Source organism: Armigeres subalbatus, chromosome 1 (genome assembly GCF_024139115.2).
Source record: "Armigeres subalbatus isolate Guangzhou_Male chromosome 1, GZ_Asu_2, whole genome shotgun sequence".
Lineage (NCBI taxonomy): Eukaryota > Metazoa > Arthropoda > Insecta > Diptera > Culicidae > Armigeres > Armigeres subalbatus.
The window spans coordinates 165,379,551-165,667,908 of NC_085139.1; the positions used below are offsets into that span (position 1 = coordinate 165,379,551).

General features: G+C 39.6%; 3 protein-coding genes across 6 annotated transcripts in view; 2 read left to right on the forward strand and 1 right to left on the reverse strand.

Moving 5' to 3' along the window:
- LOC134205487 (diphosphomevalonate decarboxylase) overlaps positions 1-369 on the forward strand; it is a 24,445-nt gene extending 24,076 nt beyond the window's left edge. The window contains exon 6 of the mRNA XM_062680768.1: positions 1-369. This exon is cut by the window's left edge and continues 185 nt beyond it. Within this exon, the coding sequence (XP_062536752.1) occupies positions 1-238 (238 nt within the window). The 3' untranslated portion in view covers positions 239-369.
- Positions 344-1,727, reverse strand: LOC134205488 (protein stunted). 2 transcript variants are annotated; one of them, XR_009978144.1, is made up of 5 exons: positions 1,637-1,727; positions 1,509-1,574; positions 1,240-1,370; positions 705-792; positions 344-451 (listed from the first exon to the last, which is right to left on the reverse strand). XR_009978144.1 is itself a non-coding variant. In XM_062680769.1 (4 exons), the coding sequence occupies exons 2-4, from the start codon at positions 1,535-1,537 to the stop codon at positions 432-434; spliced, it is 180 nt and encodes a 59-aa protein (XP_062536753.1). In that variant the 5' UTR covers positions 1,538-1,574; positions 1,637-1,727; the 3' UTR covers positions 344-431. The 2 variants fall into 2 exon arrangements, 1 of the variants encoding a protein (XP_062536753.1); XM_062680769.1 differs by lacking the exon at positions 705-792.
- Positions 1,728-99,908: 98,181 nt separating this feature from the next.
- On the forward strand, positions 99,909-237,335 carry LOC134205485 (UNC93-like protein). Of its 3 annotated transcripts, none has more exons than XM_062680765.1 (9): positions 99,909-100,317; positions 216,701-216,751; positions 216,815-216,931; positions 217,002-217,407; positions 217,472-217,703; positions 235,727-236,028; positions 236,095-236,226; positions 236,290-236,486; positions 236,558-237,335. In XM_062680765.1, the coding sequence occupies exons 2-9, from the start codon at positions 216,725-216,727 to the stop codon at positions 236,681-236,683; spliced, it is 1,539 nt and encodes a 512-aa protein (XP_062536749.1). In that variant the 5' UTR covers positions 99,909-100,317; positions 216,701-216,724; the 3' UTR covers positions 236,684-237,335. The 3 variants fall into 3 exon arrangements, with proteins under 3 accessions (XP_062536749.1, XP_062536748.1, XP_062536750.1); XM_062680764.1 differs by lacking the exon at positions 99,909-100,317 and adding an exon at positions 202,521-202,801; XM_062680766.1 differs by lacking the exon at positions 99,909-100,317 and adding an exon at positions 202,889-203,295.
- The last annotated feature ends 51,023 nt before the right edge of the window (positions 237,336-288,358 follow it).

A 288,358-nucleotide genomic window follows, 5' to 3' on the forward strand; every position in this document is an offset into this window, starting at 1 on the left:
CGATGCCGGTCCAAACGCGTGCCTTTACCTGCTGGAAAAAGACGTTCAGGAAGTACTGGGAGTGGTAAATCAAGTTTTTCCGAATGACAAACTTGGAGATCCGGAATATATCAAGGGGATAGCGGTGGACTATTCTGCGCTGCCAAAAGCCGACGAACAATTTACTGCCAGTGGAAACAACCTTCTGAAGTACATCATTAATACTAAAGTCGGAGAGGGGCCCAAAAGAATTAATTGAACGCTAAGACTACTTATTAAATAACAATTAGAACAAACTCACGTGGTGATGGATCGCAGGCTTTCTTTCGAATGACACAGTTTCAAGTTGCAATAAATAGAAGTATTAAAATTTACCTTCCGTTCATCGTAGGATCTTGACTTTTATTGATACTGAACGAACTCAATCGAATAGAGATGACTTACTTCCGGATTTAATTTTCAATTGCTGCCTCTGAAAATGGAATGAGAAAGGAGATTAGCATTTGATAATGCAACAGATCGAAAATTTTAATTCACGGCAAACAGTCAATACATTAAGACAAAGTTTTGTTTAGAATCCTGATTCCAATGCAGTCAATTTTGAGAATCCGGTTAATAATGGAGAATAATCCGAAATGGTTCAATTTTGATTTTCAACCAGGAACCGGTTTTGGTTAGAGTGAGTCACACAGCTTGTGTTAGATTAGGGGTCACCCGAAACTTACAAAATCCCTGCTTGTTAATATTAATACCTATCCCAAAGAGCGGAAACTTAAGCAGAGTAGTACTAATTGACAATTGTTTACTTTTCATCTGAAAAAAAGTATTTAGGGAAATTGGATCGATTAATCCAATGATAACGATAGAATACCAAATCACAGTTATTATCGAATTTACATGGGCCCGATGTTGGATTAAAAAAAAAATTATGTCTACAAAAACTAACTTAGAATTTTCAATATATTTCTGATCAATAGCATCGACATCATTGGTATAAAATGCAAAAAAGTAGTATTCCATATTTTAAATGGATTCCGATTTTTTTGTAAAATCTGTTATTAATGTAATAAAGGCAAGTATAATGAACAATTTGGCACAAAAGATTGATAACTTCTCGGCGTTGTAAACAATAGATTTTGGATAACATCCGGCAACAAACTTCGAAGAATCTAACATATAAATTCGATAATAAACGAGATTTCGCTTTGTATACCCGCACCATCAATAAAAAGTTCATATCCAAAACACATCGCTACTCACTTTCTGGCTTTCCGTTGACCCATTTGGTGAACTTGATGTGGGACTCGTCTCGTCGAGAGGCCTGTGCCCGCTGTTCTGGCTTCAGCGCTTTGCGCACCAACCGAGCGGCAATGTTAGAGTAGTTGATGTAGCTGAAGAGAAAAATCGCGGTTAGTTTCACAGCTCTTCCACAGGTTCCGGTCGGAGGACATCCTCGTAATAGGTTACGTAAGGTGCAAATCGCAGAGCCACCGATGGAAATGAAAACATCAAACTTTTACATTACTTACTTCAAACCGGCAGCTCTCCAGGCAGTCATTTTGAAGGGATCTTTTCCGGCTTCACGGAAAGAATGGCTAAAATGTTGAATCGCACAATTAAAACCAGAAAATTGCAATTTACAAAAGATTAAACTTACAAAAATCTAGAATGTCTGCCGCAAGCGATCGCACACCAAATGAATGAGATTGACGTTTGGTGGTAGATGGATTCTGCTGCTTTGTGCTTATTTCGCCCAGGGGCGAAATTTTTCGCTCCGTTAGGGTGATCAAATAACACAACACACTGCTAAAAAAGTTTACACACAAAAGACTTTGAAGTATGCTTTTTTGACTATAAAGTATTCAATTATGACTTCAAAGTACTCTCTTTCGTGGGAGAATGGGACTACACATAAAAAGGAATAAATATTTTACACAATTATGACTATCTTTTATTCACAAATGAATAACATTTATGCATAAAAACAGGAAAGTGTGTAGAACTTATTCTTTTTATGCGTCAAATTTTACTCCTTTTGTGGGTAGTCCCATTCTCCCGGAAAAATGTGTATTTCTGCCCAAAAGAGCATACTTTCAGCTGTGCGTGCAATAATACTAAAGACACACTGATGGTACAAGGACCGTGGTATACCACGGTTATGTACCCTAGTACATATTGTACCATGGTTTTCCACGTTGTACCAGCATGGTACAAGGTGACACACCTGTGGTACAACTTGTACCATGGTACGAATACCACCAGTTTGTCATTAGTATAAGCCATTTTATGAGACAGATTCGAACAGCTGATCGAAATTTTGATTGGACGGCTCGGTCTCAGGGTTGCCACATATACAGATTTTTCTGTATTTTACAGATTTCTGAGGTAAGGCTGTGACCAAGAATCTGTATATACAGATATACAGATTTTTGGAAAATTTACAGATTTTACAGATTTCTTGAGGATTTTAGTACCAAAAATTATTGTAAATTACTTTTATGCTACTCTAAAATGATCTTATTAAAAGCCATTTTGAGATTAACTAAATTCCAATTTAAAAATTCAGAACATATGGTCTCTGGTAGTTCTAAATTGGCAATTCAATGATTTTGAAATTCGATCAGATTATTATTTTAATACCTTCAGATTTTATTTTTATACATGTGGTTTCGGAAAACGCTCTAAAAATAATACTAAAGAATCAGGTCTAACTACCATTGATCATATCTGAAATGCTTTGAAACAGTTTATCAGTGCTTCTTTTCAGTGTGGCTGAATATTAGTCCAATAAAGTTGTTGTGAATATAGCCATATTCCCCCCGGATAAAAAATACAATAGAGTTGCAATAAAATATCATAAAAATACAATACATTAATGAGCATTAAATTCTATTGTTTTTATATCATAACAATTAAAGTGCCATATTGTTATTCCAACAGAGGTACAATAAATTCTATTGCCAGTAAAATGTCGGCAATAGAATTACAATAAATTCAATTGTAAAGGTTGGTATCGTGTTCAACAGAAATTTCTTTTTCTATCTCAATCACATGTTAAATTCCGTTCACTGAATCGGAAAAGTAAAGATTCGAAACAAAATTCTTACAACAGTATCCACATGAAAAGAACAGAAAATAAAATTGGCATTTGTAAGGTTCCCACGCAAAGTAATGGGAGCTGTCACTTTACTTTCGGAAAAATGTTCTGCTCGATTATTCCGTAAGTAAAAGTGACAATTTTCTCCATGCAGATCAGTTGTCAAAATTCCTCTTGGTAATATTGAACAAAATTCCGTAACCTCTCTACTTTTTAAGTCGATACTGGCCTTAATGGCAAAAATTTGTTCGACAAAAAATCGATTTTGTGAAATGTGAAATATTTTCAAAAAAAATTGCTAAATATTGACATGTCTGACATGTCTTTCAAAACTAATTTTATTAAAGACGATTTTAATTTGGTTCAGATGTATACAGATTTTCAATACAGATTTTTTGACTTGAAATACAGATATATAAAGATTTTCTGGGACAAAAATACAGATTTAAATGTGGCAACCCTGCTCGGTCTTTGTTTTGGTAAATTTGCATGTAAACCATCATCATTTCGTCATCATCATCATCATTTCATTTCATTTTCGCAAATGTTCCTTGTAAAATGTAAATATTAGTGTTTGGTCTCCTGTCATTTGAGCTTTTTATAAAATGGCTTATATTTATCATGCAGAATCACAATGCGCCATAAGTAAAATAATTGGTAAAAACCCAAATTAATCCACCTAGCGGTGACGATGCCTTTCTCGATTAAATCAAGATATACTGAAGGTGGTAACCAAGATTTTTTTATGTACAGGTTATCCAACTTCGTCAGTAGATAGGAATAACCAGCGCGGGGAGGAAACATACATTTTCAGTGCAAAACGTAAACAAACGAGCATAAATTCCATACAAAAATCCAAGATGGCTGAGTTGGGGGAATTGACAAGTCAGAACACCCCCCAATAAATGCATCCTGGTGGTAACTTCGTTTTTTCCAATTCCTATCTACCAAAAATGTTGGCAATTTTGTTTTTCTGTAAAATAAGCATAATACATTATGTTATAATCAAGTTATGACGATCGTGAAATTTTCTTCTTAAATTTTCCGACTTAAATATGACGTTAAATACATTTAAGATTATTCAACCAACGACACCCCCACCCCCCTTCGCCAAGGCAACGATGCCATTTTTGAACGATTCCTACACTGAGAAAATTCTTCATATTGAATATATTTGTCGCACACATACATTTTTGCAATTTGGGAACCCAAATATATGCTATTTATGCCCACACATAAATTTAATAACTGCATATTAGAGACCACACATACATTTTATTTGACTATAGATTCTATTTGTACTTCGCGTTGAAAGTGGTTATGTGTGCGCTAATAAACATCATGAGTTAAATTAATGGATTTTTGCCAATAAAAATGTGTGGAGTTTTTGCAGTGTACACTGCAAAAAATCCACACATTTTTATTGGCAAAAATCTATTAATTTAACTTTTGATGTTTATTTGTGCACACATAGCCACTATCCACGGGAAGCACAAATAAAATCTATAACAAAATGAAATCTATGTGTGGCCGCCAATATGCAGTTATCGAAATTATGTGTGGATCCATATCGAGTATATTTGTGTCTCCAAATTGCAAAGAATTATGTGTACCACAAATATATTCAATATGAAAAATTTTCTCAGTGTACACTACACCGAAAAAATTCTTCATATTAAATATATTTGTCGCACACATAATTTTTTGCAATTTGGCGACCCAAATATATGCAATTTGTACCCACATATAAATTCAATAACTGCATATTAGAGACCACACATACATTTTATTTGATTATAGATTATATTTGTACTTCGCGTGGAGAGTGGTTATGTGTGCACTAATTAGAATCATGAATTAAATTAATGGATTTTTGCCAATAAAAATGTGTGGAATTTTTGTAGTGTACAAAAATTCCACACATTTTTATTGGCAAAAATCCATTAATTTAATTAATGATTCTATATTATAACATAATATCTATAATTGTTGTCGTTAATTGTAAATGGTGACAATATATTCAATATAAAAATTTTTCGGTGTACACTGAGAAAATTCTTTATATTGAATATATTTGTCGCACACATAAATTTTTGCAATTTGGCTACCCAAATATATGCAATTTGTACCCACACATAAATTCAATAACTGCATATTAGAGACCACACATACATTTTATTTGATCATAGATTATAAATATTTGTACTTCGCGTGGAGAGTGGTTATGTGTCACAGTTAGTTTCAATTACCGAAGTCGGTAAAATTTTACTGAGTTTTTGAACAGCTGACTTTACTCGGTAAAAACATTTCTACTGATAAGTCAGTAAAGTTGAAAATGCTTGAAATGTCAAGAATTACTGATATAGTCAGCAAATTTTAATGAGGTGAACCGGTCAAGGGCCGAAAACCTCATTAATAAAGACAATAATAAAAAAAAAAAAAGCAAATTTTATTGCCGTCTTTTTCGGTAATTTATTTGTTTACTGTGGTTTACCGAAAAATTTCTAAAAATCTAAATAATTTAAATGTTTCATTCCAAACTAATTTGGATCATTATCTTTGATAAAAGTGTCAGTAGATGCATTTGAGTTTCAAATTAGCATGCTTGCATGCAAAAACGCTTCGGACCTGGCTTCGGATGAATCTTTAAAATGTTTTCGATTTGCACCCATCGTGATTTTGACGCTGCTTAAGAGATTTGGCGGGTGTTGATTAAGCTTTGATGGCTGGGAAATTTTTGCATGAAACATGTGTTGAATTTATTGATCAAGCCTTATTCTCTACAACATGTTCATCCCAATTTTCTTGTCTGGAAGTTGGAAGGTTAACAAAGTATTGCTACATTTGCCTGAATTTTGCGGGAACACCAGTTCTTGGTTTATTATTTCAATAGAAGTTAGTCAAAAACACGTCCTCAGTATTGGCCTCAGCTCACTAGCAGCTTCTTTATCCTCGTCTTGATTTGCTTCCTGGGAGTGTCCAATTGTTTTTGCCTAATAAAACGCTGATGCTGCAGATGTTCTTTTCAAAATATAGAACGAAGTGGTTGAGATGATAATGCAAAATACGCGGGACAAATTTCTGACATTTGATTTTGCAGAGTCCTTCGGTACAACAATAAAAAATACAGAGAACTCGGTAATCGCATTTACTGACTTTTGGCTTTAATCAGTGAAGATTCACTTTTACCGATAACTCAGTACAAACTAGAACAGTACTTCAGTAATTTTTCAAAATAATTACTGATCATCAGTAAAATTTGATAAAACTACCGAGTTTTCAGTATTTGATTGAGATTCACAATACATTTCGGTAAAAAATATTACCGAACAAGCAAACTGTGAATAAGTGTGTGCACTAATTAAAATCATGAATTAAATTAATGGATTTTTGCCAATAAAAATGTGTGGAATTTTTGCAGTGTAAATATAAATTGAAGACTAACAAAACCGCATACATATACATTGTCGTGATCTAGTCGCTAGCTTCGATCAATTTGCTGGTAAGATTGCGCTGTTTATTCTTCAACAGGGCTTCCTACCAGCAAAAGTATCTCTCCACCTCGCGGTTCTAAAAAGAACCATTTTTTTTTCTCGTTACGTCACCGACTCAGAGCAGCAACCCCGATGTTGTTGCTCGACACTCCAGCAGTCTGATAACGGTATCCACCGCTTACCACCACTGAAGTGGAGATTCAGCTCCAGGCGCTCCTCTTTCTCGACGCTTCGGAAGACAGAGGGCGGTGCCACCCGCTTACTCGTCTTCCGAAACGGAGTCCGCCGCCACTGCTGCCGCTGCTACCGCCACCGTCGCTTTCTACCGCTGCTGCTACCGCCGCCGTCGCTTGCTGCCAAAATCGTGCTTTCCGCATCCGTCAATAAACTTGTTTATGTTCGGGCAGTGTACGGTCATTTATGCACATTATGAACATGGTTCTGTAGCGATATGCAAATGGTATTGCACATGGCAAGACTACCGACAGACATACGTTCACGTTCCTTCACTATCATCGGACATACGTTCCCGTACGTAACTTTTTTAATTTTATTATTATTTTTTTTTTTATTTTTAAAATGCGATCTGCTTTTTGAGATGCACACCTAATTTTAAATAACTATTGTTGCTTTTATTACTCCATTATATTAATCTTGTTTATTATCTATTATGCCTCATCTTTATACCACAATACTCCACACCTGTACTCTTATATCTAAATAAAGTCCACTTCATGACATTTTCTTGAGAAAAAAAAGTTTCAAGTGAATAATAATCTTATTATGAATGTTTTATATATTCAAACATATCTTGAATCCCGAACTACAATATTTAATATCCGCGTCTATTTTCAAACTCGTTTCAAACTATCACTTTCGTGTCACTTTCTAAAAAATCGTCAGGCTTATTTCTTTTTTTTTATGAATTTATTCCAATTTACTATCGCTCATTAACTTATCTAAACTCAACTCAACTCCAAACTTTAAATTTAATATGTGTATCCAATTTCCAAACACCATATCCAAATCAATAAGCAATTTTAGTTGCGAAACAAGCGAAAAGTCGAAAATTAATCGAAAATTAAATTTTCCTATTCTATTTTTTTCTCCATTCAAACAGAAATCAAATACAGTTCATAAACTTAATCTCCATAATATTTTATTTTATATTTTAATATCCAATCAATCTAAAAGTCAAGTCCAATTGAATTTTCAAATTCAGTATATTGAAATCCAGCATCTGAGAGCAATTTCCAAATGTAAACTTCAACAACATTAAATCTCCAAATTCAAATTGTCAAATATGTCTTCCTAACCCAAGCTCCAACTCGATTTCATAATCCCTTCCATGAAGTAAATATATAAAATTAATCTCTAGAATCAATTCTTAAATCAGATCCATATATTGAAGCTTTAAATCCAATTTTGAAAACCCATTCACTAAAGAAGGTACAGACAAGTAAAGCTTTTTTAAAACACAAAAGCAATCAATTCTTACAAGTTCATTCAAAAAAATATTCGTCAGAAAATGTTTAATTGCCGACAACTAGCACAAACTGTACACGAGCCGCTCGCCCGTAATGAAATGAGCATCTGAATTTGGGTATACCACAAAAAAAGATAAAAAAGGAGATTGCCAACGTCCCGCACTTGACATGCGTGTTCGTTCCATAAACGTAATAATAGCTACACGTTCCTACACAGCAACCAACCAAATCTTTTCATTACTACTTTTTTCATAAAATTCATCAATATCTGCCGAATTTTACATAAGTCCATGGCCGTCAATTTCAACAATCAGTTCCTCTACAGTAAAATCCCGTCAATAAATGTCAGTGGTTGTGTTGTGTACAATAGTCAGCTTCGACTTTACACATATAGTGTCTCTTGCCTCCAACATTCTGATCTGATCTGATTCTGATCTGAAAACTCGACGTTCACACTAGAAAATTGTAAATTCAATTTCCCTTTTAATTCGAGTTTTCGACAATTTAATGATTTTGCATCATCAATTCAACATTTTGTTTTTAATATACCTATTCACTGGAAACTGCAAATAGTTAAACTGACTTCGTGATAAATGAAAATAAACCTGGCATCACTTGCACATTTTACATTTTTCCTATACTTAGTCAATGTTAACCGTGAACCGCTGGGGACATATTTATTGGTTCCCTTTTTAATGGTTCAATTGAAATCATAATAATGTCAACAGTCTCAAAGTCTCTAAATTCAAGCTCCGTGAAGAATCCTAGTTCAATTGAGGAACACCAAATCTAAATCAATCTTTGAATCCAAATACATTCAGTATAATAACACGTACATCCAGTAAAATAATCTCAATGTCTTTTTTTTTAAACGAACGCTCAATCTCCATATTCAATAATCCAATCTCTTACAATCGAAGATCCAAAGTAAATCTGCGCCGCCAATTTAAACGTTTTCTGTCTAACAACCAATCCCAATAGAATCACTAAATCAAATATCCAAATCAATTTCCAATTTCATGATTCACATCTAATTCCTCAATTCCATGTAACCATCTTCATAGTCTCCATATCCATGACCATTTTCCAAAAGCGATCTAGCATAAAATTATCTATTCTCCGAATTCAATCCTGAAATCATGCTGAAAATCCATTTCTGAATTCAATTTCTAAAAAATTCTTCACATAGTAATCGTATTTCATTTAAACAAGACATCCGCCTTTTCAATCGGTACCTTTCAAAGCGTAGACTTCCGCCTTTTCCATCGGAGCCTATTTACATTGACCTCCGCCTTTCCTATCGGGGTCCTTAATATTTTTATATTGTTCGGAACTCCTCCTTTTCCATAGGAGCCCGTATATTCCACCTTCTCTATTGGAATATAGTTTCAAATAATCTTAGTTTCACTTATTTGGTAGGTTCTTTTCGTTTACCGACTGCGCCATTGTCGTGATCTAGTCGCTAGCTTCGATCAATTTGCTGGTAAGATTGCGCTGTTTATTCTTCAACAGGGCTTCCTACCAGCAAAAGTATCTCTCCACCTCGCGGTTCTAAAAAGAATCATTTTTTTTTTCTCGGTACGTCACCGACTCAGAGCAGCAACACCGATGTTGTTGCTCGACACTCCAGCAGTCTGATAACGGTATCCACCGCTTACCACCACTGAAGTGGAGATTCAGCTCCAGGCGCTCCTCTTTCTCGACGCTTCGGAAGACAGAGGGCGGTGCCACCCGCTTACTCGTCTTCCGAAACGGAGTCCGCCGCCACTGCTGCCGCGGTTATAGAAATGTAACCGCATAATATAGAAATAAGGAGATGTATAAAACGAAAACTATATTCAAATTTGCCCTTGAAATCACCCAAACTTCACCATTACTCCACACTATAGATAGTAGAATCTATAGATGAGCGAAAGCATGGCTGAGTCGATTTTTTTGCCCGTGCACACGCGCATATGACGTCACAGCCCTTAACTATAGATAGTGGAATATATAGATGAGCGAAGATAAATCCTCTGTCTCCAAACGAACTGTCAAACGTGTCTCCAAACGAGCATGACGTCACGATTTCAATGGAAACGTTAAGGGCTGTGACGTCATATGCGCGTGTGCACGGGCAAAAAAATCGACTCAGCCATGCTTTCGCTCATCTATAGATTCTACTATCTATACCCTTAACGTTTCCATTGAAATCGTGACGTCATGCTCGTTTGGAGACACGTTTGACAGTTCGTTTGGAGACAGAGGATTTATCTTCGCTCATCTATATATTCCACTATCTATACTCCACACCACCCAAACCAAACAGCATGTTGAAGTATCAATGAAACCCCTCTTTTCCCCTACACTGCAAAAATTCCACACATTTTTATTGGCAAAAATCCATTAATTTAATTCATGATTCTAATTAGTGCACACATAACCAATCTCCACGCGAAGTACAAATATAATCTATAATCAAATAAAATGTATGTGTGGTCTCTCATATGCAGTTATTGAATTTATGTGTGGGTACAAATTGCATATATTTGGGTATTTACCTTATTTTGAATCTTCTCTGCTTCCCAATTGGTGGGCCAATCAGCTAGTGTCTTGTATCCCGCTTCTTTGTCAGCCAAAGCGTCATCATCAACGCGTTCGAGATAGGCTTCTTCTTTTTTACGCTTGTTGCTCGCTGCTGGCGTCTATTTCCTAACGGGACTTTTCGCTAGATACAGGCCAATAAGCCGGGCAAGCGAGCTTAGAATTGCAGTTCAGGTGGGAAGTACGTGTTCTTTTTTGAGACAACATTGTTAGTAGTAGAAGGAAGGAAACACCCGGACATGAGATTTCGGGTGATAAGATTTAGAATTGGTAACATGGGACGATCATTCAGTCACGTTCGCTTTGTGTGCGGTCAGTATCAAACAATGTTTATCTACATATTTTTTATCAATGTCAAAAAATCCAACATTTGATGAAAAATCGATTGATAGTTTATTAATGTTTGAGCTGTTATCGGTGTTTTTTATCCAAATAAGATTATGTGAGAGATTTGGACATCTTATGAATCTTTAAAGGCATGGTCAAGCGAAGTCCTTCGTCCACTTCGCGGTTAAATCAGAAAATTTATCCACTGTTAGTTTTGACGCTATTTATGAAAATCACGCATAAAATTTTATCTCTAGAATATTGGATTTGGCACCCAAGTACAATTTCTATCCCGAAGGGTATTGAAAGCATTGATATTGGTCTCTATTATTGGCTCTCTGAAGAACCGTTTGTTTTTGGACTGCATCATGTAGCTTTTCTTCAGCCTGTCTCGGCTCAGCACCGATGCCGGCCGGTCTCGGCTCGACTCTGCTGCTGCTGCCGGTATCTGCTCAGCATTACTACTTTGTCGGGTCTGTAGGGTGGACTGCTGATGTACTGGCTAGGTTTCGGCTGATGATGGTCGCTTCGATGGTGTCGAGCCGAAAAAGCGGTCGGTGCAGACTTCATTCCCTGCTAAAAGTTCCCAACAAACATTCACTAGTTGAACTAACATCAGTATGATGATTTAATTCAGCGCTGTGTTGAATATTGTCTGTACTATTTCTTATCACAACTTCTGTTCAAGCTTTGTTCACACAATTTTGGCGAAGTTATACAACAACTACATCTCATTTTGAAAAACAACTTTATTAACTGATTCGTTAAACCTTTAATAAGCATTTTACTAAGCCTCAATTCAGCTACATGTGAATTCTTCGAAAATAATAACGCATAGAAGGTAACATCAGTAAGATCTCCAATGAACGTATTTTGAAGCAATTGCTATTTTCATATATGTAATCATTTTAAAATTTTCCTACATCGGGTCTCGAACTGCTGTCATTTGATCATCCGCCGGTAACGTTGTCATCCGCGCCATCCTTGATTTGTTAGATATGGCTCACTCAGTGCATAACATAAATAATCTTATTGCTGAATATGAATCATAATTGGACTCTTATTCAATAAGTCGATCTGTCAAACTACAGTTTGTTAATAAATAACTGTACAAGATTTTTATATTTCAACCATTGTTCAGCCAGTCATAACCATCGCACACTAGGAAAAATACTTAAAAATAATGTCGATAAACGATAAAATAAAATCCGTCCCTAATGCTATTTATGGATTTATAAAAATAAAATCAATGTATATTCGGCCTTCCTCAAAATCTCTTGATAATCGGTTGCGATATGATCGTCAAATGCTAAGATTATTCAAATTTCGCAGCAATAAAGATCAACATCCATGCGATAATATTGGGATTCCACACATCAAAGATTCAATAATTTTCCGATGTTATTCAACGGCGTTATGTCCGGCTTTTAGTAAATTTAGTTTCGCATGAATGCATGATTTTTTTTTATGTCTCCAGCAGTTTCGTTCGTTATAATCTCCGACAGTTTAATAAATCACGAAAATAAAAAGCATGTCTTGAAAATAAATTAAAAGATCTAGAATCCAGATTTTCTCTCAAACTGAAAAAGCATGTTTTTTCCCACTGTGCGATAGATCAGATAAATGTGAAATCCAATGGTTAAGAAGGACAAAGGTAAAGAAGGATGTCTAATGCCTGCTTATTAATCTACTATTCTAACTCAATTCGACCACTCTTTTAGACTATCACATCATAGTCGAACAGAGAACTTTAAAAATCATTAGTTCAGTTCATTGTTAAACTTCCCCAATGTGCTGAAATGTGATTAAACGAAAACGTAAGTTCGACTTCAAATAAAGGTAGTAAACAAATAAATAGGCCATGTCGAATATTAGTTAGATTAAATACTGAAATGAAATCTGTCTAGCAAATTATTCAGCATCCATTTCATTCAGCTACAAAGATCACAAATAAACAATAATTCAACCTAGATGCTTGTTTGTAGCTTGTCGTTGTTTGTTGGGTTGTGAGTGCTGTTCAATCGATGATGCGGTTGCTTCGCTTGTCCCGGTCAGAATGAAAGGAAAAAATCGCGTTGCGCTATTTTATGGCTTCTTGGCAGACCCAGCGGCTGCTCATTCGCTGGTGTCTGCACCAATCAGAACGTGGTAATGGAATGATGCAAGAATTACGCGGTACCCATATTTATAGGTTCCCTTGATCTCAATGTTTTTCATTGAAAACAGTTTCATGCCTATTGAAACAAGTTTTTCGGGTCTTATCAAGCATGGACATGGAAGGCATACTTGAAATCTGTCGAATGAGAGGCTTACCGCAGAAATTCGTCCACTGAGACGAACGCTATTAACGTTTAAAATCTTTCAACACAGCGTAACGCGGTCGATTTGAATATTTTGAAATGACACCCGGTATAGTAAAGAGAGACGTAAGTCCTACGTCAAAAAACGAGGAAAAATTTGCTTAGATTGAAGACTAAATTTAAGGTCCTCATGTACAGTAGCCGTTCGATAACTGCAAAATGTTTACTTTTCAGTTAACGAATGCCGTTCGATAACTGCAACGCATTCTAGACGTCAAACGGTTGTCAATCGACGTCAGATGCAATAAAAGTGCATCAAAATGTGCAGCGCAATTCAGCTGTCATTGAGTTTGACACCAGTTTGAAGTTTAGCGGTCCGATAACTGCAAAACTGTTGCAACTATCGAATTGCAGTTAAAAAGCATTGCAGTTAAATGACTTGCAGTTATCGAACGTCTACTGTACCTACTTCAAAGCTAGTTTACACACCAGAAGGGAGGGGGTGGTCTGTGCCCATGCTCTTCTTCTAAAATTCCGGACCCTAGCTTAGGCTAGTTCGTCGACTAGCTTGCTAAGATTCACTGCTACGTTGTCTCGATCCCTCGGCGGTCGAGCCACAACATCCTAACTCGAATCCTCCTGACTCCCCCCGGCGTCGAGGGTGGTCCACCAGGAAACTTCCGTACTGATGGTGCCCCGAGTACGGGCGGCTATTGCAGGGGACGCTTCATCTGCTAGGGTTATGCAGATTGGAATTATCCTGGCGATAACGCAAACTGCCTCTGACGAAATGGTTCAGTACGCACTCGCCACTCGAATGGCGAAACACGCTATTCAACTTCCTGCGATAACGTTTCGCCTTGAGTGCAGCTCCCCAGGAACACCGTACCTCAGTATTGAGGTCGCCAGAAGACGCCTACTGCTGCCTTTCGGTCCATCGACGTTCGGGATGATCCTTGCAAGCGCATCTTATGTCTAAAACCACCCCCGTGGCTACGCCACTGACTGGATGATCTGAGCATTGGTAGCCACCCGTTGTATGGTCGTTTCTAACCTCCGGTTTGCAGAGCAGGCTTCTCGGTTGCTTCATACAGTCCCTAGCAACGGCGCTTCTTCGCCACATTTTCAACATATACCGGATCTGTCCGGACCTTTGCAGTTTCCACCACCATGCATTTGAAGCATCGCTCCATCTCTTTGGTGACCCGCGGAGTGAGTCTCAACGGGCACACCGACCATCCGACTTTAACCTTGCCCACCTCCACCATTTTGTTGGCAGCAACTGCTGGTAATCGTATCGCTGCTACTTGTGTACCACCGTACGCTTTCCTCAGCCGGATCGTCATCTGCACCTCACTCAGCATACATTGCGAGACTAAAGCCTCCCTCAGTTCGTCTCGTCCAGGTTTCTGCACTCGACAACTGCCTCTTGTGTAATAGCTCTTACTTGCCAATTCCTTAGCAACGAGCTCCCGTAAGGCCGTAGAATCTTTCTTCAGCTCGAACAGCAACTCCCCCTTCTGGGTACGCCTAGTCCTCACTACTTTCTCTCCCAGGTCCTTGAGCTCCGGGTTTTCTCTCACTTTCCTTAGGATTGCTGCATACGTCGTCCTATCGCTCGCTTCGATGATCAGGACATCGCCCTTGACTTTCTCCCAAGGAGATCGACGTTTTTCTTTCTTCTTCTGTTCCTTCTTCTTTTCCACAGTCACCTTCTGCTTCTTCATATTCTCTCGCTGGCTTTCCACGGCTTGTCAAACACCGTTCTTGACTCGCTCCCGCACCTCAATCAGGTTGGACCTCCCAAGCTGTAGTATAATACTACTTGCCGATTTAGGTGTGGACATCCTATTTCCGGATCCTAGCTCATGTTGGCCTGCCTGGTTCTCAGAAGTCTTGGCCATACTGTTGGTACTTGCTACTGCTGCCTGCGCCATCACTGGGGATCGCTGCAGCTTCCCACTTTTTGCGAAAACATTTGCTCCGGGCCGTTATCTCTACCTGTTGTAGATAGTCGCCTTTTGTGATCCCATGGGTGCCTTTGTAAACAGTGAGGTGTTCAGAGCCGGATCGGCGTAAATCAGGAATGGTGCATCTGAACCTACTACCACCGGTATAGGTGACAGGTGTTGAACGTTACCGGAGGCCTGCCAGGTTGATTATCGGGACGGAGGCAGTCGAACCATTAGCCTGCCATTTCAAGAAGGTGTCACAATTTTTTACTCAGGAAACAGAATAGCTCGACTGTCAGCCCATATACGCCTAATCCTATCCATAAGCCGAGAATGTTCAATGTCGTGTGCCGTGACCAATATACCATAATCAGGATCTCACTGGAATTAATCCTGAGTTGTCGGTTTGCACTCCTGCTGGGCTTGTACACACTTAAATCCAGAATTTCAGCTCGGTAATAATTTTTACAAATTTTACTCGGTAAAATTATTTTTTTACTGATAGATCAGTAAATTTTCTAGAGTTTACTGATATCTGTAATCATTTATACCGGTGTCTCAGCAAATCAAATTTATATACTGAACATCCACACTTAATTTTTTTCGCCGAGCTCGGTAAACGAATTACCGAATTCTCAACAGCTGAGCTCTCGGTAGTCACCTCAGTAAAAACATCACCCATTTACCGACTGCTCGGTTCTGTGCGCTCGAAGGCAAAATGTCAAAAATTACTGAGCATATCGGTAATCATTACCGGACACTCGGTAAAAATGTACCGACGAATCTTCATTAAAAAGAACTGGGTTCGGTAATGGAAAATACCAACAAATTTCTCAATATAAAATTAAATATGAAGAAAAGTTTTGACCATTATTATTTTTGTTTTTATTTAAAATTAGATTAATTATAATAATATACACACTTTGGTAAGTAAATTATCTTATAAAAACTACTAACGGCTGCAAAAGCTGCTACACTTCCTATCGCAAATCTACCACATTCAACTATGTAGCACTGGAATTCCGTTACAAATTCTCTGCGCAATGTCGGGAACAGTCTTGCAAATTTTCCCAATTGTGCTAACAATGGCATGAACGGGTGTTCAAACGCCATTTTCTCAATTGTGCTAAAAATTAAAAGAAAAGCTATTTTACAAACGATATTTTTAAAAACTTCACAATGATGTTGTTTATATTATAGATACTTTGAGCGGCGCACGGTCGCTTTGATAGGGTCTACTTACGGACTCATGCAGCTTTTTATAGAGATTTATCAGAGCCCATTGCCAAACCCCACCACGTCCTAGGCCCTGCAGCCCACTGTGACCCTGGACAGGGGTCGTTAGGCCGGGTATCGATTTTTCACCGAAATTGTCTGGTCTATCTGCAGAAATTGCGTTAAGATTCCTCCAGGAATTCTTTCAAAAATTCTACCAAGAATCCATTCGGAAGTTTCCCCGAGATTCATAATAATTGTTGAAACCGATGAGAACAACAAATCATTAAATCTGCCGCTCTTCTTAAGCGTCTTCTACATCACAAGTCGAAATGAATGAAAAAAAAAACATTTTTTTTTCAATTGGGCACTCTTTTAAAGCGCCTTCGACGTCACAAGTCGAAACCGATGAAAACAACAAACCATTCAATCCGGCGCTCTTCCAAGTTCCAGATCCAGATCCGCCGCTCTTCTTAAGCGTATTCTACATCACAAGTCGAAACCAATGAAAAAACAATTCTCGCTTAACTTTTCAAAAGGACCTAAGTAACATTTTTTCATGAATTAATTTGAATAAAGCAATCAACAGAACAACATGAAAGCTTTTGATTGCAGTACTCAAATTAATTCATGAAAAAATGTTACTTAGGTCCTTTTGAAAAGTTAAGCGAGAATTTATTCAATCCGGCGCTCATTCAAAGCGCCTTCCACATCACAAGTCCCAATCACTCCCCACTTTCTTGCCCATTGTAGAATACTTACAAATCAATAATTTCTGAACAGGAACAATTTGGCAGGATCGCCAAATGTGGGGGCGCCGAATGAACCTTTCCGTTGGTCTGTTGAACTGCGTGCAGCTGTGAAGCGTGAAACCCCGTTTGTTGCACGATGAAGAAAGAGGCAAAGTCATGGCCTACTATTTACTGATCGATGATGACCACGGATCCGTTATACGGAAGATATTTACGTATCTGTCATCAATGCACATTGATAGTGGATTACCCCATATATCTCATCCACCTTAAGTAAGGTTTCGGTAAGTATTCGAGCTTGTGTGTCCGCTAAGGCCCGTTTCGAGGTAGCCAAAAAGAGGGGAGTAAAGCTCGCCAGTCTGTCGAGCGAAACTTCCGGTTGTCAGGGTTCGAAGGCACGATCCTCGTACGTCGCCAATCATCGTGCGTTGGACTGAACCCGAGCCGAGAGTTACTAGTGTTCTTTTCGTCCTCGCCGGGTGAATCGGAAAGCTACGTGATACCGGGTCGTAAGGGAAAGTGGGCTACTAGGTCGAGGGAGCGGTTTTCCGGATGCTCTCGGTCCAGCGCCGGCCGCCGATCCCTACGCACCTTTAATTTGCTCATTTTGCACACGAGCTTACGCTGCCATCTTGTGAAGCAGTGATCACCCACTGGCAAGCCGCTGGTAACTTGACGCTCCAACGCCGTCACCAGCATGGACATATGAATCATTGTCGTCCCCGTCACCCCACGCGCCGGAAAACCACCCGTCGTCGGCACCCACCAGAGTTCCGCCAGCGCTACAACAATCCTGTATACTGCCGTGAATCGCATATCTGTCCCATCTTTGCTGGATTTCTTATTCATATGGGACAAATTTGCGATTCACGGCAGTATAGGTACGTGGAAACATAGCATTAGATTTATGTTGCATACTATTAAATGAAATACTAAACGAACAAAAATCCCGCTTGAGGATTTTTGAATAATTCAATCAGTCAATCATAGTTTAGTAGCCCTTTGTGGAAAATAGTTGAGTATCCTTGTAGTAGAAATGTACTTGAACTAAGATGTTGCGCGAGAGCGATAATTAATGCACAACGAAAGATCTATTAAGTCCATCGGCATAAAAGAAGAGAGTCTACCTGGAGATATTCCCAACTAATCAATCAGCCAGTTATAATTTTATATGTTGTAATATGCTTGAATGTGTTAACTAATAATAACCGGTGGAAAACTGCACCAAACTGGATCTTCTGCCCCTGACTGTGAAGGACATTTACGTAAGAGTAGGAATATCTGTTCTGTATGCATACTATTCTAGAGACATATCATATCACGAGCTTTGCTTCGAGGATTCACCAGCCGTAAAGATTTATACTTCACGTCAAATAAACAGGACAGCGTTTATCTATGTTTAAAAAGGCTTAGCCAATTAACGTTGCGATATCACTATCGTGCGCTCGAAATGACGACGGCTAAAAATCACGTTGTTTAGCGCCGACGTTGACGATTATATTTGTTAGCTACTGGAGGAGTGATGCACACAGTGAGATTGCGAGATTGTGGGAATCTGACACGCTGATAACAGATCGGGTTTAGATGTGGAGCCAAGGATAATGATGATGAATGAGATGGATATCTTGTGTATTCTGCGCATAGCCTTGCGCGCATTGTTCGTGTTTGGCTGGATAAGTCAGAATTCATAGCCGAACTGAACGTCTTTTCAAAAAATCAGTCTCGCCCATTAAACAAACGATGCACACATGACGCCGTACTCCGGAGTGATAATTTTTTTTATCTCAACTTCCTGCTGCGAATAGAAATCACGGCAGTAAAATCCGACAATTAAAATACCTACCATCGTTTTATTCAACGCAGATCGTAAAAGATGACTGACTGAGAAACCGTTTAGTAAAACTGGTAATTTTGGATAAGTCCTATACATTGACAACCTGATATTTATTAGGAAATCAAAGTAATGAGGTTATTCCAGATATAACAGAAAGGAGCAGTTAACAAAAATATTTGAAAATTATAATATTCGACGTGTTTACCTAACCCATAGGTAATTCATTGCAATTACAGTTCTGTATTAAATTTTTGCATGTACAAAATTGTTAGATTATTATACTGTAAACCTAAACTCATGCAAATATTGTGTAAACACGCAGAATTGGGTTTATTCAACTTTCAATCATTATCATCAACAGCTCTATGAGGAAATAGCATCGGAAACTAAGCCCAAGGGCTTGAGGACCCCTCCCATAGCAACTGTAAGCGGCACGTATCCGCAAGTAGGCCCGGCCCTATAGGCCATCCTGGTGTTGGTTGACACGTTAACCCCAACGAGACATAAGGTTTGTGCATGATATATGATACAATCGGCAACGAACCAAGCCAACCTGGTCCAGTTCCAGTATAATTTTTTTTGCAAAAATGTCCAAAAAATGTCTTTTTGGACATTACCCAACCAAGGAACGGAAAACCAAATCAACGGTTAATTCTTGCCCAACAGAACGAACGTCCAACTCTCGATGGAGTACAAAGTACAATAAGTGACGAAGCCGAACGCCAAGTCTAAACATTGGATTTTTTGCAGGATGGTAGACTGGCCCAAGATTACGCGTAACAAGTGGAAGTGACACTTCCCACGGAAGAACAATTAGGCTCATAATAATGGTTAGAGAGACATTCGATCCACCGCATTGGTAAATATCACCGCACTGTACCGTTTCTTCAAGTTTCGACCCCTGACCAACTATTAACATCTCGGCATGAGCAACCAAGGGTGTGACGCATTACCCGCGTTAACTTCGAAGCTTCATCATTGCATGCAGGAGATTGAAGCAGTCATCCATTTTCGAGTGATTACCATCCTAAATACCGCTTACAAAGTGATATCCCAGATCACGGGAGATGAGTCTGGAGTCTGTTGGGGGCACACGATAGTATAGACCGCGCAGAGTTCTTGAAAGTCATAGACAAGGATAGCTTTTCCAGGAAACTTTGAAGTCTGTTAAAAGCAACGAGTTCGAATCCCACCCGGGGCTACGACGAGGTGATGGACTTTGGTGCCTGTACGCGAACCCAGTATTGCAAGAGCTGGAAGGGTACCATGGACACGGCATATTGCAAGAAAGCCGGACAATAAACCTGCAAAGATGTTCGTTTCCGATCCGGAAGGTACAATAACGCGAGGAACACAGCAAGCTAAGTGGGCGGATCACGTTTAAAACGATGTGGGGAGCGTGTGGCGCAACCGAAAATGGAGAGACGTGGCCTCAACTCGTGAATTGCAGCTATGTGGCCTCGTGCAATCGGAAAAGGACCAGCCGAATACGTTAGGTTTTCGCCGTGGACAAAATAGTACTTACGTGCCGTCCGTAACTAACCAGAGGAAAAACTGGTTGCTTTGCAAACGTTTTGTAAGTCATGGCCTACTGATGCTCAATTCAAATTGTGCCGCATTGGTGCGGTTGCGTATGTCGAGTCACGTGAGAAGTTAGATCGATAAGACAGATATCGGCAATGGATATTATGCATATTACACACACCCAAACGAGAATTCAAATAACTATATTGTCGGGCCGCCACCAAACCGGACCGCGCGATTGAGCACTCGCGCTGCGCGGTGAGCCGCGACAATTTGAAATATTTCATTAGTAGTGCGCATCATGCACGCATGGATGTACTATCATGCGCACTAATCAAAAATGAGTTGCGACGTCTGATAACTGCAGATATTTCATTTTATTGAAAACAAATTTTCGATTTTCTACTATACACGGAATAAATTAATGGCACACAGCAGCGTCAAATTATTGATTCAGTGTTGAGTCAGTGTCATCATCATCATCATAATCATCATCGATAGCGTACGCGGTACGCCTGGAATACTTCACATTCAATATCTGGAATGCGCGGCAGAGTGATATAAATATGTGCGCTCGTTGCGCAGTATAAGTATAAATTTGATCTGGCAAAAGGTAGTGATGAGAACTGTAGTGTAAAATAATAATCCTAGCTGGCTAAAGCTCTAATAGTATTATAAGTATTAAAAGACCCGGAAAACGGTCTAATTCAGTGTAATTAGAAGTGAAAAGAAATGAAAATAAATCAAGTCTAAAGTGAAATAATCCGATGTTTCGTTTCAAAGCCGTCAAAGTCCGTACATATAGTACAGTGGTGCTCTAGGATGAGCATGAGCATGAGATGCTGCCAGTCGAGCGATACTGGTCCAGTCCACCACCATCGAGGTGAAGTCACAGGGACTTCACAGCCTGAGGGCCATCCAGGGAAAGAGTCACCTAGCAGTCCTGCTCCCACCCGGCTCCGTCACTGCGGGACGCGAGCAATAATTCTAACCCACAGATCTGCTTCCACATCATCCAAGAACATTTTTTTGGTCCTTCGAACCGGATAGGGGATTTAGTGCTACGAGAGCTGCATCCGCAGCAGAGTGTCGTCAATCGACTGATAGCAGTCAGCAACTCCGTCTCAGCCAGACGGTTGCTGTCGTTCTGAGAGCTGCAGACTCACCAATGAATCCTACAGTGAACTGCGAGCAATGGTGGAAAGTTTCGATGGTCACGTGGAGAACCTCCAATTTCTGGGTCAGGACTTCGCCGAGATATCAGAGTACATGGTGGTATTTCTGATTTCTCAAGCCTTGGACGATGAAACCAAGAAGCTGTGGGAATCAACAGTCAAGAAAGGAGAGCTACCTGTGTATGCAGACACCATCAATTTCTTGAAGGAGCGTGTGTCTGTCCTGGAAAGATGTCAAGCAGCTAATGACAGCCAGTACAAGCTACGCAAGACACACCCATCAAAACATTTCCCAATGAAGATCAATACTGCTTTATCACCACCCCCGGCAGTACAACGTTGTAGCTATTCTACTGAGAGCCATTACACGTGCAAGTGCCTGGCATTCAACGACTTATTAATCAGCCAAAGAATCGCCATCGTAAAGGAGAAGCATATCCTGTCGTAGCCGAGCAAATCCGTCTTCCGATTTGCCTTTTACCAACGAATACAAGCGCGGAACACCGTCACCGTTCGAATCATCTAGAATTCCTGTCAGCCTACTGAGATTGAATTTCAAATTTCTTCTCATTAGCTTCTTAGGCTTTGGTCCGATTCGCGAATTAAAATCAAATCAAACTTAAAAATGACAGTTCAATAATTTTCAAATAACCCTGCTCGCAGAGCAAGATTATTTTTGACAGAGGTTGAATCATTTTTGATAGATGTTTTGTTGGTCTTGCAGGGTAGCACCAGCCATTTTTATGAGCGGGGAATTTCATAATTTCTGAACTGTCACTTTAAAGTTTAATTTGATTTTAATTCGCTAATCGGACCAAATTGGCATTTCAAATGCCAACTACGATTGAATTTCAAATTCGTTATCATTTTTTCTATTAATGTCATTTTTAAATATTTTAGTTTATTACATTATTTTTATCATGAAATAAGAAATACATTCCACTTTATCCATCAATGTAACCAACAAATGCAAATGCATTTTTCAGACTCACTTTATTCCCCACTATATTCACCGTCTCTACTCTTTCTTTTTTTCGGTTAGGAAATTATTTTGGAGCTGTTAATATGAAAACATTAGAAATACTAGAATAAGAGATCGGCAAAGACGCCATCTTGTTTCCAATCGAACCGTCAAAAGCGGTTCCATTTCGGCTTGTTTACTTTTTGCATCCATAAGAAGCAAGCAAAAAGTTCAAGTGTTGCCAGTATTATCCTCACGATTTCATGCATTTTCATACATTGCCATTTCGACAGTTTTTCACTCCGCTGGTCTCTGGTTATAGGGTTGCTAGAAAACATGAATTTAATTGTATTCTTTATTTCATACCGGCGCAATTGTTTATATATCAATAACAGCTGTGAATTTATTATCTGTGGCTCTGAAGCATTGACGCTGTCCTTAAACTGCTCAGATAATTCTGTTTAAACTATTGATTTACTAAACCATTAACTAAACCAATCTAAACCCAAATCCAATCCACATTCTACACAAATCCAATCCAATCAAAATCCCATGCAAATCCAATCAACATCAAATCCAAATCTAAACCAAATCCAATCGAAATCCAATCCAAATCCAATCGAAATCCAATCCAAATCCAATCCAAATCCAATCCAAACCAATCCAAATCCAATCCAAATCCAATCCAAACCAATCCCAAACCAACCAAACCAATCCAAACCAACCAATCCAAACCAATCCAAACCAATCCAAACCAATCCAAACCAATCCAAACCAACCAAACCAATCCAAACCAATCCAAACCAATCCAAACCAATCCAAACCAATCCAAACCAACCAAACCAATCCAAACCAATCCAAACCAATCCAAACCAATCCAAACCAATCCAAACCAACCAAACCAATCCAAACCAATCCAAACCAATCCAAACCAATCCAAACCAATCCAAACCAATCCAAACCAATCCAAACCAATCCAAACCAATCCAAACCAATCCAAACCAATCCAAACCAATCCAAACCAATCCAAACCAATCCAAACCAATCCAAACCAACCAAACCAATCCAAACCAATCCAAACCAATCCAAACCAATCCAAACCAATCCAAACCAATCCAAACCAATCCAAACCAATCCAAACCAATCCAAACCAATCCAAACCAATCCAAACCAATCCAAACCAATCCAAACCAATCCAAACCAATCCAAACCAATCCAAACCAATCCAAACCAATCCCAAACCAATCCAAACCAATCCAAACCAACCAAACCAATCCAAACCAATCCAAACCAACCAAACCAATCCAAACCAATCCAAACCAATCCAAACCAATCCAAACCAACCAAACCAATCCAAACCAATCCAAACCAATCCAAACCAATCCAAACCAATCCAAACCAATCCAAACCAACCAAACCAACCAAACCAATCCAAACCAACCAAACCAATCCAAACCAATCCAAACCAACCAAACCAATCCAAACCAATCCAAACCAACCAAACCAACCAAACCAATCCAAACCAACCAAACCAATCCAAACCAATCCAAACCAATCCAAACCAATCCAAACCAACCAAACCAATCCAAACCAATCCAAACCAATCCAAACCAATCCAAACCAACCAAACCAATCCAAACCAATCCAAACCAATCCAAACCAATCCAAACCAACCAAACCAATCCAAACCAATCCAAACCAATCCAAACCAACCAAACCAATCCAAACCAATCCAAACCAACCAAACCAATCCAAACCAATCCAACCAATCCAAACCAATCCAAACCAATCCAAACCAATCCAAACCAATCCAAACCAATCCAAACCAATCCAAACCAACCAAACCAATCCAAACCAATCCAAACCAATCCAAACCAATCCAAACCAATCCAAACCAATCCAAACCAATCCAAACCAATCCAAACCAACCAAACCAATCCAAACCAATCCAAACCAATCCAAACCAATCCAAACCAACCAAACCAATCCAAACCAATCCAAACCAATCCAAACCAATCCAAACCAATCCAAACCAATCCAAACCAACCAAACCAATCCAAACCAATCCAAACCAATCCAAACCAACCAAACCAATCCAAATCCAATCCAAATCCAATCCAAACCAATCCAAACCAATCCAAACCAATCCAAACCAATCCAAACCAATCCAAACCAATCCAAACCAATCCAAATCCAATCCAAACCAATCCAAACCAATCCCAAACCAATCCAAATCCAATCCAAACCAATCCAAACCAATCCAAACCAATCCAAACCAATCCAAACCAATCCAAACCAATCCAAACCAATCCAAACCAATCCAAACCAACCAAACCAATCCAAACCAATCCAAACCAATCCAAACCAATCCAAACCAACCAAACCAATCCAAACCAATCCAAACCAATCCAAACCAATCCAAACCAATCCAAACCAATCCAAACCAATCCAAACCAATCCAATCCAAACCAATCCAAACCAATCCAAACCAATCCAAACCAATCCAAACCAATCCAAACCAATCCAAACCAATCCAAACCAATCCAAACCAATCCAAACCAATCCAAACCAACCAAACCAATCCAAACCAATCCAAACCAATCCAAACCAATCCAAACCAATCCAAACCAATCCAACCAATCCAAACCAATCCAAACCAATCCAAACCAATCCAAACCAACCAAACCAATCCAAACCAATCCAAACCAATCCAAACCAATCCAAACCAATCCAAACCAATCCAAACCAATCCAATCCAAACCAATCCAAATCCAATCCAAACCAATCCAAACCAATCCAAATCCAATCCAAATCCAATCCAAACCAATCCAAACCAATCCAAACCAATCCAAACCAATCCAAACCAATCCAAACCAATCCAAACCAATCCAAACCAATCCAAATCCAATCCAAACCAATCCAAACCAATCCAAACCAACCAAACCAATCCAAACCAATCCAAACCAATCCAAACCAATCCAAACCAATCCAAACCAACCAATCCAAACCAATCCAAACCAATCCAAACCAATCCAAACCAATCCAAACCAATCCAAACCAATCCAAACCAATCCAAACCAATCCAAATCCAATCCAAACCAATCCAAACCAATCCAAACCAATCCAAACCAATCCAAACCAACCAAACCAATCCAAACCAATCCAAACCAATCCAAACCAATCCAAACCAATCCAAACCAATCCAAACCAATCCAAACCAATCCAAACCAATCCAAACCAACCAATCCAAACCAATCCAAACCAATCCAAACCAATCCAAACCAATCCCAAACCAATCCAAACCAATCCAAACCAATCCAAACCAATCCAAACCAATCCAAACCAATCCAAATCCAATCCCAAACCAATCCAAACCAATCCAAACCAATCCAAACCAATCCAAACCAATCCAAACCAACCAAATCCAATCCAAACCAACCAAACCAATCCAAACCAATCCAAACCAATCCAAACCAATCCAAACCAATCCAAACCAATCCAAACCAATCCAACCAATCCAAACCAATCCAAACCAATCCAAACCAACCAAACCAATCCAAACCAATCCAAACCAATCCAAACCAATCCAAACCAATCCAAACCAATCCAAACCAATCCAAACCAATCCAAACCAATCCAAACCAATCCAAATCCAACCAAACCAATCCAAACCAATCCAACCAATCCAAACCAATCCAAACCAATCCAAACCAATCCAAATCCAATCCAAACCAATCCAAACCAATCCAAACCAATCCAAACCAATCCAAATCCAATCCAAACCAATCCAAACCAATCCAAACCAATCCAAACCAATCCAAACCAATCCAAACCAATCCAAACCAATCCAAACCAATCCAAACCAATCCAAACCAATCCAAACCAACCAAACCAATCCAAACCAATCCAAACCAATCCAAACCAATCCAAACCAATCCAAACCAATCCAAACCAATCCAAACCAATCCAAACCAATCCAAACCAATCCAAACCAATCCAAACCAATCCAAACCGATCCAAACCAATCCAAATCCAATCCAAACCAATCCAAACCAATCCAAATCCAACCAAACCAATCCAAACCAATCCAAACCAATCCAAATCAATCCAAATTCAATCCAAACCAACCAAACCAATCCAAACCAATCCAAACCAATCCAAACCAATCAAATCCAATCCAAACCAATCCAACCAATCCAACCAATCCAAATCCAATCCAAACCAATCCAAATCCAATCCAAATCAATCCAAATCAATCCAACCAATCCTAATCCAATCCTAATCCAATCCAAATCCAATCCAAATCCAATCCAAATCCAATCCAAATCCAATCCAAGCCAGCTTCCAGAATTTCCGGCGAACGAAAATAGCACCATTCGATTTGTCGTGAATTTTCCCTTAAGGAAGGGCATTTCTCTGCCGCATCATGTAGCCGCAAAAAATAGGTTCCTTTTTGGGTCGCTTTTTCCCCACTGTGCATCGTTACGCTGTTTGATCCGTAGGTCTATATTCGAAGGATCTTTTGGATGATCTACAAAGCTTGCACAAGATAAAAAACCACACAGCATGCTTCTATAGACTAGAATGGGTGTATTTCGCTAGAAGTCATAAGTAAGAAGTCCATCGTAACGCTGGTTGACCCGTAGGTCTATACTCCAAACAGTTTTTGGATAACCTACAAACTTTTAAAATGATAATAAACCACCAGCTTACTTCCATCGACAATAATGGGGATACCTCGTCAGAAGTTACTAGTGAGAAGTCCATCGTTAGGCTGGTTGATTGGTAGGTCTATACTCCAAGAAGTTCTTGGATGACATACACCCCTAAAAATGATTATAAACTCCCCAGCCTGCTTCTATGAACCAGAATGGCGCTACTAGGCTTAAAGTTACACTGGAGAAGTTCATCGTTACGCTGGTTGATCCGCAGGTCGCTACTCCAAGGAGTTTTTGGATGACCTACAATCCTTGTACATGATAATAAACCACCCAGCATGCTTCTATGGACCAGAATGGGGCTACCTTGCTAGCACTCACAAGTGAGAAGTCCATCGTTACGATGATTGATTCGCAGGTGCATTCTTCAAGAACTTCTTGGATGACCTTCAAACCTTGAAAATTATGATAAACCACCCAACGTATTTCTATGGACCAGAATGGGGCTACTCCACTAGAAGTCACAAATGAAAAGTCCATCGTTACGCTGGTTGATCTGTAGGTCTATACTCCAAAGAGTTCTTGGATGACTTACAAACCTTGAAAATGATTATAATGCACCCAGTATGTTTCTATGGATCATAATGGGGCTATTTCGCTAGAATTCACATAGTTATGCTGGTTGATCAGTAGGTCTATTCTTCAAGAAGTTCTTGGATCACCCAAACGGCCTATAAGGCTGATCTGGCCCCTACAGACACAAATTCATGCAGATATGGGTATCTTATGCTTGAAATGGCAGTATAACTATTGTAATGATAAATGATTCAACTTTTGTTGTGGACCCAAATTATGTTGCGACGGTAGTGATTGCGCTTGAAATTATTCTAGTTGCGTTGTTGACTCAATGATAACCTTGAAAATACTGAGGCACCGATGGAGAGGCTAAAAAAGACTGAAAACAGCAATTTTATTACTAGTAAATGTTTCTCCGTTTACAAAGTGAAATGAAACTGAATTCAATCAATTTAACATACAAATAATTTTAATGAAACGCGCAAAAAACGCGTTTTGCTTATGTATGTGCGCCACCTGGTGAATAAATTCCGAAACAAAATGCCCACCAAGTCAACCGCATGGGTCTAGGGAACCACTCAGTGAAACCCGTATTTCGAAATATTGTGCCAAACCCGAGAAATCAGCATTACAACTACTGTCCTTAACTTAAAGCATCTGTCCTATATTTAGGACGCTGGGATAATATGAGATAATAAAAATGATAGTTGTGCGTGGCTTCCGTTTTGAACGGGGTGCCCTTGAAAACGCGGGTACATTTAGTTTTGGATTCCGTGAGGATTGTCCTTAAGCTAATGCAATGCCCTTTTTTTAATGAATGTGTTTCCCATACACTCCGTTATTGCATCCTACGTTATTCCCGTCTCCAGCATTAGGTACAGATAAAAGCAGTGGGTTTTTCATTTGGCCAACCATGTCTTATTTAGTCTTGATTGATAAAACAAAAAAAAACTAATATCAGCAGTATCTCGATGTCATCTTTCCAGATGATGTCCAATCTGTTCAGATGGTATCGTGGCTGATAAGCTAATGAGAAATTACTAATGAAGTCTGGCGTGTCACAGATAGGTTACGCCACGAGACAATTCCCGGTCCGATAATTTGAGCTGACGGTTTTTCGAACTATCAGTCGTCTACGTACTGGGCCCGCCGGAACCCCAGTGATGACGGACAGCTGGCAGATATAGAGAGAGCTATGTGTGCTGTGTACCCATCAGGGGACGAGCAACCTCATGCGCTAAGTAGCTAAGCTCGGAAGCACGTGGCCCTCTTGAGCGGTTTGTTAACAATAAAAGAGCATCATATATAATATTGCAATTACGACGTTAATTTGTGCCCTGGCTTTGCGTTGACAATAGAATCATAATCTAGCTTCTGATACGGATGCAACAACGTTTGCGATTTCATTTCAACTCGTTTGGAATCCAAAATCACGAGAGCTGCATTGACAAATACTACTAACCCTGGGAAGTTGGGTGGAAAATCGACAACACGTAAAGGAGTATGTCGTACTGCGTCAGAGATGTAATCCAGAAGCGTGGCAAGGGGTATGGGAGTAATTAACGGCATGTCGATACAAAAAAATGATAATATTTTTAGTCGACTCAAAGAGAAGGCACACTCAAATGAATTTTAATAAGCTAATGAATACATTACAGTAACCATAAATATGAACTGCGTACGACAGAGTATAGACTCTAATATCTTTTCAGAGCAATGTGGTGAGGACTGGCTTTATCAAAAACTTCTTGAAGTATACGTTTGTCTCCAAGATAAAGGCCAGTGGTGTTGGTGTTGAGGTAATATTTGGTGGTCGGCGATGTGTTGACGTAGTTAATAAATTTATTGACGTTGGAACGCTCGTGACCGGTATTTCTGATGACGGAAAATACGTATTTCTGCTGGGGACAGGTCCTTCTGTGCATATATGTATATACAAGTAACTTGCAACTTACTAACAGAAACGAAGTTTGCGTTGATTCCTATGACGATTTGTAGACACGTGAGTTTTGAAAAAGATAGAAAGTTAGGCTATTGGCGTTCACGTAGAATACTGCATGCAAACTAATACATATAATCATGCTGCCCCTTTGAAAGCCCTCGGCGCCCGACGATTGCTTAGCCATGATTCCTACCGAATCTTGACCTGCTTTCAACTTAGTGTTCTATAAGCAATTCCACAGTTTTAATTGAAACAACAACACGCAACGCGAGATTGGGTACAAACCTTATGGTCCAGTCTCGCGTCGCGTCTTGTTTAGGTATGTGATGTGTATTGTATCGTCAATCAGGTTTAATAACATTTTGTCTAGAATTTAATATACGCTTTTTAAAATAATCTTCATATACTGTGCCGTGTAACCTATCAAAGCTCAACACCATCGGCTGTCTTCATCTTATTTCTCGGGTACTTATTCAAAAGGACACCACCAACATGTAGCCGAAGGCTTCGCCTACCTGTTTGTGGTAATAGTTTGCGTGGGAGTGCCTCAGATTGGACATGGGCATAAAAATTAAGAAACTTTCCAGTTTGGCTACAATCTACAGATTTCGCGAAAAGTGAACACACAGACAATCTAAATGATATTTTCTCGCAAGTTTCGGACTAATAGTTGGCTGCTGTTAAGGTGGTGATTGGATGACGTATGATCAAAAGTTAATAGGTCCACTTCAGGGCCAAAATTCGGACAAAACCATCGAGAGGTTATTTTTGGCAGCAGCACTAAAGTGACATTCCTCGCATGCTGTTAGTGATTGCAAACACGCATTATTAAAATAAATCAGCCCTTTTCAGGACCATCACTTTACACAGGACAAGTTTTGATTTGCCGCAAATTCTGACTCGTGAAATCCCTCTGACTGTCTAGAAATTAATTGGTCTTTTTCAGCACAACATTTATGTACAAAAGAATACAGTATTTGTTGTTTGCTTTAAGAAAATTAGGCTGGGAGTACCTCCCGTTACCATCTTATGAGTCACGGTGCATGTTAATTAAATTAGATGGGCTCTAAAAGCGAAGGGAGTTTATTCCAGTTTGTGACAGTAGCGCGTACGGACGTGCTTTTCGCTCGCGAATTTTTTTCAAGTTTTTTTTTCTTGCACGTTCGCTGTGTTCACGTTTTCGCTTCACCGCATTGGCGTTATTTTCTCCCAAACCCGTCATGGGAGATACCGAGGCCAATTCGGTCGAGAATAAAACGCGAAAACGTCCATCGAAGGTGGTTGCTTCCGACGATCGAATTGAAAAGCTTCTCTTGAGTAACAAGTACTCCTCGCTCAAGGATGGTGACGCCGGCGATCCACTGGGCACCATGAAAAAAGGAAGAAGCAGCAACCTCTGTTCCACGATAAATCACCAGAGCGGAAGGAGAAGTGCCCGGCGATTTTCGTGAAAGGGGATCCGTCGGACCTTCGTCACAACCTTCGGAAACTTTTTTTTTGTTAATTTCTTTATTATCGTGATTTTTTATAATATTTTTAAGTTCATCATGTGAGGACCTTCGGAAACTGATTGCCCCGGGGCTTAATGTGCATCTTTCGACTGTGCGTCGAAGGTGTGAAATTAATGACCGAGGGAAGGTCTCACTTCGACAAGGTGCGTTTAGATTACTTAAATGCGAAATGGTTCCAGTTTTACACCCAAGACGTCCCCGACAGTAAGCCCCTCAAAGTCGTCGACGTGGACGAAAAGGAGCTGAAGGAAGCTCTGAAGGAAACTGATCTGAAGCCGACCAGCATATACAAAATCAGCCGCCATAACACTTCCCGAACCTACTGTGATCAGTTGTTCCTGGTGCACCTGGAGCACGCTTAAGGACTTCAAGCAAATCAAGGCTAACTCGCCCCCATTGCTCTACGAACTAAGCTTTTCAACAATCCCGCCTCGTGGCGGCCGATCCCGGTCCTTCCGCCGCAAAGAAGACTCGCAGCTGCTGCTGCTTCGGTACCACCGGAAGTAGAGCCAAGTAAAGCAACATCCAGCCCGCCCCCCAGCGAATGGCCTCCATTCCCTCCTCCAGGATTCCGTCAGCAGTAAGATGAGCATCCTCAACCGCAGAGAATTTCGCTCCACTCTATACCCCGGAGCAGCTGGCTCCGATGTACAGCCAACTTGCGGTTCGGCTTCGAAGCTGCAAATTCCGGTTCAACCAGATCTACACTTTGAGCCTTTTCGTCATTGAAAATGGCTTCTAGGTTGGGTCTAGTAATCTGGCACGCTTGCTCGCCCAAGAGCAAAATCGTCGAGCTCAGCGATTTCCTTCAGTAGAAGGAGATTGACGCGTCTTTCATCACCGAAACCCAGCTGAAACTCGAGGTAAGCGCAACAATTCCGGGTTTTAGGGGGGGGGAGTAGTGGCAATCGCCTTGCGGATTACCATCGCCTGTCGCCTGCCGTCGAATTTCAAGCCCAAAATAATCAAAGTCGTTGAAGTGGAAGTCACCACCTCCGTCGGAGTCGTCACATTCATCGTGGCTTACTGTCCCACACAAGTCAAAGTCGATGACGGCACGTCGGCTGAACTACGAAGGGATATAGTCAAGCTCACTCGGCGGCAGGGGCAGTTCATCATTGCCGGAGACCTGAACGCAAAGCACCAATCGTGGGGAAACACCGTCTCAAACCAGAACGATATCGTCTGGTCCAATGACGAGCTGGAGGGCTATTACCCCATCCTGAGTTCTGACAGCCCTACCCGGTCGACACGGTCCGTGGCGTTGCATGGGCTCGACATCTTCATCACGAACATGAACGATCACGTCTCCCAGCCGGTCGTCTTCCAGGGGCTCAGCTCGAACCATTAGCCGGTGGTGACTGAAGTTGGAACTCCGGTGAAAGGCACGAGCAAACCCGGCGTAGCTATCACCAAGTCGATTGGGGTCGGCTTCAACGGTGCGTAGACGAGAACATCGACTATCAGATGCATCCGAAGACGTCGACGAGCAGCTGCACGCTATCTAGGAGGCGATCTCCCTAGCTCGCGAGCAGCATGTACCAAAGGCCCGGCAGGTGAGCAACACCCTAACCATTGATACACTCATCAAAGATTTGATCCGTCTGAGAAATGTCACTCGCAGACAGTACCAACGTACTGGGCTGCCAAAATTATTCAGGCCAGAATAGTGGACCTCAGAAATAGTTATTTTTCCAATAAGATCCACGCTCTTCCAGACTGTGCTAAGTCGTTCTGGAAGCTAAACAAAATTCTAAAATCCAAGCCTCGACCCATTCTACCTTTGATCCTGTAACGAACGGCTAGCTAAGGGCGTCTATTCTCAAGGTCGGTTTCAGCTTTTTCAGGAGGACTCACGATCAAACAAATCGAAGTGGATAGTGGAAGTGGAAGTGGATAACGGAGCGTTCGTGGGTACTTGCCATTCTGTTCATTGGGATTTTCAGCCGTGGCGACAGTCGTTCGGTATATGCCATGAAAGTTGATGGTGAGGATTTTCCGGATGCCAGCTTATATTTCGACAGTTTCGCAGCCGGCTCGCCGAGACAGTTTCGTCCGATAGTCTCGCTCCGTATCTGACGTCCCACATGCCCGCGAGCGGGGCCAATAGCGCATCGGATATTGGGCCTTGCAAGCGGGGCATAGCCCTCAGACCTTACTAGACCCGCACCTCCAAGACTATGGCTATGGCATTTTCGCGTCGTGTGGTACAACGATAACGATTAGGGTTCGTTGACCACCGGTACCAGAGGGCTCGCCAGCTTACTGCATCGTGATGGAATCAGGTAAAAGTCCGGTCCATATCCCAATACGATTCCTGAACGAGAGGGGAGGGTGTCCGATCAGTGATGGAATTGCCGGACGTTCAGGGTGCACATTTAACTTCTCTCCCGGAGCTCATCTTACGATGGTTCCACTATCGGGCTGTTTCAGACCAAAAAAAAAACCAAAATTTGAGCTCAATCGGACATGATTTAGTGGTGCCTAAAATTAATCAAAGTTTTGAAATTTTTACACATGAATTTTTTTCCGAGAGGGACCAAAGGAAAAGTCGAAAATCGAATTTTAGTTTTTGATACCAAATGACTAAAAATGCATGAATCGTCGAGTAACTCAAAAACCTTATTTTTAAATCAATTTTTTTTCTTTGAACATTTTTGAGACTTGGATTTTTTTCAGATGATGAAATGTTTTTCATCGAATTTTAACAAAAAATTCAAAATCCTGATAGCAAGATTTTGACCCCCCCTAAGTAATGTCCGATGGAGCTCAAATTTTGCATAGGGGCATATTTTAGGGCTTCGGAATTCGCGTAACGTCTGGTTTTTAAATTCTATGAAAAATTGTTTTCGCCATCATTTTTGCCTTTCTCGTACAACGGAGTTGCATCGAAAGGCTATCATTTCACTCCTCAAACGAACTTTTTATAGAAGCCTAGTAGACCCATAGTGTTATATACCAATCGACTCAGCTCGATGAACCGAGTACATGTCTGTCTGTCTGTGTGTATGTGTGTGCACAAATGCTAAGAAAAACATTAGACAACTTTTCGTACAGTAATCTTTAACCGATTTTCTCACAACAAGTTTAATTCGACAGGGGACAAAGCCTTGTTGATCACTATTGAATTTGATAACGATCGACCTTTGCGTTTAAAAGTTATGAAGAAAATGGTACATCGAACCATATAAGCCCCATATAAGGTTGGTGTCTTGACTAAATGCGAGAAAGGCAGTAGCACTGCTGGGTAAATCAATATGTTTTTTTTTCAAAATCACAAAACAGTCGATTTTTTTTCAAAAAAATAATACACGTGTGGAAGTGTTGGCTTGAGAAATGGATTGCGAGTGATTTGGCTATGCGTCCAATTTAAGAATCTCGAGCTCATTCAGTAGCCGCTAGGTTGCGAAGGCCGACGGAGGTCCTTCGTAACCTAGTTGGTTAAAGCACCAGTCTAGCGTACTGAGCGTACATTTTTCAAATCAATATCTTCCACATAATGTACAGTACACATTCACATATGAGTTTCCACAACATTGTAAATCAATCAAGTTTTCAAGCAAATTCACTGTTAGAACTCTACAATTTCAACTCTTGGCTATATTTCTTAAGGTTTTTATACATTAAAGCCACAAATCGGCCATCTTGGAAACCACGTACTTTTTCTAGTGATTTTTCAAGAGCACGATTTGAGAGAACCACAACGCCCATGGGGATGATACATCCGTAGATCATTTGCTTACTTATGCTAAACAATCGACTTTAATTTCAGCATTGTACGAAAATTATTACACTTGATTTGAACTGTTGATAATAAGAGTATGGTGAATTTAAAATTCACCACATGGCTTGATTGTATTATCGCCATTCATGCAAATATAAAACAAGTTTAATACAAATTCATGTATTGAAACGAATGCCAAAGGGTTAAAACATGCACATGGCGTCTCCTCTACTATTGGCCAAGGATAGTCTAGACTTCCCTTTTATCGTAATTTTGTTATTTTCAAGTTCATTTCCTATATTTGGCTATCCAATATTGAAACATTCGTTTTTGAGAAAATTGATTTTTAAGTTCTATTTTCAATGTTTGAACAATTTTTTTTCGCAGTGTATATTTTTTTCTCATAGCCCCATTGATTACCTAAAACTTTGCCGAAGACATCAAAACGATCGGTCAAGCCGTTTTCAAGTGAATTTTTTTTGTAAGTGTTCAATGTGTTTTTGCTTAGGTCCTTGTCAAAAGTTAGGGTAAAGACAAAATGGCAAACCAATGATGCAAATTATGTTTTTCGATCACAAAGAATGTATATGCAAAATTTCAAAGAAAGAAGAAAAAAAAATACAAAAAAAATCAACTTTCGATTTCACAGAAAATTGCAAAAAAATCAAACATATATCAAGAAGGGGTTACACAACTTGTTTATTCTTCATTAACTGCATCTATTATGGAGGGTGATCCACAGATCTTGACTCTATGGAGTTTCTAGACTACCTGACCATGTCAACTCAAGAACTACTTGGAATACAAACATACGCACTTAAATTATTTTGCAGACCTCGGCCGAGATTCCAACTGCCAACAGATGCGGGTTTTGGTAAACATTGATTTGAACCGAAAGGTCAGTGAATTTAACAAAAAATTACTGAAATTTGTAATAAATTGTACCGAACAATCAGACATGCAAACAAATTTACAGAATATCGGTGAAATAGATTACCAAGCTGCTCAGTTCAACAAATTCTGATTCAAGTTGTCAAAAAAAATACCGAGACCTCAGTGAAAAAAATATACGTTGCTGAGCTTACGGTAATACTTTTACCGAGTTTAGTTTGAACTCAACTCTCATGATCATGACGCTTGATGTGGCGCCATATTGAGTATTCTTTTTCTTCGGAGTTCTGAACTGTGTAGTAGTTTTGACTTGACTATTTGCGCGGGATTAAAGTTTCAATTAAATTATATTACGGGCCCTCCTTAGCCGTGCGGTAAGACGCGCGGCTACAAAGCAAAACCATGCTGAGGGTGGCTGGGTTCGATTCCCGGTGCCGGTCTAGGCAATTTTCGGATTGGAAATTGTCTCGACTTCCCTGGGCATAAAAGTATCATCGTGTTAGCCTCATGATATACAAATGCAAAAATGGTAACATGGCTTAGAAACCTCGCAGTTAATAACTGTGGAAGTGCTTAATGAACACTAAGCTGCGAGGCGGCTCTGTCCCAGGGTGGGGATGTAATGCCAATAAGAAGAAGAAGAAGACGTATAAAAATGGTATTGAGGTAAGTGCAGAAGCGATCTATCTTCCTAACAGAAAAAAAGAAAACAAACTACTTAAATTTTCAGAAAGTTGACTGCATCCGTCGGGTTTCCCGTTCGCGTACTTAGACAGTGGAAACCTGTATCAAAAGTATTCTCGTCCGAAGCTGCACGTCGCCAAGGTCCGCAAATCAACTCCTTCATCTTGATCGTTGAGCACCGCAGTACTCGTCGGATATCTGAGGTAGCGTTACACCTCGGAAATCCAAATTTTCTCCCCATTATAAATCCACAGGAACAAAAATACAGCGGAAAAATCTTGAAAAATCCGTTTTTTCAATTAATTACTTTGAATACAATATAATAATATGCAATTTATTCGGTATTTGTATTACCGTAGTCCGATCTATTTTTTGCAGATCACTCGGTATTGCTTTACCGAGTGCTCAGTAATAATTGACATTTCACCAATTAGCACTCAGAACCGAGACCTCGGTAACGAGTTGAACTATTTTACCGAGGTGGGTACCGAGAGCTCAGCTGTTGAGAAATCGGTTATCTGGTAACCGAGCCCGGTAAATAAAATTAAGTGTGTACTTTGCCGAATTTCGGATTCGAACGATTACCGATGACTCGGTAAAGTTTACCGAAATTTCGGTAAAAATTTAACCAAAATTCGTCGAAATTATTACCAATATCTCGGCTGTTGGATTCTCGGCAATCGGTAAACTTAGAATTTTAAGTGTGTATACCAAGAAGGGGTCACACAACTTGTTTATTCTTCAATAACTGCCTCCATTATGGAGGTTGATCCACAGACCTTGACTCTACGGAGTTCATGGACTACCTGGAGCCAATCATAACAACAAGAACTACGTGAAATGCAAACATATACCGAGAAGGGGCAACACAACTTGTTTATAAACTGCCTCCATTACGGAGATTGATCCGAAGACCTTCACTGTATGGAGGGAGCACAAGAAGAGGTTTTACTGTATCAGACTGTCTGCTGCATGCAGTTCCGGAAAATTTCTGGAGTTCCTTTGATTGCTGTCTTAAGGGCAAAGTTCGTTATCCAGTTTGAAACCAGCTGTTGCACATCTTTAGATTTTTAGCCGCTGCAGTAAGATCTGCATTTGTTACCCTTGGCACCACGTCTACAGCCTTATATGATATAGGCGGACAATCAGTTGACTTGTTACTCGGAAAAAGAGCCTAGAATATTCTTGGCAACATTTTTGGACACAACTCTGTATGCTCCATCCACCCAGGGTTATGCGTTCAACTGCCTGCATAGGTGCTGGGATATCCTTGGAGCTGTGCTTGAAGTCTCGATTTTATCAACGAAGTTGCCCAAAATACCACGATTACGTTAGTCAGATCCGCAATCACTTGAATTTTTGGTTGACTGTGGAAAGTTCCGTAACGTCCATCTTCCGTCCTTGTATACGTCATTTCGTGATGGTTGTCACCAAGTGCAGCGAAGAGTAATTTTTTTCGGATACGCAAATATCGGTCATCATAGATTACGAGTATCCGGTTTATGAGACGGTTGAATAAAGACGGATATTGTATTTACGCTACAAGCAGAAAACAGTGCATCCAATACAACATGATAGTATTGCATCACAAATAGATAGTTTTATTGAAATTCCACCGTGTAGTTTAGCTAAGACTAGGTACATTTGAATGCAAAATGTATTATTTCCAATAAATGAGCTGTGAAATTCACGCTTGTCAAGGGAAGCTATGCGGAAAATTATATACAATGCTTCCGGTTTATGGCGGTAGCCTCAAATGGCATAATGATGAGAAGAATGTAGCAGCCTGATAAAGACTTTCATAACGATGTCTTTATTGAGATTTGAATCGGTATTCTAAGCAGTACACTCGATATTTTTTTGCACGGGGATGCATTCCGTGTAAAAGTTTTATGATTTCTCACTAAAGCTTGCAAAAAGGAGCAACTTTTCGTTCGTTCACAAAAATTACGTAACGCAATTTTAAACCCTCGTCCTCCCCCTTGTAATCGTAACGTTCGTCCTGATCCCCTCCCTCCCTTCCAGCGTTATGTAATTTAAACAGCCCCTTTGCAAACTTATGCAGGGATTATTTTTAATGGACCGTGTATAAAATTCCGTGTCGGGTGTATCGTGCTGTTTCTTCCTGGTTTTTATATTGCAGCATTGCATTGTGCATTGTGCTCGAGGTCGTTTATGTGATTCATTATAATGACCTACCACCGCAATCTAAGACGCTGCTGTTTCCTTGAAAATCATGATGAGCACATGTTGGGCTACATTTGATGTGATTAGAAATAATGTCAACATCTGCAACAAGAGTATTCTCGGCTTCCAATAATCTTTGCTATTAGTCAACAATCTCTAATATCCTAATAAGAATTTATGAAGTTTGCAATCCCGACCAGTTTGTTATAACAAAATTATATTAATATGTGTTACACAATTATATCAAGATATGTTACAAAAAACAATATCTGCAATCATTTTGTTATAAATTCTCTGTCTTAGATGAATACAATTTCATGATCGTCATAACAAAATTATAACAAAATGTGATATCTCTATATCTTATCGTATCTTATCTTTCTTCTTCTTCTATTATCTACTAGTCGACCCGGCAGACGTTGTCCTGCATAGTAGGCGAAAATGCGCGTTGTAAACTGCCCAAGCTAAATTTCCATTCGAATCTTTATTTTAGTTTTTAACGACTTACTCAACTTTCAACTTTCCGCATGAGAAAATATCATATAAACACGTCGGAAACTATAACGAACCTTACGCTGAAGGAATGAAGAAAATCCGCACAGCCGTTTTCGAGTTATGCGGATACCATACCACCAGACCATTTCATTTTTATTATATAGATAGATATATAAATGAGTTTGCATTTCCTTGAGGCAAAATAATTCACCAACGGATGGACCGATTTGCAAAATTTCCTCACCAATCGATTCGTTTTAGGCTTCGCTGGGAAAGTTGAAAAAATGACAAATTAATTTGTGAAGAAACCCAAACAGATTGCACAAAAACTGATCTAGAGTGCGGCGCTGCCATGAAAATTGACAGAACGCGAAAGAAGACAAACTCGAGCAAGATCGGGTACGTACAACTAGTCTATATATATAAAAATGAGTTTACATTTCCTTTGCGGCAATTTGACTCTTGAACGAATGGACCACTTTCCAAGATTTCTTCGCTAACCGATTCGTCTTGGGATCAGCTGTGTATGGATATATGGAAAAATAGAACATTCCGCTGGAAAAGTTGAACGAATGTAAGTAAAAATACTACGATTGCTTGAGTTCTGAAGAAAACCATCACGCTCGAGCTGAAATCGATCTAGAGTGCGACGCTGCAACGATTGATAAGTCGAAAAATAAACTATTTGTGATAAACCAGTGATAATTTTGTCTTTTCAATAATAATTCTGGGTATTTCAAAAAGGAAATATGGCCGATACAAATATTTAAAAACGATTATGCCTCCCCCCTCGGACTTTTTGCCCAAAAATGATATGGGCAACAAAATAAAATTCGGATAATCTTGAGGATTTTCAAAACATTCTTTGAGAAATCTAAGGAGTTTTTTTGTTTTTTTTTTTTCATTTTATTATTTATGTTTTTTTATCCCCCCTTGACCATTCGGAGACCAGTAGGACATAATTTTAATTAAATATTTATAACGGCTTAAAGGGTGTACGGAATCAAATTGTATCACATTCAATGGTCCATAACATTTCACCTCCTTGGTTGATTATAATGAAATTGTGTTATTTACACTGCTCGAGTTTCATTGCGAAATGTCCAGTAGTTTCGAAATTACAGTCGAAGGAACAGGACATGCGCGATATAATCTTGTGCGCTCACCTCAACAATCCACATCTTAAGAAAAGATACTACAAATCCAATTTTGAACCAATCACCGAAGTTGCTTAAGTTACTAGGCTAGAATAAAAATAAGAGCTTTGAAGACATCCATAATTTTGCGTTATGGAACATAAAATGCTGTATTGGTCTCGAGCGGTAGCATGGTTATTGGTTTATAATAATAATAACGTCAACATTTTCTATTCTTTGACCAATTTCAAGTTAGCTTTTCGAAAACCCCATCTGTTTCGTCGCTTCTATAATAAAAATCAAAAAAGCACTGAAATATAATTTTGTAATAGTCAGAGGCGTCAAAAATATGGTACTTTGACGAATTAAAATGAATTAGTTATGCATATAGACTGATCCAGAAATTATAAGCAAACTAAAAAAATAATTGGCAAATTGAAAAGCATGTAATGTTCCACAAAAATATCGATGCAGTACAGATACTATCCATTTAATGAACGTGATAAAAATATTTGGCTTCTATTTTGGGTCAAAAAAAAAAATTGCTTGCACAAATTGACCATTTTCAGGGCACCTTTTTTTGAAAAATCATCTAATAAAAAACGTAAAAAGTTATAAGATTTGTCGAATTTTCATTGGAAGTGTATAGGAACGTAAGTCTTGTCGCCGAGAAGTGGTTGCAAATATGTTGCAAAGATTTGAAAACTTTGAAAAAGTGCAAAACTTTATCTTGGTAAATAATAATTAATTGATTCCCAGCGTGGTATACAAACTAAATTGCTTTGGCATTTGGTATATGTTGGTGTTCATTGAGAATCCTGATCATAAGCCAACACTGATTAAATAAAGCAAAAAACATGTTGAATAAGTGAAAAGCGGCACACAGAGCGGCACTCGGTGAATTTTGAAAGACCATATGCAATGGATCTAGCGTGGATTTTGATGAAAAATTTGAAGAAACTTTTTGAAACTGTGTTGTGCATGCAGCCCAAAACCCTGTGAAGGAAAAAAAATACTAAAACATGACTTATATTCTATAAAACCCGCAAAACTATACGTATTCAAAAACTTGTTAAAAAAATTGAAACAAGTTCGAAGTATTTCAAAAATCAATATTGTATCTCACTTCCTGGAAATTTCATGACAATCTGTTAATAGACTTTATTTTTAGCCAGTATTTCTAAGTGTGATGCAATTTGATTTCGTACACCCTTTATGCCTCTTTGATTAGGCTCTTGGCTTGCGATTACTGCTCAACTATGGAAGGGAAAGATATTTAGCCTGTATCATCGCTCTAAAATGATTCATCTGTTATCACTTTTTCATGTGGTCGATGCATTTTTTTATCAGTGATATTAATCAATCAGGTGATTTATATGCATTGGGAATCCCATCACAATATTCTAAGTACTATCTCGTTGTTGACTCATCATAACGCTTTATGCTATGGGAAGTATTGGAGGAAACCTTTATTGCTTTAGTGGGTCGCGGGTCTAATCTAATTAGATAGGGGAAAAGGTGGTAAACTAAATACGTTAAGGACTTGCGTTGAATTCAATCATAAAACGAGGATAATTTGCTATTTTTAACACTCAACAATTTAACTCATATTCTTGTTGCACTGATCACATTTTTTGCTAATAAACATTGTTTTATATAGTTTTTCTTCGAAATACAAAATATAGAAATTTCGTATATACAAAAATAGTGCGGGTAAAATTAACACTGCATGGTGGTAAAATGAACATCGCTTGAACCCTTATTTAATTTAATTTTCATTTACTTAACTCCAGAACCTCTGGCTGAAAGTCGCGCTAATAAAGGCAAAAAAACTCCAGAAACGTAAATATAACCAATTAAGATTAGGAAAGCCTTTAAACCAAAATATTAGCTCAGGTAACTTATTTTATTTTGAAGGAAAACTTGTGCATGTTTAAGATACGCCAAAATAGTGTTTTAATAAAACTAGCCAACTGTTTACTTTACCACCACTTCCCTTACCCTTGTATGTAGATGTCAGCACTTTTGAGAAACCGATGGTTGTTGTCTTCCATGCCGGATTGTACGATGATATATTCCTGATGTATGTTTTCTTTGATACAGCGACCTGGAGCATTGTTGACGACAAGTGTCGTAAAACTGCACAAGTGTTCGCTCTAGAACAAAGGTTGGTCAAAGTTTCAAAAGGTTGGTTATGTTTGCATTATGGCATATTGGTGCTTTTTGCTACGTACAATATTGATCGTAGGTATGGGAAGTACTACTTCGGCAATATACAGCCGTTCTTCGGCATCTCTGTGAATAGTAAATAATTTTATTTGACTACTAAACTCGGCTGCTGGAATCAGCTCATTTTACAACAAAGACCAAGTTTTTTTTAGATGCCACCGTAATTCCCTATTTTAGAAGGTTAATGAACAATGCTTCGAAACGTTTTTTACAGAGATTACTGATTCCGGAGTTATTCTGGATTAAAAACGGGTGTAAGCTTTTGGCCATATTGCCGAACGCGTACTTCGCAAATGATTATTTGGGGTATTTTGACGTTAGGCATAATGGACGTTAAACATAAGGAACATTAGGCATAATGGACGTTGGGCATAACATAACCTAAAGAACAGCCTGTTGCAGCAATCTCGCCCATCCTGCATTCTTCTCTTCCACTAACTACTCACATTCGCCGTCATACCAGTCATTTCTCTAATCCGGATCCACCGTGCCTAGTGCAGCGGTTGCGGTGCTTCCAATGGTGGATCGAATATCTCTCCAGCCATCTTCAAGAGATGCTGCGCCTAGCTGCTCTTCCGTTGGGAGTGCCACTTCCAGCTGCTGCGCGTAGTCCTGGGCTAGTCTACCGTCTTGTAGCCGCCCAATGTTTAGCCGCGGCGGACGACTCCGACGCGTGCTGTACACCGTCGAGAGTTTTGAGCGCAGACATACTGCGACGAGGAAGTGGTCGGATTCAATACTCGCACTGCGGTAAATGCGTACGTTCATGATGTCGGAGAAGAATTTACCGTCGATTAGAACGTAGTCGATTTGGTTTTCCGTTACTTGATTAGGTAATTTCCATGTGGCTTTGTGGATATTCTTGCGGGGGAAGAAAGTGATTCGGACTACCATTCCACGGGAGGCTGCAAAGTTTATGCATCGTTGGCCATTGTCGTTCGATACGATATGCAGACTATCCGGTCCGATGACCGGTCTATACATTTCCTCCATTCCTACCTGAGCGTCCATGTCACCGATGACGATTTTGACGTCCCGGACGTTTTGGTATCAGGCCTACTTCGATAATTTCAAAGCCATTGAATATTTACTTATATAGTAAACGGCAAGTGCTATTTCACAGCCACACAATCCCCCCCTCCTCAGTACATTTCATATTTTTTGCCTTTTTTTTATTATACTTTACTATACCACTTCCCAAATATTATGAAAATGGCTGTATTCAAAGATTATTTTCTTATTACAGTCAAACCTCCATGAGTCGATATTGAAGGGACCATCGACTCATGGAAATATCGACATGTGGAATAGGAAATCTTTGGAAATCTGTTTGAAGGGACCATCACAGTAACCCAGAAAATAGGGATAATTTGCTTCCATGAGTCGATATCGAGTCATAGAACATCGACTCATGGAGGTTTGACTGTAGTTGCTTCCCAATAAACATGGGAAACTGATAAGGCGCTTATTCAACAAAAATTAGTCTTCTTCTGCTTGAAAACTAGCTTTTTTTTTCTTAGGTCATTTGTTGGGTAGCTGAATTTGACTGTTATGAGACCAATCATTTTTATTATTAACTAGCAGACCCGACGAACTTCGTTTCGTCTAAAATCGATGGTGCAGCACGTGTGACTGACATCCACGTGCAACGACTGCTTCGATTATTGTTTATTCGATTATTGGTATCAGGCCTACTTCGATAATTTCAAAGCCATTGAATATTTACTCATATAGTAAACGGCAAGTGCTATTTCACTGCCACACATTCCCCCCCTTCTCAGGACTTTTCTTTTTTTTTGCCTTTTTTATTATACTTTATTATACCACTTCCCAAATATTATGAAAATGGCTGTATTCAAAGATTAATTTTTTTATTAGTTGCTTCCCAATAAACATTGGAAGCTGATAAGGCGCTTATTCAACAAAAATTAGTCTTCTTCTGCTTGAAAACTAGCTTTTTTTTTCTTAGGTCGTTTGTTGGGTAGCTGAATTTGACTGTTATGAGACCAACCATTTTTATTATTAACTAGCAGACCCGACGAACTTCGTTTCGTCTAAAATTGATTTATTCTTTGATTAGTTCTTGAGTTATGCAGAAATGTCTGGTTCATTTGTATGGAAGCCCTCCTTTCCAAAGAGGGGAGGGGTCCGAACCATCTTAAGAACCTTCCCCTTTAACATGCTGGATATCACATTAGTATGCAAAGCCATTTTAATTCAGACGCTTTGCTACACTCCATGTCGTTTTATATAGTGAATGTTGCAATTATATTTTCAGATATATCGCTGCTTTTCACATGTTTTCCCCTGAGCATTATGCAAGCACCACTCGCCATCATTACAAAAATAGCAACACTTATTTGCACTGAGCACTTTATGCGAGCACCACTCACGCTCATTAAAAACAATTGCAACACTAAGTTGCACTGAGCACTTTATGCGAACACCACTCGCGCTTATTACAAAAATAGCGACACTGAGCACTTTATGCGAGCACCACTCGCGCCCATTTGAAAAAATAGCAACACTGAGTTGCACTGAGCACTTTATGCGAGCCCCACTCGCGCTCATTACAAAAATAGCGACACTGAGCACTTTATGCGAGCACCACTCGCGCTCATTACAAAAATACTACTCACTTTTCACTTCTCACTTTAAATGTCTCACTTTTCATTTTTATCATTACACTTATCACTTCTCATTTTTCCTTTTCACTTATAACTTCTGAAACTCGCTAGCTCACGGGAGGGTATTCTACCGGGTCGTTACGCTACTTCAATCACCCCAATACTCAAGCTGAGGATGATTCGGTTCTTCGCAGGAGTATGATAAAAACAGAGCTGTCGACAAAAGGTGTCTAATGCGGTAAGATGGGCAAAGCTATTACACAAAGGGGGGGCGTATCTAATCTGTGATCCAAGAAGGACGAGGCTTGGTGATCCCTTTGTGGATCCGGGAAGACGATACAAAAGAAAATGGTGAAAGACCTTAGAATTCAGGGCTGCTCTTTCTTGCAGAATGCTACACCTGTGGCTAATATAATTAACAATTTATTTGTGACGTCACATTCAAGGGTACTTGCGCTTGGTTTGGTGTTTTCTGTTGGAGAGATGTGGCCGATCAAGCGTGATCTGGCCGGCTTGGCGTTCGTCGTGGTTCGGTTGTTGATCACCTGGTGGAACGAGTGCTTGCTTGGGAATATGGCTTGAAGATGGCAGCCTACGTTCGGCAAACGGCAATCCCGCGTGCTCAAAAGCAATGGCGGCACGGATTTGGACCGAAAGTCTCCGGCATCCAAATCGTTGGGATCTATACGGCCGGCGCACGAGCACTAGTCTTTCCTTTCCGGAAGCCTCCACCACTGCACTGACGAGAACTTTGAAAAAAGGTACAAAAGAAAAAGGTCCCTTGGGTGTGGACCTGGACAACACGGATTAGCACCCTGCGACGCCACTTCCTAACCTCTAATCTGTTCACTCGATATTTACCTTTTTCTATATTTGTCTTTTAATTTGTTTTGTTTTCACTGTCGTTATTTGTTCTTGTGGTTTGGAATGATATTTTAACTATAATTTTAAATAGTACATTAATTTAGGTTAGGTTTTATACATTGACACTACTAACCATACTAATTGATTTTAACACACACAAATCCGTACTATTTTACTTAACATTCATTTTTTAACGACTTTAACATTGAACAGATCCTATCATAAGAAAAGAAACAACACAAAATTAAAAGAAACTTTACCAACAATTATTCAAACAATAAACCTTTTATTATTTACACACGCGCGCACTACTACTTCTTTCAAGGATCACTGGTTTTACAAAAGAGAAAGATTCCACGTTTTCCGCCTCTTTTATAGTCCCTTTTTACATAAATTATGTTCTATGCTTTTAAGTTTGCTCATCCTGTTGCATTTAGCACCCCCTATGGGCAAGCTCAAATGGAACAGGGCAGTGCGTATTTTGCCGGAACTCAAACTGCTCGAACGTCTATCGCATCTGGTCATACTTGGTATGACGTGAAAGTGGAACACGCACTCACTCGTGAGATCGACCAGTGAGTGTGATAGTTCCGAGAAGTAACTTTTGGAAGGGTCGTATCGGGAGGGACAGTGACGGAAAATCACTTGTGGTGGAGCCAACAAGTTCAAATTGGAACCAAACGGTTACACTTCTGACTTCTTATTTCTCATTTATCATTTCTAACTTCTTACTTTTCAGTTCTCACTACTTCTTTGCAACTTGAAATTTCTCACTTCACACTTGTCACTTCTTACTTCGAATGTCTTACTTCTCACTTTTAACATATCACTTTTCACTTCTAACTATTAATTTCTCACTTCGCACATCTCACTTCTCATTTCACACTTCTCATTTTTCACTTTTCACTCCTCACTTCTCACTTATAGCTTCTTTGACGTCTCATTTTCACTTATAACTTTTCTAACTTTTAACTTTTCACTTTTTACTTCTCACTTCGCACTTCAAATTTCTCACTTATCACTTTTCTCTTCTTATTTCTCACTTCCCACTACTCACCTTCACCTACAGACTTCATACTTCGCACTTCTTACTCCTCATTTCTCACTTCTCACTTCTTATTTCTCACTTCTAATTTCCCACTTCATGCTTATCACTTTTAACATCCAACATCTAACTACTATATAGTGCATGCAACTGTTTTTGACAACATCGAGTTAGCTAGGTAAAAATGCATTGAAAAATTACTCCGACATAGAGAATATAGAGTAAGGGAGATATCGACTTACGGAGGGAACACAGTATGCAAGATTCAAGGGATTTTGAATTTCATCGAGTAAGGGAAAATATCGAGTTACAGAACATCGAGTTAGGGAGAGTTCGCTGTATTTCGTATCTGATTCTGTTATATAATTCATTTATATAAAAAATTACACTGTTTGCAGCTAGTGTAATTTTTTATATAAATTGAGATATTTTAACAACATTTTGCACCAAGTTTATAACAATTTTTGTAATATAAATTTAGTATAACATATTATCATATGTTGATATAATTCTGATATGACTTTCTACTCGGGATTTTACCATGGCACATTTTATTCAAAACTAGCAGACCCGACGAACTTTGTTTCGCCTAAAATTGATTTATAATCTGATTAATTCTCGAGTTATGAATAAATTAGTGTTTCATTTGTATGGGCGCCCCCTTTCCAAAAGGGGGAGGAGTCTTGAACCACCTTAAGAACCTTCCCCGGCTCCAAAAACCTCTACATACAAATTTTCACGCCGATCGGTTCAGTAGTTTCGGAGTCTATAAGGTTCAGACAGACAGAAATTCATTTTTATGTATATAGATTGCATGCATGTGTATATTTTGAAGTTAACATAAAAGGCACTTGGACAGGAATTTTGCAGTTCGTATTAAATGGCGTGGGATATTTAAATTTGTTAAATGTGTATTTATTTGATTTACGACCTGAGTTCGTCGTCGCTGTGGCAGCTGCGATGTTGAATAAGTTGCTGATTATGACGACGACAGTCGGTAGACGTTCCTCCAAAGCGTTAAAGTGAAAGTATCAGGATCCTTCCAAAGATCATGCAGATGTTGCATCATTCTTAGGAGTGGGATGAACAAGTTGGGCATACTGTGTTAAGGAGTTCGTTAAATGAAGACGGAACTGTTACTTAAGATTGTGACATACCAAAGTAAATTTAAGCGGGCGTAAACCTTTCTACATAGTTAAAAACCTGACAATCGCAAGCCAAATAATTGAACGGTTGCATTTGTGTTTAAGTGAATTAAATTATCAGCCACTGGTAACACATAAATAAAGAGGAAGCTTACAAACTACTACGTGGCTGACAATGAACAAATAAAATTAACAACGAATAAGGAGAAATAAAAATGCAAGGCACGAAAAAATGGTCAAAATGATTCTAGTGGATTGAGCATCTTGCGTAGTTTAACTTGAAAATTTGAATAATGAAACTATATAAACTCCAACATGCTAACTCTGTAACAATTATGAATTTTTGTATTGGGATTTTGGGAGCCATTCACAAATTATGTAATAGAAGAAAGGTGTACTGGAGTCTTCATTTCTTTTATGATTTTCTGCATAAAAATATTTCACATCTTATAAATCTTTCATCAATTTCAAAGTTAAAACAGAACATGAAGAAAGAAACTGACAATATTGTAGAGGATATGTTCCCATTTCCACCTTACTGTAGAATTTCATCTCATCTCGAAACCATTTTCGTCCAATAGTTTTGGTACGTGTTCACTGGTGAAAAAAAAATACAAAAATGAGAAGCAAATCAAACTACTTTCTATTTATTTGCTTGTGATTATGGGAGCTGTCATATAAAGAACCGGTATGTTACTTTATTGTATAAAGCGTTTGCCTTTTTCGTCCACTAAGTGTACGTAAAAGCTTTCTCTCTCTATTTTATATATGGAAAGTAACATTTTTTGCATGTTCTAATCTTCTTCAACATCAAGTTGCCCTTACGTACCCTCAAGCATCATTCGTTCACCAGAACAGGTTAACGAACCCTGATCGCCCTCACATATCAGATCCAATCAGCCCCAATCAGGTAACTATTTTGCGCAGTCGCAACATTCTGGTCGTACTTGTACAGATAACATCATCAAGAAAAACCTTCTGATCCCAACGAACCGACGACGACGGCGACGCAACGGAACTGTTGAATAATTCGCGAAAACACCTCTGCCGGGCGAGAAACACTGATGATGAGGCTCTGACTAATAACGAAGACGATCGACAATGAACCTAAACCTAACCATCATCGGCAGACAGTGGAGGATACCTGTACGGCAGTAGCGAAATATACGAAGCATTTGTCCGTACAACGAGATCGATAACACCTCAAGCAGAAGATCACCACGCGAGAAAAAAAAATAACCGGTACGCCAAAACAGCTAGGTGTGTAGGGTGGATGTTGAAATTGTTGACCATTAGCGGTGTTACGCAATTCACGGGATAGATACATAAACGAATGAATAAAACTTACCGTGGATTATGCCATTGACTATAAATAAGGATGGGAAAGGAAAACGAGCTAGGGTCAGAATAAACGATTCTCACAGGGTACTAACTTAGCTGAGTATTTAAATCCAACACGCCTTAGAGCAAATTTCGGTCAAACAAACAAAGAAATGCATAATCAGGATGCTTATAACTTTAGAAGATGAATGTAGGATCGCCGAGCTTCTCCACAACGCAACTAATGTAACACTAACCCTACGGCAGGAACCCAGGCAAGGTGCTTAAAAATCACGATCATCCTTCGCGAACCTATCCTACCTTCCACGATTGTGTAGACGCCATCGACATCGACGACGGCTGTGACGGGTTTCCATGTTTCGTCTTAACATTCAAAGTTGGCGCGCGCTATCATGTTACCGGCCGTAGAAATGCTAGCTGGGACGTCGCCATCGTAGCAAAATAAGCGTTGAGCTCCGTTTTGCCTTGACCATCGCCGTTCGATTGACCGTTATTGCGGTAGAGTCGGAAGTTTTTAGATCGCTAATGGCGCTGTAGTCATTACACTGAACCCATTCTGAATATGCAAACTAGCATAATATTATGAAGTTGCTTATGAAGTGGTACATTTTAGGGGCTGTTTTGTTTTGGGCCATTTGCATAAGTTCGTCACGCAGAAAACCTGTTTCCGATGATTTGGGGTTGTCGTGAACCAGATATGACGCACATTGCAAATGTTTGCACCGAACTTTATTAGTAAGCTATACGTTAACCGATTAACTTTGAAATTTTGAAGCAAACTTCTGCTACGTGTGGGGTTCCCAAAAATCGCCCGCCGTAGTGGTTTAGCTGATTTTTATACTTTTGTGTCTCCTGACTCGAATAGAGACAAATGACCTTACGGTTAAGGTTGAAATGCGCATATCTGTCAGAGGATTCGCAATAAACTTATAGGGTTGAAAGATGCATGTTCCCTTTTCCTAGTTTGCCTTCAAGCGGAATTCATTCATAGTGTCACAAGCAATTGAGTTTCATAACTTATGAATGGTGCATTATTGAAATTTGCTTTTCCGTATCACTGCTTGATATTGACTCAGTGACCTAGTAGTGGGCTTTATTCCTGTAGTAGATATAATTAATAATCCAGTTTTTTTTATCGTATAGCTCCCATGTGCCTATCACGAATTGATATGGATGTGTCGGAACAGGTAGGCGTTTTAGCTTGGGACTGAAATTGTCAAAGTTTCTCGACTAGTTGCCAAAAGAATAGACGTTTGTTTCCTTCAAAATTGGAATGGATTTTGAATTGAAAGCAAAAGCCTCATCTACATGGCCTAGAGGAGTGTTATTTAGAGATTTCGTTGACGACACAATTGAAGATTTTTTTTGCTGCGGAATTCGACGATCCGCTGGATATTTTGTCGGACGAAGTTTTGCTGATGGAGTAAACTGTCTTCAATCCCGGCTTCACTCCCCGGAACGCATACCTGCTACAAGCCGTAAGTAGGTTCTTATCTCTCTCATCGTAGTCGAGCCTCTCCAGCCAGCGATCGAGCCAGAACGGGTTGGTTCGATGCTGTTCGATGTGGAGTGTCAGACAGTGACAGACAAGAAGAACGTTGCCAGAAACCGGATGTTGGTGTCGGGTACCCGATCGAACAGAGATCGGTACAAGAAAGCAAGAGCAGCCAAAGAAAGAACCCACCGCAGGAAGAAACAATAGTATGAAGAACAAGGAAGGAATGAAGCAGAATGATATGCGAAGGTTTTATGAGACTGTCCATGGCGTGCGGAGGAAGACATTGCTATCTCCTGTCATGTGCAACGACCAAGAAGAGAATTTGCTGACAGATAAAACCGAAGTGGCTGCCAGGTGGAAGCAACACTTCGAGACTTTGTTGAATAGGTGACGGTGCATCGGTGAATTGACGTGGATCGGTGAACAGAACGACGTGAACATTAGCGACGATGAACAAGTTGTTGAGTCGCCTACACTAGATGAGATTAGAAAAGCCATTGAAGAGCTGAAAACAATAAGACTGCGGGGAAGGACCAGCTTCCGCCTGATCTTCTCAAACATGGCACTTCTCACTTTATAAAGTTCTGCATCATATTATGTCGAAAATATAATAAGTCAAGGAATTGCCATATTTTTAAAAAATGGCATAATTTTCTTCTATGAGTCGATATCGAGTCATGGAACATCGATTCATGGAGGTTTTACCGTACTCCCCGAGCAGCACAATCCAGACCGATTTGGTTGCAGCAACTCAAATGTGACTAAATTCGGTTGCATATGTAAAACGTGTCAAAAGTGAGAAATGAGAAGTGAGTAGTGAAAGCAAATTGCAAATCTTACTTGCAACGTCTTACTTCTCACTTTGCACTACTCACTTTTCACAGTGAGAAGCGAGAAATGAGGAGTAAGAAATGAGGAGTGAGAAATGAGACGTCTCACTTCTCATTTCTCACTTTTTACAGTGAGAAGTGAGAAATGAGAAGTGATTAGGGAGACATCTCATTTCTCACTGCTCATTTTTCACTCACTGAAAATAGCGAGAAAAGCGAATTGAGTAGTGAGACATCTCATTACTCACTTCGCGCTTCTCACTTTTACAGTGAGCAGTGAGAAATGAGAAGTGAGTAGTGAGAGAGTGATGTGTCACTTTCTTACTTCTCACTTACCATTTTTCACAGTAAGAAGCGAGAAATGAGGAGTGAGAAGTGAGACGTCTCTTTCTTACTACTCACTGTGAAAAGTGATATGCGCGAATTGAGTAGTGAAACGTTTCATCACTCAATCCTGCAGCCAAAAAATCAATTCAAACACAATATGGCGTGATCAAAATACAATATGGATCGAAAACTACAAAAAACGCAACCTTTGAAGATAGCTGCCTCTAAATTAGTAGTGCTACGGCAGTATTCTACTGACAATACAGGCATACAATACATATTCGCCGACAGCGCCATCTATGAGATAGACCCCCCCGGTCGGTTTGGAACCGACGGTCGGTTTGGGAACATTCTTCCTTACAATGTAAATAAAGGATTTCCGGATAAACTGATATGGTTGATCAAGGCAATGATGGATCGTGTGATGTGCGTAGTTTGAGTTTCAGGGGCATTCTCGAAACCCTTCGAAACGCCCCTGAGGGTTACGGCAAGGTGATGGCCTTTCGTGTGTGCTATTCAACATCGCTTTGGAGGGGGCAATACGGAGGTCAGGTATCGACACGAGTGGTACAATTTTCACTAAATCCTGCCAGTTATTTGGTTTCGCCGACGACATTGATATCATGGCATGTAACTTTGAGATGATGGCGGAAGCTTACATCCTACTGAATGGGGAAGCTAACCGGTTTGAACAAGTCATCAACACATCGGAGACGAAGTACATGGTAGGAAAAGGTTCAAGAGAAGTCAACGTGAGCCACCCACCACGAGTTTGTATCGGTGGTGACAAAATCGAGCTGGTACTTGGGATCACTGGTGACTGCCGAAAATGATACCAGCAGACAAATTCAGAGACGCATCGTGGCGGGAGACCGTACATACTTTGGACTACGTAATATCGAATATCGAAAAGAGTTCGCCACCTTACCAAACTGACTATCTACAAAACGCGCATTAGACCTACGAATAAGTTTCATCAGCTGTTTGTAGAACCATCCATCGTTCACACCGCGAAAATCGGAAAACTGTGGTGGGCCCGACACTTAGCCAGAATGTTGCACAGTAATACGGTGAAAATAGTACTCGACAACGAGCACAGCACAGCACAGCGAACAAGATGTATCGATCAGGTGGAGGACGATTTGCGGACCCTTCGTAGACTGCGTGAATGGCGACGTGCAACGATGAACCGAGCCGAATGGGGAAGACTTTTGTATACTGCACAGGCCACTCCGGCCTTAGTTTGACCAAATCTATTTACATACATTAAAATGAATTTCTGTACTGAACCGATCGGCGTGAAAACTTGTTTGCAGAGGTTTTATAGGCCGGGAAGGTTCTTAAGATGGTTCGAGACCCTTCCCCTTTTTGGAAAGGGGGGCTCCCATACAATTGAAACACCAATTTCTTCATAACTCGAGAATTAATCAAGCAAATGAAACCAAATCTGGCATGTGGATGTTTTGGAAGGAAAGATATGTTTTTGGGGTGCTTCGAATCCCCTCCCCCTCCTGGAAATGGGGGCTTTTATACAAATGAAACCAATCTCCGCATAACTCGAGATCTAATCAGATAATAAATCAATTTTAGGCGAAACGTCTGCTAGTAAATAATAAATATGAATAAACAAAAGTCTAAAATCGTACTGCAAATCATTTTCAAATATATATCATTTTGAATTTTTTATAATTACTTGGGGTATTGCATCCCATTTCTCGCCATGGGATTATTTTTTGTGATTCTATTTTTTCTTTTTTGACTTTTCTCCTAGCGCATGTCAAAAGCAAAGAAATCAACAGCAAATTACTTTGTTTCTAGTTTAAGCATTTCTTTGCCTTTTTTCTTATACCAAGTGTACGAATCACTTCCGAACCAAATTTGTATAGAACTCCCAGAGATCTATAGTGTTATATAGTGTAATAGTCCAAATATTTCAGTATCAACTTTTATATTTAGAGACACAAGATTAATATACTGCCCATGATTTCATATTTGACGCACCTTTTGCCATCGCTGGTTCCTTCTGAACATAGTTTTAGAAGCATTAAATTGAAGAAACCTATCTATTTTTTTAAATTTTCTTCAAAGAAATCCTTCGTTCCTCCAGGAGTTTAATCTTCTAGAAGCAAAATCACAACTTGACTGTGACCAGACTGGAAATCAAATCTACCGCTTATTTAAAGCTTATTAATACCGTGCATTTATCGAATAGACTTTCAAGGTCTCTAACGGGCTGGTTTTTTCTATCCTAAATTCCCTATCTGAAAATTTCAACCGACGTTCCGTCATTTCCAAATTATAGCATCTAGTACCATCCTTCTGTAGACAAGGTCAAGACGTCATCTTTGTCAAAACGGGTAACGTAACTGATAAAATATGATTAGGAAAATTTCCGCAGCGTAATCGAAATACTATCTATGAATACCTATCTGTCACGAGCCGTAGGAAGAAACACGTGCCATAGATCATTTATATTCATGATTGAAATACTATCAGCATATTGACATAGACGTATTTCAGTTCTAAAAATTATTTCCTGGTGGTGCGAGATTAAAAGTTTCTATCATACATTTTTTAAATTAGGGTTCATTTACTCTGTAGTTGGAACTACTTCAGTTTGAAATTGCATTTTAATTATTTCCAAATAGTTTATAAAATTAATTATGTCCGCATCCGCAGGTTGGAGAAACCAGGAATGCTGATGATGCATTTCTTTTTACATTCAAGGTTCATCTTAGGGATAGTTAAATATACGCATAAAACCCACCAAATATCATCGAATAACTGTCAGAAGCTTATTAAAAATATGAGTATCATCAACTAGTTTTAACTCAAAATTGAGTTTCGCCCTCAAATTTAAATAGAAATCCAAGTACCAGAAGATATCCACCTACTATTAAGAAATGGTTGGGGCATATGTTGACTGCCCTAGGTTATGCACTTTACTTTATTCCACCTAGAATGCTTAAATATATCGATGTGCATCGGATGTTGAAATTTGATGCGTTTGTCCATCCAAATACCTTCGTTCCATGCAAACTTAAATTTTTGAGTGATAATAGTGATTACCTCTTACCCGGTATACGTCTAGATTATGGCTAGTGACTCAAATTTAAGATTGGCCACTTGGTCCCGGAGTTATTCCGAATTGAACTGGGGTATTTTTTTACTGGTGAATAATGCCGATAGAATCTTTTGTCTGTTTAACTCTGGGATGTTAAAACTCCTTCATACTGCGATTGATCAACTCTGGGATTTATACCGGACATGTTCTGCCCGTAATAAAACTTCGTCTAACCAGTCTGGGGGCTACGAAATAGTTAGTTGACATCCGGGACGGAGCGCCTAACATAGCTCTGGTCCTCACAAGTTCCAATACTCACGCTTCCACGGGTTTTCCGATGATAATTGACCGCCAGCTAAGGGTTGCGTACGTAGCTGGTAGTGTAGCCTGGGCACTAGAGTGATTCAAATTTTGACTTTTTTGCCCCCCGATGCTTAAACGATTGCTTTTGCCATTTTAATAATCCTCCTAAATTTTTTGTAATTTTGGATGTAAATTGACTGTGCACACGTCATTTAAAGTTTGTATGGAAATTACTGTTAAAACTGACCCTTATGAGAAAGACTGTTCCGGGAGCTGGCCCATGAACTATTTAAATATAATCAGCACATTGACTACACAGAATACTTCTCAAGCTGAACGGCAGTTGTTGTTGCGAAGCGATTTCTCGTTTGGAAGCAAAGTTATGAAGAAAACAAAAATGCTCATTATTGATATTGATGTTATTCTTTTACGTGTTAAATTGTAATTCCCCCGATTTAGTATTTCCTTTATAACTTTTCCTGAGAGCATCAAATCGTTTCGCAACAAAGACGGCCTGTTTACATGTAAAATTTCTTATGTTGCCGATGTACTTATATGTTTTTAAAGCTTAAAGAAAAGCGTTGGGGAACGGTTTTCCATGAAAGTTATTGTTTTCATAGTAATTTTCATACAATCTTCAAACCGCGCGTGCTCACTCAATTTCCATCCAAATTAGCTAAAAATTTACGAGGATTAATAGAACAGCAAATGCAATCGTTTAAGCATCGGGGAGCAAAAAGTAAAAATTTGAATCACTCTACTGGGCAATGTTGTCCTTCTGACATCAGCTAAAGTGAGAGGGTGTGTTCTGTGGGGTCTGCCTAGGATGTGGTGGGTTTCGACAGAGAGGATCTGTTGAACTTCTATAACAAGTTGCATGTGTCCGCAAGCAGGCCCTACCAAAGCAACCATGTGCCGCTCAAAGCGTACTAGCCTAATCCTGGTGTTGGGTGGGAATTTAAACAAATATGACCTGACTGAACGAGCGTCTGTTCACTACGGATGTGCGGCTTCACCAACGTCTGTTTTGGCATCCAGCGGCAGAGTGTGAAATGTTATTCGTCGGAAGCTATACCTAAGATGGCAGCCCCATTCCGGTGGATAGGGAACCTTGGGCCAAAAACGTACTGTTCCCGACACATCAATTTGTTCGAGAAGCCGATAATGACAGAATACGGACTGGTTTTACGGCGACGACTTTTAGCGCGAAACAACGGACACGGATAGGAACATGGAACGTTTTAACTCAGCAGGGTAAATTGACACAACTTGCCAATGAGGCACGCCGCATGAAACTTGAGATCCAGGGCCAGGCACTATCTGCGCCTATTAAGTGGGAACCTATAAGTGAAAGGATAATCGTTGCCAGATTTAGAACACGAGTCCAAAACCTTACTATAATCCAATGTTATGCGTCAACCGATGCTGCTGATCTGCAAGACAAAAGAACTTCTACAGCCAACTCAATGCCGTCGTAGATATAATTCCGAAGGGTGATATCAAGATCTGTATGGGCGACTTCAATGCGAAGATCGGATCCGACAACTCGAACCATGAGCGCATTATGGAACGCCATGGTCTCGGAGAAATGAGCGAAAACGGAGAGCTGTTCGCAGAATTCTGTTGTAATAACGAAATGGTGATCGGGGGATTGCTCTTCCCTCATCGACCGGTTCACAAGGTCACGTGGGGCTCCCAAATCAAATCGACCACATCTTCATCAGCTGCAAATGGAAACAGAGCCTTCTTGATGTACGGAATAAACGTAGAGCCAATATCGCATCTGATCATCACCTCCTCATCGGCAAAATACACCTGCGCATTGCGGGGATTCATCGGTAGGAGGAGAGAGTTGGACGACGGTTTCAACACACGCCGACTGGAAGATGCCACGGTAAAACGGTCCTTGAGGAACTGGAGACGCGTGCTGCAGATATTCCGGAAAGTGGCAGCGTGGAAGACCAATAGACCGCCATCAAGAATGCCTTCATCGCCACCAGCGAGAATAAGCTGGGAGAACTGTGCACCCAGAGAAAACAATGGATCACCGATGAGACCAGGAAGAAGATAAAGGAGCGGAGAGAAGCCAAAGCCGCGATAGAAAAACCAGAGGAGCCAAAGTCTTAGCCCGTCAACGATACTCGGCTCTTGAGAAGGAAGTAAAACGCTCATGTCGACGGGACAAGCGAGCGTGGGAAGACTCTCTGGCCGACAAAGGAGAGAGAGAGAGAGCCGCAGCAACCAGGGACATATCTCACGACGCTTAAGCGGGGCGAAGATGAATGCAACGATGTCTGTGAAAAACGTGAATGATCAGTTGACCGACCCAACTGACCAGCTGAAATGCTAGTTCGAGCACTTCGAACAACTTTTTCATGTGCCAGCCAGGCCACCACCAGCTCGACATGATCTGCCTAGGATTCGAAGTATGACACGCGTCAATACTGAAGCTCCATCACTGTTAGAGATTCAAACAGTCATCCAAAGCATGAAATCGAATAAAGTCCCAGGAGTCGATCGCATATTTGCTGAGATGCTCAAAGCTGACCCCATGACATCCGCTCAACTACTGCATCGTTTATTTCGTAATATCAGAGACACCGCAACTTTCCCGGTCGACTGGACTGGACTGGATGCAAGGTATCTTAGTGAACGTGCCCAAAAAGGGTGACCTGACTGTATGCGATAATTGGCGAGGCATTATGTTGCTGTGTACCGTTCTCAAAGATCTATGCAAAGTTATCCTTGCGCGGATTCAGGAGAAGATCGATGTGACTCTCCGGCGGTAGCAGGTCGGATTCCATGCCGGAAGATCATGTGTGGACCATATTGTCATGCTCCGTATAATTCTGGAGCAGGTCAACGAATTCCAAGAGTCCCTTTACTTGGTATTCACTGACGAAAAAGCTTTCGACCGTCTCAATCATGAGAATATGTGGGGCGCCCTAAGACGCAAGGGGGTTCCTGAGAAAATCATCGTCTCATCGAGGCACAGTACGAGGTCTTTCCGTGTAGAGTGCTGCATAATGGGGTCTTGTCCGACCCTATCCGGGTCGAAGCTGGTGTGAGGCAAGGATGTATTCTGTCAGCGTTACTGTTCCTCATCGTAATCGACGAGATTCTGGTAGGTGCGATTAACCGTGAACCAAACTGCGGGCTGCTATGACAGCCTATAACCATGGAGCACCTAAACGACTTCGAATTAGCTGATGACGTTGAACCCCTCGTTCAACGGCGCTCTGATATGCAGCGTATGCTCAACGACCTTGACGAACGGCAGGTTTAGTCATCAACGTCAACAAAACCAAATCGTTGGATGTAAACACGGTAACCCCTTCCAGTTTCACAGTAGCTGTGCAATCAGTGGAGAATGTTGAAAGCTTCCAATATCTTGGTAGTCAAATGGCGTCAGACGGCGGTACCAAGATTGACATAGGTGCACGGATCAAGAAAGCAAGGGCTGCCTATGCGAGTTTAAGAAATATTTGTAAAAACAGGCAGATAAGTGAACGCACCAAAATACGAATTTTCAACTCTTACGTGAAATCTGTGCTGTTATACGCTAGCGAAACATGGTGTGTATCAGGCAAAAACACTCAACGGCTGCAGGTGTTCATCAACAGTTGCCTGCGGTATTTAATTCGGGCCTTGTGGCCTTATAACTGGATCTCAAAAAACGAGCTCCATCGTCGTTGTCACCAGAGGCCGATAGCAACAGAAATTCGGGATCGGAAGTGGGGCTGAGTCGGCCACACTCTACGTAGGGGCGGAAAAGAAATCTGTAAACAAGAATTAGACTGGAACCCAGCGGGAGGTAGACCCAGAGGCTCATGTTGGAAAAGCCTCAATAAAGAAATAAAAGAAGTCGACCGAAATCTAACCTGGCAACAGGTTAAAGCGAAAGCTGGACATAGCTCAGGATGGAGATCTTTCAAATCGGCCATTTGCACCACCAGTAAAGTAAGTGACCAGTCTGGGGTTTATCTACCCTTCCGGAACCGGCTATAAGGGACCATATCCTGTGATGGGCAAATGGAAAATAAAAATACAAATATGGCTTGCGAAAGATCCATCAGTTCTCATTATTTTGCGATCAGGAGTTCGAAAGCGACTTCCGGAAATTAATATTATCCAATCCGGCCACTTTAAAAAAAAAATACAAATATGGCTTTGAATGGATCTAGCAGGTGATATAAGTTATATGTAAAAAATATGGTCAACTTCACCCTCTGGAACAAAATTAAAATCAGATCAGATGGAAGAGTGGGCTGTGCTCGCGAACAGACACGTTTCAAACTTCCTGTCACAGTTTATTTTTTTTTAAATACATATTTTTTTTAATATAAAAGTATCGGCTAGATGTACTATGTTCTCCACAGTCGTAAAACAATAGCTGACAATAGTCATTCTCGTCGTATGAAGAAAGCGAATAAAAAATAGTCTTCGTCATAACATTGCACGACGCAACACCTACTCGTTTTCTTCGCCCCGCATGCGTACCACGACGATAGTCGCGCAGCCAAAAGTTATGACGATTTTCGTCGTCACTTCTTCACACAATTGATTGCACGTCATTATAGACGGACTGGTTAAAACATAATAGCGTCTCAAATAAACAAATAGTAGGAAATTTGGTAACATAAATGTATCGATAACATTCATAACGCTTTCATACGTTGCTTCAAATTCATTATTACAAAGAATTAGTAAAAATCTTCGCATGGCAGCTGCCGCTTGAAGAATAACGGTATGAAGTCTTCGTTCTTCGATGTCGTCAGGACGATTTGGTTACACGACGAAAGCTAACGTCGTGCGCGTCATTGACGATGTGTAGAGTAGCAATGAAGACAATGCAACTCGTCGCTACTGTGGCATTTCGTGCTATGACGATGACGATTGTCAGCCCTGGTTTACGTCTTTAATCGGTGCTAGTGCGGCGTTGTTACAATTCAAATATACAATTAGTTTTTGAAAAAGCGCAGTTCAAATCACGACTGTGACAATCGTATTGAATTCGTCCCCGGATGCTTATTTTTGTCATCATCAAAAGAATTCGAAGCTTCTTCCAGCTAATACATGCACCATATATGTTTCTTGTCTCCGCATATGGATTTTTTGGTGAGATTGTTTTAAAATGTTGCTTACTATCAGTGGCGCCGGGAGTGGGTGGGACAAGTAGGACATGTCCTACGCATGATTTTTCCTGGGTAGGACAGTCAAAGCATTGTCCTACCCACGATTATGGTAAAATGGAGTCATTGGCTGGCAAGAATCTGTATGTTGGCAAATGATGATTTCAAAGTTAATCAGAGTCTTAGCAATAATCTTAGGGTTTTTATGGAACCAAGGATGTTTTAATTAATTTAGTAAATTGGGCTCGATCATTTTGTAGTAAGTGTGTAAATAATTCACCCCAGAGGCTAAATTTTGAAATGTGTTGTAAGGTGGACTTCTAGTATAAAGGTTTTTCTACAACTCTGCCGAGCAAATCGTTGTTTTTAATTAAAGTGATGTAAATTCTACTACTTAATGATAACAAAATTTATTCACGCTATAACTCAGTTATAAATGGCATTCAAACAATGAATTAAGTATTAGGCAAACTTGCAGCAAATCCTTCGCACAAGATGTCCACAACCATAGAATACATTTAGCTTCTGGAATCCGTTATTGACAAACTGCTAAATGATCGAACTCAGTTTACTAAATGATCAAAAACATCTCTGGTCTAATGGGTTACCAGAGGTGAAATAGTGGTTGTTGAAATCTGCTGATTGATTAATTATCTGAGATTGATTAAAATTTTTAGAAGTTATGATAATTGAAGCACGTTCAAACGGATATTAGAGGCCTGAGGAACTACAAATATCCCGAATTCCGCCCTGAAATCTGGTTCTTAAAGGATTCTGAGCTCCCAAAGCTCCTCTACGTATTTTTAAAGATCACAATATGGTGGAATGAATTTGAATACTATTAAACTCGTCTTATGACATGTGAAGATATTCCACAAAAAGAGCCTAATAATTCTCTCACAAAAAGACTACAGGCATACCTCGATAGTACGTACCCTCGATAGTGCGTACCCTCGATAGTACGTACACTTTACCTCGATAGTACGTACACAAAAAAAAATTTCATTCAATTTTCTGTACTATTTTAGTTAAAATTTGAATATGTTTCGATTATAGCACATGCGTGTGGTCTTTATTATGCTACGTAATATTTTTACATCTGATTTAAACACCATCGAGCTTCTAACGAATTTAGTTGCAGTACTTTAAAGAAGCAGCGCTTAATAATCGTCTGACAGTCTCACGTAGCACACATCATTCAACTATTTTAAACAATTCAAGGAGCATCTGAAACAGCTGATTACAAAAATATTATCATAATTGTATGGGTGTGGATGTATTGACGATTTTCTTAGAAAGCAGAATAGCTATCCACTTAATTGAAGGATAATTATGTTTATGAATTATTTTATCTATCAAGGAAGTTAGTTCCAGTTCTAGAAACCATCCCATGTGTTATTTCACCTTATAGACCAGAGAATATTATCCCGAGGAGTAAATTAAATTCATTATGGAAATAGTGTTTCACAAAAATGAATTTGCGGCAAGATGTTTAATAGTTTAATTCAGTTCACAGTAAGTTTAGTTACAATCTATCCCCTTGTTGTTGACAACATTTTCTTGAGAAACAAATAAGCAGCGTTACTAAAATGGAGATATGTTTTTGGTTGAATAGTTATTTTTATTTTATTTATTTTGTTATGTTTTTCAGATATTTATTTGAAATAAAAATTCTGTTATTTCCCAGGAGTTCCTTGAAAAAATCATCCCTATATTCCACTTGAAATTCAATCAGGAATTCCTTCTAAGATTCCTCTAAGACGTCTCACTGGAATCCCAGAAGAAGTTTATCCTCCCAGCAAGGAAGGTTACTCTAACTTGACCCTAATATGAGTGTAACCTGTTAGAAAGTTACTCTAATATTCTCCCTAACTTTAGGGTTAAATGAGACTAAAATTAGACAGATCTGCAACACTTTTGTTAGGTATGTTTATGTTTGTTGCATGATTTGATCTAACATGTTAGTCTAACTTTAGAGTGAAGTTAGTTATGTTTCGCAGTGGGCGATTAGGGTATTGTTAGGGTTGTTTGAAAAGGGCTTTTATGCTGAATTATTTACATCCAGCTGTCATTCATGGCAGAATGATTATGTATTTGTGAAAATCGTGAAAATACGTAACCATACTGCCTCGAATGACAATGGGATGTAAATGAAATATCAAACAAGATCAACGGGAAGTTTTTTTTTTACATAAATTACATTTTCCGGAGATTCCTCCAGAAGTTCCGTCAGAGATTCGTATGAGTTCCTTCGGAGATTCCCCCAGGAATTTTTTCAAAGATTCCTGCAGAAGTTCCTTCGGGGATTCCTCCAGAAATTCCTGGAAGATTTTTCCTCCAGGAAATTCTTCTGAGATTCCTCCAGAAAATCATTCAGTGGAAGAAAATCCTATAAGATTTCCCTCGGAGATTTCTCCAAGAATTAAGATTCCTCTTGAAATTCCTGAGGGATCCCTCTAACAGTTCCTTTGGAGATTCCTCCAGGAATTCCTGGAAGATTTTTCCATGAGATCCTTCTGAGATTCCTCCAGGAAATCCATCAGGAGTTGCCTCGGAGATTCCTCCAAGGATTCTAGCGGAGATGCAACCAGAAATTCCTTCTGGGACTCCCACTGGATTCCCCTACGGCTCCTTGAAAGATTCCTGCAAGTTTCTTCGGAGATTCCACAAGAGTTTTTTTCGGAGATTCCTCCGCGGGTTCCTTCGAAGGTTCCTCCAGGAGTTACTTTAGAGTTTGCACCTGTTATTCCTTTAAAGATTTCTGCTGGAATTTCTTCAGAGATTAATCCAGAAGCTCCTTCGGAGATTCCTTCAGAAGTTTCTCCGATGATTCCTACAGGAGCTCATTCGGATATTTTGGATATTTCTCCAGAAGCTTCCTACAGGAAGCCTTGCCAAATACCTAAAACAAAACACTTCCAGAAGTTAGTTCCCCTTACCTGACTATTTGGATCCAATCTTACCACTTAGCTGAGCTTCATTTATCCTCGTAAGTTTTATTTTAAAGTCAATTATTGTCGGTCGAAGAAGCGCTGGGAAACCACGAGAAACAAACACGTGAAATCAATTTTACTTTTTTCCTTTCTTTTCTTCAGTATCTGTGCACCGACCGAAGGCGGAGTGAAACGAAAAGAACTGTCAAAATTTAAAGAAAAAATGGAATCAGCATAAAAGCATAAAAATGGTTATGTATTCGAGCCGTAACATAACTAACAGACCCTAACTAGTGTCTAACTAGTGTAGATTGTTACTCTGGGCTGTGACCGCAGTTTCTCCCAAGGGTTCGTCCATACAATTCCATACAGGATTTCATTTGATATTCAATCAAGACCTGTGCGCCGATTGAAATTATATCAGCGTGGCAAATAATTTTCAGCCATAGCCAGCGGCGGTGGCGTGGCGGCGTCATGCCGCTGGTGATCAATTACGTGCATTTGTGTTTCTTCAGGGTTTCCTTCGGAAGTTTCTCCAAGAATTTCTTCGCAAGTTCGCCCACAAATCTCTCCAGAAGCTCCGTCAGGAATCTATCCGCAAGTTCCTCCAGGAATCCCGTATGTTCCGCAAGGAATTCCTTCGCAAGTTCATTCAGGTCTTCCTCCGCAATTTTCTCCAGGCCTTCCTCCAAAAGTTCCTCAAGGAATTTCTCCGAAAGTTCCTTAATAAATTTCTCCGTAAGCTCCTCCAGGAATTCCTTTGGAAGTTCCTTCAGAAGGTCCTCCAGGAATTTCTCCGGAAGTTTCTCCAAGAATTCGACTAGGACTCATAGGAATTACTTCAGAAATTTTTCCGTAAATCCTTTCAAAAATCTTTCAAAATTCCATCTGTTGCCATAGAAATTTCCACGTCTCCTTTCTTAGAACTTTCACCAGAAAATCATTCAGAAACTCCCATGTAAAGGTTACAGGTTACTTCAGAAATTCCACCAAGATCTCTCATTAATTACGTCGAGGTCTTCCAGAAATTCCTTATGAATTTCTTCATAAACTCACGTAGAAGCCCTTGATAGACATCTCCCACTCACGCTCTGGGAATTCCTACAAAAATTGCTACAAGAACTGTCCCGAAAAATTGTTCATAATTTTTTTTCGGGGTTTCTGTCAGAAATTCCTTGAGAAATCTGTCTGAAAGTTCATCTGGCAATTTCTCTAGCTATTCTTTCAAAAATTTCGATAAAACTCTTTTGGAGCTACCTCCCAAAATTCCTCTTGAAATTCCTCTGGAAATTATTGAAGTAATTCTCCCGGAATTCTCAAAATTTCTGCGGGTACCTTCTCTAAAATGTCATCAAAAAATCATCTAAAAATCCTTGATGATTTTCTGAAATTTTTCCAGAAGTAAGCAAAACCTCGGAAATTCTTCGAAAACTTTCTAATTTTCTTTCAGAAGCTCCACCATGAATTCTCCCAACAATTTCATCAAGAATTTCCCCGGAAATTACTTCGAGAGTTTCTCCAGAAATCCCTTTTCCCAGAAAATTCCTTCATGAATTCCCCAGAATTCGTTCCAGCATCCCACAGGAATTTCTCAAGCTATTCTGCATGGAATTCCTTCGAGAACTACTCAGGGAAGTTTCTTTTTAGGAAGAGTTTTCGAAGGAATTCTTTTGGGAGTATTCGAAGGAGAGGATCCCAGATGGATTTTTGGATTTCATGGAGAAATTTTCATAGAATTCCTAAAAAGTATTGGAAACAAATCTAGGTGAAATTCTAAAATAAGAAGTTTTATTTAAATGAAGTTCATAAGGAATTTTCAGAGGAAAATACTTTTAAATTTCCGAACAAATTTTAAATAAAGTTATGAAATAATTTCAGACTTTTAGTAGAGTGTTTAGTAGACCGCCATCTTATAATTTAGATTTTAAAACTTTATCGACAAACATCACCTCAATTCGTCAAGCTGTGTTGATCGGTATATGGAAGTCATCAGCCTGTCATCAAAACTTCGTTTTTTATAGTGAACATACAGCCCTTTCGTTACACCTTGGTGCACGAGAAGCGTAAACACGATTCTAAAGACGAGAATACTAAAATAACATAGAACATTTTTACACCTTCGAAATTTTTCTTGTTATTTTTATACTCATCTCAGTGTTAAATACTCATATAATTACGAATCATAATGAAGGTTCCTCCAAACCAACGCGATGCGACTGTTGCTATGGCTGACGCTTTGGTAAGGCAGAGTCGCAACGACAGTGATAGGCAACCTTAAAGCTTTTCATTCCCATAAAATCTATAGGGGAAATCCATAAAATACGTCACGTAAAAATTAAGCGATCTATCAACCACCCCCAATCGTCGCTTTTTGTAGTAACATGCATAATCATGTACGATGTGTAACATATATTTAAAACATTACTCCTGCAAATGTCACGTAATTTATGGATGTTCTGAAGCATTAAAAAACAGTACATATTTTGTAGAAAAAGCTTCACATGTACAAAGACAATGATTTAGCTCAATGCTATATGTAGGCACCATTTCAAGAAACATCAGGGTCCTGTTGGTTCGTTGTGTTCTATATCAAATACAAATATGATTAGAGTACAGAGCCTTCTATCGAAATTTTGACTTCCGGGTGGTTTTATGAACGTTCTGCTATTCCTAAATAAACAAAAACGACTTGGCGAGCGTGGGGCGTATCCGAGGATGGAGAGATGCGGCCTCGAACCGTGTATTGTGGCGTCAAATTGTTGATTCAGTGTTATCTGTTTAGATGTTAACTAAATAAATGAAATGAAATGAAATGAAATAAACAAAAAGGCAAAAAAAATTTTTTTGCTCGGATTTTTTTTGCTTCGATAGTACGTACGCTTCGATAGTGCGTACACTAAAATTACGCAGGTGTACGTACTATCGAGGTATGCCTGTATTAGACAATCATGCGATGTCTTTAATCTTTAAATTTATAACCATTTCTGAAAGTCAATATACAATCCTAGAAGTTAGCAATAATTGATTGAAACCATTGATGATTTATACAAATTTCTGTGATCCGTGACTGCTGAAAGCTTGTAAATATATTCGATAATCTTATGAATACCAAGAAATATGTTATGCTTTTTGGAAGGCCTTGATTCTCGACTTATGTGAGTTTTCTGTCCACAAGAACTTTTCACGTCCTGATTAAATATTTTTAAAATTGATTGTATTCTCACCGGAAGCATAACTGTCCCATATTGAAATAAATTTCATATCAACTTGGGATGGTTATGCTTTCAGCGGCAGTATAGATAATATAGGATCGATTTTTCAACACCAGAACTGTTGCCCAAATCGGAGACAACTTTGGTAGTCTAGTCGCTACCGCTTCTGGCTTTAAGCAGGAGTTCGTGGGTTCGCTTGTAGGCTCGCCCCTTTCCTATTCTGTATCAAATATACTGCCGCTAACCGCAAGTCGAGCACATCTGTATATGGGGCTCCATATACAGATGTGCTCGACTTGCGGTTAGCGGCAGTATATGTATGTGAACAAAACAAGCGACAGAAAAGTGCAGACAGTAGGCTCGCGCGAGTGTGGCGTTTTTGGTAGGCCCAATTTCACTCTTTTCTTACTAACGGTTACAAAACCTACATCTATGAGAGTTCGTAGAGTTCTATGCAACTTTGTTTTATGGGTGTCCATTCTTTTCCATAAAACATTTGCTAGTACTTTTCGGACTTTTCTCAAAGGGGATTAGTAGCGCTTTCTTTTGACATAGGTGCAGCCCCGCTAGACCCCTCCCCGCGTGCATGAGTATCGAAAATGTCTGTGTTTTTTCCTTATTTTTTGCTATGATAGCCAAATTTCTTCAGTAATCAAGTGCAATAAAGTTCTGGCGTCATGAAATAAAGTAGATACATGAAATATATCAAGAAGAAGTGATTTTTAGCGTTTCCAAGTTATCTGATTACTGTAATTACCAATATTGAAAGCCATATCCCTGATCTAAGATTTATGGTCATATTTATTAAAATCTGATCACGAAATAAACCAGACAGCAGGGAAAAATATCACAAAAAACTGTAGACATATATGTAATCAATTTTATGTATTGAAGCTACTATTTTGAAACATTCCAGTTCATCCAAAATATCCGTGAGTTCAGGTCTTGAACTCTACCATAGAAGCGAAAGGTAATGTGCACATAAAAATACTCAGAGTACATCCTACTCAGTTCAAAGATATCAAATGACTCATGAGAATTTTTTTTGCGTGTCCCATAGTGACATTCTAGAATGCGCGAAATGTTCTGAAGTTCAGCTCGTAAGACCTACGTTACAACGGCCTCGAAAATGTTTTCGGCAGCTATCAAAACCTTTCCCAACAGATCCTTGGATACCTGCCAAGAAACGTTATACCGATCTTTCTGCATTTCAATATACTGGAGGCCATCCAAAACGTTCTTGAGTTCAGGTCGTCAGATCTACAATCAAGTAGAAGCGCAATGGTTGTTTCAAATCAAGCTCAAGTCATCCGGCACAGTTCAAAGAAATCAAATGACTTATTGAAATATTTTCTGCGTGCCCCAGAATGACATTCTAGAATGGGCAAAATGTTCTGAAGTTCAGCTTGTAAGACCTACGCAAAAACGGCCTCGAAAGCTATCAGCTATCAAAACCTTTACCAACAGCTCCTTGGAAACCTGCCAAAAAGGTTATACCGATCTTTCTTCACTTCAGTACACTGCAGGTCATCCAAAACGATCTTAAGTTCAGGTCGTCAGATCTACAATCAAGTGGAACCGCAATGTTTGTTTCAAATCAAGCTCAGGTCACCCTGCCCAGTTCAAAAAATCAAATGACTTATTGGATAGTTTGATACGTGTCCCATAATGACATTCTAGAATGCGCCAAATGTTCGGAAGTTCAGCTCGTAAGACCTACGCTACAACGGCCTCGAAAATGTTTTAGGCAGCTATCAAAAACCTTCCCAACAGATCCTTGGATACCTGCCAAGAAACGTTATACCAATATTTCTGCATTTCAATACACTCAAAGCCATCCAAAACGTTCTTGAGTTCAGGTCGTAAGACCTACGTTACAGCGGCCTCGAAAATGTTTTCGGCAGCTATCAAAACCTTTCCCAACAGATCCTTGGATACCTGCCAAGAAACGTTATACCGATCTTTCTGCATTTCAATATACTGGAGGCCATCCAAAACGTTCTTGAGTTCAAATCGTCAGATCTACAATCAAGTAGAAGCGCAATGCTTGTTTCAAATCAAGCTCAGGTCATCCTGCCCAGTTCAAAGAAATAAAATGAATTATTGGAAATTTTGCTGCGTGCCCCATAATGACATTCTAGAATGCGCGAAATGTTCTGAAGTTCAGCTCGTAAGACCTACGCTACAGCGCCCTCCAAAATGTTTTCGACAGCTATCAAAACCCTTCCTAACAGATCCTTGGAAACTTGCCAAGAAATGTTATACCGATCTCTCTGCATTTCAATACACTGAAGTACATCCAAAACGATCAGGGTCGTTGAATCTACAATCAAGTAGAAGCGCAAATCAAGCTCAGGTCGTCTTGCTCAGTTCGAAGAAATCAAATGACTTATTGGAAATTTGTCTACCTGCTCCATAATGACATTCTAAAATGCGCGAAATGTTCTGAAGTTCGGCTCGTAAGACCTACGCAACAACGGCCTCCAAAATGTTTTCGACAGCTATCAAAACCCTTCCCAACAGATCCTTGGATACCTACCAAGAAATGTTATACTAATAAGAAAATTATTTTGAGCTTTTTAGTGGAATGTTTTCACCTGTCATAAGACGAGTTTATACAATCCCATTGAATTCCACCACTTAATTGTATCTTGACAGATACGTATTTCGACCTCAAAAGTAAGGCCGTCTTCAGTGTCTCGTACTTGACTCGACTTAGTCAAGTACGAGAGTACGTAAGTACGAGTCAAGTACGAGACATTGAAGACGGCCTTACTTTTGAGGTCGAAATACGTATCTGTCAAGATACAATTAAGTGGTGGAATTCAATGGGATTGTATAAACTCGTCTTATGAATGTTATACTGATTTTTTTTATTTCCAAACACATGAAGGCCATCCAAAACGTTCTTGAGTTCAGGTCGTCAGATCTACAATCAAGTAGAAGCGCAATGCTTGTTTCAAATTCAGCTTGGTCGTCCTGCTAAGTTCAAAGAAATCAAATGAATTATTGGAAATTATTCTGGGTATTATTCTTCTGCGTACGAAAACCTTACCCAACAGATCACTGGAAACCTGCCAAGAAATGTTATACCGATCTTTCTGCATTTCAATACACTCAAGGTCATCCAAAACGTTCTTGAGTCCAGGTCGTTGTGGAGCACGCAGAAACATTTTCAATAAGTCATTTGATTTCTTTGAACTGAGCAGGACGACCTGAGCTTGATTTGAAACAAGCATAGTGCCTCTACTTGATTGTAGATCTGACGACCTGAACTCAAGAACGTTTTGGATCTTCCAGTATATTGAAATGCAGAAAGATCATTATAACGTTTCTTGGCAGGTATTCAAAGATCTGTTCGAAGGGTTTTGATAGCTGCCGAAAACATTTTCGAGGCCGTTGTAGCGTAGGTCTTACGAGCTGAACTTCAGAACATTTCGCGCATTCTAAAATGTCATTATGGGGCACGTAACAAAATTTCCAATAAGTCATTTGATTTCTTTGAACTGTGCAGGATGACTTGAGCTTGATGTGAAACGACCATTGCGCTTCTACTTGATTGTAGATCTGACGACCTGAACTCAAGAACGTTTTGGATGGCCTCCAGTATATTGAAATGCAGAAAGATCGCTATAACGTTTCTTGGCAGGTATTCGAAGATCTGTTGGGAAGGTTTTGATAGCTGCCAAAAACATTTTCGAGGCCGTTGTAGCGTAAGTCTTACGAGCTGAACTTCAGAACATTTCGCGCATTTTAGAATGTCATTATGGGGCACGTAACAAAATTTCCAATAAGTCATTTGATTTCTTTGAACTGTGCAGGATGACCAGAGCTTGATGTGAAACAACCATTGCGCTTCTACTTGATTGTAGATCTGACGACCTGAACTCAAGAACGTTTTGGATGGCTTTGAGTGTATTGGAATGCAGAAAGATTGGTAAAACGTTTTTTGGAAGGTATCCAAGGATCTGTTGGGAAGGTTTTTGATAGCTGCCGAAAACATTTTCGAGGCCGTTGTAGCGTAGGTCTTACGAGTAGAACTTCAGAACATTTCGCGTATTCTAGAATGTTATTATGGGGCATGCAGCAAAATTTCCAATAAGTCATTTGATTTCTTTGAACTGGGCAGGATGACCTGAGCTTGATTTGAAACAACCATTGCGCTTCTACTTGATTGTAGATCTGACGACCTGAACTCAAGAACGTTTTGGATGGCCTCCAGTATATTGAAATGCAGAAAGATCGGTATCACGTTTCTTGGCAGGTATCCAAGGATCTGTTTGGAAAGGTTTTGATAGCTGCCGAAGACATTTTCGAGGCCGTTGCATCGTAGGTCTTACGAGCTGAACTTCAGAACATTTCGCGCATTCTAGAATGTCACTATGGGACACTCAGAAAAATTTCCCATGAGTCATTTGATATCTTTGAACTGAGTAGGATGTACTCTGAGTATTTTTATGTGCACATTACCTTTCGCTTCTATGCACAGTGTTTTATTTCGTCGTTTTCACGATCGAAATACAAAAACTCGAAAAGTGTTGATTTTTGATATAGGGTTTGTTCACAGAAGTTTCAAGATATTTAGGAGCGCATCTTTCGATAAAAACAGTTTGATGATTAATCCCCCTAAAAGTGAGTTGAGAAAATTATTTTTCCACCAGAATGAGATAGACACATAGTGTCTTCCGCAAAGTTGTAGCAAATTGTAATACGAGCAACTTTGCTGAACATGCCGAGTCTCTATCTCTTATATATAACAAACTTAAGACGTTTTATGTAAAAACCCCTTTAAAATCATATTTTTCATTCTAACTCTTTCCAATGATTTTTCCCATTTTCCGTCTCTTCTAGGAAGTTGTTAAGCAAGCAAAATAACATGTTTTTGCTGAACATTGTAACATTCCATCTCATATACAACAAAAGTTATCTTTAAATTATACATATTTTTAGATGTATTTCCACTTATAATTGCTCCCTTAATTGCAAAAAGTTGCAAATTTCTTCACAATATGCTGAAAGTCGCTCATTTCAGCTTTTTACTGACATTGAAAACTTTTGTCGGCAAGAGTCTTCTCGATTGCTGTGTTGAAAACTTGAAGACCCATGAAAAATCATAATATTTGAATAACTTTGGTTTATGAGAGATAGGAAGTTGCAATGTTCAGCAAAACATGTATTTTTTGCTGGTTTGACAACTTTGTAGAAGAGACGGAAAATGTGAAAATCATCAGAATTAGTTCTAGCTAAAATAATGTTTTGAGGTTTCATAACACACATAAAACGTTTGTTTGTCTTATCTAATTTATATAAGTTTTATAGTTGTTTGTTCTACTAATTCAGAAGAAAATCACAAAAATATATAATTTATGTTTTTTTGAAAATTAATTAAAAAGAATTCAAAAACTTAAAATTTCATAAAGTATTCGTGTGATGTCGAAAATACAATTAACATACACAGCACACATGTCGCAGCGTTTGGATTTGATTAAAACAGCTGAAACATCTGCTTATCTAGGTAAATTTTAGGACGCATTGAGGAACTGAGGCATTGATCATTGAGTTCGTTGGATCCCGTTGTATTAAAAGCCAGAGGTTGACCGAGAAGTCGAAGGAAGTTCCTTAAAACAATTTTAGTGAAAGTTTGAAAGCGATGACAAAGAGTTAAATTTGGAAACAACTGGCAAATAAATGTTATAACAAACGCTAGCCGAGTTTCCATATTTTTGGTATAATAAACTTAGCATGTTTTATGTTTTTTTTAATCTTTATTAGTGTGTTTTTAATTGTAAACTAAGTTCAACACATGCATGTTTTATGTGGAAATCCTTTTAAAATCATTATCCTAGCTTAAACTAATTCCAATGTTTTTTCACATTTTCCGTCTCTTCTACAAAGTTGTCAAACCAGCAAAAATACATGTTTTGCTGAACATTGCAACTTCCTATCTCTTATAAAACCAAAATTATTCAAATATTTTGTTTTCCATGTGTTTACAAGTTTTTAACACAGCAATCGAGGAGACTCTTGTCGACAAAAGTTTTCAATGACAGTAGAAAGATGAAATGAGCGACTTTCAGCATATCGTGAAGAAATTTGCGACTTTTTGCAATTAAGGGAGAAATTATAAGTGTAAATACCTCTAAAAATATGTTTAATTTAAAGATAACTTTTGTTGTATATGAGATGGAATGTTACAATGTTCAGCAAGAACATGTTATTTTGCTTGCTTTACATCTTCCTAGAAGAGACGGAAAATGGGAAAAATCATTGGAAAGAGTTAACATGAAAAATATGATTTTAAAGGGGTTTTTACATAAAACGTCTTAAGTTTGTTATATATAAGAGATAGAGACTTGGCATGTTCAGCAAAGTTGCTCGTATTACAATTTGCTACAACTTTACAGAAGACACTATGTGTCTATCTCATTCTGGTGGAAAAATAATTTTCTCAACTCACTTTTAGGGAGATTAATCATCAAACTGTTTTTATCGAAAGATGCGCTCCTAAATATCTTGAAACTTCTGTAAACAAACCCTATATAAAAAATCATCACTTTTCGAGTTTTTGTATTTCGATCGTGAAAACGACGAAATAAAACACTGTGCTATGGTAGAATTCAAGACCTGAACTCAAGGATATTTTGGATGAACTGGAATGTTTCAAAATAGTATCTTCAATACATAAAATCGATTACATATATGACTACAGTTTTTTGTGATATTTTTCCCTCCTGTCTGGTTTATTTCGTGGTCAGATTTTAAAAAATATGACCCTAAATTTTAGATCGGGGATATGGCTTTCAATATCGGTAATTACAGTAATCAGATAACTTGGAAACGCTCAAAATCACTTCTACTTGATATATTTCATGTATCTACTTTATTTCATGACGCCAGAACTTTATTGCACTTGATTACTGAAGAAATTTGGCCATCATAGCAAAAAATAAGGAAAAAACACAGACATTTTCGTTTTTCATGCACGCGTGGAGGGGTTTAGTGGGGCGGCACCTATGTCAAAAGAAAGCGCTACTAATCCTCTTTGAGAAAAGTCCGGGGTCATGAAATTTGGTCAACGATTTACTGAGAACGAGCACTTTGAAGGAGGTGGCTGTCGTCCCGGCCTTTTAAGGGTTAAGTGAAGCAAACAACTTTCTTCCATAACATCACTGCCAGCCAATGGTCAGCCAGCACGCACGCACGGAACAAAATTAAAATCAGATCATCTATTCTTGAAAATATAGTAGTCCACATGACTCTGCAAAATAATGAAATCCGGTGTGTCGCAAGCCTTATTGAAATTATCGCTACACAGGCCGGATTCAGAGTGTCCTAAAACCATTCCAATGTGGCCAGGATAGCCCAAGTAACATTTTGGTTTTATGCTTGGTTTATAACACTGTTGAAGAGTAAATAATGGTCCTCAAGAGCGTTATAAAACTTAAAATGTTACTTGGGAAGTCACATCAATTCCCGGAAGTCACTCTAAAACTCCTGATCGAAAAGAAATGACACATGATGTGTCGCAAGCCACACTTGGATTTTTTTGCCAAAGGTATCCACCGGGGCCAGATTCTGGATACCGTAAGACCATGCCAATGGTGCCTGATTGGGCCATATCAATTCCCAAAAGTCACTTTCGACCCAGTCAACACAAAATCGTATATGATGCAACATAAGATGCGATATACGTACACATTGTATGGGGAAGTACTTATAAGGCCTCCACTTAAGCATTTTATGTGACATAATATACGATCTTGTATTGACTGGCGAACTCTTGATCGCAAAGTAATGAGAAATGATGTGTTGCAAACAAATTTTTCCACCGGGACCTGATTCCGGATGCCCTTGGACCATGCCAATGTAGCCAGGTTAGGTAATTTCGATCCCCGGATGTAACTTTCCAACTCATGATCGCAAAATAATGACATAAGATGTGACGCATGGCAATTATTGTTTAATTTCCATCACGGGATATGTTTCTTTATAGCCTGTTCCGGAAGGGTGGATGATCCCCAGACTGGTTAGAAGGAGTTGACCTATCACAGTATGAGGGAATTTTCAACAGCATTGACAAAATATGCTGACCTACCAAAAAAACCTACCCAAAACCTACCCCAGTACAACTCGGAATAACTCCGGGACCAAGGGGCCAATCTTAAATTTGAGTCGCTAGTCATAATCCAGGAACCTCACCTCAGAACCTGAGATAAAATTATACAAGTCGGTTCAAAAACGCCGAAGATATGAAATTTTTAAGCCAATTTTTACATCGTTCGTCAGCCGTATACCGGATAAGGGTTAAGAATTCGCCGGGTACCAGCACCGGACACGCAAACCGTAGACACTAATCGGCAGATTTCTTATTAGGTGCAGATAATTGTACCAAGTACCTATGTACTCAATCTTGAGTTTCCGAGTGAGATTCTGCGGCGTTTTTGAACTTTTCTCAAAAACCCAACATTTATGAAAATACGAAAAAAGTCGATTGATTGTGTTAATGCTAAAAAGAAAAAGGCAATCTTACATATGTCATTTTCTGTAGAACGGCACACAATTTAAATGATCTATTTGGTTGCTTATGACTTTCACGCTGAAATGTTATAAGCAATTAAATTGCATACAATTAACATTCATTGGCTTAAAATTTAAGTCAATTTAGGCTAAAAGACAACAGAAATCAATCTAATAGCTAGGAATAATAGAAATCAACAAAAATGTTATACTTATTTCCTGCACTGTAGCAACAATATTTCAGTCATTCTTGTGCCGTTTTTTAAAAGAAGGCTCGAGAAATAACCCTAATGACCCCCCGAGGAAACAAAGATGTTGACAAAAAAATCTAAAAAATCGCTTGTTTGGAAAGGTGGGGAGTAAGTGTTTTGGCGACGAGGATCAACGAGATGTGTACATTTTTTTTGTACATACCTAATTGGTAGGTGTGTGCACCAAAGTAAAGGTTCTATTGAGCGCCCACGGAATAAAAAAAAATCATCATCAAAGATGACTATGCGAGAATGGCGTTCACCAAAAACCCACTACGGCCAGACATAATGTGAAAAGCTTAACAACCTACGTTGATGGGGGGACGGAACACGGGATGATACGGACAGCGATTGACTCGCTTGATCCTGAATTCTTGATGAATGAGCTAATGGGATAGAGAATAATAATGTGGAAGACGAAATGATATTTGAATTTTAATTATGTATTCATGCCTGACCAGAATGACCCTTTTTGTTCAATGGCCGTTGATAAGACAATCCACAAAGAATTGATTTTTTTTATTTGGTTCTCTTTTGTTGGCAATTTTAGAATCGACCATCCAGGTTGTGTTCAGCATAAGGCATAAACGTGCAATTAAACAGAAACAGCATAATCAAAAGGTACTTAACGATGTAGCTGAATTTAGCCACGCCTTCTTATGACTCATCTCTTGCAAATTTAAATTGCATATACATACTTCCTCTGTTTTATCTGAAGGTTTATAGTAGGCATACCTACATCCGCTTTGCGTTTCTAATGCGACTACCCGCACCTTTCTTCTTGGAACTTGCAATTCGAGTACGGATGATAATGGCAAGGTCAGACACTCCCATTCCCTACATCATAAGGGCCATTTTCGTGTTAATGCAATGGGGAAGGATGGTCAATATGCGCCCCCTCAGCAAATCTCCTAAGTTAATAATGATTTCAGCCGAAATAGTGTAATTTCGAAATGTTTATCAATAATCTAGCATATCAGTCATTAAATGGTCCAACAATTTTCAAGAAAAACCAACAATATTACAAGAAAACGATTTCATTTCAAAATAGTGCATTTTCATTTAAAATGAACGACGTTGGGCAATATGCGCCACCCAAAAATGATAATCAAAATATCCCAATATTTTTCACTGAAATAGTCACACTCTTTTGCAAAAGATTAGTGTCAGTCTTATACTTTAAGGCAGTCAATATTTTAGACTAATTAAAACAGGAGAACCTTTCAATTAATAACTGAGGAAATGCAAATACTACGTTGAAAAGCAGGTCAAGTTCCAGTTGGAATGTAGAGCCATATAAGAAGAAGAAGAAGACCAATCGATTTTTTTAAAATTTGGAATACCAAACCTTCCTTAGCTAGTGCAAAAATTCCTAGTTAGTCTAGAAAACAATAATTTTCCAATCATCCAACATCTGTTCTATAATCATCCATTTGTATTCAACATTTCGCTCGAAACCAACGAAAAAATTAAATTTTATTGCACCGTGTTATGCATCGTTTTGGCATAATTATTTACATCTCTCAGGAAGCAATTCCATGGGCTGTGCTTTTTTTTGCTCTCTCTCCTTCTCGTCTTGTCGTCGAAATGTTATTTTCATGAGCTGGACGACCTTGAACACCTTGATTAACTTGGAATTTCGAAAGCATCACCGCACAGAAGGGTTCTTTTGGCGAATCTTCGACGGCAGCGCGGGGAATCATATGCGCATACAAAGTGGCAAAACTGGGACTAGTGGACGGATTATTCGGTGTTTGTTTTGCGAATAGGTTTTTTGGAATGAGAACACGCTGCCGATATGTTTATAAGGTTTGATCGGAAACCGAACACCGTTGACATCATGTACGTTGGTGTAGCTAACGTGAAGTAGGGGCCATTCTTACAGTTTGTTTTAGACCACAAACTTTATCACTTGATAAAGATTATTTCGATGTCAATGTTCACACATCTTATTTTTATTTAATATTCTATTCATTTAAAATTCAAGTCATGAAGCCCGTAATCTTAACAAGCTATTAGTCTGTATAAAGACTTTTTTCGTAGAAAAAATAGATAATAATATAATGTACGATAAGTTTTTCAAGGAGAAAGAACATCCTGACTAGATTTGTAAACCTTGTCGGAGAAGACATTTGCGGAAATCTAGCGGAAGTTGGAGATGTAGGAATAAACCCGTATGGAGGTGGAATGTTTTAAGGAGGCATAAGTGATCTGGCAAAAGTGCTGGAGTGCTTGGGCGTTGATACTCGACTAATGGGATTGCCATCGAATCTTTTTTATATCGGTGCTGATCATTCACTCAAACATCTCAAATGTGGTGCAAATGGTAAATTTTCCTTACGTTATGCCTCAATTCGCAAAGTCGAAGCAAATTCTGCTCTTCCCTCCCATGAAAAAAAAACATTGCTATCTGTCAGAGTTTGAGTGGAACAATGCCTCCTCTCTGTTCCTCTACTGTAGAAAACTCATAAAGAACTGTCATTGCTTGTGTGAAGGATTTTGCTTCGACTTCGCGAATTGCATTCGATGAAGCAATTCCGATGTTTCATCTCTGATACAGGTTATTGATTTTTTTTTCAACTTTTATTGTATTCGACTTAGCGTCCCGCGTCTCTCAAATACAAACATCCAGAATCTTTAAGGTTTCTCAGCTTCTTTGTAGATGGTAAAATGGCAAAAGATCGTGTCCCAATTTTCGTGACTATTTAAAGTTCAGAAGAGCTGGTTCCAACCGATATAGTGCAAGATCATCGCTGTTTTTATCCCCAATCGTCTCTCCCCCCTTCGTGGCTACGTCACTGCCTACAGGAATTCCTCCAGATGTTTCTTCAGGAATTCTACCGCTTTTTGCCTTTCTCGTATACAAAGTATACGTAAAGGCTATATGTTCGCTCCGAAAACGAACTTTTTATAGGAGTCCCGGAGACCCATAGTGTTATATACCGATCGACTCAGCTCGACGAATTGAAGTGATGTCTGTGTGTATGTGTGTGTGTATGTGTGTGTGTGTATGTGTGTGTGTATGTGTGTGTGTATGTGTGTGCGCAAAATAATCTCACTCATTTTTCAGGCACTTATCATTAACCGATTTGCTCGCAACAAGTTGCATTCGACGCGGAATCTTGTCCCATTGTTTCGTATTGAAAATTTGCCGAATCGGACTATGGGCTTCGGAGCTATGGCCAAAATATATTTTTTTTCAACAAAAATTCTCACTCACTTTTTAGACACTTACTCTTAGCTGATTTACTCGCAACAAGTTTCATTCAACGCAGAATCCTGTCCCATTGTTTCGTATTGAAAATTGGACAGATCGGACTATGGGTTTCGAAGTTATGGCCAAAATCCACCTTTTCACATGAGAAACACGTACAAAATTCTCACTCATTTTTGAGGCACTTATGCTTAACCGATTTGCTCGCAACAAGTTTCATTCGACGCGAAATATTGTCCCATTGTTTCGTATTAAAAATTGGCCGAATCGGACTATGGGCTTCGGAGTTATGGCCAAAATATATTTTTTTACAACAAAAAATCTCACTCACTTTTTAGACACTTACTCTTAGCTGATTTACTTCATTCAACGCAGAATCTTGTCCCATTGTTTCGTATTGAAAATTGGACAGATCGGACTATGGGTTTCGAAGTTATGACTGAATGTGAATGTGAAATCCACTTTTTCACATGATAAACACGTACAAAATTCTCACTCATTTTTCAGGCACTTATCCTTAGCCGATTTGATCGCAAAGTTTCGTTCGACGCGAAATTCTGTCCCATTGTTTCGTATTGAAAATTGGTCGAATCGAACTATGGGATTCGAAGTAATGGCCAAAATACATTTGTTGACAAGAAAAATTCTCACTCATTTTTTAGGCACTTACTTTTAGCCGATTTGCCTGCAACAAGTTGCATTCGACGCAGAATCTTGTTCCATTGTTTCGTATTAGAATTAAACAGATCGGTATTAAACAGATATGGCCAAAGTTTATTTTTTTTGCCTTTTTGCCTTTCTCGTATACAAAGTATACGTAAAGGCTATATGTTCGCTCCAAAAACGAACTTTTGATAGGAGTCCCGGAGACCCATAGTGTTATATACCGATCGACTCAGCTCGACGAATTGATGCGATGTCTGTGTGTGCGTGTGTGTGTACGTGTGTGTGTATGTGTGTGTGTGTGTGTGTGTATGTATGTGTGTGCGCAAAATAATCTTACTCATTTTTCAGGCACTTATCCTTAACCGATTTGTTCGCAACAAGTTGCATTCGACGCAGAATCTTGTCCCATTGTTTCGTATTGGAAATCGGCCCAATCGGACTCTGGGCTTCGGAATTATGGCCAAAATATATTTTTTTTTAAGATAAATTCTCACTCACTTTTTAGGCACTAACTCTTAGCTGATTTACTCTCAACAAGTTTCATTCGACGTAGAATCTTGTCCCATTGTTTCGTATTGAAAATTGGCCCAATTGGACTATGGGTTTCGAAGTTATGGCCAAAATTATTTATTTTTTTTACATAAGAAACGCGTACAAAATTCTCACTCATTTTTCAGGCACTTATCTTTAACGGATTTTCTCGCAACAAGTTGCTTTCGACGCGGAATATTGTCTCATTGTTTCGTATTGAAAATTGGCCCAATCGGACTATGGGCTTCGGAATTATGGCCAAAATATATTTTTTTATGAGAAAAATTCTCACTCACTTTTTAGGCACTTACTCTTAGCTGATTTACTCGCATCGGAGTAACTTTACAATCGGACTATGGGTTTCGAAGTTATGGCCAAAATTCATTTTTGCCTTTCTCGTATACAAAGTATACGTAAAGGCTATATGTTCGCTCCAAAAATGAACTTTTTATAGGAGGCCCGGAGACCCATAGTGTTATATACCAATCGACTCAGTTCGACGAATTGAGGTGATGTCTGTATGTGTATGTGTGCGTGTCTGTGCGCAAAAAATGTCACTCATTTTTCAGGCACTTATCCTTAACCGATTTTCTCGCAATAGATTGCATTCGACGCAGAAGCCTGTCCCATTTTTCCTATTGAAAATTGGCCGGATCGGACTATGGGCTCGAAAGTTATGGGCAAAATACATTTTTTTAGTTTAGTTATTTTTTAGGCACTTATCCTCAACCGATTTGCACGCAACAAATTGCATTCGACGCAGAATTTTGTCCCATTGTTTCCTTTTGAAAATTAGCCTTTATCCGATCGCATTCCGATTGCATTCGACGCAGAATCCTATCCCATTGTTTCCTGTTGAAAATTGGCCGGATCGGACTATGGGCTCGGAAGTTTTGGCCAAAATACATTTTTTAATAGAAAAATCGCGAAAAAAAGTCACTCATTTTTAGGCATTTATCTCAACCGATTTGCTCGCAACAAGTTGCATTTGACGCGGAATCTTGTACCATTGTTTCGTATTGAAAATTGGCTCAATCGGTCTATGGGCTTCGAAATTATGGCCAAAATACATTTTTTTTACAAGAAAAGTTCTCACTCACTTTTTAGGCACTTTAGGCCGAAACACATACAAAATTCTCACTCATTTTTCAAGCACTTCTCTTTAACGGATTTACTCGTAGCAAGTTGCATTCGGCGCGGAATCTTGTCCCATTGTTTCGTATTGAAAATTGGCGGAATCGGACTATGGGATTTGGAATTATGTCCAAATTACATTTCACTACAAAAAAAAAAATCTCACTCATTTTTAGGCGCCAACCTTTAGCCGATTTACTCGCAACAAGCTGCATTCGACGCAGAATTCTATCTCATTGTTTCCTATCCAAAATTGACCGGATCGGACTATGGGCTCAGAAGTTATGGCCAAAATACTTTTTTTTTATGCCAAAAGTGCTTAGAAATTACTCACTTGAAAAAAACGAGAAAGGCATCATCACCGCTAGGTGGATTAATCTGGGTTTTTTTTTCAAGACTTACTCTGGATATTCCTCCAGGAATTTCTTCAAGTATTCCTACAGAAAGTCCTCCAAATATTACTTCAGAAATTCCTTCAAGTATTTCTCCGGATATTTTTTAAGGAATTACTTCGGATATTTCTTCAAGAATTCTTTAAAATATTCCTCCACAAAGTCCGTAAAACATTCATCTAGGAATTCCTCCGGATATTTCCACAGGAATGCCACCAGATATTCTTCTAGGAATTCATCCGGTTATTTCTCCAGAAATTCCTCAGGATACTTCTTCGGCAATTTCTCGGGATATTTCTTCAGGAATTCTTCCGCGTATTCCTCCAAGAATTCCTCCGGATGTTCCTCCAGCAATTCCACAAGATATTCCTCCAGCAATTCCTCAAGATATGCCTCCAGGAATTCTCCCGGATATTCCTCCACAAATTCCTTTGCATATTCCTCCAGGATACCAAGAGGAATTCTTGGGTGAATATCCGGAGGAATTTTTGAACGAATAACGAGAGGAATTCTTGGACGAAAATCTGGAATAATTCCTGGATGAATTTCCGCAGGAAATCCTGAAGGAATATCCGGAGGAATATCTGGAGGAATATTAGGAGGAATTCCTGGAGAAATCTTGCTTAGCTTTCCAAGAGGTAGGCTGACCAGATCATTTAGGTGAAAAATCAGGACTAACGAGCTTGCAAAACGGGACATGTCAAAAAACTTTGTGATAAAATTCAAGAGCTGTGGAAACTTCAACAGGTTTCGATCACCGCTTACTTAAACTTTCGAACTTGAATTGGTTTTTCTCGGTGAAATAAAAACTCACTTTTGATTTTTTTTTACGTTTCAACCTACTTTGTTTTTTCGGTCATCCTCAGAAATATTCCGCCTTGCGTTCATTTTCATCGGCGGTTAACTTATTTCGCATGAGAATAAATGTTAAATCTAATCAATTCACTGTCGTTTTTGATCGAAATTGATTTAAATACCGTTAAAAGTAGCCCCACCACCCCTTGGGAATTTTGTCCATTTATTTTGTACCCATGTGCTCCCAAAAAAGCGGGACTCATACAATTTCGTCGCGAAAAAAAATATCTTGGCCAATTTATGGTCTGGTTTACAGCTCGGGACTCTGGGAGATCTTCGTCGGATTGTATTTTAGGGTCTGTTCAAATATTACGTAACGCAATAGGGGGTGGGGGGTTGTTTTATTTTTGTTACGATTTGTTACGCAAAATATAGGGGGTGGGGATCCTTCGAGAAAATGTTACGCGTAACAATTGAGAAAAAATATTATTTTTTTCAAAAAATAGTTATTGTCTTCAAAATAGCATAAAATACACAAAAAATAATAATTTATTGTATCGTGGTTCAAATTCTACCAAAAACAAGATTTTTTCAAAAAAATGTATTTGTTACGCGTTACGCATTGGGGTGGGGGTAATTCTAAATTTGGTTACAGATTGTTACGAGGGGTGGGTTTTTTTTTAAAACAACGTTTTTCGCGTTACGTAATATTTGAACAGACCCTTAAATTGGGCCGAATTGCTAATTGCATTGCATCCCATATCCCATAAATCCCGTCCACACATATTAGAGCGAAATTTATAGACAAGCTGCTGATGTGTAAACTAGCCTTACAATACGTGAGGACCCTAAATCTAGCCTTCAATCCGACCAAATTTTCCCTCGGTTTGAAACTGCATAAAGCTTGATTTTGTTCAGTTGATTTATAAATTATTTTTTCATGCCGTCGTTTTGTTTTTACAGTGGATGATTTTGAAATATTCAAAATTATTCAGAAAGACTTTGAATGATTTTTAATGTTTCGTAAAGAATCAAATGATTGAAAAATATGTGAAAAAGCAGATTTGAAAAAAAAATAATTACCTACTTTGGAAGGTTCAAAAAGAAAAATCGCAACTGAACTTAATCTGAAAAACGGAATGTCTGTCCCTGCGCTCCATTCTATTGACGTTGAGACGTGACCTAGTTTTCAGGAAATACTTTTCAACCAAGTTACTAATTCCGTTCAATCCACTGATGAAATTGGACAAACTTTAATGCCTCCGGAATAAGCAGAAAAAAATCATTTTATGAGACGAGCCAGGCTGAAATTCTCGCTAATAAAGACAAAAAAATCATTGAAATGAAACTGTATGAAACTCCCAGAAAACCCTAAGATAAGTCGATCAATGGAAAATACAAAACGGCATGGATAGCATTCTTTTAAAAGCAATACTAGTAACCAGGGTTTCGACTTTTCGTTTCAATGAGACCCAAGCAAGCGTTTTTCGGGCCAAGGGAAAATCTTGTTTCGTTGTTTATGTTGAGGATCATCTTTCACCCATCAATCTTTTCTCTAGAATTAGCATTGGAAGATGAATGAAAATCTTGCCTATTAGGTGAAAATCCTTTTTCGTTTCATTACTTTTACCTCTCACTCACTTTTCGCGAGAATTATCGCAGAACAATTACAAAATTGTATGGCCGCGCCGGGATTCGAACCCAGAATAGTAACAATAATAACTGTTGGGATGCGCTTACTTTAGCCACACCACCACGCTATCTGTATGAAAGCGTTAAGTTATTTGTTCCACATAAGCTGCTACCATTTGCATTGATGATGCCACGAAAAGACTCGAATATGAAAGAAAAAGAGCAAACCAACGTTTAGCGGCAATCGAAGTGAGCGAAAAATTGTTATCACTCTCCAAGCTGTTTTTCTTTCCCGAAAAGCGATTTCTCCCCGAAAACTTACGTGAGGGAAAATCATGTGCTCCTGAGATTGAGTGAGCATTACGAACCCTGCTAGTAACATAACAACTCATAATTTTTTGATTTGGGTTTCGTCCACTTTCTTTGTTGAAAGATGAGCCAAATCTCTCTAATAAAGACACAAAAAACCAATCGTCGGGATTATTTGATTATAGATTCCTGCTTGAAATATTGAATTTATTTGAATAATGTTTTGAAGCTCTTTGCGAGAATCAAATTGCAATATTCAAATTAATTCTTGAAAACAAAAATTGACTTAGGTCCTATTGAAAAGTCAAACAACATTTCTCCAGGAATTCGTTTGGATTTTCCATCAGGAATTCCTTTGAATAATCCTCCAGAAATTCTTCCGGATATCCCACCAGGAATTCGTCCGCATATCGCTCCAGGAATTCTTCCGAATATTCATCCGGATATTCCTCCAGGAATTTATCCGCATTCCAGACGTTCTTCCAGGAACTCGTCTGGATATTTTTTCAGGAATTCCTCCGGATATTCCTCCATAGGGGCCGTCCAGAAACCACGTGGTCATATATGGGGGGAGGGGGGGGTTTGGAAAATGACCACGATAAGCCACATGGGGGGAGAGGGGTGTTGCTCTCGAACCACGTGGTTTTTTTACACGAAAAACTTTTGGTGAATAACAATAGCGGTGTAAAAAATACAAATCATGTAAATTTAATGATTTAATCATTAAACGCAAAGCGCATCTTAGGGCCGATGTTACGTAGTGTCTTTTCAACTCAGCGTTAAAAAGACGTAGGTGTGCATCGATAAAAACCGGTAACGCAGCGTCGGTCGCAACGCCGATGCATATTTGCGTTATTTGACCATCTTAGCCGTAGATCCTATTTCCATAAAAATAAACGAAAAAATAGGTTGCGATTCAGTCTCAATTTCCACAAAAAAAAATTCGCCGCAGATGGTTTTTGGCATCACGCCGCCGACACTTTTGCATCAGCGGACTGCAGCTACAATTTTGAAAAATGTTCATGTTTTTACAATAATCCAAGAAAAAATCTTAAGAACAAAACTTCGAAAGAATTTCTTGTGGATATTCAGGAAAATCCAGTGAAGAAATTTCCTATAAAAACTTTGACATTACTTCATACAATCCTGATAAAACGCTGGCATTCAGAATGAACAATTCTCTCTGAAAAATTTTGCTTGGAAATTTTGCTACAAATTGTTAATGAAAAAAAAAACAAAACATCTCCAGTGTAAGTTCCGAAAAATTTTCATTTGAATTCTGTCTGAAAATTCAAAACAGTGCAGCAGCTGGCATATTAAAGCATTCAATTTATAACTGAGGAAATGCTAATAGAATATACTAAGTTGAAAAGTAGACCAACTTCCAGTTGGAATGTGGAGCCATAGATGAAGAAGAAGAAGAAGAAGAAAACTTCCACATTTTTCAAGAAAAATTCTTCTGAATTTCCAAGGGATATTAAACAGCCAATGCCACATGAAACACTTTAATATTTCCGTTGATTTTTAGTTTTTGGATATTTTTTTTTCAAATTTCCATATTTTTTTTCAAAAAAAAAAAATCCGGAATACTTTTTTACGCTCTTTGTGAATTCTATCACATTTTTTTTTAATTTTCCAAGTATTTTTTTTTTTCGAGGCATTATTTGAAATTTCCACAGAAGAGTCTTTGGGTTTTCAAAAAATAAATCTTGCCCAGGATTTTGAATTTTTTTTAGAGATTCTGTAAAAAAAAGTGAGCTGGAATTTTTTTCCTAATTTATACTGGAAATTCTTCGGAATTTGATGTTTATTGGAATTTTCATTGTAAATATGCATTTCGGATCCTTCTACGGATTTTTCTAGTTCTTCAAAATTTCTATCGACATTTTTCGGAACTCTTCCACAGAATTTCGGAAAAAATGTCGTTGAAATTCTAAAGATTTTTCCGTGGAGACTCCGAAGAGTTTCTCGTCAATATTCCGAAGGGTTTCCCTTGCAACTTCAGAATAATTATTATTGAAAATTCAGAAGATATTGGAATTTAAAATTAATCCAAGCAATAAATGTAGGCAATAATTTAGGCTTAAGAAGCCTAGTTTTTTATGATATTGAACAATTGGGATAACTGATCGAAATATTTAATAATGCACCTAAATTTTCTAAATGCACAAAATTCTAGTAGTGCGTATGAAAAAGGTTATGACATAGAGAAGCTTGCATTTAAAAAATCAACATGAAATTCTTAATAAAATGCTTTTTAAATTCATAAAAGGGTCTTGGAACTAAGGAGATTCCTGCGATATGAAAAAAGTAGCAATGTTCCAGAAAAACATTCTAATTCCTAAAAAAATGTAAGTTAAAAATAGTGTTATAATAACGATTGAAATTGAATTCCAAAACAAATTTGAACCCTTCCAGGACGGATGGGTCATATATGCCCAGCGTTTTAGATTGTCTATAAAATCCCAAAAGAGAGCTAGGCCACCATTTTCTTCAGCAAAATTGTTCATCTAGATATTTGCTTTATAGAAAAAATATGGGAGCTCAAATTTGACTGACCCTGAAAACTCAGATATCTGAAACCTTGGGAAGATTTCGATTCTAAGAGCATGCAAGTGAAGTTGAAATGTTTGAATCATTCTGAGCACTGAGATAAGATGGGTCATCCTGAACGTTAAGCTAGTGATGAATATTCAGGCATACGAGATGATCAAGGTACTCCAACACGTTCTCAAGTTCAGCCCATGATATCTACCAGATCAATCAAGACATTTGCAATGTCCTAATCATCAGTATATACCCAATACGATGCAATAAGCATATGATCCTAGTTTCCATTAACATGAGATCCAAGAGACAAGGTACCCAAAATTATCTTGAGTCAACATCAAGTTGCACAATGACAATGAGGTTTGTTCGCAAACTTTTTTGTAGGGCCTTATAAGCACTGGGTTCACGGACTTGAATGATTAAGTAGTTCAAACATTACGACTTCCTGGACGTTTTGTATAACCTAAAGTGTCTGTAGTAGTTTGTATAAATAATAATTGAAGTCATATCAACCCAATGGACCTTCTGGGATATTATATCATACATCATTCATAAGTTGGTTAATTGGATAAATCGAATGATCTGAACTCCAAAATAATAATTGGTCTATAATACATTCATTCCTCTATGAGTCGCTTATGAAAGGACCATTGAATGGAGCATATTCGAGATTGGAAATTTATTCGAAAGAACCATGATAAAGTGACCGATAAAATATTTTTAGTATGTCATCATTGGCTTCCACGAGTCGATATCAAATTAAAATTTCAATGAAGAATTACAAATTTTGAGAGATGAGCCAGCTCTGGACTGAAACTCTCAAAGAAAAAAAATAGAAATTTTCCATAATAAAATAGAAAATTGCCAATATGAAATCAGGGTACGAGAATTAAATAATTATAAAATTCCATAAATAGTTGAAAAATTTCCACAAAACAATAATAAATTAGCACTTGTAAAAGCAAAAATTGCAATTATGAAATAAGAATTTTCCATAAAGAAATCAAAATGTTCCACGAAAAAAATACAAAATTTTCATTAATAAATCAATATTAGCAATAAACAATTACAAAAATTTTCACAAAATAAATTTTTTTTTCAACAAAAAAATTTTTTTTTTCCGCAAAATCTCTATATAATAAAAATTAGATTGCCTTCCTTACGATTTAACTCGCGAACGGGTTGACCGATTTGTAAGATTTTCCAGTAATCGATTCGTTTTGTGATCCGCAAGGTTTGTATATACAAAACGATGGTGAATTTAATGGGGAAATGTAAAAAAGTAATTTAAATACAATTTTGGGTCAGCTGTTGAGAAAAAACAAATCAAACAAATTGAAATTGATCTAGAGTGCGGTGCTGCAAATAGTTCATTGTGACAATTGCAACACTTGAGCAATGCTGGTTTTCTTTCACATCAATAAAGAGCAATAAAAAATAAGAAAATTTAAAAAATTCCAAAAAGCAATAAAATTTATAAAATTCTCCATGAACTTCAAACGCTTTTAAAGAAGGGGTAGTCTATGGAAAAATGCTTAATTTTATTGCTTTTTTATATTCTTTAATGGAAAATTTCCTTTTGTTTTCAATGCTCTTTATTGATATCTTCGTGGAAAGGTTTTAATTATTTAATAAAATTTAAAAAAAATAATAAAAAAATTAATAAAAAAATATTTATTTTGGGGAAAATTTTGTAATTATTTATTTCTAATATTGATTTATCTATGGAATGTTTGTATTTTTTCCGTGAAACATTTTGATTTCTTTATGGAAAATTCTTCTTTTATGTTTGCAATTTTTGGTTTTAAAAGTGTTAATTTATTTTTGTTTTGTGAAAAATTCTTTATTGTTTAATGTAATTTTGCATTATTTGTAGAAAATTTAATATTTTTTTATTGCTCATATCATGATTTCTTTATTGGAAATTTCCTAATTGTTATGGAAATTTTTTATTTTTTTTAGGCTGAGTAATAAATGAAATCGCATCGACTCAATGGACCTGCTTGGATGCTTAGCGATGCACGGATACATCGTTCAGGACTCGGTTGATCGGGTCGTTTCAAAACTCCTTAATATCATGTCTTAGGACATTTTTTTTCTTGACATGATTTTTGATACTTTCGAGGATATGTACTTCAGAGCAGTTTGGCCTATGACACCCGAAAAAGTACGACTTTTCAGTTCTTTTTATACTAGTTTTGGCAAGATCAAGTGAAAAACCCTAAATATGTACGTTAAATCCATGTAAAAAAATCTTCCTGAAAGGGTTAAATACCAAAATAGAACAATAAATTCTAGAATACCAAAAGGAACCCAAAGATATTAAAGACTGTAGATCTAAAATGAAAACTTGCATTTTAAGCCAAAACTGTATAATTCAGGCAAAGGAATATAATGGATATTGTGTTACGGTTCTGATTAGAATCATAGAATCTTCACATAATGAAGAGTGTTTTGAGTTTCTGAATAAAACTTGTATACCCTTAGAAAACCTATTAATATTGGAAGGTAAACTAATTTGATGATTCTGAAAACAATACTGGAATTTCTTCAGGAATGCTACTCAAAAGAAACAACAGTAGGAGGTTTTATTTGCATCTCTAAGATTACATAATAACTTTGTGATTCTCTGATAAACTTTTTGTTGTAAGAGTTCAGTTCAGATTCTTCGCTGAGGTTAATATATCTTAAGAATTTCCAGTACCTCCAGAGCTACGGAAGTTCCCAAACACTCTTAGGAATCTATAGAGATATTCAGTGATGAACTTCATAATTACCTATTTTAAAAAAAATCACCAACAACAAATTAAAAAAAAATATGGGGATATTTTGGAAAATTTCTAAACCATTACAAATTACATTGCGAGTTATAGATATCTTAATACCTGATACACATTACAACATGATAACATCATCAAAATGTTCGAATTCATGAAAATTTATAATTTCAATGCTGGGTTTAGTTTGATTTTGAATCAGTTGAAATCGTCTATCTCAAAAATTGATTGGATTAACCATATGTTTTAGTTAATTGAGTTTTTTTTTTCAATTTTTTGTACTTGAAAAAAACCACGTGGTCAAAGGGGGGGGAGGGGGGGTCTGCCAAATGACCACGATAGACCACATGGGGGGAGGGGGGGGTTGAAAATCTTAAAAAATATGACCACGTGGTTTCTGGATGGCCCCATACATTCCTTTGGGTAATCTTCCTGGAGTTCTTCCAGATGTTCCACCAGCAATTCTGGATATTTCTGTATATTTCTCCGGGAATTCGTCCGGCTATTTTTTCAGGAATTCCTGCGGATATTCCTCCAGGAATGCTTCCAGATTTTCGTCCAAGAATTATTCTGGATATTCGCCCAAAAATTCCTCCGGATATTCGTCCAGGAATTCCTCCAGATGTTCCTCCAGGAATTCGTCCGGATTTTTCCATCGGAAATTCCTTAGGATATTCCTCCAGAAATTCTTCCAGATATTCCACTAGGAATTCAGCCGGATACTGCTCCATGAACTCTTCCGGATATTCCTCCAGTAAATTTTATTTATATTAGTATATTTCACCAGAAGTTCCTCCACATATTCCTCCAGGTTTTCTTCCGGATATTCCTCCAGGAATGCTTCCGGATATTTCTCCAGGAATTCCACTGGGTATTAGGGGTCTCCAGTAGCCTTGCAAGTAAAGGCGTAGGATTGCCAACTATTCAAATGTTGTCTTGGCGTGATACCATGCCAACGGGTCACTTTCGTACCCAAGGACATGAACATGAAATTTTCTGGCAAGATTCTTTGGTTGTGTTTCTGTCAGTCATTGGAAATGAAATCGATGTTATTCCAGGGCCACCATTTTATACAAAAGATGGTTGATCCGAGATGAATTTTCTTCAAAGTGCAAAACTCAATCGTTTGTCGACGACAGATTCAGTAATTCCATCCATTCAAACAAATTTATTGCATCATCTTCCTCCGATGTGCGTTTTTTATTTATTTTATATTTTTTGCCTTTCTCGTATACTAAGTATACGGTAAAGGCTATATGATCGCTCCAAAAACAAACTTTTTATAGAAGGCCCGGAGACCCATAGTGTTATATACCAATCGACTCAGTTCGACGAATTGAGGTGATGTCTGTGTGTGTGTGTGTGTGTGTGTGTTTTTTTTTTCTTCCTAAGCAATGGAGGGGGAATCTGCTCAACAGACAACCTGGGTTGTCCAAGAAGTGCGGCGTTAGGGACCACCTCCAACAGCAAACGAGGGAGGCAGGGCTACATCCCCGAACCGCTTAACTGGAAGTAACTAGGAAGCAACTAGAAAGTAATGCTTCAAAGGGGGGCCAGTGCACAACGCACCATCGAGGTTAGCTGCGTGTCCTTGCAGCACCGAACATCGTGACTCGCAATTTTAGAAGAACACCATGGTATCATGCCAGCGCATTGCCGGCTTTCCAGGTGGCCTTACCACGCCCTATGTCCTCGGAAGGTGGGAAGGGTCGACTTCGCGCCTGCTTCCCTCTGCACGACTTGTATCAAGAATGATAATGACGCGTGCACCCCAAATTGACCTCTCTGCGACAGGGTCTATTCGCCAACACACAGAGACACTTGCTGACGCGGTGCCTGCTCCAGCCTTGACGAGGACCCCTTTCCGTCGTCGGGCTCGGAACCCGCCCGGTTGACCGACGCCGCGAAAGCGACGATACCATGTTGTACTTCGCGCGGCCACTTGTTCGATAAAAGGATCGAGTTCGACCACAGAGCATGACCACCTCTCATTTGCGCCTGAACTAGCCATCCTTGAGTCCACGCGCCACCTTCTGTGTAGCTCCGAGATAATTTGGGCGATAGCCGATAAAACGGCGTTCCAGCCAACTTCATCTTTACACATCCTCCGAACTAGGTTGTCCGGGGTAGCGTCCACACCACATGTGGCAAGCATGTGGTCATGCATTGCGCGAAAACGTGGGCACACGAACAACACGTGTTCCGCCGTTTCCTCTAAACTTGCGCACACCAAACACTCGGGCGAGGCTGAGTAAGCCAGCTGCGTTACCTGCACTGTGATTTTGCAGCACGCTTACACGCTGGGCACTTCGAACCCCTCATGGGGTGCTTGCTGTTCACAGCTTTGCTGGAACAAATCAAACAATTGGGAGGGTTCGTGCAGCATTGTGCCTTATGTCCCTCCAAACCGCAGCGTCGGCAGAGATTGCTTCTGTCAGGGCCTTTGCAGTCCCATTGCTTGTGCCCCGGTTCCAGGCACTTGAAGCAAGTTTCGGGTTGCTCGTATATGCGCACAGGGCACACCGCTCGCTTAACGCTCCCTAACTTGACTACCTTGGAGGCGTCCGCTGCAGATAGCCGAACCAATGCTACCTGCGTCCCTGCCGGACCTTTCCGTAGCCGAACGGCTGCGGTGGGCGGCTCCACTCCCCACTGTCGCCGCAGTGCCGTGATGAGCTCTTCGACTTCGGTGATCTCGTCCAGGTCTTTAACCCTTAGATTCACCTCCGTCGTGAGTGCCCTCACCTTGACCGTCTCGCCAAGGACTTCCTCCGCCAACTTCTTGTAGGCGGCGCCCTTTTGCGAGACGCCCCGCTTCAGCTCGAGGATCATCTCGCCCATCCGGGTACGTTTTATTCGACGTACGTCGGCGCCGAGTTCACCGAGCTTGACGTCACTCCTCATCGCCTTCAAGACGTCCGAGTACTTAGCCTCGTCCGCCGTGATAACTAGGGCATCGCCCCTGGAGCGATTGGCGCCTACCCTAGACTTCTTGCTACCCTCATTCGCCTGGGCCTTCTTTTCGGCCCTCGACGTCTTCGGTTTTCTCTTGTTCTTGACCAGGGTCCAGGAGGCGTCATCTTCCTCTATTTTCCTGGTCTGGTGCTAGTGAGAGCTCTCAGCCTGCCGTAACCCCTTACCACCGTCTTTCCTGGGTGGACGGACCTTTCCAGGTCCTGGCCGGGGCCGGGGTTCAGCTTCCCAGCCCCACTACCCTTGTTCGGGGTAGTAACCCTCCGCGTTTTGGAGCGGCCCCCAGGGAGCTCATCCCCTGAAGACTGTCTCCCCCGTTTTTGTGTTTGCTCCGTTGGAGCAGTCTCTCCCGACGTACCCGAAAATACTTGAACCTCAGTCTGGGTAGACTTTGGCGCCACCGTCTTCGCTGGCACGCCCTCGGTCGATTCGACCTTGCCCGAGTCCGCGAATCCTTGGGCCTCAGTCTGGGTAGACCTCGACTCCACGGATTTCACGGGTATACACTTGGCCGTCCCGACCGTTCTCTCCAGCTTGGCGTCCAGCATCGACTTTCGAAGTTTCTGCAAGCTCCTCTTGAGGTCCTTACTGATATTATGCTTCGATGACGCAAAGTCGATGATGGCGTCCAGCTGTTCCGTCGCCACCTCGAAGGCCGAAAGCCCATCGCGTTTGCGGTTCATCGCCTTCACAAGCCATGGGCCGTCTATAACCTTTACCGGCGTAGCCTGGGAGTGGGAGATGGTTAAGTGACCCACGCTGGCGCTGCGCACTGAGCTGCCGACTATTGCCCCTGGCCTCCTAGGCGGAGACATGATCAACCCACCTCTTGCGAAGGGGTTATCGCCTACACTACTACCACTAATTGAAGAATTAACTTGATTTTCCATTTTGGTCCCACGAGTTGTGTGTGTGTGCACAAAATGACGCAAAAAAATGTCACTCATTTTTTAGCCACTTATCCTCGCAACAAATTGCAATCGACGCAGAATCCTTTCTCATTGTTTCCTATGGAAAATTGGCCAGGTCGGACTATGGAACGGAAGTTATGGCCAAATTACAAATTTATACGTTAAAATCGCGTAAAAATGTCACTCATTTTTCAGGCACTTATCCTCAACCTAAAATGCAAACTTTTACGAAAAAAATCACGTAAGGTACACCGGGGCAAGTTGAAACGGTTTTTTTAAAGTTGAACTTTGAAGCGCTGTAAAAAAATCGCCCATTGATAAATTTTGAATCCGTTTGCGGTGTTTGCTAGTTCGGGCCAAAGATTATACATTAAAAATAAGCAACCTTACAAAACTTTTTTATAAATATTTTGCATACTAAAATTATGTTTTTGTATGCTCCGTTTCAACTTGCCCCGCATATCAAGTTAAGTTGAAACACTGCGCTGTATATAGACATAAGCTAACTGTACCGTATCAAAAACAAAATATATGTACTCAGTGTGACTCAAGGTGCACGAGGTTGTAAAGGTGACTATACTGCCAAGATTCGCATAAGAGTCCTATGTATATTTTTGACGATTTTGCTTAAATTAGCTTAAAATTGTCTCCTAGAGCCCTGATAAACAGTAGGTTTTGTTCTAGAAATTTGAAAATCAAATCCCACTTGTCTCATCTTGATATTTACTCGCATAAAAGACACATTCCAGATTTTGATACTCTATACTCTTTTCTTTGATTAATTCGGCTGTGGCTTCTTTATAAATTCACATTAATTAACCAGCGTATCTCTCATAGACTATCGATTGGATAAAGGGGCTGGGGAAGTCAAAGGTGGAGTTAACGAAATGTTTACATACTCTATGATTTATTTTGTGAGAGCCAGTGCTCACAGCAAGGCAAAGAAGATTAAGAATCTCAAAACTAGACCGTGCAGCTAAACATGGCCCCTTTTTATTCTATTCTTCAGTGGAGATTGTAGGAGGGTTGCATTCACGACGGAATGGGCAGAAATTTATTAAATAAATTTTTAGAGCCCTAGGTCCACATTTCTATTAATTTTTGTTTTCCGAATGCATTTACGGACCATGTTGAATTCTGGAAATTTTAATTGTGAGGGTTACGTTTTGAATCGTTGTTTCAACTTGCCCCGCACCACGCATTTCTATTTGCCCCGATGGGTTGAAAATGCGGAGCAATATCAAACTACCAAAATACAAAAATTAAAACGTATCTCCCATCGATTTTTCATAATCATTATGTTTATTCAACATTGAATGCTTACCTACCGTGAAAATTTGATGAAAAAAACACTTCCAAACATCATTTTGGAACTTGTTTCATTGGCACGTCAAAAAGTTGTTTCGGATATTGCAAAGGGCAAAAAATAAACAATGGCAGGGATTGCTTTTATTAGCTGCAATCTTCCGGGAATAGCAGTCAGAAGGTGCGTTCAGAGGAGTAATTTGTTGAAAAAAATAATCAGGGCATTCGGTCATTGCTGATCTAAATTACAGCTTCCGTTTCAACTTACCCCGCATTTCAACTTGCCCCGGTGTACGGTGTCGCAGCAAGTTGCATTTAACGCATAATCATGTTCCAATATGTCCTATTGAACATTGGCCAGATCGAAATATGGGATCGGAAGTTATGGCCGAAACACCATTTTTGCCTTTTGCCTACAAAGTATACGAAAAGGCTATATGTTCGCTCCAAAACCAAACTTTTACAGAAGGCCTGGACTTCCATAGTGTTATATACCAATCGACTCAGCTCGACGAACTGAGATGATGTCTGTGTGTGTGTGCGCGCACCCAAAGTGCGAAAAGTTTAGTTCACTTTTAGGGTACTTATCGATCAACCGATTTATTTGCAACAAGTTCCATTCGACGCGGAATCCTGTCGTATTGTTTTCTATTGAAAATTTGGAAGATCGGCTATGGACACAGAAATTATGACCAAAATTTTTTGTTTTATAAAAATCACGTAAAAAAGTCTAGCTCACTTTTAATGCACTTACCCTCGATCGATTTACTCACAACAAATTGCATTGGACGCGGAATCCTGTTCTATTATTTTCTTTTGAAAATTGGCCAGATTGGACTATTACCTTAGAAATTGGCCATAGTTTTTGCCTTTCTTGTGCAACAAAGTTGTACCGAAAGGCTATAATTTCTCTCCGAAAACGAACTATCGGATACCTTCACACTGATACACTTCCCTCCCTCTTCTTACAGGAGTTTGGCAGAAGGACGTTCATGAGAAATGAGATTTATATCATGACAAATATTGCCCTCCGCTCGCTTGATGGGAATGACATTTTCGTTTTTTTATGTGTAGTCGGAGCTTCAGTTTAACAAACATCCAAAAGTGATATCCTTAAAATACATGACTGGGTAAAAATAAAACAGGGATACGTCAAAAAGATTTGAAAAGAAAAAAAAATTGTCGAAATTCTTATCAGCATATTGTAGATCAAGTTGAAAACCGAACCGAGGTCTCGCGACAATCGCATTTTCTCGCATTTCCGGAGGTTGCAACTACATCGCGAGTAGTGCGCATCTGTGCCATAGTGCCATCATGCGCTCCACTCGCAATGTAATTGCGACATCCGGGAATGGGACAAAATATGATTTTCGGTTTTCAACTGGATATACAAAATCTTTGCTTGAAATAATCCGATTTTCATAGAACGGACAAAGATTTTTTTTCTTTTTTGGTCCTAGCTACTAGCTCATCTATTTTCAAGCACACACATTTTACGAAGGTCGAGAAAGGCACCATCACCGCTAGGTGGGTTAATCTGGGTTTTTTTAAAACTAATTTTATTTGCTAATTATCTAATACATGCATTCAACTCTTAGACTAAGTGTTTCATGTTTTCTTAACGCTATCATCCTTATTTGCTATGTTACAATTTTAGTTATTATTAATACATTTAAATTGCCTCTGGCTGTAAGGATATTTCCACTGGTTGAATTGAACCATGTAGGAATTATGTACAATGTTTTCAACTCAAACTAAACTTAACCTAATTTATACTAAGGGTAAAAGGAGCTAATCGTGGCAATAGAAGATTGCAGCTGTTTTTGTCTAAAATTGGAAATTATTTTGTAGGATATTTGTTGCAATGTCTCAATATTAGAAATTCTATGAAGTTTATTGGTACTATACCACGGAGGCAACTTCAGAATCATTTTCAAAAGTTTATTTTGAATTCTCTGAAGTGCTTTCTTTCTGGTATTGCACAGCATACAACATGGCTGGTCTAAAAATTAGTTTGTAAATCAAAAGTTTATTCTTGAGACAAAATTTTGATTTTCTGTTTATAAGTGGATATAGACGCTTAATATATTTGTTACATTTGGCTTGAATGCCTTCAATGTGACATTTAAAAGTTTATTTTTGATCCAGCAGAAGGCCTAAATATTTAGCTTCGCCAGACCAATTAATTGGAACCCCATTCATAGTGACAAGATGTCTGCTAGAAGGTTCCAAATAAGAAGCTCTCCGATATGCGTTTTTGATTTTGCTACCAAACAGCAACAAATCTATGACAAAAGGTCGAAAGACAAAAGTTCGAAAGAGAAAAGGTTGAAAGGGTAAAAGGACGAAAGACAAAAGGTCGAAAGACAAAAGGTCGAAATGACAAATCGTCGAAAGAGACACAAGGTCGAAAGGACAAAATGTCGAAAGAGACAAAACGTCGAAAAGTATAAAAGGTAGGAAAGGACAAAAGGTTGAAAGAAACAAAAGGTCGATCAAAACAAGTCGATAACAAGTTGGGTGTATTTCAAAGGAATTTGTGAAATGAGTTTAATTTCAATCTCATCAATCAAATTTGAAGACTGAGCAATTTCCAAAGAAGGAGTAATTACTATGAAACAATGTTATGAATATCCAGATAGTTCTGTTAGAGATAAAAAAGATTGTTGATTTAGGAAATGAATAAAACTTGTATTGTGTGAGATTGATTATCTCCGTTTCAGTTTCTTGTCTATTTCGACCTTTTGTCTCTTTTGACCTTTTGTCTCGTTCGACGTTGTTCCTTTCGACCTTTTGTCCTTTTAGACCATTTGTTTCTTCCACCTTTTGTTTTTCGATCTTCTGTTTTTCGACTTTTTGTCCCCTGTAACCAAGCAAACAAAGGCCGATGGCACCGAAGCAGTTCATTTTTGCAAATCAACCCTTTCAACCAGTTCAGAAAATGCTGATCCTGAGAAGAGCAAATTTTCTTCCTTGTTCGAATGGTCCAAAAAATTGGAAATCCATCGAGAAAAGGCTGAGATATTAACGTTCAAATTCTATCATATTCTCGTGACAGTCTCCGATTTTCCTCTACGAGTTAGGGGCCTTGCCTAGGACGTGGTGGGGTTGGCAGTGACAGAGCACTAAACCTCTACAAAAAGCTACATGTTGTGCCGCTCAAAGCGCACAGGATCCCACGAAGTGACGTCTTCCTACGTCAAAAGTTCTACCTATGATAACAGGATATTTATCGGAGGTTAATGGAGAAATACCAATTGGATTGTAGCTCCAACGGTGCCGGCCAAAGGAGTTGCCCACTTTTTTTTTCTCCCGAAATTCACCTATTTTTTCAGCTGCCTGAGTGTACTACCCCCTTAATGGACACGTTGCGATTCGGCAATGCCCCGAGCGGGCCGGATTTAGCCCGAAGGTGGCCCCGGGGCAGACAGTTTGTGGGGACCTAAAAATGTTCAAGAAAGGTTGGTTTTGGTACATAAGGTTTTGTGGAAGTTCGGGACCACGCTCCCCGGACCCCATAAGGTCATTCTAACGGAATCCAGTTCAGAGTGCTCTCTCGTTTTCGAGCACACCACTCGATTCAGACGCAGCGCAGAACTGTCTTTTTTGTTGATTTAGCTTTGCTGCGTCGCAGCAAGCGTGAAATAATAAAAATGACAGTTGTGCGTTGTTTCCGCATCGAGTGGTGTGCCCCTGAAAACGCGAGCACTTTTAAACTTGGATTCCGTCAGGAGTGACCTTAAATCCGACCCTGGCCCCGATGGATGCAATGGCAGTAACGAAAACGAAGCAATGCCTATTTGGAGTCAGCATATTGTGAATTGTGATATTTAAGCTTTTTGATTATTGGTTTTGGAAAGTAGATAAACATTATTTTTTTAGGCTGATTGGACGATGATGCACGCTAACTTTCATCAACTCAGTGACCGAGTAAAATTGTATTGCTCTCTCTTTTCTTCTTACGGAAATTTTACTCAGTTTCCGCAAAAAGCTAGACTACACTTAGCTATGCGTAGTCTCGCTTTTGACGGAAACTGAGTAAAATTTCCGTAAAAAAAGAGACGGCAATACAATTTAACTCAGTCACTGAGTAGTTGGAAGTTGGAGTGTGTTGCAGAATATTCTGCAGCTTTTGAGTTTTGACACACCAGCGCTGGAATGTTACTCCATATTGATTATGTTGGTAATAGATCTTGGTCCAACCAATTACTTGCAGGAGGAGGATGGTGAATGCCTTATACTTGGATTAAAAACTCACATACAAATTATTTAAAATTGATTCAATCAGTTGAATTTTTCGATAGCATTGAGTGTGCCTCTCGGTTTAGCTGCAATTATGCATTTCGTTTATGATTCTGCTGCTTTCTATTTTGTCATATTCTCTCACTTGAATCTCTAAAGGGATGTGGATAATTAATATTAGTAAATCAATGAATAGTAAAAGAGCTATTATCAAAACTATTTTTTTAAGATATACATACGGAATATTCATACCTGAACATACATATGCTTTTTAATCCTTATTCCGAGAAAAATCAATCTTGACAAACAACGCAGGGGTCTTTATAATCCCCATCCCAATTACGCCAATGGCAATACACGGCTGTGGCCCAGCTCTAGCAGATCGCTCCATAGTTCACCCCCTTCGTATGAACAGGTAGCTAATGGCCGTGTGCGACGGACTTCCAACGATCGCCGCTACCAAATGCATGCATACAGCGATCGAGTAAGTGACATAATAAAATATGTGACATGCAGTGACGAATAATTATATTTTCATACACATTTGTCTCTTTTTTTCGTACATACATAGAGGAAGATGGGTGCCCGCCGCTCTGATAAAGTGTTGTGCGGGCGCGGGAATCTGTGCAAAAAAAAGCTTACCTGCGGAAGACAGCGCTATCAGAGATTTCAGTCATTTGTCGTTAGTCGGGGAATGAAGATTCGCCTCTTTGGTTGCGCTGGTTGAGAACGAGAAAGATCACCACCTCCCCCAGCTTGCCGTTATCGTCGTCGACGTCGTCGTCACCGCCGTCGTTTTTGCCAACGTCCGTCCGCCAGTCTATTCGCTAGTCAGTCTAGGTGCTGCGCTGTTGGCTTCCGGTGAGGCGCGTTTTTTGATGTGAACCAGTCGTTTTGCACTCTGCAGCGTGACCGAAAGCTCCGAGAAAAATTCGCGCGGCACGGTTTCAAAAGTGCGCTCCGATAATCGGCCCCGCGAAAAAAAAAACTGGTTGGTGCTCCGTGTGGTTCGTTTCTTCTTCGATCTCGATCTCGGGCGCGTGTGAGAGGTGTTGAGAACATTATTGTGTGCTACCCTTAGTTGGTGAGTTTTCAGAAGGACCTCGCAGTGGTCTATTTGCTGGGCTGGGAGGGGTTTGAGTGAAGCATCCTGGTGATCCGAACGAGGAAGGGTTTCTAGTGTTCGGAGAGTGTGATTGAGTGCGAAGATCGTCCGTGGTAGTATCTCGATTCACGACATCCCCCCAAGAGTCGTAAGTGGATCCACAAACTGGGGTACTTGAAGCTCTCTCGTATGTCGAGTAAACTCGAGTAAGACACTTGCGAGAGATTTACCAGGTGATTGGAACATTGCTGAAGAAAAAATAAACTGTTGTGAGATCGCTACCGTTCTCTAGAAGACCTTGTCACGAATGCATTTAAATTCACTACATCGCGCTCTCACAGATGTTATGCACTGAAATGTAGTTAGGGGTGCATTAGACGAATGAAACTGTTTCATGAATAATTTACTTCGTTTGGAGTTTGGACAATGCGACCAAATGGACTCCGCCATTTTGATCCCTTTGTTCAAGTAGAATCCTTAGCATCAATAATGAACCATAGAACAATGTTCAGAACAGGTATATAATTATGCATGTAATTGATTGACATTGAATAAACACGTATGGAGAATCAGGTGAGGAATTTTATATAATCTTTGACGTTGGCTTTGTTGAACTACTCTAAGTGATCCTGAAGAATGTTTTAAGATATATTGAAATTACTTTTGGTAGCGTTGAACAGATTTTCAGTCCTTAACTGGTATATTTTTAGTATATTCCAAACAAAATAAAAAATAAGTAAAATCTATACTATGGTTCGCCTGTTGAATTGCTGGTTCATATAATTCAAAATATTCAATAAAATTCATCAAACAACATTGTTAACACGTAACACTTTTCAATTTAGCTTGACAAGGTTATTTAGCTGTTCCTAATAACTAATTTTCTGACATTTAAGATATGCTCAATTGAAGAGAACGTGTTTCGCAGTATCTTTGAGCTTTCTCTTCGCTGATCGCAACTTTCAAACTATCCAATGTTGTGGAATGAGGATAATGCCTAAAACCGGTATTATTTTGGAATTACCAGAATTGAAATCGCTAATACCGAAATTCCAGTTTAGCTGAAAAATGGCTAATAATGTCATCCAAAATGTTGCTCTATTATGAAAATGAATAAATTATCCTAACGGTTGTTTACAATTTTTGACTAATCATTGACCAGTGGGATAGGAAAAAAAGAATTCAATTTGAATTGCGAAAACGATCAAAACCAAATAAATCACGTTTGGCACAATATTTCGAAAGGTATGCTTCGAAGCCACGAATCTTAATATTGAGCTAGATATGGCAGATCAAATTGTAAGATGTTAGAATACAAATTTCCGAAAAAGCTCATAGGTGATGAATACTTGAATTTTTAGTAACGATGACTTGGTTCTAGGCTTCACCATTATAGAATTTAGTTTAAAATTTGGAAATCACATTTCGTAAGACACAAACTATAAAATATGATTTTTTTAAATTTCCTTTCATTAAAACAAAGACAACAATTTTTCGAAAGTATTTTAGGCCGATTAGGCCCCCCTCGATTTGTTTTGCCTAAAAATAATATTTTTAGGGGGCAACAAAAAAGTTTCGGAGAATTTAGAGGATCTTCGAAACATTTAAACGAATCCGATTTTCGGTTTTTTTTTTTTTTTTTCGTTTTATTATTTATTTTTTATTATACCCCCTCCCCATCCTTCACTTTTCGGACACAAGTAGGACATAATTTTTATTAAATAGGTATTTGTAACGGCCATTGTGAAAAAACAGGTTTAACAAGTCTACACACTAAAACTAACTTTTTTTTCCGAGATATCGGTAAACTTTACCGAGTCATCGATAATCGTTACCGAGTAAAAAATCAACTTTGCCGAATTTCGATAAAATATTGAAGACATTTCGGTATAGAAATTACCGAAGTTCGGAAAAAAAAATAACGCAATTTCGACAATAATTATGCTGAGGTCGGTAAAATAATTTAAGGTTTTAAGTTTTTCTTCCTCTTCTTTTTATTTTTCTTTTTTCGATTTTAATATAGTATAGTATAAGTATAATAGTATAATAGTATATATATAATATGTATAATATGTACCTACATAGTACCTACGCTTCATAATAAATTAATTCGTTTGATGAACATGACATCAAAATTTTCCAAAAGGAAGTTCATCTTTGCTTCATGGCCATGCAATGAACTATGCAATGTGGCACGATAACATGAAATCTGATTGCTCTCTGCAGACATATGATTTATTGGCAAGAATGATCATGAGGATTAAACTAGACTATACAATTTTGGTACAGATTAATCATATTAAAGCCCATTTTTCGTCATTGCAAAAAATAGCGTGTGCAACTCGTTGCAAAACTCGATTTTTTCAGCACTCGTAGTACAACTCGTGCTGAAAAAATCATCTTTTTGCAACTAGTTGTACAAACTACTATTTCTCATGTGAGTAAAGTTGAGAAAATCATTAGAATCTAAAATTAAGATTCGTATGGTAGTTTTTATTGGCAGTTTACAATGCGCATTCTCGGATAACTAGCCGGGTCAACTAGTATTTAATATAAAAGTTTTAAGTCTGGAATCATGAAAGCAAGTTCCCTAAGTTAGAACTGCGCGAAACAGAATTACGCCACATTTATTGAACAGTTCCGCTAGTTTGATTGATGAATAGACTGATAGTAATCTTAGTAATGCCCGTTATATTATATTGTCCTTATTGTTCAATATCTGCCACTGCTTTGAAACGGTAACTCAGAAATTGAGAACGTGATTCAGTTGCTGATTTTAATTTTTTTCCCTCGATACTATATAATAACTAAAAGCTCTCCCTAAATGTTTTTCAAATGATATTGATAAAACACCATCATAGCATAAATATTATTCTTAAAAATCTAGTAGATTTTACTTTGAGAATTATTCCAGAATTTGTAAAAATGTTAGTACCAGGGCTTTTTCACAACAAAACAATCAAATTTATTTCAAATTTCTCTAATTCACTCATTCTAGAGATCAAAATTGTACTAGAAATTCCTAATGGAGTTACTCCATGGATACTTCAAAATATTTTACTTCAAGATATTTTCAGCAACGCCTCGGAAAGCTATTTGAGATTTTTTTTGTAGGCTCCTACATAGAAATCCACAATGCGTCCACCACTTCCTCAGACTAATTTATTTATTTTTCTTCTTATTCGCCTACTATAAATACTACCAAAGTAAAAGTTATATGAGAAACCTGGGCAACAAAAATTAAGAAAATCCTAGCACTTCCTGTGTTTTCTAAAAAGAATCCTTAAATAGTTCTTAGCAAGCGATGGTAATTTAATTTATTTCATTTACTTAGCTTACATCTAAACAGATAACACTGAGTCAAAAATGTTATAACACAGTACACAATTCGAGGCTACATCTACATCTTAATCCTCAGTTGCGCCCCCCACGGTCTCCTAATCGACTAAGATCGATTTTAAACGTGTTCACTTTTCTTTCAGATTTTTCTCTGAGAAAATGTGACTAAATTTCAAATAAAATAATGAAAAAAAACAACATTATGTTAAGAATTATAAAAAATCCAAGAAGAATCCAGGGATTTGCTAAGTAAGTTTTAATTTTTTTAATAGAATCCAAGAAATTTAGAATCTGTTTGGTACACTTGAAGTCGTGGGATTGCGGATGAATCTGTGGGACTTTAAAATATGTTTGATTTTTTGGGAAATATGTCATGATCTGAGGTGGGCATCAGTGCCTTGAAATCTCAATGTCAATTCTAGACCAATCATTGAAAAGGGCGTAATAGCCTAAATGTATTCTGCTCAGTTCTTTGTCTATGCGTATAGCTACGTATGTGACCCGAATGTGAGCATAACCAACGTAGATCTCAATGGAGTACTTTTTTTTTAGTTTCCCGCCACTCTCCCCACACCAAAAAAACTCGAGATTGAGTTCCTTGGTAAAGGACGTAACTAGCTCAGCTCGGAAGACTTAATTTACTTGAACTGAACACAAATAACAATTAAATGTGTAAGAGAGTGAATTCTTTGCTAATTAGCTTCCAGCTCTGTGGAGCAAAGCAAAGCATATCTGAATTAACAACCCTATAACCAGAGACCGGCGGAGTGAAAAACTGTCGAAATGGCAACGTATGAAAATGGATGAAATCGTGACAATGATACTAGCAGCACTTGAACTTTTTGCTTGCTTCTTATGGATGCAAAAAGTAAACAAGTCGCTTATGGCGGTTTGATTGGAAACAAGATGGCGTCTTCGCCGATCTCTTATTCTAGTATTTCTAATCTGAATTATTTTTCAACACTAAATTTAATATTTTAAGACTTAATAGGAAATATTTTCCCATGGATCTATAGATTTTTATTTCGACGGCTTGTAATGATATCAATGGCTTAAAGTATAGTACTAAGCTCTTATTTGAGCAGCTGTCGTTTGGCACACGTACACTAATGTTCGATACGTCATGTGTGAATATATGTTTGTTTTTCTTTTGCTCATAACCTCAAAATAGAACGGTCATTACAGTTATTGTGTCAACAAATGTATGGAAATATAATCATTTTAACACAAACCTCAATGAGTTGCGTCTAGGAGTGTTTGTTATCCTTTTATCGTCACTTACACATTTGGACGTGAGAATCTCAATTAGTACATATCATGTCAGTTTGAAAACTTTCCGTAAAAACCAATTCTTGGAATGACTCTTGCCACAATCGATACAAACATCAATTTTAATAATATCTGAAAAAAAAATCTGAAACAGGACTATGTTTTCACAGAAATTTCGCATTTTTCCGACCCATGTCAATCGGATGACCGTATCTCAATTGACAGAATAGAATCTCCCAGTTGAGACAAAGATTGAAAAAATAGAAACATGGAAATTTGGCATATGAAATAGGAATCAAAATGCCTTTAAAACGTTTTACAATTTATTCAGTCTAATAGTTCTGTAGATATAGATCTGTGGGGTTCTTAGAATAGATCTGTGGGGCTAGAAAATCAGCAATCTTAAGTATTAGCTGCTTTTTGAAAATGGAATATACAAATTGAGATCACATAGTTATTTACTTCTAAATTTTTAACCGCTTAAACCAAGATTTCTTTTTGGAAAACATATTTAATTTTGGCTTTATAACAAAAATATACTACATTTCCTATACTAGGCTGACCAGATCAATCAATTCACAGTCCTTTTTGATTGAAATTGATTGAAATGACGCGTTGCAAGTTGGGACTCATGCAATTTCGTCGCGAGAAGTAAAACAAATCCTGGTTAATTGTTGGCTGGTTTACAGCTCGGAGTCTCAGGGGTTTCCGCCGTATTGTATTTTAAATCGGGCCAAAATTCTAATTTTCTACAACGGACGCCCACACATATGGAAGCGAAATTTACAGACAAGCTCCTGATATGTAAACTAGCCTTACAGTACGTGAGTTTTAAAACTTCAAACTCGATTTTGTTCAGCTTTTAAATGTCACTATGTCTGAAACTCGATTTTTGCAATTGCACAACATGTGAAAGATTTAGTTTGAAACATGTATTGGAGGGTAACCACTTCCTTCGGTGGGGTGTCGTTAATGTCGTCGTTTTTTACAGTAGATGATTTCGAAATATTTTAAATTATTCAGAAAGACTTTGAATGATTCTTAATGCTCCGAAAAGAATCAAACGATTGAAAAACATGTGGTAAATCAGATTAAAAGAAAAAGATTTACTTACCCTGCAAAAAAAAAGTCGAAAAAGATCTTTCTACATATATAGCTATATATAAGGACAAAGAATCAGAAGAAATAAATGTTGGCTGTTACGCCCTTTTCAAATGTTGGTCTTGAAATATTCTCTGATACAGTCTAAGTAATCGATATTCAGCTGTAGAAAAAAATTCTCTTGAAATTAGTTTACTAATGTATTTTTTTATCAACTTCATGGAGTTAATTTTAATTAAAAATAAAACTGAAAAAGCTATCGAATACAATTTTGGAATAAGGAAAAAACGGAGACGCCAAGAAAACTTTAGTTTTTTCAATCGATTTTTTTTGCTCAAAACTTAGTTTGAAATAACAGTTCAGTCCACGACTCAGTCTACAAATGTGCGGATTTATACAAAATACAGATAATAGGATCTGCCTATGATCGCATATTCGTAACAATCGACAATAGTAGGCATGGGAGAAATGTAAGGATAAAGTTTGAGATATGCACGAGTATGGAAATAAAAGTAATTTACTTAAATTTACTAAAAAATACATTTTCCCAGTAGAATTCTTCGGTAGGAACAATAGTGACGCATTTTTCGGGATCCAATTTTATTCCACCTCGCCTTTTCAAAGACACCACTTTCAATAATGAAGCAACGATCAGCTGTCATCTTTTTATTCTACGCTTGCTGCGACGCAGCAAGGCTAAATTAACAAGATGGCAGTTATTCGTTGCTTCTTTGATCAGATTGATGCCTTTGAAAATCCAATGTGGAAATTATTTGGATTCTGGACAGTTTCACCTTAACATTACTTGGTATTTGAGTGCAAATTGACTCCGTACATTTTTGTTCGAGATGCAAGGCACATGCAAAATTTGAACAACTTTTCATAACGATGACCAAATGCTTTCGTTTTATTTTTCACAGCACAACGCCATAAATATGCTTAATGATCTGTACTGATAAAAATGTCAACATTCCATCAAAGTTTTAGGATATTTGGGTTTGAAGTTATTGCCTCAATATGGGACACTTGATCCCCCATTGGTCACCGATACAAAAGTTTGGCGAAAAAGAATAAAAAAATATAAATCTGTTCTCAGGCTTCTAATGTTTTGTAGATTTGACAGATTGGATGAAGGGTTGGCAGGAAAAATTATTGTGTAGATATCATAGAGAGGGGATCAACTCTCCAAATTTTAAAATTGCATGTGCTGTCGTATTCAATAACGAAAATCGTTCATGTTAATTCGAAAATTCCGCGTATTTTGAAATAAATATTTTAAAAAACTTGAGGGCACCTTTCTTATTTTATCAAAGCAAGTTCTTGAAGAGGGATCAATTTCCCCCGAATATTTAAAAAGTCGATTTTTGACATCACTCCAAAAAATCGATTGTTTATCAATAACAACAATAATTAAAGGATTGTCATACTATATTTCTTAGGCAGTCTGTGTGGAAATTGCGTATGCTTATTTATTTTTGGCTGTGATACATCGGAAATCAATTCTCCCTAGTATCTCCTACTGAACTGCCGCTAACCGCAAGTCGAACACATCTGTATATGCCCCAGAGCCCCATACACAGATGTGCTCGACTTGCGGTTAGCGGCAGTGAATGTCTTTCATAGATTTCGCCTGACTCTTCTCACTGACTGGTTGCTCTGGTTCCAGTTGGTTCCAGGTTGGCAAATTGTTCCTGGGAATCAGATTCTGCATAAGAATTTTATCCTTCTTCGGTTCCTGATTCTGTGGCCTTTTCTCAGCACAACTGATTTGCAGACGTTTTAACAAAGACTCTATCTTTCTACTTCCTCATACTGTTGAGGACAATCGCTAATCAGGTCTTTCACTTTCTTGATTGCTGGCCTCATGTATGTCCGTCCATTAAAACGCATGTCCATTATGCTTCAAGCGTCATTAAGGAGAGATGCAACAGCTCCCAAATCTGGTAAGAACTTGCCTACATGGGTGGCTAATTCAAAACCATTTCTAAGTTTTTGAGCGTTTTTTTGCTCTTATTTCCAGTGTTTAGAAAAACTTTCTTATGTTCTCCTTTGTAAAAACAGTGCATTAACATTCGTCGCAAAGAACAATGGGTACTGATGGGTACCAATTTACCTTGGTGACCGGATTCATCGGCGTAGACCCACATATTCGGGGGCAGCAGGGACAGCAGGGACAGCATGATGTCCAAGGGCTTGACGACCCCTCCCCAGCTGTCTGCGAGTCAGGGAGAACTGCCTAGGGCGTGGTGGGATTTAGCAGTGGGCTCTGCTAAAATCCCTCCCAAAAAACCACAAGTGCCCGTAAGCGGACTAAGCGACTGTGTGCCGCTTCAAAGCACAAGCCCAGGGAGGGAGTGCCAACTGGCATGTGGAGTGTCCCTACTTCGGTAGGGTAGTGTGAGCTGCTTCTGGCAGGGAGTGAGTGATCTGTTTGTGCTGAGGCAGGAGTGTCATAGCGAGTCGCCGCCGCTATGGCAGCCTCGAAGCGCAGCAGAAGTCTGAGTATGGACTGCACATGCTAAAGGTAAGAGTGTGTCGTAGCGTTGCTACCGCTATCGACACCTCGAGGCATGGCAGTGGAGTGTTAGAATAAGTTGTGGAGTGTTCCTACGTCGGGAGGGTAGCGTGAGCTGCTTCGGCAGGGAGTGAGTGATCTGGTTGTGCTGAGGCAGGAGTGTCATAGCGTGTCTCCGCCGCTATTGTCACCTCAAAGCACAGCAGGAGGCTGAGTATGGACTGCACATGCTGAGGCAGGAGTCGAGGTATCCCATCGACACCTCGAGGCATTGCAGTGGAGTGTTAGAGTGAGCACCTGAAAAAGGGTCACATGGAGCGAATGGTCTTTGGAGAAGCTGCTTCGGCGGCAGGGTAGCAGTGGGTTGTACCCACACACTACAGTTGTGCACATGTGGTGCATGGGGAGTGTCCCTGCTTCGGCAGGGTAGCGTATGGTCTGCTTCGGCAGTGGTGTGATTGATCTGCTCGTGCTGAGGCAGAGTGTCGTAGCGCAATATCTGTAGGCCCAGGCAGTTACCGCTATTGACACCTCGAGGCATGGCAGCGGAGCGTCCGGGAGAGCATCCAAGTAAGACTCAAATGGAGTGAATGGGGTGCGAGCTGTCTCATGTGGGACGAGTGCCTGTGTGAGCGATAATGAGTGAGTATTGCTTAGTACTGCCGTCCCCCCAGAAGTAGTACTGCGAGGTAGTTCCTGGGGGAAACGATGGTGGAGCCCAAGGGAGTTGAGTCGGTATTACCGGTATGGTCGAGTCCGACACTCCAGTACACTTCCGTGTGGTAGTTTGGCAACTACAATGCACGTGTACTGGGTTGGGGTGGAAATGCTTTTTCCCTTGTAAAAAAAAAAAAAAAAAAAAAAAAGACCCACATATTCTAAAAAAAGCGGAAGGTTGAATCCCGGTATAGTCGTTTGTGCTTGGACTTTGAACAGTTCGACATGACCGTAGTGCACCGAAAAGGCAAGGAAAATTTCGTCATGGATGCCCTGTAGAGCTCGAGAAACATGGCGTTAGTTCAAGATTCACCGACTTCACCGTGGTACGCATCATTGATGGAGAAGGTCAGTAGCCGCCCAGACGACTTCGTCAACTTCAAGGTCGACAACGGCAGGTTGTACGAGTTCGTAACTGCCAAGAATGTACCATTCGGTTTGCGATTCGAATGGAAGCAAGAAATGAAATTTTGTTGGTCCGTTGACAGTAGCCGGAAGGAAATCAGCACATCTTAGTGATTTTTTTTCAAATTCGTTTATTTGAAAGGCGCAGGCGTGTATAACACTTAACGGAGCCGATACTCTTTATGATCATCCCTAAATGGTAATACTTTCACTTCATTCGAATCGAATACTGTCGAACGCGTTAACCGGACAATAAACGCGACCATCGAGTCTCGTGAAAGGAGACTTCCGAGCCTCTTGAACGGAGGCTTCCGAGCCTCTTGAAAGGAGGCTTCCGAGCCTCTTGAAAGGAGACTGCCGAGCCTCTTGAAAGGAAATTTCCGAGCCTCTTGGAAGGAAACTTCTAAGCCTTTTGAAAGGAGGCTTCCGAGCCTCTTGAAAGGTAACTTCTGAGCCTCTTGAAATGAAACTTCGGAGCCTCTTGAAAGAAAACTTCCGAGCCTCCTGGAAGGAGGCTTCCGAGTCTCTTGGAAGGAGGCTTCTGAACCTCTTAAAAGGAGGCTTCTGAACCTCTTAAAAGGAGTCTTCCGAGCCTCTTGAAAGGAGGCTTTCGAACCTCTTGAAAGAACACTTCTGAACCTGTTGAAAGGAGGCTTGGGAGCCTCTTGAAAGTTAACTTCCGAATGTCTTGAAAGAAAACTCCCGAGCCTCTTGAAAAGAATCTTCCCAGCCTCTTGAAAGGAAACCTCCAAGCCTCTTGAAAGGTATCTTCCGAGCTTCTTGAAACGAAACTTCTGAGCGTCTTGAAAGGAGGCTTCCGAGCCTCTTGAAAGGTAACTTCCGAGCCTCTTGAAAGAAAACTTCCGAGCCTCTTGAAAAGAATCTTCCCAGCCTCTTGAAAGGAAACTTCCGACCCTCTTGAATGGAGGCTTCCGAGCGTCTTGAAAGGAAACTTCCGAGCCTCTTGAAAGTATCTTCCGAGCTTCTTGAAACGAAACTTCTGAGCGTCTTGAAAGAAGGCTTCCGAGCCTCTTGAAAGGAGGCTTCCGAGCCTTCTTGAAAAAAAAAAACACTTTTGAACCTGTTAAAAGGAGGCTTTGGGGCTTCTTGAAAGGAAACTTCCGAGCCTCTTGAAAGGAAACTTCCGAGCCTCTTGAAAGGAGGCTTCCGAGCCTCTTAAAAGGAAACTTCCGAGCCTCTTGAAAGGTATCTTCCGAGCTTCTTGAAACGAAACTTCTGAGCGTCTTGAAAGGAGGCTTCCGAGCCTCTTGAAAGGTAACTTCCGAGCCTCTTGAAACGGAACTTCCCATCCTCTTGAAAGGAAACTTCCGACCCTCTTGAATGGAGGCTTCCGAGCGTCTTGAAAGGAAACTTGCGAGCTTCTTGAAAGTAGGCTTCCGAACCTCTTCAAAGCAGGCTTCCGAGCCTCTCGAAAGAACACTTCCGATCCTGTTGAAAAAAGGCCTTGGAGCCTCTTGAAAAGAAACTTCCGAGCCTCTTGAAAGGTATCTTCCTAGCCTCTTGAAATGAAACTTCCGAGCTTCTTTAATGGAGGCCTCCGAGCCCCTTGAAAGAACATTTCTGAACCTGTTGAAAGAAAGCCTTTGATAGAAAGCCTGAGAACCATAGTATTATTTACCAAAAGACTCATTTTTGAGGACCCGAACGATAAAAAAAATCAAGCATGTCTTCAGATTCGGCGAATAATGATTGATAGTGGCGATATTTCAAGTATGAAGTACACACAAATTCATAACTAACCCTTGATACTTGACATCATTTGGCGAGTTAGAGTATACCAAAAAGACACCGAGTTAGATTTTTGGCATACTTAAATTGAATGCCACGAAAATATTCACCGTGACTAAAGTACCTTGATGGGGTGAACCCCCCTGTTGATTTGGGATCAAAAAGTGTTCAAGTATTCCGAAAGTGATTGTGTGAAGATCGTCTGAAGTCGCAACATGACAACTCTAATCGAGTTGCCAGTTGTCGTTAATCCATATCATCTATTTTTATCCAGTTGTATGCTTTTCCATGTTGAATTCTAATCATGATAATGCGAGCATTCATTCCCAAGTTCCATCGCAACATACCATTCCAGCTCATTTAGCAATTAAATTTTCTGCCAACAATTCTCCCCCTATCGATAATGGAGCACAAATAATAAAAAAAACATCGTAGTCCGAAAAAGTGAGCAAAAATTCGTTAACGGTTTGCTTATAGTTTCAAATTAACATAAAACGGGCTATCATCTCCGCCAAGGCTGTCTTTCGACATCGAAGCGGCACAGTCAACCCTCCGTAGCGCGATGCACTTCCTGACTGCCTTGATCGTATCGGTTTTGTCCACACCACACCTTATCGCGGAGTTACATTCTCGTCTCCCGCTCAGCTGTGCGGTTTTTAAAAATCTCGACACGGATCCCTTCGATGTCCACCCAGCCACACAGCCGCTCTCGCTGCCGGGTGGAATTGACTGTAGGAAAGATCCGAGACGAAGCAGGCCGGCAAGAAGAAAAAACTGAAATCCTCATCATTCAACAAGCCTTGTGTGACCTTTTTATGCCCAGTGCAATCGAATGGGTTGTGTGTGGTGTCGGCGGCAAACAGAAAAAAAAATACCAAACACCCTCGTTTATTGCGGAGAATCCACTCATTTGGATTTCTGCGCGCGAATTAGTTGTGGGATTTTTATGTTTCTTTTTTTGGCTCTGTAGGAGCACAAACCCGGTGAGCTGGTAAATAGTGAACAACAGTGCAATGCACTAGGATGTTTTGTTTTGATTTTTTAAAATTTGGAACTAACAGTACTTATTACGTTTTCACATAGCGATGCATTACTAAAAACTAAGAAAAACACTTTTTATTTTATTTGTGCAAATTGGTTTTGATTTTTCAATAATAATAATAACTACTATATACTAAAATTTGTTCAGAATGGACTAACTTTTTAAAAGCCGTAAAAAGCGGTTCCAGGGTATAGGGTTGACCGAAAATGCCGTTTGGTCGAAATGGTCGTTTGGCAGAGACGGCCATTTGGCCGAAAATATTGTTTAGTCGAAAAAGCCATATGGCCGAAAATGTTAATGCTATTCTCTCTCTACACTGTTGTATCATATAGCTCAAAGACCTTCATCCTCATTTAGATGATTTTCAGATGAGGTATAAATAAATAAATAAACAAAGACTTTGTTGATTCTACGATTATTTGCCTGGAACATAACTCTTTCTCTAAAGGGTTCCATTTTTAAAAAACGGCCTGGTCTGCTGGTCGTTCCGCAATGCCGGCAATTTATTTAACATCTCCGAATAGCAACGATGCGTAACCGTCGCAATGATAACTACCTCACACTTCGATTCCGTTAAGGATGACCACTGACCAGACCGTTGTTGTATAGGAGAGCTTCACGCTTGGTGATGATTGTTTGCGTTACCTCCACTTCAATTTGCCAGTCAACGACTGTTTAAAGGCTGGACTGGACATATTGGGGTCTTGTAATGTGTTCATTATTTACCTCGTTTGCTTACATCAGTCAATCGGATTATCGCACATAGGACCCGCGCAGTCCTATGACAGGTGGCCTGAAAAGCATCGCTCGAATCTCTGAGAACAAATCTCCGCTTTGCATCTGGAGAGGGTATTGCATTATTTGACTCTCACTCTCTCGTGTGGCGTTTTATGCTAAAAATAAATTGTTTGCTTTTTATAATTAATATTGTTCAGAATCCCAACAAATATTTTGGAAAAAACAAAACCGTAAATCATACGTCAATATCGCAAAGTTTGCGCAGTTTTTATTTGAAATCGGTCTACAAACAAAACTGTATGGTATCCTTGAGCCTAATGAAACCAATCAGAACGTTTTAGGTTAGTTCAATAAACACAACTGAACCGAAGATGTTTTGTACAATACCGGAAAAATCCTACAATGACCGGTTTTGTCACACGATTTTAAAAACAAATCAGCACGCGGAAATCCGTAATACACACGGACATTTATAATCACATTTCAAGGAGGCTCATACAGTTTAATGACCCACATATGAAGCTTCCCTTGAGATTTGCATTGACGGAACGCTGCAGCGCCGTTCATTTTTTGAAAACCATTCCTTGCATAACTACGAGTTCTATTCGAGACATCGCACGGCCGAGAAAGCCTTCCGAGCTGTCCTGTCCCTCGTATAATGAGACATGCCCTGATAGATACGGAGAAAGTTATCCGCGTTTAATAATCATCCACTTTTCTCCGGGCGGCTCTTCTCCACTGTATCGAGTCCAACCATCACTGCCGCCGTACGACTTAAGGTTTGCAAAGTGTCTCTCAACCCAGATTACGGAGAGCAAACCGGACAAACTACTTTTGAACATATTCAATTCTTGTTTTGGTCCTCATTATTTCTACTTCGTTTTGTGGCACGCGATCAGTTCCACTGAAGCATGGCCTGTCTTCAACTGACGGTTCGTTGGTGTGCAATTCCTCAGATGGTAATCAATCCAGGACCTCCTTCACTGACAATACTTGAAGGATAACCGTGACGTTATTCTGTGTTCAGACAACTTGTTCCACTGAACCCATCACTTCTAGATCGACGGTTCTATGTCACGATCGCATTGACCCAATGGAATCCCTTCCGAACCTATTTTATTTTTGCATTTCATAATATCTCTGCCAGACCATCTCCACGTATACTCTGCGCTATTCGAGTTGACGTGCGCCCATTAGGGGGAGGTTATAGTGTACTGCTCATCAAAATCGTGTCCAAGACGCTCAATCATCCCAAACATGGCGTTAGCTTTCGCAATTACCTTTTCCGAGAGTGTGTTTGGCGAAGGTTAGCGTGCCTCCCGTTGCCGGGTTCATCACCCAAGTCATTCACCCAGGATGATCGATTTATGACATCAGCGGTGCCCATCCGGCATTCGAAATGAATTGTATTTAATCTCTCCGGAGACACGAGACACAGTGGTCACGGTTGGGAAAAATATGAATGAAATAGGCGACGACCTGCACCTGGAAGTGTAAACAAATTAGTGGGCGCCCAGAAATCAAATGATAGCAACCGTTGAAGATGTGCTCCGAATGGTGCCCCACTTCTGCAAACGCCGGTTATGACTTTGATTCGATTCGGAATCCGGAGATCTCAGATATCCTGGTCAGTAAGGTCAGTAAGTAGTTGTATGCCGGAGAATTCAATTTAGGAACCTGAATATTTCCTTTGAAAATTCGAAGTTTCCATTTTGCAACTCGGAGACTCTACTTTGGATTTCGGATATTCCATGGAATCCGGAGATTCCATTTCTGGAATCCGGAGATTCCATTTCTGGAATCCGCAGATTCCATTTCTGGAATCCGCAGATTCCATTTCTGGAATCCGGAGACTTCATTTCTGGAATCCGGAGATTCCATTTCTGGAATCCGGAGATTCCATTTCTGGAATCCGGAGATTCCATTTCTGGAATCCGGAGATTCCATTTCTGGAATCCGGAGATTCCATTTCTGGAATCCGGAGATTCCATTTCTGGAATCCGGAGATTCCATTTCTGGAATCCGGAGATTCTATTTTTGGAATCCGGAGATTCCTTTTTTGGAATCCGGAGATTCTATTTTTGGGATTCGGAGATTCCATTTTTGGAATCCGGAGATACCATTTCTGGAATCCGGAGATTCCATTTTTGGAATCCGGAGATTCCATTTTTGGGATTCGTAGATTCCATTTTTGGAATCCGGAGATTCCATTTTTGGAATCCGAACATTCCATTTCTGGAATCCGGAGATTCCATTTCTAAAATCTGGAGATTCCATTTCTGGAATCTGGAGATTCCATTTCTGGAATCTGGAGATTCCATTTCTGGAATCTGGAGATTCCATTTCTGGAATCTGGAGATTCCATTTCTGGAATCTGGAGATTCCATTTCTGGAATCTGGAGATTCCATTTCTGGAATCTGGAGATTCCATTTCTGGAATCCGGAGATTCCATTTCTGGAACGTGGAGATTCCATTTCTGGAATCTGGAGATTCCATTTCTGGAATCTGGAGATTCCATTTCTGGAATCCGGAGATTCCATTTCTGGAATCCGGAGATTCCATTTCTGGAATCCGAAGATTCCATTTCTGGAATCCGGAGATTCCATTTCTGGAATCCGGAGATTCCATTTCTGGAATCCGGAGATTCCATTTCTGGAATCCGGAGATTCCATTTCTGGAATCCGGAGATTCCATTTCTGGAATCCGGAGATTCCATTTCTGGAATCCGGAGATTCCATTACTGGAATCCGGAGATTCCATTACTGGAATCCGGAGATTCCATTACTGGAATCCGGAGATTCCATTACTGGAATCCGGAGATTCCATTACTGGAATCCGGAGATTCCATTCCTGGAATCCGGAGATTCCATTCCTGGAATCCGGAGATTCCATTCCTGGAATCCGGAGATTCCATTCCTGGAATCCGGAGATTCCATTTCTGGAATCCGGAGATTCCATTTCTGGAATCCGGAGATTCCATTTCTGGAATCCGGAGATTCATTCATTTCTGGAATCCGGAGATTCCATTTCTGGAATCCGCAGATTCCATTTCTGGAGATTCCATTTCTGGAATCCGGAGATTCCATTTTTGGAATCCGGAGATTCCATTTTTGGAATCCGGAGATTCCATTTCTGGAATCCGGAGATTCCATTTCTGGAATCCGGAGATTCCATTTCTGGAATCCGGAGATTCCATTTCTGGAATCCGCAGATTCCATTTCTGGAATCCGGAGATTCCATTTCTGGAATCCGGAGATTCCATTTCTGGAATCCGGAGATTCCATTTCTGGAATCCGAAGATTCCATTTCTGGAATCCGGAGATTCCATTTCTGGAATCCGGAGATTCCATTTCTGGAATCCGGAGATTCCATTTCTGGAATCCGGAGATTCCATTTCTGGAATCCGGAGATTCCATTTCTGGAATCCAGAGATTCCATTTCTGGAATCCGGAGATTCCATTTCTGGAATCCGGAGATTCCATTTCTGGAATCCGGAGATTCCATTTCTGGAATCCGGAGATTCCATTTCCGGAGATTCCATTTCTGGAATCCGGAGATTCCATTTCTGGAATCCAGAGATTCTATTTCTGGAATCCGGAGATTCCATTTCTGGAATCCGGAGATTCCATTTCTGGAATCCGGAGATTCCATTTCTGGAATCCGGAGATTCTATTTCCATTTCTGGAATCCGGAGATTCCATTCCTGGAATCCGGAGATTCAATTTCTGGAATCCGGAGATTCCATTTCTGGAATCAGGAGATTCAATTTCTGGAAACCGGAGATTCCATTTCTGGAATCCGGAGATTCCATTTCTGGAATCCGGAGATTCCATTTCTGGAATCCGGAGATTCCATTTCTGGAATCCGGAGATTCCATTTCTGGAATCCGGAGATTCCATTTCTGGAATCCGGAGATTCCATTTTTGGGATTCGGAGATTCCATTTTTGGAATTCGGAGATTCCATTTCTGGAATCCGAACATTCCATTTCTGGAATCTGGAGATTCCATTTCTGGAATCCGGAGATTCCATTTCTGGAATCCGGAGATTCCATTTCTGGAATCCGGAGATTCCATTTCTGGAATCCGGAGATTCCATTTCTGGAATCCGGAGATTCCATTTCTGGAATCCGGAGATTCCATTTCTGGAATCCGGAGATTCCATATTTGGAATCCGGAGATTCAATTTTTGGAATCCGGAGATTCCATTTTTGGAATCCGGAGATTCCATTTTTGGAATCCGGAGATTCCATTTTTGGAATCCGGAGATTTCATTTTGGAATCCGAGATTCCATTTTGGAATCCGGAGATTCCATTTTGGAATCCGGAGATTCCATTTTTGGAATCCGGAGATTCCATTTTGAATCCGAGATTCCATTTTGGAATCCGGAGATTCCATTTTGGAATCCGAGATTCCATTTTGGAATCCGAGATTCCATTTTGGAATCCGGAGATTCCATTTTGGAATCGGAGATTCCATTTTGGAATCGGAGATTCCATTTTGGAATCCGGAGATTCCATTTTTGGAATCCGGAGATTCCATTTTTGGAATCCGGAGATTCCATTTTTGGAATCCGGAGATTCCATTTTTGGAATCCGGAGATTCCATTTTTGGAATCCGGAGATTCCATTTTTGGAATCCGGAGATTCCATTTTTGGAATCCGGAGATTCCATTTTTGGAATCCGGAGATTCCATTTTTGGAATACGGAGATTCTATTCTGGAATCCGAAGATTTCATACTGGAATCCAGAGATTCCATTTGAGAATCCAGAGCTTTCATTTGAGAATCCGGAATTTTCATTTGGGAATATTGAGATTTCAATTTGGAGTCTGAATGTTTAATTTGGTACTTTGAAAATACGGAGATTACGGTTTGGAAATCCTGATAAGCTGTTTGGGAATTCTAAGTATGCGCTTGAGAAGCCAATGTTTCCATTTTGAAATTTGAAGAACGCGGAGGTACGGATATTCAAACATTATGTTTGGGATTAAAAAAAAAACATTTTGAAAGCTTGAGATTCCGTTTTGGAATTCTAAGATTTTGTTTGGGATTCTGAGATTATTTTTGAAAATGGAGAAAGTCCATTTTGGAACCAGATATTCCAATGGGGCTCATTAGGGCTGATTCATTACAGTTGATCGATTTCTTCATCGAATATTATAAGGCCAAATGAAGTTTGTGTTAGATGGTTAGTTTAGTTCTATAGTTTCTCCGTTCATGAAGTAAGTTGTCTTTTGCTAACTAATCTTGTTACTCCTTAAGAGATTAAAACAATTAACGCATGCCTTTCGTGTTTTGTCGAAAAAGAATGTTTTTACTTTTTTTTTCCGTTTTTGCCAGTAGCAATTTGAATTGTAGTCAAAAGATTAGGGTCGGACAACTGATTAAGATATGTTAATTGATGAGTCTTTGGTTGTTCATCATTCTGCCAGAATTCATTCGGTCGAATAGTTCTTTTGGTCAGATAACCTCAATTTGGGATATTTTTTGATCAAACGGCTTTCTGCCATATGAATCTGATTTTTACATTTGGGATCCTGATATAATCGTCAAAATATTATATATAATAACGTGCGCAGTGCTTGCATTATTTTTGTGATCAATGCTAGAGAAATTCGGGTTCAGTTACCGTTAGGTTTTTTATTACATTTTGTATTACGAAATCGAATCCCTACCCCTTGACTACAATGAAACATTATCGTAAATAAAATATGGAGAGAAGGTACATATAATCACCTATTTGAGTTTCACGAACAATTTCAGGTGTACCAATTGCGAGCGTTGCCATTCTGTACACGTGAGCAATTCTACCAACTTTTGCCAATCCTGAACCAACGTGATCGACACACCGCGCATAGCAATCACAGCATGCCATGCCAAGTGGTTGGTGGTTTTCGTTTCGCCGAAGAGTTTCTGCTCCTGAGAGTTTTTCGAAATTTTCATAATCTTGACTGAATTCGGTTCAATCCAGTTATCCGTGCCTGGCTCACTCGCGCGCGCGCTCTCTCTCTCCCCTAGTAGTGGCCATTAGACTTCGGCATGGATTACCCCTCCGTACTACACATGTGACGTATGTGACTTCCACCTTAAAGTAGCTTCGACTTGCGCGGCATCAAGTGTGACTGTTGGCGATGCTATTTTGCTGTGAGCTGTCAAACGTTGTCCTCGCATGCTGGCCGCTGGCTGGTGCTTCGCAAAACGGTTTGAACAGGTTTGCGCAACCAGTTGGAAACTCATCGTTTCTTTCTACCAATTCGCGCACATAGCATGGGTTAACGCCGTTTAAGTCATTTGTAAACAAAGGCTTCTCTCGCCGATCCTGAGCGGCACGCAGAGTATGAACCACGGGCGCGTAGGGAATGGCTTCTTTCGCCTCTCGGACTTTCGGCTGATGTTGGCTTGTGCGTACGCTTAGGAATGGCGAACGAGGTCTTTGTTTGCAAATAGTTACACGCCGTTAACCTATGTCATGCGTGAAATGATTATCCGTTTATTTATGTTGGAGGTGTTCGGAAAGGAAAGAAGCATAATTAGTATTGAACAGAATTTGCGAACCAAGAAGTAGCTTTGATCAACACCTCAAAAGACGGACGGCAATGTGGTTGTCCTTCGGATCGCACGGTGCTGAATGGGAAAGTATTTAGGAATGCTATATAGGAATCGGACTTTGTGTACCTGCGTATTTACTATTTGGCCGCCGCGAGCGACGGCGATACCACGATGCGATGCGATGTCGTGTCGGTTGTCAGTTTAATTAATACATATCATGTATTGCTGCAGATCCTGTCAAGGTCTGCACCAAAGACTGTTCAGGCAAAAAGTGGCGCTCATGTGGTCTTAGGGACATGTGATTGGCTTTGTTTATGGTTGTATGTTTGCAATACGAAAGGCCAAAGCATTTGCGAAGGATGATCAAATAAATCATCTAGAAGAGGTTGCGAAAATATAAATCAAGAGGTCATCCATCATATGACGTGGTGGCGTGGATAGTTTACTCACTTGACTGATGTGTGCGGATCAAGGGTTAGAATCCCACAGTGTTCTTTTGTCAGTTTTATTTTACAAATTTTACTATATGTGGACACATGCTGTGCATACTGCTAGGGAAAAATGTTGTTTGCAAAAGTTCCTCTTTTAATCATCTGCAAATCTCCAATGAAAAATATAATTAGTGAGTCTTTATACTTTTGAAGCTGACAGAAATGGAAAAAAAATATGGCATTATAAAAAATAGAACTAAAATACAAAAAAGAAATATGAATAACAGGATTATCTATATATTCTATGCACTATTTAGAAGAATTTTAATTTTTGTAGTATGAGCAGTTCTACATAATTTAGAACAACTGTCCTCCGCATTAGAAATCATGCGTTTCTTGCCAGGCTGATTGAAGACTGTATTAGCAATTATTACCAAATTAACTTAGAAACCGGTTCCATGTGCTTTCCTAATTCGGTATTCACGCAAAAAACTTCTATTTTTAATCATGATTCGGCAATTCATTTCTGCACATGCACGATTGATTACGGATCTTATAATCGGTATAAAAAAACAGAAATCAATCCTACAGGAATGATGTGGCATGATTCCAACGTGAACTCGGGAACCACACCTCTCAAGTGTTGAAGAAGAAAAAATCAACAGTAACCGAAGGCGTCTGGAAGAACGGAAAAAACAACAATATGGAACCGATTCGGCAGCATTATCATTATAGGATTCGAGTGCCCGTGAGTTTATAATCGATTATCCGCACTGATGAGGAATCCCATTAGGTTAAAATAAATAAATAAATTTAGCTTATAATACATTCGTCACGTGATGTTTCTCGGGCAAATTTACGTAGAAAAGACTAAAAATAAAATGAGGGCTCTGTTGACGTAATCTGGCCAAGTAAATTTAGTTGCAACGAGTAGTTTTAATCACGCTTTTAAAAGTAAAATGAAAAGCACTATGATTAGGGACATTACGGTAATCTGGTGGCAAGGTCGATCGAATTTTATTTATGAGGAGATATTCGTCAACCATGAAATACGTGATGGTTTATGGCAGCGGTTTTTAATTGTTGATAATTTTGTTGAGTGATACCCCTAAAGGTCTTGACATTGCTCGAGGTGCCCCTAGATATTTTCGCTGAGAATTCATACTCTAGTTAACATACGCAAGACAATTTTAATCGAGATCAAGCTAGTTATGCAAACAGATATCCAGAAGTCGTAAAACGCGGTTTGGGACGATTCAAATGTAACCTCTACTACTTTTTGAGATTTTTAGACCACCCTCCCCCACTTATCCCCTGAACTTTCCATTGGAGAACGACTGATGCAAAGTTTCAAAGGATTCAACTTTGCTTCAGTCGTTCTCCAATGGAAAGTTCAGGGAATAAGTGGGGGAGGGTGGTCTAAAAATCTCAAAAAGTAGTAGAGGTCATATTTGAATCGTCCCAAACTCTACCGCGTTTTACGATTTGCATAACTAGCTTGTTCTCGATTAAAATTGTCTTTTTTCATGCCGGATTCCCATCATTTGCGGAAGTCTTGCTTTTCTTTCTTGACTTGATTTTGACGTTGAAGACCATGGTGGTAGGTTGAAGACTTATTAAGATGACGATTTTGAAATATTATTCGATCAAGACGCCAAAACGCAAAAGGAATAGACAGAATTAAACAAGTGACCCAGCCGTATCAAAACACCTTGAATACATGGGCATGATTCAGAAGCAAGGACAATGGGTTCCGTATGACTTGAAACCAAGAGAGTTTCTTCAATCGTGAAGAGCTGCTCAGGATGCAAAATCAGAAGGAATTCATGCATCGCATTACCATGGCGTCGAAAAATGGGTCGAAGCAGCGAAGCCCGAACTGAATATTCACGGAGCGCGCCAAGGTTTTGCTCTGCATTTGGTTAGGCCAGCTTGGCGTGATACATATATTATTTATTTATTTATTTATCACATTCGTACAGACTGTATTTATCTCCTAATTAACTAATCTTATAACTAAACAGTTCTGTACATCCGGCTTTTAAAAACATTTTTGGAGATATTCAAATCGTAAACATCTGAAACAGAGTTGAATGATCGAATGCAGAAGTCTAGCGGATTATTGTATCCATAATGCGTACGGTGATACGGGACGGCCAGTAAGTTTGAGTTCCGGAACCGTCTGGAGGGGGACGTTAAACGGTATCTGCCCAAGGATCTCAGAACAGTCGATGTTCCCTTCGATGACGTCGAAGATGAATAATTGTTGCAATTTTGTCCGTCTGGTGGATAGTGGTTCTAAGCCTATCAATTGGCACCGTACAGAATACGCAGGAAGATTGTTTCGATCATTCCAGGGGAGTAGCCGCAGTGCAAATTTTACAAAACTTTTTCTGGACGCGTTCAATGGAAAGCATGTATGAGACATGGTGCGGAGTCCATACTGGAGTAGCATACTCTAAAACGCTACGTACCAATGTAAAATAAAGCGATTTCAGTGCGTATACGTCAGTGAAATCGGAGCCAATCGGATGCCGTCACAAATGAACCCTAGAGTTGGCAAAGATCTGGTAGTCATTATCCCCACATGCTCCTTGAATTGAAGCTTACTGTCGATGAGGACTCCAAGATCACAGATAGAAGAAACTTGTTGCAATATCTCCGTTCCAAAAATGTATTGATGGTTTACTGGGTTGTTGGAACTAGAAATACTAGAATAAGAGAGTGCTGCCAGTATCATTTTCACGATTTCACACATTTTCATACGTTGCCATTTCGACAGTTTTTCACTCCGCCGGTCTCTGGTTATAGGGTTGCTAGTTGGAACGAGTGAACGATATGACCTTGCACTTATTGTTGTTCAGGCGCATGCCATTATCGTTGCACCAGATCATCATTTTGTTAATATCCTCCTGCAGCCCCTGCAGCGCGATACAGTCATCAAGGGATTCTATGACGCGAAAAAACTTCAAATCATCGGCAAATGATAGCTTAAAAATTGGTGAGGCAATGGCATAAATGATGTTGTGCATCAATTTCTCGAATACTTTACTCAAACAGCATAGTATGGAAATGCCCCGATAATTCGCCAGATTTCTGATGCTGCCAGATTTATGAAGTGGAATGATGTAGGCTGTTTTCCAAAGTGCTGGGAATGTCCTTCCATGTAGAGAACGGTTGAACAAAACCGTGATCGGAGGTGCTAGTGCAATGGAGCACTTTTTCATGAACAGGGGAGGAAATCCGTCCGTACCTGACCCTTTCTTAGAGTCAAGCTCTTCAATGGCTAACAACACTTCATCTATTCTGCCGCTAACCGCAAGTCGAGCACATCTGTATATGGGCCTCCATATACAGATGTGTTCGACTTGCGATTAGCGGCAGTATAGAGAACTGTGTGACGGGAAAGTTGAAGTTGTGCGAGGGAATATGGGCGAATCAATCTTGACGAAGAACTGGAGAAACCTTACTGAATACTCTCTCGAAAACAAAGAAAAGAGGCAACTTCATCGTTTGAACATGCTTGCGTTTTGTTGTAGCTGATATTATAAGGAATTATGGTTGATGATTTCCGTTCCTTGACAAAAACCCAGAAACGTGATGGATTCTGTTTTACGTTGGTCTCGACCGCGGATATATAGTTTTCATAGGTGGATTGTTGAGCAGACTTGTACGTTACTTGCACCTCGCGGAGAACATGTCGGTCATCCTCGGACTTCGTCACAAAAAATCGCTGTCTTGCTTTGTTGAGGTATTATACGGAGATTGCGGAGCTCAGAGGTCCACCAGGGTTTGTTGGATGTGGAGTTAAACGATCATCTTCTTCGTGGCACCATTATTATTATTTATTCAGACTAAGGCCGAAGTGGCCTGTGCGGTATATAAGAGTCTTCTCCATTCGGCTCGGTCCATGGCTACACGTCGCCAACCACGCAGTCTACGGAGGGTCCGCAAGTCATCTTCCACCTGATCGATCCACCTTGCCCGCTGCGCACCTCGCCTTCTTGTGCCCGTCGGATCGTTGTCGAGAACCATTTTCACCGGGTTACTGTCCGACATTCTGGCTACGTGCTCGACCCATCGTAGTCGTCCGATTTTCGCGGTGTGAACGATGGATGGTTCTCCCAACAGCTGATGCAATTCGTGGTTCATTCGCCTCCTCCACGTACCGTCCGCATCTGCACCCCACCATAGATGGTACGCAGCACTTTCCTTTCGAAAACTCCAAGTGCGCGTTGGTCCTCTACGAGCATCGTCCAGGTCTCGTGTCCGTAGAGGACTACCGGTCTAATAAGCGTTTTGTAGATTGTCAGTTTGGTACGGCGGCGATCTATTCGATCGGAACGTCTTGCGGAGTCCAAAGTACGTACGATTTCCAGCCACTATGCGTCTCCGAATTTCTCTGCTGGTGTCATTTTCGGCAGTCACCAGTGAGCCCAAGTACACAAATTCTTCTACCACCTCGATTTCGTCACCACCGATGCAAACTCGCGGTGGGTGGCTCAAATTGTCTTCTCTTGAACCTCTTCCTATCATGTACTTCGTCTTCGACGTGTTGATGACTAGTCCGATCCGCTTAGCTTCCCTCTGTAGTCTGATGAAGGCTTCCTCCATCTTCTCAAAGTTACGTGCCATAATATCTATGTCGTCGGCGAAACCAGATAGCTGGACGGACTTATTGAAAATTGTACCACTCGTGTTAATCCCTGTTCTTCGTATTACCCCTTCCAAAGCGATGTTGAATAGCAGACACGAAAGACCATCACCTTACCGTAACCCTCTGCGGGTTTCGAAGGGACTCGAGAATGTCCCTGAAACTCGAACTACGCACATCACCCGATCCATCGTCGCTTTGATCAACCGTGTCAGTTTAGCTGCCATAGCTGGTCCCGATCGATTGTATCATATGCTGCTTTGATGTCGATGAATAGATGATGTGTGGGCCCGTTGTATTCGCGGCATTTCTGCAGTACTTGGCGAATGGCGAACTCCTGGTCCGTGGTGGAGCGTTCGCCTATAAAACCCGCCTGGTACTGCCCCACGAACTCCCTTGCAGTTGGTGCTAGTCGACGGCATAAAATTTGGGAGAGTACCTTGTAGGCGGCGTTCAGCAATGTGATTGCGCGGTAGTTGCTACAATCCAGCTTATCGCCCTTTTTGTAGATGGGACACACGACACCTTCCATCCACTCCTGCGGCAAAACTTCCTCCTCCCAAATCTTGGTAATGACCCAGTGCAGCGCTCTAGCCAGTGCCTCACCACCGTGTTTAAATAGCTCTCCTGGTAGTTGATCAACCCCAGGGGCTTTGTTGTTCTTCAGCCGGCCAATCTCCTCCTGGATTTCCTGGAGATCCGGAGCTGGTAGAATAATGTCCTGCGCGCGGTCTCCCAGGTCCATCACCATACCGCCATCTTCGTCTGCCACACCACCATTCAGGTGTTCTTCGTAGTGCTGCCGCCACTTTTGGATCACCTCACGCTCGTTCGTAAGAAGGTTCCCGTTTATGTCCTTACACATATCAGGCTGTGGCACGTGGCCCTTACGTGAACGGTTTAACTTCTCATAGAACTTTCGTGTGTTATTAGCGCGGTACAGTTGCTCCGTTTCTTCACGGTCTCGATCTTCCTGCTGGCGCTTTTTCCTCCGCAAAATCGAGTTTTGTCTGTTCCGCGCCTGTTTATATCGTGCCTCGTTCGCCCTCGTGCGATGTTGCAGCAATCTCGCCCATGCTGCATTCTTCTCTTCCACTAACTGCTCACATTCGCCATCATACCAGTCGTTTCTCTGATCCGGGGGCACCGTGCCAAGTGCAGCGGTTGCGGTGCTACCAATGACGGATCGAATATCTCTCCAGCCATCTTCAAGAGACGCTGCGCCTAGCTGCTCTTCCGTTGGAAGTGCCACTTCCAGCTGCTGCGCGTATTCTTGGGCTAGTCTGCCGTCTTGTAGCCGCCCAATGTTAAGCCGCGGCGTCCGACTTCGACGCGTGTTGTACACCGTCGAGAGTTTTGAGCGCAGGCATACTGCAACGAGGTAGTGGTCGGATTCAATATTCGCACTGCGGTAAGTGCGGACGTTCGTGATGTCGGAGAAGAATTCACCGTCGATTAGAACGTGGTCGATTTGGTTTTCCGTTTCTTGGTTAGGTGATCTCAATGTGGCCATGTGGATATTTTTACGCGGAATGAAGGTGCTTCGGACTACCATTCCGCGGGAGGCTGCGAAGTTTATGCATCGTTGGCCGTTGTCATTCGATACGGTGTGCAGACTATCCCGTCCACCAAGCCATATCACGTGGCACCAAGCCATATCAAATCGTAATAAGCATGTCGTAGAAGGCGGAAAGCGCCTCGTCAATAGTGCCAAACCGCAGTAGAGCATCCCAATCTGCGAAAGCTGCTTTCAAGAGGTAAATCGTAAGCGTTATGATCGATGCCGTTTTCCGATGATGTTTTGTTATGGTCGCTAACATCAATTAGTAATACGATTGGAGGACAGTTTGGGAGATCCCCTCTCCGAACTCGAACACAGGACCGGGATGACTGCTGGTCGCTGGCTGGAAAGGCTCTACTGTGACGAGAGGATTGGGGCCTCCCAGAGGACTTTCAGGCATGCATCCCGGAGCGAATAGTGATGAATGTTGAGAGTGGAGCAGCTCCACATTTCTTGTAGTGTCGGAAGCCTCAGCGCAGGCACGTTTTTTGTATTTGGTTCAAAGAGACGAACAGAGATACCATCTGTCGAGGTTTTTGAGCAGGTTGGGAGATCGGATATGAACTGCACACGTATGTTAGATCCAATAACAAACTTATCCGGAAGGTGTGCAATGGAGCTGTTTATCTCATCTAGAACCTCGAAAAAAGACGTCTCTTCACAGGACCTGGATCGATTGATAGGATCGTCGATGGGATCGTCGAAATTTAGCTTATTAATGCTATCAAGAAAATTAGTAGTTTCCGAGTCTTGTATCCATGGAGTCAGTGCGAATTAGTAACTCGCGCAGAGCCTTCATTATTGTTTTCTCGCGGTCGTAAACAGCTGGATCATAGTTCAGACGACAAGTTTCACAGAACCGAAGTAACCAATTATGAGCTGTTGAAGACAAGTTAATCGATAAAGAAGGCGTTTAACCCTTTCAGGCCCACGGGGTTATATATGACCCCAACAGAAAAATGGATATATAAAATCGCACGATGACTTTCTTCAGCAAAATTTGCTTTAAATTAACTCCCCTATATCAGACATGGGCAATCAAGGCCCTACGATAACCTAGAACGTCATGAACACGGTTAGGTTACGAAAGAGACAAATTTAGGTGTATTCCCAGTCAACACAAAATCGTATATGATACAACATAAAGTGGAGGCAATATACGTACATATTGAATGGGGAAGTACCTATATGGCCTCCACTTTAGCATCTTATGTGACACCATATACGATCTTGTGTTGACTGGGTTGGCTGCGGATTGTATTGTTTTAAAGTAAGATTTTTATTCAAACGTATCCGCAGAGTTACTGTGATGTACAGTAAACTATTTTTTAAATTCCTTGGACGTCCTAGGCCATCCAAACATTCCTTGAGCTTAGGACTTAAAATCTATCCATTCAATAATATCCATTACACCTCCCGGGAGGTCAACGGCTATGGTGAGATAGTTTCGAGATATTCTGGGCTATCCAAAGTGTCCTTGAGTTCGGGACTTGAGATCTACAGCTGCTTAGAAGCTATTTTCGGTACTCAAAGTGTCAATATTCGTTCAATTATATCCATTACCCCCGGGAGATCAACGGATATGGTGAGATAGTTTCGAGATATTCTGGGCAATACAAATTGTCCTTGAGTTCAGGACGTGAGATCTACAGCTGCTTAGAAGCACTTTTCGGTATTCAAAATTTCAATATTCGTTCAATCGTACCCATTACACCTACCGGAAGGTCAACGGATATGGTAAGATAGTTATGAGATATTCTGGGCAATCCAAAGTATCCTTGAGCTTGAGACTTGAGATCTACAGCTGCCTAGAAGCTCTTTTCGTTATTCAAAGCTTCAATATCCATTCAATTATATCCATTACACCTCCCGGGAGGTCAACGGATATGGTAAGATAGTTTCGAGAAATTCTGGGCAATCCAAACTGTCCTTGAGTTCGGGACTTGAGATCTACAGCTGCTTAGAAGCTCTTTTTGGTACTCAAAGCTTCAATATTCGTTCAATTATACCCATTACACCTCCCGGGAGGTCAACGGATATGTTAAGATAGTTATGAGATATTCTGAACAATCCAAAGCATCCTTGAGCTCGGGACATCTACAGCTGCTTAGAAGCTCTTTTCGTTATTCGAAGCTTCAATATCCATTCAATTATATCCATTACACCTCCCGGAAGGTCAACGGCTATGGTGAGATAGTTTCGAGATATTCTGGGCTATCCAAAGTGTCCTTGAGTTTGGGACTTGAGATCTACAGCTGCTTAGAAGCTCTTTTCGGTACTCAAAGCGTCAATATCCATTCACGTATATCCATTACACCTCCCGGGAGGTCAACGGATATGGTGAGAAAGTTTGAAATTTTGGGCTATCCAAAGTATCCTTGAGCTCGGGACATCTACAGCTGCTTAGAAGCTCTTTTCGTTATTCGAAGCTTCAATATCCATTCAATTATATCCATTACACCTCCCGGGAGGTCAGCGGCTCTGGTGAGATAGTTTCGAGATATTCTGGGCTATCCAAAGTGTCCTCAAGTTCGGGACTTGAGATCTACAGCTGCTTAGAAGCTCCTTTCGGTACTCAAAGCGTCAATATTCGTTCAATTATATCCATTACCCCCGGGAGATCAACGGATATGGTGAGATAGTTTCGAGATATTCTGGGGAATCCAAATTGTCCTTGAGTTCAGGACGTGAGATCTACAGCTGCGTAGAAGCTCTTTTCGGTATTCAAAATTTTAATATTCGTTCAATTGTACCCATTACACCTACCGGGAGGTCAACGGATATGGTAAGATAGTTATGAGATATTCTGGGCAATGCAAAGTATCCTTGAGCTTGAGACTTGAGATCTACAGCTGCCTAGAAGCTCTTTTCATTATTCAAAGCATCAATATCCATTCAATTATGTCCATTACAGCTCCCGGGAGGTCAACGGGTATGGCGAGATAGTTTAGAGAAATTATGGGCAATCCAAACTATCCTTGATTTCGGAACTTGAGATCTACAGCTGCTTAGAAGTTCTTTTTGGTACTCTAAGCTTCAATATTCGTTCAATTATATCCATTGCACCTCCCGGGAGGTCATCGGATATGTTAAGATAGTTATGAGATATTCTGGACAATCCAAAGCATCCTTGAGCTCGGGACTTGAGACCCACAGCTGCTTAGAAGTTTTTTTTGGTTATTCGAAGCTTTAATATCCATTCAATTATATCCATTATACCTCCAGGGAGGTCAACAACTATGGTGAGATAGTTTCGAGATATTCTGGGCTATCCAAAGTGTCCTTGAGTTCGGGACTTGAGATCTACAGCTGCTTAGAAGCTCTTTTCGTTATTCAAAGCTTCAATATCCATTCACGTATGTCCATTACACCTCCCGAGAGGTCAACGGTTATGGTGAGAAAGTTTGAAATTCTGGGCTATCCAAAGTGTCCTTGAGTTCGGGACTTGAGATCTACAGCAGCTTAGAAGCTCTTTTCGTTATTCAAAGCTTCATTATCCATTCAAGTATATCCATTACACATCCCGGGAGGTCAACGGTTATGGTGAGATAGTTTCGAGAAATTCTGGGCTATCCAAAGTGTCCTTGAGTTTGGGACTTGAGATATACAGCAGCTTAGAAGCTCTTTTCGGTACTCAAAGCGTCAATATGCGTTCAATTGTTCCCATTACACCTCCCGCGAGGTCAACGGATATGGTGAGAAAGTTTCGAGAAATTATGGGCAATCCAAACTGTCCTTGAGTTCGGGACTTGAGATCTACAGCTGCTTAGAAGCTCTTTTCGGTACTAAAAGTTTCAATATTCGTTCAATTATATACTTTACACCTCCCGGGAGGTCAACGGATATGGTAAGATGGTTATGAGATATTCTGAACAATCAAAAAAGTGCTTGAGTTCGGGACTTCAGATCTACAGCTGTTTAGAAGTTCTTTTCGTTATTCAAAGCTTCAATATGAATTCCAATATATCCATTACACTTCCCGGGAGGTCAACGGATATCGTAAAATAGTTTTCAGATGCTATGGACAATCCAAACTGTCTTTGAGATCGAGATTTGAGATCCACAGCTGCAAAAAAAATCTTTTGAAATGTTGGTGCTGGTATATTCAACTGTAATAATCAAATACATATAGTAACTTTGAGAAAATTTGAAATGTTGGTGCCGATATATTAGAGCTTTGAGTGACGGACACCCAAAGTAACCATTAGCATTATATTTTGCCTTTTCGGCAATATAAGGCTATATAAGGCAAGCTTTATAAGCAAGTATAAAGCATGTTTGCAACGTTCAGCGGGTTCAGTTTTTTATCATAGATCTGTTGGTAAAAAATATTCCCTTTGGAAAAAAACGACTTTTTTTATCGAAAAAGTTCATTTTCTCCTAAAGTAAACAATTTTATAACCATATTAACCACTAAGTATAAAGTAATAATTGAGTAGAAAAGGCGGGCATAATGTAAACAAAATCGGCCCGTTATTGCCAAAGTTATTGCATTTTTTGGTTTTGACGATTATTTAACAATATTTCTTGAAGGGCAGTCTTACCCTACTTCCCCTCAATGAAAAATCAGAAAATTTGCAAAATGTCAAACCTACAATGCAAAAATTGAGCTAAATCCCTTCATTTTCACTTCAATTTATCGATTTGTGACTCTTTCACTTCACCCGTAAGATTTTCGTTCAATCCATTAAAGCAAAGCAAACAACCATGCGTTAATCATTATTTCACATGCAATTGAGACCTTTTCCACCACCATTAGGGCGTTTTGCCCCAGGCCTATTTTTAAAACATGTTTTAAGTACGTTAGAAAGCAATTGTGAAATGTAGCTGGTTTTGTAAATTTTGCATCTGCACGTTGAAATGGCTCGATATTATTTTTTTCATTGGTGAAAATATCGAAAAGGCTTATTTTGGACCCCTATGTGGTACAGATTGCTGTCCCTTATCGTAAAACAAAATTTGAGTTCAATTCCTATCTTTCGATCTTGATTGACGCATTCTTCAACAATTGGAAGTGGTACTGGTCACACGAATGATTAATGGAAAGGGATTAGTTGATCGTCTGTTTATCTGATGCTTGATCTATACATTTTTGGCATCCATCAAAATCGATATCGCTTTCTCTATCTGTGGCATCGCTGTCGTGTCGCTTAATGTTATTTTCTTTAAGAACAGCTGATCTGGACTATCATACCCACCCAAGATTTGTTCAATATAATGACCTTTGCGGTTTCCGGGGAGCAATGGTTACATTGCCATTTTATGATCTATTGTAAGTGAGAGCTTTATCGAAGGTATAACAATGGAAAACGTGTGGTAGAATGTGATATACAAATTATAACAATTAGGACAAAGAAGCAAAAGTGATATATAGAGACATATTTTAGAAAAACGAGCGAATTAAAGATATAAAGACAAAGCATCTTTCAATAAGCTTCTGGATTGATCTCAATGTTTGCTCTGATCGCTCTTCCCATTTGACTTCGTTTACATTCGCTAAAAAAGCTAGAATAGCTATTTCTCAACTGCCATTCAAAACTAGGTGGACAAGAGAATGGAATAAAAACAATCAAGCCGGAAGAGAATTCCGTCATGTCTCCGATGAATTTATTGATTGCGGGTTTCGTGTCTCTGTGGCTGCGTTTTACGATCACACCTGATTTTCGTTCGTTATTCCGATGCAATGTGGTTAAAATAATGTTTTTGTAATGTTTCTTCCATGCATGCATAGACAGTTCTCCTCAATAGAGGATTAAAAGTGTATGTCTTTGAAAGATCCTTATCGACTTGAGCAAAACCAAAAATTATTTAAATTTGTTTTCTAAATACAAGAATAAATAAATCATTTGTTTGAGAAACTGCCTTTTACACAATTCCGAGAAAACAGAAAAAAACTGTTTTGAACAAATTAGCACCAAATCTTTCGATTTCTTCGATACAGATCAATAATATTTGATAAAACTCAACATTCTGGGGCACTTCCAGCTCGATAATTGCTCTTCAAAGTGCGTGTACAAATGTAGTTCCTGAAACAAACGATACAAGTTTTATACATTTCCGAACATTTTTTTTTCGTATTATAGAATTTAGAATATAAGAATATATATATTTTTTATAAAAATCTCATTTTGGCAAAAAATGTCACATATGCAGTTTCTCACACAAACGGTTCAATCGACTTTTAACGAAACAATGTTATTGGTGCATGAACAGAACGTAATTTTTTATTTAAAAAAAGTCGCCAACATGGCAAACCTAGTGTTCAGAAGCCGGTAGTGCTGGAGAGCAGCTGGAAGGACATGTTGGGCGAGGAATGTAGCAAGAATGCCGGGCAACAACCTTACCTACAACAAAGATGTTCGGCGCTGGCTGCGAATCCGGTTGGCACAGGCAAGGTGGGGACGACGACGACGACCACAGCGGGAAGCAAGATGCGCTGCTGATCCGGTGCAGCATGATTTGCCGAGCGTGGGGGTCGTAAGTTACCAGAGAGTGGACAGAGGCAGCTGCAGGCCAGCAGTTCACTGATGTTGAGTAGTGGTATGGTGAGGTGTTATTAACGCGAACGCATCAGCTATAATTTCTGTCTGCATAATTTAGTTGGTTTGCTGTATGTGCGTGTTGGGCCCTTAGCTATTATGCTATTATTCGCAAGAGTTACAAGTCGTAAGAAAACAGCAATCTTATCACATCCAATCTAATTAAATATACAGAAATCTAATAAAACCTAAATTTATTCTAATATATTCTAATCAAACCTAATATAATGTAATTCGATATAATCTAATCAAATCTAATCAAAATTCATATTGGCCCTTAAAGGAAGTATTATACTTTTCAGTATATGGCGTTATGAGTTTAACCGGACGCGTGCCCGAACCTGAACGGGTAGTGTATCAAGTTTACTAATGAGACTTCCAGTCAGGGTCTGGTTCATCCAGGGAGCATGTTTTGTTTTCTTCGCACGAAAACTTGTTTCGCCAACATTTAACATACACCTATCAGGAAATTGTGACCAGCATTTTTTTTTTCAAAAATAGCAACTGTCAATTGAAACCTGTGGTTAGCAGACATTTAAATTAGATGACCATCCGAAGCTGTCAACAATGACAAAGCATGCGGATGTTCCACGGCGCGGTACCCACCGTGAATGCGCAGTTCATCGCAGAAATCGAGTTTTTTCCCCTCCATCCATCTGATCCGGTACCTGTAGGGGTCGGGGTGGTTGAGTTGCGAGTGCTGAACATGCTGAGCGCCGTCGTGTATCGGTGATTGCATGCCATGCCATGTGCGAGAGGCATTCGTTATCTCTTGGGTCTTGAAACCCGTTTGTGCCGGCTTGTTTTGGATTTTCTGAGATATATCTGGTTTGATGTGGATGATTCTTCGGGCAAGCCCACGGCGGAGGCTGGGTTGCGAAAATAGATCAGTTGCGATAGGCGTAATGAGGAGTTTATTGATAAGAATGGGAGCTGATAATTAAAGTGATATCTAGACCAACATTTGAAAAGGGCGTAACAGCCAAAATTTATTCCTTCTGATTCTTCGTCCACATATAAAGCTATATATGTGGACAAAAAATCAGAAGGAATAAATTTTGGCTGTTACGCCCTTTTCAAATGTTAGTCTAGATATGATGCGATGATCATAGGAAAGATTTAATAATGATTATTTTTTTTATCAATTTAATTTATCAAATATGTCCGAGATATGATAATGATCAGGAAGTGAAACACCACGACGCAATTCGAGAACAAGCTCCATCACGATGCTTGCACGAGGGAATGATGTTGGAACATCAATTGGAATAACAAATTAAAAGCTTAGTTCATCCTCCATTCAATGTTGTCGAAGAGAAAGCTTTCCGGCTTAGAAAATAAACAACCGTAAGCTGTTCACAGTTGTAGAGTTAAAAGCTGCATTAATAAGCAAATAAAAATGGCGTAGCCCTTTGTTCTATAAAAGCATAAAAAATCTATTGTTTTTGAATCGGTGATGAACTTAAATTAATATAATAAAATACCCTTTCCAAATCAGGATAAAAAGAATAGAGCTTTTTGAATGTTTTGAATACAAATTATGTTTCTGTGAATCTGAAGCTGATTTTTAAATACTTGGATAAATATTAATGGATCTCAAAACATTCCCAGGTATTGGTTTTCATGATTCAGAAGATTTCTTGAAAAAAATCCTACAAATATTGAAATGAATTTTAAACTTGCTTAAATGGACTTATGTTGGTTTTTTAATGTCAAGTGCATAAGGGTTTGTAACCTTTTTATTATGGGATAGATAAAATACTAATGAAGGGCTATGAAACGTCTTTGGTTACGATGGGACGTTTTGCCCAGGCACTTGTTGAAATCTATTTCACGACTTTTCAAAAAAGCTGTATTACGTGTTCTTTGTAATATTTTTATATGACTACTCACAGGCAATACTTCTGCGACTTTTTGGACTACCAAATAACACCAAGTTTACATTAATTGCGTTGAAAAGTAAAAAGTTATCATCCCTAGGGGGAGGGGGGCATATTATACCGTCCCACCTTATTACGTACGTCGCGCAAACATGTTGCCATTTCCAGTCCCCTGCTTTTTGTAAAGTATGTGTATAGTGCCATAAACAATTTACTACACTACTGTACATTATTTAGCACTCCAAGGGTTTCCTGATGATTCGTAGGAAAACGTGACCACGGGTATAACCTTTGGAGTCTCTATAAATCCCCACAAACGACTATACTGCCGATACGGTATGATTGTATAATGCTATATTTTATACACATGTACGGTAGAGTAATCCTACATTTTTGCCATTAGTAGGCACTATTTCTCGAATTGTTCTTACAATTTGATAACATTATTGGGAACTAGCACTCAAATTATTGGCTGTCCTACAACCCAGACTCAGATCGTAGCATCCTCGTGTCGTAGTTGTGGTTTTTTTTCTTCCTAAGCAATGGAGGGGAATCTGCTCAACAGACATCCAGGGTTGTCTAGGAAGTGCGGGGTTAGGGATCACCTCCAACAGCAAACGAGGGAGGCAGGACTACATCCCCGACCCGCCATTGCCGCCAAGCCCCTAGTCCCTTCGGTACAACCAGAAAGTAATGCTTCAAAGGGGGCCAGTGCACAACGCACCCTCGAGGTTAGCTGCGTGTCCTTGCAGCACCGAACACGATGTCGCTTTTTTAGAAGAACACCATGGTATCGTGCCAACGCGTTGCCGGCTTTCCAGGTGGTCTTACCACGCCCTATGTCCTCGGAAGGTGGGAAGGGTTGACTTCGCGCCTGCTTCCCTCTGCACGACTGGTATCAAGAATGATGATGCCGCGTGCACCCCAAATTGACCTTTCTGCGATAGGGCCTATTCGCCAGCAGACAGAGGGACTTGCCGACGTGGTGCCTACGCCTTCCCCAGCCTTGACGAGGACCCCTTTCCGTCCTCGGGTCGGAACCCGCCCGGTTGACCGACGCCGCGAAAGCGATGATACCATGTTGTTCTTCGCGCGGCCACTTGTTCGATGAAAGGATATACAGTGAACGTTCGCTAATTGGGGTTTTTCTAGTTGGGGCGCTTTTTAGTTGGGGGTTCGCTAATTGGGGCGAAACCCAATTAAAAAGCAGCTAAACGTCAGAATTCGATGTCAAAAACGCGTTGACGTTTTGTTACCGTGTTTGGCGGGATCGATATTTTCTGGCGCGTAAAATTTTCTTTTGTTCAATGCAAAAAGTAAACAACATTGACGCTTGTCAAACCGCCCCAATTAGCGAACGGCATTCGCTAGTTGGGGTGAGGTCGTGCCCCAATTAGCGAACGATCACTGTAGTTCGACCACAGAGCATGACCACCGGTGTGACCCATGAAGCCGACTCCGATCCCTTGGACCACCTATTTGCGCCTGAACTAGCCATCCTTGAGTCCACGCGCCACCTTCTGTATAGCTCCGAGACGATTTGGGCGATTGCCGATAAAACGGCATTCCAGCCAACTTCATCTTTACACATCCTCCGAACTAGGTTGTCCGGGGTAGTGTCCAGACCACATGTGGCAAGCATGTGGCCACGCATTGCGCGAAAACGTGAGCACACGGACAACACGTGTTCCGCCGTTTCCTCTAAACCTGCGCACACCAGACACTCGGGCGAAGCCGAGCAAGCCAGCTGCGTTACATGCACTGTGATTTTACAGCACGCTTAAACGCCGGGCACATCGAACCCCCCATGGGGTGCTTGCTGTTCACAGCTTTGCTGGAACAAATCAAACAATTGTGAGGGTTCGTGCAGCATTGTGCCTTATGTCCCTCCAATCCGCAACGTCAGCAGAGATTGCTTCTGTCAGGGCCTTTGCAGTCCCATTGCTTGTGCCCCGGTTCCAGGCACTTGAAGCAAACTTCGGGTTGCTCGTATATGCGCACAGGGCATACCGACCATCCCACCTTGACGCTCCCCAACTTGACTACCTTGGAGGCGTCCGCTGCAGATAGCCGAACCAATGCTACCTGCGTCCCTGCCGGATCTTTCCGTAGCCGAACGGCTGCGGTGGGCGTCTCCACTTCACACTGTCGCCGCAGTGCCGTGACGAGCTCTTCGACTTCGATGATCTCGTCCAGGTCTTTGACCCTTAGATTCACCTCCGTCGTGAGTGCCCTCACCTTGACCGTCTCGCCTAGGACTTCCTCCGCCAACTTCTTGTAGGCGGCGCCCTTTTGCGAGACGCCCCGCTTCAGCTCGAGGATCATCTCGCCCATCCGGGTACGTCTTATTCGACGTACGTCGGCGCCGAGTTCACCGAGCTTGACGTCACTCCTCATCGCCTTCAAGACGTCCGAGTACTTAGCCTCGTCCGCTTTGATGACTAGGGCATCGCCCCTGGAGCGATTGGCGCCTACCCTAGACTTCTTGCTACCCTCATTCGCCTGGGCCTTCTTTTCGGCCCTTGACGTCTTCGGTTTCCTCTTGTTCTTGACCAGGGTCCAGGAGGCGTCATCCCCCTCTATTTTCTGGTCTGGTGCGGCTGAGAGCTCTCAGCCTGCCGTAACCCCTTACCACCGTCTTTCCTGGGTGGACGGACCTTTCCAGATCCTTCCTTCCCCGGTTTTGGAGGTAACTGGACGGGGTTCAGCTTCCCAGCCCCACTACCCTTGTTCGGGGTAGTAACCCTCCGCGTTTTGAGCGGCCCCCAGTGAGCTCATCCCCTGGAGACTGTCTCCCCCGTTTTTATGTCTGCTCCGTTGGAGCAGTCACCCCCGACGTACCCGCAAATACTTGAGCCTCAGTCTGGGTAGACTTTGGTACCACCGTCTTCGCTGGCACGCCTTCGGTAGATTTGACCTTGCTCGAGTCCGCGAATCCTTGGGTCTCAGTCTGGGTAGACCTCGACTCTACGGATTTCACGGGTTTACACTTGGCCGTCCCGACCGCCCTCTCCAGCTTGGCGTCCAGCATCGACTTTCGAAGTTTCTGCAAGCTCCTCTTGAGGTCCTTACTGATATTATGCTTCAATGACGCAAAGTCGATGATGGCGTCCAGCTGTTCCGTTGCCACCTCGAAGGCCGAAAGCCCATCGCGTTTGCGGTTCATCGCCTCCACAAGCCATGGGCCGTCAATAACCTCTACCGGCGTTTTTTTTAGCCGAGAGGAAGGTTAAGTGACCCACGCTGGCGCTGCGCACTGAGCTGCCGACTATTGCCTCTGGCCTCCTAGGCGGAGACCTGAACAACCCACCTCTTGCGAAGGGGTTGTCGCCTACACTACTACCACTAATTGAAGAATTGACTTGGTTTTCCGTTTTGGGAAAAGAGGTCTATCACGCCAGAGCCCAGCATGACGCGGTAAGGGACAATTACTGTGGAGGGTGCCCAGGTACCCCCCAGACGCCGTTAAAGGCCTAGCTTATTATTTCACCCCCTGGCCATGCATCCCCTCGGCACGGGTCGCTTGACGCCTTGGGATTAGGGGCTAGGGACGATGGTCCCGGTCTAACTCGCAGTGGCCATGGGGAGGGGTCGTGAAGCCCTTGGACAAAGTCCCTGCTGCCCCTCGTCGTTGTGGTGAGGAAGGGCACAAGTCGCATGAATATGATAAGGCAACAGAGTGCCTCATCTGTGCCAGCAAAAAGCAAGCCTGTAACATCGTTATGGGTGGCCCTTCGTGTCCCATCGAAGAGACAAACAAGAAGAAGCCGTGCAAGTAACGCAGCTGAACCTTAGCCACTGTGCAACTGCCCAGCAGCTGCTATGGCAGTCGGTCTCGCAGTCGGTGACCGATGTCGCCCTCCTGTCTGATCCGTACAAAATCCCTGTCGATAACGGCAATTGGGTGGCAGACCGGTCTAGGATGACGGCTATTTGCACGACGGGACGGTACCCGATCTAAGAGGTAGTACACTCCTCTGCTGAGGGTGTCGCGATAGCTTAGTTCATGCAGCCTGCGTGATAGAGAGCATGATGCCTGTCGGGATGGTTATCCGGGAAGAAGAGGAGTGTTTCGCGCTACGTGGTACCAGAGGAGCCCGCCAACGCATCAGGGTGTCTTCGGTTGCCAGGTGGCAGTGCGAGTGGGATAACTCTGCTAAAGGTAGGTGGACCCACCGGCTGATACCTAACATATCGAGCTGGGTGGAAAAACCCCATGAGGAAGTTCACTTCCATCTGACATAATTCCTGTCATGCCATGGCTGCTTCCGGCAGTACTTGCACAGGTTTGGGCACGCGGAGGGCCCTGTCTACCCTGGCTGCCCAGGTGCTGATGAAACTGAAGAGCACATACTGTCCGTATGTCCTCGTTTCGAGGCCGAAAGGGGACACAACCCCGGATACGCTTATCCAGAGAATGTGCCAAGCGGTGGAGAAGTGGAACGCAGTTTCGACAGCAATCACTCAGATTGCTTGCTGCTTGCAGAGAATCTGTCGCGCCGAGCAGCAGTCGACAAGCATGACTAACTTGTCATGTTCGTGTATTTCAACTATAAAAGAATGAAAACTCAGCAAAAAAATCTAAATATCAATTGTAATGTGAGCTCAGTCAACATAGATCTCAATATGAAAGGGTCGTTTGGCAGGAAACCAGTTGACCGAAGGCTGACTAGGTCGAAAACTGTTCGGCCGCTGATCGACTCAATAACATTTTCGATCGTCCAATCGACCTGTTCGGCAAACGACGTTCAGGTTATTCAGCCAAATTACATTTTCGAGCAAATAACATTTTCGGTCTGATGATCTGTTTCGGACAAAAAACTAAATGGCTTTTTCAGCGAAACGTCTTACTTCAATTCATTTCGATTCCAGATGTGACATGATTAGGGGCACTAACTTTTGGATTTTGTATAATTCGGCGGAGCCTAATGCGGCTGTGATTGTCGGTAAGTTTCGGCTTACAACCTCTTCCGGGAACAGTTTCTATAGTGATTTTGTTCTTCAAAAGTTCTGTATCACATATTGTATGATGGACGATCGCAACCGCAAGCTTTGGCCGTCATTCTTCGTATTTCTGTTGGGACGTGGTAACGTGGAACAGCCATTTCTCTGCAGTATAAACACTTTAGTGCTAAAAATCAATAGAACTAGAGCTAGAATGCATAAAAGATAAGAGTCATTGGTCATGCTTTTCACTGACTGCTTTGTGACATATGTAATGTTTGATGAGATTGAGGGATTATGACCTATTAAACATATTTTTCTCAGTAGTCTAAAATTTTAAAATATGCTGGTTTCAATGCTTACATTGTTAATCCACCTGTCAAATTCATCGCCTATGAGTGTATGAGAAATTATGCATAGAAGCCATGCAGGAGGTGCTCATCGTTTGTTAATTATTCAAATAGGTGTTAAATTATTCAAGTGTTCATCTCCGGTGTAATCGAAACGATTCGAGGAATGCAATTGCTGTCTCAAATGGCCTACTTAGCCCTCACGACGTCAACCTCGGCGGACCTTGCGAACCCCTTGGCCATAACTCAAACCATAAACCCGGTGACATCTCATGGGGCATGACCTCCCGAATAAGGAACTGATAACCGATGCCAAAGAATCTGATAAAACTCCTTCACTTCGATCAGTCGCAGTCGGGCGGTTTGTGCCAGTGCCAGATATCACGGGAGCCACTCGTGCCCGTGCCGTTTTGTTTTCTGCGCATGCTTCGTTCGTACGCAGCATTATCACGTTTCTGTTTGGTCGCGCATTCATTCACAGCACCACCAGCCAGTGAGCAGCGCAGCGCTGCTGCACGGTAGGCGTTGCTTTGGGTGCCGTCAATGGACTTGGGCCGGCCGGTGGTTGGTCTGCTGCTTGGAGAAGACCGCACAAGCGTGTACAGACAGAGTGCTGCGCAGCCTACTTGGACAACCAAGATGCGTACAATTTGTTTTCGCAAACAGATTAGTAATGGCGCTACCAGCCAACAGCATGCGCCAAGGTTGGAGAGGAAAGATTCCTCGGGCAAAAAAAACGAACTCGCATTCGATCGGCAATGCCATGATGAGCCCAGAGCAAATGTTTTGAATACGCATTTTTTTTTTCTGTTTGTTACATGCTCACGGGCGAATTTAAAACCCATTTTTTGCGTAAAATAAGAAAAGCGGGGGTAATGTATTTAAGATGATGATAGTCTATTGATGTTATTGGATTGTTCTTGTGTTTGTGCGTCGAATTTTCAAACTATATTTAAAGAATGACAATTTAAATTTTTTCTCTATTCTTTAGTAATTCCTTTGAAAAGTTTATGATTTCCCAATATTTTAAAATGTTACGATGATTGTATTATTCAAATTGTTATACTCATATGTTGCTCTATGTTTTGCATTGAGATGGCGAAATTTGCTACAAATCTCTAAACAGCTATGCTAAATTCAGATTGGGAATCAAATTTTGAATTGAATTGAATTTAACTTCAATAGACGTGCCAAAAGTTAAGCGCGTTTTCGACATTCATTTCGAGTGAGCTTCTGCTTGAGGAACATTACGCGCTTAGTCGAGTAACTTCCTCAATTCACTGGAACCGACTAACCGAAGCTGAAATGTTTAAAAGTGCACTCAAATTGAAGTCATAAAGCTAGGCTAGATTTGATAGGAATAAAATTGCAATAAAAGTTCATTAAATTATAAAGTGATGGATGCAAGTCATGTCGGCGTTGATAAAACAATTTATGATATGAGTTTCCAGAGTAATGTGTCGTAAATCTAACTCACGTGAATATTTGTAGATATTTTTTTCCGGTTCTCTTAATTTATCGCACACTAGTGGTATGAATGCTATCGTTAGAACAATTATTAAATCGGAAGATTGAGCTTGTTAACAGTCAAGTCAAAGACCTGCCTAGCGTTGCAATAGCTCGTTGAACCTTTTGGCAATGAACCTTATCCGATCGCACGTAGGCAGCAATGGTTTCAGTCACCGTAGGTATGGATTTATCCGAGGAAAGGATTGGGTTAGGCAAAGTCGACGTGTTCGAAGTTCGAGTGAACCAATAAGGCATGTGACGTCATATGTACATACAATTCTGAACAATTTGATACAAAATGCTGGTGAACAGAGTAAAAAGATCAAATCAAGCTATTTTCTAATTTTAAAATTAAACAAATTTGGAAGGCAACTGTTTAGACCGAAAGTTAAACTTTATTAAATCTCTAAGGTCAACTCAAAATTTTGTGGAAGACAAATTTTTGTGCTTAACAGACTCCAGCCAAAAAATAGCTAATTCTGGAAAATGACATTGCCGTCCTTCATTAACATTTACCATCTACAGTATTTGTTTGTTTTATTCAGTAAAATCTTATCAAGTACAGAAATATAGAGGTAATTTTCAAGTAGGTGATAGGGGGAAAGACGGCTTTGGCAGGTTTTGTTCTATTATTGGCAGGGGTGTTTTTGTCGGCCAAATTTTATTAAATTTGGCCACAATGTTCTTTGATATGCAAAGAATGTTTAAGCCAAATTTGAGCATAGTCAGACATAAAATACCCCCCTGCCAATAATAGAACAAAACCTGCCAAAGCCGTCATTCCCCCTATATGTGACCCAGAATTTTATTTTTAAGATCAAAATCGTCGAACTCATGTAAAATGTTCGTAATTTCATAAAAACATGTGAGTATCGTGATTCCATATTGTCTCATGTTCAATGAATTTATTGGTAATGACTGTCGTCTTAAATCATGACATCCATTTTATATTTAACTGTTTAAAAAATGTTAAAATTTTGAATCGCCAAAAAGATGTCTCCATAAATATATAGGCAAATTGTTTTATATCAGAGTAAATGGATTGATCGTCGAATCTATGTTTGAAAACCGGATTCGGATTGTTCTACCTCCAATCCAGTCCACACTCAGATGTAACCTGACACTGATTCAGCCAGGCCAATCCGCCGCACGCCGTTCGAAGAGTATATGAAAGGTGGGAAAACCTAGGTTCGCATTCCAACGCCTGTCCTCTGGGTTTGTGCGCAACAACACAAACTTCGTGAAGCAACATTCAACTTTGATATCGGTACTTGTACTAAAACCGAACTGCTTCAAACTAGCTAAAACCGTTTTCAGTTCAAGCGCTTCTGTAATTAGTTATGTTAATTGTTATTCGCGCTGAAAATCTTCGGCCATGATCATTCAACTATTCTGCGCGCATCGTATGCAGCGGGCAGATGCAGCAGCAGCAGCAATGCGACCTAACCTGCTCGCTCGGTGGCTGCGTGATTGTGAAGTGAAGATTTATAAATGGGCTGGTTAATTGGTAAGTAACTAATAACGAATGCGCTTCAATTCATGGACAGTTTACGATAGGACGGTGGATGTTTAGGCTTCCTACGGTACCAAACTAATGGTACCGTAGGCTGCGTGGGCAACAGAAAGAGGATGCCGTTTGCATATTGCATATGCTTTGCATTTCCTTGGTAATATTGGCACACCTTGAAAGATGAAAGCGGAATGAATCTGTCGCATCTCAATGCGTCCCAGTATAACGCAAAGCTTTGTTTGCTATCTGTTCTAATTCGATAGATAATGTTGCATATAACATTAAAACAAACGCGCAAAAGGAAAGTAGGGTAACACCATGGACGGAGATAGCGAGTTTGATTTACGGTCCAGTCTTCTATATTCACATTCTCAACTCCCGGGGTATTTTGAATCCATTGTGCTTGCTATAACATTTAATGTTACTATTGCGGGAATACTAATAGATCGCTGAGTTGAAAAGCAGACCATGTTCCAGTCGCAAGACAAACCATTGACGAAGAGAGAGAAGTTGGAAAAGGAAAAGGAACCGGTAAGAAACATGACAATGGAATTCTTCTCATTTGTCAATAGCGGCGATTGAATTTAACTTTATTAACTTAACTTTATAACTTGTTTTACATAACGATCAAATATGGATCGAGAAGGGCCTTTGGGCCGAAAAGCTTAAAGATGTTTGGCCGATTAAACCACTTGGCCGAATAGATCATTTGGCCGCATATGTCATTTGGTCGAAAATGCCGTTTTTCCTTAATAATTGTTTGGTAAAAAGAGTCACTGTGAAAAATGGGAAACGTTGCTCTTCGTGAAGCCTCTCATTACTAACTAACTCATTGCTAATATTTTACAGTGAGTAATGAGGAGTGAGAAGTAAGAAGAGAGATGTCTCATTTATTACTTCTCACTGCAAAACCGGAGAAGTGCGAAATTAGATATGATAAATAGAAGGGAGAAATGATGAGTGAGTAGTGAGACATCTCACTTCTCACTTCTCGCTCCTCATACCTTACTTCTCACTTTTCACAGTTACAGATCACGTCTCACCTCTCACATCTCAATCATCATTTCCCATTTATTACTGCGAAAAATGAGAAGTGAGATGTGAGAAATGATAAGCGAAACGTCTTACTTCGTTCTCATCATTTCTCTCTTCTTACTTTGCACATCTCACTTTTCGAAGGGAGAAGTGCAAAATGATGATTATTATTTCGTACTTTTAATTTATTTTTCTCGCAGTAAAAAGTGAGAAATAATGAGTGAGAAGTGATGAGTGATACGTCTCACTTCTCACTGTGAAAGTGAGACGAGCAAAATGTGAAAGGACTTCTAACCAATTTTTTTTTTATTTATCGCTTTTCGCAGTGAGAAATGAGAAATAACAAAATATTTGTTGAGAAGCGAGAAGATAAACGTCAAATGGCCTATTTTACTAAATGATACATTCGGCCGATCGACTTATTCGTCTTATAAATAACCCATTTCTGTTAAATGATTTGTTCGGCCAAGTGACTACCGGCCGGATGGGTTTCGGCCTAATGGTTTGTTCGGCCAAGTGGCATTCGGTCAAACGGCCGTTCCCCGTCAAATGTATCCGGTTTATTATCTGGTTGTGAAAATGCAATAAGTATTAAATAGAAAGAGGACATTTGTGGAAGTAACACAGAGAAAAATGACCCCATTCGATTTTTGCAATATTCAGTTTTGACAACAAAACCATTCGATATTGGCAGCATTTAGTTTTTTAAATTTTTGTTTTTTATTTGTTTTTGTAGTTGCTTATAAATTGCGTGAATTTTGTTTTCCGTGTAAAAAATTGTGTGAAAAAGAAAAGAAAAATGCTTAGATTTTGTGTTTTGGATTGCAAATTCAGAAGGATTTCCTTTGGAAGTTAAGAAGATTTTTTTTCTGGAAATTAAAAAAAAAAATGGCGGAGATTGAGATAAATTTCCCGTAGAAATAAAATAAAACTCTAAATATTCAAAGAACGTGGAAGTCATTCGGTCGAAAGCCGTATGGCGGAATACCACTTGGCTAAATAATTCGTTCTGCCGAGCTGATCATTAGGAAGAAAGAGTTCTTGGGCCGTTTTTGCGTGTCGTATTTTATGGATCTTCCACTTGTAGTCGGAAGTCGTGATTGGTCCAAAAACATCAAATATACCAATTTAATAATTTTCTTGGGATTTAAGTTTCAATAATTCAAGACGTCCACGTCATCACAGTATATACAGGATTATGAGAGAAAAAATAGTTTGAAACAAAAAGAGACGGAGCAATCTTCTGCATCTCAGTGAGTACCATGCGAAAGAATATTTGGTTTGTTAAGAAGGTAATCCATGAAAAGCCACCTTGGTAAATGACAAAATAAAACCGTGTTTTAAATCAATCGAATGATCTCAATCAATGCACTTCGCCACTCTAATCTACACAACGCCTGGTGGTTTCTGCATGCCAAAAAGTACGCGCTTCTTTCGACCGAAACAATGCACTCCACAGAAGCACGACCCATCAAGCACCACAGAATCACAATGTAGGATCGAGCACTATTTTTTTACCTTCCGCGTCCCTCGACGAGACACAATACGAACACTATGCACGCCAAGCGGCTTCTGTATACTCACTTCTGCCGAAAGATAGTTTAATCGAACAAGCCATTTGGCCGAAATGGTCGTTTGGCAGAGAATGTTATAGAGTTTTCACCAATCAGCGTTTCCCGATGAGAACCAATTCAATATGTTCTATGATTAATCGTCTGCAAAATCTACTTGGCTGCAAATATTATTGACCGAAACCGTCGTTTGACCAAACATGTGAATGTGAAAAGTGTAACGATTTTGTCAACAAAATATTAAATTTGCGCATCTTTAATTATGTGTCAAGATTTGTTCATCACGACACACTGTGAATTGCGCATCTCAATGTTCGCTACAATACGCTGCATCAAGCCTTCTCACACAAAGCAAAGCGAACGATCGGTACCTAGCGCGGGTATAAAAGAAGCCTCCATGCATCGAATCGGGGCTCAGTTCACTACAGTCGATGGGCGAAAGTCGACTATAAATAAGCATCCCGGGACAAGCAGCAATAACCTTGGCTTTGGAGGAAGCCGTCGCCGGGATAGCAGCCAGCATCGTACAGTTGCTGATGCGGCAAGCAGTCGACGCGGGCCCATAGGTAGAAGTCTACCCATCGCTGGTGCCGTGTGGAGCGTTCAACGAGTGAACATGACCAGACGTGCAGTGCAGCAGTTCCGCAACACCCTCCCACCCACCACCAACGTGTAGAATGTTGGAAATTGCAAATGTTATTGGAACCAACTACAATAAGAGTTATTAAATAGTTTTCCATCATGTGGTGCGTCAACGATGGGGGCGAGTGATATCATACGCACAATGCAACTGAAAACCGACGGTTTTTTAGTTCGGAATTTGGATCCGAAGTGAAAGTGTAGGCTAGCTTTGTAAAATGTTGTGAGGAAGTTTGATTCAGTTAATAAATTTCGTAATTAGTTTGAAGTTTTGTTGACGAATCGTTTAGTGTTGAAAGTGAATATGATTGAGCAGATTCCGCAATAACGGTTTTCGGACCACGACGTGGCCGACTAGCAAGCTGGGCAAATTAAAATGAATCTTGGCAATTCCTTTCGAGGAATTGGCGCAAAAGCCAAGTTTTTAAGCGGAATTTGTTCTCGTTCACTATTTTGATAATTTTGTGATGACTCCACCGGAATAAACCGTTACAAAAGTCTGAAGTGTTTAATGAAAATTGAGATGTAAGAAGTGAGAAATAAGAAGTGAAACGTCTCACTTGTTACTTCGCATTCCCCATTTTTCACCTCTCACAGTGAAAAGTTAGAGGTGCGAAGTGAAGAAATGAGAAGTGGAAAATGAAAAGCAAGAAACGAGACTTTTACTTTTCACTAATTACTCTCCATTTCTCAGTTCTGAATTATTATTCATTGGAGTGATTACTTACTTACTTGATGGGCTACAGCTCTTCGATGAACCTACGCTGAATGGAGTATCCTTCTCCACTGGACTCGATCCTGGGCCAATCGCTTCCAGTCGCCCTGAACATTGAGCACCCTCAGGTCCTCTTTAACTGCAAAAAGCCATCGTATACGTGGCCTTCCACGAAGCCTGCGGCCTCTTCCGGGTCCTCTATTAAATATTATCTTCGCTTGACGTTCTTCCGACATACGAACAACGTGACCAGCCCACCGTAGTCTGTCGTGCTTAATAATATTCAGCCCTTTATACACCTGGTACAACTCGTGATACCGTTCCCCTGTTTACCGCCGAGTATTGTCCGTCTCACTTCTCACTCCTCATTTCTTACTTTTCGCTGTAAAAAGTGAGAAGTGAGAAATGAGTAGAGAGATGTCTCACTTCGCACTACTTACTTTTTACAGTGAGAAGTGAAACGTCTCACTTCTCACTTTTCACTTTCTACAGTGAGAAGTGGAAAATGAGGAGTGAGAATTGAGACGTTTCACTATTCACTTATCACAGGAGTGAGAAGTGAGACGTCTCACTTCTCACTCCTGGTTTCTTACTTCTCGCTGTAAAAAGTGAAAAGTGAGAAATGAGTAGTGAGATGTCTAACTTCACACTACTTACTTTTCATAGTGAGAAGTAAGAAATTAGGAGTGAGAATTGAAACGTCTAACGACTCACTTCTCACTTTTCACTTTCTACAGCGAGAAGTGGAAAATGAGTAGTGAGAATTGAGACGTTTCACTTCTCACTCCTGTGATAAGTGAGTAGTGAGACGTCTCAATTCTCATTCCTCATTTTCCACTTCTCACTGTAGAAAGTGAAAAGTGAGAAGTGAGAAGTGAGTAGTGAGACGTTTTACTTTTCACTCCTAATTTCTCACTTCTGACTGTGAAATATAAGTAGTGCGAAGTGAGACATCTCTCTACTCATTTCTCACTTCTCACTTTTTACAGCGAGAAGCAAGAAATGAGGAGTAAGAAGTGAGACGACGCATTTCTGTTGACAGAATGGGACACTTGGTCGAAAAAGTCATTTGGCCGAAAAGGTCTTTTGGCCGATTAGGACATTTGACGAAAAGGACATTTAACCGATATGGGCATTTGGCCGAAAATGATATTTGGCCGAATAGGACATTTGGCCTTCCACTACAGACGTCTGACTACTCACTTCTCATTTTTCACAGACGTCACACAACTCATTTCTCACTTCTTACTTTGTGAGACTTCTCACTTCGCATTTCACTCTACTCACTTTTCACAGTGAGAAGTGAGAAATGGGACGTCTCACTTCTCACTCCTCATTTCTTGCTTCTCGCTGTAAAAAGTGAGAAGTAAGAAATGAGTAGTGAGATGTCTCACTTCGCATTACTTGCTTTTCACAGTGAGATGTGAGAAATAAGAAGTGAGAAGTGAAACGTCTCACTACTCACTTCTCACTATTCACTTTTATCAGTGAGAAGCGGTAAATAAAGGATGAGAATTGAGACTTCTCACTTCTCACTCCTGTGATAAGGCAAAAGCCTATTTTTAAAGAAGGTTTCACATCCACCATTGCGCTTACTTTTAAAGAAGGGATCACATCTTCCATTACATTTATCCCGGCAAACGCCAACTTCTAAAGAAGGGATCACATCCACCATTGCCTTAATCCGGTAAGCGCCTGCCATTGCTTCATTAGTGGCAAACGTCTATTTTAAAGAAAGGATCAAATCCACCATTACCTTAATCCTGGCAAGAGCCTACTTTTAAAGAAGGAATTGCATCCAGCATTAATTGCCCTTATTCGACAAGCACCTTCTTTTGAAGAAGGGGTCATATCCACCAATGCTTGAATCCTGGCAATCGTCAATTTTCAAAGAAGGGGTCACATCTACTATTGCCTCAATCCGGGCAAGCGCCTGTTTTTAAAGAAGGGATCACATTCACCATTGCTTTAATCCGGACATGCGCCTTCGTTTAAAGAAGGGGTCATGCTCATCATTGTTTTATTCGTGACAAGCGACTACTTTCAAAGAAGGAATTACATTCACCCTTGCGTTAATCCGGGCAAGTGTTTAAAGAAGGTATCACGTCCACCAGGATCATATCTGCCATTGCCTTAATTCTGGAAAGCCGCTATACCCGGCTTATGTATGATTACGTCTTTTGTATAAATTACGTCCTATATTCCTTACTAGAAAACAACAATAAAACAACAACAAAGCAAAATTATGAAAAATGTCCCTTATGCTAAATGACCCTCTCTTTTGACGCTGTTCACAGTTATGCCAAAAGTTCATGGCATTATGAATTATTACTCATACTGGGCAAACGCATGCATGGCAAATAGGAGATGATCAATTCTGGGGAATGGTGCATTCTGACAAACGGCTTTCTGGGGAATGGTCCATTCTGGCAAATGGCTTTCTGGAAAATGTCATACAATAGACTTTTTTGGCCAAATGACCTGTTCGGGCAAAGGTCGTATTCGGCCAACGGTCCTGTTCGGCTAAATGACCTATTCGCCTTAAAGGCCACATGTTTCCTATGTCAAGTTAAAGGTCATGGTAAAAGTTCTTGTCCGACCAGAAAAAAGGGAAACGGCTGCGAATTAAACCAGGATTGTGGATACGTCGGAAAAATTAGTACAATCTAAAGAAGCGAATCCGCTGGAAAATGAAAAATAGAAGAAAAAAATCATCGAAGATTAAACTGATGAGCGACTTCGAGACGAGCCAGCCTTGGGCTGAAAGTCTCTTTAATAAAGATATAAAAGAAAAAAAACTGATGAGCAGGAGGCGCAAATGCAGCAGACATTCAAGGATTCGGAGAAGTAAGGAATCGAGATTTTATCCAGTGTACGTAGGGGACTCCCAACTGCTCGAAACTGATGAATAACTTCAAAGTCGTGATAAAGAGAAGACACGGAAGCTAGAGGCAAGCCAGTGGGCCCAATTTGCTTCAACAAGATTTAGCGAACATGTTTCTCCATGAAACACAAGAGAAGGTAGAGCCGGGTCAAATTTTCTTTAAAGTGCAGATCATAACCGCTTGGTGACGGCAGAAACGGTTGATGTTGGTAGCAGCGGTGAATCATCGAATGGCCGACGTTGGCGTCAGTAGTACTGAAGCGGAATTTTCTTTCGAAGTTCTGATTTTCTGTATGCGCAGTTCGAAAATTCTTCTTTTCTGTTAGCGCGGCTGGGGCCCTGAAATGGGCCGTTTTGGGTCGAGCTTCGTCCTCGTTTTCGTTCACTTGGAGCTGGTGTACTTGGCCGTACCAGCAAAAGGCGGCCGACGCGACGGTCTGAATCTCGTGGTGTAGTGCGGGAAGCGCTCGAAGATGTCGTTTATTAAGCTATTCACTCACGATGCTTTTCACCTTCGACGAGCCGCCAGTTTCCAGGTGGACCTGCTTCAACACCTTGCAAATGTAGATGGCATAGTTTTCTTTCCTCAGTGGCTTCCGCTTAAATTGCTTATGGTCCTTGACGATGTTTTTCTGAGCCTTACTGTCACCTTTGTAGCCATCGTCACTGCCGCTGCTTTTCCGCTGCCGGAAATCTTAATTCGGGGCCGTGATGTTTGGTTGTTCGGTGCTTTGTTCCAGTCGTTCTGCGAATCGGTCGAGAAAACCAATTGCAATGGAGACCGAGGCACCGCCCCTTCCGCGGCCGATACCATAAGCGTCCGCTGGCCTCGCCTTACGTTCGTTCGATGCTCTCGAGCAAAAGGGTTAAGGCTTTATCTTCAAAGTGCAAATCATAATCGTTTGGCGTCGGTAGCAGTACAATTGCTCGTCGGAGGGAGATACTGCGAAAATTTATTTCCATGGATTTCCAAATCATCGAAAGGCAGTCATGTGAAATTTTCTTGATTTCTTTCTGTTCGTGATTGGTAAGGCGTAAACAGAATCATAATTTTATGCAAGAACTGAGACGAATTTTCTTCAAAGTGCAAAGCATAATTGCTTGGCGACGTTGTATCTTCTCTTGAACATTTGTCGGCTTTCGAAAGTGGGTATTAGAGTTTGTGTTGGTCTTGATGTGACAAGTGTAACTGAAGAAGATTTGAGTAAAGCCTTTTCAGTTCAACCATAATTTCTATCCCGTGGAAATTTGAAAGAATTTCCCTCGGAATTTCGGAAGGTTATGTGGGGCTTAACAAAAAAATACATAGGATTTCTGCATTAAAACATACTGTGACTATAGAATTAGTACATTCTTCAAAATTATGAAGGTTTTTGTGCATTATTTTCGAAATTTAGCATTAGCAACTTTTTTTCCAATTAATGCATCGTGCGTACACAGTTTTTCGAATATATAAAAGAAGCATCTCAATCCTACCATTACTGGTTTTAAAATAGCGAGAACGAAGCTTGTTCGATAGAGCATAATAGGGCACTCGATGTCACATTAGAGGAGGTCAGTAATAAAGCAGGTTTTAGTGATGGCTCTTGTGGTTCGGAGCCGTTCTAAATGGATGAGTTTGCGTTAGCTCGTGTAGCTTGGAAGAATAAGTGGATCCTTATAACCTAGATGTAGCGTAAATCAAATATGTATGCGTTCATTCACCTTGTTACCCCTATTTTCGTTCTGGTAGAATGAAGTTAATCGACGAAATAATAATATTGAAGACTGAAGCTAATCATGCAAGGTACGAGGATTCATAGTGATAAGTTTAATTTTTTTTTTGCGGAATGAAAATAAAAAATAAATACATATCGCACGTGCGATCCTTAGATGTATCTGTTTTATTAATTCGCCATCAACCAGTAAAATTGTTTAATTAGCCAAGGTTATTGAACTTTGAGGAAATGCTGCTAATCTCATAGAAGAGTTGTATATTTCGTAATTAGTCGTGTGCAACTAATGTTCCAGAATAAATAATGTACAACAGCAGAGTGCAGCTAATCCTGAAGACTAGTTAGCATAGAAATGGCCATAAATGTGTTATCGCAAATCAGTAATAAAATGTGGCCGCATTGATTACAAAAAATCAATGTCTACTTTCGTTAATTTGCAAACTTCTCTAGGCCACCCAATCATCGCTTCTATGCGTTGGGCAAACAAAGCTTATAAAGCTCGAACTTTTTTTTTGGATTTCGTCTTCATATCCCACTTTGGACATTGCCGCACCGCAGCTTGGTGTTCATTCAGCACTTCCACAGTTATTAACAGCAAGGTTTTTCGTATATCATGAGATATTACTTTTATGCCCAGGGAAGTCGAGAAAAATTTCCAACCTGAAAATCTCCTAGTCAGGACCGAGAATCGAACCCAGCCGCGTACCTTACCGCTAGACTAAGAAAGCCCTCGTTTGATATTTACATCTTTATTATTGCTAAACCTTGTAATTTCCTAACCGCCCCAATTATCATGGTACTTTTTTTAATGCGCGTAAATTGTTAGAATACCTAAATTTCCACCCCCTCGTTCGACATTACCGTCGATTTAGTATCTGTCATGTTCTACCGCGCATAGAACATTGAGATTCACATAAAAACCACCTCCAGCAAACGTGTCCAACTGAACTTCGCGTCCGTTTCGTTCTTTTTATCTGCTCGGGAAGTGAAACGGTAAAGCACCCGCACAATCACAATCGATAGCGCGCAATCTTTCACCTCTCCAGCGTTAAGCGATGAACCCGGCCGGCGCGGCGGCAATGCTCTGCTCTGCACTCAGCAGCACCGCCGCCGATGCGACGCGATGCGATGTTGAAGAGGGGGTTATTTCCGTACCGTTTTGGGCATTCGTTGCGCGTACGCAGGGTGGTCAACAGCAAACGCTGCGTGCGATGGAAATACAGAAAAGCTCGTTATTATCATTGTTACAGAAATCGGTTGATTAGCGGTGATCAAGTTGTTACACATTCTGGTCAGGCGCGCACCCACATCGCACCCCCGCGCCGCACCACAGTCAATTACCGTTCTTTGTGTGCCCCTGAACATCGCGTGCGACATTTCGTGACCTTTCTCAATGGGCGGATTTTTCCAGACGACGCGGCAGTAATATAGGATGCCCGGTTTGTGCTGAAACTGTGTGTGAAATATTTCTCTGTGTACGGCGATGTGCATTTTATCGGAATTATAACTAGAAGGTAGCGCGGTACGATTTGTTTTTCGTCCTTCAGTGTTCGGCAGCGTGGAATGATAGTTTTCAAGGAATCCAGCAGGTATTGTAAGTACCCTTGAGTTCTTCGGTTCGCATTTTTCGCCTTGTACACAAAAACGTGTTTGTAATTCATACCATCCTGCATACCCCTACCAGAGTGTCAGTGGACCTGTAAGGTCGTCCTTCAGTGCGCAGTGGTGGACCTTCGAGCAAAAGCAGGATAAAAGCTGATTGCATTTTCCGTTGATTTTGAACAGGTTAAGCGCTAGAGGTTTCAGATGAGTTTAATTAAACGGCCAAACTTCAATCGCTGCCATTTGACCCGTTCAACAAACGACATTTACGGTCGAATGATTCGTTCGGCCAAATGACATTTTTGGCTTTTCTGCCAAATGTCCTTTTAAGCTAACATCTTTTTCGACCAAATGACCTACTTGGCCGAATGGTCCTTTCTGCCAAACGAGCATTTTCGGTCAAACTGATTTCTACCTGATAACCATTTCAGCCAAACGTTCACTCCAACTTTCACCTACTCAGTGACTGAGTAAAATTGTATTGCCATCTCTTTTCTTCCCACAGAAATTTTACTCAATTTCCGTCAAAAGCAGGATTACTCATAGTTTTGAGTTGTCCTGCTTTTGACGGAAATTGAGTAAAATTTCCGTGGGATAGAAAGAGAGAGCAATACAATTTTACTCAGTCACTGAGTAGGTGGAAGTTAGCGTGTTCAATCAAATGGAATTCAGCAATATGGCTTTCGGCCTAACGAGTTATTCGGCCAAATGGCTTGGCTTGGCGAAATAGCCCTTTCTGCAAAACGAGCCTTCTGACTAAACGGCATTTTCACTCAAATGGGTTTAACGGTTTATGATGACGTGTTTCGCATTTACCGATATCATGAATCGTTGTTTCGCATGGCCACTTAACGTGTAGAATTAGTCCAATCAAAATTAATTGCCTATTCCCGGGGATTAAACCACCCGACTTAGACATTAATTTACAATGTTGTGAAAACTCATATGTGTATATGTACGTTATGTGGAAGATATTTATTTGGAAAATGTATTGGAGGTAACCACTTTCCCTTCGATGGGACTTGAACCCATGACCCTACAGTACGCTAGACTGGTGCTTTAACCAATTAAGCTACGAAGGACCTCCGTCGGCCTTCGCAACCTAGTGGTGAAGAGTTAATGAGTGAATGAAGAATTAACCATCGACGACTAAGGCTTAACAACTGCTGAACAGTCTTCCATCACTTCTTCTTCTATGGCTCTACATTCCAACTGGAACTTGGCCTGTTTTCCAACTTAGTATTCTATTAGCATTTCCTCAGTTATTAATTGAAAGTTTTTATATGCCCGGACCGGACACCCCCTAGACCGGACCAAGAATCGAACTCGCCAATTCCGGATTGGCAATCCTACGCCTTTGCTTGCAAGGCTAACTGAAGATCCTCTTCCATCGCTCATTCAGTGTCAATTGCTGAAAAATGCACATCATACACGCCTTTGGAAGGTAAACTCAACTTCTTCACGTCACATTCAGTCTTGCAATCTGTTAACATTGCAACAGTAACATTGTGTCAGCCTCACAATATACGAATGTGAAAATGTAATGTTATGTCAATAGGAAGAAGAAGGTACTTTAAAATTAATTTTTTTGAAATTAAAATTTTTTTAAAATTATTTCGTTTTTGATTAGATCTGGGAAACATTTTGATTGGATTTGATCTCTATTGGATTTGGAATGGTTTAGGATTGCATTTTGATAGGATTCGAATTAATTTTGAAATTGGTTTTGTATTGAATTCGAATTGTATTGGGATAAGTTTTGGTTTGAAATCCAATCCAAATTCAATACAAATCCGTTCAATCAAAATTCAATCAAATTTAAATCCAAATCAGATATAAATCCAACCAGAAATCAATCCAAATCAAATACAAATCTGTACTAAATTTGATTTAAATCTAATCCGAATTCAATTTAAATCCAATTTAGAATCAATCCAAATCAAATCCAATCTAAATCTTATCAAAATTCGATTCAAATCATATCCAAAAGAAATACAAATTTATTCTAAATTCGAATTAAATCCAATCCAAATCCAACCCAATTCAAATCCAAATCAAATCCATTTCGATTGGATTTCGATTGGATTTGGTTTGAATTTGGATTGGATTTGGATTGGATTTGGATAAGATTTGGATTGGATTTGGATTGGATTGGATTTGAATTGGATTGGATTTGGATTGGATTTGGATTGGATTTGGATTGGATTTGGATTTGGATTGAATTTGGATTGAATTTGGATTGGATTTGGATTGGATTTGGATTGGATTGAATTTGGATTGGATTTGGATTGGATTTGGATTGGATTTGGATTGGATTTGGATTTGGATTGGATTTGGATTGGATTTGGATTTGGATTGGATTTGGGTTAGATTTGGAATGGTTTAGGATTGCATTTTGATTGGATTCGAATTGATTTTAAAATTGATTTGTACTGGTTTTGTATTGGATTCGAATTGGATTGGGATGAGTTTTGGATTGAAATCTAATCCAAATACAATACAAATCCGTCCAATCAAAATTCAATCGAATTCAAATCCAAATCAGATCTAAATCCAACCAGAAATCAATCCAAATCCAATACAATCTAAAACTTATCAAAATTCGATTCAAATCCTATCCAAAAGAAACACAAATTTGTTCTGAATTCGAACTAAATCCAATCCAAATCCATCCAAATCCAATCTAAATCAAATCTAAATCAAATCCAAATCAAATCCAAATCAAATCCAAATCAAATCCAAATCAAATCCAAATGGAATCCAAATCAAATCCAAATCTATTCCAAATCAAATCCATATCCATATAAATCCAATCGAAATCGAAAACAAATCCATTCATACATTCTAAATCTAATCTAAATTTGATTCAAATTCGATAAAAATCCATGAAGTTCAATCCAGATCCTAATTGGATTGAATAAGAATTGGATTTGGATTTGTTTTGCATTCAATTGCAATTGGATTTGGATTTTGATTGATTTTGGATTGGATTTTGATTGAATTTGGATTGGATTGATTGGATTGAAATTGGATTTGGATTAGATTTGGATTGGATTTGGATTGGATTGGTTTGGATTGGATTTTGGGTTTGGTTGGATTTGGATTGGTTTGGTTGGTTTGGTTGGTTTGGATTGGTTTGGATTGGTTGATTGGTTTTGTTGGTTTGGATTGGTTTGGTTGGTTTGATTGGTTTGGATTGGTTTGATTGGTTTGAATTGGTTTGGATTGGATTTGGATTGGATTTGGATTGGTTTGGTTGGTTTGGATTGGTTTGGTTGGTTTGGTTGGTTTGGATTGGTTTGGATTGGTTTGGATTGGTTTGGATTGGTTTGGATTGGTTTGGATTGGTTTGGTTGGTTTGGATTGGTTTGGATTGGTTTGGATTGGTTTGGATTGGTTTGGATTGGTTTGGATTGGTTTGGTTGGTTTGGATTGGTTTGGTTGGTTTGGATTGGTTTGGATTTGGTTTGGTTGGTTTGGATTGGTTTGGATTGGTTTGGTTGGATTTGGATTGGTTTGGATTGGTTGGATTGGTTTGGATTGGTTTGGATTGGTTTGGATTGGTTTGGATTGGTTTGGATTGGTTTGGATTGGTTTGGATTGGTTTGGTTTGGTTTGGTTTGGATTTGGTTGGTTTGGTTTGGATTGGTTTGGTTTGGTTGGATTGGTTTGGATTGGTTTGGTTGGATTTGGATTGGTTTGGTTGGTTTGGATTGGTTTGGATTGGTTTGGATTGGTTGGATTGGTTTGGATTGGTTTGGATTGGTTTGGTTGGTTTGGATTGGTTTGGATTGGTTTGGATTGGTTTGGATTGGTTGGATTGGTTGGTTTGGTTTGGATTGGTTGGTTTTGGTTGGTTTGATTGGTTTGGATTGGTTTGGATTGGTTTGGATTGGTTTGGATTGGTTTGGTTGGTTTGGATTGGTTTGGTTGGTTTGGATTGGTTTGGTTGGTTTGGTTGGTTTGGATTGGTTCGGATTGGTTTGGATTGGTTTGGATTGGATTGGTTTGGATTGGTTTGGGATTGGTTTGGATTGGTTTGGTTGGTTTGGATTGGTTTGGATTGGTTTGGATTGGTTCGGTTGGTTTGGATTGGTTTGGATTGGTTTGGATTGGTTTGGTTGGTTTGGTTGGTTTGGATTGGTTTCGATTGGTTTCGATTGGTTTCGATTGGTTTGGTTTGGATTGGTTTCGATTGGTTTCGATTGGATTTGGATTGGTTTGGATTGGATTTGGGTTGGATTTGGATTGGTTGGATTGGTTTGGATTGGTTTGGATTGGTTTGGTTGGATTGATTTGGATTGAATTTGGATTGGTTTGGATTGGTTTGGGTTGGTTTGGATTGGTTTGGATTGGTTTGGATTGGTTTGGTTGGTTTGGTTTGGATTGTATTTGTATTAAATTTGGATTGGTTTGGATTGGATTTGGATTGGTTTGGATTGGATTGAATTTGGATTTGATTCGGATTGCGTTTGGATTGGTTTGGTTTGGTTTGGTTTGGATTGGTTTGGATTGGTTTGTGTTTGGATTGGTTTGGGTTGGATTTGGAATGGTTTGGGATTGCATTTTGATTGGATTCAGATTGATTTTTAAAATTGGTTTGTACTGGTTTTGTATTGGATTCGAATTGGATTGGGATGAGTTTTGGTTGAAATCTAGTCCAAATACAATGCAAATCCGTCAATCAAAATTCAAATCCAAATCGAATCTAAATCAACCGAAATCAATCCAAATCCAATCCAACGGAAATCTTATCGAAATTCGATTCAAATCCTATCCAAAAGAAACACAAATTTGTTCTGAATTCGGAACCAAATTCAATCCAAATCCATCAAATCAATCTAAATCAAATCTAAATCCAATCCAAATCAAATCAAATCAAATCAAATCAAATCAAATGGAATCAAATCAAATCCAAATCTATTCAAATCAAATCCATATCCATATAAATCAATCGAAATCAACAAATCCATTCATACATTCTAAATCTAATCTAAATTCCATTCAAATTCGATAAAAATCCATGAAGTTCAATCCAGATCCTAATTGGATTGAATAAGAATTGGATTTGGATTTGTTTCGCATTCAATTGCAATTGGATTTGGATTTTGATTGATTTTGGATTGGATTTTGATTGAATTTGGATTGGATTGATTGGATTGAAATTGGATTTGGATTAGATTTGGATTGGATTTGGATTGGATTTGGATTGGATTTGGATTGGATTTGGATTGGATTTGGATTGGATTTGGATTGGATTTGGATTGGATTTGGATTGGATTTGGATTGGATTTGGATTGGTTTGGATTGGTTTGGATTGGTTTGGATTGGTTTGGATTGGATTTGGATTGGTTTGGATTGGTTGGATTGGTTTGGATTGGTTTGGTTGGTTTGGATTGGTTTGGTTGGTTTGGATTGGTTTGGATTGGTTGGATTGGTTGGTTTGGTTGGTTTGGATTGGTTTGGTTGGTTTGGATTGGTTTGGATTGGTTTGGTTGGTTTGGATTGGTTTGGATTGGTTTGGTTGGTTTGGTTGGTTTGGTTGGTTTGGATTGGTTTGGATTGGTTTGGATTGGTTTGGATTGGTTTGGATTGGTTTGGATTGGTTTGGTTTGATTTGGATTGGTTTGGTTGGTTTGGATTGGATTTGGATTGGTTTGGATTGGTTTGGATTGGTTTGGATTGGTTTGGTTGGTTTGGATTGGTTTGGTTGGTTGGTTGGTTTGGATTGGTTTGGATTGGTTTGGTTGGTTTGGGATTGGTTTGGATTGGATTTGGTTGGTTTGGATTGGTTGGGTTTGGTTGGTTTGGATTGGTTTGGATTGGTTTGGGATTGGTTTGGATTGGATTTGGATTGGTTTGGATTGGTTTGGATTGGTTTGGATTGGTTTGGTTGGTTTGGATTGGATTTGGATTGGTTTGGTTGGTTTGGTTGGTTTGGATTGGTTTGGATTGGTTTGGATTGGATTTGGATTGGTTTGGTTGGTTTGGATTGGTTTGGTTGGTTTGGATTGGTTTGGATTGGTTTGGATTGGTTTGGATTGGTTTGGATTGGTTTGGATTGGTTTGATTGGTTTGGTTGGTTTGGATTGGTTTGGATTGGTTTGGATTGGTTTGGTTCGATTTGGATTGGTTTCGATTGGTTTGGATTGGTTTGGATTGGTTTGACTTGGTTTGGATTGGTTTGGATTGGTTTGGATTGGATTTGGTTTGGATTGGTTTGGAATTGGATTGGTTTGGATTGGAATTAGATTAGTTTGGATTGGTTTGGATTGGTTTGGATTATGTTTGGATTGAATTTGGATTGGTTTGGATTGGTTTGGTTGGTTTGGATTGTGTTTGGATTGAATTTGGATTGGTTTGGTTGGATTGGTTTGGATTGGTTTGGATTGGTTGGATTAGATTTGGATTGGATTTGATTGGTTGGATTGGTTGGATTGGTTTGATTTGCATTGGATTTGGTTTGGTTTGGTTTGGATTTGGATTGGTTTGGATTGGTTGGATTGGATTTGGATTGGGTTTTGGTTGGGTTTGGATTGGGTTTTGGTTTGATTTGGGTTTGGTTTTGGTTTGGTTTTGGTTTGGATTTGGATTGGATTTGGATTTGGATTTGGATTTGGATTTGGATTTGGATTGGATTTGGATTGGTTTTGGATTAGATTTGGATTGGATTTCGATTGTATTTGGTTTGCATATGGATTGGATTTGGATTGGATTGGATTGGATTTGGATTGGATTTGGATTCGATTTGGATTGGATTTGGATTGGATTTGGATTGGATTTGGAATGGATTTAGATTGGATTTAAATTGGTGATGGATTGGATTTGGATTAGTTTCGGACTGGATTCGGATTTAATTTGTGTTTGGGTTTAATCTGAATTGTATGTTAATAAGATTGGGAATGGATTTGGATTTGAATAGAAATTGAATTTGAATTGATTTTGCATTGGATTCAAAGTGAATTTTGATTTATTCTAGATTTTATTTGGAATGGAATGGAGATGGATTTGAATTTGATTTTGGTTGGATTACATTTTCTGTCGAATGTTTTTTGTGTTTCAAAATTTATTTCTGGTCTAATAAATAGTCTAGCGCCGGCTTATGAAATGTCATTTTCTTGGATACCATTTCGAATGTTTATTTAAAATCTCATTTTCTGTTACACATCGTTTTTTTTCAATTTCTTCTGGTGTATAGGATTTGGTTTGTCTTTCAATAGAACTTCAAAAACATAACCTCGTTTTATTATTTCAGTCGATTCTTTAACTTATTCAAGGTCGACTTTCAAAGATCTTATATGTTTTGAAGCTTTTGACTATTTTAAAATTGTTTGGCCAAATTTGGAAAACAACACTTTTTCGTTGTTTTTAATTTTAAAAATACTTGAAGGCATAAAAAATATGTGCTTTTGGAAAAGTTGTCCTTAAACAAATTAAAGAATAGATGATAAATAATTTTTTACGGGAAAGATCAATTGGATTTGTATCGATTCAGGTTTAGAGTTCCGCTAAACTTAGATTGGATTTAGACTGGCATTATTTTGATTTTGATTAGGTTTTAGGTTTTTATTATATTGAATTCATGTGGGATTGTGATTGGGTTTGGAGCCAGTAAATAGGGGAGACCGGGCGGGTTGGTCGAGTTTTGGTTTGGGAATGTATGTACTCATTCTGGATAGATTTTATGAAAAACGGTTGTCATGAATATATAAGTTTTGGGCAAATTTGTAACACATTTTCATCGATGAACAAATTGTGAAAAAAGTTCGAAACAAACAAATGCGGCGGAAAAAATCAGCCAACCAACCCAAGAGCTGGGATTGGTTAGCAAGTTTGTTGAAATAAGTGAAACGTATTAAATGGATCAGTGTAAAATGTTTAGTAGGGGGGAAATGTAGTGTTTTTTTGTAATATTTAGGGTACGTAAAAAATCTCAACTCATTACTTTTTACTCATTAACATTTTTAGTGAACTTTTTACACCTCTCGCTACCTTTTTTTCTTCCGCCAGCGTACACACCATCATTGATATAATAATCTCTGCCTTCATTACTGATTTTTTTGAGGAATCGGTCAAAATTTGTGTCTATTGGCATCTACTAAATTTTCAACTCGGCAAAACAGCCCTCACAAAATTCGGCCAACCTACCCCACTGCATGTTTTGCATCATGATTTGCAAACACAAAAGTATGGTTACCTTGGAAACATTTATACCTTTTTGTAGGATTTTGAATACCCTTTCCAGCGTTTCACGTTTTTGGAAATCGGATAAATGTAGTCATCAACATAAGTTAAAATTCATTCACAAGCACCACGTGATTTTAACAGAAACACAAAACACCTGAGATTACTTCCGTGCATGAGTGCGCCCTACCTTTTTTCCTGTTAAATTTATTTTTTATTTATGGATATTTGCTAATTTAGATTTGTATTTGAAATTATGACACTGTTATTATAAAAAATTGGAAGTATTAAAACAGCAGAGAAGGGGAAAGATGTAGTGAATACGAGCATGTTGATCAGTTTGCATGCGAGAATATATTTTGGGTGTAGAAATACCTTTTTTTGCTACACCTACAGTCATCGGTAGTATTTATAGATGGATCTTTTAGCTTTCCATAAAAAAAAGTTCGTTTTGGAAATATTTCTATAACATTTGCGTTCACTTTCAGTGCGAGAAAAGCAAAAAGATTGTTTTATCTGACGGCCACTGTGGAATGGGCCTGATGAATGGTTGAATTTGACCACTTGCCAATATGGTTCATTGTAAAACGACCCATGAGCATTATTGTGCCGATGATACTCGAAATTTGAAACGTTGAATCACTTATGACCAGTGATAATGTATGAAAACAAAATATCTAAACGAAAATTTTTTTCCCATCAATGAGAGCAAGCTTTATTTGAGCCTACCAAATAAACGAATGCATAAAAAATAGCAAGCCTTCCTTACATGGAAAAAAATGCTTGGCTGTATTGTGATGTTATTTTTAGAATAAAGAGGTTAATCAGTACTTCGACAGAATCTCCAAAACTTCTCTGCAAAAAAGAAGTGAAAATAATGACAACACCGTATCATAAGGATTTTGAATTTTTAAAGCCTTTTAGGCCGTACAAGTTCGGCGCAAAACCTCACGAAGGCTACTGAGCACAGTGTAGCAGTGCCTGTTTGGGGAAAAAAGCACCCGAAATTAGAATAATGCGACTGAACGAAACTACGTACAATAAGTCATTGACCATGTTCCTTTTTTATCGATATGTGTAACACAATGTAATGTTCACAAATATCCACCGGCAAGCCCCGGCACCATATAATCATCCTTCCTTCACGCTATCCACCACCGATTGTATTTCCAGTTCGCTTCAGTGCCAAATAATCACGCGAAACGCGTTCTTTTTTGTCCGTTCCCGGCGCGATCGCGCGATGATCACCGTCGGAGCCGCATATTGGTGTGGGTGCTGCTGCTTGCGCCGAAATTATTCTCGCTTGTTTGCGAGGTTTGCGCGCCGCGCTGTTATATTTCGTCGGTTCGGGTCGGTACTTCAACTCGAGTACCCGCTTGACATGCTGCCGGTGGAGAAAAAGTCGCCTGCACGAAACAAAAAAAAAATGTAAACCTGTTTGAATCATATTTGACCAAACAACTGCTTTGAACTTCGCACAAAAAGCAGTACATCTGAACTGTGAAATTGGTCGGTGAAAATTGTGTTTACATGCGCTAGTTGGAGTAGGTTACGACATCTCCCATTCATTAGGTTCTAGGCAAAAGCTGTTTTTTGGTGAATATGTAGCTTGTGGAAAGCCCAGTGACCTTGACTATGGTTTCACAGTCATTGCTTTTGAACGATAGGTTTAGAGTTGTTGCACGTCATCAGTAGTTATGTATGTTTGCCTTTAATTTTCTAGAGTGTACAATTCATCCCCTAGTGGTTAGGCACTGTGAATGCTTAATTGAATAAAAAAATTAAATTTAAAAACCTATGTCGGAAATAAAGCTTTTGTTGGAAAGTCGTATCCTTGCCCTTTAATGTGTAAATGTGGATAAAGGGATTACAAGCAGAAATAGGCCAATACCAGTTTTATAAGCGAATACAACGCATATTTTTAAGATGTGTTCCAACACCGGACCAATAAAAACAATTTTCATGCTGGCAAATATCTTGATTCTTGAATTCTTATTGCAGTGCTAATGAAAAGCAGAAATGCTCGAGGAAGCATTTATGAGCATTTTTTTTTCAGAACACGCAGCATTGGATTCATAATCATCCTTACATTTTATTAATGCACGCTCTTTAATTTCCGAGTTCCAAAAGGAAATTCTAAATATTTTTCTAAATGCTCTACAGTAAATCTTATTATTTACTAGGATTTTGTTTCTGCTTCTCATATCGGTACTATAAGGTCTGTGTTCTGTTTCAATTGCCAAAACACTTTCCCCTTGTTTTTTTTTGTGCTACAAAAAATAAACGCCTTTAAACCACATACGGAAGTAAACAGTTGTTTTATACCACCTATCTTATGTTTGTCGTCGCTACCAGCGCAGTCCCCCGGCTGAAGCAAGTTAAACGGATGCACCGTGCGCTAGCACGCTGGCCTTTATAAATCAAGTCGCGAAGCACTCAAGCATTGCCTTCGTGAATGCGAATAATTATCAATGCCAATCCCGTCGCGCTACACTTCTATCTTTGCTGTGACATTCGGTGTAGAACTATTTGTCCGTCTGACTGTTTTATAAAGTATGAATGAATGCGTCATAAAAAGTCAATCAAAATTTATTTTCCTGCCGATGAGAATCACCAACGTCAGAATGATGATCCTTTAAATATTACATATCGAGGCCTAATACCCATGCATCGTGACCTATGGCTTCACATGCTGTTTGAGACTAGACTACACATTTTTTTGTCTTGAAAAGTGTCAACGGTGCAAACGGATTGAACATAGGACTCTGAATAGAGATGGTAGTTGCAAAGGATTTTTTTTTCAATCCATATCAAACCTAAGAAACGTTTGTATGAAGAAAGGGTGGAAATAAATGCGTGCAGCTTTCGAGTTTTAGCTCCAAGAAAATCTCAAAGATTTAAATGTCTTAGAGAGAACATCCAGCTTCCCACGCTCGGTAATGACATCTTGCGAGTGTGGTAAAATTAATCGATCACTGTACTTTTTTACTGTATAAAAGTATTTTGTAATTTAGAATGTACATATTTGTGTTATAGCCGGTAGTTCTTATACCGCGAGCGATATTATCAGATTTGATAAAAAAGAGACCGTTGTTACGAGAGACCCTGCGCTCCATTTCACATCCAGGAGCTGCTCCGTCATATATGTAAGCTGCGTTTTGGGAAGCGATTCCAATAAATCAGTGAGGGCGTACCTTCGAACCTTCAGTGGGCTAGTGAATCATAAAATAATTATTCCTCCAGAATATATTGTCAATGGACAAACGTGCGAATTGATATTTCAATCTGGCGTGAAAATTAGTGTTAATTATCGTGTCATATTGTTTGCCCGCCTTTTGTCAGAAACGGCCAGATGCGACTAGCTGAGCATTCTTTTCTCTTGATGTTTTTGAAGATGCTGATTTTAGCTCTACATTTTTAACGCCTTTGTCATCTTCTGAGTTGCTCGAAAAATGGAAAGATTGTTATTCATAAATTGATTCTGATCATAGAAACCGGATTAAAAAACTAGAATAAACCAAATTATTTCAGAGCTATTTTGAGTTGAAGCGGATGAAAACTGGAACTGTCATTTATCATGCATTCAAAATGTGTACACTTGTTTTATATAGAAATGAATATTGGAAATTAAAACTTATACTGTGGAAAATTTGAGGTGCCAAATTGCTGTATCGTTGAAAATTATGAGCATTAATATTCAAGATTAAAATGGTTATCAACGCCTTAGAAGTTATTTACACAGTTATAAAATTTTACCATTTATTTCCACTATGGCCAATTTGTTTGTATCAATAGATACTTATTACGTTTGCAGGAAGTTGCATAACAAAATATTCAGAATTTAGAAGTTTAGAATTGTAAAATATTAATATTTAAAATATTACTTGCAGTCTGATGTCCTCTGTTTTTTCCAAAGGGTAAAGAAAATCTGCAACCAGACACCTTCTTCTTCTTCTTCTTATTGGCATTACATCCCCACACTTGGACAGAGCCGCCTCGCAGCTTAGTGTTCATTAAGCACTTCCACAGTTATTAACTGTGAGGTTTCTAAGCCAGGTTACCATTTTTGCATTCGCTTATCATGAGGCTAGCATGATGATACTTTTATGCCCAGGGAAGTCGAGACAATTCCCTATCCGAAAAATGCCTAGACCGGCACCGGGAATCGAACCCAGGCACCCTCAGCATGGTCTTGTTTTGTAGCCAGCAACCAGACACCTGGGTGAAGCGAAACACAGCTAGTGGGATGATGAAGTTACTACAACTCCCGGGCACCGGCTCACTGAAACCAATCCTTTGCACTAGTCGATCACCCCGGTCCGCAATCAAGCAATACTTCAGGGTGAGTGTCAAACATTGCGCTGTGGATAATTTTTTAGTACCTGCAGCGGACCGAGGTACCAGTCCACCATTCCTGTGAGTGACCGCACTGTTCTGCCTGATGACCTCCTGTATGAAGGTTAAATCCACCACAGATTATGCGAAGCGTCTTTCGTTTGATATTAAACCTCTTCTTTGTTAGTATTTTGTAAATGGTTTGCTTCATATAACGGCAAGCTTTTTTCGATCGAAGCGTGAAGTGATGGAGAGTTACAAAAGTTGCTTACTATACAATCTAAGTATAATACATATAACAAAAGAGAAAATAACTTTGTTTAAATTTATCCATCGATAAGCTCTTGCCTAGATCGACATCGGGACTCGAACCTAGCCACCCTCAGCATGGTCTTGCTTTGCGCGCAGCTTACCGCACGTCTAAGAAGGCCCCTCTTACTTTCAACCACATTATGTTTAATTCAAGTTAATTTTCGATCTGTTTTGGAACATTGCCTACATGATGGGCCAAATTTTTTTAACAGATCGAAGCTACGGAGTTTGTTGATGTGGAAAATCGAACCTACACTCCGCTTCACAACGCGATTGAATGCCTGTCGAAACTAGCCACACGGCCACAAAGTCCACGTGAGCTAAAACGGGCCGGAGATAGTGGTAAGATGCCAAATCCGGCCAAATGAGTGTCTGGCCTTCACGATGCATCAAAAAGGGGCAGAGGTCCTTTTGGTGGGATTCGTGCTTGTAGGTTTGTCCGTTGACGCGGATCGCTTGCAAGACGAGATATGTTTCAACGAATTTCGACAGCTTCTTTTTTTTCTGTAAATTTTCCGGAACGGTCAACCTAGAAATGGCGACGTAGTATTCATGTTCCTGCATTTGTCTGGTGTCGACCTATATAGATCTCATCGTCCATCACAGTGGGCTAGGAGAACCGGATGAATGCTGTCATCAGAGAAAAAGTAAAATCACGAAAATTTATTACGGTGGTATCCAGTATTTTGCGCTCGATAATGGCGGCCAAGTGAGTGCCTTTTTGACAGTCAAGAGGTAGAAAATATTTACATATTTTAATCAAAGTAGGCCTTGATTAGTTGAAAAACATTGGCACTCACGACTCACTAGTATCTACAAATAAACAAATGTCAAGCATTCTGTTGTTCAAAGATCTTTTAGTTTTCTTATGCTTATTTTGTTTTAATTCAATTTTATTTTTTAGGAATGTAAAAGCCACAAGATAAGGACGTATTAATGTTTATATAAGAGTAAAGGAAATCTGCACCCAGACAAATGGGTGAAGGGATACTGGAAGTCTGAACGCACTACCCTAGATACGCTAGAACTAACTCCCTTTAGACTAACCAGTTCCCTCGCACCTAAAAACTGTATTCTATGCAATTGTCTACCTTGATAATTATAGCGAACATGGAATCACTAAGCATAAGAATGTTCACAATCTTGCAGTTGACATGATGCGCTTATTATCAGTCCGTAGTATACCTATTGACATTTTCGTTAAGGGTCAGTACCAGGCATTGTCCGTTGTCTTACAAAATATGTTCAGTCTGAACAATCACTGTGCATTTTCGCATTCTTCGGATTTTGAAGACGTTTTCCTGACTTTGTAGATTTGTAGATCTTTGCAGATTTAAGGATACTTCAAAATGATTTCTCACATTTTCTCCCATGTTTTTAGATACTAGAGCTTCGATTGGATCATTGTCATGATCTAAACTTTACAGAATATCTTCAGATACGTTTAACTACAAATTCTTAATATTCCCACATTCTTTAAAACCTCCCGGGTAATCAACTACTTCAGATTCCTTAGATTTCGTAATTCAGAGTTTGACACATTATTTCAACTTTTGTTGATTTTTCAGTACATATATACGGAAATGTCCTAGATTGTCAAAATTATTTAAACCTCCATTCTCCAAGTTCAGTAGACCCTCTAGAGTGCTCAAGATTTTTTCTTCTGGTTTTTCGGATCTGGACCATTTTTTTAATCCAATTTCTTACGAATTCGATAACTTATCCAGAATTTACAGATTCATCATGTGGGAATGCAGGACATTTTTCGGGCAATTTGGGTCAAGCAGGCTGAGTCCGAGACTGTCCTTTATAATCCAAGACGTCTGGACACTTCATGTTAAAATTAGTAAAAGGATTGTTGGATTTATCTGTGATGTTAAGTATTACTTACACCAAAAATATCTTCCTTTTTGATCGATAATTAAATATAAAACACTTAAGAAGTGTTCTTGTACGTGATGAAATATTCATTTAATTGTTCGGAAATAATTAGTTCAGATATAAATAGGAAATATGTTGACGTTTCCTTTTTATAATAAATAATTACAACAAACTAAGAAAAAAAAATCAGCGTCCCAAACTTGTTTTAAACTCAGAATTTAAAAAGCTGATAATGGCAAAAGAACATGATTTAAGGTCATCAAGTATAACCAGGACAAATAGTTACAATATTTTTATAAATATATGCCTACTGAATAAATCATTTAGTAAATTTAGTGATATCAATTTGTAAAATAAGTAGTTTGAATAAAAATGTAATATACAAATAAATCGCCGACGTAAACGTTCATTGGTCGCTTTCATATTCCAACAAGAAAAAAAAACATTTTCTTATTATGTTTTAACGTCAATTATTGGTAGTGACCGCAACCAGATGGCACCATTGTATGCGTTACTAGCATTGCTTGCATTCAAATTTGCTTTGCGCTGTACCTGTAACGTTGTATACAACGGGCGCAGAGCAGGGTACGTATCAGCGTAGAATCATCATTGCTTGGGTAATACCACCGTGATTCTGGGTGACAGATATATGATTTTATGCTGTACAGTGATTTCCGCATCATATATCTGTCACAAGTATAATGCAGTCACTCTTGAATTATTACCGGAGGGAATTGGCAAGTGCAAAGAAACTTTGTTTTGAGGGATTTCAGTGTGTCGATCGTAGGGAATCAAACTGTAGACTATCTGGGTATCCGCTTATCCAGGTGCCTGGTTGCAGATTTCTTTTGCCATTAAAACCGCTCTTCATTATAGATTTGTCTTTATTTTATGTATTCCTAGAAAATAAAATAAAATACATTAATATCTAAAATTCTTGAAAAAACTACCATACTTTTGCAACATGCAACGGAAAATATTTTGACATTTTGTTTGTTTATAGATACCGGATGAGTGCCAACGTTTTTTCAATATTTTAAGGACTACATTGATTAAAATGGGTAAATATTTTCTACCTCTTGAATGTCAAAATGGCACTCACTCAGCCGCCATTATCGTGCGCAAAATACTGGATAGCCAACAGAATTCAAAATGAATTTAAAAATGCGAGCTGATTTTTTTTGAAAATGGTTTATTGCACGAGATTATAAATTCAATAAACATAAAAAATAGTAGCTTTTCCGGGATCAATTTGAGAAAAACATTTATTACCATTAACAATCAAATTAATATATGTGCAATGTAGATAATCAAAAGTTGATTTTACTTTTTCTTTTTTGACATTTCTCCTAGCGTATAGTGAATGGTTTTGTGTGCCACTTCCTTGTGAGAATAATGTGAACCTGGAAAAAGCATTCGAATTTTTTGGTTACAGTGCACGTGGGTTCAATTCCAGGCTCGTCCCTTTCCTACTTTGTATTTCGATCTTCCAAATTTGTATCAGACGGTCTACAGACATGATTGACGACAATAAATAAATTCTTAGTTCTTTCTGTGTTTCACGTTCTACTAAAAACGATTCCTACTGTTATAACCTTTCTCACTAACTATTCCAAAACCTCTCATGGTACCTATGAAAGGTCATAGAGTTCTCTGCATCTTTCTTAAGTAGCTGTTCAACAAATCATTCTTCCCCTTCCTCAACATTCGCAAGGACATGGCCAGGGCAGATCTTGACTATTGGAGAGTGCAATGCTTCTATCTAAGAGATGGTATTTAGTCCCAAATCAATATCTGTGGTAATGGATGAAAGTGATGCTACTCTCATACAATAGTCTTGGCTTGTACCCTGTACCTACAATTTGTGCGAATTGCTCAATGCTAATGCTAAAATATTTCCAAATGACAATAATTAAAACAAATGATAACGAACTTTGAATTCAATCGTAGTAGGCATTTGAAATGCCAGAATACTAAGAAGCTAATAAGAAGAAATTTGAAATTCAATCTCAGTAGGCTGACAGGGAATTCGAGATTGTTCGGAGAGTGAAGGGGGACATAGAAAATAAATGAAGATTATTCAGTGTTCGTTTTTTGCGGCGGAAGGACGCTGATTGTTTACCGGCGCCCAAAGCCGGTTTTTCACGGAGAAATTAAACAAATCGTTTGGCTACGACATACATGTGCAACCCTCTTGCGTGAAATTTGATCACCGTGGTCTACTTATCACTTAAGGTTCAGTGTCGAGAGCTATGTAGGCGTGTTGTCCTCAACGTTTCATTACTTTCTTTGCACAAAACAAATTACAGTCGCCTCTCCACATCTCGATATTGAAGATCGAGGAATGGAAGGAAAATTGAAATGGGTGCTAGATCCAAAAAAGCTCGTTGCTATGAAAAACGACAACAAAACAAATGCCGTTTCCTGTTGTTGATGTGTTTGTTCTTGTTCAGCGATGGTCTAGTAGCCCAAAAATTTGACCATATCGACATAAGGAGAGTGAATCCTGAACAAAATATGATCAGAACCCATCGAGATAGAGAGATATCGAGATAGGGAGGTTATCGAGATGTAGAAAGCCCAAATGTATGTAGATTGAAGGGACTGAGGAAATATCATCGACATAGGGAGATATATCGAGATATAGAACATCGAGATGTGGAGAGTCGACTGTAAAACTATCCTAATCAAAACATTGGGTCGACGCTTGAATTTGTTCCATCTCAACCTGGCCTTCTTCGTATCAAATAGGGTAAAATGCCCAATAATGGACCCCCTAGTAGCGAAATTTTGCTCTTTTTGTCATAAGGAGTAGAAATTTTCAACATATTAATTCTGCTTGACATCTAATACCAAGTTCTGCATCTCCTCTTCACGATACATACATAAAACACTCAAATACACGACGTTATTCGTTGAAATTATCATTTTAAAGTCTGACTGAATTGGCCCTACAGTAGACCCTGGGGTCCATAATAAAATTTGCTTCCCTATAGTCGACACTTCATTTGATTTTTATGTTCCGTTTCGGGACGTTTTTCTTCCCTATTATGGACCCCCCAATATATTCCTATAATGGACACTCTCGTGTTTATTTTTTATAGAATTGTAAAAAATAATTTATTTTTACTTTCCATAGCATTTCCAATGCATGTAATCAAATCATAGGACTGTAAGGTAGGTTCTCCCGATGGAATTTCATAGCAAAATGTTTACATTGTGCTGTAATAATGCAAAAATGGCTGGAGGGTCCACTATTGGGCACTTTACCCTATCTCATGTTTCTTGACGCTATCATCATCGTTTCGCTTGCATATCGGATGAAACTTAAGTGCTCTGATTACATGAGACACAGTTGAATGTGCGATTTCGAGATGTTGGCCGATCCATCTATGAGATGCTTTCGGGTTTTCGAAGTGATTGCCCAATATTTTAACGCCCTTTTTTTGTTTCGTGTGCATCACTGATCAGGAGTTTAATTTTTTTTAATCTTCATGTGAGTTTTGATAGGGTAACGGTACCAATATTGGAAATATAATTAGATGCAAAAAAGAAAAACAAAATTTAAATAGGGGGTTCTGGTAAATTAACAGCTTCCTAGCCAATATAAAAACTAATAAATTTGCTAACACAATTAAGATTGATGTTATTCAAATCTAACAACTACCAAATATTACTTGTACCGCAGTATGGTACTTAAAAATAAATATAAGTTTCCTTAGTGGTGCTATCTATTGATTTCTCATGAGACATGCCACTATAGGTGCAAGGGAGTCAATTTTATTAAGAAAAATCATTGTTATCAATAGTTTTCCAGGCGAAATCTTAGGATAAGTTGCATTTAACAGGATATTTAAAGCACGGCACATCAACTGAAACCATCGTAAAGCGTTTAACTATGGAAAATCTAATTAAAACCCAACTACTTCCTATAGTGGTGCTACCTCCACTAAGGGTACGGTTACCCTATTTGAATAAGTTCTTCACTCGTCGTATATACCAAAGAAAGAAGGCTCTTCGCCGGGGAGGTAAGGGGTTTGAAATGCCCACCCTCAGGTCCAACCTTGGGACCTTCCATAACCAAAATTAAATTAAAGAATAAATCTGAAGACTAACGATAATAAAACTAACATTTTATTATTAAAAAAAATGTCTGTCGCTTAATCCAAAAACGCTAAATCAGCCGTACAGTGGAGATCCAGGTATCCATTGGTGGCCTTAACGGAAAACCTGTAGTCGTTGAACACGTTGCTTTCCGGAGATGTTAAAATTGGTTTAAGGCGAGAGCCGTATCCCAAAAGTCGCCAAACTAACCTCTAATTTCCCCTTAATTCCCTCGAAAGAAAGATTCAGTTTGGAGAGACTTCCGAAACTTGTGCTAGATTGCACGCTGGATTATCCGACAGCCAACTAGACTTGACAGAATGACAGGCAGCCAACGAAGACAATATAAAATCAGAACGCTGACTAGTAGTTCAAGTGGAGAATTTCATTTAAATTTTCGATGGCAATTCCAAACTTGCAATGCTGCAAGAAATCACCAAGATATAGACGTAGCGGGTATAGCGACTGGTTAGGTGTCCCTTTCCAGCGTACCGTTCCGCTGCCAGAATCTGAGCCTACCTTCTGCGTATAGTTTGTCATGCAGCCGGCGGTTCACCAACCTCTCGACGACATTGGATATATAAGAGGTCAGTGAGATGAATCGCTGTTCTTAGGAATGTGTATGACCAAACTTTTTCGCCACTCATTTGGGAAGGTTTGGTCAGACCATATTTGATCGACCAGCTTTAGAAACCGGATCTTGGATCGAAGAACTTCCCATTGCTGTTGGAGAGGTCGAATGACAGCTCGGTGGCAGAAAATTCTACCGTTTTCTGAAGCTTGAATTTTTCAAATTCGGGGAGACTTGAAAAATTATTTGGGACGATGTGCCACCAGTGATTGTCCGCTGGAACTCGGTGGAGTAGTCGTTTACCGACATTAGTTTTGCAAAGCACTCTTGTATTGGCTACCTCGGGTAGATCGGTAATAGTACGATCAAGCGTATTGAGGCAAATGGAGGACGATCTTCGCTTACCGCTCAGTGCGTTGACTTTCCCCCAAAGTTCGGCAGTGGATTGAGGCGGGTTGACCGAATCGAGGAAGTTTTCCCACTGTTTCCTTTTGGCTTCACGTAGTACTAATATCGTTATGCTTTTCTTTGTATGCCTGAAGGGCACTACTCTTATCAGGATGACTAGTAAAAAGTCTCCGTAGTGCTCTGACCACCAGCGGAGTACCGTTCGTCCTGGTCAGGTGCTGATTTGCGGGTGCAGTCAACGATGGCATCAAGGACGGTTTGGGTGAAGCTGGGAAGGGCTGTGGTGGTAGAGGTGGAGGTCATACGCCTCCCAGTCGGTGACATCGTAGCGCCATCTTGACTCCGGGTAATGTCCGGTGCCGAGGCATGGACGATGACCGAAATCGGAAAGTGGTTGCTTTCGAATAAGTGTGCAGACACTTTCCGCTTGAGAGTGAACAGAAAAGACCGACTGGCAGCGGTCATGTGGATGGCAATGACCGAATGGTCATTAAAGAAGGTGCGGAGTGGCACATGGTCCACATTCTTGAACGATTCAAGTACGGCGGTACCTTTGATATCAGATATAGAACGGGTATACCCCGTTAGGCATAAAGACGTTAGGCATAAGTACGTTAAAACAAAATCGCTCCACAGTGCGTCAAAACTGAAACGAGACGTAATTTTAGTGAACATTCAGATTTCTTACCCATTGTTTTAAGCGAAGAAAGTTAATTTAATGCATAGAACAAGCATAAGCACGTAAAACTCCTGCAATGATGCAAATTGCGATTCAAATCATGAACAGTTCTCTGAGCAATGAGTCTAGTGTGGTTTGCTTTGGCTTCATTTGAATCGCTTATGAAATGTGAAAATTTTCCAAGGATGCTCTCCCAAAATTTGGCAAATATCAGGCCACAATTTCAAGATTTCAGCTCGATTCAATGTTTTTGATTTAGATGCGATGACCATAGAAGCGCCAAAACATATGAATTCTTTAGGGAGCTCTGAGATTAGTAAAATACTTGAAAATATTGACTTGAGTGCTTTAGTTAATAAAAAAAATTACGGGGAATGCCAACTCAACATGATTATTCTGTAATGAAGAATTTTGAATGATTTAAAAGCTTATGTTTTTATTTTAGGCAAATATTCATTTTAGCCCAATATCTTTTGATTGGATACAACTCTCTAAACTAAGTGTAGCTGTGCATAATTTCAAGGATTACATACATATGGAGCAGCTGTTAGATCAACTGAGGAATCCTATGCTACTGCATGACTTAAAGAGTGTCCGCAGTTAACCTTCCGGGACTCGCATAGTCGCTCTTGTGAACAGCAACCGAACTTTTTTTTTTCGAAGGCGTTGTTCTTTTTACAACTGTGCGAGTCTCAGAGGGTTAAACTACATCACTTTCAAAGGTCGATAACTTCACGCCTTTTGAATTAATTTTAACGAAATGTTGGGTAAGGCGCCCTCAGCATGCTTTATTTGTACTGCGTGAGTTTCATTTCAAGTTTTGAAAATACAGTCGAATTAATAGTGCTTGCGCAAGACCATGTTTCACACCCATCCCAGCCCACACAATCCACGTTTTAGATTAAGATGTTAGTAATCCAATTTGGTACCAATTACCCCAGAAAACACACTTAGTTTTCATTTCTGCAGCTCGGCAAAAATCCGCACAGCCGTGCGCCAGCAAAATAAAAAACAGATATTCCGGCAAAAATGATGCTGATTTTCGGAAAATTATTTGCTAATTTCCAGCAACTTTGACAGAAATATCGGCAAAAAACATGTTTGCTGAGTAAAAGTTAACGAATCTCGGTAAAAGTTGACTATTTCGTTAAGATCCCGGTAAAAAAATAAGTTTGTAGGTGTTCGATGGGCGTCCATTACTTGAAATACTGATTCTGGCACCAGCGAACGACTGTTCATCTTTACTGTTTCGATAATGCTGTAGTCGTACCAAACTAAAGGTGCTCAATATAAATATCTCCAAAAGTTCAACTCCAAATGAAAACTTAACGCACACGCTCAACTTCAACGTCTTCATGAAGGCGAAGTAATAAGGCATAGGATATTTAAAATACCAACGAAAAACTGTTTTTTTTTTTGCTATGCCGGTGGTAATCATCCAAAGTAGGCATAGATGTAGGGGAACTCTCTCACTGAACATATATTCATCTCACCGCATAAAAAAAATACAGCACCAATTTTTTTTGAACGGGAGTCGAACACGGCACAAAATTTGCAATGCTGAAGTAGATTAGACAGAGCTACCAAAGTAGGAATGGGAGAAATGTCACTTTTCCTTGCAGAGTAATGGGAAAGATTATTTTCCGGGAAGGTCAAACTAAAGCTTCATTTATTTACATAGCAGCCGTTATTTCCGTTACGAAATTTGTTTTAACCGCTACCGTGGGGGACCGAAATCCGTACAGCACCGAAATCCACTTCAAGAGATATCAACAAATTACAGGGGATTTAAAGTAATTAATTTACAAAATTTATCTTATCCTGTTCACATACTTGACAGTAGCCTTTGAGGCCATTGAGATGAAAAGTAGGCTTTGAAATTAAAACAACATAAATCAACAACAAATCGCCCCCACCAAACGCATAATTTCTGGGACCATTTTTATGCGTGAAGAACATAATTGCATCAATTATGCGATTAATTAAGTGAAATAAGCGGAATACAAATCAAAGGCATCGCTTCTCAAAGTTCGTATTTAAGTATTTACAGTGGTAGTTCAATCAATTAGTCTGCCACAATTTATATATTTAGTTAAAAAATAGCTGTACGGATTTTGATCCTTTGATTTGAAATCCATTCACGGCGAACGGATTTCGGTTCAAGAGGTATTGCTTTAATTAATTATTCTATCATATTTTTTTGTAATTTCTAATGTGTCAACCAACACATTGAAAATAGATGCGTTCGTGCTCCTGTGTCAACGATAAACATTTCATTTGCATTCGTTTTCAATTTTCCAGACCCTTTTTCACATGCTGAGGTGCTCAAGTGTATACGGTGCCGATGCCCCACGGTAGTTCCGTACTGCTTAAAGGCTGGGTAAAGTAAACAGAGCTCTCACTTTTCCTTACGGAAAAATACTTTGATAACTTGGTCAAATTTTCCGAAAACCCTCATTGACCATTCCTTGTCTTATCTATTTACACAATACTTGTGCAGTCTGGAACCTTACTCAAAGTGAGATGAAATGGTTGATCGAACGGGAATTTATTCTTCCGTCATTTAAATAAAATAAAAATTATTTTTGATTTACGGTAGGGGGGAAGACGGCTTTGGCAGGTTTGTTCTATTATTGGCAAGGGGTTTTTTTCGACCAAATTTTATGAAATTTGGCCACAATATTCTTTGATATGCAAAGAATGTTTAGGCCAAATTTGAGCCTAGTCAGTCATAAAAAAACCCCTGCCAATAATAGAACAAAACCTGCCAAAACCGTCATTCCCCCTATCTAAAATTTGTGAATTGTTTGTAGGGATTTCAACTGGATTTGATGTTAATAATTAAATTTTAGACATAAGAAAATGTTAAGGAAATGATCTAATGAAAACCTGTTTTGAAAAATTGAAAGATTTTTTTGCCAAAATTGAGAAGAATTTGTATATTCAGTTCTTCATTACATTACTCTCTGTTACTTTGAATAACATTGCATTCAACCGTAAATCATAATGCGAGAGTCTAATTAATTAAGTGCACACGCAGTAAATTTTTTTTTTCAAATTTTCCATTCCATCAAAATAATTTTAATGCAAAATCTGAGACATTTTGTCTTGTGCCAATAAAATACGTGTAAATTGATATAATTGACACGGCTGATTGAAAATTAGTGTCAATTATCAGATCTTACATGTTTTGTTTGAGGCTCTATCAGAAATGGACAGATGCAGACTCGCACGGCATTCCTTTCCATCACGGAGTGCTGTGGCAGCTTCGAAAAGTCTGGTTTCAGCTGAATCTTTTGCGATTTTTTTCACACCTTCGCCCGACCTCTAACTTTCCGTTCGTGAATCATTGTTTTCTATTTGAGTGCGAAGATCACAACGATGATTGTGCGATACACTGTTAAATTAGCGCACATTGATGTGAACAATGTGACATCTAATATTGTCGTTTTAAATGAATCCAATTCATTATAAATGTTGGGTATTGATAGAAATTTTGTCTGGTAAGAAACCCAATTCTGGAAAAAGTTTATTTATTTTAATGATATGGATGAGATAAAAATGATTATTTTTCATTTAACATCTACAGCAAAAAATGATTATTCCATTTACATTAAACATTATTTGCGATGAAAAGTATTGTTTAATAAATGGCTCACCTTGAATATATCATTCTGCATGACAAGCTATTATCAATGTAATCCGAATTCCAGCAGCTTCTAATATTAGTTACCTTAGTCATTATTTTTCGTGACATTTGAAATACATGATAATTGATAGCAGTATGCACGAATGAAAATTAGTGTTAATTGCCGTGCCAAATATTTTTTTGCCCATGTTTGATCGGAAAAGCCCAGATGTGCGTTCCGCATAATGTTCCTGTTGAATCTTGCATTAGTGAATGCGAAATAGAACAATTACAAATCACAATTCGATTGTTATCACTCGTGCACGGGACAAATGATTTGATTTTTTATGCATCTTAAGGTGATTATAGAATGAAGCCCGTGGTGAATTTCAAATTCACCACACGTTTATCTACATACATTTTAAAAAGCCCAAATCTGGCGTAATAGTTTTCGTACAGTGCCGAAACTTAAATTATGATTGTTCAGCATAACTAAGCAAACGATCTACCATTATTTCAGCCCCATACGTGTTATGGTTCTTTAATCTCGTGCTCTTGAAAAAAATATTGGAAAAGCACGTGGTTTACAAAATGGCCGATTTCTGGCTTTATTGTATAATCACCTTAAGAAATCTAGATATGCTGATCATTGCGACTCAATTTGGAAGTTTAATTCTTCGATGCTTTTGAACACGTTGGTTAGTGATTATGGTTTTATATTCCGACATTTTTTTCAAAATAGATGGCTGCAATTTGCTTCGCATTTCGATTTAGTTGTTCTGAAAAAAAACTTTCCAGTTCGACTTGATCCAAAATCATCGATTAAAAAAAGTGCATTTTGATCTATACTGCATCTCGTAACTCCTACAGAAATAAATAAAATGATTTATTTTAAATACTTTATTAAAATGATTTTTCAACAATTATAGCTATTTCATCAGTTATGATATTTAATAAATTTCTGATAGGCCAGTCGGTTTTTTGTACCGTACCTACAGTACCGACAAGAATCAATTGTTGCAGCAAATCACTTGTAACCTTGCTTTGGAGACATTCGTTGAACTCCATATTAATCTTTAAATTTCCACCTGCTAAAACAAGTTGCGTTTAATCACTAGCAATACTGTGTCGCATACAGTGCAACACCTCTCTCACCACTTATGCGGCATGTGCGCATCATCTTTTTTTTTTCTACCGTCGGTGGGTAATGAGGAAGGGGTGGCGTACGGTTCAAGACTGTTTCATTATTTTGTCGTAAATAAAAGTTTGTCCCACGCTTTTTCCGTTTCTCCTCCTGGGCACTTCTAGTCAACCGTCGTTGTCGTCGCCATCGTCTTCTTAGATCACCGGATTCAAGTGAGTGTTCAAGTAAGTAAGTAGTAGGGTTTGATGTTATTTACTGCCTGCACTAATTTCCTGTTCTATATTGAGTTGTTTATGCGAAAATTAAAAAAAATTGATAAAATAAATCGCTGCTTTTCAGTGTTGTGGAAATTGATTGAAATCGAGAAATAAATAATATTTCAAGTTCATCCGACTACTCGTTCGGGTCCGGGTCAATTATCTCAGAATTTTCCGGATCAGAAATTAGAAACAAACATTTGAATATATTATGCTGTCATTTTGACATTTGAGCTGTGGGTTTGATTTAGTTAATTTATATGGATTTGACAGTTTGATTGACGAGATGATTCCCGATTTTTTTTTCATTTGTAGCTATATTGAACCGGTACAAATTCACCACACATAATACATTAAAAATGGCCTTCTGGAAAATATTCTTGGCAAAATTACTTAATTCTATCAGTGTTGTAATTACTTGATTACAACACTGATAGAATTAGAAACAAGTTCGGACATCAGTACGCAACCCCACTGCTCAGCAGGAACAAAACAAATGAACAATCGGCATGTTGAGAACATTACCTCTCGGATCTGTTATCACGTGCATTGCTTATGTACCACCGGAAATGTTAATTATACATGATACTACCTGGATGGCTGACTGGCTGGCGGAGACAATACATCTGTCACATTGACAGTGCAATGTAAATCAACCGGCCGGGCGGCGGCGCGGGCGGCTGCGGGAAAAGTGCACGTCTTCCCAGAACAAAAGCCGAATATTCATATCGCTGACTGGCATCGTCGTTTGTTATTGTTCGCCGCTGCCGTATGATAAATAATATGACAACGTGGTTTACGGATTTTCATTGAGAAAAATTCTCGAACACGGTTGCGTGCGGTCTGCTCTGAATCGAACAGTAGTCGTCACGATAGCTATTAGATAGTGGCAGAATTACGTACTTACGTATTGTGGACCGTGAACCGTGAAATTTATCGCTCGATGGTAATAACTAGGTCCAAATGATTTGGTTGATATAATGAATGAAAACCTGGATTATCCGCGTAGAGGTGATAATGTCGTTTCCAAAGATCATCATAACTATTGAACACAGCAACCAATTTCCGTATTACAAAAAATCGGTCAAGGTGGCATTGCGAAATTTCTTACAAACATATGCAAACACAATGTTCAACCCTCAACAAAGCATTGCATTGTAAATCAAACACCTATTTCATACTATTTATACATATTTCAAAAACATCATCGAATGAAATATTACTAAATGAAAGTTGATTCCATGATAACTTTTTGGTTTTATGCTGGTTTTATAACACTCTTGTAGAGTAAATTATGGTCTTCAACACCGTTATAAAACATAAATTGTAACTTGGGATAACTTTAGTTTCAAATAATATTTTCAAATATCTCAAAAAATTTCTTCCGGGGAATTTGATAAGTCACATAACAATTAGAACTAGGTCCCTGTTAAACTTATATCTTTTTCAAATTAAGATGGTTTACAACGTTTTTATAACGAGCATTTCATCATTGCAACGAGTAGAGCCGTTTATTACTCCCACCAAAGCAAATATTTTACCAAACCCCTGGTATCGTAATAAGTGATAACTCATTTTATGGAGGAAATTTCAGCAGTCGAGTGATACCGTGCGAAGGAAACATTAATATCGGCTCGCGTCGTAATAAGCCTCATCTGTATCGCACAGTTTTGCTATTTCTCGTCTCCTGCCTGGATGTTGTTAGCCGAGCAATTTGGCAAGAAGGTGGTACGCCTGGAGCATCTGTTCACGAACAGCAAACTCAAACAGTCAGTGTCTGGCTGGCATTTAGCGGGTAAATATGATATCAGTTATATACTATGAAGCCGTCAAGTGAGATAGAGTAATTTTGGGAATATCAATCGCCTTCTTTTTTCTTTGGTATTGATTTACGTTTTTGTCCAACTATCATCACAAACAGGAGACAAAATACGAGAAAGGCAAAGACAATTCATTCATTCAGTTGTTTTCTATACCGTAGGAAATAATTTGCTAATAGACAATCAGACGTACTACTGGTACACATTTCAACGACCATGAATTCAACTGTGATTTTGATTCTATTTGATTGTGACTGTCACAACCAGAGTCCGAGTCGAGTAGCACAATTCAAACTAATTTGGTTGCAGCTATTAGCGCAGCTGTTCCTATTCTTCATAATATCGCTACTATTATTGATCTTATCAAAAACAAAGAAATGAAATGCAGATTGATTTGTTTCATATTTTTGTGAACACGTGAGCAGTGAGGACGCATGTTTCGCAAAAGAAGCGATGAAATTGGATCTTTATTTTTCTTTTTCGAGATGAGATGAATTTAATACATTGAAAGGAAAATAGGAACAGTACACAATACACTAAATGGCACATCAAATCAATACAAAACATGTTAAGATCTGTAAATCATATTCATATGATACGAAAACACCTTTGATCTTCTCTAATCACAAAACGTATTTGAGAAGAAAAAAACATTTTGCTTAATTTTCGACGTCCTTTGGATCAATTGTCGCACTGGTGCTCCCATAAGAAAACAATGGGATTTGCCGTAATAGGAACCAAAATTAAGAATAGTGGCATGCGTTCCTATGATTAATTTCCAAACAAATTTCAAACGCGATGCGGAAACCCAAGCAATCGAGCCCATTTTGTTGCATAGTTGATTGGGGTCCCAAAACGATTCAGAAAAACCTTGATTTCCTTTGACTGGATGAAGTTTAAGTTTTTCCGTATAACTGCGCCCCATTCTAGAATACAGCCCAAACAAAAAGTAGTGACATTCTTTGCATTAAGAGTTTTGCTTCAAATCTCGCAATAGACGAATCCAAGTAAAAATAAGAAGAAGACACACGACGGTGTTAACTTTGACAGATCCTACAGCGCAGCATAGGAAAGATCATTTTTAAATGCTTATAATAAATTCTAGACAAATTGTAATTAAAATCTGATTGATGTACGATACGGAAAAAGTTCTGAAGTACTTATTTAGAAGCTTATCTCATTTTTTTGTATATTTTCCAAAAATGTATGTATGTATTTTGACGAAAACATCATAAAAGCTTAAGGGGTGCATTTTGGACTGTTCTCCCCTATGCATAGTGTACAGCAGTATAACTTCGACTCACACAATCTTCCCGACTCCGTGCAACTTGGTGGCGGACAAGGACACAGCATAGTGCCAATTCCACTAACAGGTTCAACACCCGTCTTTTACCGGATTTTTTTGTAAGGTTTCTGAGGTTGTCGAAGTATACAGCATTTCCCTCCTAGATGTGGGAGTGTAAAATTAGATTCAATGTAGACACAAAACCAGTTCTTATTTTCTCGTATGCTGGGGTGGCATTGTGCATCTCGATTCGAACGTAATTCTATCGAGTCGAACATGTTTGGCATTACGGCTTTCGATTCGATTTTCGATTCGATCTCGAAAACGACTCATCGTTCGAGTATGCTCGAGGAGGTACAAGAATTACGAGATGTTTTGGCATTATGGAGACTCGATAGCACACTGAAAAACGACTCAAGTCGAATGAAAATCACTCGTCACCTTTATAGCTTTCGAATGTTGTCCGAGAGTCATTTCTTGCTGAAAGTTTTTCATTATATTTGTTATTATTTCTCTACGGGAAGAGTATAAATGTTTCATTATTGTATCTTGAAGGAAAGAATGTCAGTAGTATACCTATTTTTATAGTTTCCAGACAATATGCAATCTCTAATTATCCCGAAATCCTCGTAAAAACGACTTCAACTTAAATCGTTTTTTTTTTGCAGTTTTCACGTATTTCTTGACAATTTCGATAAACCGCGTGAAAAATCTATGGGGAAAATCTGCGTAAAAACGTATATTTTTCCAAAATCTACGTAAAAATAGTTGAGTTAAATAAAAAAAAACGCGCAAGAAATGACCCAAGTGCATCTAACTAAAACACATGGAAACATCAAAGTAATTTATTATCGAATCCTTTTTTAGCTTTAAATTATTTAGCTCAAAATTGTATATGTGGCATAAACTCGAATAAATATAATAAATGCTAAAGCATTTGATGAGTTTGATTGCTGCATGCGGTCGCGTGTACTCAGACGACTAATGACGGTGGAAGACCGACACTTGATTACAATTACAGCAATCAAACTAAACAAATGCTTTAGAAAAGCCATGCACAGCCAAGACATTTAACAAAAACAAAATGATTTTCGTACGGCCGAGTTGCTTATAATTTATTATAACTTATAATTTGTGTCGTAGCTACATCTCAATTTATAAAACATGTCGTATCGGCATAATGTTTTAATCGGTTCAACTGCTCAATAAATAATATTGCTTTTATAGTCATTGAGCACGATTTGCTTGTTTATAAATTAACTGCCAATTCGTGCCATGAAGGATGCCTTTCCAACAGGCAACATGCTATACGCAGATGAAATTACTCTTATTCTCTTTGTTTACTCATATTTGCAATGCGCTGAAGGTTGTCTCTCCAGCGGGCGGCATGATAAACACGGAGACAGCTATCTCTTATTCTCTCTGTTTACATTTCGTTTGACAGAACATACTCGATTGAGCTAGTACAGCACCATTCGAAATCTTGTACTGCGACTGAATGAAGTCGAACGAAATACATAATGCCGCAATTTTTTCGAAACGAATGCAAAAACGTACGAATCGAGTGATTCGATTCGAGATGCGCAATGTCACCCCTGGTTTTATAACACTCTTGTAGAATAATTTATTGTCTTCAAGATCGTTTAAAAATTCAAAATGTTGGGCGGAGACCTAATGCAATCTCTGGTTGGGTGTTAGTTATTTTTTTTCTTATGTAATTTCCTGCTATGTTGGTGTTCCTGAAATGCAATCTGTGCATGGAATTCATGTACAATTGTCATAAAATCATGCATTCTCTTAGCATCTTTAGAATTATTATCGAACATAAAGCTGTGCGCCGGACCGCAAATCGTTGTCGGCGGCGTTTGTCATAATTTTGGTAGGCGGCGGCGGCGTTTTCGGCGTCACGCCGCGCGCCATTTTATTCGGCGGCGGCGTTGGCATGAATCGGCGAGGCTTTTTTTATCACATTTTTTTGACAAAAACATTAACAGGAGAATCATTTGGATTTTACTGGAAAAATATAATGAGCTTTCTCAGGAAAATCTTCTAACATTTATCAAATTATTAATTGGATTTTTTTTAAACTTCTTGAATCTTCCACTCGAAATTATTTGGAATTTCCCCGGAAAAGTCTTCGGAATTTCCATGGGAGTCTTTCGAATTTGTTTAGAAAATTGTTCAGAATTCAGAAGCTCCTTGAAAAATTCCTCGGAGGGAGCTTTCGAATCTAAAAATCAAATTAGATATATATACTGTCATCATGCAACAAGCAAATTTTCAACAAGAAAAAATATTCAACGTAAACGCCTCTGTCAAGACTAAATTTTATGCGTGTTATTGTTGTTTTATTGCCTTAAAAAATTTGCTTGAAATTTTCATTATTCCGAGCTCTTGAAGAGAAACTTACGAGCCTCTTGAAAGGAAGCTTCTAAGCTTCTTGAATTGACGCCTTTAAGGCTCTTGGACATAGGCGTCCAAGCCTCTAGAAAGATGAAATCCAAGCCCCTTGAAGAGAGCCTTCCGAGCATATCGAAAGATGGATTCCGGGCCTCTTGAAAGGAGGCTTCCGGGCCTAATAAAAGAAGGCTTCCAGGCCTCTTGAAATAAAGCTTCCCAGCTTTTTGAAAGAAGGTTACCGAACTCTTTTGAAAAAAGTCTTCTGGCCGACTTGACAGGTGGCTTCTGGGGCTATTGAAAGGAAGGAAAGTCTCCGGGCCTCTTAAATGGTTGCTTCCGAACCACTTGAAAAGAGGTTTCAAGGTTTCCGAGCCCTTCAGCCCCATGAAAAAAGGTTTACGTACCTCTTGAAAGAAGGCTTCCGGGCCCTTTGAAAGGAGGCTTCCGGGCCTCTTAAAAGGTGGCCCCTAGTTTCTAGCCTCTTGAAAGTAGGCTAACCAGCCTCTTGAAAAAAGGTTTCCGAACCTCTTAAAAGGGAGGCCTCCGAGCCTCTGGAAAGGAAGCTTTCGGGCCTCTTGAAAATAGGCTTCCAGGTCTCTTAAAAGGAGGCTTCCGAGCCTCTTGAAAGGAGGCTTTCGGGTTTTTTTGAAAGGAGGATTCCGGGCCTATTGAAAGGGCGCCTCCAGACCTCTTAAAAGGAGGCTTCCGGTCCTCTTGCCTTTTTGATCTGTTGTCCTGCCTTTTTGATCTGTTGTCCAACTGCCCTTCATCCACAGTGATAGTTGTGGAGGGGAGATTCTCTGAGTTACTGATCGCCATGCATATTATGTTCAAGACATTTTCTGAAAAACAAATTCTGAAATAAAAACAAAATATACATATATCAAAACTTTATCAATAAGTTTTGATTAAAATTGCAATACATCCACCATTATGCATTTTTGTCTGAGATACCCCCTGGGCCCGGCAAAGGTACCTCCAGGGGCACATGTTCCCCAGGTTGAGAATCACTGCCCTAACACATCGAAGAAAATGCCGTTTGGCCGAAATGGTCATTTGGCCGAACGGCTCTACGTCTAAAACTGTTATTTACTGAACGGGTAATATGGCTAAACATACCGACCCGTTCTGCCAAATAACATCATCAGCCAAACAGTCAAATTAAATTTTCAGCCAAATTTCGCTTTCAATAATTTGATTTCGACGAGAATTTTTTTTGTATTTCAATGAGAAATCCTAAGGAATTTTTAGGGAAGATTCTACGGAAAATTCATAGGAATTTCTTTATGGCTTCAACAGAAAGTTATTTATATATATTTTCATTTTCACAGGAAGTGCTTTGGAATTGACACAAGAAATTTTCTGGAATGTAGGAGAGGAGGGCACCCTTTTGAATTTTGTTCATAACTTCAGTGTAGTTGGAACTATAACCACATTTTTATACCAAAGGAAAGCTAAACGAACAACCTTACTGCTAGAGAAGAAATGGTTTGATTTCATCGATTTGAAACATTTTGTTGTCAATTTCGCCAATTTGGCATTTTTGGACATTTCAGTTTTGTGGTTCGGTTATGGGCACCCTTAAAAATCCGGCTTATAATGAAGAATAACAAATGAAATCCACCTAGTTTCAAATAAAAAAAGTATTTTATTAGATTTAATTGTCATGAAACAATAAAAAACCTAGTGATAAGAAAATTATTTTGAGCTTTTTAGTGGAATGTTTTTACCTGTCATAAGACGAGTTTATACAATCCCATTGAATTCCACCACTTAATTGTATCTTGACAGATACGTATTTCGACCTCAAAAGTAAGGCCGTCTTCAGTGTCTCGTACTTGACTCGACTTCAGTCGAGTCAAGTACGAGACACTGAAGACGGCCTTACTTTTGAGGTCGAAATACGTATCTGTCAAGATACAATTAAGTGGTGGAATTCAATGGGATTGTATAAACTCGTCTTATGATAGGGGAAAAAACCTAGATTAATTCACCTAAGAGTGATGATGCCTTTCTCATGCATTGAAGAAGGTAACGAAATTAATCACTTAAGAAAGGTAAAAAATAGCACTTTAGGAAGTTGAATTAAACTTTTTCCATCAATTTACATATATTGCATTCATTTATATACATCGCAGGCAATTTTGTTTTTAAATTTCGCGTTTTTTTTTTTCAATGAGGGGTCCCTATGAAAATAAATGATAATTTGTCAACAACTTCGTACGGTAATATCTAAAATGTACAATTTTAAATGGCAAACAATAAGTCTGAATTCTACGTCGAATGCAACTTGTTGCGTGTAAATCGGTCAACGCTTAGTTCCAAAAAGCGCATAAGCAATGGTTAGATGTGCCTAAAAACAAATAAATAATTAAACTTATTGTTACAATAAATTATGACTGAATAATACGAAGAAAATGCATAAGAACAGCATAAAAATAAGTTTGTTGATATGTTTGTTGATAAACTCTGTGATATTGAACGATTTTTCAATAAAAAGAGAGTGCTCATATCCGAACCAATAAAGGGGCCCACGACCGAATTTAGCAGCGTTTCAGGAAAGTGATGAAAAAAAATTTCGAGCTGAAATTTTGATGGCACCACAAAATAGACTAAATTTACCGTATGAATACTCATTAAAACTAATTTTTTCTATTCAATCACTTCATTTTATGACACTTTGAAAAAGGTCAAACAAAATTTTCGTGTTGATTTTTATGAAGAAAAAAAATTATTTCTTCATAGTTCAAAGTAGAGGTGTCTTTCTAGTTTGGTATTCTGCACAAAACATCGTGTTTCGATAGCAAATGAATGACTGATGTCAAAATAACAGTATCTGCTTTCTGTCAACAGATACGTGGGGTGCCCACAACCGAACCACCTCCCCTACACTTAAATTCTCCAGAATTGCAACGAAAATTCACTCGGAATATCTTCAAAATTGCGAAAAGTTCTACAATTTCAACACAAAATTCTTCGGAATTGCTACGAGACGATCTAGTTCTGGCTCTTTTGCGAAAAGCTTTCCGAAATTACATTGGGAAATAAAATTTTCAAAGAATCAAATTCACGAAAAATGCTGTGGATTTTCAGCTGGATGTTTTAGGGATACCAATCGGTAAATTCTACGGACTTCGACAAGTTTGAACCGGCATGGAATATCATGCTGAGTAACACCAAATTTCAATTTACTCTGACTTTCAAGGGACTTGTTTCCACTCCTAGTTGAATAAAATGAGCCAATGAGCGAAAAAAAGTTTTTAGTCTTTGCACAGAGTGTGTTTTTGCCTTTCTCGTATACAAAGTATACGTAAAGGCTATAGGATCACTCCAAAACCGAACTTTTGATAGAAGGCTCGGAGACCCATAGTGTTATATACCAATCGACTCAGTTCGACGAATTGAGGTGATGTCTGTATGTGTGTGTGTGTACAAAAATGTGAGACACACTTTTTGGTACTTAGCATTATTCGATTTGCTCGCAACAAGTTTTGCGGATTGCGGTCTAGTTGTTTCCTATTGAAAATTGGCCCGATCGGTCATTGCGTTCCAAAGTTATTGAAAAAACATTGTTTTTCTGCCCCCCCTTGGAAATTTTTTTTCAAAAACGAAAAAAAAAAAATTGTTTTCAAGGATTGCAGCAATGCATTCAAATGGCCGCAAATACATATGAAGTGATGGAAAAAGTAAAATCTATCCCCCTAAAGTGCTTTTTCGACCTCTCTTATGTGTTTTTCTTATCATTTTAATGCGCGAGAAAGGCACCTCCAACGCTAGGTGGATTGATCTGGGTTTTTAGCTAAAAAATAGCCAATATTTACAGTTTATTTTCTAACTTTCTCAGTTCTCAGCAGAACAATGTTTATTACCTGCCATCTTATCGATAAAGAATTTATAGTTCTCTAATTGTTTCTTAAACATGTTATTTCCAATTGCTGTCGTGTCCCGACCAGAAGATTGTAACAGATTTTTATCAGAAGTTGTTATTCTGTTACATCAGTTTTTTTAAAACAGAATTTATTATAAAAACTTCAAGATAGTACTTCAAGATCCTTGACTGAGTTTAAAAGTTTCAAATAAATTGTTTTCAATTTTAAACTAGAAAATTAATTATTTCGTCTCATTGTGATAGCATTTGAGGCGATTTACAATCGGTGAAATAAAACACAGTTATATTTAGCTCGTACCAATATAACACGGGTTATATGATCTATTTGAGCAGCAAAACAATCCTATTCTCCAACGTTTATTACTAGACGTAATAAACATTTCATCCGAATTATTTGGATTTTAGAACATGGTTATTAGGTTTGTGTTGCTTTCAAGCGATGTATAAATGGTCAAGTCATTACGATCAAGTTGGAATGCAGACGAGTAACGGGAATAGGGGAGCTGTCCAAGTAAAAAAATGTTTTATTTCTTTGACATCTATGCACTTCCTACTATCGCACAATATTTCCTAGCTACACATTAGCAATTAACGTTGAATAAAGTATGTAATTTAGAAAAAAAGGAATGTGTTAGCTACAACTGCAATCGATATCGTTCGTTAAATCCAGTTGAATCTGGAATATGCGCAATAAACGAAAATTCAATAAGTCATACACATGAAAAGTACAGTGCAGTATAATTGGGCAAGAAATGGTCAAAGAATGTGACTCGCTATAAAAAAACATAGTTTATCAGTGGGCGGTTGGGCTCATTGAAGAAACATTTGCAAGTAAAAATGACATTACCCCCCATACTTGAGCACCTGTCGAAATCACTCCGGTAATTAAGACATTTTATTGGACCCGGGCCACTCATCATCTCCGCTTCTGGCTTTGGTCAGAACGGAATGGCTACCTCCAGGGGTGGCATCCGCAGCGCAGGCAGGCACAATTGTTTCCATAACCGGAGGTAGGAGCAATACGCGCGTTGCCAGCCCAACAATGGAAAGGCATTACTCGATCACTGTTTAACGATGATACTGAACAGCACCGCGCTCATCGGAGAACAACCGATATGGGTACGGCAAGCAATAATTTTACTCCAGATAGCCATGCAGTTTACGAGAATGTTGCTCTTCGAGTTGCACGATCGTTTTGCGTTTCTGCGTTTCGAATGATCAGAATGTAGACGCAATTTGTCAAGGTGTTCGATTTGTTGGTATTTTGCATGCTGGTTGCTTAATTGTTGACGCATAACCGCTTGTCCCACATGGTGGAACACCGCCATGAGTAATGCTCTAACATTCCATTCCATATAATTATGACGATCTGCGACTTATGTCTATTTATCTGTACCACATTCACGATTGTGCAGCTACTAAGCAAAGAGTAGATCAAATATGAATATGGGTACTTCAACATTTGCAGTGTAATCGGTGGTTAACTAGATTCTAGATCCGGTTCTCTGGTGGCCTACTAGGTCCTTCCTGGTTAACCACAAAAAAAAAATCAATCAAAAAAGTGCGCAATAATTCCGTCGAATATTTCTCTCGCAAGCATAAAATACCTACATGAAGCAACCACCAGATTTGCTAGCGTTAGCCAAAAAAAGAGTACCCCCTTTTTTCCCATTGCCCGCATGTCAGCCTGTTTACTTTTTGCGCGGGCATCATTAGCCGTAGTTTGTTTTGCCTGCGTTGCTGTAGATACCGGTCGGAGTGATGATTGATGTTCGCTAAGAAACCATTATCAACGAGCGCCACGGTGTCCACAAACCATAAATAAGTGTATGTCTCTAATTATGGTCCATTTGGACATTTCGTGACAAGCTTCGGGCACTTATTCGCTGGTTCCAGTATCCAGTTACCATAATCTTTTCAACGTAACTCCGAAATTATTATGGCATTACTTGATTCTTCAAATTTTGATGACAGTACACCTTCTCAAAACGCGATCATATGTGGGTGGACCAATTTTATGCTTACGCGGGGGAAATTTAGAAATTTTAAAAATGTTTGACAATCGAAATCTTTTTGATAAAAATAACACAACTGATTATCAATGTAAAAACTGTTATCTATGACGACATAACAGAGTGTTGTAAATCTGCAGAAGCTGTTTCCGATAAGATAGGGAGTAGATACGTACATCTGGGCAGCGCGTATGTTGACGGTTTTTCTTTTAACACTCATCCATATTGATTATGTTGGTGAATGTTTTGCAGATCTGTGTCTAACCATCGGGTAGAAGATTTTCCTGAAATTTTATATTAGAACCTCACAAAATCTGAAAAAAATGTGGTATTTACAAAATTACTGGGTTTTTATACAAAATCTATAAAAGTGTTATAAAATCCAGACTGCGGGCTTTTGTTTGTACCAAGATTTAGTAAAGAATTTATAAGAATTTTATATACGATTTTAAGAAAACACAAGATGGTTGAGTATACTAAAAAAGCTAACAAAATGTTTAGTAATAAATGATTTCCTTAAGTTGACCAACATATTTTACAATTTGAAAATTCTTCAATATTTCTCCCAAAGTATGACAGCACAATACGGTCGAAAAGAAAATCTTTAAAAAACTTGATTTTGATCCATTCGCAATCTAGCTTAAAACGAAGAGCAATACTCCCAAGGCTAGTTGTAGATCCAGAAAGTTCTTGATGCACTTGAAAAATTCCAACATACCGGGATAGACAAAATTCGTTGACCATCGCCAACATGCTGAAGAGAAGACAAAACTCGTTTGGCCAGGCCAGGGCGAGAAAAGTCGTTCACATTGCGAATAAGTTCGATCCGTTTGCAAAAGCTTCAAGCTCCGAACGATCAACGCCGGGCGGCGCGGCGGCGGCATGCGACGACGACGAGAGTTGTTTAGTTTGGTGCGGATTAAACCAGAGAGGGTTCGCCTCTGTTCCAACGAGCGGGAACAGAGAAAGCGATCGTCGATGGAAAGTCCCGATCGGGTTCGGGGCGTAATGAACATAGCTACCGTAAAGTGGAGCGCTCTTGACTATAGTGCTTTACAAAATTATTGATTGAAAAAAAATATTTGAGAATCATTTCTGTTTGACTATATTTCGGCGGTCAAGTGATTCTCGCATTTATGTTCGAGAGGTGAACTCCCAAACAGAGGCCTCTATTGATTTAGTAGCCTTCTTCTCCTTTGTTGTACTAAAAAACATTTGCTGTTTGGAAACACCAAGTCTTGTAGATTGACCGAAAACTCGATTGTTTCGGACAGCCTAAGGAATTATCTACTGACATCAACTAATCATTCGCTTCAGTTTCATTACCACCGATTTGTACTATTCAGCATTCCTATTCTGTTTTAATCTGTTGCTCATAGCTTCCATTTTCACCAAACACAAAGACAACAAACAGCAAATCGGATTGTCTCTTAATTTTTGCGTTTTTTCAACAGTGGTACATTTTAAAATGCCAATAAAAATTGGACGTAGGAAGAAGTTTTCCGAATGAATCATGACCGGCAGTGTGTCGTTTGTATTTTTCCGTGCACCGCAGAATCATATCTGTGGTAGTGCAACACCGAGTGATAGTACCAACACTTATTCAGGAAATGGTGTGGTTGGCAGGGTTGCCACTACTTTTTGGGAAAAGTCTGGCATGTTTTAAATTAAAAATCTGGCAAAATCTGGCCGAAACATTTGGTCATATCATTATTTAAATTCAGTTTTTCTAATTACGAATGTGATTTGAATATCTCAACCAATATTTGAAATTTAATTTTTGGAACTTTTTTATGCTTTTGTTTTATGGTTTTCGACTTCTATTGTTTTAAGGGGAGGTGTTCTTCTTTCTACATATTTCTCAAAACAATTTAATGTCCGTAAAAGGAGCTTCTAAAAATTAATATCTTAACATAGGAAGTTCTGATTTTATTTGGAAAAAAAATTAAGAATATCTACAGAAACTTGAAGCATTAATGGCTTCATACAACAAAACTCATATTTCATTGAGTCTAAACAAAAACGAACTCGGACCTCCAAAACAAAAACATGTTTTAGTTTAATCAATCTTTTTCGTGTCGGTCACTATTTTCGGTTATCATGTTGGTGGCTGCATTCCATACCAGTGAAGTTTGACAGTTGACAATTGATAAAATAGCAACGCTCTTACCGCGCTACCAAATTTGGTCACCTGTCAGTTCCGCTACTGTTATGGCAGAGCGTTTAGTAGCGACCGATAAAGTTTCAAGTAACAATTACTGCGCTGCCAAACGGCTTATACTGACCACCGGTAATCTTGCTCTAAGTAATTTCTCAAAGGGTATAAATAATGGTACCTCAATCTGAAGAGGCCTTTGAATATGACAATAATATAAAGAAATATCTAAATATAAAACGACTATAATTCCGGAATGATACGATACGTAATTTTGAAATGATATTAAAAGTAATACGGTGTTAATTTGGATTAGTTTGAAAAAATATCTCCAAAAATCACGCAAATTTCGTTAATCCTGCTCATTTAGAATCGAATGGGATTAAATTTTGTGGACAAGATACTTGAAGAGTGAAGCTGACTTTGAAAAAAAAAAATGAAAAAATAGGTAGGCAGGCAATAATTTTCAAAAATTCTGCCTGAAATTAGAAAAGTCTGGCATTATGGATGGTTTCTCTTTTTGTCTTTTTGGTGCAAAAAAGTCTGGCAGTGCCAGATTTATCTGGCATAATGGCACCCCTGGTGGTTGGTAGTTTCCATCATGAATTCCTCCTTTGAAAAAATCTTTACTCTCGTGTCAGTTGATGCTATTTGTTTTACAGTCACTAAAATGATTGTGAAAAGCAGGCAAGAAAGGCAAAATGGTCCTTACACAGACAAACAGACGTAACTCTTAAATGAATTAAGTAAATGCTAAGTCTGATTGATAATGATAGTGCATCGCAAGGATCTCCTTCACAATTTGGACATTAAACTTATTAAACTTAACCAACCTATCTTTTCCGAAGTAAAGTTTAACCACGGACCAATCATCCTTGGTATAACCACAGATAACAGATATTTAGGCTGGTATCCGATACGTGGGTAAACATCCGCAACCGTTGATTCAAATGCATCGAAGATTTGGAATGCAATTGCAAATCGTTTGGAGATGGCGTGCCGATCATTTTTATGTGAAACGCAGCCAAATTGCGCTGTCAAACGTATTGGCTGCGTTCGACTATTGCTAATCAGTTGCGCCTGTATATACTTCCGCAATCAGTTGAGTAGATGGCAGTAGTGAGTCAATGTATATCAATAAAAAGTTTACACAAGATTTTCAATAAAATTTGTTCTAGATTAAATATATGTTATCTGTGCTTAAACATATTACCTACACAGAAAAAAATTCCATGGTAACAATTACTATTTTGTAGACTACGCCATGTTCTTAAAACAACCACACATTTTCAGTTAAATTAACCATACATTCGGACAAATTCACCACTGATTCAGTTCATGTAACAACATTCCACCACGACCACAGTTGATTTTTACTGCGCGCATGGTAAAATCACGTAAAATCAAACGGGGTTTTGTCTGCTGAAAATCGTCGGTGCGTATTCTTAAATTAACCCTCGGAATGGTAGTTTCAACCATAACATTTTTTTGCGTATACATAATAAAGGATCTGATTTCACCAATCGATGCTTCCGCCTTCAAGGGACATAAGAATATATCTAATGATATTTTGCAAATCTTTTATATTATTCTACCAAGTTTTGTTGAGTTTTGAAACATCACAGATTGAGAGGGTGACCTTTTCTTATATAGGGTGAAATGCACAATAGTGGACCCCCTAGTAGCGGAATTTCATGCCTATTTTCAACATATTAAATACGCATGATATCTAGTATCATGGTATCCATAAAACATTCAAATACACGAAATAACCCGACCAGTAGATAGTAACAGATTTATATCAGGACTTGTTATTCTGTTACAGCAGTTTCTTATAACAGCGGTTGTTATAAAACATGTACCATTAGTAGTTAAAATAACAAAAAGAGATTTTCTTCTAGTTTTAACAAAAATATTACTGAATATGTTATTTTTTGAACAAAATTATAACTCGTTGTGCTACATAAAAAAGGGTGAAAATAGCTTATACTATAACAAATTATGTTCTTTAAAAGATAATGATTATCCATAATGTAGGCAATTAACTTTGTCCAGCTGTTTCTACTTTCAATATAAGTTCAAGTTATACTGTAGGTAGTATCTTCGTTTTTTCCAATTGCTATCTTCCAAAAATGTAGGCAATTTTTTTTCCGGTAGAAATAAACATAACACATTATGTTATAATCATGTTATGACGACCATGAAATTTTCTTTCCTCCATCTTTGGCAGAGAATTTATAACAAAATTATCGCAAGTTTTGTTATTTGTAACACATATTGATATAATTGTGATAAAATTTTGTTATGACTAACTGGTCGGGAATTCATTGAAATTAACATTTCAAAGTCTGACTGAATATTGACTTATTAAAATCTATAATTGCGGTACCGACTGGATTTTGGTTTTCGCAGTCTGTGGATTCAAGAACGATTTTCGCTTACGTTCCCGACGTTTCGGCAGATTGATTTGGCCTTTCTCAGGGGTCGTAAAGTCTATCCGCAACAACGGGCTGGGCGGATTTGTATAGAGTGTAAATCAATCACACTCTGCTGTGCAAAGGGCTTGCTTGGCTAAAGCATTTGATGAGACTTGATTGATTAATCGCTGATTCCAAGTTTACAAGACTTTTATGAAATTGATTTGAATTAAATTATTCCATCACACCTAATTTGCATCTTCTATGGCATAAGGTGGAGTGAAGCGCTTGAATTGGCGGTGAGATCGATGGGTTGACGTCTTTTGAAGCAAAACATAGCACTTTTAACTGGTCTAATCCCGTTCTTGCGTATAGAGCTTGCTGACGTATTATCATCTTTCTCTTCCAAACGCCTAAGGAACGTTTCCAGATCAAAACATAGCCTATCCCGTCTATGCGCTTGAAAGAGAAGGATGATTTGACGTCAACAAGCTCTAAAAGTAGCAGAATGGCTAAGTCGAGCCAAAACAGTGTTTCGCCTCCGAAAGTATACATGAAGAATAATAGGCGATTTAGTCCACTTTCTTTTTACCATATCTGGAATGATTGCGGCTACCGTGGTGTGGTAATGTAAATCACTTGCCCCAAAAATTGCTGAAAATTTCTCAACTTTGAGTGATTCTTGACGTCTCACACGACACAGCCCGGTTCCGTCAGTCTCTCCTGGTTATGATTCTGTATGTTTCAAAACTTGTAAATGTGAGGGCAGGCGCGTTCAATCGTTTTTAACCAAAAAACACCGCGCAAGATTCGGGTATGACATGAACAAATTTGATACTTGTAGCCTCTTAGCTGCTCCGATGGGATAAAAGGGTATAGGAATTTATGCTGAGCACTGGGTCGACTTATTCAATAATACTCTTGCAATCCAACATGCACTCACTCCAGTGGAAGTTAAGAACTAAACTTTCGAACACTTACCGGTGGGGGAATAGGTGTAAACTAATTTCTACAGTCTAGGTATTTTGTTTATCCAAAGGTAAAGATGCAGTCTCTCAGTGGACACGACAAAGTAGAAGTTGCAAAGATAGGTGAACTTAAAAATCCTAAGGAGTGCGTCGTTTTAAATAATCTCAACTCATTGTAATTCTTAATTTATTAATTAATCCATACAAGTACTTTGAGAGAGACGATTTATAATGGTGTACATACGCTTTTGTTGCTGACTTGCTGTCTCGTTGGCAAGCATTGCTGATTCGCGGCGAGGGTCGATGAGGCCTTTTCTGTAGACGGTTCCTTCGGCAAGGTGCCGGAGATAGTGATCGCTGATCTTGGCCAGCTGATTTAGATGGCGGAGTGCCGGATGGTTCGGCGAATGGACTTGCCGGAGATCGCAGCGAGGGCCGATCCGAACGGCGTTGAACCGACGAGGGTGGTCGAAGGTAGGCAGGCGTATTCGGACGACGGACTGCCGGATGGTTCGCCTGATGGACTTGCCGAGGATCGTTGTAGGGCCGATTTCGTACGGTGGTGTGCCGGCGAAGGTGGTCGCTGGTTGGTAGGCCGCTTAGGATGGCGTGCTGCCGGATGGTGCGGCTTGCCGGGGATCGAGGACGATGGTCAGCAGGCCGATTAGGACGTCGCCCTAGTAGCACAGTTCTGGCAGATGGACTTGCCAGGGAACGTGGTCGATGCTTGGCAGGACGATTAGAGCGGCGTGCGGCGGATCCCAAGATGGCCGCGGAGGTGGCTTGTCGATAGCGGGTCCTGCGCCTCGACCCGGGTCCTGGACTCTGCTACGGATAAAAGAAGTCCCTTGGAAAAGGGTCACAATAGAAAAGACCCTATTCTGGACCAATTCCGAACGGTTAATACACCACTTAAGGTGATTATAGAATGAAGCCCGTGGTGAATTTCAAATTCACCACACGTTTATTCACATACATTTCCAAAAGCCAAATCTGGCGTAATAGTTTTCGTACAGTGCTGAAACTCAAATTATGATTGTTCAGCATAACTAAGCAAACGATCTACCATTATTTCAGCCACATACGCGTTATGGTTCTTTCATCTCGTGCTCTTGAAAAAATATTGGAAAAGCACGTGGTTTACAAAATGGCCGATTTCTGGCTTTATTGTATAATCACCTTAACGTCTCTTTCTAAATACATAGCTCGTTTTAACTATTCTTGCTGTATAATTACCTTTTCCTTTTTTTATGTTTTCACTCGATAGATTTATTACAGTTATTTTCCCACTGAGGGCTATTTTTCCACTGAGAAATAGTCTACTTTTAGAAGAGCTTGATTAACATAGCCCGAACTACACTTTTAGGAGCTTTAATTTCACCACTTGATTAATACAAAAATTTACTGCATCCAACCGTCTTCTTACTTTGGTAGTCACGTTCCAACTGTCCTGGAAGCTCTTTTCTTTGGAAGGTTTTGTATTTTACCTTTAGGTATTAAATTTTGAAAACCAGAAGTTGTCAAATTTCTACAACTGTTCGTTAATGATGGCAACCATTCTGCACCGGTATATAAATTTACCACGAGGGAACTGTTCCCGCTCAAATCGCTGCAAAGAGATCGCGCATTTGGGTCTCTGTAACGGGTAGTATTGAAGAAGTATTGCGGCTCATGCATGGTTTGTTACAACTGGATGTACGTCGCCAGTAAGGTTGTAACGTAGAATATTTATTTTTTCATTAGGGTGGGGTAAAGGAATTCGAGGCTCACCGGTGACGTGGATTATTGAGAAGGATGTTTGTGCCACCAAGCTACACATTGGGACCAACGGTTACATACTTTCTTGGCCTTCACCAGTATTCTGTCTTCGGTTTTCTGTTGAATGACTTCGTCATTGATGGACTGCCAAGTTAGTCTGATCAATCCAGCAGTAGAACGCAGTCAGAACTTTTACAACAATTATTTTCAGGGTTTAAAAACCTTCTGCAGCATGAGTAGGAGAACATTGGTCTAATCTTAAGCCCGTTTAATTTCGTCAAATGCAGAGATGTTCTCGGCTTGCAGTGGGCGAGTGACTGGGTCGTCAATTTCATTTCAACCCCAGATAAACTGTAGCAACGTTGGCTACGCCCATTGACATAAATGAGGGGGGCTGGGGGAGGGGGTCTCACTCCATCATAATGAAATAGTGGAAGACCAATGAACTTGTTTCTCACCTCTGATAAATATTCCTGTGTATCAGTGAAATTGCACTTGGTGTTAATTATGAAAAGGGAATATCTCATTGAATGATCTAAAAGACATGTGGTCATCCATCACGAACTAGAGCGACAGTTTTCCAGCAGACATTCACTTCCCTAGCAGTATGATAATCTCCACAAGAATTCTCATTGGAATTTCTGAAGATTTTTTTTTCAGAATCAAAATTTTCAGCATTCCAATTGGAATCCAAAAAGATTTCTCACTGGATTCATTTCGGTTTCGAGGGATACCCTTGGGAATCTAAGGAGGATACCCTTTATAATCCATGGAGGATTCGCTTCAGAAATTCCTCCAGAATCGTTCGAAGATTTGTTTCCGAATCGTTTGGAGATTTGTTTCGGGATTCCTTGACGATTTGTTTCAGAATGCTTTGAAAATTTTCTTAGGAATCCTTCTGACGATTTGCTTCGGAATCCCTCGACGAATAGCTTCGGAATCATACGACGATTCTTTTCGGAATACATCATTTGATGATTTGCTTCGGAATTCCTCAACGATTTGCTTCAACATCCCTGGAGGGTTCCTTTCGGAATCGCTGGTGTATTCTTTTCGGAATCGCTGGAGGATTCTTTTCGGAATACCTGGAGGATTAATTCGAAGTCCCTCCTGACGATTTGCTTCAGGATCCCTCGACATATTGCTTTAGAATCCTTCTACGATGTGCTTCTACACAGAAAAAAATGATGAAAACTAATTAGCGTGTAAAAAATATAGACGTGGAAAATTACACTACTCCTGGTGGATATGGATCTTTTCCAACTAGTTGTCCCTGAATGTATGCAATTTCTATTGCATTATGTCAATTCCTATGGCATAAATCAAATAAAAACTGACATAATGCAATAGGAATCGCATACATTCAGGCGATAATATCGATTAAATTTACGCTCTTTTTGGCGTTCCCTTTATGTGCATTACTTTTCGTGTAAATTTCAACAACTTTTTCTATCTGTGTACATCGCTGGAACATTGCCTACACAGATAGAAAAAGTTGTTGAACTTTACACGAAAGTAATGCACATAAAGGGAATGCCAAAAAGAGCGTAAATTTAAACGATATTATCGCCTGAATGTATGCGATTTCATAGGCATTATGTCAGTTTTTATTTGATTTATGCTATAGAAAATGACATAATGCTATAGAAATTGCATACATTTAGGGTGAACTTGTTGGAGAAGATCCATGTACGCCCAGAATAATGTAATCTTCCGCGTCTTTATTTTTTACGCGCTTATTAGATTTCATTATTTTTTTCTGTGTACGAAATCACTTAAAAATTCTTTTTGGAATGTATGGAATGAACATTCCCGATGAAACTCCTGGAACATTCCCGTCGGGATTCCTGGAGGAATTCATTCGGACTTTCTAGAAAATTCTCATTAGAATCCCTGAAACATTTCCGTCGGATTTTTCGGAACATTCTCGTCGGAGTCCCTGGAACATTCCTGTTTAAATTCCTGGAATATTCCCATCGGAATTCCTGGAGGATCCCTAGAAGATTCCCATAGAATCCCTGAAATATTTCCGTTGAAATCCCTGCAATGTTCCCGTTTGAATTCCTGAATCGGAATCCCTAAAAGATTTCTGTCGACATTAACAATTTTATTTCATCGCCGACATTTTGATCCAGGGATGGGATTTTCTTCAGGGCTCGATGGCAGTCAATATGTTAATTATCGTTATATTCAAACGGGTGTTTGTCATGAATTTGGTGGAAATTGTTTCTGGCCTCATTGACAAAATATAGATCACTTCAAAAACTTTTCTGACACTAATTTTGTCACACACTATAGGGGGTGTTTTGCAGCCGGAAAATGGGCGATTACTATATTGTGGCAATGAGGCCAGAAACAATTTCCCCCAAATTCATGACAAACACCCATTCGAATATAGCGATAATTAACAAATTGACCGCTATCGAGCCCTGAAGAAGATTCCATCCCTGGATCAAAACGTCGGCGATGAAATAAAATTGTCAACGCTATTATTCATGACTGATAGCAAATCCCAAAATTTATTTATATATTAATAACTGTGGAAGTGCTTAGTGAACACTAAGCTGCGAGGCGAAGAAGAAGAAGAAGGAACATTTCGGTCAAACCGTGTTTTTAGCTAACCGACCTATTCAGTCAAGCGACTTTCGACATGATGGCCTTCTGCCGAACGGCATAAGACCGATAGACTGTAAGCCAAACGACCCCATTTGCGAGTATGTGTCAGTGCAAAAACAAAAAGAATAGCTGAGTTCCATGAAATGAATTGATGTAGGTATCCAGAATAACAACCTGTTTTCAAAATACAAACTTTCTTGGATCTGATGTTCGGCAGCAGAAGTCGGGGATGAATTATTCGATGACATATAATGCTGAACAACGGTGGAATCGGATCTTGAATCATTAAAATTCGTTCGCCACCAAAGGTTGGTTTTATACCCGGATTGCAGTAAAAAAAGACTAAACTCGATGGTACAGGCCTCGTACTTTAAGAAGCTGACGAGAGCTGCAAGCCAGGCTGGAAGGCGATTTGAAGGAGATCATGTAGATGAGTTGAGGTATTTCGGGTACCGCCAAAGCCGGACACCCTCTACCAATCCCGGCTGACGATCTTTTTTATCCAGCTTATGGTGTCAGCCATCGATGTGGTAAGGTGATGGACCTCAGCCAATAGGTGCGCCGTCACATTCTTCGGCACCTGAAATGGTCTAAAATTCAGGCAAAGGACTGGTATACGTTATCGAGGATGCGTCATGCCCTGATTTAGGGGATGTGTTGATCGTAGCTTCGGAGAACTGTGACTGCACTGGCAGAGTCGGTAAGTTGGACGAGGACGAGCAACTCCCTGTGTCGAAACCGAATCATCATCGTAGCGGTGCTCGTGGTTTATTTACGGTGGGGTTATGAGTTACGGTGAGCATTAGCCTATGGGGAAACCTGCTGTTTATGATTGCTTGCGCAACCCGTAAAAGTAAAGATTCAAGAGTAGACCTCTATTGTTGGTCCTGTAGGACCTAAAGAGTGCTTAAGTTAGATTTACTATAGTACGATATCTAACGCGAACAGACCATAAGTGGGGCAGAATCATTAGGCCTCGGTCGATCAACACCCCGTGGACCTACACTATCTTCCGGTGATGCGGGATGCGGCTTTGGTGAACACGGGTGCGCCCTGGGGTATCTTCGATGACTAACAACAACAAGTCGTCGGCGCAAATTAAGGTGATTATAGAATGAAGCCAGAATTCGGCCATTTTGTAAACCACGTGCTTTTCCAATATTTTTTTCAAGCGCACGAGATGAAAGAACCATAACGCGTATAGGGCTGAAATAATGGAAGATCGTTTGCTTAGTTATGCTGAACAATCATAATTTGAGTTTCGGCACTGCACGAAAACTATTACGCCAGATTTGGGCTTTTGGAAATGTATGTAGATAAACGTGTGGTGAATTTGAAATTCACCACGGACTTTATTCTATAATCACCTTAAGTTGTAGATGTTGCAAGGTGGATGGTGAAAGATCCTGTTCATGGCATCAAGAAAAGGTGTCTGTCTCTTCTCGAAGGAGCGTGGATTCTTTGTTTCCTATTAAGACTTTGATAGAGCGTCCCGTGAGCATGGTACAGATGAAGGCGTGAACGTTCCCGAAGAATATCTACTCACACCTTCAAGATGTCTAGGGAGACCAGGTCGGCATTGCCCGAAAGCATCTCTTAGCCCAGCGAAATAGGAGCTCGTCCCAAATTCTGGCTGTCCGTTTGATCCAGTTGATTTTCAAAAGCAAACATTGGGACTGGATTCACCGTCGAATGCAATATATTGCGGATATATCGGACAACGCTAGGTTCGAAAAATATAACTGCCCACATTCGATAAACTTTCGGTGCCCGCAACCTGAAAATGCAATGGTGTAAAAAAATTAAATTGGAATCTTTCTGCTATCGTCTTAATAAGTAGGAAATACATGTTTTCTCCCATATCCGACGGTTCGGTATTTTTATTGGTGTGATTAGTGCGCTACAAACTTCTAACCCTTTGAAGAAAGTTAAATAAACTAATCGAAAGGTTGGATGTCTACATAAATATTAAATTCAACAAAGTTCTGACAAAAATTCCTAAATAGTATTGTCAGAAAAGATTTATAAATTTTTTTATGTTTATGCTTTGCAGTAAGTGAAACTGAAAAGTTTTTAACAGCTTGTGCCACATTAAAATTGTAGTACAGTGCAAGTTGTTTTCGAAAAGTTTATGTACTCATTTTTTATATTTCATTAAAAAATACAATTGCAGTTTTTACTTTTAAAGTTCTTATTTTAAGATCAATAATTGATCTGGACGATTATTGCTTTATTTCCGTTATGAACTCCAGAACACGTATATTTTCAAACACACATAAACTCACCCCACCCCACGGTAACTCGTTTCCAACGAGGTACTACGCAGTCCGGGCAGAGGTGGGGAGTAAGTACCTACCTTGCGAATTGCCGACAGGATCGTGGCACTTCGCTCTAGTCGCATCGGCCAGTTGGTAGTTTGGGCTCGCAGCGAATGCGGTGGCATTCGGGAGTTGCTTCTAATAGTTTTTTTTTGCGTTCTGACTCGGATAGATATAGTGATCGTATACTTGGGCGCCTAATTTGCCAAACAGTACTACGGTTTAAGATTTTTACCCAATCGGACAAGGTAGACCGGCAAGGAAACCACTGATATCAAAGGCAATCCCGAATGTATACGAAAAAAGTAACATCTACGCAAGTGGCCATCATTGGAGGACGAGAAAGATAAAAAGATAGTAAGTGGTATTTTTAGCCCGATGGAATTGAATATTGTCGAATGGATCGATCGATCGTTAAGATCCGGCTTTAATCGGTAGTGAATTCCTCTCACGTGCGTGTGCAAAATAATGCTGTGTATTGATCAGTTTGCAGATGGAGTTTGCATCCACAATTGATCGTTTGTTTGAGAAACCACACATTTCCATTTGACGTAGTGCGCGAAGAGGTGACAAAAAAACTGTATGAACCGTCATGGACTCCCAATCGCTTTGAATTATTTTCAACTGGAGAGATGTTCAGTTAGTAGTGCGACTTGATGAGGGAGTGCACTATTGGATTTAAAATTTTTGAGTTGAGAAAGCTCACTCGGACTTTCGTGATTTCTGATACAAACTGAAGAGTTTCAGAACAGTGATTGTAGTGTATTTCTAAGCGGGAAATTTAATCATCGTGAAAAGGGCATACGTGTGTCCATGAACAAACGGTTTGATCAGTTTCTAGACAAAAGAAGGTTAGAAAACATTGCATCTGACTCAGTGATAAATGATCAACTGGATCTATGCATCTTTTGATATCAAGTATGGACGTGCTCAACGCAGATTTCAAGTGTTTAAATCTTTGAATCTCAGAAATATTTACATATGGAATGTAAAAAACTGAAACATTTAAAAGCATATTCAATCATTTGGTTGATATTAACACAATATCGATTATGTATAGTTGTTGCTAGCGAAATTGTATTTCTGATTATTGAAACTATTGTCCCATTTAACCGTTAACACTCGAGTACACGCCTTATTTTGTACAATACTGTCGAAAAGCCCTCGCTCGCTCGAGATGCACAGCACGAGCGCGGTGGCATATGTGACTCAGGAGTGCGCGCGTGGTGGACACTCATTAGTAAGAAATTGCAGATCAGATGGAAGAATGAAGTGTGAATTGACTAACAAAACAAAAAATCAAATGTTTCACCGATTCGAACCTGGCGCTAATATTTAATAAGTGATTGAATAATAGCTCGATCTGCAAATTCACGGAAAATTCCTCTCAAACAGGGAGAAAAAAAAAACAAAGGAAAAAGTCTGTTATTGCTTAATCATGCAAATTGAATACAGTTCAATTAACAAAACCTCTTTTGATGGTTCTTATGCCGTATGTTCCAGGTTAGGCGAGCCATCGTATGACGTATTTGGGGGCGGACGATATTTTTCAAAACCATCCCAAATGCATTAGTTTCCTGGTTTGCTCCCTCCCAAATACGTCACAACTTGGTGCCCGTGACAGGTAGCTGGAACGGTTACGCCTTTAATAAAATTAAGAAAGGGTATGAAACATAAATTGCTCAATTCTTTAATTTAGAAAAACATGACGTAGATAAGTATAAATGACACAAATTCAGTTGGAAGATAATAAATTTGCAACGTTTGTTCTACATTTTTCGTTCTCTACTTTGAGAGTCACACTTTAAAACCATTTTTTTTATCATAAAAGTTATATCGAAAATTGTCACAAAACTTTAACCCTTTATAAGCAAGTGGCAACTATATTGCCACCAACAAATTATATGTTTTTCTGTTCATTAGGGACAGCTCTACTTATTATTTCCCATGTAGTGGCTATATTGACTACCTAGTAACACCCCAGATGAATTTGAGCCATTAAATAAACTGAAATGTCAATTTGACAGTTTTGACAGTTTTTTACGAACGGATCATATGTTTCGAGTGGAAAAAGTATTTTCTGTTGTAATTCGTTATTAAAACGACAAAGAAAATGATTAGCGTGAAAAATGTTTTGCGTTTCTGGATATTTGGTTTTAGAATTTTTGACTAAATTGTGTTTTTTCCCAAGGGCCCCCCCTTGGGAACAAACAAAGGCGCAAATTTTTGTTTCGCTTGTGACGCGTTTTCACTTAAAAATGTAACGTCTCTTGATTTGACTGGTTTTACGTTAAACCTAATTTTTAAAAATCTTTTATTTATTTTTGTTGTTGCCTGTTTTCAAGGCAGGGGCAAATTTATTGCCACCAATGTTGTCCCGCTTGCCGGGTAGTCACCAATTTTTCAATGTTTCTGGACTGTTTAATGTATAACAAACATTCATTTGGATTTAATATCATGTCAACATTGTGTCCTATTGTTGTTCTTGTTAATTTATTGTTTAGATTCGTCTGTGTTATACTTAAACTGTGTTAAACTCAACAATCGAGAATATCTATTTAACCCATTTATTTCGAATCCCCACAATTTAATTATCGGGAATTGTTTTTTGATTATTTTTTTCTTCTTGTTTTCTTAGTATCTCTTTTGTATTAGTTTCTTCTTTGATTTTCTGTTGATTTATTTGCAATTTGAAGTAATATTCTCGCTAACATCATCTTTATTCAGATATAGTTAATATGTCTGTGTCTTTATAAAAAATTGTTTCGTATCAATTTGGCTTACTATAATCACTGTTATAATATCAAAATTAGTTTTAAACAATATTTCATGAAACATTTAATAAAAATATAAAACCATATTGCTGTTCCAGAGTAAACTTTCATCTTTCTGGTTCAGATTATAACGATAACCGCGGCTGTCACTTCATACGTTCCCACTGTTGTTTTGCATGGTATTCTACATGACAGAACCAAATATCAGGTTTTTATTTCAGTGTTTCGAAGTTTTTCAGGCTTGTGGTAGAACTTTGCCAGCATCGGAATTTGTAAAGTGGAAAAATATAAGAAAATCCGCAATATCAATTCGGTTGTTCGAACCGTTCGAACTCGACCAAAATGGTAAATGTGTTTGAACTGTGGCATATGGTAATAATACCTACATGATAACAAACACCTTTATTGTTTAAAACACCTCTACACATTTTAAGTCTCACATTTTGTTTGTTCAAAGCAGGTTCAAAGCCAAATTCGCAGACGCCGTTATCCGATTAGGCGACTAGAGTACTAGATCGAAAAATTTCCGTTACCTAAACGACATCAACAAAAAATGTGACTTTTTGTCAAAAGTGGTCTGGCGGCTTCCTAAATCCCCACACTTGTTGTAAAACCTGGGCTGCTGTGATTAGATCATCTTACTCACAAATGAAGTATGGCATAACAATGCCTGTAGCGTTTTTTAAGTTCTGCTTCAGTGGTCTTCCGTAAATATCGATGGAGACATAAATCAAAACTTCTAGAAACAATATATTGAGGATATTTAGATGCTTCTCATATTAATTCAGGAGGACACTTATTAATAACCGAGTGAAGTCAACTGCCTCATTATTGCTTTTGTTAGCACCAATAAATAAGCCACAAAACAATCTTTACCTGTTCCAATAGTTTAATCCAGAATTACATCCATTTTTTCGTAATTGCAGTGTTATTTTCGGAGATTGAATTTGCTTCATTTGCATATACAGATTATGTATGATGCTTAATTTTGGAATGGGTTGAACAACTCGTTATTTAAATTTCATTAGATACTGAACTGATGCGTTAGTGACACTAACGTACAATAAATTATTGATATTTATTATTATTTTGAATAGGGTAAGGCACCCAGAAATCGCCCTCCCCCTGTTTTCGCCCACCGATTTTAAAATCTCCATTTCTCGCAAACTAGTTGTAGAAAACAGTTAAAGTTCAAGTTTTTTTTAAACTGTTTAATAATCGAATGGAAAAGTTAATCCATGTCTCACACTGATAGTAATAGGCAGAAAATATGTTTTGTATCTAAAGAAAAAGCATTGAGGACATAAAAGCCGAAATTGCGTTGGAATGAGCCAAAATAAAATTTTTATTTTTTATTTTTAACACAGAGTTTTTAACTGAGTTTTTTATTTGACGGATTACAAATGGTTTTTGGCTTCAGCTGCTTACGATTTTGAGACAAAATGGGGTATATAAACCAAGAAAAGGTTGTAGCGCATTTTACCCAACCGGCGCATTTTATACATATTTCCTGTACTGAAATTTTCCACATTACGATGAAACATTAAAAGATTTTTCGAAGCAAAACGCCATATCAGCTCTAACCTGTGAAGTACCACGCGCCTCCACGCACTGTCCATATACAAAAACGACAGACAAAAACGCCTGGTATGTCGTTCCAAAACAGTTGCTACTAATCAATCTTTTTTTAATTTGAATATTATTTAAATTAACTATGAATTTTGAATGGCATCTGGTAGTTATGTTTCTAAACTGACGTATGAGGTAAACATTCTCATGAAAATCGTAACAGTTATTTGTTACCGGTTCAATACGGGTGGGTCATATATGACCCCCCGAGCAGGAAAGATTGGCTCAATAATACCTAATTATGTGATTGATACCATACTCTGTTATGAACTAGCTCTGCATAGGAGGTAAAATACCAAAGGAATAATTCCAAAAATTAATATGCACAATACTTAAGCCATAACATACTCAGTTATTAAATTGAATTTCAATACCAAATGCATAATCAATTATTATTCGTTTGGTATTGAAACACCTAAGCACGTTATCTCTCAGGTATTCTGCATAGTTTTTGGTGCTTTACCTCTTATGCAAGGCTAGTTCATACCAATTTCTGTTATCGAGTTCTTCGCTCGTGCTCGGGCCAGGACGAAAATCAGCTGTTAAAAATAAGTTTTAAAAAATAGAGCTTTGCTTTCTTCAGCAAAAATGTTTCAAAATAAACTGTTTTATCCAGGAAAAATATTGCACAGGTCAGGTTAAGGGCACTATGATGATCTAGAGCGTCCAAACTATTCATGAGTTGTAATTTTGATGTTCTAGGGAATCAACACCATTCTTTACCATATTCTGGTTAAATAAATGAAATTGTAATGCTTTATGATAAAATCTTGCGCCTGTCCAGCGGCATAACAGATCTTTTTCAATATCTACGATACTCCAAACAGTCCTTGAATTCAGATCTTAATATTCAAATCGATCAACAAGAAGATCTACGATGTCTCCACTATTTAAATGAGTTGGTGGAATAGCTCCATGGGACTTCGTTATCCAAGATATTGACCGATGTTATTGACATTCGTTACAGAACTCGTTTTACTTCTAGGACTCTCCAAACTGTCTTTGAGCTCAGATCCTAATCTAACAGATCAATATGAAGATCTTCTATGTCTTCAGTTTGTTATGAGTTAGAATAGCACCACGGCAATTCGTTACATCATTACAAACACTCCAAACAGTTAGTGTTCATGAGTTCAAATCTTTATATTCAGATTGATCAACAAGAAGATCTAAGATGGTCTAGCATGAATTTACCGCCAAAAATGTGTATGGCGATGGACATCTGGGGAAGATCCATAAAGTAGGTCACGCAAAGCAATTACCATTTTCAACACCCCTCCCCACTTCGTTACACTTCTTGCAATCAACTTCTAGTATTTTTTTTTTGTCAATCGTCAAGGTGCTCAGACTCCTCGTGCCGATAAGGAAGTGACGTACTTTGTGAACCTTACACAAATTTCATCAAAAAGAAGCATTTCTCGAAAAAACAATCACCAATTACCAGTACGTCTACTAAATCTTTTTTTCGGTAAAGAAGATTATTATTGGGAAACTTAACTATTGATACTTTTTGGTACACTGCTTCCAAAAAAATGAATCCTAGTGTGCTGCAGTTTCGAATTTGATTGTTTTTATTGATTTCACAACTAACATGAATGTTTTACTGAGGCGCCTTCTGTTGTAAATATCACAGAATCACATCAAATAGCTGCAGAGAAACTGAGAGAGAGATTTTGTTTTAGCTATTACATTTAATTCATTTTTGCAATTCCTGATCATAATACCTGGTTTACAGTTGGCATTCGAGTGATAAAACGGCCTACTTTTCCATACCAATGAAAAGGGTGCTCTAATGAACATTATGCAACTCAAATGGGTTGCACAATAATAGTTTGTGCAACAAGTTTCAAAAAGATGATTTTTTCGGCACGAGTTGTACATTCAGCACGAGTTGTATCGGCAAGCCTCGTTGGATAAATACTACGAGTGCTGAAAAAATCGAGTTTTGCAACGAGTTGCACACGCTATTTTTTGCAATGACGAAAAATAGACTTTAATTTGATAAATCTGTACCAAAATTCTATAGTCTAATTTACTGCACATGATCATTCTCGCCAATAAATCATGTAGCTGCAGAGAACAATCAGATTCATATTACCGTGCCATATTGCACAGTTCGATAAGCCGTGAAGCGATAGATGTACTTGCCTTTGAATATTTTTGATTTCATGTCCACCAAACTATTTCATTTATTACGCGTTGCAGAGAGTTCACTATTTTAACACTTACCCAAGCTAATTCAGCAAAATGTAGTAATGTAACAACTGTTCTGATGTTGGTTTTCATTATAGCTCCCAAATGAGTGTTATAATGACTATTATGCAACCCATTTGAGTTGCATAATGTTCATTAGAGAGCCCATTTCGTTGGTATGGAAAAGTAGGCCGTTTTATCCTTCAAAGACGAACTGTAAACCAGATATTATGATCAGGAATTGCAGAAAATCCATTATAGCACTCATGTTGGTGCTATAATGGGGAAACAGCATTAGAAAAATAGTTACATGACCACATTTAGCTCAATTAGCTTGGGTGAAAAAAATGGATGGACATGACATCAAATTCTCCAAATGCTATTTATCTTTCGCTTTATGGTCTGTCGAGCGTACAATGTGGCACAATAACATAGAATATAGAATAGGCAAGCCTCGTTGGATAAACGTACAACTCGTGCTGAAAAAATCACTTTTTGCAACTATTTTAGATAAGTATGGTGAAAAGCTTTTGAAATGAAATTTTATTAAATTATCCAAACGTAAATTACTTTACTCTCTCACATAAATGTTAGTCTAAGTAACAACTACTTTCGTGCAATATAGAAACCATTTGTATTGTCGAATGAATGTGTTGCGAGCAGGCATTGCAAACCATCCCATCATTCGATCTTTTGAGAAAAGATACTGATAAAATAATGGGATATCGCTCTTACCTATCTATCCGCTCAGTAAACAAAGTGCAATGTTCGTCATGGAGAAACATTTTTTCACAGCTTTTGTTGTAGCAACACCTTCGCAACGCGATCAAACCCCGACTCGCGCTGGCTATCCGGATCATCACCGAACGCTCAAATGATAATATCTTTCCAGAGTGCTCTTTGATTAGAGATAATATCTTTGCAGAAGCAAAGATAATATCCTGTGCTCAGATGATATTGCAATGCCTGGTTGCGAGCTTAATTTAGTTATAGGTACGCATTCCTCATTAGATTAATTTAGTTATACGTTAGACTGTCATCTCAAGATACCCTTTGGTGATTTCAATACTTATAGAAATGGTATACATATTGTACATCGTACGTGATCATATAGAACCTCAAGCTCAAAACTCAATTGCAGTTCTGTTTGAAAATACTGTAATATGTATAAAATCTGGATTGTAGTAATTTTCATATACTGGTGTAATGATGTCCCATGAGGCTTCTCCAACTAACACACAAGCTCGGAAACCTATGAATCACTCTGTTGGTCTTGTAGACCTCCAACATCTAAAGTTTTCTGACAAATTCCTTACATTTTTGCACAATGTGAAAATTTTTAATTTTTAAAATATTTTCTTATATTTCCAAAAAACGCTTTTCAAATGTCTCCTTTTAAAAAACTGACAATTTTTTCAATTTATTTTTCACGACATTTTTTTAAATATTCGTTTTTAATATAACAAATTAAAACTACAAAAATTATTCATACATCATTTTAATGACAAGCATTTTGATGACTTTCATCACAATTTCTGAAATTTGTACATGTTCAAAAATTTTCTTACCTAACTTCTTGAAATCAACATTTTTCATAATTTTCTTAAAATATTCTGTGTAAATTTTAACTTCAGTAACATTTTTTTTTTTGAAATCCTGCCCAATTTTTTTTGGAAATTTTATTCGATGAATTTTTTTAATTTTCCATCAAAGTTATCGACAGTTTTCTTATTGTTTTTTTTTTAGTTTATGACAACGTTTTCAAATATTATTTTCATTTTTCCTTTCTCGTAGTTTTAAATATATTATTTAAACTTTTTTGAATTTATAACGAAATTGTAGAATTCGATCAATCAGACATTTTAACGACATTTTTGTTTTAAATTTCGATTTTAAGGACGGTTACGCAGTTTTGAATTATTGAAACAAGATGTATATTTATCCGACGTTTCGACACGGGGATGGTGTCTTCATCAGGGGAAAAATACGGTATTTGTTCCTAGTCTATTGTTTAGTCTAACATTAACAATATACTAGGGACAACTACCGTATTTTTCCTCTGATGAAGACACCATTCCCGTGTCGAAACGTCGGATAAATATACATCTTGTTTCAATAATTCAAGACTGCGTAGCTGTCCTTAAAATCGAAATAAAAATATAGAGTCGATTTCTCAATTGTTTTTTTTTAATATGCGACAAAATATTGGTCATTTCCATGTCATATTCGGGGAAACATATGCCACGGTGTGTATGGTAGAATAATATTATCACAAAAAATGACCATCGCTAAAATTTCAACTGCATGAAAATATAGCTTCTTATCTTTCATTTCCTGGGTATCTTAAAAAACTCTTCCGAGTGGACCTGAACAACTTTTTTTTTCTTTTCCAAATGGGACCCTCCTTAGCCGTGCGGTAAGACGCGCGGCTACAAAGCAAGACCATGCTGAGGGTGGCTGGGTTCGATTCCCGGTGCCGGTCTGTGCAATTTTCGGATTGGAAATTGTCTCGACTTCCCTGGGCATAAAAGTATCATCATGTTAGCCTCATGATATACGAATGCAAAAATGGTAACCTGGCTTAGAAACCTCGCAGTTAATAACTGTGGAAGTGCTTAATGAACACTAAGCAGCGAGGCGGCTCTGTTCCATTGTGGGGATGTAATGCCAATTAGAAGAAGAAATGGAACCTGCATTCTAATCTAATACCAGCAGCCAGTCACGAGTCACTCCCAATTTGAGTGTTTCATTCGTTTTTTAACCTTTCTTCATAAATTAAAGGCAATAAATGAATATTCTACTTATTTTGTTTTTATTTTAAACCTAATTTCAAAGGCTCAGGTGTGGACAAGCATAACGGAGCCGAAATTATTAAATTCAACATTTGGCTAGCAAACATTACAGCTTCAATGGTATGCAATCCCTCCCTGATCAATATACTTTTGTTTTGTTACACTTTTTGGATATAAATGTAAATTAGAAAAATTCGTAGAAATTTATCTAGATATATAAGAATTTACGAATTGATTGTTTGAGCTCGGAAACGATGGAATTCCGAGATTCAAGACAACGGATTTTTGAAAACCTGACGTTTCACGTTTCCACTATTATCAAACTATTTTTACCTACCTGTGAGCTGAGTATGCCAAGACAATGCTGAAAGTAGTTGAGCTGTACATATCTCCGCTTCGGTCTAGGAATTTTTTGGGTTAGTTCTTTTCACGGTATTTTTATGTGGAACGGTTTTTTTGTTGTTGTGATATTAAGGAACACATTTGTTTTATTGAGTTTAGACAAATATTAGTGGGACCTAATCATTGGTAAAACTTTTTGAAATTGCGGTTCTGTGCATTGTTCATCTAGATTTTTTCTTTCAGATAGATGAATGAAGCTTCATACATCGATCACTTTAAAGTCTACTGGTTGTACCAAGAATCATGAAAATAAGTGTCGTTTAGAAGAACATGCATTCGGAGTATGATTTTCGTTTATTAATTAACTATTTGGAACTGTGGGACAATTTTGTTTTCATAAGATTCATCCCTTAAGCACGATTTTCTGACTGAAAATCCAAACATTTTGAAAATCCGTCACAAAACTACCCTGATTCTGATCATCTAGATTTTAAGAAGGCTATTTTAGGTTGGTTTTTTTGGTTTGGTTGGTAGATTTAAGAAGGCTATTTTTGGTTGAATAAGCGCTCTGTCAGCTTCAAATGTTTGTTGGGATAGCAATAATGCAACTAAGAAATGAAAAGTGAACTGAATTTTGATTTGGTATTGAATTTCCGGTGAAAATAATCGTTTGTATTAATTGTTTCTCCAAACTTATATAGGCAATATCATAGAAAACTGGAGTTCAAATATTTGTTATAAAAATGGGGTGAAAACTAAGTTGCTGTGTATAAGAGCCACATCATTTGTAGTAAAATGAATTTTCGTTTGATTGAATCACTCGTTCTCATTAACTACGCATCGCAGCGATATGATTTCTAGGAGCTTTTTATGGGTTTTCATACGCTTGATGTTTATTCCCATTTCCAGCCACCTTCGGCATGATGTTGCTTTGTAGACGTATATATATACCGCATGGCTAAGGAGGGCCCTTTTATTACCATGGTAAATCATTCTTTAACATGATCAATAGTTTTGAATAATTTTGTGACACCAGTTAAACTTATTCATTCATAAAACAAGTTTCAATCAATCATGCCAAAGCATGTATTGGGAAAGAATTGGGTGTATATGTGCATAAGATTGCGATGCAGTGCATAATCTCCATCCAAGCCTTTCTTAGCTGTTCATAAATTTATCCAGTTCGGCTTCGTTATGCTCTTGACGCTTGAGCTCTAATAAACAAGCTATTTAGACTATAAATTTAAACTAATCGATTTCCTCTTAGTTTTCATATGACGATTGGAAGAAAAAAAAATCCAGGAATCTCATTTAATAGGGGACGCAGTAAATAATCGATGGTTTTCCAACTAAAAAGTTCCGTTTCAGGGAGAAAAAAAAAATGTTCGGGACCCCTCGGTAGATTTTTTTCAAATAGTCACGAAATGAAAGCTGAAGAGCCATATTTTCACGGCTAGAAGGTTTTAGCGATGCTCTTTTTTGTCATAAAGGTCCCCCATACACACGCCGTGATATCGGGAAAAATTATCGAAAACTGAATTGAATATTTTCTAAAAAATACCCAATTCCAACAACCTTCCTCTTCCAACAACCCTCAAGTGACTCAAGTTAGGATAGAGAGTATGTGTCCATATTTGGTGGAAATCGGTCAAGGGGTTCACCTATTATTCTGTTTTGTGGTCGTGTTATGTGTGTTAATGAAGGGGGAGACATGGGGGTCTAAGCCCCCAACAGGAAAAAAATAGCTCCCTACCCCCGTAGGATTTTGAAAATTGGTTGGTGATGATGTCAACCTAATACATAAGATATTGAAGTAATGGAAAAAGGTTGAAGACGTGAAGGATTTGGCTCTCACATTCATGCTACCATAACGAAACAAATGAAAAACAAACATTTGGGCTTGTTTCCCATCTTTGAGCTTTTCTTGAAATGCTTAAAAAATGAGGAAATGGTGCATTGCATTAGTTTTTAATTAAGATAAAATGTTTTTTTTTGTATACAGTGTGTCACTCCCCGATTTTGTCTACCCCAGATTTTATCACGTTTTCGGCCCGATTTTATCACGTTTTCAACCCGATTTTATTACGTTTCCGATCCAATTTTGTCACCCCAAAATTTTTGGAAAATTTTAGTCGTTCTTTTTATTTTTGTAAATGATACCACAAGCAACAATGGTTTTCATGAAATAACTTTCACCGTCTGTGGTTTATTATAAATCATTTCTGAGTACCTATCAATAATTTTTAAAGCATTTTTGGCAAGAAATAACGGGTACCGTTCACGCATTTTACCTTTTCAAGGCATAAATGGATTCATTTTTGTGAAATGATTTTATAATCGGGGTGATATAATCGAGATATTACTATATTCAATTTCTAAAAAAAATAATTCTTCATTCGAGATTGTCTTTCAGAATCTCAAACTTTATTCAAATACTTAGTGTTTATAGTAGAAGTACTTTCATCAGATGTCTGTTTGTCTTTTTACCATGAAACCAAACATTTTTGGGCATTAAGTAGTTCATAATAAGCTGGATTATGGTAAGAGAACTCTATTGGATTTTTTTCTCAGATTTCCGTTAATACCATGTATAAAGTGAGGGAAAATGACCATGACCAAAGTGAGGGAAAATTCGGGAACGATGTTAGCTTAAGTACTTATCAAAACCTCTAAATCTCCATGAAAAGTCAACGCGATTTTGTCATAACAGTTTGTGGTATTCTGCTTTTTAATTCGGTTTTCATTCTTGTCCTTAATCGTGTTTTCGATTTGCACATTTTTTTTATAAAGAAGAACGTAAGTAATATAAACTTTCCTATAAATAGCTTACCGAAGTGAATCCAGATGAAATATTTTTTGTAACACTAACACAATACGTGAAACAGAAATTCCTGCATAACTCGAGAACTAATCAAAGAATAAATCAATTTTAAGCAAAACGAAGTTTGTTGGGTCTGCTAGAATTTTATAAAAATTATGTCCTGCTGGACTCCGAAAGGTCAAGGGAACGAGATAGTACAAAATAAATATTTAAATAAAAAAAATCAGAAAACTCCTCGGATTTGATAAAGAATGTTTTGAAAATCCTCAAAATTCAACGAATTTTTTAAGCCGCTCAAATTATTATTTTTGGGCAAAAAAAACTGGGAGGCCTTGTATCGGCCTTATTTTTAAATATAATATAAAGCTCAGGAAATTTTAGGTTTAAAAAAAATTACGCAATCATGTTGCTTAAAATTTTTGAACTTTTCGGCAAAGTTATTAAAATTCCTAAATATAATATTTCAAAATATTCGACATTTTTTTCAAAACTTCGACAAAATTTCCAAACAAAGTTTTAATAAAATTTGTTGATGTCTTCGACCAAATATTATAGTCACTCAAGGATTTTTTTTGACGTAGTTTAAAAGAAATAATAAGTCGCTTATCAAGGCGATTTCCAATAGATTTCCTTTCCAACTATTCCTTTCCAGTACGCTCATGGAGAAGTGGAGGATTCATCGGTCTCTTGTAGCAATGAGTGTCGAACAAATTTTCTTCAATTAGGATAGGAATTGATTGGGAGGACGTGGCTGGCATTGTTATTGGTCTTGAATTAAACAAACTCAGAAGCATGTACAGTAGAGTGATTCAAATTTTGACTTTTTTGCTCCCCTATGCTTAAACGATGGCATTTGCTATTTTAATAATCGTCCTAAATTTTTAGCTGATTTGGATGTCATTTAACTCAGCACAAGCAGTTTGAAGCTTGAATAAAAATACTATAAAAACAGTAACTTTTGTGAAAAACCGTTTTGCACCATTGCCCGTTAAGCTTAGGATGACTATAAAAATAACAAAAACAAACGTTTAATCATAGAGGAGAGAAAAAAATCAAAATTTGAATCACTCTAAATTTTGACGTTTTTGTCCATATGTAGAAAGAGAGGTAGGATAGGAAAAATAACACGGTGTTTAGTGCCTCCCCGAGTCACCTTAATCTGCGTGGGATATCAGATCCTTGTAAGCTTTGTCCAATATTTGCGATTAAAAAAATGCACCTTACTTAGGTTTGGATCAACAATATTAAAATCGATTGAAAGCATTCTGAAGCGGTAAAGATGGCTCTTTTTCCCGGTAGCAAACTTAAATGAAACTGATCTGATTCATGCCATCTACCATCTGATAATTCATCTGGACATTCCAAACAATACCAAATAATTGCAGTGATTTTAATTGATACACTTTGCGCCCATTCATTTTCCTTTCACAGCGGCAAGTACAACACAATGCAGAGAATTGTTCTGCCGTGCTCTTTACAAAATAGATTTCATACTCACCACTCTGGTTCATAAACGTTCAACGACGTAGTCAACAACTGCATATTCCCTAACTGCCTTAGCTTGTGATCTACTGTAGACAGGGTTTCTGATTGTGATGGGTATTTGCCAGGATGCTTCAAGTTAGAATTATCAAAGATAAAATAGTTGAAACATTATATTCAGTTTGTGATATTTGATTTAATTATTCTAATTTTTATTTTTCAGATGTAATCAAATAAACCTTTCAAAATGCACGGAGGATTTGATCCAGACAAGGTTTGTACCACAGTCAGCTGTTCCGCATAATGTGTTCTCTAAATAAGTTTTTACTCTCAACAGAACGACACCGTTTCGCTGCGAGACAAAGTCACTTTGAACAAAAATGAAAAATGGCGAATTTTGAAGAACATCAGCACGGTCTCGTTCGCTTTCATGGTGCAGTTCACGGCCTTCCAGGTAACTATTTTTTTCACAATTTCACCATTGAAGAACCACCGTCAATAACTGCTGCTCTCCTTCCGAACAGGGAACTGCCAACCTTCAGTCGTCAATCAACGCCAAGGATGGCCTGGGTACGGTGTCGCTTAGTGCGATCTACGCCGCCCTGGTGGTATCCTGCATCTTCCTGCCCACGCTGGTGATCAGGAAACTAACGGTCAAATGGACTCTCTGCGTGAGCATGCTGTGCTATGCTCCGTACATCGCTGCCCAGTTCTATCCCACGTTCTACACGTTGGTCCCGGCCGGGATAATGGCCGGTCTGGGTGCGGCGCCCATGTGGGCCAGTAAAGCTACGTACTTGACCCAGCTGGGTCAGGTTTATGCCAAGCTGACGGAACAATCGGTGGAGGCTATCATCGTGCGGTTCTTCGGGTTCTTCTTCCTGGCCTGGCAAACTGCCGAACTGTGGGGAAACTTGATTTCCAGCTTGGGTGCGTACTTTCTCGCACTTGGTTCGGTGATGCACGATTCTAATGATCTTTTTTTACATTTCAGTTCTTTCCAGTGGAGCTCACGGAGGTTCCTCGGTAAGTCACGACAATGAAACGTCGTCAATTGAGGAGGCGTTGAACAAATGCGGAGCCAACTTCTGTGTGGCGGGAACCGACGATAATGCTAACCTGCAACGACCACCAGACAATGAAATCTACGAAATTTCAGCTATTTACCTGTCGTGTATCGTTGCCGCCGTCATTGTTATCGCCCTGTTTATGGATCCGCTTTCCCGGTAAGTTTGACGGAATGTTTACTTGTCTTTCGATTGAACAATGCGATTTAAAATACTTGATGAACATTTCTTGGCTCATTCGTTGCAAGGTTGGGATGGGGAAACACGTTTCAACATTAGTTCTTTTTGGATTAAATAATCATAACCGCAATGGGTACATTTCGCATTTTTTGTCTTTATTAGCGAGACTTTCAGCCCTGGGCTGGCTCGTCTCGCTTTTCGCATTCTTGAAATAACAAATTTAAATAAATTAGAAAATGTGAACTACCAGCTCTGCTGCGTTACAGGAAGCACACTTCTGGTAACTGTGGATATTATTATAACATCGAGGCAAAAATTACGTGAATCATCGCCCTTCTATTACTAACAATACAAACTACTGATTTGATCTTATTCTAAAAATTACGCACTAGTTCGTGGATACTTATGTCCAATTTACATTGTAATCAGTATCCACTCATTCAGTCTCACCTCTATAGAGCGAGTTAAATTTTGAAGAATAGCAATTATTTGAATTTCCGTTCAGTTGCCAATTGGCGTAGAAAAAATGAGCAAAACCACTGCTTGAATAATTGTACCATGTTTATTTAGATTTCTTTGATTTTGGTACAAATTATGTATTAAAAGCAGAGCAAGAGACAATTACTAATATAGTAAACTATAACTTGCTAAACTAAAACTAAACTATAACTATAAATAAAGTATACTAGTCGATCGATCCAGATCTGATCATCTCAGACAAGGATTTAGGGAAGATCCATAAAGTACGTCACGCAAAAATCGGCGATTTTCGACCCCCCCCCCCCCTTCGTCACACTTTTTGTAATAAACCTCTAAAATTTTTGTATGGATCGTCACGCTGCTCGGAACCCCCCCTCCCCCCTAGAGGCGTGACGTACTTTGTGGACGGCCCCTTAGTAAAGAAACGAATGGACAAACTTCTGTCCACTTACTTTTTACCTTACTGTACACCCCGAGTGGTCCAAAGGGCTGACTTGAAGGATCTCAGTCCTGAGCGATGTCCATCTATTGCCTTAACCTGTTGCCAAGATCAGGCTTCGGAATTCTCACTCATATGAATAAAATCCCAAATTCAATCCAAAATCCAAATAACGGAAAGCGGTTTTTCCATGTATGGGAGATGGGAGGTGGGACGCTTAACAGCCCTGACACGACGACTCTCCGACGAGACAGGAGGTTTGCGCAGGCCCAATAAGCCGTCTGGAAAACCAATCATTACGAACAATATAAGAGATAATGCGATTCGATATAATCGGCAAAGGCCTAGGCGACGAATACAGGATCACGATTGGAAGCTTGGAACATGGAATTGCAAGTCGCTGATCTACGATGAATTACATCCCCGCAACTTCGACGTCGTGGCGCTGCAGGAGATTCGCTGGACAGGACAGAAAGTGTGGAAATGCGGGCATCGAGCGGCTACCTTCAACCAAAGCTGTGGCACCACCAACGAGCTGGGAACCGGCTTCATAGTGCTGGGTAAGATGCGCCAACGTGTGATTGAGTGGCAGCCAATCAACGCAAGGATGTGCAAGCTGAGGATTAAAGGCCGTTTCTTCAACTATAGCATCATCAACGTGCACTGCCCACACGAAGGGAGACCCGACGACGAGAAAGAAGCGTTCTATGCACAGCTGGAGCAGACATACGATGGATGCCCACTGCGGGACGTCAAAATCGTCATCGGTGACATGAACGCACATGTAGGAAGGGAGGAAATGTATAGACCGTTCATCGGACCGGATAGTCTGCACACCGTATCGAATGCCAACGGCCGACGAAGCATAAACTTCGCAGCCTCCCGCGGAATGGTAGTCCGAAGCACCTTCTTTCCTCGCAAAAATAGGCCACAGGGAGATCACCTAAACAAGAAACGGAAAGTCGAGTCGAGTACGAGACACTGAAGACGGCCTTACTGTTGAGGTAGAAATACGTATCTGTCAAGATACAATTAAGTAGTGGAATTCAATGGGATTGTATAAACTCGTCTTATGACTTACCAAAGTGCGAATATTGAATCCGACCACTACCTCGTTGTAGTATGCCTGCGCTCAAAACTCTCGACGGTGTACAACACGCGTCGCAGTCGGACGCCGCGGCTTAACATTGGGCGGCTACAAGACGGCAGACTAGCCCAAGAATACGCGCAGCAGCTGGAAGTGGCACTTCCAACGGAAGAGCAGCTAGGCGCAGCGTTTCTTGAAGATGGCTGGAGAGATATTCGATTTGCCATTGGTAGTACCACAACCGTTGCGCTTGGCACGGTGCCCTCGGATCAGAGAAACGACTGGTATGATGGCGAATGTGAGCATTTAGTGGAAGAGAAGAATGCAGCATGGGCGAGATTGCTGCAACACTGCACGAGGACGAACGAGGCACGATATAAACAGGCGCGGAACAGACAAAACTCGATTTTCCGGAGGAAAATCGCCAGCAGGAAGATCGAGACCGTGAAGAGACGGAGCAACTGTACCGCGCTAATAACACACGAAAGTTCTATGAGAAGTTAAACCGTTCACGTAAGGGCCACGTGCCACAGCCTGATATGTGCAAGGACATAAACGGGAACCTTCTTACGAACGAGCGTGAGGTGATCCAAAGGTGGCGGCAGCACTACGAAGAACACCTGAATGACGATGTGGCAGACGAAGATGGCGGTATGGTGATGGACCTGGGAGAACGCACGCAGGTAATAATTTTACCGGCTCCGGATCTCCAGGAAATCCAGGAGGAGATTGGCCGGCTGAAGAACAACAAAGCCCCTGGGGTTGACCAACTACCAGGAGAGCTATTTAAACATGGTGGTGAAGCACTGGCTAGAGCGCTGCACTGGGTCATTACCAAGATTTGGGAGAAGGAAGTTTTGCCGCAGGAGTGGATGGAAGGTGTCGTGTGTCCCATCTACAAAAAGGGCGATAAGCTAGATTGTAGCAACTACCGCACAATCACATTGCTGAACGCCGCCTACAAGGTACTCTCCCAAATTTTATGCCGTCGACTAGCACCAACTGCAAGGGAGTTCGTGAGGCAGTACCAGGCGGGTTTTATGGGCGAACGCTGCACCACGGACCAGGTGTTCGCCATTCGCCAAGTACTGCAGAAATGCCGCGAATACAACGTGCCCACACATCATCAATTCATCGACTTCAAAGCCGCATATGATACAATCGATCGGGACCAGCTATGGCAGCTAATGCACGAACACGGTTTTCCGGATAAACTGACACGGTTGATCAAAGCGACGATGGATCGGGTGATGTGCGTAGTTCGAGTTTCAGGGGAATTCTCGAGTCCCTTCGAAACCCGCAGAGGGTTACGGCAAGGTGATGGTCTTTCGTGTCTGCTATTCAACATCGCTTTGGAAGGGGTAATACGAAGAGCAGGGATTAACACGAGTGGTACAATTTTCAATAAGTCCGTCCAGCCATTTGGCTTCGCCGACGACATAGAAATTATGGCACGTAACTTTGAGAAGATGGAGGAAGCCTACTGAAGAGGGAAGCTAAGCGGATCGGACTAGTCATCAACACGTCGAAGACAAAGTACATGATAGGAAGAGGTTCAAGAGACGACAATGTGAGCCACCCACCGCAAGTTTGCATCAGTGGTGACGAAATCGAGGTGGTAGAAGAATTTGTGTACTTGGGCTCACTGGTGACTGCCGAAAATGATACCAGCAGAGAAATTCGGAGACGCACAGTGGCTGGAAATCGTACGTACTTTGGACCCCACAAGACGCTCCGATCGAATAGAGTTCGCCGCCATACCAAACTGACAATCTACAGAACGCTCATTAGACCGGTAGTCCTCTACGGACGCGAGACCTGGACGATGCTCGTGGAGGACCAACGCGCATTTGGAGTTTTCGAAAGGAAAGTGCTGCGTACCATCTTTGGTGGGGTGCAGATGGCGGACGGTACGTGGAGGAGGCGAATGAACCACCGTGAAAATCAGAAGACTGCGGTGGGCCGGGCACGTAGCCAGAATATCGGTTAGTAATCCGGTGAAAATGGTTATCGACAACGATCCAACGGGCACAAGAACGCGAGGTGCGCAGCGGGCAAGGTGGATCGATCAGGTGGAAGATGACTTGCGGACCCTCCGTAGACTGCGTGGTTGGCGACGTGTAGCCATGGACCGAGCCGAATGGAGAAGACTCTTATATATCGCACAGGCCACTTCGGCCTTAGTCTGAATAAATAAATAATAAACAATGTTCTCCCATGAGCAAGTATTGTCATTTTTTTTCGGTTAGAACGACGGGTGATAAACTCGTGAGCGCCAGATTACCGGATGATTTAATCTTGCAAATTATAATTCTCGGCATTTCTCCTGATATTATTTTACAAGCATATTTACCAAAATTGTGGGGAAGACGAGCTCGGTGGTCTAGTGACTACCGCTTCTGCCTTGTAAGCAGGAGGTCATGGGTTCAATTCCAGGCTCGTCCCTTTCCTACTTTGTATTTCTATCTTAGTTCTTTCGGTGTTTCACGTTATACCAAAAACGATTCCTACTGTTATAACCTTCCACGCAATCCCAAAACCTCCCGTGGCACCTATGAGAGGTCGTAGAGTTCTCTGCATCTTTCTTAAGTATGTGTCCAACAAACCATCCTTTCCCTTCCTCAGCATTCGCAAGGACGTGGCCAGGACAGATCTCGACTATTGGAGAGTGCATTGCTTCCATCTAAGAGTTAGTGATTAGTCCCAAATCAATATCTGTGGTAACGGATGAAAGTGATGCTACTCTCATACAATAGTCTTGGCTTGTACCACCTACGAATTTGTGCGAACTGCTAAATGCTAATGCTAATGCTAATATTTACCAAAATTGTGGGCCCCTGTCGTGGGGGGTGAACTCAAAACAATTTTAAAATGTTCAGAGTGCCCACTATAACCACACTGACACACGAACTGGTTGAAATAATTGGCGCATCGACAGATGCAATTAGTATGGAGATGCAAACGCCATTACGTAAGATGTGGGCGACCCAGAACCACTTCCTTCTCCGAATTTCAGTTGCTATCGGCCTCCACGGACAGAGGAGAGCTGGGGCACGTGGCCCACCAAATTAAAATTTCATTCCTTATGTCAATATTATTACAAAAAATCAAAATGTTTTGATAATCTTTGAAGAGGCTTTAAAAGAATTCCTGGGGAATTTACGAAGGCATCCTTTACTTCGAGCACTGATCCGTGCGCATTTCACGATGGTTAACCCGGTTATCAATACATCATGAGCAAAAAGTTCTCAAAATTAGAAAATTATCCCTAACTTTAAATAAAGTACCAATTTTTGAGATGAGTTCTCGAAAGAATTCCTGAAGGAATTTCAGGAGGAATCCCTAATGGATTTTTAAGGAATTCCCGAATGCAAACCAGAAAGGATGTTCGAAAAAATATCGAAAGGACTCCCGAAGGGATTTCGAATGGATTTTCCGAAGGAATTCCTAGGGTAATTCTCAAAGGAATTACTAAAGGAATTTTAAAATGAATTCCTGAATGAATTTTTAAAGAGTTCCTCCTGATATGTATACCAAAATGAATTTCCAAATAGATTCCCGAAAAAAAATTCGAAAGCTGTTTTTAAAGAAATTTCAAAGCAATTTCCCAATGTTCAAAGGAATTTCTGGAAGATTTCTGGAAGGAATTTGACACTTATAGAATCGGTACTTTTGCTGCTAGGTCCAAGCAAACCAGATGATGGTCACGCGAACGGGAGCGACAATAGTAATCTTATATTTTTATATCAACTGTAATTCCAAACGAATTTTCAAAGGAACTTCTAAAGGAGTTTCCTAATGAATTCCTTAAAACATTTCCGAAGATAAATTGCTAAAGGAACATGTAAAGGAATTCACAAAGGAATCCCCAAATAATTTTTTGAAGGAATTTTTGTAGAAAGTTCAGATGGGCAGCCCTTACTTTGCACCGTTCAATGTGCAAAAACGATCCGTAAATAACATCTGCATTAGGGTGGCTCAAATTAGTATGGGAAAAACTTTTTTCAGCTTCAGGGCATCGAATAGAACCGAATAAGAGGGCGGTCCTTAAAAAAATTGAAAAAGTGTTTTTTGAGCCACCTTAATCTGCATGTTCCATAAAACGCTGCCATAAATTCATAAAATAGCTCATTAGATACCATAAAGAATAACTTTATGATCCATAAAATAATGTTTGATAAATGATCCATAAAAACTATATTTTGATCCATAAAATTTTAATTTTTATCCTGATGATGAGCCTCTTCAAATGAGCTTTCCTACCCTTCTTAAAAGAGTGATCCGAGGCTTCCAAGCCTCTCGAAAGGGTGCTATCGAACCACTTTTAATGAGGTTTCTGAGCCTCTTTAAAATGGGCTTACGAGCCTCTTGATTGACGACTTTCGAGTCACTTGGAAAGAGCTTCTGAGTATTCCAAAAGGACGGTTTTCAAGCCTCTTAAAAGAAGAATTCCGAGCCTCTTTGAGGAAAAATTTCCGAGCCTCTTGAAAGAGGTTTACCAACATCTTGAAATGAGACCTACGAACATTTTTAAAGGATCCTTCCGAGCATTTAGAAAGAGCTTTTCGAGCCTTCCGAGAAGGCTTCTAGACCCCTTAAAAGGAGGCTTTCGGGCCTCTTTAAAGGAGGCATCCGGGCCTTTTGAAAGGAAGCTTCCGAGGCTTTTAAAAGAAGGAGAAAAGAAAAAAGAAAGAGCGTTTAAAAAAAAGCTTAAAAGCAGGCTCCAGGGCCTTTTAAAAGAAAGTTTCCGAACCTCTTCGAAGACTTCTGAGGCTCTTGAAAGAAGGTTTCAAAGCCTCTTAAAAGAACCTCCTGAAAGGAGTCCTCCGAGCTGTTCGGAATGAGGCTTCTGAGAAGCGTAGAAGGATGCTTCCGATTCTCTCTTCATGTGTCCTTCATTCTTAATATATTATTCAACATTCTGTTTCGATCAGGTGATTGCATAGAAGATTTTCAAAATTTGTTCCTTCGAGATTTTGTCGTTTTGATATTTTGTCCCATAGCCCTTCATCCACTGCAGTGCACATGTGCTGGTTGTTCAATGGACCATGATTTACTGATTGCCGTGCACATTATGTACAAGATAATGTTTTGAAATAAAAAATACAAAATTTTCAAAACTTCATTAATAAGTTTTGATTATAATTGTAATTCATCCGATACTTATTACACATTTTTGTCCGAGGTAACCCCTGAGCCCGGCGAAAGTACCCCCAGGGGTACTTGTACCCCAGGTTGAGAACCGCTGATGTAGATTATCAAATGTCTAACCTCACGCTTTTGATTACTTTGAAATAAATATTGTATTGACATTCTTAAAACTATCGAAATATTTCGTGATTCTAATATTGCTTTTTATGACAGCATGCATTTTCTCCTAGAAAATATGTACAGTCGTTGCAACCTTCCAAACGCTTGCAATATCCTACCGCAAACTTTCGTGGACAAATGCATTCCGATATTTCTCGCTTAACTTTTCAAAAGGACCTAAGTAACGTTTTTTTCATGATTTAATTTTAATATTGCAATCAACAGTCAACAATATGAAAGCTTTTGATTGTAGTACCCAAATTAAATCATGATTTGTTTGCTTGAAATTTTTCTAGTCACTTGAGGAAATCCAAATCCAATTATTATGTGACCCCAAATGGCCGGAACGAAATGATATGACAGTGGAGTGGCTCTCCGTGAATGTGTGTGCACGCCATGGAGATCTGTCAATAAGAGGCATAGTCATGGATTGCTGCTCGTTTTTCGTAATATAGTGCTCATGGTTACTTACGCATGGTTTTAAACCCAGAGCAATAATATAGAAGTCAATAACTTTATAATTCTTATAGATTGAGATATATCGAATAACTGGTAAGACTCATGTACACTAACACCGCCAAGTGGCTACATAAAATCTTACTTAACCAAAATCAATGCTCGCAGGACTTTTGGATTTTTTTTTGATCGTAAATTATTTTTCGTTGACCTTTCATACCCACATTGTGGTTATCAAACTGCAAACATGTTTCGACCGCCTTTCAGACACGCCATACGATTCTCAAAGTGACAAACCATTTTCCGACGGTCTTCCAGACGCGTTTTGTGATTTTGCAAACCACAAACCATTCTCCACAATTTAACTACTTGAATTCAACACACCTTATGACATCAGCGACAGGATCCAAAAAAGACTGGCAGGATCGCCAATGTGTTTGACCCTAAATGGCCGGAACGAAATGATATGACAGCGGCTCTCCGTGGATGCTTTTTGCACACGCCACGGATATCTGTCAGAAAAAAAGGCATAGTCATGGCTTGCTTGTCGCCGATTGACACGCTGAGGAATGAATCTATGAGAGCACACGCTTTTGGAGCTGAAACTGTTGAACGTATTTTCAATCTACAGGATTATTAATGTGCAGTTGAACCTTCATCGTCTTAGTGACTAATATCGTAAACTGTGGTATACCAGTCGGAAGCCCAAAATAGGCATTTGAAATTCCATCTATTCCTTCGATGTACTTTTTTTTATCGCTTTCTTTCGCTTTCAACTATCATCGAAGTTGCTCTCGTCCAGTCAACGCTGCATACTGGTCCGGAACATGTTCGAAGCTTCTTTGAGGCTAATGCTCGGTATTTTGTTTTAACCGAGTGCCTTGCCCACCTTCAGATGTTTAGCCAATTCGCTGACATTCATTAATCTCGGTAATTCTTTGAATCACTCAAATGGCAGACCTCGATAATTCTTGACAGCTTTTTCGGAAACCGTAACGCTCCTCCTGAAGGATTGTTTGCGACCCTACACCAGCCTTCAAAGCCGGTCTGAATAACACTGAATCAACAATTTGATGCCACAATATACTGGGGTCGCTTGTTTCTGGCCTCTGAATTTAACGAAACATTAAGTAAACCCCGCGGAAAAATCACAAAAAAATCTGATGGTATTTAAAAAGTTGTGGAGATTGAGGTGGACCTAGAAATTCGTGAAATCCATCAGTGTAAAAAGCGGCCTTAGTCTACATGGCTCAAGGTCACATCTCTCAATCCTCGGTTGGGCCTCGCGCTCGCCAAATCAATGTGTACAGGGGTTAGACAAAAAGGTTAAGATAGGCAAAAAATTGTCGAAGTTCAAATCAGCATAACTTTGCGTAGAATGATCCGATTTTGATCAATCTGGGACCATCGGGCGCGGAAACTCTTCTAGTATACTGGCCCTATGCGAAACCTCTGATTGGCCCTTGCCACCGGTGGTGTTCAGGTTTTCCGAGGGTATGTTAAAATGCATTTTTTCTGCTGCTTGTCATTTTATAAGACGTTTGCTGCCATCATGTTTTATATTCTCCCCAGAAACTAGAACTAATATGCTGACCAATGCTGGCTGCAGATCGAAAATCCGTTAGGTATACGCAGAGATATGGCCATTTTCGTGGAAACGATACGCGATTGGCCATACACCCTGAACAAATGTCAGTTTCGCAGAACTTCCGGAACCTGTTACAAATTGGCCAAAGAGTCTTACAGTCCTCAAAATATATCTCTAATAAAGAACCTATATTCATCGTCTTGGAAAAACATTAATTTTGACACCCATATATGCATAGTTCCAGATGGTGCCAAAACCGGCCCCTCCTGGGAAGCCCATGGAACCTGCTGTAAGGGTGGCAGTGGACACTATCGTTCTGGAAATGTTTCTGTAATCATCGTCTCGCAAATCCATGAAGTCAGATACTCATATTTAAGGGTATGCGATAACACACTTTTTCCTAGCGAAACGAAACGAAACGAAATTTGAAATGTCTATGTTGATTCGGATCGAAACGAAACGAAATATAGATTTACTTTCGAGACTTCGAAACGATACGAAATCAAGGTTCATTAATTTCGAAATTTTTCGAAACGAAACGAAATTTTAATTTTTTTTCCGCGGAATTTTTGTTAAATTGGTTTTACATTATGTACGCAATTCTGATTTCACTTTCACTCGAAGTCAAATAACTGTTTTGCGACCAAAATAGTTATAATAACAGAAGAGACAGTCTGTGATGAATCACCACATTCTCGCCGCATGTGATAAATCGGCGAAATGGCAATACCCCAGCATTTGTGCCGCTTTCAAAGGAATTCAGCGTGGAGCGTGTGCTCCCGAATCTGATAAATTTTTTATCAATAAGTACATATATAAATATAAAGAAATTGTGGGCTTTTCATATACGGATTCAAATTTCGTTTAAAACCTTAGTTCACTTAAGAATTATGTAATTATGCTGAAGCATACTACATATTGTCTTGTCAGCGTTGTTTTATACCTAGTATTGAGCTAAATCAAAATTAGAAAATGAATGCTTAGATTTATTTTTTTATTTAGTGGGATACTCAATTATGTATCCACATCTGCCAGGCGTATACGCAGATAGAGAATTGATATTACTAGACCAACATCTGAAAAGCGCGTAACAGCCAAAACTTATTCCTCTTTATTCGTCCACATATATATAACATAATTTTGCTCATTAGAACAATCCTGTGCACCTTTCTAAAATGCATAAAGATATGTATTTCAGATTGAATTTCACAGACCCATTTTCTCTTATATACAATCAGCTCGACGAATTGAGCTATTGTCTGTGTGTCCTTGGCATATGAGAACAGCTGTTATGGTCAGTATGAGCTGAAAGCTTTCAGTTTTCATAAATTTTAATTATCTTTCAACTCCTTCTGGATTTTTTTTTAATTCCATGCGAAGATCTAAAAATGCCCACAAATCTGCAACGTTCCTTACATATTGTGCAAATAGTCAAAGAAGAGCTTAGCTTGATTAACTGTACACATCGTAGTTGCTAATCATGATTGGCCGAGAAACAGCAAATATGCACAGCTCACCAATTAAATAATATTCTTGGGAAATAAAATTAAATAATTAATTTATTAAGTATCAATTAAAAAATTTATTCGTATTGTGTAGGTACTTGCTTCAGAGTTTCTAATTTATGACCAATACCTAACGATGCTCCTTACTGTCAATTTAAGATTAGGAGCGGAAGATTAGTTTAACACGTGAGCGCTACGGGAAAGGAATCATTGGTTAGGTGAGAAGGTAATTCATGTGAGAAACTGTGTTTCAAATCAATCTAACGCAAGATCAATGTGCTTCGTTTAATAAGCTTTTACAACAGTATCGATTCCGCACTAAATAATTTTGTGCTCTTCGATGCAGACATTAGTTTTATCACCCACACTAGCTGGCGTGATCAGCATCAACACGATCGATTACACACTGGTTGAACAAATTTCTGCTACGCGAGGTAGATTTTTTCACTTCGCGTTCTACCGGACTAGCTACCGTCCCACGATCGATTCCGCATTCATATTGTGCAAATAGTAAAAAAATATCACCATATTTTAATTTGAATCTTGGAAACACTGAATACGTTTTATAGAAGAAAACTACATACGTATTTGTCGACTAAGAATGGGGTTATGTAGTAAGTGTTATCAGAAAAATTTGTATAACCTAAAATTTAAAAAAACAACTTTACGATTTTGTTCAGCGGCGCAGCCAAAATTTTTGATCATATAAAGTCTGGTTTAAGTTTGAATTTGTTTCGAAATTCCGCGAAATTCCGTTAAATTTCGTTAGAAGCTAGTTTTTTCTAGCGAAATTTTTGCAATTTTACGAAACGAAACGAAATCAAAAAATCAGATTTCGCCATGCTCAAATTCCGCGAAATTCCGCGGAATTTCGTTTCGAACCACCTGAAACGAAATTTTTCGAAATACCGCATATGCTTACTCATATTTGCATGATTCCGATCTGTTATCATTTCATCATGTTCCCGGTACCGTTTTTACGGAAATGGCCATATATCTGCGTAGTTTTGATGGATTCTTGATCTACAGCCACCATTGGTCGGCATATTAGTTCTAGTTTTGGAGAAAGCCTAAAACATAATGAAAGTAAACGTCACATAAAATGACAAGCAGTGGAAAAAATACATCTTGAATATACCTTCGGAAAACCCAAAACATCTCCGGTGGTCAAGGACCAATCTCAAGTTTTGCAAAGGGACAGTATACTAGAAGAGTGTCCGCTTCTGATGGTCCTGGTTTTATCAAAATCGGATTATTATACGCAAAGTTATGATGATTTGAATTTCGACTTATTTTTACTTATCTCAACCTTTTTGTCTAACCCCTGTACTTGGTCCGCTTACCAAGCTTGCTGCGTTCCACGCCTTATAGTACCTGACGGGTTTGAAGCGTTTTGCAGGCATTTTTGCTACATTCTGTGCCCATGGTTCCCTTCAAGCTTTTGCTATCTTCTAGGAGTGCGCCGTAGAGTAAAGCCAGTTCGTGGTTCATCCTAAGTCGCCATACACCGTCTTCTTGCACACCACCAACGCACGCGTCCCTTGAATACCAAATTACCATACCACCCTTGAATTGCAAATTCTTCTCGAACAAGGACCAGGTATCATGTCCTTCGTCCGTAGAGGCGGGTGGCGCGGTTGTGAATCTTTTTTTTTATTGCAGTTTCAACTGAAGCCCGTAGGAGACTCGACTTCCACAGATTATGCGCTTTTATTTTTCACGACTAACTTTGTTAACAACCATTAGCATTGAATCCTTTGTGAAAGACGAGTTCAGCAACCACCTCGTTGCTTTCACCGTTTATGGTAACATTGCTGCTCATGAAAGCTCTGTCGTACTCGGTGTCTGCATGTATTTTGCCTTCAAAGCTGTCACCAACAGTTTAGTTTTTGCCGCCTCATGTTTCCGGCGGGTGCACAGATCTACTACCTTTTCAAATGTTCGACCGACAATGTCCATTTCATCCGCGAAACAAACATATTGACTGGATCTGTTGAAATTTGCACCCCAGCTGATAAACCCGGCTATCCGCATAGCACTTTCTAGCCTACTCTAAGGCTTTGGCACAATGTCAAGATTTGGTTCGTTGACAAGCGGCTTGATATCTTCGCACGAACTCATTCACTATTGGTGACAGACGAAGGAAGATAATCTGGGATAACATTTTGTAGGCTTTATTTAGGATGGTAATAGCTCAAAAGTTGTTACTCTCCAACTTGTCACCTTTTTGTAGATGAGACATATGACCCTTTCTTTTCACTCCTCCGATAGCTGTTCTGTTTCCCAGATTCTGACTATCAGCCTGTGTAGACAAGTGGCCACCTTTTCCAGGCCCATCTTGATGAGTTCAGCTCCGATACCAGCTCTAGCAGCTGGTGGTTAAGATCCTTAACTTCCCTCAAGGTGGAGATTGGATGGCTTCCATTTTCCGCTGATCTGGCGTAGTTATCGCCTCCACTGTCTTGACCCTCACTTCTAATGGTGTTTTTTTGTGTTCCTCGAAGTGCTACTTCCACTACTTCCATCTTTCGATCACCACTCGATTGTCCTGCACATCTCGGTAGGCCGCGTTTCTTCTCCTGAAATAGGCGGGTCTGTCGTTTCTGTTTCCGTCTATAGCGTTCCGCATTCTCCCCCCTCGTGCTTCCGTCAGCGCTGTGGCTTCCTTCTTCAGAATCTCTCTTCAGTACACACACTTCGTCGCATCAATCGTTCTGCTGCATATATGCAGTGGTGACCGGGGTTCTGATGTTTTGGTCAGGATGCATTTATTGGGGGGTGTTCTGACTTGTCAATATCCCCAACTCAGCCATCTTGGATTTTTGTATGGAATTTATGCTCGTTTGTTTACGTTTTACACTGAAAATGAATGTTTTCCCCCCGCGCTGGTTATTCCCATCTACTGACGAAGTCGGATAACCCGTACATATAAAATCTTGGTTTTTGTTGTGTTTTCGTAGATCCAGTCTCGTTTCTTCTGCTTGTAGTTTATGAAACTGTCAGTGTGGAACGCACCTATCTCTTTCTTTCTCATGATTCTCCTTATGGCTGTCAGTGCGGAATTTCCAATGTTGGCTACGGAACGAACTGTGGTGGAGGTATGGAAAAATCGACTCTCGTATTTAGTCGAATCAAGTAAACCATGATATTAACATATGTTTCAATTATGCTGTATGCGCATTAGTATCTTTGTGAGGTCACTGGGACGATCAAAACAACTCGTGTTTGTAAACATTTCTATCGCTGAAAGTGGATGATTTATCACCTGTTAGTGAAAAGCATCTTTTTCATTGCCTAAATTTTCGAACTGTACCTTTCACGATGAAAATCGATATGGAAAGCGTAAAATCAAGTAAGTAAGATCTAATTAAATGTGTTTCAATGGGACATATTTCGATCATTGTGATAAGTGAAGCTTCCAAGTCTTGGGCATGACGTTATATGGGAAGAAATAATCTACAACTTAAAACAGCTTTTTAAAAAAAGTACATCAAAACACATATCTGAAAATCGCACCAGATCTCACTTAAAGTATTCTTAAGAGAATGGAAGTGATTCCAGCTGCTCTTACTTGCTCTATTAATGGCTGTTAACGATTTTCTAGATGATATTCTTGCGCTCAATAACATGGATATAGACAAACAATAGCTTTCCGTTGATCCGTACTAACGAAAAGCTCGTGTGTTGAAGTTTCTGTCTGATTTATATAATCCAAAAGATTTCTCCGAGGAACTTGAGAAAGAACTAAACCAGTTTTGCAAAATCTTTTGTTTGAGAATTGATCAAAAATGGTTAAAGAGCTTTCGATCATCTGAGAAATTCGAGAAGCAAAACTCTCTGATTGTCTTCGTTGGTAAATCTTCCTCGCAATCCGAAAATAAATATTGAAGGAATTGCCGAGTCTTCATTCAACATCGCGAAGGGACCTCATAAACCGTTTCAGGAATGTTCGAATAAAACCAAGAAACTACGTGTTGAAGGTCTATCAATAAAAATGAACCTGAGGAGCTAGCATTTGCGGCCAATATATCAAGTAGCTCAAGCGTAAATCATGAAAAGGTAATGACAGCGACACAAGAACTAGCGTTGTACATTGACTTGAGTTGACTGCTGCAAAGTACTTTAAACGAGGTGCATGCAGATCTGCTTCCTAGCCTTTACGCGTTGAAAAAGGAAAAGGGAAAAAACATTCCTACACAGGATTCCGCGTCTGAAGCGTCCGCTGAGGTTAATTTGCAAGACCTGATGAATTGTACCTCGCTAAGCATTATGCAGACATTTTCGGTAGAGAGCTCAAGAACGGTGAAACTTGTATGAAAATATGGTTTTGATTTGATGGACGCATAGGTCATAGCACCTACAAACGAAAATTTTCGGAGGATGAGAGCTCAGAGTCTGCTTGTTGCTCTACTGCCCATGATTTCATAGTTGACGTATCAACCATTTGAAATATCAGCAAATTTCCTTCATTCTGATGATGATCCCAGTCACCACGAGTACGCTGGCTTCTACCCCTCTGTTACTAACTTCATAATAAGATGATATGAATGTACATATCACCAAGAGCCATGACTCCGTAAAGAGTTATACACGCCTGAGCCTACCAAATAAACAAACTTGGAAAAAAATAACAAGTTCCAATGATTTCTGATACCGTCGTTAAAAAACAATCCCTCAAATCATTACTAAGGATATTCTGATTCTATAGTAAAAAACATGAGAGCTGGCGTTTACGTCACTTATGAGATGATCAATTGGAAATTGGTCAATTGTTGTAATAAAAACTGTTATCATACCACATTATCATATTACATATTTTTCGTAAAAAGATCCTGGTTCTTTGAGGCATATCGTAAAATATGGCGTCTATGGCATTTATGCAATTATCTTTTCAACATAGGTCAATTACGCAAATAGTAGTTTTTATCATAAATGACAATTTTCCTAAAATGATCTCGATTATACAAAGCGTATTCGCTTTGACGCAGCCGCGCTGTTGCCATCTAGCGGCGACGGACGTGTGCGTGAAATCACTGTTTTTCAACATGGGGAAGTATAGGAAGTATATTTTAAAATGCTTTTAAAATGTTATTGACAGTGATATGTTGAAAACTTTTAAATACGTAGGGTTAGAATTTTGAAAAACTACATGTTAAGCTCCTCATCTACACATGTTTTTTTAATCAAAATAATTCAACTTTCGTGTTACCTATATGAAAGTAAATTGAATTTCTAACCCAAAAAAGTGAACAATTTTAGGCTAAAATGTGTTTTAACGGTTTAATAAGCATTTTAAAATTGACGTCCTATATCCCTTGCTGGGTGAAATAAAAAAGCATCAGCCGGCCCCCATTTTGTTTTCTCGCTTTCGTCAGGGCCAATTATATGTAATGAAATTTGGCGTTTACGCCACTAATGCAATTATCAATTTAACATAGGTTAATAATGCAAATAGTAGAAAAACTAGTTTACAATCATTTTCCCAAAGACACCATTGAGTTAAAACGTGTAGAATGTAAGTTATGATTTTTGTCCCGTAGTTCCATAGGTTCGAAGCACTGTGCGACATCCGGTTGCTTTATTCGCTCTAGGACCGAGGTGGCGTCGAAACCGAACATTGTTGAAGACGTATAGTTTTGAGCGCACTTTAAACCAGATAATGGTCAGAGTCGATGGAAGCGCCACGATTGTTCCTGATGTCGAAAAAGTCGGAGAAGTGCCGTTCATCTATCAAAGCATGGTCGATTTGTGATTCTGTCTTCAGGGGTGATTGATCCCGTCCAACAAACCTTCTTAAACACTGCGATGTCGAATCTGCGGTCTTTCAATTGAGAGATTTGCAGTTCCATAAACCCTTCTCTTGCATATGGAAAGCAAGATAGTGTTTTCCTCTATATCTAGATTGTTCTGATTTGCTAGTGATTGGGCTGGATCTTTCGCTTCCGTTAACTCAGGATGGTCTGCATGATAACTGCTGGGCATTGGACGCGTACTTGTTTGCCATCACTACTAGGTTTATATCTGCATGTCTTTTCAGTGATAAATTGTTTTTAAGCTTAATCGCTCTTCTACTTTTTCCACTTTCCCGGTAGCGGAGCAATCTTTTAACACAGCTGCTCTGTGCGAAACTCTGTCCGATTACTTCACATTGGTTTTATTAGTCAATCATCAAGCGGTTTTTCGGTCGGACAATGTATGAGAGCGTGCATGATCTCACCAAAACGGGGTAGCAATTAGGAGCTGTCAATAAAGTTTAGGCTATATTTTACTCTATGATGACATACGATGAAGTACGATGATATGAGCAGCTATTCTAGCTCCAGTTGCAGTAATGAGCTACCAGTAAGGTCAAACTTTGATTCTCGGAAATCTTAGAGCGATAAATCAACGAATAGACACAGAATCAGTAAAAGTTGCAACTTAAAATGTCGTTCGTTCGCTAAATATATAATATGAAAACCATGCCGGGATAAATGGTTTCGACCTGGTTTTTGTTCCTTGTCACAGGTCATGACCAGGCCGAAAATGAATCTTCCAAACGTATGTATGAGGAGCTCTTTTTTTTCAACAATCGAAAAATACTTGTTATTTACTCGATCGATTAGGATTTTCATTCATTGAATTCAACGTGTGAACGGAATGAACCATATTTGCTTACTCACACAACGTGCTTGCCAGCAGGTGTCAAATTTCACGTGTTTTGTTTTGTTGATTTTTGGTGTTCGCTGTTGATGTAGGTCCGAAGCCAGGCGCGATCATCCCGATTTAGATCTCTCAATTGTGACTATTGTAAATTTGTATTTCCAATCATGTTATCGTTTATCATGGCGAGACCGGTTTGGAGATCTTTCGGCTATAATTCTTATTTTTTATTTCATTGTCAAGATAAAGAGCTTAAAATACGACGCGTGCCTTTCCTACATTGTATTTCCTTTTTTTTATTACTTCTGGTTTAAGTTCTGATGTGCTGTGAATTGTAAACACTTGCTGGGAGTCATCAACTTATTATCATTCTTACCCAACACCGATAAATGAGCTTTACAACTTCACCCAAAAGGGTTCAATCGAGAGCTGCTCTGATGTTGCTTATTCAACAATCCATCATTAACTCTCATGTTGCCTCCATTCCTCCCACAGATATGGTGAGAAGCGTCGTGGTTCCATCTCCGCAATCGAAGTGTCTGGTGTGCAGCTTCTGGCGGCTACGTTTAAGCAGCTCAAGAAGGTCAACCAGCAGCTTCTGATCCTGATCACGGTGTTCATCGGTATGGAGCAAGCCTTCATCGGTGCGGAGTTCACCCAGGCGTACGTGTCATGTGCGCTGGGTATCAGCCAGATCGGCTACGTCATGATCTGCTTTGGCGTGGTCAACGCAATCTGCTCGATCATCTTCGGATCGATCATGAAGTACATTGGCCGCATTCCGATTATTCTGCTGGGTAAGTACCGATTGTGAAATCTGAAGGTTGTTGGGCAAAAAATGTTGACCGGTTCTTTTTTCGCAGGTGCTCTCGTTCACGGTGGAGTGATCATCTACTGCCTGTTCTGGAAGCCGCATCCGGATCACGCGTTCGTCTTTTTCGCCATTTCCGGATTGTGGGGAGTGGGAGACGCCGTGTGGCAAACCCAAATAAACGGTAACTTACTGATTCTTACAAAGCATTGCACGGATTTGAAACATGTTTAATTTTTTCCTGCAGGTATCTATGGAGCACTTTTCCGACGAAACAAGGAAGCTGCCTTCTCTAACTATCGGCTTTGGGAATCTGCTGGCTTTGTGATTGCCTACGCTTACTCTACACAGCTGTGCGCGCGGATGAAGCTCTACATTCTTTTTGCGGTTTTGGCTCTTGGCATGGTGGGATACGGAATTGTAGAAATCCGACAGATTTCAAAGGTAAGAGTGATTTAACTTAAAATTATCGAAAATAAAAATATAAAGTTGCACTCTCTTTTTGCCATTTTTAGGAACGACGCCTCAAGAAGCTGGAGGAAACGCCCAAACAACAACACAGCGAAGCCGATCGCAAGGAGATCGAAGAGGACGACGAGAAGGATGAACTCGAGGAGGACATCATCGTTACGCATCTGTAGAGTTACCACGTTCGACGTGAATCTTAAAATATGCCGCAGTGTTTTTTTTTTGTAATTTGATGCTTCTGTCGAAGCATCGTCGAATGATTCCTATTTAGAATTAATTAATTTCTTATTTAAAGAAAAAAAGTTTACACATGGATCGCACATTCATTGTTCAACCGGACGTTGACCATTCAATTCGATTTGTAATCTAGCTCATTTGGAATATCTCCAAAACTAAAAAAAATATTATTGTAAATTAATGGCACTTACAAGCAAAACAAAAACAAGAAACAAACGCACAAAATTCCATTGCATGATGCCAATCTTTCATTCCAACACTGAAAAAACCTTAAAGTGAAAGTTTTTCAAGTGGCTATAATTTCCAGCATCACCACCACCACCAACACACTGTAGAAATATTTGTTCATTTACTATTAATCTCACGCAGCTGCTATTTGAAGCAAGGAATTTATGCTTACAGGTAATACCTACAGATAGATCTCATTTGAGCAGGTTTCCTTTGTCGCATCGGTTGATTGAGTGATTGAAGTTAGAACAGTAGGTGATTTCAAGCCGAGTTTTTACAGATTGCTGTAAGCCCAGATTGCCAACGATGTTATTATCATAGGAAAAACAAAATGTAAATAAAAGTAGCTCTGTACACACACATGCTATGTTGTTATTACTACTGTATAAGAACAAGTCAGTAAAACTTACCTTATCGAACTATGAATTGAAAGTATTCTTTATTCAGCTTATTTTTAAAATAGTCGACAAATCCTTTTCACTTTCTCATGACTCTTTGTTATATACAAACTTTCTTTTCTTACTTATGTGTTATGTGCACTACTAGTGCAACTATCGCCTTATCCACCGTTCTACGCATAATTGTCCCATGTTACCTTTGATGAAGAAATCCAAACTCAAGTCAATTTGTCCCACTAATTTCAGAATCGATTGGATCTGAAAATTTAGGCAACACTTTTTTAGTCTAGTCTAGTTTAGTCTTTTCTACCGTGGGGCATCGAAATCCGTACATTTAAGCACCCTAGTATATGAAAAAGTCATTATAAAATAGGAATTGAATGTAGATAAAACGTTTGTCATTGACACAGAGGCATGAAGGCTTCTACTTTTGTAGTGTTTCACATTTACTCATTAGAAACAACGAAAAACATGATAAAATAATGAATAGAATCAACTACTCCTGACTGGCCCTCCTTAGCCGTGCGGTAAGATGCGCGGCTACAAAGCAAGACCATGCTGAGGGTGGCTGGGTTCGATTCCCGGTGCCGGTCTAGACAATTTTCGGATTGGAAATCGTCTCGACTTCCTTGGGCATAAAAGTATCATCGTGTTAGCCTCATGATATACGAATGCAGAAATGGTAACTTGGCTTAGAAACCTCGCAGTTAATAACTGTGGAAGTGCTAAATGAACACTAAGCTGCGAGGCGGCAATGTCCCAGTGGGGGCCAATGAAGAAGAAGACTCCTGACTGGAAATCCGTCCACCGTGGACGGATTTGAATTCAAAGGATCAAAATCCGTAAATGAATTTTTTAACTAAATATTTAAATTGAAGCAGTCTGATTGACTAAACTACCACTGTAAGTAGTTCGATACTCACCTTGAGCAGCGATCCCTTCGGTTTGTATTCCGCTTATCTTAAGTAATGATTCGCAATTAGCAATTAAAATACAGTTACTTTTGGTGCAATTATGCTCTACTCGAAAACAAAATGGCGGCAAAAACTCCACGTTTGGTGGGTGGAGAATTGTTTTTGATTTTTGTTGTTTAAATTAAATTTAAAAACTTTCTTTCCATTTCTATGTCCTAAAAGCATACTGCCAAGTATCTGAACAGGATAAAATAAATTATTTATTCATTAATTACCTTTAACTCCCTTTAATTTATTAATATCTCATGAGGTGGACGGATTTCGGTGCTATACGGATTTCGGTCCTGCACGGTAGTCTACACATACACAGTGAGCATAGGCAATACTTTTCTAGGACATAAAACGAATCACTACTTATTTGAACGGTTTTCAGTCACTATTATCATCAAACAACAACTTCATTTTTTCAGTGGGACAAATTGACTCGAGATTGAGATTTTTCATCAAAAGTAACATGGGACAATTATGCGTAGAACGGTAGTTAACCTGTTTGTCAAGTAAGATTTTGGTTGACTTCATCTATTTTTTCATTGAGACTGCGCTTCTATGAGCTTCTGCTGCGATGTCCACCAGGTTCCAGTCTAATGCTTGTTTACAGATCTTGTTTCCGCCCCTATGTAAGGTGGGGCTGACCATGCCCCACTTCCGTTCCCAAATATCAGTTCCTATTCACCTCTGGTGACGACGAGGGAGCTCGTTCCTGTTTTGAGGCCACCAGGCATGAGTTATTTACCGTAGTCATCTGTTGATAACCTACTGCAGCGGTTGAATGTTCTCCATTGATACACACCATGTTCCACTAGCGAATGACAGCACAGATTTTTCGTTAGAGTTCAAAATTTGGATGTTGGTGCGTTTTCTAACTTTCTGCTTTCCAGATATTTCGCAAAGGCAGCCCTGTGCAAGATATTGCGAAGAATGTTTGCAAATTATGAAAATGTCCGGCTTCTGTTTGATTGAAACCTCGAACACCGGCGGGGTTGGATTCAAACTTCGTACACCTTACACATTACCGAGAGGAATAATTGAACACAATTCTCACTGCACAGCTCAGATTTTCTTTTAATCATTTCGTCGCATTGTCTTAACATGTCTTATTAGAATGTAACTATATACTAAAACAAGCTTAAACTATTAGTCCTTCCGATCTAGCTTGATGAAACATTTTGATGAAATATTTCAATAAATTTCTCATGCGAATCGAAGCGTCCGAAGTTTGAGTGTGTCCGAAATTTGATTATCCACGGTACCAAGTATTGTACTGCTCATAAAAAAAATCTATTCTTCTGATCATTTTTCGTCGCAAGCAAAAATGAGCGTCAGATTGTCGCCTAAGAAAAACATACCTCCAGAGAAAAACCTACTGTGATATTTCTGAAAATGTTGGAGCCACGTGGTGGATTGTAGCGGTGAAAGTTTTGATAGAGCGTGCTATTTAGGGTTCTTTCTTAAATTACATAACGCTAAATTTGGTGATTTTGGACCCCCAGCCTCCCCCTCGCAGCACTTTTGGTATGGAAAGTTTATTTTTTTGTATGGATCGTAACGCTCGACTTGACCCCCTCCCTCCTCCTCCAGTGTTACGTAATTTGTAAAAGGCCCCTTTGTACTACGTATAATTACATCATCTATGAGACCCTTGGAAAATTATTACGAAAGTTGTCATTTTGTTGCAAAGCACAATATATTTTATTTTTGCCTTTCTCGTGCTTTTTTGACCTTTCCTATGTGATTTTTTCAGTACATTTTACGATGCACGAGAAAGGCATCATCGCCGCTAGGTGGATTAATCTGGGTTTTTGATTAAAATTCAGTTTTATTTTGTCATTATATGTACATATAATGTTTTACAATTGTAGTTCAGCGTTTTCAAATCAATTTAAATCTAATTGGAACATTAAAGCATCTACATCAATTCTATCGTTACACTCGTTAACAAAGCCGATGTACTTCACAAACAAGCGGAGAATTTCCACTCGCGCAGCTCTTCCAATTCCTGGCAAAACAGGGGTGACATTGCGCATCTCGAATCGAATCACTCGATTCGTAAGTTTTTGGATTCGTTTCGAAAAAATTGCGGCATTATCTATTTCGTTCGCAGTCGCAGTGCAAGCTTTCGAATGGTGCTGTACTAGTTCAATCGAGTATGTTCTGTCAAACGAAATGTAAACAGAGAGAATAAGAGATAGCTGTCTCCGTGTTTAGTATGCCGCCCGCTGGAGAGACAACCTTCAGCGCATGGCGAATGTGAGTGAACAGAGAGAATAAGAGTAATTTCATCTGCGTGTAGCATGTTGCCTGTTGGAAAGGCATCCTTCAGGGCATGAATTGCCACTTAATTTATAAACAAGCAAATTGTGCTCAATGACTTTAAAAAGCAATATTATTTATTGAGCAGTTGCAACCGATTAAAACATTATGCCGATACGACATGTTTTGTAAATTGAGATATTGTTGCGACACAAATTATAAGTTTTATGTTTATTCGAGTGTATGCCACAAATCCAAATTTGAGCTAAATAATTTAAAGCTAAAAAAGGATTCGATAATAAATTACTTTGATGTTTCCATGTATTTTAGTTAAATGCACTTGGGTCTTCTCATGCGCGTTTATTTTTATTTACCTCATCTATTTTTACGTAGATTTAGGAATATACACGTTTTTACGCAGATTTTCCTCATAGATTTATCACGCGATTTATCAAAATCGTCAAAAATACGTGAAAACCAAAAAAAACGATGTTAATTGAATTCGTTTTTACGCGGATTTCGGGATAATTAGAGATTGCATATTGTCTGGAAACTATAAAAGTAGGTATACTAATGACATTCTTCTCCTCAAGAGACAATAATAAAACATTTATTCTCTCCCCGTAGAGAAATAATAACAAATATAATTAAAAACTTTCAGCTAGAAAAAACTCTCGAACAACATTCGAAAGCTATAAAGGTGACGAGTGTTTTTCATTCGACTTGAGTCGTTTTTCAGTGTGCTAACGAGTTTCCATAATGCCAAAACATTTCGTTATTCTTGTACCTCCTCGAGCATACTCGAACGATGAGTCGCTTTCGAGATCGAAGCGAAACCCGTAATGCCAAACATGTTCGACTCGATAGAATTACGTTCGAATCGAGATGCACAATGCCACCCCAGGTCTCGCGAGGTCCTCGAACGACAGCCGCCTCCAACCATGTGCCGGCTAACCTCTGCTGTAGGACCGTTCAGGCCGGGCCGACACGAGAGCAGCTACAGAACTTGTGCTGGAGCGTTTCAGGTACCTGTATGTCACAGTGTTGACAGTTCTCGTCCGCCACTCGTTGCATCACGTGCAGAAGCTTCCGATGCTCTATTTTCCCATTCACCAGCAGGTAAAGTTGGGATCGTTGCGATGAGGAAAGCTCTTTCATCCCAATATTTCGCCACGCGCGTGGCCAGTCAAGCGCTGGACTGTTTCGTTCCACCTTTGGCAGTTCGGTTTGCTGGACGAAGTGCCGGTGGATCAGATCGGCGGAGGGGTTTCGTTGGATATGGTTGGGAATTTGGGACAAGTTTGATAGGATTGATTTTAGGTCAGGATTGTCTATTGAAATTGCGGGGCGAGGAATTCCGTGGAAAAGAAGGGATTTATAGTAGGTAATGGATTCGATCTCTTGCAGATGTCGATTGGTAGCCAGGCTGCGCCTTTTCAGCGCCAACACGTGCAAATTCAAGCCACCGTTTTCTTTCTTCCGAACTAGCTGCATAATCGGAACGCGCGCGAGCATTCCTCTCCACAGAAACGTCCCCATCGTAGCTGTGATTTTCGCCGTACCACAGCTTCGACGTACCGAATGTATTTAGCATTATCACCCGCTGGTGCAGATTCAGCCTGCGCAAGGACTGCAGCCACATTTGCTGTGAGAACTTGCCCGTCAGCGCATCCCAGTTGAGTGTGGTCATCAGCCTTATCGAGTTGGCGAAGGTAACACCCAGAATCTTGACTACGTTGACTGTTTGTAGCCACTGGGTACCAATTTCGTTACCTTCGAAAAAGCCAACATTCACTGCAACCGTTTTTCGCAAATTCAATTTTGCGCCGGCGGCAAGCCCAAAGCGACGAAATATTTCATTCATCGCTTCTATTTGCCACGATGACGTCACCACCACGCTGATGTCATCGGCGTAGGCAACGAGCAGATCATCTCCACATACTTGCTCAAGCCTACACACCAGTGAGTGAAGATAAAGCACGAACAGGTGCATGGACAGAGGGTCGCCTTGTCGCACCGACGAACGATCGAGAGAGATGCCCATTGATGAGCAGCCGGGATGTGGACCGACTGGCTATATGCGAGAGAAGAGAGATGAGTTCCCCGTTGAACCCGAGCGACCGCATGGTTTCGAAGAGGAACGAGTGCCGCACCCGATCGAAGGCGTTCTCCAGATCGAAGCTGATGAGCTTACCGGCGCGACGGTGGTGACGGAGATTGGCAATTCGATCTTTCAGAGCGAGAATGGCCTGGAAGATGTTTCGCTCTGCGTTTGAACATTTCTGTCCATTGCTTAGGACGCGGTGGGCCTCCGTAACGCGTTCCATCCTGTTTTTCAAGATGCGGGAGAGCAATTTATAATCGCTGTTGAGCAGCGATATGGGCCGGTACGCTCGGGCTTGGTGTCACTCCCCTTCTTCTTAACTAACACGATGACGCCCTCCACGAAGGCATGGGGGAGATTGCCGTTGAGTGCTTCATTCATAAGCATGTTCAACTCACGGTGGATGACATCGAACATCCGGAGATAAAATTCTCGTGGGATCCCGTCGGCACCGGGGGATCGTTTGGGTGCGCTCGCCCTGATAGCAGACAGAATTTCTGCTGTTTGTATCTCCTCCATGCACGCTTCGTTCAGTGGGTCGTTCGGTGGGATAACACGTTCGCAAGCAAAATCGTCCCCGTTGTTGGCATTGCCGTCGTTTTCTGCTGTTTCTTCTGAGTAGAGACTCGAGAAAAAATCAAACAGATTTGCCTCGATTTCTTGAGGCTCGACGATGATTTCGTCTTCTCCCGTCTGTAACTGCGTTATCGTTGTTTTCTTCCGTCGTCTTTCCCCCAGCTGCAAGATCGACATTGGCTCACCGGCCACGTGCGTCTCGTTGATGCGCATAAACATGTGGGAGAAATTACGCTGCAGTGCCAACATTTCCCCTTTCAGTCGGTTGATGGTGGTGATCATTTGTGGCTGCTGATAATAGCCGTCGTGCGCTAGCCGTAGTTGCGCATAGAGGTGCTGATGCGTATCGTGGAATTCCTCGTTGACGACACGAAATTTCCACTTGAAAAAAGATTTGATTTTTGGCTTAGCGTACGACAGCCACCATTGCATACACGACGCGTAGTTTCTGCGCTGACGAGTCCAATATTGCCACTTATACTGGAACTAGGCAACGTTTTCTTCGGTTAGAAGATGCGGTCGAAGGGCCCAGTGGAGGAAGACAGAGTCTGAGCGTTAGCGCTTTGTGATCTGTAAAACAACAAACATGCGTGTAGGCCGACTGCAGTTTGTCGCGAAGACCACGGCTCACATAGATCCGATCGAGTCGAGATCGTGCGTTTCGACAGACATAGGTAAAACCTGCATCACGTGGATGTAGCTGCAGCTGCTGTACAGCTGTTTTGAGGGACGGACTGGTGTTCGGGCTAGACGAATCGCACGCACGCAGCACGCAATTGAAATCGCCGGCTACGATGACGTTCTCGGTGTGGTGGCGGAGATAATAGGCGAGCGAGCCATTGAAGAACTCTTCTCTAGCAGCGCGCTGTGCAGTGCCGGAGGGAGCGTAGACGTTGCAGATCGTCGTGTCGTGCACTCGCAGCGCGATTAGTCGGCTGTCCAGATTCTTCTCCACGTGAGTGACATGGATGTGTTCCTTCACCGCAACAGCTGTGCCTCTTCTCGTGTGGTCCACATTCGCGAAAACGACAAAGCCAGGCAAGGAAAGCTGTTCGTTCTCGACTTCCTGCAGACACACGATATCGAGGTTTTGGCTGCTTATGAAGGTTCGGAGTGCGATCAGTTTTGTGGGGTTCGTGATCGTGCCGATGTGATGGATGCGAGGTTGTACGACGTGAGAGCCATTTATGGAAACATCCTGCTCGTCGCCACCGTCGTGGCATCGCTGTTTCTTGCCGGGCGGGCGCCCTCGGCTTCGGCTTCTCGTCGATGTGGACGAATCGTCCGTATCGTTGCCGGCGGGTCGATCTTTCGATCGTATCGCGTTTGTTGGCTTTTTGAATAAGTCAACCAAGACCACTTCAGCGGTCTGTGGCTGTGTGCGCAACGAATTGGGAGACATTGTTCGTGCAATTGGATCAGTAGATTGGCTAGCAGTTGGTTTTTTTGAGCCGGACAGTTGGGTCTGACTCGACGGCTGTGGCAGTTCGGGGAAAGCCTCCAGCGATGATGGTGGTGGAGCCACAGAACACTGACCTACCGGTTTGGCGCTCGGGGGTTTTGAAACGTTCGCCTTCTTCGGTGGTTGTCGTGGCCCAGTTTGCTTCGCCACTTTCGCATAGCTCTTCTGGACTAGCAGCTTTTTGTTCTGGACACACGATATGCCAGTATGCGCTTGCTCTTTGCAGTATTTACAAGAGACGATCTGTCCCTTGTAAACAATGTAGGCCTGTTGTCCATCGATCGTGACCCACGAATCGATGTTTCGATGAACTAGCATTCGGGCCGACCAAATGCCGAGCGGTATTCCACCTAACTCGAACCCTTCTCCCCATGTTAGCTCTCGCAGCGAAAACACTTCGGGGACGTTTTCTGGCAGGTCGGGCACTTTAACCTCTACACATCCATCTTCCATGGTGATGCGAAGCTAGTACTTTTCCCCCGCGTGCTCCGCTTCTCGTCATGTTCTTGCACTATTCGTTGTGCGAGCGCGAGGTTGTCAACCTTGACGAACGCACATTGTTCACCTCTGTAATTTGGATTTATTCATAATTCTATCGTCAACAGGTACACATTGCAACCCTACAGACATGAGTTAAACAAACACTGATGCTAACATGTTAAAAATCTTAAAATATGTTTTCTTATAGTCGTCCTAGACAGGCTAAAGTCAAATGCACAAAAACAATTATTAAATAGACGACACATACTAATTAGTGGCGCGTTATATCCGTAGTTGGTCCTGGTTACTGGAACATGTAGAAATGTGTTGGTGCGAAGATTACGGCTTCTGATGCGGATGTTCAGCAGTCTAAGTATGCCAGGACAGTCAATGTGGAAGGTAAGAAGATCGGCGATAAATGTTGCCTTGGAAGCATCACGACGAATTCTCAAGAGATCCAGTTCAATCAGTCTGCACCTATCTTCATATCTAGGAAGATTTAGAGGATCATTCCAAGGCAGATGCCTCAAAGCAAACCGAACGAACTTTTTCTGCACTGCCTCTATTCGTTGAATTCCATTCTGGTAGAAAGGGGCCCAAACGGATGATCCATACTCGAGGATAGAACGTACCAGCGAACAATATAAAGCCTTGAGACAATACACATCTTTGAATTGTTTGGTCACTCGAAATAATAGCCCAAGCTGTGACGATGCCTTCGCTACTACATAAGATATATGATCCTTGAAGGACATTTTGGAGTCTAAAATGACGCCAAGGTCCTTAATTACGCTGGCACGTTGAAGAGCGACTCCTTGCAAAGTGTATTCATGACAAATTGGATTATGCTTTCGCGAAAATGTTATCACCGAGCATTTGGCAGGATTTAGAACCATTCTATTAATTTCACACCATTTGGCGAAGATGTTGAGCTGATTTTGTAGAAAGGTGACGTCACAATCCTGGTTTACGGTATAATACAGCTTAAAGTCGTCAGCGAAAGATAATCTGTGACAGCTTAATGCGAAGTGTGCATCGTTGAGGTACAGCAGAAAAATAAGCGGTCCCAGGTGACTGCCCTGAGGGACCCCAGATGTGACATCGAAAGAAGATGATGTGTAGTCACCGAGCTTAACCTGCATTGTCCGGCCAGTCAAGTATGAATCAATCCATTCTAGAAAGCTGCCATTGAATCTTAGGCGATTTATGGTTTATTGTATCAAAGGTAGCTGAGAAATCCGTGTAGATTGCGTCGGTTTGGCTACCTCGCTCCATTTCTTGGATTATTGAGCTTGTGTAGAGAACCAGATTGGTTGAAGTTGACCGTTTTGATGTGAACCCGTGTTGATGTTCCGAAATATAACTGGAGCAATGGTGCGTCATGACGTCGAGAACAAGTAACTCAAATAACTTAGAAGTTGCACACAAAGACGCGATTCCACGGTAGTTGGAAACCAATCGCCTATCGCCTTTTTAAAGACAGGAAATACAAAGGATTTTTTTCCAACAGACTGGAAAAATACCACTTGATAGTGACAGATTCATAATCCTGGCCAGTGGCTGAGCGATAGATGTCACACATTTTTTTAAAACCAATGACGAAATGCCGTCTGGGCCTGGGTTTTTGGATGATTTCAATTTTTTGCAGGCCATTTCAATTTGTTGAGTGGTAATTGAGGGAAAAGGTCCAGTGTCCAGTAATAAGGGAACTTTTTAAGCGGCCGCGCAAATGTTGGCGTCTGAAATGGATTCCTTTACAAATACTCCATTGAATTGATCGCGGAAAAGATCAACCACATCTTCGATTGATGAGGCTTCGGTTTTATCCTTGGTTACCGTGAGGGGGAAGCTTGAATCTTTCCGTAGCTTGTTAACATATTTCCAAAATCTTTGAGGATCTGATTTCAGGCTACACTGAATTTCGCGTTGATGGCTAAGGTATAAATGCTTATTAAGCCGTTTATAACCATTATTAATGGAAATGTACTGTTGTTTTCTAATAGCGGTACGCTCCTTACAATAACGTTTCAACGCGGTTCGCTTTTTTGATTTTAGTTTCTTCAGCAAGGGGGTGGACCATTCAGGATATTTTGGCGTTTTAACGGTGGTTTTGGGAACGTACTGATCAACTGCGTAGAGCAAGATGTTGGAAAATAGAGTTGTTGCTTCGTTAAAATCACAGTCCTGCAGTAGCGTGTTCCATTCAATTTCGCGTAGAAACTGGTTCAACGATCTGTAGTTGCCTTTTTTGTAGTTGTAGGAAAACTGCGAAATTTCTATTCCACCACCATGATTATCTGGAAACGGCAGAGTCATCAGCAAGGGAGGGTGATGCCTAACGTCTTTAACTAGAGGAGCCGGTGCTTCCGTGAGATCACATAAGTGAAGAAGTTCACTGCTTACGAAAGTAAGATCAAGTGAACGATTGTTTTGGTTGACTACTCCGTTAATTTGAACAAGTCCAGCAACGCTGTAAGCATCGAGTAGTTTGAAGTGTAGATCACTGACGAGCGATTGGCTTGAATTGGGATGCAAAAATCCAGAATGATTTCGCATCCATTCAATGGAAGAAAAGTTGAAGTCGCCCAGAATTATGATATGGTCATTGGCTTTTGTTTTATCTAAAATCCATGTTAACGAATCTAGATGAGCCTCGAATAGTTCTGCATCGTTGGTACGGTCCGGTGGTATATATACATTACACACACATAGGTCGTCCACGATGGAAATAACACACTAACCCATACTTGTTCGACGAAGACTCCAGATGGTGGAAGAAGTAATTGAGATTGCAAGCGAGAATTAACAGCTAATAATACTCCTCCTCCAGTCCGTTTAATGCTATTTGAACTGGAACGATCACAGCGATGCACAGAATAGTGTGGTCCAGAAATTTGTTTATAGATTGTATGATCGGTGATCCACTGTTCAGCCAGTTCAACAATATCAAAATTGCAGACGGTACATGCCAAGGAGTAATCTGCTATAGTGGTATTCATTCCACCAATATTCTGGTAATAAACTAGAATCTGGCTTTTAGAAGCTTTGCTGTTATTCATCTGCGGAGACGATGTGATGTCGTTGACATGGCGTGAAATGGCAGACGCAGTTGATTGCTAATTACGACACTGTGGCACTGTAGTCTCAAAACTTCTTCTTTCTTCAGGCCGAGTACCGTGCGGCAAAAGCCGTGAACCTTTTCGAATGACGGCTTCACCGGGAAACTCGAATAGTCAATACGAAAAGTATTTTCTCGCCTCATCGCGGATCACTAAAACGCGCGACGCGGCACGGACGGAATCGAACTTTAACCACTGTAATCGATCACTTGACTTTCCAAGAGCGCAATCGGAAATACGTCTGCACGTCTCAGAAGCTGAGCGGTAACTTATATTAAAAGCTTTTAACATTCTCCCATTCTAACATTCTTCTGATTTCCCGGTTACTGTGATGCTGGAAGGCGTCGTCGTGTTCACATCCAACGATTTGATTTTGTTGACGTAGATGACTAAGGGACTGTCGGATTTTCGCAGATCATGCCTTACTTACTGGCACTTGGTTGTTCGAAGTGCTGAAAGCAACGTTTCAGCTGGGTAGTTAGGTCGGCTGGTTTTCATTTTATTCTTTATTAAAGAAGCTTGCAGCCCTACACTGGCTCACCTCTGGAAATATTAGCTGGCTATGCAAACGGTAAAAAGTCCGGCGTCGCCCCCCTCCCCTAAATGGTGGAAAGATTGAACGGGTACTGAAATGAATGCCCTTAAACATGTGCACTTTACGATTTAATCATATTCAGAAATAGGTGGTTAAAATTCTAAAGATTCCCAGAAACATGTTAGGGAATCCAAGATCCATAATATATGAAAGTTCAAAACAACTCGAAACATTTCAGGCTCAAGAATTCTCCTTGAAATCCTTCTAGAAGCTCCCCTGGGAACTTCTTAATTCTCACTCATGAGGCAAAACGCCTTTTAGCTGGCAGCTCCTAGGGAACAAAGCACCATGCGTCGATGAATCAGCATTTTGGTATGGATAGTGCATGGAAACGCAAGTACATTGTAGGTTAGTGCCACTAGGGCGTTTCACCAAGCCAAAATGTTAGATGTTTCTTCAAAATGTGGAAATTTTCGGTTTTTCCGACCTTCCCATATACTATTTTGAAACTTTTTTCGTCTAACCTACATAATTTTAGATCTAGTTTTGTTACAGCCATCTTAAAGACGATAAATATGAGGGAAACCACAAAAGGCGTTTTGCCTCGGTGGGAGGGGGGGGGGGTGGGAAGTGGGCGTTTTGGGGCATCTTCCCCTATTCACATAGTGGTATTTTCAGACCTATATTTCAGCTCGACATCACGACCGCTGAATCAAAACTTTTCCAAAACCAAAATATCGGTGTAATAGATACTGTCTATTTTCTTGTCATAAGACGAGTTTGTACTATTCCATTTAATTCCACTACTTTATTGTACCTTTTCAGTGTCTCGCACTCTATTTTCATTGGTGGAATACATTATTTAACTTATTATTGCTAATTTTTGGTGGTGTTCGCATAAAGTGCTCAGTTCCACTCAGTTTAGCTATTTTTTTAAATGAGCGCGAGTGGTGCTCGCATGAAAAGCTTAGTTAAATTTAGTGTTGCTAATTTTTGCAATGAATTGGGTGGTGCTCACAAAAAAAAAATCAGTGGAACACATGTGGAAAGCAGTGATAATATAATTGCAATATACCCGATTCTGTTTTTACACGGATTTTTTTTTACACGGCCGTGTAAAAAAAATCCCATGTAAAATTTTTGCAAAGTTGCTCAATTTTGTATGATTTGTCGAGAAGTCACAGAACTTTTTTTACACGGATTTTCAAATTTTGAACTGAAAACTTTTTTTTACACGGAACGCATCCCCCGTGTAAAAAAAAGAATCGGATGTATTCACAATATGAAACGACATGGAGTGTAGCAAAGCATCTGAATGAATATGTTTTTGCATACTAATGTGATATCTAGCATTCGAAATCGTAAGTAACCAAAATTCTCTTCCAAACTTTAGGTGGAGAATAGTCTTGAAAGAAATTGTAATAAATAGATAGAGTTGAGAATGTAGATGCAAAAAACCGAATATTTGATTTGAAAAAAAGGAATACAGGGCATAGAGAATAGTTTAGCATGTATTTGGCTCATTCCCGCTCCATGATTCTATTCAAAAAATAATTAAAAAAGAATGATTGGTCTCACAATAGTCAAATTCTGCAACCCATCAAACGACTTAAGCTGAAAAAAGCTAGTTTTTTTTTTAACAAAAGAAGACTAATTTTTGTTGAGTAAGCGCCCTATCAGCTTTCAATATTTATTGGGAAGCAACTAATAAGAAAATCTTTGAATAAAGCCATTTTCATAATATTTGGCAAGTGTAATAATAAAAGAAATTGAAAAGTCCTGGGAAGGGGGGAATGTGTGGCAGTGAAATAGCACTTGCCGTTTACTATATAAGTAAATATTCAATGGCTTTGAAACCATTGAAGTAAGCCTGATACCAATAATCGAATAAACAATAATCGAAGCAGTCGTTGCACGTGGATGGCAGTCACATGTGCTGCACCATCCAAGGTAAAAGGTTTTCCTGGAGACTCCCGCTTGTATATTAACGGAACAAACTCCACAAGGTCCTTTAAGAGTTCTTCAAGGAGTTTCTCCTGGAATTCTTACGGAAGTTCATTTGGGAGTTAATCCAGGAGTTCTTACGAGAGTTCCTCTAGGATTTCCTCCAGAAATTCTTCCTGTAGTTCTTCGAGAAATTGCTCCAGAAGTTCATCCGGAAACTACTCTGGGAGCTCCTCCGGTAGTTCCTCCTCAGAGGCCAATGTAGGAAACTAAGGCCAAATGTCAAGTTGTGGGGGGATCTACTGGTCATCAAAGGGATAAATGCAACATTAGACTTCGAGATCTACAGGAAGCCCACCAACACCACGAGAGACACCCCATATACATCGAAACATTCGTATCAGCATAAAATGGCAGCGATGCCCCTGAACGAAGACGGAAATACGAATGGGGTATAACACATTTTGGAAACAGCAAAGATCATCGGATACAAGGATTTAGTATTCTCCAGCAGATGCAATCTACTTTGTTAGGCTCTATAAAAGACAAAGTGGAAATGTTAAAATAGGTCCCCACGTTGGGCGCGAAATGAAACGTTCGTGTTCTGCACACAACGTACAGCAGCTTAAGCACCACTTCCGGGTTAGAGAGACTGCTGACGCTTCCTATAGGTCCGGCTTTGAGACCCTATCTTTGGGCGAGTTTTCTAAAGTGGCTCGAACACTCGTGATTCTTTGACCATCCAAACGGAAGCTAACCGAACTAAGAACTAGAACGAAAACAAGAAAATAGTTCACACTTTCACGAAGAAACAATTGTATTTTAGGTCTAAGGGGGTTTACAATCTTTTGGGGGATCCTCCTTTGAGCTCAAAGTTCCTAAGCATTTACTTGCAAGCTTTGTTTTTAAGTTGGACGAATTGGTTGGTCTCTGTTACGGGCCTCTGTGACGCAATCTCTCACTGCAACTCAGAATAGGTGACGAAGCGTTATGATGGCGAGGTACCCTGCTGTGGAACTGTTTTTCGAATTTTTCATGTTTAGGGTATCTGTTCCATTATTAATAACATGCTCCTATATCAATAACATTCGCAAAACAGGTTGTTTAGGCTCAATTTGTGTCGTGTTTTGTTGTTGCAGTGAGCCCGAAAAAAAATCACAAAAATAAGAAATAAAACAATTTCCGCACCAATTCTTTGTTTTCGAATAGTATTGATTTGGGTACATCTTAACTAAGGTGTTATTTTAATTTCTAATTAGGTTCAACACCGTCGTTTCAGAATGTACAATACACATTTGGTAATCAACTGTACAATACTTTTTAATAACGAAACCAACGATATCAAACTGCTTCTGATTCAGATCCATTTGATATATGAGTGTCGAAGTCATTTTTCACTAGACAACAATCTCAAAACAGCTAAAATGATTTTATCTAAAATGTTGTCAAATATATCCTAAATATATTTGCCCTATGTATGTTAAAACTCAAGGGCAAGTAAAAATTGCAGATTTTTTCTTTAATTAAAACTTGAAAATGGTTTTCCATGTCACACAACTATTAAATTGCTTAAAATATTCACTTTCCACATAAATTAATTTGGAAACAACTATTTTGATGGAAATCCATTGAATTACATTAAATGACCCTTTCTCCTATGTGTTTCCAATCGAAATCATTAAGTCATATTAATGTATGCATTTTGTAATAAGGCAGAACCAAATGTGTGACAAGACCTCACGCCTCTAGGGACACTAATATCAAAAACAAAAATCCGAATGCTAGAGAAAATCATTAAACAATAATTTTCAGATTTGTTCTTTTAGGTATTACTTGGGATTTGTGCCTCAAAAACGCGAAATGATTAATTTTTAGACTCCACCATGATAGTCGTTGAACATTGGTTTTAACATATTGCAGTAATTCTAGAATACCAGAAAAGAGGGCTTGTAAGTTTGTAGCGGTGAGCAACTGGCCGTGATTCTACCTAACAAACTTTTAGTTACACCACCCGGACAGAAGCCATGACCGGAATAACAAAACATGCTATGGACTTGATTGATATAAGAGATAAAGGAACAGGCAACAATATCAAACTTTTACACTGAAATATCATTTAAATATCAAGATATTCTATGGATAACTAATGGCACATGATATTGAACACTTCTTACATATTGCGACTTGGTCGAGTCAAGTACGAGACACTGCAGACGGCCTCACAATTGAAGTCGAAATACGTATCTGTAAAGATAACAAAACGTAGTGGAATTAAATAGAAAGAACTAAACTCGTCTTAGACAGTTGAAGACATTCCACTAAAAGAGCTTAAATAATTTTACCTAGCATGAGACAACGGACAGGGCACACATAACAACCAGTGGACCAGTGGATACAAATTTTCTGCTTACTGGGGCGGGAATCCAACCCACACTCCATAGCACAGTAGCACACGCGTCTAGACGATTGACGGCACTATCCGCACTGCTACGAAACCCACTTTGCGCCAGTATTTTTGGACGTGGATTCAGAATATATAAAAATCTTATTTAAGCCATAATGTCACATATGCAGTTTTTCAAACAAACGGTTCAAATATCAAATCTTCTTCTTCTTCTTCTTCTTCTATATACATAAAAAGGAATTTCTGTCTGACCCTTATAGACTCGGAAACTGCTGAACCGATAGGTGTAAACATTTGTATGCCGAGGTTTTTGGGGCCAGGGAAGGTTGTTAAGATGGTTCAAGACCCCTCCCTCATTTGGAAAGGGGGTCTCCCATACAAATGAAACACCAATTTCTTCATATCTCGAGAACTAATCAAGCAAATGGAACCAAATTTGGCATGTGGAGGTTTTGGAAGGTAAAATATGTTTCTGTGGTGGTTCAACCTCCCCTCCCCCTTCTAGAAAGGGGGGCTTTCATACAAATGAAGCATATATTTTATCATAACTCGAGAACTAATCGAAGAATAAATCAATTTTAGGCGAAACAAAGTTCGTCGGGTCTGCTAGTTGATAATATTTCTAGAAACTATTATTGCCAGTTGCGTCCAACTCGGAAGATGACAGCATCTATCTAGGAAGTATCGATTGATTATTGCTTCCAAAATTCCTGACTATGATTGCAAAACCAATATCAAGGCTTTCGGATGACTAATGATTGCCTCGTGTCACCATATGACCACTTTTACTTTGTAACGAAAAGCGACGACAACAGAAATGACCACAGTTTTACTTTACAGATTCATTTATTTTCCTCTTGTGTTTTGCTCCGTCTGACTCATTTTTTCATCCATTTTCTCTTTTACAATAAAATCACTTATCATTTTTCTTCTCGCATAACGGCAGTTATTTTTTTTCTTCTTCTTCGTTTCCCTTAACCGCTTTTTCACACATCTGTCACCCTATTACCAATTGCTGGCTGACTGGGGGGCAAAAAGCTTTCGTTCCTTTGTTTTCATTTTGCTCCGGCATCCACCCGCCGCGCCCGTTGCTATCTCCACGCGTCGAACGGAAGTGCTCCTTCGGGCTGTGAGTTGAACAATTTCCGAGAGCTAACCACACCGCCCGGACAGAAGTGGCACGAGATTTCAGTCGATCGAAAACGATAACGGTTCATAATAAATCAGAACTTTTTTTTGAAAATTTTGATATGGCGCAACACGGGTGTGGAGTTATAGTAAAAATGAGCTAAAAGATTTATACATTAGAGCGAACATAAAATCCAATAGATAGAAATAAATGGATGTAGCTTTTTAAATACGGTTGTAAAATAATAGTTCTTTGCACAAATATGGGTTGTTCATTCATATCAATGTAACAAAGCTACAGAAGCACATTTATGTTGTTAATTGATAAGTTTTTACTTTATTATGAAGCGTTCTTTCATCGGCTGATTTTCATGCTGTGGAAACTCGGATGCGTGCAAGAGCTCTATTCTTAGAGCGGACGAGTGGCTCTTTAGTATAGTTTTTTCTGTCTCTCGGAACCATCAATCATCATCACTGTCCTCAGATTGGGCAAGCTATAGCTGCACATGAGCAAAATGAACACTACTCGAACGACGTGTGGTGATAGCACGTTAATAATCATAATAAAGAAAAACTACCGGCCAGGTTTTTGTAACTTCAGTAACACTAGTTTTCAGCTTAAAGAGATGTTTTCGGGAATATCTACTTATATCCATCTTGATATGATACAAAGCACGAAATAAAAGACAATAACATGTAGAAAATAGAGTCCACACTTAGTTGTGTAGTAACATGAAATAGTTGAACATGTGCTGCCGCATTTTATCAAAAACTAGTTGAAGGCTTAGAGACACAGGAAGCCGTGCTCAAGAATGGGTGCTTATTTTTTTCCCACGCCGGAAATTAAAAAATATATTGTGTTTGATTTACAATTCTATAGTTTTTTTGGTGCCTCTTAAAAGAAGGGTTCCGAGCCTCTTGAAAGAAGGTTTCCAAGCCTCTTGAAACACGGCTTTCGAACCGTCTAAAAAGAGGCTTCCGAGTCTCTTGAAAGAAGGCTTCGAGCCTCTTGAAAGCAGGCTTCCAATCCTCTCAAAACGAGACTTTAGAGCCTTTTGAAAGGAGGCTTCCGAGCCTGTTGAAAAGAAGCTTCCGAGCCTCTTGAAAGGAGGCTCCCGAGCCTATTGAAAGGAGGCTTCCGAGACTCTTACAGGAAGGTTCCAAATCTCATGAAAGAAGGCTTCCGAGCCTCTTGAAAGCAGGCTTCCAATCCTCTTAAAGCGAGACTTTAGAGCCTCTTGAAAGGAGGCTTCCGAGCCTTTTGAAACGAGCCTCTTGAAAGCAGGCTTCTAATCCTCTTAAAACGAGACTTTAGAGCCTTTTGAAAGGAGGCTTCCGAGCCTGTTGAAAAGAGGCTTCCGAGACTCTTACAGGAAGGTTCCAAATCTCTTGAAAGAAGGCTTCCGAGCCTCTTGAAAGCAGGCTTCCAATCCTCTTAAAACGAGACTTTAGAGCCTCTTGAAAGGAGGCTTCCGCGCCTTTTGAAAGGAGGCTTCCGAGCTGTTTGAAAAAAAGGCTTCCGAGCATCTTGAAAGAAGGTTTCCCAGCTTTTCGAAAGAAGGCTTCCGAGCCTCTTGAAAGGAAGCTTCTGAGCCTTTTGGAAAGGAGATTCCCTAGCCTCTTGAAAAAACCTTGAAAGGAGGTTTCCAAGCCTCTAGAATAAAAAGGATGCTGAGTACCTTGAAATAAAGCTTCCGAGATTCTTGAAGGAAGGCTTTTGGTCATTTTAAAAGGAGGCTCCTAAGCTTCTTTAAAAAAAGAAGACTTCTGATCCTCTTGAAATGAGGCTTCTGAGCCTCTTGAAAGGAGGCTTCCAAGCTTCTTGAATAGATTTTCAAAGCCTTCTGAAAACAAAAAAGAAGACTTCTGAGCCTCTGGAAATGAGGTTTCTGAGCCTCTTGAAAGGAGGCTTCCGAGCTTCTTGGAAGAAGGCTTCCATGCCATTTGAAAGAAGGCTTCCGATCCTCTTGAAACAAGCCTCCCGAGCCTGTCGAAAGGAGACTTCAGAAACTCTTGATAAAGCCTTGAAAAAAAGGTTCTGAGACCCATGAAAGAAGGCATTTGAGATTCTTGAATGAAGGCTTTCGATCGTATTGAAAGAAGGCGTCCAAGCTTCTTGAAAAAAGGCTTCCGAGCCTCTTGAAAGGAGGCTTTTGATTCTCTTGAAAGGAGGCGTCCGAGCCTCTGAAAAAAGGCTTCCGAGCCTCTTGAAAGGAGGCTTCCGAGCCTCTTGAAGGGTGGCTTCGGAGCCTCTTGAAAGAAGGCTTCCGAGCGTCTCTAAAGCAGGCGTCCAAATCTCTTGAAAGAAGGCTTCCAAGCCTCTTGAAAGCAGACTTTCAAATCTCTTAAAAAGAGGCTTCCAAGCCTTTCCAAACGAGGCTTCCAAGCTTCTTAAAACAAGCCTTCCAAGCCTTTTGAAACGAGGCTTCCAAGCCTCTTGAAACGAAGATTCCGGGCCACTTGAAAGGAGGCTTCCGAGCCTGTTGAAAGAGGTTTCAAACTTCTTGAAATGGGGCTTCCAGGGTTCTTGAAAGCAGACTTCCAAATCTCTTGGAAGAAAGCTTCCAAATCTCTTGAAAAATGAAGCTTCCAAATCTCTTGAAAGCAGGCTTCCAAGCCTCTTGAAACGAGCTTTCGAGCCTCTCGAAAGGAGACTTCCGATCCTCTTGAAATGAGACTTCCGAGCCTCTTGAAAAGAGGCTTTCGAGCCTCTTGAAAGGAGGCTTTCAAGCCTCTTAAAAGCAGGCTTCCGAGTCTCTTGAAAGGAGGCTCCCGAGCCTCATGAAAAGAGGCTCCTGAACCATTTGAAAGAGGTTTCAACCCTCTTGAAATGGGGATCCCCAGCTTCTTGAAAGCAGGCTTCCAAATCTCTTGAAAGGAGACTTCCGAGCCTCTTGAAAGGAGGCTTCCGAGCCTGTTGAAAGCCGACTTCCAAGCCTCTTGAAAGCAGATTTCCAAGCTTCTGGAAAGCAAGCTTCCGAGCCTTTTAAAAGGAGGAATCCGAGGCTCTTGAAAGAAGGCTTCCGAGCCCTGGGACTGGAAGCCAATACTGACAGTCTAAGTGGGGATGCGCTGGTAGCTGCCTATAACGCGCGTTAAACGCCACCATGCCGAAGAAAGCCCTGTCAGGAAATGGCAGATGCCTGGTATATGTGGAGTGCCGAGATTGTGCTCTTGATGCTCTTGAAAGGAGGCTTCCGAGCCTCTTGAAAAAACCTTGAAAGGAGGTTTCCAAGGCTCTAGAAAAAAAAGGATGCTGAGTACCTTGAAATAAAGCTTCTGAGATTCTTGAAAGAAGGCTTTTGATCATTTTGAAAGGAGGCTCCTAAGCTTCTTAAAAAAAAGAAGACTTCTGAGCCTCTTGAAAGGAGGCTACCGAGCCTCTTGAAAGGAGGCTTCCGAGCTTCTTGAAAAGATGTTCAAAGCCTTCTGAAAACAAAAAAGAAGACTTCTGAGCCTCTTGAAATGAGGCTTCTGAGCCTCTTGAAATGAGGCTTCTGAGCCTCTTAAAATGAGGCTTCCGAGCCTCTTAAAAGGAGGCTTCCGAGCTTCTTGGAAGAAGGCTTCCGAGCCATTTGAAAGAAGGCTTCCGATCCTCTTGAAAGAAGCCTCCCGAGCCTGTCGAAAGGAGACTTCAGAGGCTCTTGATAAAGCCTTGAAAAAAAGGTTCTGAGACCCATGAAAGAAGGCTTTTGAGATTCTTGAATGAAGGCTTTCGATTCTATTAAAAGGAGGCGTCCAAGCTTCTTGAAAGGAGGCTTCCGAGCCTCTTGAAAGGAGGCTTTTGATCCTCTTGAAAGGAGGCGTCCGAGCCTCTGAAAAAAGGCTTCCGAGCCTCTTGAAAGGAGACTTCCGAGCTTCTTGAAAGGAAGCTTCCAAGCCTCTTTAAAGAAGGCTTCCGAGCCTCTTGAAAGGAGGCTTCCGAGCCTCTTGAAGGGTGGCCTCGGGGCCTCTTGAAAAAAGGCTTCCGAGCCTCTTGAAAGCAGGCGTCCAAATCTCTTGATAGAAGGCTTTCAAGCCCCTTGAAAGCAGACTTTCGAATCTATTAAAAGGAGGCTTCCTAGCCTTTCCAAACGAGGCTTCCAAGCTTCTTAAAACAAGCCTTCCAAGCCTTTTGAAACGAAGCTTCCAAGCCTCTTGAAACGAGGATTCCGGGCCACTTGAAAGGAGGCTTCCGAGCCTGTTGAAAGAGGTTTCAAACCTCTTGAAATGGGGCTCCCATGGCTCTTGAAAGGAGGCTTCCGAGACTCTTGAAAGCAGACTTCCAAATCTCTTGGAAGAAAGCTTCCAAAACTCTTGAAAGGAAGCTTCCAAATCTCTTGAAAGCAGGCTTCCAAGCCTCTTAAAACGAGCTTTCGAGCCTCTCGTTTGCCAAGGTGTCAACGCGAATCTGTCAGGTGACGCCTACAGGATTGTGATGGCCAAGACCAAAGGAGGCCCTTCACCTTCCGAACGGTCCATGGATAGGTTGGCGAGGATTATCGAGGTACTTTTTTCATCTCGAGCAACAAGTCACTGGCCTCCGGTGACGAATGACAAGTTACTCGTGGTGACTAATTCCCTGACAACGAACAAAGCTCCAGGGCCTGATGGATTTCCGAATAGTGCTCTCAAGGCAGCAATCATAGCGAACCCGGGCATGTTCAGGCTAGCTATGCAGTTGCGGAGGTATGAAGATAGCAAAATCTACAAAATTTGATCAGTCAATACCCGACCCAAGCCGTTTGAACTGATGAATATCCTCAAAATATCATAATACCTAATTATTCACCTGTTCACCAATAGTTGTGGTAGAGAAATTTTTCCCAAAGGAGTTTTTAACTCTAGATTTTTGAGAAATGTGTGACGCTTGAATAATTTTATTACTTTGTCAAAGAAGACACTGTTATAAACTGGAAATCCATGACATGAGAGCCAAATTTAAGTCAAATGATATTTTTTTATGACAGCTCGTGATATTTTGGGAATTTAACTCTAGTGTCCCTCATTTTATAATTAGTGCAACACTCTGTTTGTTTGCTTTACAAATTTATTAGACATCCTAAGTTGTAGATGATTTCGGATATTTATCCAGCTTTACGAAATAGTTTTGACCCATATGACCCGTTCAGAAAATGACATTTTCAGCGTGGTCAAACGGAATTTGCGGCAAAAGATCTTTTTGAACAATGATCTGTTAGGAAAAACGATTGTTTAGGCCAAACGTGTGTCATTTCCAGCCAATTAATATTTTTGGTAAAAACAATTATTCCAATCAAACGATCAATTTGGCCAAATGGCTAGATGACTTTCGGCTTTAACGTGTTATGCGGCCAAATAATTTTATATCGTTTTATGTTGCAAGGTTCCATGGTTTTTTTTTCAACAATGGCTGTTATAAACTTGGTTCAGGGTGTTATTAACATAACTAAAATTTCTATCGAAGCTTTAAAACATAACTAATGTCAATTTCATTATTCTGGGGAAGAATGTCGAATCAAATAATCAATATTCAATATTCAATTAAAAGTTCTTAGAAATAACTGAAGTGGTTATAATTTTGGTTGCCAATAATTCAACAAACAACAGTGGCTCTGAACTACACGCTAACTGACTGAGTAAAATTGAGTAGTTGAAAGTAAGAGTGTAGTAGTACAACAGAAAATCCTTCAAACCATCGTTTCATTACGGTGTCAAAAATGATTGTGTAATTTTATAAATTACCCACATCTCTTAAAATATCACATAACTGTTATTTTGAACTCATAATAAGCCTTGAAAACTAGTGTTATCAACCTGTTCCGATTAAACCTTCGGATTGATGCCATTGTTGTATAGTCTTTCATCCAACACATCCAACATGATCGCACTTGCCGCCGTTCGTCACAATATTGGGCTGCCGTTTTCTTTCCGGGTTTTCATTAAATGCATTAAGTTTCTCAAAATCGGTCTCGCGTACTCGAGTAAAATTGTACAAAAATGTTCTTAAAAGAAATCTTCGTCTACCTTAAAAGTAATTCGCTCGTACGTTTCTAAATCTTCTTGTGTGTTTTTTTATTTCGTTTTCAATGTGTATGTTGTTGTTGTTGTTGGTTTTGTTGTTACCTTTGAATTATGTTATGTGTGTTTCGCCTAGGTCGATATCTGTTATATCTTTTTACAATATCTTTTTTGTTTGTTTTATTATTCCTATGTATATAAACGTATTTTCTTCCCTTTCATTGTTATAGTTCTCTTTCTATGGTTTTGTTTCAAAAAAATAAAATATTTGGATAGTTCTATTTTTGTTTCCGTTAGAAGTTAACCTTTTATTTCAATTTTGTTCTTAGTGTTAGACGATTTCCATCCCTAATCACGCCTTTCCATCATGTTTATCTTTTATTGACAAAAACCTGTGGTTATTAGTTTGTCTTGTTTCTAGCTCATGTATTTTTTTTTATCTTTATCTATTAATTGTTAGTTCGATTTCGTTCGTTAAGATGTGAAAAGTGTATGAGGAAGTGATGTGATGTGATTGGGTGATGCAAGTGTGTTTGTGTGAAGAAACATTTCCTCTACAGTAAGGATTTCGCTAAAGTGTGATCGTTTATTTGAATGGGTAACTCACTGTGGAAAAAATCGTGCCAAGAGTGAAAGATTAAGGTTTAAGAGCAATAGATTTCTGTTAGCAAATTTGTGTACTCAGCACAGTATTCCTCTTTTCTGAGAAATTTGTCACTGTTCCACCATTTACAATTACAATATGGTTGCCTAAATATAAGTGTTACACTTGTGTATGCGTGGATGTGAACGGGATGAAATTCTTTTCCGAACTTCAAAGATGTATCATAAGTTGCTACATAACTGTGATCAAGAAAGTTTTTACGATTTTCCACAAGACGACATGAAACAATTCGACTTCGATTTGCAGGCAGATGCGATCTGCGACAATAATGTGGTTTTACATTTCTTGTTTTGTGCGTTTTATAAACAGCCAAGTCTCTTATACTTTCAATGAGCTTCGTATTGGACGCGATTGTGGCGAGGAAGAAATAGTCTTTTGAGCATGAAAAGAACTTGAATGCCTCAGTGATGGGCTTAAAATTATCGATATAAATCACTACAATAAAGTTATCAATAATTAATAATTGTTGTGCTAAACTGCTAGACTGAAGACGAAAGTGCTCGAAATGCTTCGGTTTTATATTTGACTTGGAGACGCATAAAGCGGATACACATATAGGAACACCAACATTGCACGAATTCTGGGAAATTTTTCTATCGCTATGAACGAGATTACGTATTGAGGACCCTCTGCAAACTAAGTGGCTGGCGACGTACATCCATAGACCGAGCTGAATAGAGACGACTGTTATATACTGCACAGGCCACTTCGGCCTTACATAGGCTGAATAAATAGAAATAAATGTGCAATCCATTGATGAACTCATAATTGACGGAAATCCATATGGGACAGTTATGCTTTTAAGAACAGTTTACTGCTTTGCTGGTTGCCCATGTCCTGACAATATTCAAATTCTCACTTTGGATGACGTGTCCCTTGCTTCCTGGAAACTCGTACCATTTACGTCGATCTTCAAATCCGGTTCTACACAGCTCACATGTTGTAAATAAATTTATTTACTCATATATTACCAAATTCAAGTGTATTGTTAAATTAGTGTAAAGAATATTTTTAAAATTAAATTTATGAACTAAAAAAACTAGAAGAAAGATGTTTGGCTGAAATTCATCTGGAAAATGTCATTTGGCCGAAATGCTCTTACGTCCGAAAATGGCGTTCAGATTAACAGGTCATTTGGAAGATAAGGTTGTCTGGTCGAATACGTCATTTGGCCGATAATGCCGTTTAACCGTAATGGCCGTTTGGCAGAAAGGGCCAAAATGCACATACTGCTGAAAGTGTAGTTTGGCCGAATTCGTCATTTTGGCGAAAAAGTCGTTTGATCGAATCGTCGTTTGGCCGAAATTGTAGAACGAAATGGACCTTCGGTCAAAATTGTCGCTTGGCCAAAAATGCTGTATAGCCAGAGCGGTGGATTGGCAGATAGGGCCATTTGACTAACAAGGTCGGCATTTTTGACTATATGACCCTTTCAGAAAATTACATTTTCAGCGTGGTCAAACGGAAGTTTCGACAAAAGAACTTTTTGAACACATGATCTGTTAGGACAAACGACTGTTCAGGTCAAACTACTAATTCGGCCGTGTGTCAATTCCAGCCAAATGATATTTTTGGTCCAACATTTTTTTTTTGATCAAACGATCAATTTGGCCAAATGGAATTTAGTTGGTTGACATTCGGCTTAAATATGTTATGTGGCCAAGTGGTATTCGAACAAATGGCTATCTGCCAAATGACGGGAAGAGTCGTTTGGTCGAAAGTCATTAGTTCGAAAAATATTTGGCCAAATGACGAAATACCGAATGTTGTTTGGCTGATCTTGTCATTTGACCGAAATGGTCATTTGACAGAAAAAGATGTTTGGCCGAATAGATCGTTTGGTCGAAAATACCGTTTGGCAGAAACGGCCGAGTAGAAGCCGTGATCTTGATAACAAAATATGATATGAACTTGATTAAAATAAGAGTAAAAATAACAAGCGAAAATAACAAAAATGTACACCGAAATATCATAAAACATATCAGGTTTTTCTATTAACAAGAACAAACTAATAGCTGAAGATATTGATGAGTTCTTGTTAATGGCAAAACCTGATATTTTTATATTTCGGTGCAATTTTTTGTTATTTAAGCTTGTTATTTTTACTCTTATTTCAAATAAGTTCATATCATGTTGTTCGATCACACGCATTGCTTCATCGCAGCGTGGCAGGCGAGTAGAGAAGCGTACAGGTTGCCGTTCAATTGTGTGATCTTTTTGTTCACTTGCTTCACGCCAATTGCTTGCGTTATATACGTAGCATTTGGCGCGCTGCAAATCTAATTAGAGTTACATCCACACAATTACCAACACCGGATACTGAGGTCAGCGTAATCAATCAGGCCACTGAGGAATTCGCCTGGTAAGCAGTTTAACATTATAAAACCGATCAGCGCCAATCGACGCTCTCTCTGTTACCCGCTGGACATCGAACCGTGTACTTGATTATAATTAATTAGTGTTTACGAATGTTTGAATAAAAAGTGTTAATTGTAAAGTGAATAAAGGTTAAAGACTTTTTTAAAAACCTATCACAGGCCACGATCCTGTAATTGGCGCAGCCGACGGCGTTTGGTGCTTAGTGAAGTGAATAACAGTGCTTGTGAGAAATTAATAAATCTCACATAGTGTGATCCGGTTCAACCATCTCCACCCGACAACCAAAGGACGGACGATTTGCGATCATCGCCGCTCTTCACCACCACCAGACGACGGAACCTACAACCACCAGGGCGACTAAGTCGTTTTGCCGAGTGCGCCCAGGGTAAACCGTAAGTAATTTATTTCATTTTCCTTTCTACTTACTTCACATTTTTCAAAGGCAGCGCACTACCAGATAGACGCGCCAGGTATTTTTGCGAACAGTGAATTGAATGAATATTGCTTACGTCCTCGCGGAGCACTACTAGATAGACTCTACGGGTAGAAAATCGTATACAACAAACTTCGAACGTTGCTTACGTCCTCAAAAGATACTACAAGATAGGTCTTCTGAGCAGTTAAAGTGCACTACAAGATAGACATTTTAAAATTCCAAAATACTTTTTTATACAAACTCACCGGCTATAAATCACATGCAAGTGAATGCCGAAATTTAAAAATTATTCAAAAGAAACATCTGCTTTGAAAAAAGCCAGAAACCTCTTTATTAAATATAATATCTCGGAATCAGAGGAAGATACTGACTCTGAAGCATCTGAGGAATATTCTCATATACCATTAAAAGACCAACTACCAACACTCAGTCTTCTCAGCCTTACACCGGTAGAAATAGAAACTCACGATATGGATCAAATTACTGCACAGCTTAGCGCAATCATGGAATGCGTGAAAGGTATTCAATCACACCAACAACAACAAGATCAACAAATTAATCACTTAACGAATCAAGTTGACGCTGCATCTGCAGGTGGTTCTTCTGATATACAAAGACCACAACCAGCATCAACAGGTGCATTCGAAAATCTGTTTAGGATCCCAGATCCCATTAAAGGTTTACAAACATACGATGGCAATAGGAAACAGCTATCAGCATGGCTTGTAACTGCGAAAGACACTTTAGACGAGTTACAACCACACGTTACTGCAAACCAGTACAAAATGTACGTTAGAGCAGTGCTAAATAAAATTGAGGGTAAAGCGAAGGACATATTGTGCCTAGCCGGAAACCCTCAAGACTTTGAAGATGTTGCCGAAATTTTAACAAACGCGATCGGGGATAGGCAGGAGTTATCTACTTACATGTGTCAAATGTGGCAAAATAGAATGAACGAGACTACATCTGTTCACAAATATTATCAGAGGACCAAAGATTTCGTCCAAAACATGAAAAAACCTTTCAAAGCAAAAAAAACCCAATATATAAAGATAGCTGGAACGCCATAAATACATTCATAAACGAATTTGCTTTAGCAGCCTTTATCTCTGGCTTACGCGAACCATACTTCGGGCATGTTCAAGCTGCTCGCCCCAAAGACATAGAAGATGCGTATGCATTTCTATGTAAATTTAAGTCCACTCAACTAACAACAACTAGAACAGAAATCGCAGAGAAAAGATTCCCAACAAATAACAAGTTTAAACCCCAAAATAATAGTCAGACAAAACAATTCGAGGAAACCCCTAAGGAAAAACCTTTTAACAGTCCAAAACGAACACAAAACACTACAGCAAGCGAGAACATGGAGTTGGACCCATCCCAGAAAAGCAGACTTACATTACGAAGAAATTACTTAAATAATAATGAATGCGATCCGGAATCAAGCGACTCTCAATCAGATGACGAAGATGTAGTAGCGATAAATTTTTCTTTGGTAAGGAATCAAGAAGCCGAGACTTGAACTACTTGCCTTATTTAACTCTCGACTGTAACGAAAAATCACAGTTGAAATTTTTATTAGATACTGGAGCTAATAAAAACATTATTAAACCCGGAATCCTTACAGAACGAAAAAAAAATTAAATATTCATGCGTTAATAACATTTCCGGAAAAAACACGTAAACCATAAAGGAGAATTACGATTCAAAGACACCCACATTCCACCACAAACGTTTTGCGAACTGAAATTTCACAAATTTTTCGACGGAATCTTAGGATCAGTAATTTTTGGCCCACGATAGAGCTTCCATTGACTTTGTGAATGGAACTCAACAAAATATAAATATTGAAGGGTAAATTTTTCCTTTCCACCAAAATAGTCCACAATTTAGAAATCACGACTACTAGAAACGGCAATTGGTTTGTTCCAACTTTTCAAAAATTATCCGACAACATAGTTATCGAACCGGGAATATATCAATCAAACAAAAAGTCCTCCACAATTCGGGTTCTGACAACATCTAGAAAACCTCCAAAATTAGACACAACAGTCGATATTACTGTTAATAACTTTGAATTACTGACACCCATCCCAATTCAACAGAACGAAAAAATTGATAAAAATAAAATTGAACACCTCATTCGAACACAACACTTGTCCAAACTAGAAAAAGATAAGCTTTTTGAAGTTTTGCTTAAAAACCAGTACGTTTTACTAAAAAACAAAGAGAAACTGTCTGCCACTACGGCAGTTAAACACAGAATTTTAACAAAGGATGAGGAACCAACTTATTCCAAATCCTACAGATATCCTCACCATTTTAAGAAAGATATCGAAGAACAGATTAAGGAAATGCTTGAGAATGGAATCATAAAACATTCAGAAAGCCCCTACTCATCCCCTATTTGGGTTGTCCCCAAGAAAACGGATGCTTCAGGAACTCGAAAAGTTAGGGTAGTTATAGATTACCGCAAACTTAATGAAAAGACTATCGACGACAAGTATCCTATTCCACAAATTGAAGAAATCCTTGACAGTTTAGGAAATCAACATACTTCACGACATTGGATCTAAAATCTGGTTTCCACCAAATTGAAATGGATCCAAGGCATAGGACGAAAACTGCTTTTCGACAGCTTTGGGTCATTTCGAATTTACAAGAATGCCTTCGGCTTAAAAGAACGCTCCCGCAACATTCCAGAGAGCGATGAATAACATTTTAGGTGATTATATTGGAAAAATCTGTTTTGTTTACTTGGACGACATAATCATCATAGGGTTTAATTTAGACAACCATTTAGAAAATTTGGATAAAGTTCTGAAAAGATTATCAGAATTCAATCTAAAAATCCAACTGGACAAATGTGAATTTTTGAAAAAGGAAACTGAGTTCTTAGGACATATCATAACACCAGAAGGAACTAAGCCAAACCCTGAAAAGATAATAAAAATTTTGGACTGGAATTTACCGAAAACACCGAAAGAAATTAAACAGTTTTTAGGACTAGCCGGTTATTACCGTAGGTTCATAAGGGATTACGCTAAGATAACTAAGCCCTATCAAAATATTTAAAGAAAGAAGCAGTTGTAGATACTTCGAACATAGAATATCAGAAAGCATTCCACGAACTTAAGAAAATTATTGCCTCAGATCAAATATTGGCATATCCAGATTACGATCTACCATTTATCTTAACAACAGATGCAAGCAACTTTGCACTGGGAGTTGCACTTTCGCAAATACAAAATGGCATTGAAAGGCCTATTGCATTTGGGAGTCGAACACTTAACCAAACCGAATTAAATTACTCAACCACCGAGAAAGAGGCGCTTGCCATAATTTGGGCAGTCGATAAATACAGATCTTACCTTCACGGGAATAAGTTCGTATTAATCACAGACCATAAACCTTTAACTTTTATTAAGTCATCTTTCAAAAACTCTAAAATTTTGAGATGGCGGCTTGAACTTGAAAACTTTGACTACGAAGTAAAATATAGAGAAGGAAAAACTAATGTGGTCGCTGATGCACTCAGCAGGAAACCACAAGAATTGAATTGCGAAACAATCGATATTAATAGCTCTCCTCTTTTAGATTCAGAAGAAGACGATCAGGACAGACGCCCCGATGAAGATGGTACCAACAGAAGCAATGAAGAACAAACGGAAAACGACGACGAGGGCAATGCTTCACCAATCGAAGAAGGTAATGATCTCGACACTGTCCACTCTGCTGATGAATCTGCAGATCATTTCATTCATTTTACAGAACGACCTATCAATAATTTCAAAAATCAATTAATATTTAGAGTTGCCAATTTCACTAGTATCCTTCAAGAAAATCCTTTCCCACATTTTCATAGAATAACTGTAGTCCAACCCCAATATACTTTCGATGACGTTACAAACTTCATAAAGACTTACCATAATGGCAAACAAACTGCCATCATGGCTCCCGAGAATTTGATACAAACAATTCAAGATTCCTTCAAGGCCCACTTCTCTCAGAATGGTCACTTTGTAATGACACAAAACAGGGTCGAAGATGTGGCAAATGTAGATAGGCAGAACATAATAATATCCAAAGAACACGATAGGGCCCACAGAGGAATTACAGAAGTAGAAGCACAGTTCAAACGTGCATACTTTTTCCCCTGCATGAATAAACATCAGTAAATTCATTAACACTTGTGATCAGTGTAACACACATAAATACGAGCGAAAGCCGTACAACATTAAACTTTCTCCTAGGCCTATAACAGAGAAACCATTCGACTGTATCCATATGGAAATACATATATAATAAACAACATAAGTTTCCTATCTCTCATAGACTCGTTCTCAGAAACATCTACAGATGTTCTATATTAAATCAAAAATCTGACACAAATACAGAAAGCTCTTGGTAAATACTTCACCAGTTTTGGAATACCCAGAATTATTATAACAGATCACGAACCAACCTTTAGATCTATTCAATTGAAAACTTTTCTAGAACAACTCGGTTCAAAATAGAATTTGCTTCTTCTTCGGAAAGCAACGGTCAAATTGAAAGAACCCATTGTACAATAACAGAAATATTTAATTGTAATAAATATAAATTCAGAGGCATGCAAACTAGATCAATCGTTAGAGTTGCAGTAGCATTATATAACGACAGTGTTCATTCTTCAACCAAATTCAAACCAAATGAAATCATATTTAACCGAAACAATGTTAATAATCCGGAACAGTTAATAGACCAAGCTCAGAAAATATTTTTGGATACCATTACAAACCTCGAAAAAGCCCAACTTAAACAAACCAAACAGAATAAAAACAAGGAAGATCCCCCACGATTGAATGAAAATCAGGAAGTATTTGTTAAACAGACAACTAGACGTAAAACACAAGCTAGGGCAATAAAAACAAAAGTGAATAACGTCAATGAAAAAACATTTAAGAACAGGTTAGGAACAAAAAGACATAAGAACAAAATTAATAGATTAAAGAAAAAAATTAATTGATCAGAACTTACACATAGCACTATCAACAAATATTACACCCATAATAACTTGTTTTCCACTTAAAATCTAATTGTAGATCCTTTTACTATTACTAATGCTGAAAACCCGGATGCACGCAGGATTTAACAATACAATTTTTACATAACGACCCAATACTTATGCTCAAATTGAATGATTGTAAATACAAAATGGCTTTGACAAAATTATCCACCCAATCAATATGTCATCATTAGAAACAAAACGTATTATCACTTATGAAAAATAACTAGACAACTGGATAGCTCATTACCGTTAGCACAATTAGCAACAGAGAAATCAAGAAATCTTATTAATAACTTAAGACAAATCAAACCTTTTTAACGCGAGGAGAAAACGCAGCTGGGATAGCATCGGAACAGCATGGAAATGGCAAGCTCGCATGGGGACACCAGACGCTGACGACCTACGGTTAATCAATACAACAATGAATGAACTTATCAAGCAGAACAACCGACAATACATCTTCAACAAAATGGTAAACGAAAGAATCAATTACGTCACAATCGCAGTGAACAAGCTAATCGACCAACAAAATATGGAGAATAAAATCTTACTACAGGAATACGACACGATATCCTTGCTCCTGTATATAGACACGCTGAACAACGTTTTAGTGGAAATCCAAGACACAATTCTGAGGACCAAAATTTCTCTTCCAGCAGTAAATTAATGACACTTAAAGAGATACTTCTTATTGAGTCGCTTCTTAAAGAACAAGGTATACAGTTGGATTTTCCAGAACAAGCTCTTAATTATGTCACCCCTAAAATTGCTATAAAAGGTGACATACTCTACTACATCCTACAAACACCACGACTACAAACAACAAAAGCTGAGATCATCGAGATATTCCCTCTTATCAACAATAATGCATCTATGCTACAATCAACGCAACACATCGTTAAATTCGAAGAAAACTTTTTTCAAACGAATCACCCATCAGATTTTATACAAAAGCTAGCCGATATCATACCATTAGACGACCAATGTCTATCACCCATTCTAAAAGGCACAGAAAGCAGCTGCAATGCAACTCGCAGGACAGATACACAAATCATGATGATAACAGACAACAAATTGCTAATCAATAATGGCTTAAACCTTAAAATCTCATCGGATTGCGGCCCACACGACAGAATCCTTTCGGGAAACTACCTCATTTCTTTCAAAAATTGTACGTTGGAGATAAATGATCAAAATTTACAAGCAAAGAGATCATTTATAATGATAGCCAGAAGATAGATGGAGCTTTTGCAAATCTGAAAATCAGACTCAGGATTATGGAACATCAAGATATATCAACAGTTCATAACAATACCATACGAAACAGGAAATGATGGAACTAATTAGCCTCAAACAAACGAACAACATTCATGAATTATCAGTATAATAAGTGGATTGTCAACCACGTCAATAATTACAATCAGATTATAATATTCATCTGCATCAAGAAAAGGAAGTTGGTCCTAAAAATTCGTTTACCCCATCAGAAAGTAGTTCAACAGACGCCGGAACCACAAAAACCAGTAATTATGCCCGAGGACGGCCATTCTTCACCCCCCGGAGGAGTTACATCCACACAATCACCAATACCGGATACTGAGGTCAGCGTAATCAATCAGGCCACTGAGGAATTCGCCTGGTAAGCAGTTTAACATTATAAAACCGATCAGCGCCAATCGACGCTCTCTCTGTTACCCGCTGGACATCGAACCGTGTACTTCATTATAATTAATTAGTGTTTACGAATGTTTGAATAAAAAGTGTTAATTGTAAAGTGAATAAAGGTTAAAGACTTTTTTAAAAACCTATCACAGGCCACGATCCTGTAATTCTAAACTAAAAGAATACTCCTTTCCAGTGCGCTCGAGGTGATGCAGAGGATTCCTTGGTCTCTTGTAGCAATGAGTGTGAATTACTTTTCCTCTCCTTATCCTAATTGATTGTCAGGACGAGACCGGCATCGTTATTGGTCTTGAATTTAAAAAAAACCTCAAAGGTGCAGCCCAATCGGGCTGTACGCAAAGGTGACGTAGGACTACGTAGATATTCGAAATTGATGGTATATGCCATGATTTTTTTGTGTCTTTTTATTAACATTGAGCAAACTGAATCAAGAAGTCGAATAGTAACTCCCAGTTAGATAGACTTTGAGTCTCCAACAATGGAATTATCATGACTCATCGGCCTCATCGCTGCTGAAGCCCACTCAACTGGTTTTCTATTGGAAGACATCCACAACCTAGAACACCATCCTCAAAAATGTCAAAATAAAGGAGAAATAAATAAAATCAAAAGTAGCGTCAAAACCCTATATATTTATTTAAGGTTTGGTTTTCGCGCAATGGAAGCGTACGTGGCAAAATGAGGAGAACTTCAAGAATTAATTACAGACAGTCATCGATGATTTTTCGCTAAGCCTCCACCATTTGGAATAATTTTTTTAGATTTACCACTACTACGCCTTTGTACTGCTGTATCCGCTCCGCTGCATCAAATTTTGTCGAACCGCTTTTTGTGGAATCCTGATCAAAATGGCTCGCACGCGCAAGACAGCAGCTTTCATGTATTCTATAAATTAAGCCCGTTAGCCCCGCCCCTTTGTGATCTGATATGGGTGTAAATATAATGTGCATTCATAACGATTAATAAAGGGGTGGGGCTAATCTTTCATTAGATATAACAAAGCTGCTGTTCGGCACGCGCGAGCCATTTTGATCGTAATTCCGCAGACAACGGACCGTTTGGAGAATGACAAATTCTAAGAATACTATGAAATTTTCTCGCAAGATCTAAGTTATCTAAGATGTGTATTGTTGTGAAGAATAACAACAGAAATTTGACTCAAGACGAAGTTTCTTCATATTACAAAACATTATCTCTTGGCATCTGCCTGTCCGAGCGACGTTCGCCGGTGGGTGGTTACTGTAGATAGTTTCCGTTGAGATGGCGTCTTAATCGATTGTATACATAAGCCACCATTTTATACAAAAGAAGGTTGATTCGACTATCCGAAATAAACTTTCTCAAAGTGCAAAGCTCAATCGTAAATAGCCAATTTGATAGCGCGTCGGAGGGAGATGCAGTAAATTTGAATGGATGGAATCACTAACAGAAACCAAGCTTCCACGCCAAACGCGGATGCCACCGAAACAGTCCATTTTCGCAATTAAACCTTTCTTGTCAGGAAATGCTGATCTTGAGAAGAACCAATTTTTTTTTCCTCAATGCGCCTTTCCAACTAACTGACACCACAATTTGTAATAAATTTTCAGCATCGCCACTGGCGGTGCGGAATCGCAACAGTACTATTTTGATAGTCAACCCTTTCTTCATATGAATTGTCGGTTCGTTGAGGTTGATGATCTGCAGCAACATACCGAGCACTAAAACCAAGGCGATGGATTTCCGTTGAAAATGTTACCAGCGTCTCAGTGATGCTGTGTCTGCTCCGCTGCGATCGCTTTGATGCGTCCACTCTGCGTGAAATCTTGTTCAAACTTAGGATTAGATCCAAACCCGCGAGTGATTGATTTTTTATGTCGGTGGTAGTGATGCATGTAAGTGATTGGTTGGTTTACCTAATTTTTAAACTTTTTAATGGAAGGAAAGCGCGAAGATCGCCAGGCTACAGGTATTCCAAATAAAATTCCCCACACACTCGATCATTAAAAAGAGCAAAGACAATCTAGTAGAAGGCAATAATATCCGCTCACTATAGGCTATAAACTGCTCACCCCGACCAAAATCTGAAAAAAATGGAAAGTGTCCGTCGGTTAGACTCAGGGCCAACTTCCCCAGTAAAACAATCTCAAAGAAAAAGCAGCTAACAAACGATACCGTCTGACATGAAAACTTCCTCTACATTACTTCTTCTTGTTCTATGTAAAGCGACAAGTCGATTTCCCGGGCAGAAGCAACAAACACAATAACAAAACATGATATGGACTTGATTGATATAAGAGATAAAAGAACAGGCATCAATATCAAAAATTTGCACTGAAAAATCATTTAAATATCAAGATAGCTATGTGAAATACATGGCACTTGATATTGATCACTTATAACAAATAGCATAACTTGATATCCTCATGATATTTGTTGCAAAATATTGATATTGTCGTCTATCTTTATTTCCATATCAATCATGTCCATATCTCGCTATTCTTATCACATTTGATATTAATGAGCTATTTTCACTCTTCAGGTACCCTTTTGCTATTTATTCAAACTCATCAAACAAATATTAGTTCAATTATTTAATTCAGTTTTATTCGATACCTACAATTAAAAAAACTCACTTCTTCTCTTCTCTCCGGAGGAATTCGGAATTCGGAGAATTCCGGAGAACTTCGAATTCGGAGAATTCCGGAGGAATTCCGGAGGAATTCCGGAGGAATTCCGGAGGAATCCGAGAATTCCAGATTCGGAGGAATCCCGGAGGAATTTCGGGAGGAATTCTCGGAGAACTTCAGCAGGATTCCTGGTGGAACCAGAGGAACTTCCGGAGGAATTCCCGAGAACTCCAGGATCTTGCAAAGGAACTTCGGAGGAACTTCCAGAGGATTTCTGAAGGAACTTCTGAGGATTCCGAAGACCTTGGAATTTCGGAGAACTCCGGAGGAACTTCCGGAGGAATCCTCGGAGAAACTTCCGGCGGAATTCCTGGAGGAATTTCAGGAGGAACTTCCGGAGGAATTCCCGTAAGAACTTCCGGAGGATCTTCCAAAGGAACTTCCGGAGGAACTTCCAGAGGAATTTCCGAAGGAACTTCTTGAGGGATTCCGGAGGAACTTCGGGAGGAATTCCGAAGGAACTTCGGAGAATTCGAGGAACTTCCGGAGGAAATCCTGGAGAACTTCGGAGGAAATCCTGGAGGAACTTCCGGCGGAGTTCTGGAGGAACTGAAGGAACTTCCGGCGGAATTCCTGGAGGAACTTCGAGATTCCAGAACTTGGAAGATCTTCAAAGGAACTTCCGGAGAACTTCAGGAATTTCGAAGGAACTTCCGGAGGATTCCAGAGGAAATCAGGAATTCCCAGAGGAAATCAGGAGAACTTCGGTGAATTCGGAGGAAATTCCGGAGGAACTTCCGGAGGAATTCCAGGAGGAGAATGGGAACTGAGAATCCGGAGGAACTTCGGAGAATTCCGGAGGAACTTCCGGAGGAATTCCAGAGAACTTCGGAGGAATTCCGGAGGAACTTCGGAGGTTGGAATGGAACTCGGAGGAATTCGAGACTGGAGAATTCCGGAGGAACTTCGGAGGAATTCCGGAGGAACTTCCGGAAATTCAGGAACTTCGGAGAATTCCCGGAGGAATTCCGGAGGAACTGAGAGAATTCGGAAGACTTCCGGGAGAATTCCGGAAGACTTCGGAGGAATTTCGGAGGAACTTCGGAGGAATTCGGAGGAACTTCAGGAACCGGAGGAACTTCGGAGGAATTCCGGAGGAACTTCCGGAGGAATTCTGGAACTTCCGGAAGATTCAGAACTTCCGGAGAATTCCGGGAGGAACTTCCGGAGGAATTCGGAGGAACGGGAGGAATTCGGAGGAACTTCGAGGAATTCGGAGGAACTTCCGGAGGAATTCCGGGAAGAACTGGAGGTGGAGAACTTCGGAGGAATTCGAGGAACTTCGGAGGAATTCCGGAGGACCGGAGAATTCCGAGGAACTTCCGGAGGAATTCCCGGAGGAACTTCCGGAGAATTCCAGGAATTCGGAGGTTCAGGAACCGGAGGAACTTCGGAGGAATTCGGAGGAACTTCCGGAGTTGAGAGGAACTTCCGAGGATTCGGAGGAACTTCCGAGAATTGAATTCAGGCCAGGAGGAACTTCCGGGGCCGAACTTCCAGATGGGAACTTCGGAGAATTCGGAACTGGAGAAATTCCCGGAGAACTTCCGAGGAATTCGGAGGAACTTCAGAGAATTCCGGAGGAACTTCCAGAGAATTCGGAGGAACTTCGGAGAACGGAGGAACTTCCAGGAGGAATTCCGAGGAACTCGAGGAATTCCGGAGGAACTTCCGGAGAATTCCGGAGAACTTCAAGGAGGAGAACTTCCGAGAAATTCCGGAGGAACTTCGAAGAATTCCCGGAGGAACTTCCGGAGGAATTCCGGAGGAACTTCGGAGGAATTCGGAGGAACTTCCGGAGAATTCCCAGGAGAAATCGGAGGAATTGGAAGACTGGAGAATTCCCGGAGAATTCGGAGGAATTCCGGAGGGAACTTCCGGAGAATTCCGGAGGAACTTCCGGAGACCGGAGACTGGAGAATTGGAGGAACTTCGGAGGAATTCGGAGACTTCGGAGGAATTCGGAGGAACTTCCGGAGGTGGAGGAACTTCGGAGGAATTCCCGGAGGAACTTCGGAGGAATTCGGAGGAACTTCGGAGGAATTCCGAGGAACTCCGGAGGAATTCGGAGGAACTTCGAGGAATTCGGAGAACTGGAGGAATTGAAACTTCGGAGAATTCGGAGAATGAGATGGAGAACTTCGGAGGAATTCCGGAATTCGGAGGAATTCCGGAGGGGAACTTCCAGGAATTCGGAGAATTGGAGGAACTTCCGGAGGAATTCGGAGGAACTGAGGTCGGAGGAACTTCCGGAGGAATTCCGGAAGAGAACTTCCGGAGGAATTCGGAGGAACTTCGGAGGAATTCCGGAGGAACTTCGGAGGAATTCGGAGGAACTTCCGGAGAATTCCCGGAGAACTTCGGAGAATTCGGAGGAACTTTCGGAGGAATTCCGGAGGAACTTCCGGAGGAATTCTCGGAGAACTTCTGGAGAATTCCGGAGGAACTTCGGAGGAGTTCGAACTTGAGGAGACTGGAGAATTCGGAGGAACTTCCGGAGAATTCCCGGAGGAACTTCGGAGGAATTCCTGTAGAACTTCGGAGGATCTTCCAGAGGATCTTCCGGAGGAACTTCCAGAGGAATTTCTGAAGGAACTTCTTGAGGAATTCCCGGAGGAACTTCCGGAGGGATTCCCAGAGGAAATCCAGGAGGAACTTCCGGAGGAATTTTCAGAGGAACTTCCGGAGGAATTTTCAGAGGAACTACCAGAGGAATTTCCGGAGGTAAGAAGAAATCTTTTCAGCTTTTGGAATGGACAAAATCAACAGCAGAACGTCGTCGGAAGGAATTAAACAAGGCTGTCCGTTGTCTCCTACCTTTGATTTAATAATGGAGGAGGTCTTGCGGAAGACAGAGAATGATCTTAAAGGTTTTTGTTTTAGATCAGATACACAACATCCGGTATCCGATCATTTTAAATGCCGACGATATCCTCATCATCGCTTGTAACAAGGAACAGTTGGATAAACTACTACCGAGTAAGAAAACACCTGGAGGAGGTAAACCGTGAATGCTGCCAAAACGAAGATTGAGAGGACACCACAGGTGAAGCTCCAGCTTCGATGTCTGTGGATGGATGCACATACGTAGTATCGAGGAATTGACTACTTGGGAGTAAAACAGATCGTCTATGCCGTCGTAAAACATCGAAATCACGGTGCATCAAAGCAATAAGATCTTTCAAAGCTGTCATCGCTTCGCAAAGAGAATCAACCTAGTGTAGATTGGAAGTTTGTTATATAAATCAATTATCTCCCAACAATGACGTATGGATCACAGGTGTCGGTCATCACTAAGCATACGCAGAAATCCATGCGAAATATGAGGGCAAATCGTGGAAGAGCTGGCCAGTTGCGCACGGAAAGGACAGTACGCCAATTGAACAGATTTTAGGTGGAAAACGGTCACCAAAAGATCAGGGCTCTGCAAATGAGTTTTGGGGCATATAATTAGGATGGAGATAACCATCTATTAAAATTAGCTGCAAAATACAAGAAAAGCTACAGGAAGAGAGAGACTTTCCTGGGTCGATATTATTCGGCAAAATGTAGATAGGTTCGGTGATCTAAGTTTGGGAGAATGGGAAGAGTTGGCAAGAGATAAGGAAAAGGTAACAAGGAAAATAGAAGAAATAGTATTACATTTTATATAGTATCTGTATAAAAAGCTTACATTGTTTGTATTAAAACCTTGCAGAATTGTGCTGAAATTTTATTTAAAAAAAAAGGCAAATTATATTTTCATAGTTGTACTGAAAGGCTGTCATTTTCCTTCGAAAACGAACTTTTTATATAAGGTTCAGAGACACATGGTGTGATACGCCAATAGACTCAGCTCGACGTGTATGTCTGTGTGTGATTATTTTTCTTCCTAAGCAATGGAGGGGGAATCTGCTCAACAGACATCCTGAGAAAGTGCGGGTTGACAGTACAACGGACGAAGAGAACTACACCTGACCCGAAACCGTTTCCATTGCCGCCAAGCCCATCGTCCCTTCGGTACAACCAGAAAGTAATGCTTCAAAGGGAGGACAGTGCGCAACGCACCCTCGAGGTTAGCTGTGTGTCCTTGCAGCATCGAACATCGTGACTCGCATTTTTTTGCCGGCTTTCCAGGTGGCCTTACCACGCCCTCGGAAGGTGGGAATGGTCGACTTCGCGCCTGCTTCCCTCTGCACGACTGGTATCAAGAATGATGATGCCACGTGCACCCCAAATTGACCTCTCTGCGATAGGATCTATTCGCCAATACACAGAGGGACTTGTCGGCCACTTGTTCGATAAAAGGACGAATTCGACCACAGGGCATGACCACCAGTATGACCCATGAAGCCGACTCCGAACCCTTGGACCTCCTCTTATTTGCTCCTGTACTAGCCATCGTTGAGTCTATGCGCCACCTTCTGTGTAGCTCGGAGACGATTTGGACGATAGCCGATAAAACGGCGTTCCAGCCAAACTCATCTTTACATCCTCCGAACTAGGCTGTCCGGTAGTGTCCAGACATGTGGCAAGCATTGGTCGACGCAATGAACGAACAACACGTGTTCCGCCTTTCCTCTAAACCTGCGCACAAACACTCGGGCGAGGCCAGGCAAGCCAGCTGCGTTACCTGCACTTTGATTTTGCAGCACGCTTAAACGCCGGCACATCAACCCCCATGGGGTGCTTGCTGTTCACAGCTTTGCTGGAACAAATCAAACAATTGGGAGGTTGTGCAGCATTGTGCCTTATGGCTCCTCCTCTATGACTTCCTCCACCACTTCTTGTAGGCGGCGCCCTGCGAGACGCCCCGCTTCAGCTCGAGGATCATCTGCCCATTCCGGGTACGTCTTATTCGACGTACGTCGGCGCCAGATTCACCGAGCTTGACGTCACTCCTCATCGCCTTCAAAACATCCGAGTACTTAGCCTCGTTCGCCGTGATGACTAGGCCATCGCCCTGGAGCGATTGGCGCCTACCCTAGACTTCTTGCTACCCTCATTCGCCTGGGCCTTCTTTTCGGCCCTCGATGTCTTCGGTTTCCTCTTGTTCTTGACCAGGGTCCAGGAGGCGTCATCCCCTCTATTTCCTGGTCTGATGCGGCTGAGAACTTTCAGCCTGCCGTAACCTTACCACCGTCTTGCCTGAGTGGAGGACCTTTCCAGGTCCTTCCTCCCTTTTGATACCTGGCCGGTTCAGCTTAGCCCACTACACTTGTTCGGGTAGTAACCCTCCGCGTTTTGGAGCGGCCCCCAGGGAGCTCATCCCTGGAACTTCTCCCCGTTTTTGTTGCTCCGTTGGAGTAGTCACCGACGTACCCGCAAATACTTGGCCTCAGTCTGGGTAGACTTTGGCACCGTCTTCGCTGGCACGCCTTCGGTCGATTCGATCTTGCCAGTCCGAATCCTTGGGCCTCAGTCTGGGTGACCTCGACTCCACCGATTTCACGGGTTTACATGCCGTCCCGACCGCCCTCTCCAGCTTGGCGTCCAGCATCGACTTTCGAAGTTTCTGCAAGCTCCTCTTGAGGTCCTTGCTGATATTATGCCGATGACGCAAAGTCGATGATGGCGTCCAGCTATTCCGTCGCCACCTCGCGAAAGCCCATCGCGTTTGCGGTTCATCGCCTTCACAAGCCATGGGCCGTCATAACCCCTTCCGGCGTTTTATAGCCGAGAGGAAGGTTGAGTGACCCACGCTGGCTGCGCACTGAGCTGCCGACTATTGCCTCTGCCTCCTAGGCGGAGACCTGAACAACCCACCTCTTGCGAAGGGGTTGTCGCCACACTACTACCACTAATTGAAGAATGACTTGGTTTTCCATTTTGGTCCCACGAGTTGCTCGGGAAAGAGGTCCAACGCCAGAGCCCAGCATGACGCGGTAAAGACAATTACTGTAGGGTGCCCAGGTACCCCACAGGCTCCGTTAAAGGCCTAGCTCATTATTTCACCCCTGGTCATGCATCCCCTCACGGGTCGCTTGACGCCTTGGGATTAGGGGTTAGGGACGATGGTCCCGGTCTAACTCGCAGTGGCCATGGGGAGGGGTCGTCAAGCCCTTGGACAAAGTCCGGTAAAGGTAAAGGTGTCTACAAAGACGCTTTAGTAGACCAGTGTTCAGTGAATGAGCTGAAAAGATTAGGGAAAATCCATTAATTATGTAACGCAAAAATTGGCAATTTTCAAACCTTCCTCCCTCATATGTCGCATTTCTTGTATGAATCATTCAAATTTTTTGTATGGATCGTCAAATTTCGGGCCCCCCACCCCCTCTGAGTTACGTAATTTATGGATGTTCCCTTATGGTTTATCTGTTTCACGAAGAGTAAAAAATGAAACAAGTGTGCCAAAGGGGCAATTCGATAATGAACGAAGGAAAATCTCTCACACTCACATTAAGCCATGAAATCAGGTCTTGAATAGTCGAGAATCTTCCCTTCCGAAAACGTCATAAATCTGACTATGGAAACTTAGTGGCAATTCTATACTCTTGCTCACATGACAAACTGCAAGAAACGCTGGAAGGCAGGCCAAAATTCTATGATTTCAACTAGCAACTCCAATGTTAAGAGAAAGCACTCAAGTGTTGTTGGATAAATAAGTTCCATCAGTGCGAAATGAGTGCCCAATCCGAAAAGTGAAACACACTAGCCTTCCTTCCGCTCGTAACGGACCCCAAAAATACATCGACTCGGAAATGTACGACAAATACGCAATTGACCTATTTTCCTTTCGAGAGGCTAGTTTCTGTTTTTCTAATACGAGTGCTGTAAGCTCGTTTTATGTATGTAAATAAATTCGGAACGATGATGGTGGCAGCAGCGAAATGACTTCTCTCTTGATAGAAAAATTTTATTCTGAAAAGGGAACAATCACTCACCCTCGACTGATGCGACGGTTGCTCGAAGGCGAATTTTATTACGAGCTTCCGTTCACACAGCATCCAGTCCAAAGTCCGGCTGATTTCTTTTTTCATACGACGAAACGACGCCGAAGAGTGTTAAATAATTTTCAGCAGCAAACTTTCACCGGCATACCTAATTGAATAAGTTTCCTCCTTCGTCTAGACGTGTTGAAAAATTGATTACTTTTTATTCTTTATTGGAGGTTGTTGTTGAGATAAAATTTGATCTGATCGAAGCGAAATCCATCTACCGGAAAGCAAAGTAAATTTATGTTTGTCCTAGTGGCCCAAATTTTTTGTTTGCTGTGATAAAATTGAATTTGCCAAGACTAACGTTTTCACCTGTCATAAGACGAGTTTGTACTGTGGGGTTAGTCGTTCTACCTTCCGTCGCTAACTAACGTTTTCACTAAAATTTACGGGGCATGGTGGTCACCCAGAGGTGAATCACCGTAGATATTCAAAATGCCGAATAAAAAGCCTTGTAGACTCGACTCGACGAGTTTAGTACTTTCCATTTAATTCCACCTAGTTTGACTACAATGACTGAAGCTACTTGAGCAAATTTTCCATGGTCCAGAAGCAGAAAGCTAGAAAGGATGGAGAAGAATTGAAGGTTCGGGTGAGTCTGGAACGTCCTAATGAGAGTACTCTGAATTCACGAACCAAACTGCCCACTTTTACTGCACGTGATGCATGGTAACTGACCAACGTCAACGCACAAGCATTCTCTCGAATCCTCATTCTCTTAATCTTTCACATTGTTCCATAAAACCCTGACCCTTACCCTATCGAAACATGAAAAATAGAATATAAATATATTGTCTGTTGTTATTCATTCAAGAGTCCGTCCATTTCGTCGATTATGCTTTCGTTCGCTTCCTATAAGTATAGAATGTTTTGTATATCCTCTTGAGTAGATCTTAGCCCTATTTCTGGTCAACTAGTTAAATAAATCTGCATGAAATGCGCCGGTTGTAAAAAAATGCGTCACCCCATTTTTTTAGCACTTACGTAGAAATGAGCTTTTAGGTTTGTCTATTATTGTCAGGGGGTTTGTTGACAAAATTTTAAGTGGCCACAATATCTTCGATATGCAAAGAATGTTTAGGACAAATTTGAGCATAATTAGTAGAAACCCCACTACAATAATAGAACAAACCTGAACTTCTCATTCTTGACCCCCAATTCAATGGAAAACTCGAGTTGATCAATTTTAAAAACGAAGTACTCAGTACTCAGTACTCAGCAGTCATGCATCGGAATTTGATTGTTTTCTGCAGTAAATGTCATTTTTTGGACTTTAGGTTTTTGGACTTTAGTTTTGAAAATGGCCGTAGATATTGATGGGAATTACTGAGATAACTTCCCTCGCAATTTTATTCCATTTTTATATGACAAGAAATCTCTTCGAACGAAGCTTTCTATCCAATGAAATAATCGACATGAAAGTGAAAACGGTGGCCCAGATAAATAGCAAAGCACCGAATACCGGCCAAATGGCATTACGTAACAAAACTTAATGATATACCTTGAGATAAAGAAAAGAAAACATTGCCGTGGATTCTTACAACGAACAAAACGTAACTAGTCTAGCCAATAATGGACCCTAAGACCGATATCGTTTCGAATAGGATTATGTACATCGTCTGTTTCTCGAGCATCCTTTACGACAATTGTCCTCGTCTGGACCTGCTCTTACAGTCTAACAAGGTTATATTAACGCGACACCGGTCCAATTGCAGGGTCTAACATGCATAAATGCAGGCGACGACCAAGTCCACAAAATATGAAATACTGCGTTTAATTCAAAATTCATAGCATTTAGAAATTTATTTTCAGTTTCAAAACTCCCATAGAAGAAATTGTATACCCAAAGAATTGACCCACATTCATGAACTATTGGAATTGTATGCATCTCTATCAATTACCAATTTCTAAAGAAAAATCATCCCGCAGGTTGGAATGAAAATAAATCCGTTTTATGATCGTCGTCGTCGTATGATACGATTCCATTCATGACCGCACCATTATCATTCTTTGGCGACACACGGCACGGCATTTCATCGAATGGAGAGTTGATTTTTTCAGCTTTCCTCCTGACTGCGGGTTACCACATTGCGTGGAAAATTTATTCATGCGCCTCTCCTTTCACACTACAGCAGCGCAAGAGTGGTACGTAATTGAAATGGTGGTTTGAAAAATGCGGTTCAATGGTGCTAGTCGTTCATACTTTGTATTTGCAGAATGGAATAAGTCAAATGTACAATGGTGAATAAATTTGTAGCAGAAAGTGCTGCTTGCTCATGTAAATCGTTAACAGTCTTGCGATTAACCCAACCAAGTTTGTATCTGTGAAATATTGGAAAACTAAATTAAAAACGTGGAAAATATGTACTTCAAAGGGCTTAATATCAAATTCAGGTTTAAAGAAAAGTAACAGATTAAGCTCCTTAGCCGTGCGGTAAGACGCGCGGCTACAAAGCAAGACCATGCTGAGGGTGGCTGGGTTCGATTCTGCCGTCTGGGCAATTTTCGGTTGAAATTGTCTCGCTTCCTGGCATAAAAGTATCATCGTGTTAGCCTCTGATATACGAATGCAAAATGGTAATTGCTAGAAACCTCGCAGTTAATAATGTGGAAGTGCTTTGAACACTAAGCTGCGAGGCGGTTCTGTCCCAGTGTGGGGATGAAATGCCAATAAGAAGAAGAACAGATTAAGCTGAGGAATATTTTTCAAAATCTTTTTTGGTTTTTTTAAGTTGAGAGATAGATGAAAGATGAAAAGCGCATAAATTCAAAGTTCAAATCCCTTGTCATAAGTCTGCCATGATGTTGAGGTCTCCATTTTATGTCCTTTCTTTTTTTTTTTTTAACTAATTTTATTTGCTAATTATCTAATACATGCATTCATCTCTTAGACTAGGTGTTCCGTGTTTTCTTAACACTATCATCCTTATTTGCTATGTTACGCTTTTAGTTATTATTAATACATTTCAATTGCTCTGGCAGTTAGGATATTTCCTCTGGTTGAATTAAACCATGTAGGAATTACAATGTTTTCTACTTAAACTAAACTTAACCTAATTTATACTAAGAGTACAAGGAGTAATCGTTGCAATAGATGGATGCAACGATTTTTGATCTAAATTGGTATTTTGTTGGACATTTGTTAATGTCTCAATATTAGAAATTCTATGAAGTTCATTGGTATTATCACAGGCAGCTTCAGAATCATTTTCAAATTTTATTGAATCCTCTGAGAGTCCTTTCTGGTATTAGCTAACTAGCCCATATTGGCACAGCATCAACATGGCAGGTCTAAAATTTGTTTGTAAATCAAAGTTTGTTCTAAGACAAAGTTTTGATTTTCTGTTTATAAGTGGATATAGGCACTTAACATATTTGTTACATTTGGCTTGAAGGCTTCAATGTGATTTTTAAAGTTAATTTTGATCTAGCAGAAGTCCTAAATATTTAGCTTCGCTAGACAATTAATTGGAACCCCATTCATAGTGACAATATGTCTGCTAGAAGGTTTCAAATAAGAAGCTCTCAGCTTATGTGGAAAATTATAAGCTGAGTTTTGAAGCATTCGGGAAATTTCCATTTTAAAAGTAAGTGGAGAAAATATCCAAACTTTTTAATCTCTACAAATGACACGAAGGTTCGCCTTGGCTGAAAGGTCCGTGTCATCTGCAAACAAAGATTTTTGACACCTGGTAAAATGAGTAAGTCAGAAGTAAAATGTTACAAAATGGGCCCCAGTATGCTGCCTTGGGGGACTATCATTAAGGTAATCTATCAGATTTAGAATTCTGATAGTTTACCTGCAGTGAGCGATCTGATAAATAATTTTGGATCAGTTAATGATGTACGAGGAAAATTAAAATTATCAATTTTACAATCAAACCTTCATGCCAAACACTGTCAAATGCTTTCTCTATATCAAGAAGAACCTCAGTCGAATATCCTTCAGATTTGTTGAGCCGAATTAGTTCGAACTCTTAATAACTGATGAGTGGTTGAATGCCCATGGCGAAAACCAAATTGCTCATCAGCAAAATAGAATGTATATGAACCATCATTCTATTTAAAATAATTTTCAAACAGTTTCCTTATTGAAGAAAGCAAACTGATTGGATAACTAGAAGCCTCAGCTGGATTTTTTCTTCAAACAACTTTAGCGTTTTCCATTTATCTGGAAGTATGCCAATTGAAAACATTTTAAATAATTAACCAAAAAGGATAAAGAGCTCTCAGGAGTTTTTTGATAAGTATGTAGAAAATACCATCATCACCTGGGACTTCTTTTAAATTTTCTAGTAATAGATCTCACTTCATCCAGTTCCAACGAAGGTCAAAAATTATCTTGCTTGAGAATGTCTTCGAAGCTTGTCCTGATCCTCAATTGGACAGAGACCGACTAAAATTATGGGCACTCTCGAACTGCTGGCAGTTTTGAGCCTTTTCGCCATTTGATTATTTTAATTCCTCTTCAAGCACTGGAATTGGCAGCTTTTGAATTTTTGTAATTTCAAAAGGGTTTTCGAACTGGGATCCAACTTCGAGGCATTATTCTCAATGTTGTATTTCTCAGAATAGCGAAACGTTTTTAATTTCATTTGCAAATCTCGCCAAATAACTTTCAACGGGATCGCGAGTTCTTTAGTATTGCCTTCTTCTCACATTTTTAAGACGGATCAGTAGCTGAAGATCGTCGTCAATAATAATGGAGTTGAATTTAACTTCACATTTCGAATTGCAATGCCTCTGGCTTCGACAATTAAATTTGTCAAAGATCAGAGAGCATTATCAATATCACTTTGGTATCGAGAGGAATATCAACATCAAAATTCCTATCGATATACGTTTATAGAAATCCCAATCAGCTCTATGATAATTAAAGTAGAGCTGATTGGATTATAAATGATTCTTGTGATTTCAAATGTCACAGGAAGGTGATTAATCAAAGTCAGCATGAGTTACCAATTGGCCACAAGCTGACTTGAATCCTTAAACTAAATCAATTGTAGAAGGATTTCGACTGGAGAAAAACAAGTTGTACATTGGGATATTGAATAGTATAATATCCCGCAGAACAATCTTCAAATAAAATTTTACCATTGGAATTGCTTTGAGCATTATTCCATGAACGGTGTTGGCATTAAAGTCACCAATTACGAAGAATTTTGATTTGTTGCGAGTCAGAATTTGAAAATCAGCTTTCAGCAATTCTTTTGCTGCCCATTGCATTGAAAAGGCAAGTAGGCTGCAATGAAGGAAAATTGTCCAAAATTTGTTTCAACAGAAACTCCAAGGATTAAAAAACTCTGGTTTCAAATGAAGAATATAATTTATGTTTGATACGTCTATTAATGACAATGGACCCACCACAGGCGCTGTCAAGACGATCATTTCTGTAGATAAAATAGTTTGGATCTCTTTTAATGGAGAGTCCTGGTTTTATCGTTACAAGTTATATGGCAATATGCATTATGAACTGAAAGGAATTGAATAATTCATCTTCCTTACCCTTTGAGAGCGGCATTCAATTTAGAACTTTCACACAATTATTTGGATCCATTGAAACGAGTCCGATAACAATTTTTTGTGTTTATACCAACCTGAACAGCTTCAGGAATGGATTTCTTTGAACATTGCATCAATGTGTGATGCAATTGTTCAGTAACAAAACATGAGCTAGTCAATGACTACCTGGAATCCAAGCAACGCGTATTTTCCGTTGGGACATGGGTATAACCTCATTTTGAAGAAGAGAAATTTGTGTCACCAGCGATGTTTGCATACGTAGGTACATTGAAAATTGAATTTACTAGTGCTTGCTACCCAGGTAGCGAGCGCAAAATTTGTTTGTGAATTGTGGTGGTAAGATTGCTCGACCAACTCCGGTTTCGAAATTTGAGCGTTTGAAAATTTCTCCGTCAATCTGGGATCCGATTGAATTTCCGTCATCAATTTTGCACGGGAATTCAAACTTTTTGTGAAGGGAAACCGAGAATTGGATTTATGATTGCCTCCACAGTTTGCGCACTTAAATTTATTGAATCTTCTCTCGACAGGCGTCCTTGGCGGAGAGGTTCCACCAATCATGCATTTAGCATCCATGTCGTATTGGTTCTCTTTTGCACACGGCACTGGGTAGGGTTTGGAATTTCCCCAGGCCTGCGGAAATGTTCCATGTAACACGGACATGAGAGACATAATACAGGCCTTTTCCAAACTTTTCATTTATTTAGTTCACTTTTGATTAAATGAACTAAATAAATTCTTGAGAAATGCCCTCTGGAAGTACCAGAGTGGTTCTTTTCATCTTAATTACTTGGACTGGTGAAAATCCAAGTAATTGAGAAATTTCAATTTAATCTCATCCAGTGATTTGTCATCACTGGGAGACCTTCAAGACGACTTTGAACAATCGCTCAGTTTTGTCGTCGTATGTGAAATTTATGGCGCTTCTCAGTTAAATAGAAGAAGAAGACGTTTGCGATCGTCAAGGATCCCGCAAACGCGGCAGTCACCCTTCCTAGCAATCTGAAATGAAACCTTGATCCCCTGTGAAGTGTACTGTACAAGTATGTCTGATTAAATTAAGCTTAGTGTAGCAAGGTAGTGCTGCGCGCAACACTGCTTCCTTCGTTATAAAATAAACAAGACCAGAAGGTCTTTTCTGTTCAACACTCAACGAAGTCAAAGCGCTTCTTATTTTCTCCTACGAAACCCACACTCAATTATATAACGGGACGTTTAGTTAGTTGAAAACCTTTTCCACAAATTCATTCCCTGAAGGTTACTCAAGATTTCATTCGAAAGCCAGAAAACTCGGCACAGATACCACAATTGCGGAATCCTTTGTTTTTCGCAGAATCAACCTGGGCTAGAGTAGATCGATTTGCTCAAATCATTAATCAAATCGAACTGATTGCTCAGTTCGATAGGAGAAAAACAATGTCAACATTAGATTTAGAAGGAATATCTAGGTCTCCAGCTTTCTTCTATTTTTCGCGCTTGGGCAGGACGGTCTTGAAACCTTGTTTCTTTGAAGAAGTGGAGAATTCAGAAACTCCCTTCCTCTTGTTTTGTAATACGCATTGCTGAGCGTGGAGACGTGACCTTCTAAGAGGTTTTTCCCAGAACGGTGTCCCTGAGGATTACACCGCTTGTCGGAATTTTACTTCCGCAAACGGTCAACGTAAAACGAAGGCACGGGTACTTGCAAAGATCGTAACGGATCAGTGGGTACAAATATGCGCAAGAAGCAATTGAAATTAAAATAGCTTCGGGTAGTATAAAAACTTCCTTCGCAAAGAGAGAGTACCGCAGCACGAAAGCACGTACAGTCAGATGTCCTTTTTAAAGTGGCAAATGAGGCCGTTTATTCGTGTTCAAATATATTACGTTTATTCAGAACTAGCTAAGTTCATGTCTTATAATCACATTCATATTGTTGGACATAGAATAAAGAGTTTAGACCTCGGGGTCTCCTAAAAACATATTTTTATTCGCTAACTTTTAACACTAAATCTAGTGATGCACGGAATAGTGGTATTTCTAGTTTTTGGTTATTCGGCGAAGCGAATATTCGGCACAATGTCCGGCCAAATAAGCTGCAGCTATTCGGCCGTATCAGTCATATTTAATTGATATCAATTTCGGTTGATACATTCTAAAGGAAATAAATAAGTTTACCTTTTGTTACCATTCAAACGCAATATTCCTTTTGATAGACTATGAATCGTTTTCAAAGAACGCGTTCGAACGTCTTATTTCTAAAACATAACGATGTTCATAACTGTATAGTTTTGATTTCTATAAATTATATTTTTTTTAGAGTCAACACTTACGTACCTCACACCCAACTTCTCGTAGAACTAGATTTTCAAAGTTTTCCAAAATATTAATTTGGAAATTGTTTTCGGATTTTTCACGGGAATTTCTAAGGATTGTTTTGAATTTCCATAAATTTTTTTTTTAGAATTTACATGTGAATGTTTTCAGAATTGTCACGAAATCGTTCCAAATTTCTACAGGAAAGTGTTCACAATATCCATAAAAAAAAACCTTCAGAACTTCTGTTGAATGTTGTTCGAAATTCACACAGAATATTCTTCAAAATATCCACGGGAAACTCTAAGGAGCTTTCACGGCAAAATATCTGGAACTATCACAAGAAATTCTCCGGAAATTTCTTCAGAGTTTCTACGGGAGATAGTGGATCTCAAAACCACGGAAAACGGT

Coding starts and splice junctions, on each gene's coding strand:
- LOC134205485 (XM_062680765.1), top strand. CDS start 216,725: ATGCACGGAGGATTTGATCCAGACAAG. Junction 216,932..217,001: donor TGCAGTTCACGGCCTTCCAG/GTAACTATTTTT, acceptor CCTTCCGAACAG/GGAACTGCCAACCTTCAGTC. Junction 236,227..236,289: donor GTGGCAAACCCAAATAAACG/GTAACTTACTGA, acceptor TTTTTCCTGCAG/GTATCTATGGAGCACTTTTC.
- LOC134205488 (XM_062680769.1), bottom strand. CDS start 1,537: ATGACTGCCTGGAGAGCTGCCGGTTTGAA. Junction 1,371..1,508: donor TGGAGAGCTGCCGGTTTGAA/GTAAGTAATGTA, acceptor TTTTCTCTTCAG/CTACATCAACTACTCTAACA. Junction 452..1,239: donor GGTCAACGGAAAGCCAGAAA/GTGAGTAGCGAT, acceptor TTCCATTTTCAG/AGGCAGCAATTGAAAATTAA.